General features: G+C 40.6%; 4 protein-coding genes and 1 long non-coding RNA gene across 12 annotated transcripts; 3 read left to right on the forward strand and 2 right to left on the reverse strand.

Annotated features, from left to right (window-relative positions):
- The first annotated feature begins 54,257 nt into the window (after positions 1-54,257).
- HMGN3 (high mobility group nucleosomal binding domain 3) lies at positions 54,258-77,786 on the forward strand. 4 transcript variants are annotated; one of them, XM_082757334.1, is made up of 6 exons: positions 54,258-54,387; positions 68,095-68,145; positions 74,001-74,030; positions 74,652-74,699; positions 76,987-77,100; positions 77,616-77,786. In XM_082757334.1, the coding sequence occupies exons 1-6, from the start codon at positions 54,373-54,375 to the stop codon at positions 77,652-77,654; spliced, it is 297 nt and encodes a 98-aa protein (XP_082613460.1). In that variant the 5' UTR covers positions 54,258-54,372; the 3' UTR covers positions 77,655-77,786. The 4 variants fall into 4 exon arrangements, with proteins under 4 accessions (XP_082613460.1, XP_082613462.1, XP_082613461.1 ...); XM_082757336.1 differs by having other exon boundaries at positions 76,987-77,059; XM_082757335.1 differs by having other exon boundaries at positions 76,990-77,100.
- Positions 77,787-91,848: 14,062 nt separating this feature from the next.
- Positions 91,849-94,957, reverse strand: LOC309876347. The gene is made up of 2 exons (XR_014317160.1): positions 94,143-94,957; positions 91,849-92,846 (listed from the first exon to the last, which is right to left on the reverse strand). It is a non-coding gene; the product is annotated as an uncharacterized lncRNA (long non-coding RNA).
- A 235-nt stretch (positions 94,958-95,192) lies between these two features.
- PHIP (PHIP subunit of CUL4-Ring ligase complex) lies at positions 95,193-214,489 on the forward strand. Of its 2 annotated transcripts, none has more exons than XM_082756363.1 (40): positions 95,193-95,494; positions 95,606-95,664; positions 95,870-95,899; positions 96,053-96,112; positions 112,407-112,557; positions 112,660-112,758; positions 124,376-124,536; positions 136,092-136,313; positions 136,970-137,070; positions 142,375-142,445; positions 143,241-143,341; positions 143,439-143,479; positions 144,597-144,695; positions 146,761-146,914; positions 147,810-147,944; positions 163,060-163,188; positions 167,692-167,917; positions 170,881-171,018; positions 172,099-172,237; positions 173,199-173,322; positions 179,767-179,907; positions 180,389-180,465; positions 181,178-181,409; positions 183,432-183,551; positions 187,103-187,210; positions 187,674-187,798; positions 187,971-188,053; positions 192,420-192,531; positions 192,745-192,806; positions 194,136-194,291; positions 195,846-195,966; positions 198,429-198,554; positions 199,910-199,982; positions 200,354-200,404; positions 200,718-200,867; positions 202,456-202,608; positions 204,778-204,941; positions 205,425-205,705; positions 206,031-206,198; positions 208,068-214,489. In XM_082756363.1, exons 1-40 carry the CDS (start codon positions 95,449-95,451, stop codon positions 208,709-208,711), a joined length of 5,433 nt encoding a protein of 1,810 aa, XP_082612489.1. In that variant the 5' UTR covers positions 95,193-95,448; the 3' UTR covers positions 208,712-214,489. The 2 variants fall into 2 exon arrangements, with proteins under 2 accessions (XP_082612489.1, XP_082612488.1); XM_082756362.1 differs by having other exon boundaries at positions 95,196-95,494; positions 172,054-172,237.
- Positions 214,490-223,303: 8,814 nt separating this feature from the next.
- On the forward strand, positions 223,304-232,938 carry LOC309876041 (F-box only protein 21-like). 4 transcript variants are annotated; one of them, XM_082755925.1, is made up of 7 exons: positions 223,304-223,691; positions 224,842-225,012; positions 226,157-226,246; positions 227,736-227,806; positions 228,573-228,736; positions 230,611-230,721; positions 232,355-232,936. In XM_082755925.1, the coding sequence occupies exons 2-7, from the start codon at positions 224,885-224,887 to the stop codon at positions 232,448-232,450; spliced, it is 660 nt and encodes a 219-aa protein (XP_082612051.1). In that variant the 5' UTR covers positions 223,304-223,691; positions 224,842-224,884; the 3' UTR covers positions 232,451-232,936. The 4 variants fall into 4 exon arrangements, with proteins under 4 accessions (XP_082612051.1, XP_082612054.1, XP_082612053.1 ...); XM_082755927.1 differs by having other exon boundaries at positions 223,514-223,691; positions 224,842-225,009; positions 232,355-232,930; XM_082755926.1 differs by lacking the exon at positions 223,304-223,691 and adding an exon at positions 223,811-224,320 and having other exon boundaries at positions 232,355-232,938.
- Positions 232,939-233,068: 130 nt separating this feature from the next.
- IRAK1BP1 (interleukin 1 receptor associated kinase 1 binding protein 1) lies at positions 233,069-244,298 on the reverse strand (the record flags this gene model as incomplete). The annotated part of the gene is made up of 4 exons (XM_082755968.1): positions 244,043-244,298; positions 238,229-238,294; positions 234,370-234,500; positions 233,069-233,339 (listed from the first exon to the last, which is right to left on the reverse strand). Exons 1-4 carry the CDS (start codon positions 244,289-244,291, stop codon positions 233,069-233,071), a joined length of 717 nt encoding a protein of 238 aa, XP_082612094.1. The 5' UTR covers positions 244,292-244,298.
- Positions 244,299-288,358: the final 44,060 nt, after the last annotated feature.

The following is a 288,358-nucleotide window of genomic DNA, read 5'->3' on the forward strand; positions in this document are numbered from 1 at the left end:
CTCCGTATGAGCCTGACTCAAACCATACTGAAATGCAGGGAAGGATTCTCATGATCTCAAGATGCTTTGAATCAAGATTTCCGTGCAAACAATAGCTTTGCTGAAAAGAAAGGCTGATGTTTGCATCACGCAATAACTTTCTTTGCTCTCCCATTCAGAAAGAAAATTAGTCACAGATCCAGACCCAGTGTGTGGGACCGTTCTCGCTGATTGTCCTGCAGTGAAAAGCAATCCACGTTCACCTGCTTGCTGACAGCCCAAACCTGCTCATGTTGATTATAACACCACAGAATTAACCTCAGTCATTTTACTTACAGAGGGTCAGAATATAAGTGAAATTCTGACCAGAAGCAGTGAGTTTAATGGTCTGTGTTACTTTTCCACGATGACTTTGGAGAATACACTGTTCCAAGAGGCAGGAGAAGTCTGCAGGTAAGCCGTGTAGGTGTGTGTGAGTGGGTGGTTGTTTGTCATGACTCTCTTGTCCTAATTGTGGATGAGTGCTGCCCTCCCAGACGGACAGGCTGTGTTCACGATGACGTTGCCTGGGCTGTTTGTTTTTCTTTCCTGGCTGAGGATCCTAAGACAGAAAACAACGATGTAGCCACCATGGTTATTAAGGATCGCGTAGTGTATGGAGGGTTGATTTTGTTGTTGTTGTTTCTTCGCATTCAGACCCATTAACATCTGGCAAATTCTAATTATCATGCTGAACTGGTGTGCCCTGCTGTTTCAATTATAAATGTATAGTTTCTACGCTGTGTTGTATTATCAGCTTCTTCTTAAAATCACAAATGTTCACCTTGTGCTACCAGGCTTTTCCTGAAGCAAATGCTGTGCTGCCTTGTGCAAAAAAAAAAAAAAAAAAAAAAAAAAAAAGTATATCTCCTTTAGGAAGGTGAGAATAAATTGATAATAAATTGATCTGCTAGGAACAGGACTGCAGGTATACTTTCGAAATTTCCCTGGCTGCTTTCTGTCTCTACAGGCTCTCCTTTTTTCTTGCTGTGCTTTACAGTTTTAGAATTAATTGTACGCAAATACAATTGCAGTTAGAAGTATAAAGTAAGCACACAGAGTTCGGAGATGGACTCTTGTTGGGGCAGAGGCCAGGTGGTTGGATTTCTTGGTTCCTTCCAACATCTGCAAGCAGAGTTTCTGGTGTTGAGGAGGAACAGGTAGCTTTCTACTGACTGGAAGTGACTTGTGCAAGGGTCTGTGGACCTTACGATTGGCCTCACTGATCTGCAGTGGTCCCCTTTACCCCTGGTCTAAGCTACACACCCATGGAGTCTGTGTGTTGCTCTGGTGGTGGCAGCACCTGAGTGATGGCAGAAGCACCCCCCTTTTGGGATGAAAAGCCCGTCACAAATGTAAGCTGTTTTGGTGATGATTTGGGATGCTTTGATGTTTCTGTCCTGCTGTGGGTTGTGCTTGTTAGGTGTTCAGAATGTGCGACCGTTGCACCTGGTGTGTTTTTCTTTCCTTTTGAACCACAGAAGATGATGGGAGAACTTCCTGCCTTCTAGCATGGAAATATTATTAGAGTTGGAGGAATTGTTTTAATGCGATCCGCAGGGAGACGCTTCCTGCTACAGGCAAACTGGTCTTCAGCTTCTGGTCCCCAGGAGAGTGGGCATCAAACAAAATTCTCTGGGGAGCATCCAACAATGATGTTCAGATGTCAGGACACACTTGACAGAGGAAATAGGAAACTTTAAGAGAAAAGACTTTATTCTCTTTGCAAAAGCACAGATGAAATGTTTAGGGGGGGATCATGGCAGATAATCGGCAATGCAAGAGAAGAGATGTAAGCTGGAGGAGGAGAGCTTGGGATGCCCTTCACAACTCTGAAGCGAAGCCTGAAGAAGACTACAATAGTAAGAATAATGAACTGGGAAATGCTAGAAAGGATTGACCATTTTTCTCGTATCTGTGGTGTCTTTGCAGTAGCTAAGGAGTAAAAAAAGTGATTTTTCAGAGCCCTCATAAACGCTGTGCTTCTAACAATGCTTTGCTTGTTGCATATGTACCTAAGGAGGTGAACTGCAAATCTATAATGCTTCCAAAATGGGGCTGCTTGGAGAGGATGTGCTTCGGCTACCTGCTAGCCTCGGGCTCATCGCTGGTCCTGAGGCAGAAGGCCTAACGCAGCCAGCCCAGGGCCCATCAGCATTGCCGGGGGGTACAAAAGAATATCTGCTCTGGCGTGGTAGGAGTAGGAATTTGATTAGGAAAATGTCTTGAGGCAAGTGGCTACAAGAGCACCAGCAGGGCTTTCCTGGATACTTGTGCACCAGAGAGTGCTCAGGGTGAGCCTTTACTATTAAAAATATATATATATAATAAACACTGCAGAGTGCTCTAAAGCCAAGACTAGAAAGAATCCACGCTGCAGAAATCAGCATCTTCAGGAGAATCATGCTGCCAATTGCAGGCAGGGAGGTTTTGTTTGGTACTTTGCAGATCCAGAGCTCCTGACTGTGATTTTTACAGTTTTTCTTTTCAGACATGCCTTCTCCAAGCAAAAGACTGCTGAGACTCCTAGGGATCTCAGAATCAAGAATGTTAGGGATTGGAAAGGACCTTGAAAGATCATCTGGTCCAATGCCCTTTCTGGAGCAGGAACGGCTAGGTCAGGTCACACAGGAACACGTCCAGGCAGGTTTTTAATATCTCTGGAGAAGAAGACTCCAGAACCCCCCTGGCAGCCTGTTCCAGTGCTCTGCCACCATCACCGTAAAAAAGTTTTGTCTCACATTTAAGTGGAACCTCCTATGTTCCAGCTTGCACCCAGTGCCCCTTGTCCTATCATTAGATGTCACCAAGAAGAGCCTGGCTCCGTCCTCCTGACACTCTCCCTTCACATATTTATAAACATTAATAAGGTCACCCTTCAGTGTACTCTAACAAAAGAGACCCAGCTCCCTCAGCCTTTCCTCGAAGGGGAGATGCTCCACTCCCTCAATCATCCTCATGGCTTTGTGCTGGACTCTCCCAAGCAGTTCCCTGTCCTTCTTGAACCTTCTCGAACCTTCTTGTTCTTCTCCCCACCCAATTCTCCAACCTGTCAAGGTCCGACACACAGGCAGCAAAAGTTCAGACAAGTCTGTTCGTTTTGAGTCATTTTCTCTCTTTATTGTCAACTTGTGCATTCTTGCACAACATGTAGACTGTGACGCTTGCGTCTTTGTCCTTTAGGTTGGATTCTGTTGGTTTGGGCCCTTGCACATCCTCCACCAGAAAAGCAGCTCCTTCCTGGTTTGGATGTCTTTGAGAATGGTTTACGTTCCTGTGGATGTTGTTGATGGCCTTAATTCTGGAAGCCACTTGAGTGCTTTTGCTTTGGGGCACTGTCAGTGAACCCCTCATCTGCAGTTCCCTAGGCTTAGGGAGCCTTTCCTCTGAACAGATGTCGCCTCTTTAAACCTTTGGGTTTTCTTGTTCACAAACACTTCAAACTGGCAGCACAGCAGCTCCTTGGTGACGTGGCCATCTTAGAGCACGTGCATGGCTCTTGATGATTTCGTTCATGGCTCTCATTCTGGCAGCATTCCTCGGCTGTGCCATTGGAATGGTCTGGTCCAGAGAGCCCTCAACTTTTTGACACCTGTCTTGAGTTTTCCTCAAGCTGAGAGTTTCTGTGCATCTGAGAAACTGGTGACAGAAAACACAGCCTTTTGGAGACTGGGAACAGGGAAAGAAGAAGCTTCCCTCATCAGAGAAGGAAAGGAAAAGCAGAAACGATTGAGTTCAACTTCCAGCAGTGTTTGTCACACAGAAGTGCTCGCTGAATTCCAGGCTGTACTAAACACTACTACGTGTGCCCCTGATTGCCAAACTGCGTATATTCCCACCACTTTCACAGGTTGCATTTTTAATTACAACTCCATAGAGAAGATAGAAATTCAGACTCTATTAGACTGATGTCTAATCTTCCACACTTCTATCAAGGCACAGCCCTTGTCATCTTGTGCAGATGTTGCAGTCTCTCTATGGGAACAGCGTTCTCCTCTGCTGCCTTTTCCATCTGATGGTCAAAAACATCTCTGGAAGTCTTTGGGACCTCCTCATCCATGGCTGCAATGCTTACTGCAATGGAAAAAAAAGTATGAACGAACAATGAACACCACGAAGAGAAGAAATACATGGGAAATGGGACAAAGAAGTGTTGAGGGCCTGCTGTTTTGCCATACCTGAATTGCCTGAATGTCAGGGCTCACAGAGGGCTGAGGTCTTTGTGTTAACCAAATGCGTGAATTCTAACACCAGGACTAGCCTGCAGAAGCAGCGCCTCAGCACTGTGCTCATGGTCTCCAGGCCTGCTCCACTTGACTATAAACTGAGCCTTTACCATCCCCAATTTTGGCTAGACAGGGGCAAGCATTTGCGTGTGTCTTCAGACAACTGTTAAAATGCCTCTTTCCAGCAGCTCAGCACATATTTGAAGCTACCTCCTTCTGCCAAAGTCCTCTCTGTGTACCAACATGTAAACCTATTTCTTAGGTCCCACTGAGAACAATGAACGTGTTTAGCTGAGGAATCACAGAATCACAGAATTGAAGGGGTTGGAAGGGACCTTGAAAGATCATCGGGTCCAACCCCCCTGCCAAAGCAGGTTCCTTACAGCAGGCTGCCCAGGTAGGCATCCAGACGGGCCTTAAATATCTCAAAAGGAAGGAGGCACTGAACAACTTGGAGCAATGGCCTGTATCTGTATCTTAAGAGCTGTCCCATGTTTGTGCAAGTAAAGACAGTTGCCAAGAACTTGTCCGTCGTGCTCCTTTGGGAGCCTTTACTCCCAAGACATTTCTTACCTGCTTCATCAGTATGCTGGGTCAGCGTAGAAGCCCTCTCTCCCTGAGAGAAACCTGTGCACAAAACTTTCACGTTACTGCGGGATTTAGTGCAACATGTAAGAATATTCCATATTTCTGCTGCTGTCTTTGAAACATCACAGAGAAGTATGAATGGGAAGCTCCATTCATTACCACATCCAAACAACCCTGTCTAGGACACTGTTCTAAAAGCATTGTTATGCACTGCCAAAGGAGGGCAGCTATCGGCAGAACATCAAGATCTTGCTGTACCAAGTAGTGCTGGAGCGAGAGGCAAAGCAAATAAGGATGGGTATCTCGGTATACCTGCCGAATGATATAATTGTTAATTGATTAAGTTACCTCTCAGCTTTGAAAGGCTTCCAGTGGGCCTTCGTTGGTGGCTGTTGCACTGCACTCAGCTTCCCTGGTGCTGCTTGATAGTGGGAGCTGAGTGGTACCTGAGGTCTCCTGAATACAAAGAATCGCAGAATTAACAAATTATTAACAAACAGAATTAACGATTAACAAAATTATTAATCGCAGAATTAACAAACAATTAATTGTAATCTGGATTTGTGTTTCTGCCTGTGAAGGGCTGTCACAAATAAGTTCTACTTTAAGAGGTGTTAAGCCCAAATAGTTCCTTTATGGCAGTGTACCTTGATGATTTAGGGGGTTACAAGCACCAAAAGGAACCCATGTGACAAGAAGGTTGAACTGTCAAGTTACGTGAGGTTCGAGAAGGGCAGGTTGAAAAGAAAATGGGGTGCAAATCTTTCCATGTCTTCTCTGTTTAAGGAGGATCATAGCAGATCATAGAATCACTATGGAAGAGACCTCCAAGATCATCTGGTCCAACCATCACCCTACCACCAATGTCACTCACTAAACTATGTCCCTAGGCACCATGTCCAAACATTTCTTGAACACCCCCAGGGACAGTGAAACCCAGAATAAAGCAAATAATGGTATTTTTCCCTTGAGCTTTTAGCAGGGCAGCCCTAATTTGTTAGTATTTAAAATGCCACTGTTACCTCTGAAGCTTTGTGCTGGTACTGGGAGTGAGCAAAGGTGGTCATTGAAGGGGTCATCTGCCCGTTCTCAAAGTGTTTCCTCACTGTGGCCAGGCCCCCAAGCACAGTACAGGACTTGATTTCCTCTGAGGTCTGGAGTGATGAAATAAGGCCAGGTGTTTTCCATTGTGGCTGGTGGCTACTTCCCCCAGGTGGTTTCTGGGCTACCTGAGCACCCACAGCTGAGCTATTTTATAATGTGGTAATTTCAAATTCTTCAGTTTGAGCAGCAAGAGCTCTAAAGTCACCGCGCTCCTGAATATGATTGTACAGAGCCATTTTGTTTTTCAAGGAGACATTCTCCTGGAACTCCATCAGCGTATTGCTAGTGCTGGGAGGGCTCTCTTCTGGAAGTCCTCCTACAGCTCTGCAGCCACCCACTGCAACCACAAAGCGACATCATAGCTGGGGAGAGGGAGATGGGTGCATGTGTTTCAAAGCTTGAAAGAAAAGCAGTAAGAAAAACAAACAGTATTGCCAACATTTTTCCAACTGTGTCATACTTTTACTTTAGAACACATCAAGTTCATAGCATTTGATTTGTGGAAACCAGAATGCCTTTAATTAATAAAAGTTAATCTGTTGTTACCAAAGCAATGTGTTGTTAAATCCAAACTATCTTCACCAAACGAGAAAATGAAGATACCACTTTTTTTTTGTAATTGATGAATGCTGCCCATAGTTTTGATAGGATATTTGTAATTTGGGCTGCCTTCATCAAAAGTTATCTTTTCAAAACATTAATGGGCATCAGGCACTCCTCCATAATACCGAAGACAAAATGGAGAAGGCTGGATTTTGTTTTGCATTTGAGAAGAACCTCAGGTTCTCTCCCTGGGCGGCCTGGGGGCTGCCCTGCTGAGCTGAGCGTGCTTGCCCCTTGCCACCCCAGTGCCAAGATGGAGGGCACTGAACTAAAGGGAGAAATCAGATCAAAATGGTAAGGCTAACCTTCAGTGTTGGTGGTCTGTCCATTGCCTGAGGACACGTTCTCAAGGATTGCCTCCCCCGTTTCACGCCGGACATTTCCACCAGAGAAATGCCTGTCTGGCTCCCAGGCCGGGCGGCCAGTGCTGGTGGCAGTGAGCTTCTGCCGCTTTCTGCTTGCTGCTGTAAGACATGGAGGGGGTGTGAGTTAGCAGCTACTGGGAGGAGCCAGGCTGGGCTTTCAGGGGGCAGAAAGGATATGGAGATTCAGCGGGTTGCTGCTAGGGCAGTTGTGTTCTCCAAGGCCTCAGACATAGCTTGTATCTGAGACTGAGCTTCCGTCTGCGTTGTTGGCTTGTTAGGACTTTTCGTTTGCTTTCTTTGTTTTGGGACAACTCTTTAACCAGGATTTGAGTGGTCCGCAGTATTACACAGGGGAGGAAGAAGCACAGGAGAAGCGCTGGGTTTCTGCAGCCCAAGGGCTCTCATGAAGGAAGTTCCCTTGTGACATGTGCACTGGTCGGCACAGAATTGGACTTTAGGCCTCAACCTGACTTTAAGCCACTTTCCCCACCTGCTCATGGTTGCTTAAATCACTACAGGATGCAAGGGGTAATGGGTATAAAATTGAACCACAGAGGGTTTCATCACCTCGTGATCACTTCTTTCACCACTTCTTTACAGCTCAGGTGACAGAGCACTGGAAGAGGCTGCCGAGAAAAAGTTGTGGAGTCTCCTTCTTTGGAGATATTCAAAACCTGACTGGATGCAATCCTGCATGCTCGAGGTGACCCTGCGTGAGCAGGGGGTTGAACTAGATGGTGTCTGGAGGTCCCTTCCACCCTCAGCCATTCTGAGATTCTGGGATTTGGCCCAATGACAGCCCTTGGCTGTTGCAAGCAGCAATGTGTCTGAAGATCTGAGTCTCATATCTATAGTCCCTTACAACGAAATGTCTCATTTTAAAATTTGCCGTTACTGAGAGTTCACATTTAGACACAATCCTAACTTGTAAATGTTGGAAGCTTGAAACAAAGTGTGTGGTATCTTTCATGGTACTTCATATTTCTGGAAAGAGAATATTTTGAGGTTTGTAAGTGCATCGCAGAGTAATTGCAAACACCTGTTGGGCAAGGCTGACACAAGACACTGCTTACAGAGCAATGGTTTCTCTCTGGTGCTTGGTTATTTACACACCTCGTTCCTGGGTAGCTGTTGTAATTGACCTCTGTGTACCTGCTGCTGTTTTGTGTTATGTAGCTCTGGATAAAGTTTTATGAAATATATTATGGCCCACTTGCACTTGTGCAAGCTGTCCTGCCAGTCTGATGTAGCTTTCTTTCCTAAGCTATGATCTGAGGTCATGCTCCCAACAACATTTACATATGCTTTGGGATGAAGATGCTTCATTACCCTTGACAGCAAATGTTTGAGGAACAAAAAACACGCTGAGCCTTACACAGGATGTCGTTCTCAAATTCAGAAGTGATGTTAAGGACACATTATTTTGTCATTTTATTGATTATTTAAGTTACCACTCAGGAATAGTTTACGGATCATGCAGTGGCTGTATGGGCAGTGGGTGCAACAGCTGTCAAGAGCTCCTGTATATCACATGAGTTTCCTTTAGAGGGCACCATTGGCTTCCCTGAAGTCTACTGAAATTGTCTGTACTCGCTGGTAATGAGGCTCGTCCACACCTGGACGTTTTAGGTGCATTTGTTGAATATTTTTTTGCTCCAAATATGTGGGATGCTGTGGGCTACTGCACGTTACCTACCATCTGCAAATATTTGATCTTACATGCACCTCACAATAAACTTCTCAGGCCTTGGCTATGATGATTTTTTTTTTTAATTGACAAGAGAAACGTTGGAAGGAGCATGCACTCCAGGATGCTGAGCTATGCCTTCTAATAAAGAGTTTAAGAGGACTGGAGGGCTCAGCTTCAATCGCAGAGGCCAGTATACAAGAGTCACCATTTCCACCATGTGGTCTCAGGCACAGGATCCCCTACCCTATGTGACCAGTCACTGGATCTATAGAGGTATACTGGATTCTCCTTCCAGATGACTTTGGTTTACTGCAGAAGTGATTTATTTTTTTTTATTTTTTTTTGTAAGTTGTACCATAGTTTGGCAGGATGTGCCTATGTGGACATCTTGCTTGATGAAGTGAAACCAAGAGGGTGCAGATTTGGGAGGTGGACAGGTAACATGAGTAGTTTTCTAGAACAAAGAAAGTTGCTGTTAGATTTCTTAATCTGTTTTCCTGCTTCTTTTTTTTTTGTCTCCCAGCTTGAGGCAATGCATGGTTCAAGGAAAGTCCACAGTGATGTAAGCAGGATAATTGTGTAAATAAATTGTGTAAATAAATGTCTGCAGAAAAAAAGAAAAAAAAAAAAGAGAGAGAGAGAGAAGGATTAATTTTAGAATTGAACCTTCAAAAGGACGCATCTCAGTTGTCCAGATAGCTGTTGTAATTTCATGGATATGAAGGAACATACAACAAAATGGCCATTCAGATGCTTACCTTCTCTCTCACTCCTTATTATGATTGTTTATGCACTGCTCTGTGCAACTGCATCAACACGGTGCTGATAACATGGGTTCATATTTTATACTTATGAGCATAACTGCAGAGCTGCAGTGAGCCTCTCTCTAACATTGCAGATGACAGGGGACTGTTCAGTGAATTTGCAGAGCCAGAAGCAAATCTTTAATCATGCTCATGACATCTTTCACTGCCTCAAAAGGTTCCTGTTGCCTACAGTGGGAGCCGGCTGACTGGTACAGGCAGAGTATTAGGACAGGGCTGAGGGAAAAAGAAAAGCTCAGATGAGGATGGTAAAGCTGTCCTTTGACGGCTTGCAAAGGCTTTTTGCCTGCACTATGGAGCACTCAGAGAGTGAGAGCAACGGCTGGAAGAGGAGGGAGCCCAGCAGAGGTGCCTAGGTATGTAATCCTATGAATCTTGCCAACCCATCGCTTCTCTCTTCTTCCATCCCTGCCACAGGAGATTTTCATAACACCCAGCAGATTAAACCTCCAGAATGGGTCTGATATTCAGGAGACAACATCAGCTTATCTCCTGTTAGTGGGGTTCGCTTTTATGCCTCCATCCACCAAAGCTGGCCACCTCCCTATTGCAACACACTGAGAACATGAAATCTCTTCTAGAGTGTCATAAAATGTCTTTTTTTTTTTTTTTTTTTTTTTTTCCTGGTTATATCAGCAGGTCCAAGTTGGAATAAAATGTAATTCTCCCGAACTTCTAGTTTATTTGGGTAGTCTTCTATGGCAGGCATGTTTACATCTCTGTGATCCTAAACTTCAGGGAATTGTGTTTATTTTCAGGCCTGCTGAGTCTCTGCAAATCCCTTGAGATCTTTAGCTATAATTTTAAAACCTGTTGCTGCGGAGGAAACCTGGAAAATCAGGAGCGAGAGGTCTCAAAGAAATAGAAAGTACATTTAAGAAACAAAAACATCTCAGAGTTAAGATCGGTCCAGTGAAGGACAACACAAATTTGAAGGAATTTATTTACCTATTGATCTAGGATGTTCCCACACACTTTACTTCCAAGCCATGTATAACATACCTCACCCTTAAACTCTTTAAGAGCACCTATCTGCAGGGGAAGCAGGATGGCAAGTCCCAAAATGCCCCCGAGCAGCCAGGCCGTGTGGCAGAGCGCCTGCAGTGGGCCTGGCAGGCGGCAGTACTGTGTGCGTGGCCCAGAGGCACTGTATGTGGTACCTGACTGAGGTTTACCTCACTACCTTACTGAACATAATGATTCCTCATGAGATGAGCAGGATCCCCGCCATCAAAAAGTGAAACTAGAGAAGAAGACGGACACAGACACAAAACTAGTGAAGGAAAAAGCAGGCACAGACACGAACTGAAGTTGGTTCCTGTGCTGTCCTCACAGGCTCCAAGTCCACCTTTCTATGGCAATCCCAGCGCTGAAAACAGGTCAAGCAGTCCTCAAGGTGGCTGTGACAGAGCCTTTCAGCAGCAGAGGGAGCTGCTTTTCTTACTGGAAGCACACTGCTCTCCTCTTTCTGGAGGATACCACAGCTCTTTGTATGCTTCAGCCTCGGAGACCTCTCCTAAAGGCACATGCTCCTCTCTCTGGGTCCTCCACCATCTGCAAGCTCCTTGCAGCTTGTGCTTCCTGTGCAGAAAAGCAAACAGCGAAAATTGGTGTGTGTGTGTGTGTGAGAAGCATCTGATTTTCCTCTTTTGAAGGCCTGCTTCTGGCAGTGGAGCCTCTGCTGCTGGATGGTCGATGGTCAGTGATGCAAAATTACGAGGTTGTTCCTCTGTCGCTGTGTCCACAGTGGGTTCTGCCTGAATTTTAAACGAGAATTACCTTTCCAAAGCACAGTCAGCTTCCATCCTGGAAAGTTAAAATTTGACTATATTTTCTTTCTTTAGGGGGAGATATATAATACAGCAGTAGCGTTGCATCTTATATCAAAGTTATATCCTATACTCTGAACATTGTCCCTCATCTGCTCTGTTGGCAAGATGCTTTCTGTGAAAAGGGAGCATTCAGTGGAATAGGCTTTTCAACAAGGGGAAAAATAAATCATCTGGGGTGGAGAGAGGGGACCACAGAAGTTATTAAAAAAAAAAAAAAAAAAAAAGACACAATGAGTGTTGTGACAGTATTGTCAGAAGTGAAGCAGTAATATTAAAGCAACATATTTACAGATTTAAAATAAATACAAGTACTTTGTGTGTGTGTGTGTGTGTCAAACCTAATAAATTCTAGAATTTATGCTAAATTATGTTGTGTAAACCAGAGGTGTGAATGTAGTTATAGCAGGACCAAATACATCTGAGGAGGACTGGGCCAAGTGAATTACCTGATGTAATTATCTCAGGGTCAGAAAGACCCTCAAATGCAGAAAGCTGGTAGAGATTACACTGTGGAGACAAAGCTTTGCCTGTTCCTTGTACCCCTTTCTGGCTGGATACAGTACTGTGGCTTGTTGTTTTTGTGTGTGCATGTGTGTGTGTTTTCATAGTTTGTGTGGAACCACTTAGGTGTTTTTTGTTTTGTTTTGTTTTTCTATAAAACCATTTTATTTGTGAAAAATTTAGTTGACTTCTCACTTTCTCACAGGCCCATTCCTCTACAAACCAGTAACACCCTGTGTACCTGATCTCGGGCTTCTCCCCCTTCCCCTGTTCCCCACGGCACATCATCAACCCCTGTCTGCTCAAGCCATGAGTTTCCCATTAATTGTAGAAACGATGTTCAAGAGATTTCTATTGCAGCTACTCCCAGTTCTGCTAAATACCCCCACTCCAGTAGCTAAGTCTTTAAGATCTGCAAGCTAATCTTTCAGATTTAGCTACTGCCTAAATGGAAGCGTTCAACAATATTTTGTACACTGTTCTGGTGGTTTAACTTCCTTCAGATGTAGTTATAGCTTTAGCGTGGCTTCTGACTCAGACAGTAAGTGGCTACTTGGTATGGCTGTGCCTTCAGGAAGTCCATTGCCTTAAAGGAGCACCAATCTAGTATTTTTTTATTTTTTTTTTTTTTACCTTTTCACATCTTCTGCTTCTCTCTCTCATTTTAGAGACTCTCCATTTCCATCAATCCTGACACTGTGCCCACTGCAGCCATGAAAGACCCCATAGCACTCCAGTCTCCTAAGCCTCTTTCACTTCTTTTTCCAGAGTTTTTTTATTATTATTATTCCATCTTATGGCCCTTGAATAACTCCCATATGACTTGCAGATGCACTTGCTCCTAACCTTGTTTTTCAGTGCAACAGCATAGGAGCAGAAGGGAACATCTGGATCACAAAACCCAGTCCTGCACTCAGACAAGAAACCACATCATGTAATCATCGACTGAATCTGATTTAGCTCAGTCATAATGTAAGTTGGCTCTTGTGCCCCATGCTTCCTTCTACACGGTTATTCTCACTGCTTTAGTGATGAGAAAGCCTCTGACTTCCATAATTATCCAATTAGTTCTTGTTTGGTTCTCCAAGATATTTCTGCAAATAACCATTACTTCTTTGCTTCATGAAACCAAGATCCCTTTATCTCCTCTGGAAGTACAGGTTCTCCAGTCCCTCACTGTCCTTATACCCTCCAAGTCTCTACAGTGCTTTCTCCTTAGGAGGTGGTCAGGCAGATGTAAATCGGTGCAGGTGTCTGCTAGAGTCATTATTAGAGATTATTTTGAGTTACAGTTGATATGTGGATGTGAGTAGCTTCAAAACTAAGGGAGCTAGGACCCAGTCATATGTTCTGTACCTCAGATCTTAATAATTAATTAATATTATTTATTATTGATTATAATAGTTTGCTCAAAACACTAATGAAAATGTGGCTGCAACTCTGAAAAACTGATAATTTGATTAGGAGCTATATTAAAATTCTATGACAATTACTCAAATACATTATAATGAAGTTTGTCATCCAATGTATTGCTGGTAACTAATGGGACCTATAGATGTAACATCCACCCGCTAGATCTGATATTTTTAAGCTGGACGGGCTTACTGGGTTTTGCACCCAGCTAACATGAGGACAAAAGACTGACGTGGTAAGGGGCAATTTCCCACTGCCTCTGCTGAAGCCAGAAATGTTATTTTTCACGTAACCGGTGTCAAATGCAGAGCTTATAGAAACCTCTCTGCTCTTTCTCAGCGTGCCATCCCTTATGCATTCAGAGATCATGTGGACCCTTTAAGCCATCACCTTGTGCTGCAGCTTCATGATTAGTTCACCATCTACTCTGACTCCTCAACTTCTTTTCTTTTCCCCAGGACATAATCTCTGCTCCCACGAGCACAAATTATGTTCTTTTTCCAAGTATGTAACTATTTGGCTTCCTGGTAAACGAATTCTGTTTGCTTGCTTGTGCTCAGTAATCACAACCGCTGGAGGGAAGACCAGACCTTTTTGTTATTTAACAGTCCTCCAATTTTTGCTTTATTGGCAGACTTTATCAGCAGTATTGTATTTCCTTCCAGCTCACTGGTAAAAGTTAAATAATACGAAGAGATGTGGCAACGCACTGCAAATGCACTTCCTTGGTGATGATTCCCCGGGTACATTTATACTTGAGAGCAGTCAGTTAGCTGGTTCTATCATCTACAGTTTTAGTGGTGGTTCTGCAGAAGTATAATTCCTAATTACTAAAATTCCTTATATATACACATATTTCATAACTTGAATGCTTAAACTAGTGTTTAAGCATTTATCATCCAAATCTGTGACATGGTATGACTAAAGGGGTACTAAGTTGTTTGAAAGAAATTGTTTTTGTTATTTTCTTATTGATATTGATTGTGTGTCTCTCTTTCCATTTGTTTAATAATGAAAACCCATATCTGCACTTTTTTTTTTTGTACTTACTAGAACTGATTTTAGGCTGACAGAAGCATGGTTAATTCTGTAATCCTTTTAATGTCTTTTACATTCTTGTACTTAGCTCTATATTTTATCTTCTTGTTCTTCTTATTAGATTTTTTTTTAATTAAAAAAAAATGTCAGAAGACAGTTTCCATTGCCATAAGCCATTATGATGCCTTCTTTTATGTTTGTGACAAGATGAGACTACCAAAGGGGTTTTTTTTTGTAAGAAACAAAAACATGAGGGACACCTCCAGAACAGACAGCTATAGGTGTATGCAAACCAAGTCCGTCTATTTCCAGAGAGCACTCACGAGTGAGGAGGGAATTCCCTTGGCTTCTCTTCATCTAATGGGTATGGTGTTTGCTGCTGTGCTTTTATGCTGATGATTCTCCACCTCATCGTGCTCTTCTTTCTTCATTAATTTCAGGCGACTGCTGCTCTCGTCTCGGCATCCATTGTTCCTATTTATGGAGAAGGAAAGTCAGTTTGCTCTCTTGAGACTTCCTCTGTTAATCCTGGCAGGACCCCATTTATTTACCTGAGAAAATGGTTGAGATCTCATTGCTTTTCTCACCAGCCCACAGTGAGGATTTCCTTTCACACATAAATGTCATCAGCACCTGATAGAAGTGGAACCGGGTCAGAAGCGGTTTTCCCCTTGCTGCAAAATCATTTCATATTTCAAAAGCTCTCCTATCATGTACCTGGACAAAGATAAGGCTTTTCCAGGTATTTTATGTTCACCTGCAGAGTGAGGAAGCTGGAGGTGGTTCAGCACATGGGACATGCATTTAGACCACTGGTCCCTCTGCAGCCCTCATGTGGGATGGGAATTGGGCTGGTCTGCACTGAGGAGAAGGTAGAGAAGGAGCATGAGGCAGGTACAGATGGAGAAGCCCAAAGTGAGGTGTCTGGGTGCGGGCTGCAGAAGCACATCAGATGCCTGAGCCTCTTTGGCTGATGGATCCCAACAGCGCCAATTCAGCTCACGCTGAAGAAGGCACCTCATGCTGGGCCGGCTGAACTGTGCTGGTCGGGAACTCGGTGCAATCACCCACACGCTTTGATTTTATTTTAGATTAGCAGTGATTTCTGCATGACTGCTCAAGTTCAGCATGATTCCTCATCCCCTGTTGAAACTACTCTGCTTTTGAGGTAGCTGAGCCTAAAATGGCCTCACTTCTGGGCCATCCTTGTTTGTTTGTTTGTTTGTTTGTTTTTCCCCTTCCTTTACTGTTTGAAATAACAGGCTTTGGATAAAATTTTCTAGGAATTTGCTAGCCCAAATTAACTGATATGATATAGCCACCTACCCCAGTGAAAGCGTAAGTCCCTTCAGTATTACCACTTGGCTACGGTTCTCTGTTAGCCATCAGGACAGCTTCATTTTTCTGCTTTTGAGGGTTGAATAGAACTGTTACCTTCCTACAGCCATACCCCAGCAAATCTGGAGCTTTCACTTTCAGAAATGCTGTTGAGATATCTTAACTCAGAGAACTCCTGAATTCTCAATTCTATTAGCAGGGAATGTTCACAAAATTCCACATCTTTTCTTATGTCCTCCATTCACACTCTTCTTTAGTATCAGGCCTCAGAAGGTTGTGTGTGCTCCAAGTCACCCAGCGACAGCCTTTCAAAAGGAGAAATTTAGGAGCTCTTGGTGAGTGTTTCTGACAGAGGAATGAACATCTTCTCATGTACATACAGTGCTGGTTAAAATGGCTCCATTGAGCCATTCATTCTCTTTTGGCATGCAGGTGGCTGACAGCAAGGTACTGTGGTTTTGTTTTCTGCACACCTTTCTTTCCCTCTCATTTACAAGGCATGCTGTCTATACATAGCCTAAGGGCAGCACCTCTGTACTGAAAGGAGCTGAATTTTTCCCCACTGTTTTGTTCTTCCCTGACCCCATTCCCGATATGCTCTGTCCTAAGGGCAATTACCATCTGGAATGGGGTCTGTTGGTGAGCCAGCCTGCAATGGCAAGGACAGAAGAGCATCCCTCCAGATCCACTACCAAGGCACTCCTCACCCACTCCTCTCTCTGGGATGCTCCAGCAGATCTCCACTCTCCCTTTCTCTCTGTATTGCTGCTGGCCGATCCCGTACACAGCAAATATCTCTATGTGGGTGCCTGACACAGCTGTTTTAACTTCTTTCTGGACCTCTCTCCTCCGTTCCACCCAGGCCTGTTTTGCTGATGTGCCTCGGGTAATTATGAGCTCCCAGAATGACTAACGCGGGTCCCAGCCAAGCTGTCTCCTGGCCTCTTTTCTCCATGAGGGATGTTTGTGTTGGCCACCCCAGCCGGGGCCCTGGAACTGGGGATCTCAGTTCACATCCCTCGTCTTCAGGCTGCTCTCGTAACCTGCATGAATGTGGGTGCAGATGTGTCAAACAATATGTACCCAATGTATTTATTTGAGACTTACCACTTCCAGGAGACGCAGTTTCATCATCCAAAGCCTACCTAGAGCTCCTGCCAAGGCTCCTGCTGACCCCTGCAGCATTTTTTTCTCTGGCATCGAGTTAGCAGTGCCCTAGCAATGCTACTTGGCCTGTGGCTTTTGCATTAGTCTTGCCTCCCTGCATTGAATCCTTCACATCAGCTTTGGACCATGGAAAGCCATCTGATGTGAGTGGAAGGGCTTTCAGACCCTCCACAGCAAGCCAGGAGGGAAGTCACAAACTGAGGCCAAGCATGACAGCCTTTTCTCCCTGAGGCCATTCCATGCACCAAGATATCTCAGCGTTTCCTTACCGCTTACAAAAACTCTATACTGCCAGCTTTGTGTGGGGACATTTCCCAGGGACAGTGGCATGGACTGGGCAGGGCTGGGAGACGCTCCTGGGGGAGGTCATTGCTCCTCAGGACCAAAGAGGCTGGGCTGAGGCTGCTGTGAATAGTGGGAGTGCCTCAGCCTGAGCATTTCCGCAGGGGCTGGCTGAGTGAGGATGGGTGCTCTGACAGCACTGATGAGTAGCAGATGTTGTCTGGGCAGTCTGAACACTTACTGGGCAATCTGAACGGCTCATCAGATAGCGTTGCCCAATTTTCAGAAAGGTGAACACACAAATTCAGGCTCCTAAACTGAGCTATGCCACTAAGGACCTTAGATCTGTAACAATTAAGGAAGTAATGGCCTTTTTGTTCTGGTTTGTTGCATCATGCAGTGAGGTCTCGATCCATGGCTACAACTCCTAAGCAATAAAGTAATACAAATAATTAATAATAATAATGAGCTGGGTTTCATTATGTGTCTTGCACTGAGTAAAATCCCCTGTGAGCTGTTACTGCCTGTGAGGATATTTAATGCCTTACTGCAATTTGAAAATGTAGTGCAAATGACAGTGTAATAAACCAAAGAACTTCATCAACTTCTAATTGAAATTAATGAGGACTGAACTACTGCCTTGTACATCAAAGAAGGGACTTCCTCCCCATCCTTAAAAGTGGTTGGCTGCAGGGGTGGTGCGGCTTGGCTTGAATTATCATCTTTTCCCACCTCAAACAATGCTTTTACTGCAGAAAACAAGTCTTAATTCAGACTGACACTAAATATCCAGTACAGTACGAAGTTATATTTTTCTCACAATCCCTGTAGAATTAGTGCATGGTCCCCAGAACCTGTGCACATACCAGATCCTAAGAAATTACAGACTTCGGTATTTTGGGAGACTAGGAGGTGAAAAGAGATTCCTTACCTACAAGAATATTTCCTACAACACTACTTCAGAAATATAGGCATGGACCAAGTCTTACCCCAAAAAAGACTGTTACTTCAAGGTCATTTTATACCTCTGTGACAGGAGCATAAAGGTCAGAGATGGCATCAGCCAGAAGCATAGTGAAAAAGGTTGTGGAAGCCCTTTCCCTGTCCCCTGGCAGCAGAAGTGAGTAACAGAGACGGCTGGTACTGGTCATTGGATTTTATTAGCATGCCATAACAGAGGCAAATAGGATTCTCCGTGCTGACATTTGGCACCAATATGAGTTTATGGACACCGAATGATTGCAGCGGGGCATGGCTCAACCCACTCAGTTCCAGGTAACAATGACCTCTGCGTCTTCAAAGGTGCATGCAATATTTACTTTTCTAATAACTTTCTGCTAAAACAACTACTTAAAACAGGAGCTATTTTTTTCCCCTTCACTAGATTGCACAACTTCACAAAACTTTAAGAACATCTAACGTGCTGCAAGCTTTATCATGGTCATTTCGGTCACTCCTCCTCACTACACTGCAGCTGTTTGCATTAGAAGCCGTGGGTCATTTGAGAAGAGAAGAGTTATGGTGATGTATTGTACCTCCCTACAGCAGACACAAATCAGGAAGATTGTATTTGGAGGCATATCATTAAATTTCAACCAGCAGGTTTAGTGGAGAAGTCATTCTTCCTATGAGATCACTAAAGCTGCCATTGTCCATAAACCATTTCAAAGACCTGAACAAAGGGCTACTTAAGGTCTTCAGTTGATAATGGTTAGTGCCAGAAAAAAACATCTAGTCTTGAAAACCTATTTTCAGGACCGTTGGAGAAATCGGGTATTTTAATGCTGGCTCTGATACCTACAGGGTGATACCTAAAGGTCTCTAAGCTTTGTGGTGTCTGCAGCATATGTGGATGGTTGGCTTGGGTCTAATTCAAAGACCTCAAAAGTCAGTGGAGACTGTCCTAAGCAAGGATAAAGCAGATCCTCTGGAAAGAGGGCAGAACTTGTGACATTCTGTTATATTCTACTTTATCCGAATTTGAAAACGTAACAACTGCAGCTTCTGCTCTCTGAAAACGTGATTAGTCTTCACCTCCCAGAGACTTTCAAAGCAGTTCCCAGAGTCTGTGCACTCTTCCCCAAAATATTTACCCTCTTGGAACTAGAAGCGCCTTGTCAGGCTGCCATCTTTCATAAGGGAATTTACTGCTTCTTGGTGGGGAAGGATGGTTTCTACGGCAATGTTATACACTAACAAGGAATGAATCAATTTACATTTTAATCATAGGGGAGCCAATACCATCAATTGTTGAGTGCTTTTACTTTACCTGAACTCACCGTTATTGGACCGATCCCAGCAGATTTGCCTTTACAGGGACATTTGCTTTTACCATGACATCCCTTGAGTGCTCAGCCTCCATAAAAATAAATAAATTCTGCTGAAATTGTGCTAAATTCATTACCAATTAATTTTATTGCACTACATGAAATTCTAAATAAAAAAGACAGGTTTATTTTAAGCTTTTAACAGACTGTTGTAGTTAATCATGTATATCAGGCAAGAGGCTTGGTTGCTAAGAAAATCTTTGGCACGCTTCCATGGGATTTGTGTGTTATTGACAGAAAAAGTACCAAGTTATAGGAAGTGCATCTGCTAATTTGAATGGAGAAACAAAGAAAGAGGGAGAGAAGAAGAATTTTATGTCCAACTTTTGAGTTAATGCCCAAATTTTGAGTTAATGCAGGCCTACTCCAAAAATAACATACTTCCTATCAAATTACAGAGCAGTTGTTTGACTTTGGAGACGTGATTAAGGTTTATTCATTTTTTAATCTCCCCATTCTATGTGGACTAAACAGAAGGACCTCTGGTTTTCCATGGGTGCTGCACAGAGGTTCCTATCACGAGCTGAAAGGTAACATAGATGTCCAATACATTAATTACTTGCAAAAACACCCAGCGCATGTGTTACTTGCAGGAGAAACCTCAGTTGCATTTGAATTTGGTGATCTTCACCGTGCAGTTGTCTGCCCTAGGATCAGGCACAGCTTACTCTGTACTTTTCCCAATTGCCGTGACCCAGAAGAGGAGGGGAAACAATGGCTTGAGATAGGGAGAGAAAACAGCGGGACCTGTCTTAAAAAGCTCTGACATTCTTTGCCTCAGGAAATGGCAGTGCAGTGGGCATCCAGAGCTTTAGCTGCATTGATCCCACCTGCACCAAGTACCGGGGCTTAGTCTGGAGCTCAAAATGCTGCCAGGTTTGGGGCAGACACAACCATTGGTGATGCCAACATGGACGTACCACCTGGCACAGGCCATGGTTTGAAGGTTTTCTAACTGTGAAGACCACACTTAGTCCACTTAAAAGCTTTCATTTGTGGTATTTCCACATGCACTGGAGTCACCAGGCGATCAAGAACCAGGCACTGGGATTAGATGCTGTTGTCATTTTCAGAGACCATAATTTTAGTTGCTCCGTATTTAAGACCCTTGGCTATGCTCCACAGTCATGATGTACATAACCCCTTAAGTTAGGATTTTGGAAAATGGGTCCCACAGGTTGACAGGCCAAATAAAAACAGTGGATGTATGGTGGGAGGATACATTATTCAGCGGGATGGCAGACTTCCATAAAGTGACCTGGTTGCCAAAGAGCCTATGCAGAGAGTAGAGTCTCCAGACACACAGAGAACATTGATCCAGAGCGTGAGGTTCAGAAAATCCTGTGGAAAGCAAATTATTTTGTTGGATGATAACTTCATTTCTATTTGTTTAATTCATATGGGGTTTTGATACCATTTTTTATGCCTGGATGAGGAAAGTCAGAACTGCAGCTGAAGCCTACAGCTATTGATGGCACATACATTGCTCAGTCATTGCCTCCTGTGGCGTTTATTTTCCTGGAGGAAGAAATCTTGATTTTTGGTTCTCTTTCCTTTAAATGATTTTTTGTTATATCAACTTAAACACGGGAGGATTTTATAGGTGGAGGAATAGGTTCTGGTTCCCAATTACCATTGAGCTAATTAATTTGCAAAGCATTACTGGACAGTGAGGGAATCCTGTTGAAGGTAAGAAAATAGGAAATATAAGACTTTCTGTTATAATTGAATAACAGTACTAGAAAGAATTATTCATCCACTAGAGGAGATGAACAGGCAGGTTCTTTTTTCTTTTTTTCCCCTATCTGCTTCTATTATTTTGTCCACTCTGTGACTTTGGGCAGTCCTCCCATCTTCTCAGTCTTCCCTTTCTGCAAAACAACAAATCAAACTGCCTTGCTGGAACGCCAGAAGGGTGGACGTAGTGCTGTAAATATGTAACAAGCTCTATTTTTTTTTTTTTAGTTAAGAGGCAGAATGAACTAATATTTTATATATGTGTATGTATATATATAATGTTTGGTAATGTTCTTATATATGAAGACATGTCAATAAAAGAACAAATTTAAAAGCTAATATGACATATATCATGGAATGCCAGAGGACTGTATCAAATATTTTATTCCAATTTCTCTGAGCCTTCTTTTAAAACAACACCAAGGCAAGGCAAACCTGCTCAGTCTCCATATCCCTAGAAGAATATCATATCCACATTTTTAAAAACGCCTTCATTTTCTTATGAGAATGTCTATCTACAATACTTCATGCATTAAATTCTTCCTGCCTGCATAACATATGCACCGAGCATATGTTTTAATTTTAGTTCAGCACAATATTTCGTATTCAAACAAATTAACCCAAAGTACTATCAGCTTTTTTTTTTTTTTTTTTTTTTTTTTTTAATATATGCCAGATTGCCTAGCAGTGTTATTAATGGAAAAGGCAATCATTTACCTGGGCATATTTTATTTACTTCTCATTAAGAACAAAGCATACCTGTCTTTTTATTCAGAAAATCATACAGTAAAAGAAAATTCATTGGTAATGAACTTAACTTGTTGTTTTTTGCAATTGTTTTAAGAGCTTCTTGAGTTGAAGGTGGCATTCAAGCTTTATTATTTAGAGCTATTCTCCTTAAAAACTTGTCCAGTTTCCATGCTTTTTAACTAGGGAACATATTGATCTTTAAACCTAAGATATCTAGGAAGTCAGAAAGCCTAAATTTACTGGTAAGCAGTCCACAATTTTAATTCTGTGAAATGGCATCTGGTATGCATATTGAACACATACCCCAACAAACCCTTTTTCTTCCAGAAAAGGCTGAGCTTAGCACGGGATGCCATTTCTCCAATATCCTGACAAATATTCTATGGTAATGCAACCACCAGAGATGCTTGCATTTTAGGTACATAAAATTTTATGATGAACCCCCCTTTAAGATAATTCAGAATTCCTCTCCTAAAAATCCTCTCACTGGAGGAAATTTAATAGTTAATATTAAGGTATGCTATTGAATACTCAGGTATTGCAAAGAATTTCATAAATCACTTGATTAGCAATAAGAAACAGGTTCCTTTTTTTCCCTTTACAGCAAAATGGTCGCTACCTGTAGAACATTAAAGACAAGCCCAGTATATTCCACCCACATAAAGCAATATCTTTAAGTTTCCTACCAAAGCTTATTCTGTCTACAAAGAATGCTAGCTAGCCCAGAAACACATCTCCTCTTTCATCTCCTGCAAGGCCTTTGGCTTCCACCATGCCTTAAAACTTTTGCCCTCTGACCCACTCATACAACCCCTCCTTGGCTTGCCTTGGGTGCCCTCATCTGGGCTGGCTGGAACAGAATTAATTTTAGTCTTTGCCAGCTCCTGTTGTCAGGAATGGCTCCTGAGCAGCTCAGCTGAAGAGGATGGAAACCTCTGGTGTGAAGAAGTGGAGAAAGGGCGAGAAAATGAGGCATGTCTGCAATGTGGGAGTGCAGAGGGTGAGGAGGGAGGGAAGCCTCTCGGTTTGGCTCAGCTGGATTGGAAGCAGGTGTGCCCATGGCGAGGTAGCTCAGAAAGGGATACAAAGGATGAGCTTGCTCTTAGGCCCTTCCCTGAAGTTGCTGCATTTATTTCAGCACAGGGTAGCACTGATGTGCAGGAAATGATAAGAGATAAGAAGAGAAAGTCTGGCTACAACCCCATCTTGTCTCTGTCTCCTGTGCCTCACATAGAGATGTAGGTACCCGTAGCTCAGCTTCTGCAGGTGAACTCCTGCCTTCCTTTCACTCACAGAGCATGCCTCTGTCTATTTTTCACCTAAAGAGGAGAAGGCCATTGGATTTCCCCTGTTCAACAGTCTGACAGTGAAAATCCTAAACCAAGACCTTGCCCCAGATGCTTCTCTGGTTAGAGTTTGGGCCTCAATCACTCCTCTCAGGGTACCCCAGAAGCTAGAAGAAGGAAGACCCTCCGTCCATCCCTTCTCTCAAAGCCAAGCCATTGTGCAGAAAAAACACTGGAGACAAAGAGAAATAGAAGAAAAGGAGCTATAAGGAACATATACAGGAATATTCTAACTTGATATGCCATTTTCTGGAAGTTTTCTACCTCTTTCTGTATATCAGCACAAGTACCCTCCTGCTGGGTTTACGTTTAGCCAGTGGCCTCAACAAGGTTGTACAGAGCCCAAACTTGTCAGCACGCCTTCAGTATGTTCTGAAAAAGTCTGCCAGACAGAGTTTCTCCTGGGGATAAACAGTGCCCCTTCTCTGGATGGCCTTGTATTTGGGCAGGCACCAAACTGCTCTGCCTTGTTTGCAATAGGGCTGCTCTCAAAACAGGGTGATTTAGGCATATAAGGAACTGAAGTGCATAGCAGGATTTGAGGAATTCCCAGGATTAACCAGAAAAGACTTGGATCCTAAATTCTGCATGAATCTCACTTTATTTCTTTTGTTTGTTTGTTTTCCTTTTTGCTTGTTTTTGTTGTTGTTTTATTTTGCCTCTCAAGATGTGGCAATGGATCAAAGAGCTGGAATTCTGTCTCTTAACTCAGGCTGCTGCTGTATGGCAAACCCAATTTTCACATTGCAGAACAACCATAAGCCCTCATTCTTGTATTGAGAGATGCATCAGTACAGCAAAATATGCTTTTCACATGGGCACCAACAGACCTAGTCCTGATTTATAGTGTTATACTGGAAGCTGAGTCAGGCTAATCGTGTTTATCAGATATTAAGGGAACAAATTTTCAGTGCTGTGTCGAAGCACTTTCCTATTTTGAATTTTATATGAAAACCAACAGCATCTGCTTATTCCAGTGCAGAGCAGAAGATAGACTACAGCAAAAAACAGTAGACTAAAAGGAGGATGTTTTATACAGTCATTTCTTAACGTGGTAGTCATTTGCTCATTTTTCTTTATTTCTGGGCTATAATTAATCTTAAAAAGAAGAATGGTTTAAAATTTAAATGAACTATAAAATCTATGAAATATGAAATGAAGCATCCAAGACCAGGCACTTGGCAATTACATTTATTACTGCACATTGAGTAAGATACAGCATCAGATGCAGAAGGACGATTGACATCAAACAGGCACTCTACATAAAGTGCAACAATATGTGTTAGAAAGGAAAGGCATTTGGGGGGCATTTGATTAATGTACTTTTAATTGGACTTTCCTGCCTCATTGGTTTTATTCCCTCAATTTAGCTCAAGCTGCTCAAATACATAAATAGGCAATGCACCTACTATAATTAACAAAATATACTGTTTGCAAATTGCCAGATTTGTCAGATTGTGTATAAACAAATAATATATTATGCAAATATTGCAGAAATCCTACAGAAATGTAAACAGGCAAAGAAAGTCTAAGAAAAACCCTACACCCTCCTCTTTGAAAGCTACCTGGAATGCTTGATTTTCGTGGTTTGTGTTCAACTGCAGTTGCCACTTTAGTTCTATATTTCATTAAGCATTTGTATGATGCTCTGCTAATGACTTTGTGGATGGAATTTGAGTGCACTCAGTTATGTCCCTCATGCGACCTCTCTCGGCGTATAAAGAATGTGTGAGACTGTATCTGTAGCACGAAACTGAAAAGCAAACAGATATTGTATGAATAGCGCAAAGAAACCCAACAGAAAATGTTAGCTTATATTGTTATTTACAGCTTTGGAAAGATTTTAGGCCTTTTAAGAACCCCCTGGCATGTGCTACAAATCTAGGATCTAATTTCGAAAGAATATATAAAGAGCATAGTTTCTAATAAAGCAGATTAAACACATTCAACAACTGAAGAGACCTTATAAGTAATTTGGAATTGCTACTTACATTCTCAGCAAATATGAGTGAAATCTGGGCAATAAAGCACATCTATTGTAATTCCACAATCAGGGTATGAGTTAAATGAACTATTTGTTGGATGAATATTTGCAGGGAAAAAAAAAAAAAAGACTGAAAAAATGTGTATTTTCTATATTTTTTGAACGATCATGTAGTTGCACAGAATTTAAAAATCAGTTAGTACCAGGCATTATCTCTTCAGAGATTTTCTTCTTTAAATACTCTTTGGTTACCACATTAAAAACCCAAAGGATCTCTCCTTCCTCAGAAAAACAATCTTTAATTTGCATATTAGACATTGCACATTTTTACCCTGGGAGCACTACCTACTGTTGAACATGGGGGAATGGGAGGGAGAGGAAAGGAAGGGCACTCCTACCATGTTTATGGTTCTCTACAAAATTAGATTAGAAAAAAGCAGAATTTTTCATTTGTGGAATGAAAATGGAAAATTAGAGAGACATTTCACAACCCACCTGTGTATTTAATGAGCCAGGAGTGAAAGACGTGATTATTTTCCTCCCACAAATAAAGGAAACATTATTCAGGAGGAATCAAATACTGGATTTATTACATATTTGCTACTCCCCACTCCTCCTTCAGAACTCTTTACTGTAAAAAAGTATCAAATAATGATTTGCTTTTTCTTTATAATGCTTTTCCATTTCACTTCATGTGTTCAGCCAAATAGGCTCCAATGCTTTAATGGTTCTTAGCATGGGTATAGTTGCTCTCATCAAGCAATCACAAATCATTTTCACAGAATCCCAGAAGGGCTGAGGTTGGCAGGGCCCTCTGGAGCCCACCTGCCCCAACCCCTGCCCAAGCAGGGACACCCAGAGCAGCCTACCTAGGACCATGCCCAGGTGATTTTTGAAGGTCTCCAAGGATGGAGACTCCAGCACCAATCTGGGAAACCTGTGTGAGTTTTCCATCACCTGCACAGAAGTGCTTCCTGATGTCTGGAGTGAGTCTCCTGTGTTTCAGTCTCTGCCCATTGCCTCTTGTCCTGGCACTGGGCACCACTGCAAAGAGCCTGGCTCCATCCTCTCTGCACCCTTCCTTCAGGTATTTATGCACATTGGCGAGGTCCCCCCTGAGCCTCCCTTTCTCCAGGCTGAACAGTCTCAGCTTCCTCAGCCTCTTCTCATAGGAGAAATGCTCCTGTATGTCTTACATGACTGCCATCCTTGCATTTTCATTACTCCACAATCACACAAACCTAACAGTATCTAAAATACTACAATTTTCTCATTGGGAAGTCAGATTTTTGGAAGGGATAGACACTTTGTGGTGCTGATATTTCTGGGGAATCCCTTGGTGAGCTGCAGACTGACCAGGCACTGGGTGCTCATTATTGCCCCAAAGCAGCACACGTGCTTAGCTAAAGAATTAATTTTACAGGGGAAGGAATTCAAATTGAATCTCCCTAGCTATCTTGCTGCGGAAAACAGTAGGAGAGCAAAATAAATGTCCATTAGGAGGTAATAGCTGGAGTATGCTCCACCACCGCTGTGTCTGCACTGATTATGTAAAGCAGCTGTCAGTCAGCAAATTCCTTTGGGAAAATTGTTCTTCCTTCTTTCCAAATTAATTACATTAAATGTGGTGAATTACATTAAGGAATGGGAGTATGGAGGAACGGTTGTAGGAAGTTAACTTCCGTGCTACCAAAAAGTTTCTATCAATCAGCTATTTTCGTGGAGGTGCACGGTGTAAGTGAACCTCCCATACTAATTTCTTTGCCAGCTGGGCTAAATACGGAAAATACTTGTACATTGTGTTTTATACGTACGCATTGCTGTTTTATTTTGAAGGAAAAAAGCTCACCTTTTCCCGAGCTACGAAATGATACACGTCTCTGAATGATTGCTGGTAATATGCTTTATTACACATAAGTGGCATTGACATTCCTGGTATTTGTAGGAACAACCTATTCAGACTCGTTTACAATTTTTTAACAGCATTGCCCCCGTACATTTAAGATGCTTCAGCATCCTTTAAGCTGAGTGTAGGACAACAAACTGATATGATTATTTATGGAATATTTACAAACCTAGCTGCTGCTGCATGGCCTGTTATCTCTGCCTCTTGCTATCCCCTTAACAAACAAAAGCTTGTCTTTGCCATCCTCTGTCCCCTTCAGTGCTGCGTCTCGTGTCTGAGGAAGGCGGTGTAGGATAATTTTATTCATGTACACACAATTTTCCTAAAGGAATCTCAAGGCCTTCCGAAAAACATCATTCTGCTCACTGAGAGGTGGGGGCTTTCAGCTGTACGCATCTGGTTTGATTTGAGATTGCCGTAGTTATTTTGTATCACCGACAATCACTTTTATCACTACACCCTCTAATCAATTTGCTTGCAGCTTCACTTTGTGGGACAAGTGGGTCAACGTACCGAATTACTCTGTTTGTATTCTTCTGAAGTTAGCCATTACTTTTCTGATCCCTGAATGGTGGGAGGCTGGCTCCAAAGACATCACCGAGATATATGTCACTTAACATTTACCAGTATATTTGTAGTATAGTCTCTGCACGGAGGCTGAATTAACTCAGTCAAGTTTGAGGCAAAAATGAGTAGGATTGCACAATATTTGTCACTACATGTATGCTATAGTTTACCATTTTATCAGTCATTCTAGGGTATGGGTGTCATAACATTATGGCAGTAATCTGAAGTTATGAACCTTTCTTCTGAAGGTAATGAATATTCAGCAGAAAGGAATGGAATTAAATATTTCAAATGTCCTCTCGTTACATTGGGAAGTGTTCTTATGAGACCAAGCTACTCCTGCTAAAATGGTTTTAAAAGCATTCCAACACTAGCTTTTTGACAACCCTGAGCACGCCATACAAATATTCACTTGTGAGAAACCTCCAGCTTCTCTAACACATAGGTCCCACCTTGCAAGTACGTGCAAATATTACTGCTGGGCTTGGCGTAATTATTCAGAAATGCTGAAGAGAGTGGATGAAAAGCCACCTCCACTGAAGAGAAAGTATTGATTCAGTGAGGCAGGATTTCACCCAGAGTGCAAGAAAGATGGTTTTTACTATAAGGTCTAGGCATCTGCAGTATACCGGAGGAAAAGCAATAGTCGTACCATAGAGCTAATTTATGTCATCAGAAATATTTGCTGTTTAAGTTGGTGAATGATAATAACTGTACCCCGCTGTAAAATTGCTCGCAATGCAATAAAGTGAAGCTCACAACGCATCTGTGATGAAAGATCAATCATTTCCTGACATTTAGCTGAGAGTTAGCCAGTTAGAACAATAAACAAGATGAGACAGTTTTTTGTGTTGTATCAGCAATTCGTCTTTTCCAAATGCAGCTTTGATAATAACCACCATTTGTTGCACTGAACGCTGCCCAAATGTTCTGCTTCTTGATTCAAAACGGCTGTAAGGCATTTCTAAAAATGTTCTAATTTACCTGTTTCTGCCGCTGAACTCCCTCAAGCCCTCAGGAATAAGCTGCAGCATCCTAGCTTCTGTAGCCCGTTGTATTGCCCTTCGTGTCAGGTGTTTGTGGCACAAAGTGCATCAGCTCCATTATTGTCGGTTCTTTTGGTCTGAAGGATCACAGGCAGCTGGGTGGAACAGAGACAACCACTTCAAGCCTTTTTAGCAAGTCTTGTCATTTTATCTTTCCTGGGAAGAAAGTTTAATCAGCTTCAGTGGTGGCTAGTCTGATCACCATTCACACTCAAAAGGATCTGTGGTCTCTCTGAAATGCTGGTTAGCAGGCGGGATTCGTGGTATTCAATTTCAGCCCTCTGGGCTGAGTCCAAGCCAGTTTCTGGATTTCACCTCCTCTCCATGGAGGGACAGCCTCCTCTAGCAGATATGTCACCCTGCCTCTCCTGGAAACCTGTGCCGTGTTCCTCCAGAAAGACTGCAGCACTGGTGGGACTGAGAAGGGTAAATGAGATATATCCCACAGTGGGGGAGCATGTTGCAAACTGTTTCTTGACAAGTGGAGGGCTACGAAGCTGGTGAAGGGCCTGGAGCACAAGTCCTGTGAGGAGCGGCTGAGGGAGCTGGGGGTGTTTGGTCTGGGGAAGAGGAGGCTCAGGGGAGACCTCATGGATCTCTACAACTGCCTGAAAGGAAGGTGTCAGGAGCTGGGGGTCAGCCTCTGCTCACAGGTAACTAGTGACAGAAATAGAGGGAATGGTCTCAAGTTGCACCAGGGGAGGTTCAGGTTGGAAATGAGGAGACATTTCTTCTCAGAAAGAGCAGTCAGGCACTGGGACGGGTTGCCCAGGGAGGTGGTGGCATCACTGTCCCTGGGGGTGTTCAAGGAAAGGTTGTGTGTGGTGCTTAGGGACATGGCTTAGTGGGTGACATTGGTGGTAGGGGGATGGTTGGACCATCTTGTAAGTCTTCTCCAACCTTAATGATTCTGTGAGTCTGAGAACAGGAGATGGAGACAATGTATATTCCAGCTGCCATCACGCCAGGGCCTGGTCCCACTGCCCCGCTCTCCCTCCAGCATACACCAAGTGCTACCGTGGCCCAGTGGCCACAGTCCCGCAGTCAGATTTCATCACCAGGTCTTTGCCACCTCCCCTCCACCACTCCTGGTCCCAGCCACTGTCTGACAGGAGAGATTCACCCATCCTCAAGCCTGGCCTGCTCGCTTTGTCCCACAGATGTACAGTTCCCCTCAGGCCATCCTGAAGGGCATGCTCAACCCTTGTGAAGAGCAGCCCATGTCTGTCTACTTTAGTCACTTTGTATTTGCTGCTTTCACACCTTTTTGTGTGATCTTTGAGCATCGTTTGAACCAGAACCTGGCTGCAAGCCAGGGCCCCCAGCCGAACCCCGCGGCACCCATTGCAAGCACCAGGTTAGATTTGATTCCACATTTTGAACTGTCTTTGGACACCATCAGTTAAACAGTTTGTCCTTCATCCATCAATGTTATATGGACCTCCATTCTCCACAATTTCTCAGTAAAAATGTTGTGTTGTCATTTAGTTATTTATTTATTCTATTATCTTTAAACATGTAACCTCATCTTAAAAAAATCAACATAGTACAATTCAATCTATTTTCAGCAAACCCCTTTTAGCTGTTATTAATTACACTCCCCTCTTTTAGATTGATTAATCAAGTCCTGCATCAGTCATTCCATTAATTTGCCCAGGACTGACACCAGGCTGTCAGAGCTGCAATTAGCCAGGTCATCCTGCTTGGCTGTAGTGTAACAACTGGTCACACTTTCTGAAGTTGCCATAAATAGATTATGCTCATTCTCTTCAATCAAAAAAATATTAATTAGCTAGATGATTACTTGCTGTAAATCAGAACTGTTTCAAAGCAACCTTCTAAGCAAGCTGGGTAGTGTTAAAGTGTGATATTAACTCAGTTTTCTTGTGGCCAAGGGAAGCATTCAGGAAGGACATTCTCCATGTTGGGACTGACAAGGGCTCGGCTGTAGCTCCTCTTTGCAGCATTTGTAAATATAATCCTTTGTGGCTGCTTGTTAAGACATCAAGCACAGAGACTTGTCTCCTCAGCCTAATGAGAGCAGGGACGATCCCCGCGGGCACGTTCTCAAGCTGTATTCCAGCTCCTGGTCTTCAACAAGCAATGCTTACAACATGGTGTGAGGTGTATCCTGAAAACTGCTGCTGACTTTATATCTCGTATCAGTACTTTGCAAGCTTGGGACATCCCTCACAGGTTCTTCTGTTGCTGCTGGCTGTCTAGGTGTGACCATAAAAATGGGTCATGCCAGCAGTGCACCTAGCCCTGTGCCTTTAGGTCTGGCTATCAACGTGTTGGCCAGCAAATTTCCCTAGTCCCAATGTCTGCAGTATCTGTAGCCTCTGGAAAGGGAAGGACTGAAGATCTTAAGCCTTCCACCCTCTATTTTGTCCCATTTCCCACTCCATTACCACCTCCTTTCCTCTCCTCCCAGGCACAATGGAAACACAGAGAGATCTGGTGCTGCTGGAGGGGTGCCAGGGGCAGGCAGAGGCTGGACTTTGCCTATGGCTGTGAGACTTTCTCCCCATCCGTGTTCTGCCTGCCGGGGCTGTCAGCTAGGCACGACGGTGCAGTGTTGCAGTGTTGCTTCATTAAGGGGGACGATGAGTGCTAGTCAGCCTCCTCAGCAACAGATCATCTTTCAGAAGTCCATCACTTGAAGATGAATGTGCCACTTTATCTTTACAATCTTTTAAACTACTAGTGCTTAGCACTGTCTCACATGTGCTTAGTAATATATATTTGGCCAATTTTCTGCTTGTCAGTCTGGAAAATCAGCATATAGTCATCCTCGGTATCGAGCTTTGTACACAGCTAATGATAAGCGAAAACACAGGATTGCTAACAAAGACAAAGAGCATGAGCCGACATTATTTCCTTCAAGCTTCATTCAGCAGGAAAGCCCTGTGAAATGGAGCACATTATTCCCAAAAGCATTTTGAAAATGGGTGGGTGAACATCCTCCATCACTCCAAAATGCTTCCCAAACCTCAGCGGTGCTGCAGAGAGGGGTGTGTGATGTCCAGGGCATGCCTGGGTGGCCAGGGCTCCTCGGCAAATCAGGAATACAGCTCCTGTTTTTTGTTTTTGTTTTTGTTTTGTTTTGTTTTGTTGTTTTGTTGTTTTTTGTTGCTGTTTTGTTTTGTTTTTTTCTTTTTTTTTTTTTTTTGTTGTTGTTGTTGTTATTTCTCTGTAAAATAAATAAAGAACAGTTTAAGTGAGTGAAAATCTGGATGGAGCGTGAACTAGGTTTACAGCTGAAATGCATGCACATGGAGAAGAGAGGACAGGGGCCTCTCCAACAATCTGCCTATATTTGCCAGTGGGTCTGTAGTACACTATTTAAAAAGACAAGAGTCTTTAAAGTGTTTCCTTAATGGTTTCCTTAATTATTATAATTAATGAGTGTCTAGTAGCTTGCTTCAGTCATTGATGAATTCAAATGCTGTGTTTCTATTTCCTGCCTCATCTTAGAAATTTGGTAAGACAAGAAGTCAAGAATACAAAACAGTGACGAGCAAGCAGCCTGCAACTGGAACTTGAACGGAAACAGTGAGTAGAAGAATAATTGTACTTTGAAATGCAGGTACGGTTGCTGGAAAAAGGCATTGCCTCCAAGAACACAGGGAAGGGTCACAAAACAGAAAATATCATAAAGCTGGAGCACCTCTCCTACAAGGACAGTCTGAGATGACTGGGGCAGTTCAGCCTGGAGAAGAGAAGGCTCTGAGGAGACCTTACAGCGGCCTGCCAGTGCCTAAAGGGAGCTGCAGGAAAGCTGGGGAGGGACTCCTTGTGAGGGAGTAGTGATAGGACAAGGGGGATGGCTTTAAACTGAGAGAGGGGAGATATAGATTAGATATTAGGAAGACATTCTTCACAATGAGGATAGTGAGGCCCTGGCACAGGCTGCCCAGAGAAGCTGTGGATGCCCCAGCCCTGGAGGTGTCCAAGGCCAGGCTGGATGGGGCTTTGGGCAACTTGGGCTGGTGGGAGGTGTCCCTGCCCATGGCAGGGGATTGGAATTGGATGGGCTTTAATGTCCTGCCCAACCCAAACCATTCTGTGATTCCACGAAGACAATTCACGTCTTACTGCCTGGCATGATTGGCTGTGTTGATAATTTCTCTCTTTTTTTTTTTTTTTTTTTTTTGCTGGTGACAAGAGAACATGCACCTGACAGAGCCTTTTCACTCAGTACATACTGAACTGTAACCTCACATTTTGAAAAGAGCAGACAATTATGTATCATTAGGCAATCTAATATCAAATGATGAACAAACAATTCAGGAATAAATCAAGATCCCACTGAACCCAAATTACTCTTTAAGCTAAACAAGCTATGAAAATATAATTGTATTTTGGGAGTTCATCTTGTCTTTCCAAATAACTCTAAATATTTATTTGATAACAACTCTGTTCATAGGTTGTGATTTTTTTTTCTTTAACTTTCCCGAATCAGTTAATGCAATATAACATGAGAGTACACAAAGTATAACAGTGATATAACACTGGAAGTGCAAGTTCATGCTTCTTTTGTTAGCGTGGCTCTGCAAAGAACGGCATTATAGACTGCCTGAGCATCTCTGCTGTGCACCTGCCTTCTAATGAAAACCTGGTTGTCTGAATCAGCTGGGTGACAGCAAGGACTTGCAGCTAATTGCAAATCAATACAAAAGTGGAAGATATTGGTAGTTCATTAGAGGGAGAAGTTTGGAAATCAGGTGTTCACATAATGAGGTTCTGTTGTGTGATTAATCTTTCTCTTCCCGTTGTAAAGCAAGTATCCACTGGAAAATAATATTGTCCATTTTTTCTCTGGGAAGAAAAGAATTCACTGTGGGAGTCAAAAGAAGCAGGAAAGTCATTAACAGATGTAAACATGGTGGTTTAATGGGCTCTATTCAGAACTTGCCAGCAGAATTCTTTTTATTTGAAAAGAGAAATGCTTTTTCCCTCCTGACAATGTCTGAGTCCCTAAAAATCATGTGTCCTAACTTTACACTCTGATCCATTTGAGTAGAGTATTATATGCATGAAAAATGCTCCTGAAATCTGTGCTGCTGATTTCAGACACAGGGGTCCATTACTCTGATCACCTCAGAGAACCTGCCCACCAAGGGTCATTTCCAGCTGATTAGCTTAGGCATGGAGGGGAGACGTGATTATATCTGCTAACCCAAAACCATTAGCACTGATGCTGCTAGTCCAAAAATAAATTATTTGTAAACAATAGTAAAGTGTCTGTGAGCTGGTCACTAAAGTCAAGAGAACACAGTTAGCACTGCCGCAATTTTGGAGAATTCCCTTCCCTTCCCTTCCCTTCCCTTCCCTTCCCTTCCCTTCCCTTCCCTTCCCTTCCCTTCCCTTCCCTTCCCTTCCCTTCCCTTCCCTTCCCTTCCCTTCCCTTCCCTTCCCTTCCCTTCCCTTCCCTTCCCTTCCCTTCCCTTCCCTTCCCTTCCCTTCCCTTCCCTTCCCTTTCCCTTTTTTATGTACGTTTCTTATAATTGTGTTTTTACAGAAAATTCTTGAAAGTGTGACCTGAATGCACCCAAGAGTCTTAGAAGCTGGAAAAAAAAAAAAAAAAAAAAAAGGATCTTTAAATGCCACAATTTGAGGGACTTTTACAAGTGTTTGGTTAGAATCAATTGCAGCTAAAATATCTGATTCTTGTTCCAAATAATGATTTCACAAGGCTTCCCTAAATTTTCAGACCACTCCTGCTCACAGTGTCACCACAGGACACTGGACCACTGGTCACTGTGAACACGAACTAGTAGAAATAGGATTGGAAAATTTCACCCTAGCCAAAAATAAATAAATAAATAAATAAATAAACACAATTCTAAAGAAATCTGAACAGAGGAGAGAAGGGGACCTCCTGGATCTCCAAATTCAGCGTCCAACGCTGAAAGAATAAATCACATCACTTGCTTTGCTTTATACATCCATCATACTTAACTGTAAAACTAGTTAAGTTTCTTACCTCACTATTCCTACCAGATGTCTGGTTCTAAGTAGGACTCTCCTTATCAGATGCCTCTTCTAACTTCTATAACTCGTTTATTCACGACCAGTTTAGAATCATTTATTCTTCTGCCTTTTACTTAAGCAGATTTTCTCTTTCCTTGTGTTCGCTATCCTCAAAAACTTACAGAGAAAGATAAACTCAAGAGTGTCATGACTAGGTCAAAGGAAATGGCTCTTCCCCTCTCTTTGGCATTTGCAAAACATCATCTGAGATACTGTGCCTGCTTTTAGGCCTCTGACTTAAAAAAAAAAGGCATTGACACACAGCACTGAGCCTAGCCAAGGGCCACGAGGATGGTCAGGGAGCTGGAGCATGGGATGTATGAGGACAGACTGAGAGATGTGGGTCCATTAAGCCAGGAAAGGTCTAGGTGACTATCAGGGACTTATAGAGAAGATAATAGAGTCAGAGTCTTCAGAGTGGTCAGAAAAAAATGCTGAGAGGCAACACACACAAATTGCTGCAAAGAAATTCCAAACAGATTCAAGAAGAAATAAAAAAAAATCCCAGGAGGATGACCAGGCACTGAACCAGGTTGGCCAGAGAGGCTCTGGAATCTCAGTGCCTAAAATAATCTAAATTTCACTGGGCAAAAACCTGAGCAACTTAACCTACCTTTGAATTTAGCTCTGCCTTTGAGGACTTTCAAACAAAAGACATCCAGAGGTCCCTTTCAACCTGCATTATCCTGCAGTTCTGTTCACCTCAGTTCTCATTTTGCTAAGCTACCCAAGCTAAAGCTTTTGGTCTCCTTTCATTAAAAAAAAAGGAGAACCTCAAACTCATGTTCATCCAAGGTGGTAGATTATCATCTTTTCTTGTGCCAGTTGAGAATCTGTAATGAAAGTGATATACTAATCTCATTTACCTGTTTGTAAGAGGTACATTCACCCATTTACAGGTGGATATAAAATAGAAGCTCAGGCTGTAGGGGTTAGGATGTTACACTAGGAGGAGGTTTCCACAGTGGGGCAGACCAGGAGGCAGCATCGGTGAAGAGAGGGGTCCATCTGTGCTGCTAAGGGTGGTGAGGAGCCAGTTCCTGACCCTGAGGCCAGAGGGCAGCTCAGGTCCCCACTGCTTAGGGCTCTAGAGAAATCAGCCACGATCACTCTGCACTGACTCTCTTCTAGATCCTATTGTATTCCACGGGGTCTAGTGTTAAAGGTCACTGCGGTTTACCAGAGTAGAGGTACCAGAGTGTCTACAAAACACTGACTGTAGAGGAGAGAGGTTTTTTATTTTTTATTTTTAGATTTTGATCTTGGTGCCAGCAGATTAAGCAGTTTCTTTTTTCCTTTCTTTTTTTTTTTTTTTTTTTTTTTTCCCATTTCTGTTTTACATTTGGAATTAATACAGTTATTTGCACTTTATTTCTCCTTCTTTTGAGGTAAGGATGATATCAAAGTAACTGGCTAATTGCAAAACATTCCTCAGGGGCAATGAATCATAAAGTCAGTATTTTAACTGCTGTCCAGCTTTCCTAGAATAATCAAAGGAAAAATGAATCATGGTAGCTACAAGAGCTGGTTTCAAAGCTGGCGTCACAGAGATCAAGAAAGGAATTTGTGTGTTCCAGTGACAGCCAGAAAAGCTGTCTAGCCTGCAGCAAGGTAGTGGATGCTGCTCCTGGATGTCCACAGGCAGTTTGTGTCTGTCTGTCTCTGAAGACATCCTCCCAGATGTCCTTCAGACCCAGTGGGGTGAGAAGCCAGCATCTACGTTGTTCAGAATGAAACCTCCTCGAGCACTCACCTTCCTACACACTCTGCACAGTACTTGGCTTGGGTCTCCCTGGGGACCGTGCAGGGACCCTGTGGGTCTAAGGCATAATAATAACTGTGTTATAGTATGATGGTAAAGAATGCATTGCTTACGACGGGGCCTGGCATCAGCACGGTGGAGTTTAAGGGTGCCTTAAGCATTCTGGGCTAGTGTTGGAGGAGTGTGAAGGCCTGAGGAAATGACACCCGACAACTACAAGTTATCTTTGTGTGCTAGCAGTCCCTGGGACAAATGATCACCAGAACCAAACCAGAGAATGGTGACCCATTCAAACGAGAGTCTAGGGACGGATTCAGACACATTCTGGAATCACATTTGCCTCTTTCACAATCATGTCATCTTGGCACCATGTAGTCCTCCTGTGGTCATCTGATGACAACCTATGTAATGGCAGAGGCTCCTGTTCTTTGTTCCAAAGTCTGTTGCTTTGTGCTTGGCATTGTTAAATGTAACTTCATCCTCAAATGCTTCTCTGATCCTCCTTTATGCCTTCTGATCCTCTTTTATACCCTCAATATTCAAATCTTTTGTATGTTGATGCTGCCTCTCAACTTCGCATCATCATCAGTTTTCATTAGGAGACACACATTTTCCCATGGCAATATATACTACATGAAAATATTAAATTAGAGATCAAGACAGACCAAAACTGCTCCTGGAGGAATTCTGCTGCATACTTCCCTCTAGCATTATGACTGTCTTTTTGGCATAAACTCCTATCATCTGCCTTCTAACTATCCTCTTTTCAGTTCCTATACACATCCTCTTCTTAAACTGATGATCCCGTATGTGGTATAGAAAGTAAATAAGCAAAGTCCAAGCGTATTAAAGGTATTGTATTTCTAGGCAAAGATAGCGTGGAGAAAATAATTTTGTCTTAAAAAAATCATTTTGTTATGGTATAATACACCTTTGGCAAACACAGAACAAATGTTCCATTTATCCTGGACATACTGGAAATAAAATAAAATAAAATAAAATAAAATAAAATAAAATAAAATAAAATAAAATAAAATAAAATAAAATAAAATAAAATAAAATAAAATAAGCTGTACTACTCAAGATGCCCCCCCCCTTTTCTTCTCCTCCTTTATCTCCTCCCCCCCCCCTTTTTTTTTTTGAGCTCTACTCTTCTTGCCCTCCAAGAAATTCTTCAGTCCCTTGTTCTCTTTCCCTAAATGTGTCTACTTACTTCTAATATCCTTCTGGGATGGTTAATTGTCCATCTTCCTTCTCAACCTTTTCTTAACAGTTCTGGATGGAAACTCTGTACTAATTTTTTGCAATTTTGATTTCAGAAAAATCCAGCTCAAGTGTTCCTTTCCCTAAGCCCTTCAGTCCATTGCATTTCACTGCATAGTCTTCCCAGCTTATCAAAGTTTATCATTTTGAAATCCTCACTGTTGGTACAGATCACTTTTGTTAATCCTTCTATTTCATCACCATTCTCTGCCAGACATCAATGAGCTCCTTGGTGAATTCTCTGTCTAAAACAGTAGGAGCTCTGTTAGCTTTGGCTGTGGTTTGTAAGTCCAGATGAATGAGTTCGAATGAAATTGTCTTACCTGAGGCGTCTCCCTGGCATTTGTTTGCAGATAAGATGAATGCAGTGCCGCTGGCTTTCCTGTCCTATCTGCATGTATAGACATCTGAGTGTCTTTGAACGTGAGGTAGGCCAGCACAAAGGTCCTGTGGAAGGAGTCATGTAAATGTCTCTGTCTGAGATAGTCACTGCAGGTTCCTCCTCCAGACCCTGAAAAGAAACAGACATTTTAAGGCTGCAAATCAGAAATGAATAATTCTAGTCGAGTGACTAATTTTGATAGGGAGGCTAGACAGTTAGCTTGGATGTAGGCATCTACACTGTAAATAGCTGCTGCTAAAAGAGATGAATCAAACTCCAGCAGGGCTTTAATTAGTGGTTTCTGAAATGAACTACTGCAACTTGCACCTGCCCCAATGCTACTGAGCTTGTGGATTCCCTGTGCTACCTCTGCTGGAGACAGGGTATTGGATTAGTGAACCTTTGGTGGGGTACATGCTGCATGCTCTTAGTCAAGATAATCTATGTTACTTAGGTTTTTAGTTCACTGTTAATTAACTGCAGTGAGATTCACTTGGTAGTGAATAGTATTATCCCTCAATAGGTTTGTATATTAAGTGCAAAAGACAATGATAGTTCAAAAAGCTCAAAAAGTGTGTGAATACCTGCCTTAAATTATATGTTAGGTTTTGTATGGAATACTACAGTTTCTGGAGTCCTCTACACGAGATGGTGCACATAAGCTGGTGTCTGTTCATACAAGGTTATCTACTAAGGATAACTACCCAGTCATCACGCACTGCAAAATGATGTGCCAACAAACATATATTTGTCTAAAGCTGTATGGTTCACTTAAATTTGTGTGGCCATAAAAAAGCAAACATTTCCTTTCTTCACAGTGCATTTTTTCTGATTAACCTTGCTTTCCTATATTCTTAGTTAAGCAGTCAACAAAAGATTAGAAATATATCACCTCTTCCTTTGAGCTAGGAATGCTTTTTCCTCTAATTGTCCATACAAAAAAAAATGCTATTGAAAATATTACTCTAACAACAAATAATTCAATTAGGTATTTATTTTTGTTTGGTTATTTAAATTGCTAGGCCCAACACAACTTTTCTTTGATCATACGGTCTGTATTACGGTAATCAGAGATGTAAAGGAATAAGTGCTTTATAAAGAAATATATCAACTTTTACTGTAAAGCTACAGGAGAGCAGAGCAAAATGTGCTGGCTATCAAATAATAATGAAATACCTTGACATCTAGATGACTTTATGATATGTTATATCTTCAGTTTAACATATAAAAGAACAATAGTACCGAAGCTGAGCACTATAAAAGTATCTAGTACATTCTGACATTTTGACATAAGAAAGTTTAAGGTGATATACGGACGCTCGGCACCAGAATATTACCTTATTTCCACAGGCCTGGCTGAGGCCATAATCTGGTGGGGTGGAGCTGAATTTCCCCGAGAAGGTGGCATGCAGTGATACAGGAGGAAAGGCCCGCTGCCATTTCAGCAACACCAAGTTCTGCCTCGGGAAAGCTGCTCAGAGACTACAGAGCTGTGCAGTCATGGCATCTGCCACATAATCACATCTCATCAGTTTAAGCTCTTCTTGTCCCTGTGACTATTTCAGCACCATTTGTAGACAAATTTACATTTGCAATTTTCAAATGCATACTGATTTTTTTTTTTTTAATTTTTATTTTTTTACCAAAACTGTCTGGATTTTTCTACAGTATGAAAAGTGCAACTGTTCTCTGTTTTTCATCTGTGATGGATAATTCCTCACATCTGGTCCACTTACTGGTCAGACAGCAAACTTCTGAAACTGTTAGATAGAAACAATGAATAGCAAGTACTATTTGTGGAAAACCAGCCCTTTTTTTTCATCAATAAGAACAAACTGATGATTGCTCTGAGTCTTTAAAACCCTCCTGATAAAGAAGACAGTTGGGCTACAAGCACAGTTGTATGAGGCCATTCTCTGGAATTTGGCAGTTCATAAATGTCCCTTACTGCAGCTTTTGGTGTAAAAGTGGCACATATTTAAACATTAACAAGGGACAGAGCTAGTCAGAACAGGTTAGATTTTACATTTGGTTATATCAAAAAAAAAACAAAAACAAAAAAAAAACAACAAAAAAAACAAAACAAAACAAAACAAAACAAACAAACAAAAAAACAAAAACAAAAAACAAAAAACCAACATCTAGCCTGAACTACCTGGCATTAACAAAAAAAAAAAAAAAAAAAAAAAAAAAACACTCAGAAATTATTTAACATGAAAGTGCAGCGATTCTGCTATGGATGTTACACGGTATTTGTCAGTAAGTGATCTTTGAACATTAGCAGCTAGGGAACTTGACAGTCAGATACACTAAATTCAGGTGTCAAGTAACACAGTGACTCATGAGAAATTAGAATTTAGGAGGAAAAAGAAACTGTCTTGGGTGAGGAGAAGCAGAATCCTGTCCATTGTGGCTACAATCTCAAGAACTAGTCTTAAAAAACAAGTTTCAGTACTTGACACGGCTCCTGGTTAGTACCATGGGAGGCAGAGAGGAGGGACAAAGACAGGATTTTATGGTTTTATTTTCTCTTTATGTGGTTTTCTTTTGGTTTGAAATACAGAAGTCCTCCAGGGCTCTGGGCACCCCATCAATTATCTTGAAATTTAACTAAAGCGAACTTAGTACAGTCTGTTGATTGTGTACTCCAAGCAGTTACATGCAGACTGCCCCATTCATTAGCAACAGCACGTCTGCAGACTGCAGCTTGGGCTTGCTTAGATATTGCGTGTAAAGATATCTTAAGAGAAACTTGGCTCACACTACTTTTAATTTATCTTACTATGCTAGTTCAAGAGAGCTTTACTAAAGCAGACTCACGTGGATCCACCCCCAGCTGCTTGAAAATAATAGAAATGGAAAACAATAATGGAATTTGTAATTAGACAAATGCCAGTTTCATTACTTCTGACCTCCATATCACAGTTCCAGATAAAAGAACAACTGCTCCATACTCCTAGATGAAAGATCATTTAGATCAAGGCTCAGCAAGGAGCCTGGGACAAACCTGATATATCTATTTAGAGCCATGACAGGGAAGAGCAATTTATCAACATCAGTAAATCATGATGAATGCCAAGACACACAAGTCCCCTAAATCAAATAAGGGCCTCAACCATGTTTTGTCTAATAATTGCTTTCTGAAAGCTGAATGCAAGGTAGGACATAATTAATTGGATTCTCCCTCCTCTCCCCATTACCACTAGCACAGCCCTGGAGTGCAGACTGTGAAGGTTTAGGATGTTGAGCTGGAATGGGAAATTAACTGGTAGGAAGCACAGGAATGGAATTCTCACCTTCTCTAGCAGGGAAGATCAGGTGGGACTTGATGGTTTTTCTGAGTAACCTTTCCAAGCCCCAAACCTGTTTTGACAGTGAGGAGCTCTGCACTCCATCTGCTATCCTTGACTGTCCCATTTAGCCCAAATACTGTGAAGTTTCTATATATACTTGGCAGACATGAGAAATCTGTACTTGTTTTAGGTACCATATGATACTTAATTCCACCGTAATAAGGTGCTAATCTAGAGATGAAAGGGTTAAGGCACTATTTTGGTCTTGTTAAACAAATTAAGGCACTGTTTTGGCGTATGAAACAAACCAAGCCTTGTTCTGTCAGGGAACAAACGTGATTTTGTGTGACCTTGTATATATGTAGTGTTGGGCAAGTCATTTACACGTTCTTTGTCTGTTTCCTCTCTGTAAAACGGGAATACCAGGGCAAATCCTACTGCAACAGATTTATGGAAGATATGTATATTATACCTCATGAGGATGCCATAATAGTAGGAGCTATGTAAGTGTCTTCCAACTAGAACACCAATATAAATATTTCTCCCATGTTTAACCAAGTTATACAGTGTGTAGATGAAGCTGTAGAGCCTGTGACAACCAACAGGTAGCAGAAAAGTGATCAAGGAAGAACCACATTCATCTAGTTTCCTGATATTTGCTTGAAATGTAGAGAATATGAGAAAAGAAAACGCTGGGGTCTGTACCTGGTATGTTTGGGTTTTGTCACTAAGAGAAAAATATTACACACGCACACAGAGGAAGGATTCAGAGGATTAAGTAAGCTTCCTTCCTCTGATACCAGTTTCTCCTGTGGAGAAAGAGAAATGGGGGCAATGGGATCCCATGAAACCCGGTTTTCTTTAATTTATCAAAAGAGAGCTGTCCCTGAGAAACAAGCTTTCAAGCTAGAAGAGAGAGCAGCTCTAATGTTCACCTATCAGCAATCTTCCGTAAGGATTATACCTTTTAAAAAAGAGAAAAAGATGTGTTCTGTGGTGATCCTTTTCCTTCTCAGCATTTTCCCTGGTTGTTCTGTCAGAAAGCATTGCTTTGAGAATGCAGTCCTTCTGCAAGTGTGTCGGTGACTAAGATTGTTGATGTTTTTCAAAACCTACTAGTAAAAATCCCCAAATCTTGGAAACACTAAATCCCTAGCATCAAGAAGATAACAGCCAAGATGCAGCTTATGTAGGCTTGCTGTCTAACATGGAGGGCTTCCTGCTGTGAAATGAAGTGTTGGTCTCACTCTTGCAAGTGATCATCTTAGGGAAGGGAAAAAAAAAAAAAGGACAAAGGAGATACCCAGGAAATACACAGTCTAACCTTAATGAACACTGAGTTTCCACTGACTTGTGATAGCCTGCTGCTCCTGCCAGCAAAATGGCAGAGGATGATGTACAACATAATTAATACCTAGCTAGTGAAAGAAAAGACGGATGAAGAGAAAATTTAGGGAAAGAGCAAACTGTTTCTTGACATATGCATGATATAAAAACAAAGAAAAACAAAACAAAAATGTGGAACTTGAAGCTTTTTCCACCTCATAATCCACATTACCCTTTTCTGGTTCCAATCAGCTGTAGTAGGAGAAAAAAATAGGCTGAGTTAAACCTTGTTGAAACAATGAACATAACTGCTCTTTGTTCAAATTAATTGTAAGGAACCGTGCAAGTGGCTTTATACCAAAATACAGCCACTTGTTACCACTCTAAACAAACGTGTGCCCTGTGAGATCCCACTCAGGAATCTGAACTATCTGGGTGGAGGGCTGAGATAGGTGGGGTTTCTGTGAGTGCTCCTCTGGGGGCGCGTGGGTGGCAGAGAGAGAAAGAGAAAGGGAGAGAGAAGGAGAAAGGCAGGGGGAAGAGCAAAAAGCGAACGAAGAGGTTATGATATTTACTTTTGTTGTCATTGTTGTTGTTGTTTTTTAAGCAGATGTGAGCTTGCTTTGGTTGTACTCCAAGCCGACACAACTTGTTGTGCCCACGCTATCAGCAAAGGCTTAGTAGCTCAGGCTTACTAACCATGGCTACGCTGTTTATGGTTTGGAGCTGACTCATGCCCATCCGGAGTGAAGGCTCACAACTGTGCAGTTATATCCAGAAGAGACCAGAAGAAGAAATAGAATTAAAATCCAGAAACAGGCAGAATAAGCAAGCTGTATCTCCTCAAAAAAGTAATAATATATACATACACACACACACACATATAATACATATATATATATGTATATTAGGTCCTAGACTTGCAGTGGGACACTCCATAAAAATCTAATCAAATATTGATATGCACATGGAAGAAAAAAAAAAAAGAGGGAGAGAGAGAACAGTGATTTCAGGCTCAAAACACAGATAAGAGGCGTCCAAGTCCAAAATGACAATGTGAAAAAGTCTATTCATTCTGAACATATCACTATAAATCTCTCAGTTATCTTCTGTAGGTGTATATGAAGCATCTCAGCATCTATCTCACATCTGCACCAGCAGTAGTACCAAAGCCATGGTGTTCCTCCAGCTGCCTGAAAAGAAAGAGGAAATATAGTCAGGAAGCTGGGTTGGCCTTAGAGAAACATCTGGGTTCAGAGCTCTTCTTGGACAGTTTCTGCATTTTACAAGAAACAGTCAGTGAAGAAAATTCATGAACAGTTCTTGGAGAAAAAACTGAAAAACTGGATCTCCCCCCTCCTGGGTAGAGGCCCTACAGCTAAGTGTAGGATCACATCCTCCTTTCCACTGGGTGGAACTCAAAGACTTTTCATTCCTTTGGTGCTGATAAATTACTGGCAGTTGCAGCTCCAACAGGCTGCAGATGTCCCGAAATGCTAGCCAAAAGACCCCTGTTCTCAAGTCTGTAGATCTGCTTCTATTCTTAAAAGGACATTGCTGCCACACGGCCTGAGGAGAGGAGAGGGCCCTCTAATAATGTTGAAAGCCTAAGCCCCAGAGCAGAGCTGGAATTACCATCAGCATTGGCTAGATCTTAGTGCCACCTTCCTCTGACCACAGAGGGAGCAGGGAGCTGAGATGATGCTGTACAGAAAGTTCATAAATTCTGTGCGGCATCAAAAAGATTGCAACTTTCAATACCGTGAGCTTCAGTTTTAGATGCAGATGCGAGGTCTCAAGAGAAATAATGGTTTCTGAGCTACAGAGGTTGCATCGTGGTCATCCTGAGGACATTCCATGCCCATTTCAAGGGCAGCCACCCCAGATCTTTTCATGTCTCGGTATGTCCTATAAATGTGCCTGAACTCCGCACCGCAACAATCTGCTCCAAAGGCAGCAGGACAATCATCGTGTGTCTTGTATTTTGAAATTTTGACCCTAATTCAATGGAAGGTTTTTTGTTCGTTTGCTGGCTTGGGTTTTTCTTAGTTTCAGTACGGATAGGATTTCATTCTCCAGACGTCTTTTCTCTGTGTCTCACAGCATGACGGTCAGACTTGGCAATGTTTTCAGCCAGTGGTGTAGGGCCTGCCTATCATAATGAACATAACATCATGAAGGATGTTACAGAGGGCTACCAAACAGAGCCAACCAAAGCTGGTCACTTTGTGCTGGAGCATCAAGTACAGGCTTTGCGTTACAGCACCCTTCAGGCACGCTGGATCCAGGCAGAGGTACTGCGTCTACTGTACAAAGTAACAGCAATGCTAGAAAATTTCTCTCATAGCCTAGCTACATACTTAGGTTTTAGATAAGGTATCTGAAGGGAAACAAATAAGTAAATGAACAGCAGATGTATGAAGCTGAAGAAGTGGGCCTGAGGCTGTGACCTCATTTGTTTCCATTTTAATGGCCAAGACAAACTACCAGCAAAGAAGCCAGAGAAATCTTAAATCAGCAATGTCATTTTTAATGTATGCCTTATTACATACACAAAAATATATTTTGTATATTTAATACATTTTGAATATATTTAATTGCAAGTTTTAATATGCAAAATATAATGTAACAGATTACAATAAGATAATATATCATATTATATTTCCTATTGTATAGTGCTCCATGCCTATTTATAGATTTTGCATATATATAGTTATAAATATGAATATGAAATTGAGTTAACTTCTTAATTCATGGAAAATTTTTTTAACACAAATGACACCCAGTACAGCAAAGCAACCTCCCCTCTCCTCCCCTCCAAAGACATGTCTCTGGCATACAGAGAAGCTGCGGAAGAGAATACTGTAGTAAAGCACTGGGGCAGTTTAACAGTACAGAGTACAATGCAGAAGTGCTTTGAGAGTACATTAGCACACTGTGCTTCAGCAGCTTTGATTTCTGCTCACAGGTGGTAAGAAGAAATACTGTTAATAGCATGTCTAGGCTCAGCTTACCAACTTATTTTAATAATTTAATGTCTTTGCTGAAGATTGTTTTCTGAGGGTTCACAGCATTATCATCACAACTTCTGCTGGCAGTGAGGATCAAGAAAATTAAGCCCAGGGGACACGCTAGCTGTACATATAAAGTTGATCCTCATGGGGGTGACTGCGTGCCAAAAACATCTCTTAAGCCTTTGACATCATCACCACACAGGGGAAAAAAAGTAAAAGAAAAGAATAAATTTTTAAAAATTATGTTACAAAAAGTGTGAGGATGGCTCAATATATGTTATACACCTCTGAAGTTTTCTGCTAGAATGCTTTGACTTTATTACTGCTACATCAGTAAAGGCCATATCAGGTATGGCCTCAGCTACAGATTCCTGTTTGTTAAACAAAACAGAGATCTTTAGTCAACTCCAGCTAACCCTCTTCTCGCTAAACTTCTCCAGGGTTTAAATTCCAAATGCTTAAATTAACAGCTATGGGATCTGTTTGGTTCCCCTAAAATAACAACGCGTACAACAGCTAATCGCTTATCACCTGGGAACCAGAAGCAGCGATATGAATTTTCAGGAAAAGTGGTTTCTTTTTTGTTCTGTTTGTGAGAGAGGGCTTTTACAGAGTTAGTCATGCACACTTGTAAACATTTTAAGTATTTATTTTCAAATGTTTTTCTTCTTCACAGTTGAGAGGGAAAGGATTTGCAGAAGCAGAACTAGGCCCAAAGTCAGCTTGGGCCTAACTTTTCTTCTACCAAAGAGAATAGTTTCATGGGTTTCAGTGGCAGCAGCTGGCTGAGGGCAAGTATTTGGGAAACCCACCAATGATGTCTCTTCCGTTTGAAGAGGATGCATGATATGAAGTTTCATGGGTTTGGAGAGCGGTGACACTTGTTTTAGTTTTGTTTGGCTTTACTTATTTTAGGGTGTTAGGAACTAACTCGTAGGAGAAATGAAATCTTACTAGAATCTTACTAGAGCATACCATAAACACCCTGCCTGTATCCGTATCCATATATATATTATATATTTATATATGTATATTTTAAGTGACAAAATTTCACCAACAAATACTTTTTTGTTGTTGTTGTTGTTCAGTGACTATATCCTATTTACTGCGTAGGACCAAGTGCTGTTCCGATAAGGATTCCACCATGCGCTGCTGACCTACAGCATTCTTTGAGCATTAAGGCCTCTTAATCTCCTGAGTGGCTAAGTCTTATTGAGAACAAAACGTGTTTGTCAACAATGATTCTAAAATGGCATCCCGAAAATGTGTTTTTTTTTTTGTTTTGTTTTTTTTTTTCAAGGAAGTGTTTAGAAGCCATAATTTATAAACTCCATAAAACAATATGTTTAGAAGGCATAATTTATAAACTCCATAAAACAATTTGCTGTCTTTATTTCACGAATTTCAATAACACTTCCTCATCTTTTTTTTTTTTTGATTACTGTGAGTAGACTTTGATATATCAACAAACATAATTTTATGACTCTGTGGCTGGTTAATATATTTACTTGCTACATTATCCAACAGTTAATTTAAGATTTCCCATTTAAATTATACTGACTGTTTAAAGGCCTTACTTGACAAGATTTCCATTGCATTGCTTTTTTCCTCTTGTCAGCTCAATTATTTATTGACGTATTTATCATAAAATAAACACAAAAAGGAACAAGTACAGTTAGCCCAGAAAAACATATGCAAGGAAGAGGGAAAGAATTAACATTTACACTTCTTTCTAGCTTCGAAATAGCTAATAAACTAACCTCCCTATCCCTGGTGTAAGGTAACAGATTGATTCATGCCTAGCATCTGACTCTCACCTAGCAATGGATGCAGCCTCAGAGTAAAGACCACTGCAGCTCCTGTTCATGGTCTCCTGCATGGTCCTTACCCTTCCAGTTTGAGGCAGATGAAATAATTGCAGAGAAACTCTGTGCAGAGATCGTGAGGAGCTAGTAATAGGGGGGTACGGATGTGTTTCTTTTGCTTAGCTGGTCCAGAATCTCAACAGAACATTTGCTTTAGCTGTTCAGAGTTTCACTAGATGACAAGCTTAGAAATTTTATTGTTTTTATGTTGCAGCAGCATTTTGCCATTAGTCAAAACGGGCTCCCCATATCTTCAACTAAGAATTGTATATGGTGCCTACACCAAAGAAAACCACAACCAAACAACAAACCTACCTTTTGCTTATAGTATTCCTTACAGATAAATTCTTACTGATTATTGAGAGCAGCTGGGCTTAATGCTTTGAAGAGAAATAGGTCATTAGTTTACTTTTTTTTTTTTCTTTTTTTTTTCTTCCTTACTGTATGTTAATAGAGGAGCTATCATTTAGCCAGGCCTGCTCACTTTTAATGACCCATCTTTTCAGGTCCACTTTGGTTTGCCCAAACTGAAAGAGAGCGACTGTTTGAGAGCTTGGGCCAACAGAACTGGGGGCAGCAGCTTTTAGATTTTTATGGATGGGAGGCTGGAGGTGGTAGGGAGGCCCTTTAACCTAGCAAAGCTGCAGCTAAGAAGAGGCATCGCCTCAGTTAACTGCCTAAAGGCTAGAAGGCAGGACAAATCTGCAGCACAACTGCTCAGGCTGTTCCAGCAGCAGCTAAGCAGTGTTTGTTGCCCCCAGCTATAGACTACTGCCCTACCTTGCTAGCTGGAGATTAATGTGCTCCCAAACCCCACACTGCATGTGTGGCTGCTCTCAGTCCTATAAAAGGGTTTGGGTTAATTAAATACCTCTAAATAGATGTGTTTCTAACCCAATCATTTTGATAGTAGTGGCCATAAAAATTGGTACACTGAGGAGAGGTATATACCTGAGAGGAGTCTCTAGCTTCACCTGGCTCAGAGTTAGGTGGAGCAACATGTGAGACCTTTGCTGAAGCCCTACGAAGAGGGGCCAGGTCTGCTTTTGCATGCTTGATGTATACCACAGCGTGGAAAGTGCTGTAGGGTGTTTCTTGGTTCTCATTTATCAACTACTTCATTCTAGAGAGCTTAGATGTGCTAGGAATAAATTTGTGAACAATTAGTGGAAATATTAGCATATTCAAGGTAAATCTCTTGCATTCAGAAAGTAAATAGTACCTTCACACTGGAAATACTATCAGTGAATTCTTACAGTTATGTGCTTGTAGATGCTTTTAGAACAGGCTGGCATAAAGTTAAAGGTCCTGAGGACAGGGCTATTGCAAAGCGGAATGAGACAGGAGAAGATTTAAGATGATACAAATCTCTGAAATTCCCTTCTAATGGAGATCAGAAAGGCTCTTACCCTGGCTGTGCAGGTTAATTCAAGATTTACTGTTTTATCTCAAAAGGTGGTATCTTTCTTGGTCTAGCTTTTCCACACAAGGAGATTAGAAGGTAAGATGCTGAGACAAGGCAGAGTGAGAACACTTTAGGAATATTGCAAGTTGCGGCAGCTCGGTGTCCGTGTTTAGAAGGCAACATGAATAGAGGTGGTGCTGAGCCTAAGACAGGTGAAGGCCTTCGCTCTTGCGTTAGCAAGTCATGCAAAACAGTGTGCTTGTACAAATAGGTCACAAATTGCCTCATGGTTTTACGTAACGGAGTAAGAAGGCTAGAATGGCAGGTGGTTGCTTTACTTTGACAGTGGGCTGGATAACTGCATGGTGTGGTTCTCATTTCATTTTAATATGCAGTTGGCTCTCCGGAGTGAGTGTTTCTACTGTACTCCTGCACCAAGGCTTAACAGGTCTGATTGTCATGGAGTCCTGATTCTCCTCAACTTTTTATTTAAAAAAAAAAAAAAAAAAAAACAGTTTTTATTTGGTTTATAAGTCACAGTGAATGTTGTTGGAGGTATCTGACAGGACTTCTCTCACCCATCTGAACAAAGGTAATTGTTTTACAATCCCTCAAGAATTATCTAAAAGTTTCCTTCTTTTCCATGATTTCATTTATTCTTTATTCTCTGGAACCAAAGGAAGATGAGCAAACAGGGCTGGAGGCCTGCACGGGTGAGCAAGGAGCTCCTGACAGAACTCACACATAACATGGAAGGGTCCAAGAGGTGGAAGCAGGGACAGATGGCTTGGGAGGAGCACAGAGCCACCCTCTGACCATTGAGGGATGGGGTTAGGAAAGCTGAAGACAAACAAGCTGAATCTGGCAAGGGACAGAGGAACAATAAGAAGGGCTTCTTCAAATAAGTCAGAAATTCAGGAATACTAAGCCCTTGAGATCAGAGGGAAAGTCTGGAGCTAGGAGTACTTCACTGTGGTGAAGGGTGCTGGCCAGTGTCATTGTGAGGCCACCCTGGGCTGTATTTGAAAGGCCACGACGACTGGCAGAGATTCCTGAGGACCGGAGGAAAGCAAATGTCACACCTGCGTTCAAGGTCAGCTGCGTCTTGATCCCTAGGAAAGTGATGGAGAAAATAATCCTGGAAATGTTTCCAAGTATATTAAAGACAGAAAGGGAGTAGTCAGGATAGATTCATGAAGGAAAAATCATCAAATCCTTACATTCTTCTATGATAAGGTGACTGGTGTGGAGAATGTGGATGTTTGTGCTGAGATTAGAGATGCAGCACTCTCCCATGCCATCATTATTGACAAACTGCTGAAGTACAGGCTAAATAGCGATACGGACAGAAAACTGGCTGATCCAGACCTGTCAGGGTGTGAGCGCAGAGGTGTGATTAGCAGCATGAAGTTCTTCTGGAGGCCAGTCAGTAGTTGTGTACCCCAGGGGCAAGGCTGGAGCAACTACTATTTAACATAATTTATGACCTAGATGATGGGATGACAGGAGCTGATTTTTCACTGCTCTGCCCTAGTTAGGGGAACCGGGAGTACCATGTCCAGTACCGGGCTCCCCAGTACAAGATGTACAGGAGTAAGTCCAGGAAAGGGCCACAAAGACGATGAATGAATTGGAGCATTATAGAAGAGGTTAAGAAAGCTGGGACTGTTCAGCCTGGAGAAGAGAAGTCTCAGGAAGACCTTATCCATGTCTGTAAATACTCGATGGGAGGCTGTCAAGAAGCTGGAGCCAGGCTCTTTTCAGTGGTGCCCAGTGACAGGACAAGAGGCAGTGGGCAGAAACCGAACTACAATGAAATGCCCATCTTGGTGTTAGAGAAGGTTTTCTGTGAGGGTGGTTAAATTCTGCAACAGGTTACCCACGGAGACTACGGAGTCTCTATCCTCAAAGATATCCAAAACCTGATGGGACACAGCTCTTACCATCCTGTTCTAGCTGACCCTGCTTTTAACAGAGAGTTGGACCAAACGATCTCCAGAGGCTCCTTCCTACCTCAATCATTGTGAGATTCTGTGACCTTAAATGTTAAACAACTCATAGTCTGGTCATAACATGAAGTGTCCAAAATGGTCCAAGTTTTCTGGGGTGTACACTATTAGCCAGATCCTGCTCCAAGCTTTATTGGTGTGGTTCCTGTTGACTTCTATGGAGACTGTGTATATCAGTTGCTCTACTTCTGCAAATAATCAGGCAGAAAAATGAGAATTAATTGACTTCCAAATTCAACTGCCTTCCTAATATACCGTCATGATCCAAATGCACCAAACTGATCCCAGAAGGGGGGGTCTATGTCATATATATGAGGAACTCATTGCACTTTTATGGATTGCTATGATAGAAAAATTAGACTTGCCTTCTGTTCTGTAGTAGCTAGCTATGAAGTGTCTCTATTTTTTACTTTTCCTTGCAGCATTTGTGCAAAGCATGCTTCAATGAAAGTTGCCTTTTTATACTAAAGGAGAGGTTTAAAATGTGGTTGTAGTTGATGAAGGTGGTGGAGGTGTCCCTGAAACAACAGTAGAAGGAGCTTTGCTGAAAACCACAAAATGCTCTATGATTCTGTGTTCCAAAAGCTTGATAGCTTGGAAGCCATCATGCTAGCAGTGTGGTGAATTTGGAGTGCTTGAACATTTTTCTTATTCAGAGGTAAACCATAATGCTGTTCTGAAGCTAATTTACAAAAATTTATACAGTGTATGGGAATTCCTTCATACTGATTGAACTGCTTGGCCTTTTTACAAAGGTAGCTGTCACAGATTATTAATATCCGGTGCTGAAGTTAGAAATTTCTCTAACTTCAGAATTGCTACTTAAAAGGAAAAATTGTGATAAGAAAAGACAATAATTACCTGACTTTGGGGGACCTATGTTTGAAAATGTTGATCTATAAGTGTGTTGATTTGTTACTTTCTGTATCTGTATCCCCTTACCTTGATAACTCCACCATTGGCCTATAGCCACACACTCAGTTATAGGGTACAGACCATGATAACCTTGAAACTATCAACCTGAGGTATCTGAGTGGTTCTGAATCACAAATGTCATCCCTTGGACAAGAAAGGTGATATAAGGCTATGTTACTTTGATCTGTGCACTTCCTAAGTAGTTGTTACTAAATAGTAATAGCTGTGAAGTTAAAATAAGCTATAAACTAATTTCTGTGACGACAAAATATGTGGCTTTTCTACTACATCTATAGTACAGAATTTTTCATTACGTGTTGAAAGAGAGCATTCTCCCTACTGGAAGGGTTTGGGATTCAATTGAAAACCTACATATTAACGTTTTTTTTTTCTCTTCCAGACTGTTCTACAGAGCAGCGTATTTCCTGAGTGATTTTATCCCAAATTGCAATGTTTCCATCGGACCTGAGCTTGGTTCAATGGAGGAAGAAAACCATCTGCAAATAACTTGTCAGCTCCTAGTTCTTTCATTTATTGCAGCTAAAATTTTGCATTTTCTTCACATTGCTCATTAGTTTTAGCTAATTATAACAATGATGTCAACAGGATTGCTTCTCCTCTTCCTCCAAAGCCAGAAAAAAATTACCCCCTCAAGTCTACTGGACTTTCTTCCTTTTCCCAGGCTTCTACACCTTTCTGCTAGCTGAAAAGTTTAAAGAAACGGGAGTGAGTGGCTGTGGAATGGAGGTGGAATGGTTTTAGAATTGAACTTATGGGTAAGCAGGGAAAGACGTGAAGACCTGGTGTGGGTTGCTGAGAGAAATTTTATCTTCTTCCAAACTTGATGAGGCCCTCAGCCACTGGGTCTAGCTGAGCAGAGGGTTGTACTCAGTGACCTCCTGAGGTCCCTTCCAACCTGAATTATCCAGTGAGTCTAAAAGCAGCAGGACAAGATCAACCAAGAACTAAATGAGGAGGAAGGCAGTCGGCAAGGTGGCCAGAATTTTTAATTTGTTCATCCAAAGTTTTGGAATGGTACGGAATTAGATGTGTGCTTAATACAGATTTTTTTTGTGTGTGTGTGGCACAGGAGAAAATATTACAGTTATGCTCATTACTACGGTTGCATGCAGTTCTCTCAATTTTCATCTGGATTAATGGAGGCCTAGCTCTGGTTTCTCTTCCTGAATGGAAGCTGTAGGGATTGATACCATCATCCACAAATAACTAAAGATGCACGGGACAAATCCTGGAGATTAGGTGAGAAAAGGAACAGGGAAAGGTTAAGCTATGGAGCCATCCTGACTCATTTCCTTCCTGTGTTAATTAATATTTAGATGTTACACCGCGTAAGACTGGACTCAATCCTTGTCTCACATAGGCACCTCCTGATGAAGTGTGTGCTGTTCAGTCCTTCTACGTGGAACTATGTTGCCTCCCATCAGGTACTTAAATGTACGAAGGCAGTATGAACCAGGTGGGGTGACTCTAGCTTGGTGGTGTACACGCTTCACAGGGAGCAACAGGCTTTCTGGCCCAGCAAATCAATACAAAGCTGTTCCAACAACATCAGCAGGAGAATCTAATCCTTCCTAGCTCCGAGATCCTCTAGCTTGTTGTCAAAATAACACTATAGCAGAACAAGAGGTACGGGCTTCAGTCCCCTCAGGTAAGAGCTCAAGGCCTCTGGCTGCCACATCCCTGTGGGTGACCGAGCTCTGCACAGGGGGCTCGGTCCTGCTGCTCCAGCAGGTGCTCGGGGGATCGTGTGGTATCCAGCTCATGGGACTTCTCTTTATTTTTGCATTAAAATTATATTCTTTATTAAAATTGTATTTTGAGAAGTGCTCGTTGGCACCCTGACTTGGCTGACCGTGCAGCCTGTGCTGTGTTCCCCTCGCTGTGTGGCGTCGCTGGCGGTTGAACGTGGACCGTGAGGCGCCCCCACAGCCCTGGAGGAGCTGCGGGGGGGACCCACACTGGAAATCAGCCCGGGGGCTGAAAAGGGAGAGCGGCTACGACGGGGACGGGGCTGCGGCGGGTTTCAAGGGAGGAAGAGAAGCCGCAACCAGGGGAAGGAGAAAGCGAAGGGCGATTAAACGGGGCCGAGCCACTCTGCGGACATCACCCTGAGGGGACCTCCCTGTGGGTGAGGGGCGGGGGGGGGAGAGGGAGCTCCCCTCAGGGCCGCGTCCCCAACGGTCCCCGCGCGCGCTGCCGCTCCCGCCCCGCCGGCCTCTGACCCGCGCGGGCCGCCCCTGATTCGCCCGCTCCCGCCGGGGCGGGAGCGGCGCAGCCAATCAGCGGGCGGGGCTGATCCGTTCCGCCCGCCCCCCGCCGGTGGGGGGTCCGCCGGGGGCGGCGGGCAGCGGGCAGAGCCGCGGGCAGAGCCCTCAGCGCCGGGCGGAGCCGCGCTCGCCGCTTGGGTCGCCTCAGCGCCGGCGGGCAGCATGCCGAAGAGAAAGGTAACGGCCCCGCCGGCCTCCCCGGCCCGCCCCGCTCCTCTCCCGGCGGCGGTTGGGGGCTGGGGGGTGGAAGGGGGCGGCGGGGGCAGCTCCGGGCCTGGGATGAGGCTGAGGGGTGAGGGGTGAGGGGTGTGGGGGGAGGGCCCGGCCGCGGGGTCCGGGTGTGTGGGGGAGGAGGAGGAGGAGGAGGAGGAGGCGGCGAGCCATGTTAGAGCCGACCCGCAGACCCGTATGTACCCGCTGCCGGCCCCCCCCCGGCCTCCCGAGCCGAGGGGCCGCGGCTGGGGGGCTGCCGGCGCCGTGGTGCTGCGGGATTTCCCCCCTTTCCCCCTCTCCCCCGTGCTGTTTTGGGGATTTGGGGGCCTGGCCCCTAAAATAAGGTGACCCGCGGCCTCCCCTGGTGCCCAGCCACAGGTGGGGGGATGGAGGTGCCCCCCAGCCCTGTGCTGTGCTGCTGCTGAGAGACATAGCGTGCTGCTGGAGCACCCCGAGCCCCAGAAAGCAGACAGAGCTTGCTCCCAGCCAGCCGTGTGGGGCTGGTGGCCTCCCTTGGCATGCCTCGCCTCGGTGGCAGCCAGCCCCCAGCGCTTTTCCTCCCTCTGTCCCTTCCCCATGGCCCCCAGCGCCTGCCACGGGGGAGGAGGTGACAATTGGAGGTCTTGGGGCGACTCTGGGGACCTGGCAGCCCTCCCGCCCCGGGTCCTTTGCCCTTCTGCACTAGGTCGGTGGGAATGTGTCAGGCTGCCCTTCCGAGCGGGGAGCAGGGTTGAAGTCGCTCGTGGAGGTTTTTTTGCTGCCCGTGGTGAAGTGTTTGTCAAGAGAAACTTTATCTTTGGATAGTAGGTCCATGAGAGCATGGCTTGTTTTTAGAAGACTATTAAAAAAAATTTACGCGTGTTGTCAAAGCGATGGAGACAAAGCTTACTCGGTAAATTGTGATTTACTTCGTACCACACAGGCGAGCGTTTGCATTTTAAGATTGTGCATAAAATACCAGTTTTGGGAAGCTCTGGGTCCAGGAAGCGTTTGAACAACACTTTTGAGAAAAGTGGAATTGCTGAAGTGTTCCACAGTGGTCAGTCTTCTTCCAGAGTAACATCCACGGAGTGAGAAGTCAGTGGTACAGCAGCAGCTGAGCAGTTTCATCAGTCAGCTCCCACCTGGACAGAGAGCCATCAGCTAATCACAAATTCTGCTCTCAAAACAAAATTTTTAGCTTGGAAAAAAACCTGCCGATACCAGAATGATGATTGGGTGATAAACTCCAAAAATCAAAATGAGAAAATTTCATAGTTTTGTGGATAAGTAAATAAATAATATCGCAGAAAGGGCTTGCTGCTGCTCACGCCTGCTTTTGCGTATGCCTTGGTTACCTCAACTGGCTGGTCTTTTTTTTTTTTTTTTTTATTCTGCTTTTCTGTCCATCTCTGAACAAAGTTTGCATCTCTACGTAAACTTCAGCAAGTGGCTGAGTGTCTGGCGCGGCGCTGTTGGTGGATGTGGTGAGTGACTGCACTGGGCTGCCTGTCCTCTGCAGGGCCGTGGCGTCAGGGCTTGGTGTATCGCTAGCAGGTTGAGGTTTGTGGGGAGACTGGAGAGCTTACCGTGTGTTCAGACGGTGTTGAGTGCTGCACTACAACAAAAGGAGGTTGAACTCTGGACTCTTCCTGTCAGGTTTCTGCGCGCTTTGCCTGTTGTAATAACATGTTGTGGCGTGAGCGTGGCCTTTCACAAGGTGTGCCAGTGTGGGGTGAACCAGAAGGCTTGTTGAAGTATCGATAGCAGCGAATGCCTTGGCACGGTCGGGGGTGTTTCCCCTTGTTCTGTTGCCTGTCGAACTGGAATTAGCTCTTGGGTCATATTGGAAAACTCCTTGACCTTGAAACCGCCCCGGTAAAAACATCTCTGCGTTAGGCATGGAAGAACGAGGAGCCGTCTTGTGCCTGGTGGCAAGGAGAGCCGCCATGTGGTCACACACACACACCCACGCGCGCAGGCGTGCGTACATAAGCTCTGGTGTCATCGTCACGGAGGTGAGCAGTGCTCACACCTCTCAGCAGCGCGTGCACCACCTCGGGGGTGTGACCAGGCCAGGCGGGACCCATCCCGTGCAGAGCTGGGGCCACGCTCCGGGATGATGCGACTTGGTCTCTAATCCGGCCCCAAGCAACACGACCTACGCTTCACAGGCTGTTTTGAAAACATTTAGAGCTGGATCAGGTGGGAGGGCTAGTTCCAACTTTTTCTTCTGATGCCTTGTTTTGGATAACATCTTTGAATGTTGCTGTGGCTTCAGAGCAAATAAAAACGCTGTGATCTAATTTGCTGCTTCTGTAAACTATTTGCTCCCTTGTAGTCAAGGATGTTAGCATCGACTGTACTGCAGAAGCTGTGAAAACGTAGTGGGGAACATCTGGGGCAGGTTCCTGTTCCGATATGCAAAGTCCTTTTCTCTAAAGTCAGTAAATATGCCCAGCTAGTCTGTAGAAACCGAAAACTTCTGAATATTTGGGTTGGAATGCTGCTGCTTCAGTAGAAGTGAGAAGGTGCCGTGCTTTGGGCTTGGCCCATTGTAGTGCTCTTAGTTACATGATCCAGCAATCATTTTTTCTGCAGGACTCTTACTTTCCTACTTCTTTTGCCAACCAGGTGTCTACTCAATGTGTCTTCTAATCCTTGGGTTTAAATGCAGGTTCTCACATGTACTGGACTAGAGCTGTTAGATTTCACCGGTGTTTTTTTCCTCTAGACCTAACCTCTGTGCTCTTTGTGAAATACTTCATCATGTTTGAATTTCTGTTTCTGTGATGTTGTGGGTATTCAAAGAGGAATGTGTTCCTGCCCTGCTGGTAGGGAAATGGGGCACAGAAATAAAGGGACAAGGTGTTGGAATGGTCCCCTCACCTTGGATTCTGAGTTTAAGATGTCTGAAGCGATGGTTTGTTAATGAGCACCGCCTGTGCTCTGAGTGGTGCAGTTGTTACTTCTCCAAATTTGTTGTCCTGCCTTACAGTAAGCACACAAACTGAGGAACTTTGAAATAGTAACCAGTTCTCTGAAGTGTGGGAACAACTTGTGATTAATGCCAATTAGCTAATGAAGCCAAGGGTCCTGCAGATGACAGCTTGGTTTGCTGGGGCTCTGATCCTGCTGTCACTGCTCGGTGTGCAGGGGGAGGTGTAGGTCTTGTGGCAAAAGCAGTAGGCGAGCTTGTGTTCGTAGCACACAAGCAGTGCAGCAGTGAGAAGTACACTCAAGGGCTGTAGGGCTCTAATTCCTGTCCCTTTCCAGGTATTCATACTCCAGGCGTGAATCAGACTGTGCCAAGGAACTTCAAAACAGAGTTGACAAGGCAGAAGCTCCAGCAATGCCCCTGGGACTCGCACCTTGATGGTCAAAGTGCCCCGTGTTGGGCTTGGAAGCTGCTGGTCTGTAGCAGAGGCACTTTTGGGTTCATCCTCAAACACAGCAGGGCATGGGATGGGGGAATTCTCTGGTCTGTGTCATGATTGGGAGGTTGGTTACACATTACAAGGGCAAAGGGAGTCAGCAGCAGATCCTTAATGTCTTGTCTGCTACCCCCTCCCGTTCTCTCCCCAAATTCCCCCTGTGTTTTGTGTTGACCACTTCCTCCTTTCTCCCTCTGCTGCATGGGGACTAAGAAGTCAGAGCTCTGCAAAGGTAGTTTCTGCTCCATTTTTTGCCTTGGATCAATCTTAGGTCATCCAGTAACTGCTGGAAATCAGGATAAGCAACATCAGAAAAAGCCTCTTTGGATCCGTGTCGCTGAGGTGCCCCAATTACAAAAAAAACCTCCTGCCTAACGTGCCAGCAGAGTCCTTGGGTGGGCTTCTGCCTTGGGCACCCTTTGCAGGCACAGGCACAACGTTTGGTGTGCGGTCAGGGACACACTTAGATTCAACCAAGGCAAACAGAACAGAGGTGCCAGAGCATACTAAGACTGCAGGATTCTTGTAATACTTGGGAAAAGGCTGTTTTGTTATGGCTTTTCAATTTTAGAGATTGTAGCGCTAGTAATAAATTTGTAACCACTGATGATTTCAAACCCTGATGTATTTAAAGCAAAACAAAATTGCTGATTGGCCTTGACCGACTCGAAGAACCTACATTTTTCATATAAAAAACAAGCAGGAAGGATCATGGTTTTATCTGCATATGGTACATTTAGATGTAGTGCAGTGTAGCAGTGTTGACTGGCACTGAAAAGCCATTCTTGAATGATGCTGCTGTGCAACATTGCCATAAATAATATTACAGGGCTGTTAAATACATGCAACATATATTTGTCCGTGGTTTATATTAAAAAGCTTAAAAGAGCTATTAATGTAATTTTAGCTATGACTGGTTTTTTTTAGAATTATGGTGATTATAAACTCATCGACCGAGTTTTTATAGCTTCTGATTGCTTTATGCAATTCTGTAAAAATCTGACCCATTTAATAACAATGGGTTACAACGTATAGGAATTTTCTTCTTTGACCACACTGAAGTACAACTGGAATTAATGAATGGGCACCCTCAACGTTCTTGTTTTTTCCCTGAATTAAAAGTCATTTGTAATGCTGCTCCGTGTGTTGAAGCATGCTGTCTGATGAGGTACAGCCAGTGACACAGTCTGCTTTATAACCCATCACCTTCTATGCCAAAACTAAGCAGATGCAAGTCATCTTGTTGAGCACATGGATTTTAGGGAAGTACCTAGTGATGCTTGTAAGGGAAATCAAAAATAAGCTTGATGGTAGTTCAACAAGCCAGTGGGGTTGTTGTTATTGTGTGATCTGGCCAGGATGTTGGTATTATTTTGCATTCTAGAATTATCAGCATTAAGTTGTGTTTTTTTTTTTAATAAAAAATAAAGAAGTCCTGTGTATGTATCTGGATGTAGCTGGTATATGCCATGCAGTTTAGTGCTGCTTTTCCTCTATCTTACTAGAAAAACTTTTAGTTTCTCTGCTGTTTTATACCCAAGCAGTAGGTAGAACTGCTGTGTACCAAGACGTATCCTTGTTTCAGAGAAGTTGTATGAAATTGAATTTTACTTGGTGCAAGTGTGCCTTTAGTGCAGGGTGTAAGCTAACCAGATCACAGCTCTTGTTGGAAGTTAGCATCTCTCTTTGTAAACCAAGCTCAGGTAAAATGGTGATTTCTCCCATGGTCCATTAGCCAAAAAGGCGTTTTCAGGCACTGGACTTAAGTTGCAGGTCATGATCCTGTTAGAGCTCTCTTACTGAACAGATGTGAACGTGCCCTTGAATTCTTTTTTTTCCTTGGATCATTTTAGTTTCGAGGTGCTACATGATGGTGCAGCGAATGTGTGATAACCCCTTAGGAGGGAGTAGGGCTGGGAATGAGCAACTGGCAGCATTCAGAAGTAAGGTCCTCCTGTTTCAGTTTTACCATCAGCAAAACTGGCGCTGCGGGACTTCACGGGTCGGGCTGCAGTTTGACAGACTTTTCGGGTGGCTGTATCCAGACCGAAGAAGCAGTTCCAGACACCCGTTCGTCTCCTTACCCGGATTTAACCTGTGGGCCATCGTGCACATTTGAGGTAGTTTTGAGGCGGGCCGTGCTGCTGCTGTGGCTTCCCAGAGGCTGGCACGAAGAGGAAGCTGGCTGTCTGGCGGGGATGTGCAGAACTCTCCCCAGCACCGTGGCTGCTGCTGCCAGCCAGGCGCTCAGCAGAGCACAGCCACAGCCAGCCTTCCTCTGGCTGTCCCCCAGCTCCTACGTTAGGGTACGTAGAGGGGTGTTCCTTAATTCATTAGGCATTGCTCCTCAGAACAACTTGGCGGTCAGATCGTATCCCGGAACTGCTATGGAAAAAGATGCGCTGGGCTTGTTTGGTTATTTTCTTCCTTCGGTGTCCCTTGGTGACCAATTTTCAATTAATTACTCCTGTAGCTCGGAGATACCGCTCCTGTCTTCCTGTAGTAAAGAGTGGGTGTGCTTGGTAACAGTGGAAGCTGCAAATATAGAAGGCAATTCCCCAAGAGTGTTCGGATCTGTCTGCACAGAAAGATCGTGCGCGTTCCCATCAACACCAGCCTCGCTGGGACTGTGTAGGTATGTCAGCTCTTCCCACCCAGATTTCTCTGTTGTCCTAGTGCTGAGTTAGCAGCAGCAGAGGGTGCTCCCACGGCTGGAAGTCGAGTGCCTGCTGACGTTTACTTCTGCGCTCTTCTGTTCCTCTCAGGCAGAGTTAAGGAGAGGTGTTGGTGCTGTTCATAGTGGGAACATCCTTTGTCACTGCCGCATCCTTTCGTATCCCACCTGCCTCCTCCTCTCAGCCTTAGCCCCTTGGTTTATCTTCTTTTGAAATGTATTTAGGTTGTCTGTGGAGCTCTCCTTTCTGTAGTAGGGTGATGCTCTTGTCAAGCCCAGCTGGAAGCATTCCTGGGACAAAAGAGGCTGGTGGGTCTAGGGCACGGCACCATGTGTGCCTTACTTGGGGCCCTGTGGCACCTCTCAGTCCCAAGAAAGGCTCTTCTCTGGATTTCTCTTGTTTTTATCACAGTTACATCCTCTGGGAGAGGAGGAATTATACACCTTTCTTCTGTCATTCATGGTATATCTCTTTGTCAGAGGTGGCTATTTTTGAGAATCAGTTACGCTATTAAAAATAGTGACATAAATTAATCTCTGTTTTTAAATTTCTTACGTATTTTTCCAGAAGTATTTGGTGCTGTTTTCCTTTGCAGGCCTGATCAGTTCCATTTAGACACGGGTGATTTCAAAACCTGGCCTTTAAGGTTTTAAAAGCTCCAGCTGTGCGTGTAGACTTGCATGAGTCAATCAGCTCCATCCCACTTGCAGAACTGGCACCAGCTTTGAAAGGCCGGAGAAATATTATTATTAGTGGTTGAATGTCATCCATCATATTCTTTGAATCTGCCTTTTTATTTTATGGTGGCAGTAAAGTTGCTAAGCAAATATTGAGACAGGAATTTACACACTACCAAGCTGAATTCTCGGGTCTGGAGTTCAGGGGAGGCTGGATGACTTCAGATAGATGAGCTCTGCTCACTGCTCCCATGGCTGCTGGGCATTTTTTAAAACACAGCGAATTATTTGAATAAGGAAGGAATAAGGAATAACTGTTTTAAGTTACACTGCTGTTTTTAAGATCTGAGCTGCTACCTCTGAAAACTCCTTCGCTCTGTTACAGGTAGAAAATGGCCCATTACCAAACCTGACTTGAGGGAAGACAAATTTGGAATGTCTTGTCCCTGTTTTTTTTCAGTCCGTTGTCCTAGTCATATAACCCTTCAAGTAAATGGTGTAAAAACAAGAAGCCAAGCCAGTTGTGAGACTTGCAAAGTGTGCCATCAAATTTCAGTGTGGTTTAAATTATATTGGTCAATCATTGCCATTCCCATTCAGTGGGAGCAGCAAGGCCTCTATCTACAATGAAGAAAAAGTACTTTTTCTGGCAGGTTTGGGATATCTAGAAATACCCCAGGCCTAAATTGTTTTCTGTCTCGCCTGTCTGCTCTGGAAAAGGATAAAGCTCACAGAATTTAACTGTTTGAAAGTTAAGGAATTTAATAAAATGTGCTTGTTTTGTTTTCTGAGCCTAGTGATTTTGATTATATCCAGGCAGCCTGTATTCTTATTTTCTCACATATTCTTTGAAAATGCAATGCATCTTTATTCTGTTTGGCTTGAATTTCTAATGAAGAACAGAGATTTTGATCAGGAACTGTTTTTTCACTCATTTTTTTCCTACTAGCACATTAATACCAGGGGATATTAATGGCCTTCCTTATATTTAAACTTTTAAGTACGGTTTGTGTTTTCAGAACTTCATGATCCAACAACATTCTCCCCCAAAGGATTAGAAAATTAAATATTCTGCTCTTAGTAGACACAAATAAAGACATTAATATTCTAAAAATGATGTCTTGTATTGTATTTCATTGTAATGTTGTAATGCTTCTTAACAGAAAAGATTAAATATTATATAGATTTAAAGAATAAGTATTTAAACTTTTTTTTTTTGTAAAGTAAGGAGTAAGTGTTTGATTTAATACAAGTAGCAAAATGTAATTTGGCAATTTGGTGTCTGGAGCAGGAGGGAGTTTCTGTGTCACGCATGTTTTAGAGCTTTATAAATATTTCTTGACAAGCTTTAGGAACATGCAGCTCCCAGCCTCCCCCTGTACAGAATCAAGATTTTATTTATATATGTAAGTATATACACACATACAAAGTTTGCACAGATTATGCATATGAATAACTTATATCTACATATGTTTGTATGCACATATATATGTGTGCAGATATAGATTATATAAATAATGTATAAATATACCCCCACCTCCGAAGTCGAATGTACATAGTGGAACTCTCATTTTAAAAAGCAAAAACTGAAAAAAATATTTTATATATATATAAAATCTAAGAGTTTTGGAAGAGTGCAAGACATGTCAGTCTGGATAAGTATTTACAAAATGAAACCACTAAACAGATTTATTCTGTACTTCATGGTTCTGGCAGAATTACCCGTTTTTGACATTAATGGCATTTTATTTTTTTTTAAACCAGGGTCAGGCTTGTTGTAGAAAAAAAAAGAAACGAAGGAGTGCAGTAGGAAGAATACCTGATTTCTTAAAGCATTTAATAGGGTGATTTAATTCCGCTTGCAGAGTTCATTCAGATTTCCTTGGCAGTGAGCATAGTTGTATCAGCTGCGAGCAGATCAAAGAACCAGCTATAAACAAAGGTTAATGATAAGATCCTGGAGGAGCTGAAGGAGGAAACAATGGTTAGAAGGATGGTGCAGGAGGTGGTTGGTGTTAAATTCGTCAACCTGCAGAGTCTCTGTTAATCTAAAACAAGAAGCAAACAGCATTTTAATTACATTTATGAAATGGCACGAAATTCAGAGCTGCTGTGAAGACAGAAATAATTAGAAGGTCTTGCATGTATGGGGAAACAATTCACTGAATTAAATTTAGGCTATAGCAGAGCTCTGTTCACAGGGAAGTAAGGGGAGTGGAAATGTTAGGAAAACATTGCAGTATCCCCTGCCCCCCCCCCCCCCCCCCCAAAAAAAAAAAAAAAAGAAAAGGCTTAGGGCTCAATATGATGTCTTTTATTTTTTTTCTACAGTCGTTTTGTTGCGAGCTTTTATCATGTTTTGGTTGGTGAAAAAAGTTGTTGGAGGGAATGACCAAAGCATTACGTCATGGAAATCACAGCTAGAACAGCGAGCCAGGAAAGTATCCACAGGCAAATCCCATCGCAGGCAGCGCATTGAGGTGTGGCTGAGCAAAACAGCTTGCAAAGATGGGAGGAAACACTACAGAGAGTGCTCGTGTGGTAGGACGGTGAAGGCTTTCTGCCTTTCGAACTCCTTAAGCTGGTAGTTACTATGAAATTGGTACCTGCTTTATGCAAGGGTATGAAAGGACTAATTTCTGTCCCACCAGAGCTGAGGTGTTGTCAGCTAGTAACAGGATCCTTCCCGGAATGAATGATCTGTTGCATTTTATAAGCCACCTCCTTTGCCAACTGTTACTTCTCACGTTCTTGCATTCTCACTTTTCGTGCCTTTAGTGTGCTCTCCTTTACGATAGTGCAACCCACTCAGTTATGTATGAAGTGTTTATCCTGAAGCTGGTCACTGCAGGTTCAAACACGCACCTTTGGATCTCTCAAATGAACAACAATAACTTCACTACCACAGGTTACTGTGTCCCCCATTAAATCCTGCTTATGTTGCAGGATTTCAATAAGAGAATTAAAAAGGAGAAAAAGCGTCTCCACCAGGTAAGCAGCCTTTAGAACAACAACAAAGGAAATTGGTCAGTTTGTTCTTTTACATGTTTTCTTAAAACAGTTATCTAGTTTTCTCTTTTCAACTCAACTGTTCTGTAATGGTGTTGGCATTGCAGGCACCACCGTATTGTGGTGGTGTGTGGAAACACCAGTTCTTGTGCATATTTCACAGCTAGTGAAATGCAAGAACTTTGCGTGTGTAAATAAGTTCAATTTCAATATTCCTTTACCTTTTTTTTTCTTCTGAATACTCCCAGTAATTTATTAATATATATATATTTTTTCCAATCTTTACAAAACCGTTTTCTAAGTTGTAGCTTAAGGAAGAGAAGGCCAAAAAAATCCCAAACCAACCCCACCACAAAATCCAACTGATTGCTGCTAGGCATGGGGAATCTCGCACACAGCCTTGCAGGTTAACCTGGTGGTATAAAAGTTGTGCAGATCTGACAGAGCTCGTGAAGCTTAGCTGCAGCTTCGTCTCCAATTGTATTGCCACTACGTAGTGCAGATGGAGGCATGACACAATGTGTGGTCATCTGAACCTAAAACTTGCCGTTAGATTAAATGTCAAAAGCATATTTATAGTTAGCCAGTCAGCTCCTTTGCCGTGCCTTCTCTGTACCTCTGCGAGTGGAAAAAAATAATTCACCATTATCTGGGCCTTATTGGTTGTTTCTTTTATTATCTGCCTCGTCTCTCGTAGGCATCCACGCAGAGTCAGATGCAGCAGGCCTACAGAGGCTGCTTTATGCGCGTAACGTGGGCGTGCGAGGGGCTGCGGCTGGGGAATCACCGAGGCTGTGCTGTGCCCTTCTCTGCTGTTCAGCGCCAGCTGAGGTCTTGATTTTGCTTCACCAAATTCACCGTGGGGATGGTTCCCCCCCCGGGCAGTTTTCAGGGCAAGGCATGGTAACCAGGGCACATTTTAATGTGCCCGGGGTGAAACACGGTGAGCCACGTGCCAAGAGGACAAAACCAGGGTTCCTTTGGTGGTTTGGCACCAGCAGAAAGGGCAAGAGCTGGGACACAGACCTGAAGGTTTTGGTGGTTTCTATGTAAAAGCCCCGTGACTCCCAGATACGAGTGCAGGCTGCCACTGCCTGTGGCATGCCAAGTGGTTTGGGAGCTGCGCTCGCCTCAAATCCGTTCACATCCCAATCTCTGATCCCAAGGGAGAGGAGAAAGCGCTGTGGATACTAGCACGAAGATCCACGTCAGGCTGGAATGCCCAAGCAGGGCTCACAGAGGGGAAAACAGGCTTCTGTTCCTCCTTTAGCAATTACGTTGTAGCCCTATCTGACAACTTTTTGGGGTCTGCCAGCCTATGGATCCCGGGCTGCTCGCGACTGCCCGTGCCACTTGGCTCTTGCCCGTTGCCCTGCCTCAATTGTTTGTGCAGCTGCGCAGCCAAACGAGCTCACTGGAGCGGGCCGGGGGGGCTCCATACTTATAATCTGTATCTGTATTTATAATATTTATGCACTCGTTGAAGCAGCAGGCTATTTTTCAGCCGGATCGATTACCTCAGTGGCGACACGGCCCCCCCCCGCGGCTCTGCCAGCCTCCTGGGGAGGCGAGGCCCTGGGAGGGCGAGCGCAGCGGGGAGGCGCCGGCGTGGAAATGGGAGCCTGGTGCAACCCCGCGCTGCTTGCCCGCGCCTCCCGGGTGGCTCCTGTGCACCTCCCTCTGTGGAGGAAAGCTCTCGGCCTTCAGGATCGCTCTTGGATTTTCCTCAGAAGGAATTTTGGGCTAATTAGCTAGCTTAATCAGGCTGTTACGTAACGTGTCGTAGCGCTGTACAGCGGTTGTGGCTGCGTTAAGGGTATTTTAATATAACTTCACTTTTCTTTTTTCTGTGGTTAGCCTCGTGAGCCGTTTTTAAAATCTGTCGTCAAGCAATAATACTGACATCTAAAAACAGCTTGCCCCGTCTGTCAGGAAGGTGGACGTGTCTTTCGGTGGTGCTGGAGATAATGGGGTAAATTGCTGTGCCTTGACTGTACGGTGTTGTGGGATGAGAGTTTGCTCCCGGGCGATTACTGCAAGACTACTGGCATGTGACAGTGCCGGCTGGTGAGGATTTAGCCCTGTTTCAAAGCTCCTAAAAGTGAAATGGTGTAAAACAGCCCGATTGCAGGGTGTGAATCGGTTTCATTCAGTTTACGGGGAGTTTTTCAGCCTGGCTTCCAAAGGAAATGAATCATGCCGCCTTTCTGTCCCTGCCCCTATAAATCTCAAGCCTCTTGGCCCCCGTGAGGAGAAGATGAGACATTCTCTCACAGGTTTCATATCTAAATAGGTGCCCAGTGCAGGAAGGATGCTATTTGAGTTCCCCGTAGCAGAAAGGGTGCAGCGCAAGTTTGTGAAGACTTGAGAAAATTCAGACAGGAGAAACAGATGTTAGGACTTGATGAGTGCCGGGAAGGCTGTGCTGGAAGCTCGCACCATGTTGTGCGCCGAAGAGGGAAGTTGTAGGAGCAAGGCTGCTGGTGGCTGCTCGTTTGCGTTTTGCTTACGGCTCTTCATGCTCCCAGCATCACAGCAGCAAGCCGTGGCACCTCTTTCATAACCAAGCCGAGAGGCTTTTAGGAATGCAAACCTGAAGCAGTCCTGCGGGAGGCCGGCGAGGCTGCAGGAGCTGGGGGAGCAGCCAGGCTCCATTTTGGATGCCTGACTGTTGCTATTCTGAGTTGCTCTACCCCGCTCGGTGCTGCTCAACTTCCTGCTGTTTGCTAGCTGCTCAGACGGTCGCTCCTCGGCTTTTTTTAACCCAGCTGCTCTTGTGGCATGCCTCGCTTCTGGCCGGAGAGCACCGAGTAACAAAGCCACATTTTATTTTCGAGTGGGGAGTTGCAGAGTGTCTTTCTGTAAATACATTAGTGCCCAGGGACAGGAGAAGGCAGTGGGCAGCTGCTGCCAACCCGCCGGTCCTTTTCTCTGCTCCAACCTGCGTAACTCCAAGGAATTGTGTCAAAACCATGTGTGTGTAAGGGGGGAATTGGGAGGAGAAAGGAGAAGGTACCTAGCCTGCTCCTTTACTGATTGAAAAGCAGAAGGGCTACCAAATTGCCTCTTAAATGCCCTTTTTAAACCCATGCCTTTCTCGTAGTTCTCCTCCAACTGCTGCCGTGTGCTGGTTTTCCATGAATTGCTTGCATCTAGGTGGAAACCTTGTCATTTGCAAAATGTAAAGTAATGCATCTTGGGCTGTAAATGAAGAGCAGAAGCTGGATTTCTAGCAGCGGTTTAACTAATGTTTCTTTGGTACCTCTGGCAGACAACAGCGGCCAGGTTGAGGCTTTGTTCTTACAAAGAAAGATGTTTGTCCCTGGCTTTCCTGCAGAAGTCTTGGTGTTTTACCGATTTTTGCTGTTTTGATGGTGGAGAGGAGATGAGGGGAAAATACTGTTCAAACTTCCAGCTGAGTGAGCCTGAGGCACAAAAGGAGCAAATCAGATAAAGAAATCACTCATTTCAGTAATGCTGGGCTTTTTTGGTTCGCCTCATCTCATTACCAGTGAAGTTCCTGTTTGGGAAGAAACACGTGAAGTTTCTTGGGGATTTCAGAAGCCCGAGAAGAGCAAACCTCAGGCTTCCAGTTCATACTGTTGCGCTGCCAGCTGCTGATTAGGTGAAGCTCCCAGGGGAGCCTGCAGGTGCTTTGGTTAATTGGCTGCGGGGATCACTGGGGGACGCTGTGTGGTACACGTGTACCTGGTGATGATCAGTCCTGGTGTTCCTGCTTGGAAAATCAAGAATGGTTTTGGTACGATGGTGCCCGTACCAGGCTTCCTGAAGTTGCTGCAATGTACAGAAAGAAACGTCTTCACCATAATTTTGTTTGCTGTTGCTTGGATGCTTTTAAGTCTGTAATAAAAGCACTGACTTAATATTTTCTTTTAGTCTCCAGAGGGTGCTGAAGGCAAGGATGCAGCAAAAGTAACTAAACAAGAGGCAAGTATATTTCCTTTTTATTTTTTTTTCTTTTAATTCATTTTGGCGTGTATTTCTTTAACTGGAGATCTGTGGTCTTGCATATCAGAAGGCTACGAATCGCTCTGCCACTTCTGGTGAGGTGTTTTCAGCGCGAGTAAAGACAGCTTGCTTGAAACCAGCAGCGATCCACGTTTGTAGCTTTTTTGGGCATAGTTTGTTTTGGTGCACTGAGGTCTCATAGGACTTAACCGATACACAGAATACATTTCAGAACCATTTAGGGCTTTTATAGATAAGCTCTGGTAATGCAGCAGCGGGGGGTGTCACTGCCTTGATTTGCGTTGCTGTCTCTAGTGAGTTGGCAGAAGAGGGTTAATACACGCACCTCAGCCACGCTCCATCAAAGCTATTCTTAGCTGAAGTGCCTGATGGAAGGGTGTCTTGAATTCAGATACCAGGCTCTGACCTGGAGCAGCTGACACATTTGTGTGTTTTCTTTGTCTGAATTTGCTTTAAGGGCACAGCAACTTCTGGCAGAAAAGGCAAGGAAGCAGCAGGTGGTGGCTTGACCACTACAGCAAGGTTTGCTGGAGTTCGTCTGTCACAGGCCTTAACGTGATTTTTTTTTTTTTTTTTTAAAAAAAAAAAAAAAAAGAAGGGCTAAGGGAATATGGGGATTTGTTTTCTTAGATTGTCATCTTTTGAAGCAGACGAAGTTAAATCAGGACCCGACGGGTGAAGATTCAAATGAGCTAAACCTTAATTGCTCTTCTTGTAAATCCTTGGGAAGAAGTCAAATGAAGTTTTACATTTTCTGCCTTGAGAAGTTGGTTGCTGGTCAATCCAGCAGAAAAAAAGATGCGAAGAAAATGTCAAAATATTCAAACAATAGGAGCGATTATAATGAGCTCCTAAAAAAAAATAATAACTGGGAAGGAAGTCTGAGAAGAATGGGTTTTGGTATCTCAGTATCTTCCTATGAAATTTTCTCCAAGACCAATTAGTTTCTCTTTCACAAAATATGAAAAGGCTGACTAAATCATCGTAAAAATATAATCTTTTTTGCTCTGAATTAATGGTTTTCTCTGTCCCAGTTTAAATATTACTTCTTCAAGGGACAGAAAAGTAAGGTTCCTTCCCCTAAAAGTTTGAGAGCTGATTGCTTACATAAAGGAGGACCAAGAAGCTTACAGAAATATACAGGTTCTCTAGAGAGAGCCTGCTTGCTCTGAAATGCGAGGGCTCTTAGAGTAGTCTTCAGTCAAGATAATAGTGGCTGATGATGCTACAGGAGGGGAGGAAAAAAAGAATACCTTCTCAATAGACATACCTGTAGCTCTCAGTGGGTGAGTGAGGAACATAGTTGAAAGAATTAGTTTAGAAACTATGGGAGCTCTTGGAATGGGTGGCATGTGTGCAGAAAGGGTGGCTTCAATCTGAACCAAAACAGACCCATACGGATGGCATTGAGGAGGTCTGAAGAACTTGTCGGTCTCCTTCAGATGTGCTGTTTAAAGTAGTTTGAGAGTACGTAGGGTGAAGTCAGTGCTCCTGGGTAGTGGGATGGGGAGGGAGATGGCACAGAAGCCATAGAGGTTGACATCTGAAAAGTCAAAGAGCAGTATTGAGAAATAAAGCTCTGCTTAAGTCACCCCTGTGAGAGCAGGCAACAAACTTGCATAGTAAGAACTGCACATCGAAATCTGGGCAACTTGGACCCGCTAGTTTTAAATGAGGGCATCAGTAGGTAATGGAAACTTGTTGGGGCCCAAAATATCCAGGTTGGAGAACTACATGGCATTAGAGATGGGATGGAATTGTTACATGCCTCACTTGTCTTTAATATTTCTCTAGATTAATAGAGAAATCAGTAACTACAGCTGAGTCCTTTGGGGGTTGCCAAGCCCTGCGTTAATGGGGTGTATATAGTGTAGAAACTGGGCCCGCTATCGTTTGACCACAATAATAAAAGTGTCAATGGGATGTTAAGGGACATCAGAGAGGTTCTGAGGATAGCAATAGTGTTAATGGAGATCTCACTTACCCTTCAGAGATTTGGTAAGAGGCACAGGATGGCACTACAAAGGCAAAAACCAAGTTAAAACTGTAAGTGCTTGCTTCCTGGAGGAACAAATCAAAGGGCCAATAAAAGGATAATAAGTCCTTGATGCTCTTCAGTAGTATTGTAAGAGTTAGTTAAAAAGACAGTTAGCAGAGAACTAATCTGTAGTTGTGGCTATAATATATTCAGGTTCGTCATCCTTGCAGGAATGTAAGTCCAAATAAACTCCACGATGGTAAGTTTTGATATCAAGAAAGGGAATTTTCTTAAAAATGGTAGCCTATTAAAAGGAGCAGCTAAAAGGTTTAATGGTTGCAGGTGGCAGAGAGGCTATGTGATACACCATGCTAGAGGCTCGCAGAAGAGCATGCTATTCTTCAAAAGCCCTCCCAATCAGAATGGCTTAACAGCAAATTAAAGGAAATTTATCATTTTTAAAGGTGTTTCTATAAAGACGGAAAATAATGAGGGAAGGAGCAAACCCTCCAGCAAGCCAAATGTGAAGCTGAAGTACAGTAACGAAACCCCTGCTGTGGGTAATTCCTACCGAGGTGCTCACAGTGGGGTCACTTCCCATGGGTGCAGTATCTGGAGGATGTTTTTGAATTGAGTCAGAATGAGATCTAGGCAGCCTGGCTGTATTCACCAGCACCCAAATCTGAAGTTGCCAAACTTTTATGTGTGGGATGTAACTTTTACTGCTTGGCCCCGGTACCAGTGCAACTGAAGGTAATGAAATGCTCCCAAGGCTTTAGATAAGGGATTCTGGAAAATGAAGGCTGTAAGTCTGACTTGGAAAACTAGTAAAATAATATAAAGAAAAATTAACGCTAGAATGCATGCATGTAGACAAATGTATAATAATTTATATAGCATAATGAGGGAGCCAACACCAATTTTGCCAAGAGGTTATACTTCACACAGCTGAGTTGTTTGTAAAAGGCAACAGGTGCATAAATGCTGGCATACTGATTGCTACAGCCTGCTTACACGTAAAGAACATTTTGGATAAGGATCCCCAACCCATTTCTTCAAGAAACGAAGCTTGCATGGATTAAAAGGAAGGTATTCCAAACAACTGATAACAAATAAAGGTATGAGAAGAAAGTAGGACATATAGCTATAGCTATATTTCATAATATAGCTATTCACAATAGCTAATTTTCATATTGGAGGAGAATTATCAGTGGAGTGTTAAGATTTGTGCTTAAGCTTGTGTTGCTGAATATATTCATTAAATAATGTAGGAGAGGGAGTAGTGGAGAAATGGCAAACTTTATAAAACATGATCAGAAAAATTTAGAAGTGAGACCGAGAAGGATGTAATGTCACTGATAACTAGGTGATAAAATGTAAGTGGTGGTAACTTGGTATGGAGAGATGTGAATTAATTCACGTGGCAAGGAGAAGATGGCAGTGATTGGCACCAAATCAGCTGGTAATCAGGAGAGCGATTATGGAATCACTGCGAGTAGCTGTTAGACAACAGCGGTTCTCATCACAAAGTAAACAGAATGTGGGACAAATACCGGAGGACAGAGTGGGAAACATCAGCGTATCACAAGATTACTTTGTTGGGCACCCAGATGCAAACTACAAAATGAAGTTCTCCTGGCTCTTCCAGAAGAAGGATAGAAAGAAAAGCACACGAAGTACAGTGGCACATACAGAGGGTGCGGAGCAGCTTTTCAGTGGGTTCCAGCGGATGGTCTGGGATTCTGGACTCCTCATATAAGAGGGGATAAAATCGTCAGCTACACAGAGAAAGGCAGTTAGTAACCTGAGAACCAGAGGGATATAGTGCAAGTAAGAAGCAATAAGTTTAGATGAAAGGCCACAAAAAGTGGAGATTCTACTTTTTCTTTTCCACACAGCATTATAACCCCATTATGGAACTCATTGCTGCAGGATGTTATGGAAACTGAAAGCACCAATGAGTTCACTGGCTTCTGAGACAAGTTTATGGAAAAATGTCCCTTGGGGGCTGTTAAACGTGTGATGTATATGTAGCATCCAGGCTGGAAAGCTTGCACATGTGGGTTGCCAGAAGCTGGAGCAGTAGGAAAGTGCAAAGTGTTGGTTGCTCTGTCTGCTCCATTGCATAGGCTCTTTCCAGGGGTGTTTGCTGGTGGACCAGTGTCAAACAGACAGCTGGGTAAGCTGATTGTTCCTGTCTTAGTACAGCTGTTTGAATGGGGAAAAAAGTTCCCAAATGATATTAAAATCTGGCCTTTGACTTGACTCTGATTACCTCCTTATAGGCAGATAACACAGCATACATACAAACTCTGCATGAGCATTAAAGTGACATATCAGTCGGGCATTCAGGCATCTTTAAAGGAGCTGGAGGGCTTGTGCCGAGTTCCTCATAGCAATGCAGAACATACATGAAACCAGTCATGGAGCTGGCACAGATGGGGAACGTGGGGGAGGTTATCATTTGTGTAGAAAAGCACAGTGTCTTTTGAAACGCAAATGCTGACACAACATTTTGATGCCCAAACATTGAGGGATAGAAATCATCAGTTGTGAAAACAGACTTGTTTATAAGAAAAGAGAGGTTTATGTTTTTGTTTTTGTTTTTTTTTTTGTAAAAGATGCATAAATGTTTAATAGCTGAAAATATCGCTAGGTGGTTTTTTGCTAAGACTTCTGTTTTGCTGAACCCAGATCTGAAGTTTTCACTACTGCTTTCCACAAAGGGTGGTTAAATGGCTCCATTGAATACAAACTCCTGCATTCTTCAGACATAAACAACAGCTTTTTTTCTGTTGCAAGAGATATGTGGAGCCGTGGTTTTTCATCTCAACTTAAATGCTTAATGCATAATTAAAAAGGTGTTTTTGATTCACTGTTTCAGCTGTGTTACACGGGATATTTGTTGCAGTTGAGCTGTCTCTTTATTTTGATTACAAGTGCGATTCCAGTTTTATGATACAGGCCAAACTTTAAGAGTGTTTGCTAACCATGCTGTGTAACTGGATCGTGGGTTCATCTGTTTTAATGATTTCAGAAGATACTGTTAGCAAACCAGTGAGCTTACAGATGCTTTGAAGACTTAACTCATCTTCAGTGGTAAACTTATGAGAAAGAACAGAATGAAATAAAGATTAATAAGGGAGGTGATGAAGGAAGAAGGAAGAAAAGCACAATATTTGACATTCTTCTTTCCTTTTTAGAATTATGTTTAAATAGAAGAATTCATTTTCCATGTGATTCTGCAGCTGCCTTTGTATGCCTCGTCATATGCACTCCTGGATTGAGTGCGGGGGGTGATGTGGAAGTGAGGGCACCCCTCTTTTTTTTTTTTTTTCTTTTTGAAATTTTAGGGCTCCGATATCCTCTAGGGAAGGACGTTATCTTTATTCTGCTGTGTATCAGATAGTCTTTCTTACTGGCTATTACAAATAACATCTAATAAATTACAGAAACATCATTCTAAGTATTTACGAAATTCAAGTATTTTTGAGAAAGATTCAGTGTCCTCTGCACAGGTAGGCACACGTAATGTATTTGTGAACCTTTCAGAGTGCAGCAACAGCCTCAGGAGTACTTGTAAAATAGGGGGAAAATAGTATTTCACCATATTGAGAGTAGATTTAGAGGAAAATTTGTCAGGAATTACACATCACTTTGTCCTTTTAAAATTTGGGTCCTCCAAGATGAGGACACCCTGAATTGTGTTTGGCAATAGATGGGTATTTTGGCAGGGGCGTGTTTTATGCTGTCATCATGACTGATACTGTGTTGCTTTGAATGCTGCTTGCTGTTTGCCTATAAAAATGTCTTCTCCTTTCTTCCTTTTCTGTAGCCCACGAGACGATCAGCAAGATTGTCAGCTGTAAGTATCTGTGACAGCCCTTGGTGTATACTTTTCTAGTGCTTTCTCAGCCCCATCAGGTTTGTTACATTTTGCTTGATTCAATTTTAATTCTTGCTGAGAGGTATTTAAGAACTCTACAGCTAAAGATAATTGCATTTTCTTGGGTTTGGGAAGTTAGTCTGATAGAAGATGCATTTCCCCACCTCAGTGCAATGCCGTGTGCTACATTCGGTATTGACTCAGTGTCCTTTTGCAGGCTGCTAGTTGTGGAAGTGCAACTTGTCTGTGAAAGAGAAAAGGCTGTCCTTTGAGGGCTTCATTCGCTGCCACTACTAGTACTTGGTTTTAGTTGCTCTTCTCTGTTAGAGCACATCTGATAGGCCTTTTTTAATAGTTACTTCTGATCTCCATGTTTGTCTCTTGAAATGACCCTTGATCTGCTTTCAGCTCCTAGAGTGAGCTAAAGAAAATAGGTGTGTGTACGGCGAGGAGGTGCACTAAGGTTTTTCAGCCTTTTTCGAGGTGCACGGTAACGAGTGGGAAGTAAGGGAAGGGGGTGGGGGGAAGCTGTGTGGAGCTTGGGTTACTGGCTTCTGGTAACGTGTTTAATACATCATGCAACTGAAAATGTCTTTTTAGAAACCTGCTCCACCAAAACCTGAACCCAAGCCAAGGAAAACCACTAAGGTAAATATACTTCAGCTGCCATCCTTGTAGCCAATAATAAGCAAGTACACTCCCTTTTTGCACTGCAAACAGTTGAATTCGCTGAGTATTTGTGAGAGGCATCAGCTCCCCTGCCCTCCTCCCAGTTCTCCCCTCAAAGAAAAAACAAATTAGATCATTCTTTTCTTTCTGTTCCACCCCTTCCTGGCCTCATTACTGGCCCAAACAAAACGTCTTGCCTGTTTGATATGCAGACTATGTTAGTTTGTAGTTAATTTCTACTTCAAAAACATTCTTCACCTTTCCTACACCTTTCCTGAAATTTACAGGTTTGGTTTCTACAATAGGATTTGAGATTACTGCATGCCATCCTGTTTCGTTGTCTAGAGGGGCAGTACTTCATTTCATAGTGAGATACTCTTATCTCTTCTTGAAGCCTGGCAATTGCTGAGAATGCACAATTATAATTAAAGGTGAAATTAAATATATTTAAATTGAATGGTTTGGGTTTTCTAGGTCAGTTACAGTCAAATTAAAATCTTATTAGAGTCTGAAATACCTTTCCAGGATTTCAGCATGTGAATCATGTACTTCAGAAACTGTAGATCTATTTGCGCCCAAGGGGAATGCTAAATAAGAACAATTGCTTTATCAGAAAAAAAACATACTGCTGGAAACTCAGTCCAGCACTCCTCACGCTTACATTTTTCAAGTCCTTGTATTGGGATCTCAGCTGGGCAAGTATCAGAATATGAAGTCCGTGTGTGAAAGTAAAGCTATGGCTTTGAACACATTATATATAACTTAGCAACTTAAAATACTAACAATGCCTTGCTGAGTCTGTCCTGCTTCTCTCTTAAAAAGAGCCACTAGGAAAGGAAGGGAGTGTGGTAGGTTCTGTATCTTCCAGTGTGTGTTACGAAATGAACATGGTGCAATGAGTCAGGTGAAGCTGCATTGACATCCAAGGCTTATTTCAGGCAACCGGACTCCTTTTCAACATAACTCCAAGTAATTTATTTTTTTTTTCAATACGGTAGTCTGTTTTTTTGAGTTCTAATCAGATCACGTTTTAAGGAGTATATTAATCTTGGTTTCCAAAACAAAAAGCAGCAAATGTGTGCTGTGACCCCGCTAATAAACAACTAAAGATAATACAGCTTCAGCATCCCTTTTATTGTTCAAAGCTTGCAAAGTACGGATTTACTAAGTCCTCAGTTCATTCATTTGTAGCTGAAGAGTTAAGATGATACACACCACCAGTAAGCATCTCGGGCATTGCAGCTGCTGTGTAACATCGAAGCTCAAGAGTGAAAGGAGTAATTCAGGCTCTCCTGTAGCTGGGATTAATGACATCCCTTCCTCCTTGCCCCGATGCTTTATGGGGACCTCTCTGGAAAGGCTGCAAATGTTCCAATACAAAGGGAAACTGACCTTAATATCCCTGCTCCCAGCTTCTGTTGCCATTTTGCATGGAGAATCTGGAGCGAATGATGCCATGGAAGATATTCCCAGAGTTTATCAGAACTATTTTAGCTGCCAATGAAAAAAAATACCCTGCCAAACATGATTTACATTTTTATCCCATTACTTATGTTTTTATCTTTATCCTATGTTTCTACTGCTCTGAGATCACAAATATAAATACATACAGAAAGCAAGGAATAAAACAAAAAGTAGGTTCAACATAGGAATTGTTCAAGAGCATATCTCCAAATGAAACTGTAGATGTTAGGATAGTTCCTTTTGATAAATTCTGTGCTTTGTGTTGCTGCAGATGGAATTTTATCAGTTTGCCTTTCTCATGTGTTGGTTGGTTCTTTCATTGACATGAAATGAACATCACAGATGTTACCAAACTAACAAAAGGACAGCCAACAAAAGTGCTTAATTTTGTTAATCTAATTTATTATTTCATGTTAATCAAAACTGTAGTGCTGCTGCACAAGCAGTGCGGTGTTTGTGCTTGGCTAAATAAGCTTTCCATATATTATAATTGGATTTGTTCATACAGATATTTTAGATACCTCTGGCTTTTAATCAGTGCAACCAAAATAGTTCGAGGGTTTTGTTGTATCCCAGTGAATTAAGAGAAACAACAAAGAAGTAAATTTTCTAGAAATTTAGGGAGTCTGGTTAACTTTGGGTATAAATTTTTCAGGTGGTGTTTAGCTGGTTTTCTGTTTCAGTCCAGCACAAGCAGCTTGCTAGAATTTGCTTCGTACTTCATATGAAGGATTTTTGATAAAGATGTAGAGTTGTGGCTATTCATGCAACATCTGTGCCCATGTTTTTAATCTTCTGTCAGAAGGAACCTGGAACAAAGGCCAACAAAGGTGCTAAAGGGAAGAAGGATGAAAAGCAAGAAGCTGCAAAGGAAGGTACTACACCATCTGAAAATGGTGAAAATAAAGCTGAAGAGGTACTTTCCACACATACCTCCTGCTGATTGAATCAGTGCTTTTTTAATTATTCAGCCTTTCAGACATTGATAGCATGTTCATAATGTTTCTTTTTATTGCCCATAATGTTATTGCAGATTCGCATCTCTCGCTCAACTGTTAGTGTTTCAACATCCAGAGGTGCCCCACCCAGCACACTGTCAGTAAAAGGGCAGATTGAAACAGTGAAAGTTAAGGGTACGGTAGAGCATTCTGCATGTGTGCAGTGAATAGAAACAGGTAGTGGTGTGGTGCTTTTCAGTATGAACAATGGAAGCTGACAGGTAAGGCTTGTATTGCTTTTGAAAAGCTGGGACCAATGAATTAAGAGAAGCGTGTGAGTGTACCTGTTTTGTTTGTGTGAATGTAATATCGACATAGGGTTGAAATTGAGCTGTTTAAAAATAAGAAATCGAAGGAGTAAGAGTAGGGTGGGTATTCATACATATATAACAGCAATTTACTATAGTAATTAATTTTTCTTTCTTCTCCACAGGCTCAGAAAACTGAATCTGTAGGTGACAAGAAGGAATGAAATATCATGAAAATTTTGGGTTGATTTTATGTACCTCTTGGACAACTTTTAAAAGATATTTTTATCAAGTATTTTGTAAATGCTAATTTTTTTAGGACTATGATAGTTGACATATTAAACTGTATATGAACATTTCCCTTCTCATAACAGTGCTTTTAGAAATTCCCATTGTTGCCAAGTAATATAAATATCAACTTAATATTGCAAGGTATGTGTAAAATTGGATCAGCATTCCATACACTTGCTTTAAGAAATTAAGTCTTGTGCATATGGTGATGTTTTTACTGTGCGTATTTGAATTTTTCATGCAGTTTTTCTAGAGCAATAATCAGTGGTGCTTTTGTACTTAGGGTTTATGTGATTTTAATGAAACATGGATAGATGTGGCCACCTGCTGACTATTTTGGGTTCTTTTAATGGATTAAAATAAAAGGTCTCCTTGCCTGCAAAACTACAGCCTCCTAATGTTTTCTCTAAATCTGAGGAATGCCTTACTCATATTTTCAGCTGTTACAAGGAAGACGAAATGATATAGCAACGATAGTTTTGCATGCAGTCTGTTTGGATTTTCTTTTTTGATGGTGTCTGATGAAAAAAAATACCCGCACAGGAGTAGCAGGTTGGGATTTTCAGTGGCCCGCAACCTAAGCGACTTTATAGGTACATTCTTCAGATACTCTGTCATAGGGTGAGTAGAGCTGACGTACTCTATCAGGATATCGTGTCTGTAATGAAGTATCAACAGAGAATGAATTGCTCGATTGCTACAGACATGCAGTAACTGCTAAAATCATCTTTGTTTCTCCCCCTGCTCCCTTTTCATTAACTAGAGAAGACTTGCATCATATTCTCTGGCAACACTTCTTTCTACCTGCAGTCTCAAATTTAATATAAACAAGTAATTGCTGTTCTGCTTCAGCTGAGGACAGTTGTTAATACATTGAAATCGCTGTTAAACAGCGCTATATATTTGTTACCTGGTAGAAATGGAACAATGAAAGTTATTTTTGAGGTGATTGTGGTGATGTGGTGGAGTAGCTAATGATTTTTTAGTATCCATGTTTCAACTCTGCAGCTCATTATAAGCGCCTTTTATAATTTTTCTCCTTCTCTTTTCTCTAGGGGCCCTGGTATTTCTATTGTTACTTCTGGGATGGGAGGGGTGAGAGAAAAAGATGTTCCCTGTTCTTCAGTAGTATTGATTTGTATTGCTCAAGTGGTGGCCATTATGTCTGAGGATACTTCTTGCTTGTTTAAGTCAATAAATTAATGACTGTTGCTTGACCTAGTGTTCTATTTATTCTTTGGGAAGAAATCTCCAGTTGGCTTTTTTTAAAACAAACAAACATACAAAAAACCTAAGCCTGTCTATCATTTTTAAAAAGTTACAAGACTGAATACAAAAACAAATAACATTGCTATATGCTAGCTAGAGTAGTAGTTAAGATTGGTATCGAGATAAGCACTGCTGCTGCTCTTGTGCTAGGCTTGCTAACGCCAAATAAAAGGAGTCTGTTTGCTGCATTGTGGTCTTAGTTTTGGAAAAAAAATGGAAATAAGGAAGGTAGAGGGCTGTAACAAAATTTGTAGCCTAATCAGAAGGAAAGTCAGTATCTTTTTTCACTGATATGTACTGAGTAATCCTGCATGGTACTTCTCATTTGCTTTCTGATCGTCCCCGTTGAAAAGTCTGTTAACTTAAACACTATGGTCTTGGGAAGTTTCATCTGAACTTTTTCACATAATCATCAAGGTGCTTTTTACAAGCATTTGCCAATTTGTGGGTTTATCATTCCTGGGGATTGGTTTTGTGACGTTATACTCAGACCAGTTTTTGTGGAGAACTAAGGGATTAGTTGCTTAATCTTACCTAGCCAGGTGGAGTTGTTGAAATGACCCTTCACAGCAGTGATGTAACATCATAAGACACATCTGGACAGGCTTCTTTTAGGGGAGCTTCTTTGACTAAATCTCTGTCAGACAGAAGTTGGTCCTTAAATTAATTGGACGATATTCAACATGTAACAATTCTGGCACAAAATTCGTGTCAGCTTGACCAGATTAGCAGATTCAGTTCAGTGCTAGAGTTCTGCTGGAAGCATTTAACAATAGAAAATCCACTTAGATGAAGTTTAATGAAGCACACTATCCTGCTGATTCAATTAATATTTCTAATTTTTCAGAAGTGCTTTGTAAATGTGATGCTCTGCATTTTTTTCATTTATTTGTCAAGTTCTCAGAGATGCAGAAAAATTTTCAAAGCACTGTATCAAGTTGTAAAACGCTTTTTTTTTTTTTTTTTTTTTTGAAAGCATCTTCAAACATATGTGGCTAGGGTGTTTTTGTGGGCAGCTGGCGATCCTCAGAGCACCTTCAGGAAGTATGTAAGCATTTTAGTTTTGAAGTGTTTCATGAAAGGGACAGATGCTGCAGCTTAGCCTTGAAGAAACTTGCATCATCAGTATTTAATGATTGGCTGCTTCATGTTTGTACACAAGATTTGGAAGAATCTGTGAATATTTGGCCTTCCTGGGAAGTAATGGATGGGTAGCTCAGGGTACATAGAACAATTTTATGTATTTATTTATTGGGAAGGATGGACTGTTCTCAAGTTTAGAGAAGGCAGGCCCATGAGAAACAAGACTCAGTGAATGATCTGAAAATGTCACTCTTTTGTAGTCAAAGGCCCACCTTTATATGTTTTTTCTTGGTCGTTACTTTCTGCTTTTTCCATGTCCTTGAGTGAACTTGAGCTAATTGTATATGTCAGCCAAAGGATGCTCTTGATATTTTGACTCTTGAAATGGCAAATGCAGCTTTTTCCAAATGGAGAACTGCAGATGAGACATAAGTCTTTATGGGGGTGCTAATGGAAAATGAATGCTTATGCTAAACAACAGTGAAAGGTAAGTTGTTCTGCTATGTTTTGCCCAACTCCCAACACTTTGGAAGTTATTTGGTTTGTTCATTAAAAAAAAAAAAATAGAAAAAAGTAGGCAAAGGGAGAAAGAATAGCAAGAAAACTAGTTGATTAGGGAACTTAAAGGATGTCTCAGTTTCCTTATTAGAACAAACAGCAAAATACACGTATGTAAGAGTTAAAGTTTTAGTGGAATAGGAAAATAATATCTGGTTTGGGTTTTTTTGGTGCACTTTCTTAAGGAGAGTCAAGGAAGAGTGGGAAGGGAGAGCACGGTTTGAAATTAAACCACTCTTACTATACTGAAGCGTGCATCATGATATTAAACCTCAACAGCCACAGTATTAATTACATTTCTAATACAATTATATAGAAATTTATGTAACCCGAAGGAGATAATACAACTGAGAAACAAGTGACCATTCTGTATGCTATAAAGATAAGATGGTGTCAAATGAGAAAAGAAAATAATCTGCAATGTGAAGGAGTGTGTGGCTCCCCTGAATAAATTGCTTTTGACCTGGAACCCTCATGGGATCTGTATTTTCACTTGGGTCATTGCGCGTGGAACGCTGCTGGGCAGCTGATTGGTATCTGATTTTAAGCAACACCTTGGCCCACTATCTTAACTTATATTAAATGAGTCAGTAAACTCATACATTTGAATCAAAGTGTAAAAAGATAGCGGAGACTGTCTGTAAACAAGTTCAGTAGCCAGAACTCTGTCATCCTCCTAATTTAAGGATTATGGTTCTTTATCTGTAGGAAAACTAGAGCAATACTCCTACCGCTGGTTAAATTACCACAAACGGGATGGTCAGCAGCACCATTCAAATGTTCGGTGCAATGATTGTTGTAAAGGCAAGAATTTTCTACTGCTGTTCTCTGTAATAAGCAGACTTTTTGCTTTAATCACAAACTTTGAACTCACTGCAAAGCTGCTATTTACCTAGATTACGACCCACCGATTGCCTTCTGTAATAACCAATTCTGGATTTACAATAAATCAAAATAATTATAGCTTTTCTACAGAAAATGGACAGAACGAGAAATAAATTGTTTTGACATATTACTCCCTTTGTGATGAACCATAGTATTAGCAACAAAGTAGTGTGTATGTAAGAAGCAGAGACTGACGAGTGTAGCAAAATGCTGTTTTCTTGTCAGCACCTTCAAAGAGAGCGATAATACGTTCTTGTGCAGAATGACTTCACTAACACTACATTGCAAATCTGTCTATTGATACTAATTAGTCGTTTTTCCCCCCTAAATGTGAATAGAAAAGAGTGGTTTAATACCTTTTAGGGGGATAAGGCTAGTAATTTAAATTCCTGCTTAAACAAGGAATTGAGTGCATGGGCCCACTGTGCTTAATTTCAGCACTGGCGTAGCGTAACTTGTAGGAATTGTTTTATCACTGCTTTGACTCCCGTTCAGAAACAAATTTCAGACTTGGGGGTTATAAAAACAAACTTATATTGGGAGGTTTCAGGTACTGTGCTGCCTGATTACGAGCCTGCCTCTAATAACGAACGATTTAATACCAAGTGATAGAACTTGGAGACAACGCAGAGGCTGAAAGCAATGACCTTGTCAGAGTCTTCAGTCCATCCTCAAAATCAGCATAAAATGCTACTGTATTTCCTCACAAAGTAAAGGTTTTAGGACAAGAACTTTTGCCTTATCTAGGGCAGCTGGAAGGCCGTTCTAAGCTCTTAATAGCATCAGAATAAAATCTGGCAATGATCTAATGTCTTAAAAACAAACCAACCCCCTTCTAATTTCTGATAACATTCTGTAATGGCAGAAGACCCGAGCTCTTACAATAAGATGAAGGGATTGATTGCCACTCCAGATTAAGGAACAGATGTAAATACGTCAGTTGCAGCTACAGGAACTGACAAGAAGAGAGAAGCCGTGGGTCTGGAGATATTTTTGTGATTGCTTACAGTCACTCCGAAGCCGGCTGCCTATTTGGCCCCAGAGGGAGGAGTGCTGCTGCTGTGGCAACAGGAGGCAGCCGGGGGATGTCCCAGGACGAGGCTGGAAGAAAGCTCCCGCACAGCAGCACGTGGAAAAGAAGATGCGTGAATACTCCAAAAGCAGCCTTAGTCTGTGGAAGGCAAGCCAGGGAAAGGAGAAAAAGGTAAGAGATGGAAAAAGTCTCAACCCTGTAACCTGGGCAGGTAGGGGTGGAGGAAGAGACCTCGTGCAACACAAGGGAAACTGATTTTTCTAGGAGTAGGTACAAGAGCAAAACCCTGCAAAATTCTCTGCACATGCAAGCAAGCCATGAGCATCGCCAGTCTGTTTTCCCCTTAAGCCTTGTATCAACAATTCAGTTACCGAGTCTACTTCATTTTTTTCCTCCCCTCTGGGATATATTTCTGGTAAATCTTGTAACTGTATTTATTTCCTTGAGGGCAATAGAGAAATCAAGCTGCCGTGTACTTCATTGCAATTAACTATCATTTGTGCATCGGTGCCAAATTCCCACCTCGAGGATAACTGCTCAGTGATGAGCTTCCAGAGCCTTTCAGGAAGCTTTGCCTGCTTTGCCAGCCAAGGGAACTAGGATGTGCAGGTTTTGACCTATGGGGTAATTCTGAGTCTGGAACCTGTTACTGAAGTCTTCCATGCCATATTTCAGAGTTTTATAAATTTATTCATTTTTTAAATGTCATGGTCTCCCCACTCTCTCCCCAGCTGGCTCCATTTGGAGTGCTGCTCTAGGACCTCATTACCCTGATCATTAGCAGCTCCCTGCTCAGGGACACGATTTTCCTTTGTTAGTTGTCCCTGCTAGCACGTGAGCCTCGAGCCAAGCACAGCGTTCGTGGTGACAGGTCGCAGTGAACTCGGCCTCCCAAAGCCAGTAGCAGGGAATCCTCCGGGGTGTGGGAGCAGTCACCTCTCTGGCAGTAGAGCTGGCACTAGGACTGTGGGAAATGTATGAAATTTAGGAGCTGCAAGCTCCAGTTACAGCAGCAGTTGTATATACGTTTGTAAAAGCATCCCAAAGGCCAGGTAAAATGAAACCGTATTTCCAAGTAGATGTCACCCTCAGTGATGAAACTGCAAGAATTTAAGGAGAATTGCTGCCACACGAGTCGTAAGTAACTGATGTTGGGAGACCTTTCTTTACCTTTTTTTTGGCTCTGTCAAGCCCCTGTCCAACTCACATGTTCTCAGGGGTGTCTGACTAATTTTTGAGATGCTGGGCGTGTTGAGTGAAAACAGTGATCATGCTCCTCACCTGGTGAACGCAGCAGCCAGCAGGGAGTCCTGTGCGACCTGGTTTGCCTTTTCGGGACGGGCTGGTGCTTTTGGCTTATAGGCCCTGGAGCACATGAAGCAATACGTATAGAGCAGCCTGCAGTACAAGTCCTGCATTTACAGAAGATCCAGTGGCTGACTCGATTTGTCACTAAAAACAAGAGCCTCGTTTTATATCAGCGAACATGGAAGACACTGCCTGTCCCCTTTATTTCATAAAGCAATTAGACAATGGTGCATTTGATACCATATAGCTCCTTACAACAATGCATCCTCATGTGTAGCAGTCTGATACTTTCTAAGTTATTGTTGGGCCACGAAGGGCTCTGTTATCTATTATGGCTTTCAAAACTGGGTGGATTTTTTCCTGCTCAGAAGGCCAGATAACACAAGGCAGCAAGAAGCCCTCAGCCCAAATCCCATTTAAGGATTCTTTTCAGTGCTCTTCATGCGCTAACTAGCCTTCCTGTTCCTCGTACAGCCTGGCAAAGTGTTTGATCACCGCAGCATCGTCTCCTTTGCAATGTGCCTCAAGCACTTTAAATAGACTCATTGCAAAGGACTGCAACCAGCTGCTTGCTGCCTCTAACCAGAGGGAGTCAGCAGTTCAGAACCGCGTGGAAGTTTGAGGCACACCGTGAATCTCCTTGATGGCCGCTAATTTATGTTTACCTCCATCTAACGTTAAATTGTTTTCTCCCAACTTCTCAGCAGCTTTACACTTTCTATTTTCCAGGTTTCTGTTTTCCACATCAACTCTTCCTTCAGTGATCTTTCCTGTAGTCCTGAGAAGCTTCTACAGACAATTATTTGAATCTCAGCTGCCCTGCATCTGAAGTTTTCATCAGCCATAAGAACCAGGAAAATGCAAGCTACGATGGGCTCCCTAGTATCAGTGTTCTGTAAGCTTGAGGTCCCTGCAACCAAATTCTCATCAACATTTACAGACCCAGACCAAATGATACAGCAATATTTTGATTTGTATCATATGCCACATACGTTACCGTATGGTATGATATGTATAAGAACTTAGCTATTTTTACTAAATCATGGGCTGATCAAAGGAAAAAAAAAAAAAAGCACAAAATTCAAGTGGTCACTGTATTTAAAACAAAAACGACAACAAAAAAAACATTTCATAGCTTTGTCATTATTTGCTGGACAAAAGGAAGGATTGAATAATTCAGACACTGTGCAAAAGTGTTCCGAGATGTATTAGGGTTTTGTTAGAAACTGGGTAGGATTTAGCTCAGCCTCAAACTTCTGAACAAAGGCCATTTGTATTGGACACGTTCCATATTTTACATGCTACAGTCACGTACAGTTTACATACTAAAATCTGATTATTTATTTTTTAAGAAGCGAAGCCCAATGGCGGTCATTGGCGCTGTGTTTGTCACAGTGTCACGAAGCTAGCAAACCAAAGGGTGCCAGGGCTAGACACTCGAACCCAGCTGCTTACCCTGTTGAAGTGTCAGCACAGCCCCTGCATTGGGTCCAGGCCAACCAGCTTTCTCCCGAGCAACCCTTGGCATGGTTCAAGGTTTAGCTCAGCCCAAATTTTAACCACCCAAGCAGGACAGCTGCATCCGCATTGTCAAGAGTTTAATAAAATGAGTCTGGCCAGGGCAAAGCAGTCAGCCTCAGGAAGGGTGTGAGCACCAGTGCAAGCCAGTTTACTAGCACTGGTAACATTCAGAGCTGAGAAATATAGCAACAAGTACTCCTTACCTTCTGCACGCTGGAATTCAAAGTGGTATTTTGTGTAACTATGCCATGACCTGACCTCCTGCAGAGAGGCCTGTGCTGTCAGAAACACCCAGCATTAAATGACCAGAGAATACTTGGTCTGAGAAGGTCTTGGATGCAGAGTGGTCTACCATAAAGGGCTGAAGGATTTTCTTATTTCACTTGGGTAGTATTTGGTTTCGATTTAAAGATCCAAAGAAAGAAAGAGGGGTTAGGACTTCTGATTTGGTTAGTTTTCTTTCCAACACGAGGGCTTTAACTGAGATAAACAGAGCTGAGGCATTGCCCCGTTATTAGAATTTAAGAGTTGTGTTGTGGGGTTTCAATGTGTGTTTTTTTTTGTTTTGTTTTGTTTTGTTTGCTTGGTGATTTTAAATAGGATTAGGTGCATGAATACCTCTTCCTGTTTTTGTTTGTTTTTAAGAATGTATACTTTGAAAATGAATTTAAGTAACAACTTTTAAACATCACCGGTACTCAGGTCTGTGCACTCAAACCCAGCTGCCTATACTGTTAAAATTGTCAGTAACTGTTATCCGGAGTCTGAGGAAAAAGGCATATATTCTGCTGGGTTTTAAGAACTGACAGTAATGTTTAACTTTCAGTGACCAGGAACATCAATCCTGGAACTTCAGTGAGAGCCTCTGTGATGTTAAGTTTCTGACTCTGAACTTTGGCATAAATCAATTCTTCAAGTCAGGCATTTACCTGAAGGCTGGAAAGCTGACACTGTTTGTTTTCAGCATTCTAAGGGAATGCCCTTTAAAAAAAAAAAAAAAAATCCCTATTTTTTCCCATTTTTAAAATAGTTTTACATCCTGTTCAGGAGTTTGTTACAGCGCAGGTGTCTTCCCCCTGACTTCTGCTGATTCATCAGCTGCTCTCTGTCTCTGTGTTCCTTGTTCATCCCTCAAACACAGCGAAACCAAAACTCAGAAACTGCCAGCTGGCAGGCTCGCCAGGAAATATTTTTGGTAGTTTATTAGGCAACTCTCTTTTCTGTGTTGTGCAAAACAAATTTTCCAGAGTTCTCTGAATTTTAACCATGTGTTGAAATGTAAGGTTTAATCTGAGACGTAAAGATCAAGTTCTGATGAAATTTTGATCAACAGGATCCAGGTGATCCCTCCTTTAAAATGTCAGTATGTTATTTCAGTGTTACTTAGATTTCAAGTAATTCCTCCTGCAGCTTGTTCTTCTCAAACCCTACTGATTTTTATGAATTGTATCAGATTACATAGGAGAATTTATCTTTTCTATTTTTATTTCTCAGCTTGCAGGAATTCAGTGTTTTACCTTGTTGCTCAGATCTAGAGGAAAATAAGCTGTAAAAACCACAGCTTTCATTTCTTATAAATGTCTAGCAGATAAAGCTTAAAACATGATCCAGCTGTTTTATAAGACCGAGCATACCTGGCATGCAAACAAAAAGAAACCCGGTATAAAAATAAGGTAAGGATTTTGGAGGGTCCCAACTCCTCGAACGCTGAGATGCTGGGTTAGCATTCCTGGTGTTTTAACTCGGTGGTTCAAACTTCAGCTGTATTTAGGTGGAAGGTTAAATGTGCAGTCATTTCTCCTCAAAAGCGCTTTCAAACATACATACAAAAACCTTATGCACGGACTAAGTAAATGTATTTTTATTATGGCCAGAGTAATGAACTCCCAAATTGGAACTGTGTTAAAGACAAATACCTGGGCGTTTCTTTAAATGCTCGATCTAGTCATCGTGAAACATCTTGTTTCTTTATGCAAGTTGACTGAGTTTTAGTGTTATTCAGTGCTTTGCTTACAAGGGCCTGCTGAGAGGCAATTAGTACTAGTGAAACTTGATGCTGAAAGATCAAGTTCAATTCCTTCTGTTTTATTTGATCTCGGAAGCCTGAGCTTTAACAGAATGCGCCCATGCAAAAATGAGCGGCATGCTCGTGTTCTAGATCTTGCTTCAGGAACACCTACCCTAGCGGGGTAGCTGTGATAAGCTAACCCAAAGCTGGGTGAGAGCATGTACAGCAGTTAACTACAAAATAATGTGGAGATACAAAATGTAGATGCTTAATTTTCCAGCAGTAGGAGTTTCTGGATATCTGTAGAATTCTGAGGGTCCCCAACGCTGCCTGTTCCCACTCAGGATCCAGGCATCTTCTGCTCGCCTTGCTTGCAAGCGCCCCTCGTTAAACATCTCCAGAGCCCATTTACCACCTTAGCTCCCAACCACAATGGTAGCCCTGCCTTTTATCCAGCAGCATTGTAGTTTTCACCCACTTGGATGCTTGGGAAATCCAAGTTCAGTTCCAATTCTTCCTCCGGGAAGCAAACATGGTAAGCACTTTGTACCTCCAGAGAGAACGAGCCAGCCATCCGGGCAGACACCTTTGAAAGAGGTTTATTCTTGGCCTGCACTTAATGAGGCTCTCCACTTTACATGGAAAAACTCAAGATTAGTTGAGCTAGAATGAGCACAATCTTTTAGTTTTGTGGTAGGTCCTTACCTGGAAAAAAGGGAAGCCCATGTGCCGATCTCCATCTTTCATTTTTATTGGGTTTAAAACAAGGAAGCAAACAAAAAATCAGCATCGTGTAATGCAAGGGTAATCGTAATTCCTGTCTCTTGTACTTTTATATTGGTAAAATCAAGAGATGGAAGCAATGATTTTACAGCAGCAGCTATCTTACACAGTTTATATCTGTTACTAAACCATGCCTACCTGGCACACCAAAACCCTTTTGCAGATTATCTAGGCAAACTGAAAAATTAAAAGTAATCATTTCAAGGCATCAGTTGGATGCTAGAGAGGAAAACAAAATATTAAGAAATCTGGATCTGCAGCCCAGGATTTTCTCAGAAGACTGAACAGTAAATGGAGATCAGAACCTCAGTGATGTGTATTTCATGGGTGATTGACAAATCACATATGCTATGCAAAGGAGGCACTGTCAGCCAAATGGTTCGATGCTAACAGCACTAAAATCTTTACTGTAAGTGCAAATATTGGTACTCCTTGCATTGCATCATGGCTGTTTTGGGGAAAGCAGATATTTCTGCTACATAGAAATAAAAATACATGACAGCTCTAAACAAAATCAAACCACGTTTGAAGGAAACACTTAGGAGAAACGAGGCATTGTCTTAAGGCTCGCAACAGGGCAGTGCGGTAGCGGATCAGCCTAATGATCCTTCCATTCTGCACTTGTTCTTTTGCTGGATTGCCCACAGAAGTGTCAGTTCTTTCTTCTGAAGACTGCTGAAAGCTTTGCCTTGGTGGTTCTGAGGCAAAATGAAGCCAAGATGGCTATATTTTGTGATGGGGGGAAAACATCATTTTTAATCTGAAACCTTTCAATGACTTCAGTTCTTGCACTACGTCCTACAGTTTACTGAAGATCCTTCTTTATCTTCTCTGAAACAGATATTTTATGTGCCATTTTTTTTCTTCTTCTTCAAATACTTTATTCCATTTCCTTTGTCTTTAATTCTATCCTTAAAATAATATTTTTTCTTGGTCTTACCTATTTTCATCATGTATCTCTGAATTCTAATTCTTTTGAGATAAGGTGGAAGACTCAGCATGATCTTCCAACATAAGATGGATCATTGGATTTTTTCACTGTTTTCATATTAAGAGTTCTAGAAAAAAAAATCACATTCTTGATGGTGAGTACATAACTAGAATGGTCTTTTTTAAAGTTGAAGCTAGGTATTGAATTTAGCTTGCTTGCTTTTATTTCTTGAGGAGCCCATAAGGAGCATAACTGACTTCCATTATTTCTTCTGATGGATTATTTTGAACATATCATCGTGAAATTTTACCTACAATGTTCTTCTTCTCTTCTCTGGGTAGATCTCTGATCTTTCTCCTGGTTTTATCTAAACTGCATACAGTGAGTATCTGTAAACGCTGAAATATGTTCCCTTCAGCATTTCCTGTAATTATATCAGACTATATCTCAGATAAAAGTATGACAGCATTTCTCAAGTTATTACTTTGATGTAAATTGTAGTAGTCCGCTGCATGAACTTCAGGGGAATTCCAAGCCTATACCAAATCTACTGCTACCAGCCTCACACTGAAGATTCAGACAGATAACCCCTCATCTGCATTTTAAAAAGTTGTAATGCTTCTACAAGGCTACTACAATAATTTAAAACATCAGATCCAACCCCCTAATCGTGAATGGCCCTGAAATTTGGTTGAACGGAAATCTAGATTTTCATTTGGAGAAACAGGAAGATAAACAGTCATTTACAGACACTATTAAAATGTGTCTGAATACACTTTACAATTTGTGAACATTAAACAAAAGTCACTTAGGCTTAAAATAAGCCCTCTGAGGTTTACAACTCTAAAATGAAACCAGTGAAGCAAACCATTGATACATCTTAACTCTTCTGCTCAGTGGAAAGTGCCTTGGTGTACTGGAGTACCTTACTAGAAAGAATAGTAACAACAAAGTTTTGAAAGTTTTGTAGAAGTAATGACATCAGAAAATGCCTGCCGGTATAGAAAGCAACATAGTAAATGTTGTTTTCCTGCTCCTATATACATTTTGCACTACCCTTCCTCTAAAATAGACCCTGCATGTTATTTTTATTTTCCTAAGTCCTGCTTAAGAAGCAAACAAAAACAAGGTCTAGAATCGTGAGAAAACCTGAAAGGCATCAAAATGGACATGGAACCAAACGTGGCAAATACCCCAAATTCTCTGTGAAGAACAGCCTAACAGCGCACAGTTAAGTACAGCAGTTTAATCTTTTTTTTTCTTAAAATTCTCTGGATAATTAGGAAACATAGTCAGCATAGAAAGCTGTACTGTCAAACTGATTCGGTTACTGTAATCAAAGTTCATTTACAATATACAGGGGCAAAAATTAAATTACTTAAAAGAAAAAAAAAAAAAAAAGAAACAAACCAGTAGAAGTCTTTTATTCAGTAGGAGTTAACATAGGTCTAATTCTTAGTTTCTGTTTATAAGGGGAATTTTTCATGTTCATTCACATATTTAATAGTGAAACTGAAAGGATGTTGTAGTTAGTGCAGCCTACATGTATTTGGATAACAGCAGACTAGAGGATGACTTTCAACCAGACTCATTTTCCGCTCAAAATATAAATGAGGCATAGATCTGGTTTCAGATTCTTGTTGGGAGATTCAAGGTTTATTATTAATTTTTAAACAAAAATGAGAGATGTTTTCATAAGTGACAGGACTTTTCTACCTGCAGAAGAGAAGAACACTTAAAAATACGTTTGTTAGGGGTGAATCGATTTGTGTGCTTTTATAAAACAATAATTTGTCAATGATGGTGTTAATTTGGGTAATAGAGATCTCTAATGCCATGCTACTGTTCACCATCATGGAAAAGAAAGCAAAAGGTGAAATGGCGTATTTTGGGTTGAGCGGGAAGACATCCATGTTCAGTGGTAATGGTGCGCTAGAGAAAGGAAATAAAGGTCACGAATGGAAGCATACACTTCAGTATTTAGGATCGGGACCAGGGTGAATGCATGTTGGCTACGCCATCCGTAAGGAGCTTTCCAGTTGAATGTTCCTCTAGGTTACCGACGTAGAGTGCAGAAAGGATCTTTTAGGCATGAAGCATAAACAAGTGGGTGTTTAAGACCATTTTGGTGTGAAGCTATTTAGCTAAATTGTAGGTTATTGTTTAAAGCTGCAGAAGGAATTTACTTGGGGTAGTATTGTATTTTGACACGTTTGGTTCCTTATGCGGGTATGTATTATACAAAATAACAACAACATTAAAAAGTAAAAAATAAAAAAACCACAAACAACTTGGCTGGCTGCATAATAACATCACTCTTCTCACCCTTTACAAATTAATGGTTGGTTTCAAGAGTAAGAACCAACAGTCACAAAAAGACGAGCAACTGGTGGTGATAATTCCCATTTGAGGGGGGAAAAAATAAAAAAAAAAAAATTAACCAAGAAAGCTTAGTGAATGCCTTATGTTGCTCACACAACCTACCCCCACTCCCCCAATATTGTAATTCAAGTATTTAGCTACATTGTCCGGCTTGGCAATTTACAAGCCATAAATACTTTCCTTTGTCTGTAAAGAAAAGACCAGATTTCATGAGAAACAGAAAGCATTTTCATATCAAACTGCAGCCAACATGTAACGCACTTTCTGGTTGCAAGATAGCTAAACTACACTGATAACTGATATAAAGTATAATGAAGGAAGAATACAAATTAAAAACAAACAAAAAAACTTACCAAGACGCACAAATTGAGAAGAAATCAAAGATACTACATTTTTTATTTACCAAACATAAGCAGTAATCCAAGAGCATTTTCCCGAACATATCTATATTTGGATACTTTTAGTGCCAAACACGTTCTGAAAAAAAAAAAAAAGAAGGAAAAAAAAAAAAAAGCCAACATAGCTAGGAAAAAATTTAAAAAGTCTTTGCATCAGTCCATAACTAAGTTTTCAGCTTTATTAAAAGCAAAATCTAGTAAATTTTATTATTTTTAAAAATTATTTTAGTGAACATGTATGTATATTCAAATTAGAAAACCACAAAAATATAATGGAACATTTAACATCAGCAAAAAGAATGTGTAATAATATCAGATGTTAAAACAATCAAATTATCAGATTTAAAAAAAAAAATCTGATATTTTCCTTTTTGTTCTAACAATTGTTATATCTGAAGAAGGAAAGTAATTCCACTTTTTTTTTTTTTATGCCAATTTTTACAGAGTGAAAACATCTCTTAAAAAACATTAAATTTCAGTGACAGAGTAGAAGAGATGTATTTTTACTTAAGGATAATGTAAGGTGACAAGATCACTCAAAAGGAAGGGAATTATTTGAAAGCCCTACACTCAAGATTGTAAAAATTCAGAGATGAGGGTGTTTTTCTCCACTAGTGTATGGTAACAAAAACATCCTCAATTGAATTGCATCAGGGGAAAAAAAAAACAAAACCAAAAACAAACGCCCTGTTAATCTCTGAAAAAAAATTAACGGAATATTTATTACTGCTGCAGGAATTGTTAAAACTCTAACATGCATCACCAAACAATAATAACGCTGCATCTTCTCTTGTGGCCATTGTGACTTCCGTGTTAAGCCACATATAAACAACATCAACAAAATCAGATTTTATCTGTGCGGAGAAGAGGAATGTATGTTTGTAAAAGCTGCTCATTAATTAGTATTTGTAGCACTGCTGTGGTCGGGCTTGAGTCGGGGAGTGGGATTCCATTTTGCTAGGTGCTCTAAAAAAAATCAAATGAAAGACACAATCCTTATTTTAGTCTCAAAACACACGAACATTTTGATTCTGTGGGCTGTATTTTAATCTGCATCAGGAAAAGTTACAAGCTGCCAAAGGAACGGGGAAGTTCGATATATTCAGGGTAGTTTTCCTCTACTTTCAGACTCGTCGACCGTTAAAAATTCTCAATTCCTTGGTTTATAGGTTTAGTGATGTCATATTTAAGTATACATTCTTATATGTAAACACCAGGGGAAATTAAAATGTTAATCACATTATTCGTGTAGTCCTTTGTTGTGAGAACCACCTACGAGGTATTACGATACATATTCTACATAGCTAAGAAAGAGACTCCAGTCGCTTTATTTTTTTTTAATCTTTATTAGGCAGTAAATGACTTCGTTGCCATTTCACTTATTTCAAGTGTTTGTCTGCAGTGAAGCCGAGGCAGAGCATGGTTATTGTTGCAAAAACCGGGGAAAGGGAGACACCCAGACATTTTGTAATTTAAAAGCGAGGGAAGCTACAGATGAACCGATCGGGCATAGCACGTAGGGTGTTGCTGCTTCAGGGACATCTGCACCGGGGAGCGCTTCTACCCTCGATTATAGACCGCGCTAGATTAGGATTTTAAGGTTTGGGTTGTTTTTTTTTTTAGGGTATTTGATGATTGTACGCCAAAAGGCACGGGAGCTGGGCTCCTGCTGTATGAACCCAGTTGTTAATCCCTCTTTGTGAGGTGACCGGGAAGAAGCGAGGGAAAGCGGCGAGGTTTTAGCTCCTCTCCCTGTGCAGGGAGGCAGAGGGGCGGCTGCGGCCAGCTGGGTGCCCAGCACAAAGCTGCGGGCTCTGGGGCCGAGCTCCCGGGCCCGGAAAACACGGATTAAACCCGATTTGGCCCCAAATTACAGCGGGGAGGCCCGAGGGCTCGTTGCGCCCGCTGTATTTCTGCCTGGTTCCCGTGCCACCTCAGGCACTCCTGGCCCGGCCGGTTACCCTCCCTACCAGCCCCGTGTGTGAAAGCCGGACACGGTTTTTTGCTAAAATCGCCGCTTTTTGCCCCGAAAGCCGCTCCTCCTCGCAAGGCCGCGGCTCGACCCGAGAGAGCCCGGGCTCGCGGCGAGCCATGAGGCGGGCGGCCCGCCGCGCTCCTCACCCCCTATTTTTACAGATTTTCCCCCATTTTCACCTAACCACCATCGGGCTGCGCTTTGTTTCCCCCTTCCCGGCCCCGAGGGGCCCTCAGCACGCCCGGGGGCCGCGTTTTGGGCCGCCCCCGGGGCCAGCCCCGCGTTACCTCCGCTGGTCCGGCGGCTCCGCTCCCGGGCGAGGCGAGGACAGCGAGCAGCGCCCTGAGGAGGAGGAGGAGGAAGATGAGGATGAAGATGAGGATGAGGAGGATGAAGATGAGGAAGGAGGAGGATGAGGACGAGCTGAGGAGGATGAACTCAACCTACAGGCGCCCCCGTGGCAGGAACCCGGCGCCCACACACGAGGCTGGGAGGGTGGGGGGGTGCTCTTTTTGTTGTTGTTTTGGGGTTTTTTAATGTTTATTCTCTTTTTTTTTTGTCCTAAAACCAACACGCCTGACTTATGCGCGGGCGCCGGGGGGCACCGGAGCCCCCCCCCCCCGTCCCCCTCGGGGGGGGGGGGCGCTGCCTGAGGCAGGGGGGAGGGAGGAAGAGGAGGAGGTAGAGGAGGAGGAGGAGGAGGAGGGCCGGCCTTCAGCCCGCCTCCCCAGCGGGGCCGCGCTCCCCGGGGGCATTTTGGCTTCGCTCGCTTCCCGTGGCTGCGCCACCGCGGCTCGGCAGCCTCCAGCCTCGGCGGCCCCTCCTCCTCCTCCTCCTCCCGCTCCCTCCGTATCCCTCCGCGCTCCGGCCGCCCTCTCCCTCCCTCCCTCCCTCCCTCGCTGCCGGCGCAGAGAAAAGCGCCGCTCCGACACCCAGCGGCCCTCCCGCCCCGCCATCTTCTGCCCGAGCACACTCACACACACACACACACATTTACACGCTCATTTACACACTCACACACACACAGCGCGCGGCGCCCTCCCTCCTTCCTCTCCCCTCAGCCTGCGAGGACAGGAGGAGCGGCACCCCCCCCACTCTTCCTTCCTCCTCCTCCCTCCTCCTCCTCCTCCATCTTCTTCACGGGGGCCGGGGGCTCGGGGGAGGGGCGGCGCGGCGCCAGGGGCCGGCGGGGCTGAGGCGGGGGGCGCGGAGGGAGGAGGAGGAGGAGGAGGAGGAGGAGGAGGAGGAGGGACTCTTTCTCCGGGCGGAGGGATCGCGCGTGCGGCTGGCTGGCTGGCTGCTGGCGGCGCGGGCGGCCGCGAGTTGTTGTTTCCTCCTCCTCCTCCTCCTCCTCCTCCTCCTGCCGCCGCCGCCGCTGCCCGCCCGGGGCTCGAATGGTGGAGCCCGGCCTCGTCCCGCTCCGCTGACAGCCGCCGGCCGGCCGCTGGGCCCCGGCGCTGCCGCGGGAGCGCGGCCCGACCCCCCCCCCTTCCTCCTCCTCCTCCTCCTCCTCCTCCCCCCCGCCCACCCCCCTCTCCCTCCTCCTCCTCCTCCTCCTCCTCCTCCTCCCGCCGCTCCGGTCCTCGCCTCGCCATGTCCGGGGACGGCGGCAGCAGGCACACGGCGGAGCTGCGAGCGGGTGAGCGCTGAGGGGGGGAAACGGGGAAAGGAGGGAGGGGGGAGAAGGGGAAAAATCAAGGGGCGAGGGGGGCTCCGCAGCCCTCAGCGCCTCTCCCCGCTGTCCCCGCAGAGCTCTACTTCCTCATCGCCCGCTTTCTGGAGGACGGACCCTGCCAGCAAGCGGCTCAGGTAGGGGCGGATGGCGCCGCCGGGGCCTGCCGGGGACGGCAAGGGGTGGGATGGGATGGGATGGAAGGGATGGGATGGGAAGGGAAGGGAAGGGGCGGCCGGGCCGGGCCCCAGCCGAGGGCCCTCCCTTCCCTTCCCTTCCCCTCCCTGCTTCCCCCAATTTATCGATTTTATTGTCCCCGTCCCCCTTTTGTTGTCGCCGCAGGTCCTGATCCGAGAAGTGGCGGAGAAAGAGGTAAGCGGCGCCGCTCGCCCCGCCCGCGGCCTCACCCCCCTTTCCCTTCCCTTCCCCTCCCTCCCTCCCCTCGCCCCCTGCCCGCTGTTTGGGGGCGGCGGGGGGGTGCTCACGGCTCTGCCCCCCCCCCGTTTGTGTCCCCCCCTCCTGCAGCTGCTGCCCAAGCGCACGGACTGGACGGGCAAGGAGCACCCGCGCAGCTACCAGAACCTGGTAAGGCAGCGGCCGCCGGCCCGGCTCCGGCTCCTCCCTTTGCCTTTTCCCATCCCCTCCTCTCCTCTCTCCCTTCAGCAGCCCGAAAAATTGAATTTCCCGCAAAAAAAAAAAAAAAAAAAAAAAGACGACTTTAAAAAAAAAAAAAAAACACACACACACACAAACTTCAGGGCTTTATTATTATTTTATTTATTTATTTATTTATTTATGTTTAACCGGGCCCTTCCCTTCGTGTTGTTTGTTGTGTGTCCCCCCCCCCCCCCCCCCCCCCTCAGGCGGAGGCGCGCAGCCCCCTCCGCCCGGCGGGGCGCGGGGCCGCGCCCGCACTGCGCGAGCCGCGGAGGCGCTGCGGACGTCACGGCCGGGCCGCGGGGGGGGGGGGCGGGGCTTCGCGCCTCGAGGGGGCGGGGTCTCCGCGGGGTGGGCGGGGCCGGCGGGATGGCGGGAGGCGGGGGCGCGCCCGCTGCCCGCCCGTGCACACGCACCCGGGCGCGCTTTTTGCACGCCGCTGTGCACACGCACGGCCTCGCCGTCGCTCCCCCGGCTTGGGAGCTGCAGCTTGAGGCGTCCCCGGCTCGCTCCCGAGGAGCCCCGCGGGGCTTGCTGCTCGGTGCGCACCAGGAGAGCCGGAGCGGCCAGGCGCACAGCCCAGGTTTGCTGCCCTTTCTTGCCTTTTTTTCCTTTTTTTTCGTTGCTTTCCTTTTTATCTTTTATTGCCCTGTGTGTGCTTTGCATCTCAGGTGGGGATCTGTGATAGAAAAGGTAATCTGTGATAGAAAAGGTGGAAAAGGTACTAATTCCCCTACTGTAGTTCAGGCCTGTTTCTGCTAGCACCAACATACATATTTTTTCTGTTATCCTGTGAACTATAGTAGTTGAGAGGACAGCAATCAAGATGTCTGAGTTGTGCCTGTTAGCAACTTGTTGCCCCTATTGTTTTCATTACAGGTGCACTGTTGTATAATTCAGTCTCTGAATTTCTGAATAACGTTTCAGGGGAAGAGTGAGCCCTGCTTGTGGTGTTCGTCAAAGCAAGGTTTCCCTTCGAGCTTTTGGGCTGTTTGTAGTGGTTCTGGCCTCCACAACTGAGATTTAGACTTGTGGAGAACTTTTGAGCTCATGCAAAAGGAGAGGGAACAGCTCCCATCCATAATGCAGCCAGTAAACACCAGGTCACGTGAAGGTTGTTTTGAACGTGCATAGGTGAACACAACAATGTGAATTATGGACTTTTCTTTGGGTTGGAACAATTTGTTTACTGTATTTCTTTTTTCCTGAACCAAGAGGTGAATTCGCCGAGGCATTGTAAATGCATGTGGTTGTTGAAGGCCATGTTTTCCATTTCAAGCAATGGTCACAAGCTGAGTGGTAAAACTTGGCACAAGTCACTCCCTTATCGTGTTTTATCCTTTAAAGAGGTGGAGGTGCAGTCTCAGTGCATGGTGGGTTTGGGGTTCTTTTACGTAGCCTGTATAAAAGAGGATGTCAAGACAGAAAGTGAGAAGAAGAAATCTTAAAGGTTAAGCTAAGAAGCTCTAATGACAAGTTCATTCAGACCCTTCTTTGTTGTAATGCAGATGGATACTATAACTTAGAATAGGTACGTAATGACATGAGGTGTACATCTCGTAATTTGGACTTGATTCCGAATCCATGTGCTCGTGGTAATTGGATCCATACGGTGGTAATTGGGTCCCTTCTCTTTTCCTGCTTTTCTTAACAAAGCTTTCTTAGGCTGGCGGTAAACATTTGTGTGTCCTTCTCCACTTTGCCCCTACCTGGAAACTGGGGGAGGAGAGAAAAAGGAGTTGGTTACTTTGGTACTTCTCTCCTTCCTGGATGTTTGCTCTGGCTTTGGTTGTCAAAGATGTGTGAACTTAGTATCACTTGACGTTTTAGGCTTGTGAAAACTGGCACAGAAGTGCATTTGCAAGGTGAAGGTTGTTTCATACAAAAGAAGTGTTTTTCACAATGTCTTGTACTCATTAAACAAAAACTCATTTAACTCCAACTCAGGAATCTTTCGCTGCAAAGCTAGAAGTTGATGTTGATTTAGCCCCATGTTCTTTCATTCCTCTAATGATAACATAGCAATAATGTAACTGTATCTTTTTTTTCTGCCTTTAAGATGCTGACTTTTCTTTCTGCAGAGGGCATGTTTTGTCATGCACTGGCACCGTTCCTCTGACTTGAATGCCTTGAACTTTCACTAAACTTCACAGAAAGGGCTGAGAAAAGCTAAGAATCAAAAGTACCGATCAGTGTAACGTTAGGAGCCCGACTTTTACTCTGGAAGGGAGGAAAGGCGCTGTGCAACAGCTGATGGGATTTAACCCCAAGCTTCTGTTCTATTATTTGCAAACCCATGCCATTTATTATGGATGTAATTATGTGGATCTAGTGGAGCATATCTTTTCAAGAGACATTGTTCCTGGTTTTGTCCTCTTTTTGAAAACATTTATTTATTATAAGAGTTAACTTTCAAATATTAAACCAAAACATGTAGTCTTAATATGTTTTATTTCTGTGGCTTAATTTGTGCAAATAATCTTAAATTGGATGCAGTTTTCATCTCGTAAATTACTTAAATTTTTCTCTTTTGGCCAGTGAAAACAAACATTTCATTTTCTTATGAGCTAACACCACGCTGTGCAGGCTTGTAATGCCACAGGGAAATGCATGAGTTCAGAAATGCTCTGCTGTGGTTTGTTTTCTTCAGTGCCTTGAACTCTAGTATTTCTATATATATATAAATATATATATATATATATATTTTTTTTTTTCTGTAGTCGCTATTTGGAGCATAAACTACTTGATTCTTGCTCTGAGGCTGAGGTCTCTTATTCCAGAGTGCCAAGGCAGTGTTTCTGCTGCCAGCCCTACACCTGTGCGCTAGGGCCAAAGACTTTCTGCGAATTGCATCCCTGGTGCATTCCACACAGCCTAAGTACCAAGGGCGCCCAGACTCCTCAGGTCTCAGGATGTTTTTATTTTCATGTATCAGCTGTGAAAACTTATTGAACTGCTGTTTTTCTTTTCTTCTTGAGAGGCAGCGGGTTTCTCTTGATGGGGGATGAAAATTGAGGGCTCTTGAGAGGGTTAATAGCTCACTTGAGCAGAGTTGAGGGAGCCTTCTGAATTGCTGATAGGCTTTAAAACATGTTTATTAGGGCCTGGACACACAAACAAGCTCTGGTGCATCATTTGACTCCGGGGTAATTGTTTTTTCATGTTGCAGTTTCGCTGTGGGTGTAGCTGATCTAATTGTGTGCTGTTGCTGAAAGCCATCCAGTCCCGCTGCATCCTTTGTGTGCTCATCCAAGTGTGCAGGCAGTCAGATAAGGGAGCTGAACTGTCTGAGAAATGAGCAGCACAGCGATGATTTTCAGATGATTCAGCTGGCTCCGCGCGCTCAGCACCACGTGGGCCTCACAGCGTCAGGAGGGAGATGGTCGGAGGGCCTGGGGGATCTGCTGGGGATGTTACTTTTCGGGGCAAGCTGGATTTTGGCTGGCTGAAGGTGACTTCAGATTCACTGTAGCCATTCAAAGCTATCACAGGGATGTTTTAGGTCTTCTAGGGTACAAGCACCACAGGGTATACACTCAGAACTATTATGTTAACTTATCTGAAGTATTCAGGTGTCTGTGATTTTCTCTGCTGGATTTTATTTCTGTTGGTGGTGCTTGAGGAGGGGGAAGGCAGAGAATCCCCATGGAACAGGATGATAGGGCAGCGGATTTAGCAGGCAGCGCAACACGCTTTGTTGTTCTCAGAGATTGTTTGTTCCTATCTTGCTGACATTTGTCACCTCCTCTTCCCCTGCCCCGAATTATTAAATGTGGTTTGGAGTGAAAATGAAGGGCTGTATATTTAGGCCATTCCAACCTTTGTTCTTTGTAACTTCGTGCACCTTTGTGTAACCAAGTGTCAGGGGACCGGGACATCGACACCGCGTGCTGTCACTGTGTTTCATTGTTCTTATACTTTCTAACACAGAAAGGGCTTCTAGGCAGAGCTGTGGTTACTGTTTAATAATTCTCTTTCTTAATAAGTAACCAAATAGTCAGTGGCTTGTTTCTTCAGGAAGTCTTGTGCTGAAAAGGTATTTGATGGAATAAGGAAGAAAAATGAGACTTAAATCAAAGAGCTACCTCATCTAGTCCTTATTTACAGTATTTTGAGGAAAGTCTGTGTGCTATTTGGGAAGGTGGTCTGAAAGTCTTAGATATGGTGGTATGAAAACCTGTGCAATGGTTGGGATCCTGAGCAGTGGTTTTGTTCTCATTATCACCCTTGCTGTTGGACATATGTAAAGTTAAGTAACTGCTTTTTAGTTCTACAACACCAGCGTTTCTGTCCTACAGATTGCTCCCACAGCTGGTAGTTGAGATGGTGTTGCAGCCTCTCTGTTGACACCATTATATTTTAATGATTAATTGTGCAAAGAACCAGTTCCCTTTCATTACCTCAGGAGCAAACCAGTGTGTGTCGGTGAGCTGCTTTACACTTGTTCTTTCAGGCTGAGACTAAGGTGGTGAAAGATGGACTAAAGAGGACTGTTAATTTTCTAAGGTGCACCTTCTCTTAAAGAAGAAGAAGAAAAAAACATACACAAAGAGGTTTGGAATGAGTCTAGTATAGACACACAGGTACATCTGTGCTGACAGTAGTACGTAGAGTTGAACCTTTTGGTCCACGAGGCTGAAAGTGCTACTCCACTTGTTCGTAACTTACCACGTGGTAAGTAGCAAGCTTGCAGCAGCTCGTTTATACCAAGCTTTGGAGGAATTTATCTGCTCTGGTCTTGCCTACTAAAAGTATTAAGTAGTTGAAAAACAGATCAGGTATTCTTAGGACAGCTGTTTTTTCATGCGGGTCTATTTCATGTTAAAATAAAGGGCATTCTGTAGGGAGCACTGGCCAGAGATCCCTGTGCTTTTAGATCATGCGTTGTTGAAGGTACACCAGAAATAAATGTTTCTGGGAAAATCGCTAATTCTCCAACTCTCACCTCTGTTGTTCCATCCCCCCGCATCAAAATGATTCAGAGAAAAGTAATTGCATGTTATTGCAATCCCTAATTTTAAGGCACTAAGGCAGTAGCTAGCGGTACAGGGTTCTCAATTTGATGGATGGCCTGATATAGTACAACAATTACTGTAACTCAGTTTGGAGCTTGTTTTGGTTAATAAATTGTACAGCGCAGTAGTTAAAGCTGGCTTGGCTGCTGGTTTTAGGAAGGTTGAGCTCCTTTCTCTTGAAATAAAAGTAGCTGACTGGCTTAGGTCCTGTTAAATGTCCGTGTGTGCTGTTAGAGTCGCAGCAAAGCCTGCGAACTGGTAGCATGGGGGGGAAACCAGCAACGCCTTGGAGAACGTTTCAGTATGCGTAGTGCTTGGAGGAGGCTCCAGAAGAGGGTTATATTTTACTCAGTGTCTAAAAGAGTCTGTGTGTAACTGAATTATGCATTGCAAATTTAACTAAGGAGTCTAGGTTAAATTATGGTTCTGTTGATTCATTCATTGTGATTGTGACGCTGAATTATTCTGCAGAGTCATGCAGAATGAACATATAAGCACTTATGTCTATTTCCAAGGTAATAATGTTTTGAATGTTAGTCCAAATAGCTGTCTAGCTGCGTTTAGTGTATTCTCGTGCAGTTCATCTGGGATAAGTAAAGCTGGGGGTAGGAGATGAAGGGTGAGCTTGAGGATAATGCAGCTTCTTATTGTCTAGGAAATATTATTCATGCTGAACGTTTGAAATTTTTGTGCTTTCTAGTGGTTCTGATTCTTATTATAGTAATGCTTAAGAAATATTGCTAACTTGTTTTCTGTGTGTTTTGAACTAGAGGTGAGTTAGCTCGTCCTTTTCCTCACAAAAGCCTGTCTTCTGCGTTCCTGCCGGAGGAGCAGGGCAGAGTTAGATGGTGCAGACAGCCTAATGGGAGGAGGACAGAAACCAGCTAGAATTTCATCTAGGTGGGGCTGGCAGGAAAAAAAAAAAAAAATCTGTGTTTATTTACTGCTTGACATCACAATTTTGGCATAAAATTTTAAAATTCGTGTGTGTAGAGTCCAGTCTGCTTTTCATTTAGAGCTGTATGAATTTTAAATACTTGTACATCTGTCATGTGTTTTTTTTTCCTTCCACTTTCTCCTTTTGGGATCAAAACAAATTTCCATCATTCTATTGGCTTGTCACAAGCTCTTCTATTTTGGACAAAGCTTGTAAAGTATCCTTTTAAAAAGTAATTTTCTTTCTTTTTTTTTTTTTTTGTCACTTAAATCTGACTTGGAAGTACTTAATTTTTAAGAGGGCAGTAGGTATATTTTATGTTGGTTTTAGCTTTTTTATAGTTTGTCAAAAAGAGAGGAATTGTAGAACTAAGATAAATTTGTTTAAATACTTTTTTCATTTGTGACTTCTACTTTAATGCTTGTAGTCACATACACAAATGAATAGTGTTGAGATTTTTTTTTTTTCTTAAGGAGAAGAAAGTGCCCTGAGAAAACTTACTTAATAGTGTGTTTTTAACAATTTTTTTTAAGTTCCCTCATTTACTCTCTTTTTCTATAGGAGAAAAAGGGAAGGAGCAGGTCTAAATGAAACTTAAAATGAAATAAGAGGCTTTTACCTTAGCAGATTTTTACAGAGAAATAAGCCTTATTTTACTTTTTAATTTCCTCCATGTGCTTTTGTCTTACATCACCAATGGTACTTTCTTATACATGGTTCCTGGAATTTGTTTTATAAACTTCCTGGAACTGCCAAGCGTTTAAATGGCCTGTGCCACTCGTTCGATTTTATTTTTGTTTAGCATACAGCTCGCTTGGTGTCCTGGTTTCAGTTAGCACAGAATTAATTTTCTTCCTAGTAGCTGGTGGAATGCTGTGTTTTGGCTTAGAATGAGAAGAGTGCTGATAACACCCCGATGCTTTAATTGTTGCAGAGCAGTGCTTATACTAAGCCAAGGACATCTCAGCCTTTGCTCTGTCCTGCCAACGGGCAGGCTGGGGGGTGCAGTAAGAGCTGGGAGGGGACAGACCCAGGACAGGTGACCCAAACTAGCCAAAGGGGTATTCCATACCATCTGACGTCATGCTAAACAATATATAGGGGTGGCTAGCCGGGGGGAGGGGGCCGGACTGCTCGGGGTTAGGCTGGGCATCGGTCAGCGGGTGGTGAGCAATTGCATTGTGCATCACTTGTTTGTACATACTATTATTACTTTCGTATTATCACCATTGTATCATCATTATTATTATTATTATTATTATTTTCCTGTCTTATTAAACTGTCTTTATCTCAACTCACGGGCTTCACTTTCCATTTCTCTCCCCCGTCCCAGAGAGGGAGGGGGGAGGGTGAGCGAACGGCTGCGTGGTGTTTAGCTGCCAGCCGGGTTAAACCACGACAGTCTTTTTGGCGCCCAACGTGGGGCACGAAAGGTTGAGATAACGGCAGATCTGACCAGAGTGTGTTAAACTAAAATTGGTATAAGTATTAGACCTGCTTAATAGTCACTTGTCATAATGCTGATTGCTTTAATCTCAACTGTGCTGCGCCTGTTTTCCAAATTGAGTATTATAGCACGTTATTTTCCGTATGTGCTCTCTGTCATGTTGTTTATCCTCTCCGGGCCCTGGTTTCAGACCATTATGGTACTGTGTGTTGTATCAGTGGCTTATGAGATGATGAAATATCTGGCCATGACTCTAACCTGGTATTTGTACTCAGTAACATCTTCGATTCTATACTTTGGAAACTGTATTTTGGAAACTATTAGCAATTGTATCTGTTGCCTTTTTTCATTAGGGAGTCAATCTGTGGAGGGGAAAGGGGAAGATAATTTTTCTTACTTGATCACTCTCCCTTTCTCCTTCACCACCCCTGTACCCTCCTTGATCACTCTCCCTTCCTCCTTCACCACCCTCTTACCCTCCGAGTTTATTACAATAGCTCTCCAAGATATTGAATATCCTTGGGATACTCAGACCAGCATAGTCCTGTTGTTCTGCCTCCTGAATGCACTTCAGGTTCTGCTTAAAGTTAAACAACTACTTAGGAAGCTCATCCGGAGATCTGCCCGGAGGCAGTATAGTTGTGGGTGGCAGGGAGTATGGGAGGATATGGGCAGGCATCTAGACCAGTTGGCACCCCCAGTGTTTTGGAAATTCACCCCTGAACAAGTGCAAAATCCTCAAAAACTGGCAGAATGCTTGAATAAAAGGTGTCGCGATTCGGGAAGTTCCAAAGTAACACAAATCATTGTAACATGCTGGGGCCTGGCTTACGCCTATCGAGCTGCCATGGATACTGCTATCAACTTAGTGACAGACCCTGCGGCCACTCCAAGTCCCGTGACAGATCCAACGGCCACTGTGACCCCTACGGTGGACTCTGCAGCAGCTCCAGCTCCAGCTCCTGAAGCCGCTCCAGCTCCAGCTCCTGCAGCTGCTCCAGTCCCAGTTCCTGCAGTCGCTCCAGTTCCAGCTCCGGCCGCTACTCCAGTCCCAGTTCCTGCAACTGCTCCAGTCCCAGCTCCTGAAGTCGCTCCAGCTCCAGCTCCTGAAGCCGCTCCAGCTCCAGCTCCTACTGCTGCTCCAGTCCCAGCTCCTGCAACTGCTCCAGCTCCAACTCCAGCTCCTGTAGCCGCTACAGCTCCGGTTCCTGCAACTGCTCCAGCTCCTGTAGCCGCTACAGCTCCTGTGGCCGTGTCAGAGAAACGAGCTGTAGCAGTGCAAGTTGACCCTGCAGAGGGCATTCCAACCCCTGTGGCAGACCCTGTAACAAAGTCAGAGAAACGAGCAGTAGCAGTGCAAGCTGCCCCTGTAGAGAAGGTGAAAATATGGTATAGAAATTCAAGTCGTTTAGAACGCAGAGAGTCTTCTGCCAATCCAGGTAAGGCTTCTGCCAAAACTAAGTATAGAGATGACGAAGATGATGACGACGCTGGGCCGTCAAGGATTCAGGAGGAGGAAGATGAGGATGCCGAAAGAGCAACAGTAACTACCCGAAGCCTAAACGAGCGCGAGCTACGAGATGTGCGAAAAGATTTTGGTCGCTGTATAGGTGAGCAGCTTGTCACCTGGCTGCTCCGGTGCTGGGACTCTGGAGCCAATTGTGTGGAATTAGACGGCAGGGAAGCCAAGCGGCTGGGATCCCTTGCTCGAGACGCCGGCATTGACAAAGCAATTGCAGATGGAGCACGACCCACCAGCCTCTGGAGGCGTCTCCTCTCAGCTGTGAGGGAAAGGTATCCCTTCAAGGAAGATATTTTATGTCTACCAGGCAAGTGGACCACTATGGAGAAGGGAATCCAGTACCTGAGGGAATTAGCCGTACGGGAAGTGATTTATGAGGATCCAGACCTCAAACAAACATCCACAGATCCAGATGAAGTCAAGTGTACACGACCCATGTGGCGGAAGTTTGTACGGAGTGCACCATCATCATATGCCAGCTCATTGGCAATAATGGCCTGGAAAGAGGATGAGGAACCCACAGTGGGTGAAGCGGCTAAACAACTCCGGCAGTACGAAGAAAGTCTCTCCTCTTCCTTACAGGCCTGCGTCTCAGCTGTGGAGAAACTTTCTGAAAAGGTTCACCAACTTGAAGAGAATCTATTGTCCTCCCCACCTGAACCAACCAGTGCCCACCGACCAAAGGAGAACACTTGGGAGAAACTTTCTGAAAAGGTTCACCAACTTGAAGAGAGATTATTCTCCTTCGCACCTGTACAAAGCAGTGTCTCAGCTGTCAGGGGTAGGCGTTCACCCACACAAGGAAGACGATATGGTGGGTACTCACCCCGTGCCACCCTGTGGTTTTACTTACGAGACCATGGAGAGGACATGAGAAAGTGGGATGGAAAATCTACCGCGACCCTAGAGGCACGGGTACGTGAGTTGCAAAAGAAAACAATCAGGAAAAAGGGATTCTCCGAAAAGTTTGCTGCTCCAACTTCCAGCAGACAGTCCTTCAAACACAGAAACGAGGAAGATTCTGACCAGGATTAGGGGGGCCCTGCCTCCAGCCAGGGGGAGGAAAGGGACAATCGAGTTTATTGGACTGTGTGGATTCGATGGCCTGGCACATCACGCGCACAGAAGTATAAGGCTTTAGTAGACACCGGTGCACAATGTACTATAATGCCATCGAGCTATAAAGGACCAGAGCCCATCTATATTTGTGGAGTGACAGGGGGATCTCAGCAGTTGACTGTATTGGAGGCTGAAGTGAGTCTGACTGGGAATGAGTGGGAAAAGCACCGCATTGTGACTGGTCCGGATGCTCCATGTATCCTTGGCATAGACTATCTTAGAAGAGGATACTGCAAGGACCCTAAAGGGTTCCGGTGGGCTTTTGGTATTGCTGCCTTAGAGACAGAGGGCATTAAACAATTATCTACCTTGCCTGGTCTCTCAGAGGACCCCTCTGTTGTGGGGTTGCTGAGGGTCGAAGAACAGCAAGTGCCAATTGCTACCACAACTGTGCACCGGCGGCAATATCGCACCAACCGAGACTCCCTGATTCCCATCCATAAGCTAATTCGTCAATTGGAGAGCCAAGGAGTGATCAGCAAGACTCATTCACCTTTCAATAGTCCCATATGGCCAGTGCGAAAGTCTAATGGCGAGTGGAGACTAACAGTGGACTATCGCGGCCTGAACGAAGTCACGCCACCACTGAGTGCTGCAGTGCCGGACATGCTGGAACTTCAGTATGAACTTGAATCGAAGGCAGCCAAGTGGTACGCCACAATTGATATCGCTAATGCATTTTTCTCCATCCCTCTAGCAGCAGAGTGCAGGCCACAATTTGCCTTCACTTGGAGGGGAGTCCAATATACCTGGAATAGGCTGCCCCAGGGGTGGAAACACAGCCCTACCATTTGCCATGGGCTGATCCAGTCTGCACTAGAGCAGGGGGAAGCTCCTGAACACCTGCAGTACATCGATGACATTATTGTGTGGGGTGACACAGCAGAGGAAGTTTTCGAGAAAGGGAAGAAAATAGTCCAAATCCTTCTGAAAGCCGGTTTTGCCATAAAACAAAATAAAGTCAAAGGACCTGCACGGGAGATCCAGTTTTTAGGAATAAAATGGCAAGATGGACGTCGTCAAATCCCAATGGATGTGATCAACAAAATAACAGCTATGTCTCCACCAACTAACAAAAAAGAAACACAGACTTTCCTAGGTGTTGTGGGGTTTTGGAGAATGCACATCCCAAATTACAGTCTGATTGTAAACCCACTCTACCAAGTAACTCGTAAGAAGAATGAGTTTGAATGGGGCCCTGAACAACGACAAGCCTTTGAACAAATCAAGCAGGAAATAGTCCATGCAGTAGCCCTTGGGCCAGTTCGAACAGGACCAGATGTAAAGAATGTGCTCTACACTGCAGCCGGGGAGAACGGCCCCACCTGGAGCCTCTGGCAGAAAGAACCTGGGGAAACTCGAGGTCGGCCTCTGGGGTTTTGGAGTCGGGGATACAGAGGATCTGAGGCCCGCTATACTCCAACTGAAAAGGAGATATTGGCAGCATATGAAGGAGTTCGATCTGCTTCGGAGGTGGTCGGTACTGAAGCGCAGCTCCTCCTAGCACCCCGATTACCGGTACTAGGCTGGATGTTCAAGGGAAGGGTCCCCTCTACGCATCATGCAACTGATGCTACATGGAGCAAGTGGGTTGCACTGATTACTCAGCGGGCTCGAATAGGAAACCCCAGTCGCCCAGGAATATTGGAAGTGATCATGGACTGGCCAGAAGGCAAATACTTTGGGATATCATCAGAGGAGGAGGTGGGTCGTGCTGAAGAAGCCCCACTGTACAACCAGTTGCCAGAGAATGAAAAGAAATATGCCCTGTTCACTGATGGGTCCTGTCGTATTGTGGGGAAGCATCGGAGATGGAAGGCTGCTGTATGGAGTCCTACGCGACGAGTTGCAGAAGCTGCTGAGGGAGAAGGTGAATCGAGTCAGTTTGCAGAAGTGAAAGCCATTCAGCTGGCTTTAGACATTGCTGAACGAGAAAAATGGCCAGTTCTCTATCTCTACACCGATTCATGGATGGTAGCAAATGCCCTGTGGGGATGGTTACAGCAATGGAAGCAAAACAACTGGCAGCGTAGGGGCAAACCTATCTGGGCTGCTGCATTGTGGCAAGATATTGCTGCTCGGGTAGAGAACCTGGCTGTGAAAGTACGCCACGTAGATGCTCATGTGCCCAAGAATCGGGCTACTGAAGAACATCAAAACAACCAGCAGGTGGATCAGGCTGCTAAGATTGAAGTAGCTCAGGTGGACCTGGATTGGCAGCATAAAGGTGAATTATTTATAGCCCGATGGGCCCATGACACCTCAGGCCATCAAGGTAGAGATGCAACATACAGATGGGCTCGTGATCGAGGGGTGGACTTGACCATGGACGCTATAGCACAGGTTATTCATGACTGTGAAACATGTGCTGCAATCAAGCAAGCCAAACGGTCAAAGCCTCTTTGGTATGGAGGACGATGGCTGAAATATAAATATGGAGAGGCCTGGCAGATTGATTACATCACACTCCCTCAAACTCGCAATGGCAAGCGCCACGTACTTACAATGGTGGAAGCAACCACCGGATGGCTGGAAACATATCCTGTGCCTCATGCTACCGCCCGGAACACCATCCTGGGCCTTGAAAAGCAAGTCCTATGGCGACATGGCACCCCAGAAAGAATAGAATCAGACAATGGGACTCACTTCCGAAACAACCTTATAGACACTTGGGCCAAAGAACATGGTATTGAATGGGTGTATCACATCCCCTATCATGCACCAGCCTCCGGGAAAGTTGAACGATACAATGGCCTGTTAAAGACTACCTTGAAAGCAATGGGCGCTGGGACGTTCAAAAACTGGGATACGCATTTGGCAAAGGCCACCTGGTTAGTCAATACTAGGGGATCTACCAACCGAGCTGGACCTGCCCAATCAAACCTGTTACGTACTGTAGATGGGGATAAAGTTCCTGTAGTGCATGTAAAAAATATGCTGGGTAAAACAGTCTGGGCTACTCCTGCCTCAGGAAAAGGCAAACCTATTCGTGGAATTGTTTTCGCTCAGGGACCTGGATATACTTGGTGGGTAATGCAAAAGAACGGAGAGGTCCGGTGTGTACCTCAAGGAGATTTAATACTGGGTGAGAATAGCCCATGAACTGAATTGCACCATGTTAAATAGTATATTATACTGTATATTATCACTACCATGATTACTATAGGTGACTAAATAGAATGTATGGAAAAGAGTGTAACCTGAGCATGACATAAATGGTATGGAATAAGGGGTGGATAGATGTCCTGGTTTCAGTTAGCACAGAATTAATTTTCTTCCTAGTAGCTGGTGGAATGCTGTGTTTTGGCTTAGAATGAGAAGAGTGCTGATAACACCCCGATGCTTTAATTGTTGCAGAGCAGTGCTTATACTAAGCCAAGGACATCTCAGCCTTTGCTCTGTCCTGCCAACGGGCAGGCTGGGGGGTGCAGTAAGAGCTGGGAGGGGACAGACCCAGGACAGGTGACCCAAACTAGCCAAAGGGGTATTCCATACCATCTGACGTCATGCTAAACAATATATAGGGGTGGCTAGCCGGGGGGAGGGGGCCGGACTGCTCGGGGTTAGGCTGGGCATCGGTCAGCGGGTGGTGAGCAATTGCATTGTGCATCACTTGTTTGTACATACTATTATTACTTTCGTATTATCACCATTGTATCATCATTATTATTATTATTATTATTATTTTCCTGTCTTATTAAACTGTCTTTATCTCAACTCACGGGCTTCACTTTCCATTTCTCTCCCCCGTCCCAGAGAGGGAGGGGGGAGGGTGAGCGAACGGCTGCGTGGTGTTTAGCTGCCAGCCGGGTTAAACCACGACACTTGGTAGTGTTGAATCAGTTTGTTAACGAGCTGGGCTTAGTAGCAAACAATGATTACTCAGAAAAATGCTGTTCAGAAGTATCACGGTACTGCTGCGTAACGTGGCACGAACGGCTGTGTTCTCACAAAGGGACAAGAAGAGACTGTGGTGTGGATAAAAGGTATGCCTTAAAATGCTCGTACCTACTACAAATGTTAAGAATAATACAGATAGATTCCCCCTTTTTCAAATCATTTGCTTCAGAAACTGCAGGAAGAATTGAGCCTACCTTGTTTCTGCTACACCACAAAAAAATGAACACATGGCTTCTGACAAATCATGAGACGGATGACTCAAGATGCGAGCTAGCTGTAGTTTGGGAATGTGTCAAAGCTGATTTGCTTCATTTGCTTTAGATTTTGTGCACTTGTGAGGATGCTTAAAAAAAAAATAAATGTGTTGAGCAGGATAAAATGACAACCATGTTGCATAGGTAGCTCAGTGCTACTATTCGAACAGCAGCAACAACAAAACCTGGTTGTTAGTCTTTGAGAGGTAAGTTCAGATTCCAGAGTTGTGAAGTCTGGATGCAGATAGATCCCTACAAAGGGCTGTATTCGTTAAGTTTTTGTGCTCCTTTTCATAGGAGCAGAGGAGAATAAAAGCCAAGGAAATAGATCTGGGTTGTTGATGGTGGGAACCGTACTTACTTTGTCACTACTTGCAGCTATTCTAATATTTTAGGGTGCTCAAGCGTGTGTTTTGACTGTGATTCCTCCTTCTCCAAAGAGAAGCGAATTTCATTTGCGTGTTACTGATAAGAAAAATGAATCAGAATCACAAGTTCTCAGTTCAGTGAGATTATTTTTTTTCTCTCATTTACAAGAGCCTCTCTGATGTCATTAAATTTACCCGAATGAACTAATCTGTATAATCAACTGCAGCTTTTCAGTGTTACTTAAATAATTTCTAATGTTTTTTAAAAAAGAAGCCTTTATTTTTAAACTTACGTGAATTTTATAAGTCATTTGACTTTGGGGTAGTCAATCAAATTCAGCAGGTTGCAAGACCTTCTGCAAATGAAATGTGATTCATAGAAGAGTACCAGAAGAGAAAACTTTTCCTCCTTCACTGGAAGGCTGGGCTGGTGGGAATTCCCAGTGTAAGCAGGGCTTTTCCAGAGCCCGTTTCAGACGCCAGCAGCCTTTACATCAGCAGATTGTTGGAATACAAGAAGCGGTCACAGGGTGTCAGCAAGGGAGGAACACGTCTGGTGAAGAATGAGGTGTATTCCCATTAATTGGCTGTAGTACAGAAGCATCAGTTTGCCTAAAATGTCAGTCACGGCCTTTTGTAGTTGCAGAGCAGCAAACCATCACAAGCTTTTGCTGCAATGCTTTTGTTTTCTGCAAAGTAAAAGTAAACCTGTGAAAACATTTTGGGCTGGATGAGGGTTTAAGCTACTACACGTCACTGTTGTACTAGGACATCAGAAGATTGAGTTTCTATTCTCCCTCTTAGTCGTCTTGTTTTTAAATATTCTTTGCTATGTTTTAAGCTGGCAATAACTTATGTGTTTTTAAAAATACTTCTTAAAACAAAGCTTTGTGTTAACGGGATTTTACTGTTGCCATATATGTTTCAAAGCTTTTATGTAAAGACATATAAGATGATGTTGTACAAGGTGATCTTTTGATCTGTAATTATGGTAGTTCAAGAGAATGGGCTGTTTTTGTCTGGGCTGCTGTTAAGAGTGGTTTGACGTTGTTATAATCATGTGGTGAGAAGGTCTGCTGTGGGTAATAGGAGCGAGCTTTGGTACCCTGCAGCTGGAAACTGAGCAGTGACAGAGGTTTAAAGAAAATCCAGTTGTGGTCCTTCAACAAGGTCTTGTAAACTTAGGCGAGTTGTGGCAGGGTGCTTCTGTGTCAGGTGTCTGTCCTTTACAAAGCCCTGGTACTTGCTTAGTATACGTGAATCTTCCAGTAACTCTGTAAATATTGCTGTCCTTAGAATCCTTGTCTCATTCTTCTGTTACAGTAATTGAAATCGACCAGACAGATAATTAAATGTAATATTGAATGTTCTTTACATTTTTCACTGTTACAAAGCAGCTTATTAGTCTTTGACCAACTGTGCTTTAAACTCTTAGTAGATAGCAACGGTTCTCTGTACAAGTAGCGTGCTCTGAATAGAAGAAATTAATTGGGACCAGCTGGAATGAGTTATTGTACTTAAAGGTCATTATGTTTTTATCTTTCATATACTATAATTTTCTTTAGGATTCGTGTAATGATCTGGGGAAAAAAAGGGTGGTAATTTGTCCAAAATATGACTCTTTCTCATCAAATGTTTTGTTTACTCTTTCATACAATAGGTGAAATATTACAGACATTTGGCACCTGATCACTTGCTTCAAATATGTCATCGACTAGGACCACTTCTAGAGCAAGAAATTCCCCAAAGTGTCCCTGGAGTGCAGACGCTATTAGGAGCTGGCAGACAGTCTTTGCTTCGTACAAACAAAAGTATGAAACATGTGTGAGAGTTCTGAGAATTTGGTGTATTTCATGCCTCTTCTGCGATTTTGTGCAAGGAAAAACATCTGTTGTATAATTCTTCTAAAACAGGTTGCAAGCACGTTGTATGGAAGGGATCTGCTCTTGCTGCATTACACTGTGGGAGGCCTCCAGAGTCGCCTGTAAACTATGGCAGTCCACCGAGCATAGGTAAGCCAAATTTATTACAGCATTGCCCTTGCACTACCTGGCTCCCAGGGTAATTGATTATAGCAATGATGAGAGCTCGGTGGTAGTAGTTCTGTTTGTTTGGCTGTTTGTGTCATATGTCTTCTGTTAAATATTACTTTTTATTAAGATGCCATAACTGGCATGTTTGCCACTTTGGGGGGGAAAAAGATACTGTAAACTCATGCACCAGTTCTGCTCTGAAGTTAGTTAAAACCAGAATGACATTGTCTGCACCCATTGTTGGACAGAATAAGTCTCAGAGACTGGTGATGGTTTTCTTTGGAAAAATTTAAGTGTCCTGTAGATGTGATTCTCTCTGCTCTTTGGTCTCTGCAGTAATTTTGTAGCTCTGCTTTAGTTTGCTGTGTTACATCACGAAGCACGTGCTGTCTGTCTTGCTGAGAAACTGGAGGCTAGCGTGTGTATACCTTATATATACATATATAATTAATATATATATATAGTTGCTATTTTTAAGCTCTCATATCTTTGTCACTAAAATATATTCTGTTAGCTTTCAACCTTTTAACAAGAAGATGCGTTTTCTTGTTCTCAATTGCTAAGAGGATGGAGATGTGGTGTTTTAGGAGATTGTTTAAAGAGCATCCCTTTCCTTTTGCTGTGGATAGGAAAACTGGGCAAAATCACTTGTCTTTTCATCTTTTTCTGCTGCTGCCTAGGGGGCGGTTAAGGCCAGATGCCAAGTGCAGTGTTGGATGAGGTTGGAAGGAGGGTAGATACCCAGTTTTTAATCAGCTCGTTCACGTTGGCTCAGCCCCTGATCATTTTGCCTCCATTTCAGAGGCAGCTCTTTGCACCTTTACAAGGGTGTGTTGTAGTTTTCAGTGATTAAGGACTTGTTTACCCTTAGCTTACACCCCTATTCTTGTCTCCTGTGTAAGTCAAGTTTGATGAAATCTAGTGAACAGCTAGCACAGGATGCCATTCTTCTTACTTTTTAGGATGAGTGATCAAAGTAACACTTAGTATCTTTTTAAGCTGTTATTTTGATCTATAATCTATTCTTTGTTAAAACTATTTGTAGGAAGAAAATCTGAAAATATGATGTATATTAATACTAGTATTTCTCCATAGTTTAGTCAGGGGGTGGCCTGATTTTTCATCCGTACATATGTGCATGAATATTCAGAAAATCATATTCAAAAATTCTTACAAGTCTTCAGAGTACATCAAGCATCTAATTGCTTCTGAAGAGACAGGACAGTGGTTAGTCAAAGGTAGGCCTCAAGCTAATTTACACCTCCTTTCCTGAAAGCTATTTAAGCACCTGTTTAGTCACTGTAAAGTATAAACACCATGTGGCTGTAAGAGGAGGAAAAAAAATTCCCAGAAGCTTTCTCTACATTTCATGAGCAACAGCAATGATATACTGACATTTTTAATTAATTTATTTTTTTTTTTTTTAAATCACAAATCAAGGACATAAATATGCAATCCAGAATTCCTTATTGGGCATAGGGGCTCTTTTTAACACATTGGAGGTTTAAGAACCTGGGAAACTACTGGAGATGAGAACAAGTTGAGACGCCTTGAGGAGTAAGTCACGGTGCAGCAGCAGGTTTCTGGATCAAATCAAACAGTTCCTTGCTTAAGCAGTCTTCAGTTTTGTGCTTCTGTGGTGCAGTGTATCTCTGATAAAAGACAGGCTGCTGTGAAGGCCATGGTAAAAAAGAGAGAATTGAAGATAGGTTGGGTGAGCTACTAAGTAGCAATGGACAAATAGACAGCTGGGTGCTGTACAGAACAGAGCTATTTTAAATGGGATATCTTGCCATTATGGGTTTTTTGAAGTCTGAACTCCTTTTGAGGAATATTGGTAGCCTGTAAGGTTTCCATAAATTGGGATATTTTAAAAAAAAACTTATTTATATATAAATAAAATAAAACTGAGAATGCTAAATTTGGGCTCTCCAGATTATTCCTGGTGTTCTAAGAATCTCCGAGTGAAACCTCACAGTGCGCACCAGCACGCTTTATCCAGAGGATTACGGTTCAGCCTTAAGCTGAAGCAGAGGCACGCTACAGCTAAGAAGCTTTGAAGTCGAGCGCTGCCAACTTTGACTTGGTCAGATGGCAAAGTGGTGTTCTAGTGGCTCTTTTCTTTTAAGGCACGAGTTGCATACTTCCCATGATACTTTTGTAGGTGCTTGGGATATAGGGAGAGGACATGGCGTTACTGGCTTCTCAGAGCTTCCTCAGGTAGTGCGTGTATTATCCCGAGGCGGTTCACCAAAACCCTCCTGTAGTACCTACTTGCATTCAGTAGATTTTAGTTTACAGATGTTATTTTTGGTATTCACTTAAAGAATAGTTTCTATGTTGTGCTCCAGATGTGGAGGAAGAAGTGCTTGTGGCGAGTATTTCCCTTTCTGAGTGGCTGTACGCAGTTGTGAACATTGTGAACTTAGAAAATCTTGGGCTGGATAAGCAGCCTTATCTGCAAGGTGTCTGGAGGACAGAGCTGTCTGATGGCTTAGATTTCCTTAGTTGTGGTTGTCTTAACTTTTTCAATACTTGGCAATGTGTTTTAAAACATATTTGAAATCAGAGCAGCAGAAGAAGCAGACTGTTCTGCTTTGTACTTTGGCTTAATCCACGGTACATATTTTTTTTTTTTAAGCAGAAAAGACCAGTGCATGAAGTCTCTGTCAGCTAGATAGCAAAGAAACTTGTAGTTGCCACGGTAGAGAAGTTAACTGTTAGGAGAAATAACTTTCAGGCTATTTATAGGAAGAACACGTACGGCTTCCTAAGTAAATGTTATTTTTATTGAACCTTTCGCAGAGCTCTGAATATTTGCAAAATTATAGTTATTTCAACATACCACGTTTTTCATGACCAATAATTTCCTTTTCTGAACGTTGAGATAAGTGCTGGTAACTGCGTGTTTTCAACTGTGAAGTGTATTTGGATTTTTTGGATGTCTGGTTCAGACCTGTGCGTTAAAGCATTTGTGTTTGGTTTATCCTGTTCTAGTCTGAGCCTTTGAATGAAACTGGGAACTGGAATGACACTTTTATAAATAACATTAGATACTAGATTCCATTTTCTTACATAGCTAACCCCTTCTCCACTAGGAGAGCTGTATTTTACATATTTGTGCTACAAAACATTTGGAAACTCATGTTCTCAGGGCTGTATGTATTTCACATGGAGAGCCCGCAAATGGTTGAGGAATGGGAAGAAGCATTTCAGTGTTGTGCAAGCTTTATCCTTCGTTTACATCTTTCTAAGCATATTTGCATGTTTCCTAGTTTGATGGACCGATGTAATTACGATGCTGCAAGGATACTCTTTAGTTTAAAAATTTCATGCACATTGTGCCAGCTGCCTTCTAAGTAACTTCTATACGCAGTTAAAATACATCTGTACAAATAAGTGCTTCGGCAGAGAACTATAAAGTATTTGTAGAATATGATAAAGAGAAACAAAACTTGGGTAATAAATAATGTTTTTCCAGTCGATATTGTTTGTGCGACATAAGCACTAAGATAGTTAATTAAGAACACAAAGAGCTATGTCATATGTTCTTTTGTATTGTTAAAGATCCCTGCAGGAACAGAAATGGAACTCTTTCAGTAATTTTCAGGAACTGCTGAAAAAGCACAGAACCAAAGCTTAAAGCCATGAGTTCAAAGCTCTTGGGAAGCTGGTCATTCATGTGTGAAGAGCTGAATGAGACTGGCTGCTCGTTCCCTGATAATGAAGAATGTTTTTCTTGATTGATGAATATATCTGCCTTTGAGAAATACTATTTCATTGTCTTGCTGAATAGTCCTCCTCGATAAAAGTTCTGAGAGATTTTCTGTTTTTCTCACAGTTTCTTTATTAAATGCTCCTGCTGTTTCGGCTGTAAACAGGACATGATGTTCTGCTAGTGGTGTAGATGTTTGTTTTTAGAAATTTAGTAAATACTTCAGGCCTAAAAGCTAACGTAAGAGTACTTTGCATAAATTGCTCCTGTTACCATAAAAACAAACAAACAAAACCAAAATAAACTAACCCAAAAGACCAGCTTTAGGTTTTGAATATTAGCGATGCAATACATTTAAATTATCTGTGTAAACTAACGTTGTTACCTGTGTTTATTCAAGTATAAAGTGAATTATACTAAAATAAATGCCTTCTTTTTATGCAAAAAGAAATGTTATAGAAGTCCTAATATGTTGAGTGAGATATGTAACAAATAAGTAATATGCTGGGTGTAAACAAGATTGTGCTGAAGATAGGGAAGAGTTTGGAAATGCTTGGGATTGCACAGCTTTCGTTTGTCGTTGCGTGCTACCCTTGCAAGCGTCTTGCCTCTCATTTCTCTAAATTGGTAAGGGTTTGGTCACCTACTTTCACTGAGCAGGTAAATTTTATTTGGAAAGTTTTGGGTGTATATAGACCTAACATACTCTCAGATATGCTCCAGTGAGAAGTCAGTATACCTCTGCCTCGCTCTGAGACAAGTTCTGGCTCAATCGGTTGCTAGCTTTATCTCACGTCAGATGGGTGGCGATCATTGCCTATAAGCCAGAAGACGGGGAGTACTGCGTAGGGTTTGGAAGTCAAACAGAGAAATGGTGGGAAGGTAGAAGTCAGTTCAAGCTGCTTTTTTGATCCTGGACATCTTGACAGAAGGGGTGGAGGAGGGAAGAAAACCTGAGTGCGTGACACATTTAATGTTATTAGCTTAGACAGCGACAGGAGGAGTCTGGCAGTCTTGTTGTTTTAAACAACTGTAAATGCCTTGGTATTCACTAGAGGTATTCACTAGAGGTGTGCCCAGGCTCTCAAGCTATGCAACTCATTTCGTTATGGCTAAGAGTTGTGAATAAAATGTGTTTCTCAAGTGTCCTTTAAGATCTGCTTTGAACCTGCTTCCATTTCTGTGTGAATGGAAGGGGAACAAAGGTGGCTGCTGTTCTTCAGACTAGAACTTTAATTAAACAGAACTCCAGAAGGGAAGAAAATGAAAAATAAACCATAAAGACTTCTGTATGTGTTTTTTTTTTTTTTTTAATGTAAGGTAAAGCATGTTACTCTCCCCTGTCTTTAAAGGCATATTTCACATTCAAGGATAAGACCGTGTAAATAAGGTGATGAAGCTGGTTGCTTGGATAAAAAAAAAAAAAAAAGTGAAAAAAGCCAGGGAAAAAAAAGGTCAGCACAGCTAATACTGCACTGTCTTTCAGACACCAAAATTTATCTCTCACAGATTGCTGTATTTCTCTGAGCTGCCTGTGCTATTTTGGGTGCGGAGTTAGAGACATTCTAAAACTTTGAAGGCATTCAGGTTGGTGCCTGCCGCGTGCCTTTTGAGTGGGAGAAAGCCTGATACAATCTTTCACAAGCTCTATTGAGAACTCCTACCATTTTACATTCAGCAGCTTTATGTATGTTAAATTTTAAATTGTTCTGAGGGAAAGCAAAAAATTAAGGTGATCTTGACTCAGAGATGTGGTTTTCAGATTAACATTGTTAGTAGCAGTGAATCATAACAGTAGAAGTGAGATTTTAAAAATTTCCATTTTACTAAGTTGTCTGAAGAGCCCAAGTCTGTTTGGTTTATGTTTCTAAGTGACCTTTAAAAATAAATAAATGTATTTAAGTGTTGGCCTTGATGGGTACAGAATCCCATGTTTCTCACTGCGTTCATCCGCAACTTCCCACACACTTTTTTTTTTTTTTTTTTTTTTAATCTAGTAAAGGGCCGTAGTAACTTGTAGTTGACCTTGCCTCCAAAGGGGATGCTGGACCCGGTGACTTGCTGAGGTTGGAGTGGACTTGTAGTGTTCTGCGGCTCTGCAGTAATCAAAGTCAGAGCTCTTCTGGCATTGAATCTGGGGAAGGGCATGAAGGAGCACACAAAGGGCTTCTCCAGGTGTAGCATCATCTGGAGGAGGAGCAGGGCCTTCTGCTGAGTGGGGTCAGGATCAGAGACCTGGGGCTGCTCAGCCTGGAGAAGAGGAGGCTCAGGGGGATCTCATCACTGCGTATAAATACCTGAAGAGTGGGTGCAGAGAGGAGGCAGCCTGCTCTGTGTGGGCCGGCTTAAACCAGGGGGTTGGAGCAGGTGGGCTCCAGAGGGCCCTGCCAGCCCCAGCCCTTTTGGGATTTGATACAGGCAGAAATGTTTGGCTCAAAGGATTGATTGGCAAAAGGGTTTACTGATGGTGCGCACAGGGGCTAACACTAGGGCCGGCACTGTTTAACATCTTCAGTAGTGACTTGGATGATGGCACACCAAGCGTGCAGGCAGTGCACAACTAGGGGTGGTGGCTGACACATCAGAGGGACTGTGCTGCCATTCAGAGGGCCCTTAACAGGCTGGAGAAACGCATGAGCAGGATGTGGGGGTTTCTCTCTGCTGGGCAGCCGAGCTCCACCACAACTGCTGTCTCTCTCTCCCTCCTCAAAGGAAAAAGGGGGAGAAAATATGATGAGAAGGGCTCAGGGGTTGAGATAAGGACAGGGAGATGACTCAACAGTTATTGTCATGGACAAAACCAGACTCAGCAGAAGGAGATTAATATAAGTGGTTTCAAGTTATTGCCTATCACAAGCAGGTTAGAGCAGGGAGAAACTAAAAGCAAACCAAAAACACCTACCCCCACCTGCCCTCTTTCACCTCCTCCCCCCAAGTCGCACAGGGGAATGGGGGGAATGGGGGCTGCAGCCAGTCCCTGATGCTGTCTCACGGTCCCTCCCTGCTCCTGCTTCCCATGGGGTCCCTCCCATGGATGCCGTCCTTCCCGAACTGATCCTGTGGGGGCTGCCCACAGGCAGCAGCTCTTCAAGCACTGCTCCCACACGGCTCCGTACCACGGGGTCCATCCATCCCCCAGGAGCAAACTGCTCCAGCACGGGTCCCCCACGGGCAGCAGCTCCCCCCAGACCCCTGCTCCTGCGTGGGCTCCTCTCCACAGGCTGCAGCTCCGGCCCAGGGCCTGCTCCTGCGGGGGCTCTCCATGGGCCGCAGCCTCCTCCAGGCCACATCCACCTGCTCCACTGGGATGGAGTTGTCACACAGCAGATTTTTTTCCCCTTCCTTCAGTCTCCTCTCCCAGAAGCCCACCCAGCATTGCTCCTTGGCTTGGCTCTGGCCAGTGGTGGGTACCTGTGGAGCCGTCTGGAGCTGGCTCTGATCTTACATGGGGCAGCTGCTGGGCTCTGCTCACAGAGGTTCCACAAAGAGAAGTGCAGAAGTCCGTGGGAAGGAAGGTCTCTGTGCACAATTAGACAACAGGGGCTTAATGAGCTGGGCATCCTGGTGCTCAACATGTCAGACATGAGTCCCCAGTGTACCCTTGCACAACAAAAAGAAGTAGCATCCTGTGCTGTTGGAGGTAGGGCGTTGCTGTTAGGCTGAGGGTGTTTTCCCTCTAGTCAGCACAGCTGAGACCCCACCTGCAGTGCTGGGTCCAGCTCTGGGCTCCTCAGAACAAGAAAGTCATGGACACAGTGGAATGAATCTAGCAAAAGACGATGTTGAAAAGCTTGAGGTGTCTATCATACAAAGAGAAGCCAAGAGGGCTGGGATTTACTAGCCTTGAAGAGGAAGCTTAAGGAGATCTCAGGAAGGGGTATAAATACCTAACTGGCAGGTTGTGATGAAGATGGAGCCAGGCTCTTCTCATTGGTGCCTCCTGATAGGACAAGAAGCAATGGAAACAAACCAAAGTACAGGAATTTCCACTGAAACATTGGAAAGTACCTTTTTACTGTGGGTAGTCAAAACATTGGCCCGGGGTGTCCAGAGAGGTGGTGAAGTCTCCACCCTTGGTGATACTCAAAGCCCAACAGGACACAGTCATGGGCAACCTACCCAAGGTGAACCTGCTTGATCAGGGAGGTTGGGCAGCTGAGCTCCAGACGTCACTTCCAACCTCTGTGATTCTGTGACAAGGTCAAGAGTCGGTCTTTAAGGCTGGTCATGTTGGGTGAAGACGAGCCCAGTTACCTGAAAGCGATGAGCGATTTGCTTTGTTTGGAAGCAACTGGTAAACAACTGATAGCAACTTAAAAATTTTTGTTTGTTTTTTTTTGTGGAGAAGTTTTCTTACATGCTCAGACATCTGCAGAGCACCTCACTTTTTTAGGTGTTGAATTCTACTGATCAGCTAGCTTCACTATTAAATACGAAGAATTGATATATGAGAACCAAAATGTCAACTGGGACTAAGTAGTGGAGCGTTGTTCCGTGTCACGCACACAACTGATAACATCTGTGTTTGTTTTTTTTCTCCTCCTTTTTAAAACAAAATCTTGTGCATGAGTAGTGGACAGACGCAAAGATAAGATAATTTTAATTCCCTTAGCTGCTCAGGCATTGGGTTGTAGCTTTTTCCATGCAGTGTCCAGTTCACGGGGACATCCTAATAAGGAGCGAGCAATCTGTTGTGTGGCTTTGTTCTTTCTTGCATCCAATCCTTCTTTCTTTTCTTGGTTGACTCGCTGTAGGGCCCAACCAGTGCTCTCTAACCAGCCTTGGATAAAGTTTGTGTCCTACTTTCCTTGCTTGTTAGGTACTGTTTGTGGCAGCTGTTTAACTACTTAAACCTTATCACTCTTCCTGTGATTGAACCAACACCTTTGCTTATGCTGACCCCATTGTGTGAGGCCAGGCAGAACCTAAGCAAAGACTCAGAACTGCTCATAGGGATTAAACAAGAGAGTTGCAGGAGTAACCGCTGTACAGGAGTTCCTAAAATCACTTCCTCCCCCTCCCCCCCCCCCCCCAAATACAGTTAAAATCAAGCTAAAATAGCTTAAAGACCACAGAAGGCCTGAAAGGTATTGAGGCCAGATCTGGGTATCTATCATGATGAAACCTAAGACTTATAATTAATACAAACGTATTATTATTAGCAATTGGTAGTCTTTCTCAGCTTGGTTCACACCAGAAAAAATCAGTTTTATTGTTTTGATGCACAAGATGCAGCTATTTTTTAATTTTTACCCGTACTCTAAAAGGAAAAAAAAAAAAAAAAAAAAAAAAGAGTACTTCCTTTGCTAACAAGGTCTGTGCTGGAGTTGTAAATGTTGGAATAAAACATGGGAACGCCTCAGAAATCAAGCTGGATCCCTTGGCTAAGAGAATGAGATTAAATATAATTAGAGTTAAATGGGAGGCTGTATTGAAGAACAATGATGGATGTGAGCATTTAGTTTAAAAAAAAATGTTGGAGGAGTCTTCTGAAAAATAGTATTTTAATGGACAGTGTCCAAACCTATGGGAAGTTGTCATGGTTTGTTTTTTTTTTTTTTCTAAAAGCATGATCTTGGTTAAAAATTCTCTTCCCCATCGTCCATAGGTTCGTAATGATACTTTTTGCCTTATAAAGCCAATTTTTAAAACCCTTAAATTTATTTTTAAAGGGTAATGGGATTTTTATGTAGTTTTAATCTAAATTTTGTTCAAAGCCAGTGAGTAAGCTCCCAGTTTTCTCATTTCCCCTGTTGCTGTGTTGCTTCTGTTGTGTGCAGTAGGCTGCTTGTTGCTAAACAAGGGATGCTTGAGTTCCCCAGAGATACGTGAACCAGTAGCAATTTGCCCATCACCACTTGACATCAACAAGAATATCAGCAGAAATACTGGCTTAGGCTATGTTAAATCTATTAAATTAATCTAAAAATCTATTAAATCTATTAAATTTAAAAAAAAAAAAGGTCAAAATTTGTCTGTATATTAAAAGTAAAATGCTTATATGAAGTTATTGGTTGCTTTCTCCTAAAGAGGCTGCTTACTTCTAAACTTACTGACAGAACATCTCAGCAATTAACTTTTAGTTTAGCTTTTTACTTTTATGAGAGCTATGGATTCATTTTTATATAATGTGCTAGAAGCTGATTTCCAAGCAACCTACTTACATTAAGAGCAAACAAAAAGGTAACTACTGAATAGGTTGAGATTGTGTAAGATCACTTTATTGTTGTGGCAAATACTTTTTCTTACTCTGTTTTATTGTGTGTGGTTGGTGTGTGTTTTATTTTTTCTTTTTACCATGGGATGATGTGTCAGAAGCAGAAACGATTTATCTTGTGACTGAACTAATCTGGGTTTCCTGCTGTTCTAAAGTAGACTGTCTGTTGGCAAGGAAAAGCTTTGTCATAAAGCAACTGCAGCTGCATCTTTTTCTTGTGTAGGGGGAGGGTGAAGATATTGCAGAGCCTTAAGGCAGTAGCAGCCCAGCGAGTCAGTGCCTCACCCCGCAGCTAAGGATCCTGCTCCTTCACAAAGCGTCTTGAACTGGGAAGACTTCCTTGAATCCCTGGGCTACATATGCAGGAGCTGAAATGTTTCAGGGCTGTTCTCATGGCCTGAAGCCAGTGGGCTTGGCAGTTGTCCATACCACTAAGTGCTTTTGCTCCCGTGCAGAGTAGCTGCTATCCAGTTTGCATAATGAATGAAGTTTGACCTGTGCTGACTCATGAACCACTGTCTAGTTGGCCTGGGCCAAAACCGTGCGGTGCAAGAGGCTTGTAGCTCTTCACAGCTGATGCTAGCGAGAGTGTCATGCACTTCCAACCCTGCACCCTGTCCCCGTTAGTTCACTAGCACACACACTACTGTGGTGAAATGATGTGTAAAGAACTCCTAACCAGGGGAGTGATGAGAGTAGCAACTACCTGTCTTGACAGTGGTGAATTTTGTTTTCCATGTGTAGTGCATTGGATATTGCTGGGCATTTATTATTATTTTACTTTTCACGTATTCAGAAGCAGGATATATTTGCAAATTTTATCATAATTCTGTGGAATATAAAATATATTGCCACCGTTTCTTAGCTCTAATAACAATATGGGGAACCGTCTGACTAATGTGTATCCATGCATGCAAGCACTACACTTTGCTGCTTTATCATTGCATGAGTAGCAGTTTAAAATTAATAACTCTGACCTTTATTTTCTTTCCATTTTGTTAGAACAAAGTAAATTCTTGCTCCTGGACTTTTTAAGCTTTTAAACTTGGATAAAAAAATCCTAAACCCTTTAAACAAAGTTCCGTTAATCAAAATCAGGGTTTGCTAAATTTGTATCTGGTTTTGTTTGGTTGTATTTTTTTTTTTTTGGCCATAGCAGGCAGTAGTATTCTTCAAAACAAGAACTGATTTTATCTTGCAGAGGGTGGATAAATGTTTGATTATGCAGGTGTCTAAAAACAGGTTGCCCTGGAGAGGACTTGAATGTTTTCTGGTGTGCAGTTAATAACTGTGGGGAAGCTTGTATGTATCTTAAATTCGAGGTGGTTTACTCCTCCATGGAAGCTGTCTTGGTCCTCCTGAATTTCTCACACTAGGTATGAAGCAAGAAGCATACATTTAGGCACTTAGAAATGGAAGTTTGATGTATAATACCTTTGTGTTCTGCCTTGCACTTTACTACTTTTTTGCATGTATGTATCAGAGGCTACTTTTGTATTACATTTTCCCTTATTAAGTTTTGTAAAATGAGAGAATGACTGTAGTAAAGTGTTCATATGAGGTGTGGTCCAATGCTGAAATGAACTTTCACTTCTTTCACTACAGTGTTGTAGTTTATGAACACAATATAAATGTTGTTTATTTTCTTTCTTCTCATTTGGTAGTGGATACCTTGTTTTCGAGAAAACTAAATGGAAAATACAGACTTGAACGCCTTGTTCCAACTGCAGTCTATCAACATATGAAGATGCATAAACGAATTTTAGGACACTTATCTTCTGTATACTGTGTAACTTTTGATCGGACTGGCAGGAGAATATTTACTGTAAGTACAAATTTTCTATTGTATGATTTTTTCGAAGTGCAGTTAGCATGTCATTTAACTGTTCCCAAAACCTAAATGTACTGATGTTGCATATTAAGAGCAGATGAATGCTTTACTGCTGTTGTTACTCTTGGATGCTTTTTAATGACCATGCTGGTTTGCATGTTAAAATAGTTTCAGCATACTAATGTATTGGGTGTACATGGCAAGGTTTTGGTAGCAGGGGGCTGCAGAGGTGGTTTCTATGAGAAGCACCCAGCAGGCTCCAAAGGGACCTGCCTCTGGCTAGAGCCAAGCCAGGAAGCGATGCTAAGTGGGCCTATGGGAGAGCAGATTGAAGAAAGGGAAAAAAGCTGTTGTGTGACAGCAGCTGGGAGAGACAGGAGTGAGAAAATGAGAGGGAAGCAGCCCTGCAGACCACAGGGTCGTTGCAGAAGTGGGGCAGGCGGTGCTCCAGGTGCTCCAGCAGCAGTTCCCCTGCAGCCTGTGGAGAGGCCCCTGGTGGAGTGGAGCAGGCTGTCCCCCTGCAGCCCATGGGTCCCACATGGAGCAGATCTCCACGCTGCAGCCCCCCCGTGGGTGGAGGAGCCCCCGGTGGAGCAGGTGGATGTGGCCTGGAGGAGGCTGCGGCCCATGGAGAGCCCCCGCAGGAGCAGGCCCCGGGCCGGAGCTGCAGCCCGTGGAGAGGAGCCCCTGCAGGAGCAGGGGTCTGGGGGGAGCTGCCCCCACCCGTGGGGGACCCGTGCTGGAGCAGTTTGCTCCTGGGGGATGGATGGACCCCGTGGGACGGAGCCGTGTGGGAGCAGTGCTTGAGGAGCTGCTGCCTGTGGGCAGCCCCCGCAGGCTCAGCTAGGGCAGGCTCAGCTGGGGAAGGACGGCATCCATGGGAGGGACCCCACAGGGAACAGGGGCAGGGGGTGACCATGAAGGAGCACTGGGGACAGAGTGTAAGGGACTGACCGCAGCCCATTCCCCTGCACTGCTCTGGGAAAGGAGGTGGAAGAGGGTGGCTTTAGTTTGTTTTTAGTTTCTCACTGCTCTAGTCTGCTAGAGGTAGCAAATAAATTACATTAATCTCCATGTGCTGAGTCTGTTTTTTTCTCCCCCTCTTCCCTGGGGAGGGGGAGTGAGGGAGCAGTTGTGTTGGAGCTCAGCTGCCCAGCTGGGTAAAACCACCACAGCTAAATGTGACGGTGACTGCTGATCCATGCATTTTAGTCAGAAAACAAGTAAATTCCAGTAAAATTACCATGAGTAGACTTGTATTCTCTGGGAAGATACATAGCAAAAGAATGGACAACCACCACAAAATTTTAGAAGTCAGGGAGGACAATCAATATGTAATTAAAAAATGTTTTGACTTTTTTTCTGTATTTTTTAAAAAATTTAAAGCATGACAGTTAACAGTCTGGTGATGTACTTAATATTTGTATGGCATGCTCGTGGAAACCAGAAGCCTAGCGTAGTGCATTTCAACAGATGTTGGTTCACAAGGAATTGTAATCCGTGAGATACCAGAAACTGTTTTTAGTGCCAATATTCTCAGTTTTTGTAGCTATTTTCATTGTGTTGTTTTGGTGTCTTTTTTTTTTTGCCTTTTTTTTTTGTTTGTTTTGGGTTTTGTTCTGTTTGTTTAAAAAACAAGGAGGGTATCTGAAATCAGTACTGAAAGTGCATTTTTCCCAAATAAATGGGAATTATGAAAACAGATGGGTGCCAGTATAATTTGGATACCTTAGCAATAGTCAATTTTAATGAAGCAAAGGACCATATAAATGCATACCCCGTGTCAGTGTGGGCCACTTGAGCTGCATTTATTGCCTTCCCACAAGTACTGGATACTTCTGATGCCTTTGTGGATTCAGGAGCTTGATTGTGTCCCTTCGAAGCTCGTGACAGTGAACTCCAACAATGCAGATGAAAGTACATTTCGGTTCTACGCTACGTCTTGCAGTCCTAACTGTTCAAATGCTTTCAGCACAGCCACAAATATAACTTGCCCTTTCGCCCACATATGTTTTACTTCCTGGCGTGGAAGGATGTGTGGTTGTAGGGACTGGGGCGCTTCGAGAGTCATGAACAGGCTTCTCTTTATTTGTTCACTTGTTCACAGTAGAGATTTTCTTCATATTTCTTTAGCTTTCATTGACAAGCTAAGTCCCTCAACAGTCATAGGCATTAAATTCTTACCATCTCCTCTAGTTTGTGCGTGATTAACCTGTCAGGAGAAGGGTCTCTCCGATGTCATGGGCTTATTTTATACGTGACAAGGTAGAATGGGTTAGGGATTTTGTGTGCGAGTATAAAAATCCCCTACGCTCATCCTGTTCACCTCTAAATAAAAACTTCTTCAAGGAAGCACCAGGAGAAGTGCATGAAAGTCCTTGTTAAGTCTTGTGATTCTTCATTTTTTCTGAATCCCATGTTCCTAAAATCTGTTGGCTTTGAGGGATGTCTGGTGGGAGGTGTCCCTGCCTATGGCAGGGTGGTTGGAATTAGATGGTCCTTAAGGTCCCTTCCAACCCAACACATTCTGCGATTCTATAAATTTACTAAACTTCCCTGAGTGCACCTGTAGGGAAGAGTAGAGTTGCACATTCCCTTGTGCTCTGCAGTGTGACTTAACAGTGGCTATAGAGGGACAATTCTCTGGACCGTAACAACAATTTATTTCCAAAATAAAAGTGGAAGAACCTGGAATAAAATAGAGGGGAGCAATATCGCTTCTGCAACCCTAGAGCTTTGCCGACAGTCCTTTGCTGAGAGATAAACTGATGTCCTGGTATAATTGCCAGTAAAATTGCCTGAAAAAGGTCACAAGTTCACATAATGATTATTTCAATCCAGTGTCGAATAAACTGTCTGTAGAAGGTACTTGTAGCTGGTGAATTTTCATCTGGGGGGCTGGGGCAGAACTTCTTACCTCAGCATTGTCAGGTAAGGCCTGTGGGTGTTGTGTAGATGTTTAAGTGGTTGGTGACAAATGGAAAACCAAAGCGTTTTATTCTGCATTCAGTGAAATACAACTTGAAGTTGATAGTGTGGTGTAGTCAATGGATAATCGGTGATGAACTGTCTTCTTTTAATTTCATTTTAATCTTTATGACAAAATGGGGACAAGTCTTCTTTTCAGTCTAGACCAATGCTGTTTCTTCAGTCTCCAGTGTAGTCAGTAGAACTGGGAATTTCTAATCAGAAGGAAGGCAGACTTCATTCTAGATGTCTGCTACCAGCATATAAATTTATATGTATCAATAGGGGATCATTTTTGCTCTGGTTTTACTCTAACCTAGAGCATTTAGTGTGACATTAGCTAGATAAAAGAGCTTGGTTTAGATTTATAATTGGGTGTAGAAGATGCATCATAACTATTTTCCTTCTGACCTCTGAAGGATTGAAAGCCTCTAAATTCAGGTTCTGTTTATGTGCTGCTTCAAATTAAAAGAAAGAAGTGATCTCAGCACATTTTCAAGTCACGCTGTTCTGAGAGATGTTATCTTTGCTAGGAAGAAGGTGCTCTTAGTTTGCCTGGAGGCAGTGAAAACAGGACATTATGCAGTTTTCCTACTAGCTAGTAGGTCATGCAGTGACTGGTTCTATTTACATTCTTCTAAAGATTTCACAAGAGATTTCTGAAGATCAGCCTCTAAGCTGTTTTTTTTTTTTTTTTCCCTGAATATACAAAAATATTCCTAATATACAAACTGAGATGTCTTGGTAATTTCTATTTTTAAATTAACCGCAATGAAGACAACCTCTTTCCTTGCAAAGACACAACTGAAAGAACTACCAGCTGCCAGTGAAGAAAACCTAATTATTTCTGAGACTTGTGTTTTGGATCTTTCGAAAAGCATGACTTGCAGAACCCACGCATGGTAGTAGGGACAGGCATTTCTTCGTCTGGTTCTTGTACTACTTCGTCCTTCCTTGTAGTCAGAAAGTTGCCATCTTCTTTTCCGCCACCTTTATCTCCCTGTTGCCTCCGAGATACTCTTTCTAGGGAATAATAAACAAGGGTGTGTAATAACCCGTGGTTGGAAACTTTACACAGGCTGATTTGTTTGGATTTTGGCAGCCCACTGCAGCCCACAAGTTTGTGGAATGGTAGGAAAGCGATGAACCAGTTTTGCTCCATACCTTGGTAAGGCTGTCATCGCTTTTCTGCTGGTGCTGAACTTGTTCTAGCACTCACTTTTGACAAATGCTTTTAATAGGTGCACGATGTGTAGTAGTTGCAGACAAAACCTTGGAAATGTGAACTGCAGAGTAAGCCAATGCCCTCGCTGGTAGAACTGCAGCAGTATTTGAAGAGTTGTGAATTGTCCCATTCAGATCAGGCAGAATTTCACGGAGTTATTTCAGATCTAATATTACTGTTTGGCCAAGATGCTACAGAATTTACTACTTTAGACATTTTTCTTGCTTTCTTGCTTGCTGAGACAGTTTAATTTTCCTCTGTAATGGAGAGGTACAACACATGCCTCTGTAGCCAGCCTATAACTATATAGGCTATACTATATATAGGGAGAAGCCAAGTCTTTGCTTAGTTCAAGCTTTCCTTAGTTCAATGTGGTTAAATCGACTTCTGAGGTCTCCAGCTGTCAGCAGATCCTAGAACTAGCTGCTTTTTTTTTTTTTTTTCCTTTGTTGCTGACTCTTTTACATCTTTAAGTTATCTATGCACAGATTGCTCTCCATCAATTACATTCTGCAAGCAGCTTTTTAGGGGTCTTGTAATACGAGGTTTAGTTTATTGGGTGTCTTTCATTTATTTACTTATTTGCTTTGAACAATCTGTTCATCCAGTAGAATGGCTGCAAGCTGTAAGTGAGTAGCTGATTCATAATGTTGATCCTTACAACGTGAAAATTGCAGAAGCATGTTTTATATAATATATACAGTGCTGCAGAGAGTACTGTTTGTGCAGCTCGAAGAAAAATGGGGTAGTGGTTTGAGGCTTCTAGACTGTGATGCAAGTAATTAATGTTAATGGCTTGGCTCTGTTCTCATACATTTATTGCTTTGTGTAAGAGATCAATCCACATGTGAACGATTTTCATCTCCACCCTCCTAGAGCACTGTAGAAATTCTAGGTTCCCCGTTCCCTGTTCCCTTCTTACACTCTCAGGTCTCTGTTTCAAGGGGTGAGGGCATTATTTGTCACCATGAGTTTCACACCCCCCCCCACCCCAGCCCTTTATGTCTCCTCCGTTGATTTTTTTGGTGGTGACTGCGCTTCCCTCAAGAATATGCAAACTTGTTCATTCTTGAGGTCTTACACAGTGAAAGCAGTAGAACAGGGTGAGCTCATAACGCATTTCAGATCATCCGTGTATTAAGTAGGTAACGTTTTTTGGCCAAATTTTAGTTAAACATTCGCAGACCCAGGGGGCTAGCAGAGAAAACTACTTGAAATAAAATAAGTGGCAAAAGTATGTTTCACTATCTGTGTTAAGTGCTCTTGTCATTTGCAAGACTTTCACTAATCAGTAATTGAAAAGAACAATGTAAATGTTTGAAGAACATTTAAAACGAAGATATTGGTGCATTAATGACTCTAACTTCTGGAGGCATGGGAATGTTAAATAAATGATTGAGCTTGACGGAGAGTGTGAAACTTTTTAAATTTTAGCTACAGAAGTGCAACCTTGAATCAAGGAAAACAGGAACAGTTACAGAACCTCATTAGTTTAGTATTGGGAAAAAAATCACCTATTTGCTTTATGGACTGCTTATATGTTTGTTTTAAAGAAACAAAGGGATTAAAACAATCTGCTTAAAGCTTAACAGGCAGAGCTTAAAGCAAAAATGGTGCCCTTTTTTCTCTTAACTCTGCTTATAAAGCTTTAAACAGCAAGTTTGCTAGTTCTGTTGTAATCCCCTGTTAACTTGTTCATTTGAATTGATTTGAAAATGTGAATTACAGAGCTTGTTTTTTTTTTTTTTTTTCTTTATTTTTTCATTCTCTTTAGCATTCTCAGCAACTTAAAGGGAATAAATCAGGTGATAAATGAAATTAGCCTGAATCAAGGTATTCAGGATGAGTGAAATCTGGAGCCTTTTCAAAAGCGTTAAATGCTCACGACTGTAAATGCAGTTAAACAACTACAAATGAAATTAAGAGACACCTGAGTCTTCTTTCTCCTTGTAGAAGTTCTGAGCACCTTACAGGGGATCCCAAATTCCATCTATAAACTGAAAACTTCCTGAAAGTGATTTACTTTTTTTCCATACAGGTATTTGAGCTGAACTCAGTGTAGCAATAAAGGGATAAACAGAGTAGCTTCTTACTAGAACAACGTTATTAAGGGTTTTGGTAATGTCGAACTATCTCAAGAATACTTTTAATCCACAATGCGTGGCTTTCTGAGAGGTAAACTCTTCTAAGTTACCAAGCTTCAAGAAGGAATTGAACACAGGTTGTTATGGTGTACAGTATGCAGGCAGAGGGGGGATGGAGACATCCATCCCAGATCTTGTGTCTGGCCTTGTTCTCTGCCTCGGCTGTAGAGCCTTTGGTCTGCTTCCTTGTCTAAGCCAACAGTTTTCTCCTAAAAGACCCAGTGAGATGAACCCCAGCATTTGGGAGGAGGGCATTAATGTGATATTGATGTTTCCCTTGCATAGGATTCACTACTGCACGTCCCTTGTTCCTAGAGTTTCCCTCTTGTGTCTTTAGAAAAGCCATCTCGGAAAGCAGTATCTCATTGCATAAGACTCTTCCTGTGAACCAGGGGGCAATTGTTTTTAGATTAAGGTAGCAGTTATCAGAAACATGTTTCTGTATACCATCCTCTTTCTGAGGAAGGTGGAAAGAATGGTGAGTAGTCAGTGGGTATACAGACTGTGCTTTTAGAAATCTGGGCTCTCGCTTGTGGTTGTGTTCCTCTGTCTTTGCGTTGGAGTTTGCACCTCTTTTCACTGTTGGTAGTACTGAGCAATAACTGGCATGATTTCCACGTGGGTCTTAGTAATTCTTTGTTATGGAGGGCAGAGATTCAGAAGTAAGATTACATTTGTACATCTTGGACTCTGGCTGGGAATTCCTAAAGACTACCTTGTGAAGGTGGCAGAAATTAGCAGCTGAGATCTCATACCTGTTCTAACAGCGACGTGAACGTGCCCTTTGCACATCTCCTTCCTGTGGTCTGGAATGCCATAGGGTATCCTTGGAGACTGGGAGGAAAGCCAACTACAAGAAAACTCTGTGCATTCAGCTTTTTATGGAGTGTGGTGGTTTTCAGTATCTCTGAAGCTGCAGTGACTGTCAGCCAAATACTTGTTGCTAAAGGATAAAATGCCCAAATCCTGAGGATGAATTACGGTGCTTTCTCACTTACTTTGGGAGCAGTATGGGGCCAAAACTGTCACCACATCAAATTATTGAGAGTGATACAGTTTTGTCAGGTTTCCAGCAGCTTCATTCATTCTGTTATTTGGGTTACTAGGGAAAGTACAGGAAGCATGAATCTCTTAAGGACAATATATAAGGTCATTTTACAACTTAGGTATTACTATAAATCTTGTCATCTGCGTGATCAAGGAGTAATGACTTTAACAAAGAGTAATGGTTTTAAACTAAAAGAGGGTAGATTTAGAATTAGGCCTAAGGAATACTTTACTCAGGGATGGTGATGGCACAGGTTGCCCAGAGCAGCTGTGGATGCCCCATCCCTGGGGGTGTTCAAGGCCAGGCTGGATGGGGCTTTGGGCAGCCTGGTCTGGCGGGAGGTGTCCCTGCCCATGGCAGGGGGGTGGAACTGGATGGTTTTAAGGCCCCCTCCAACCCAAAGCATTCAGTGATCTCTAGTTACCACAGGAACAATTGCTTCCTTGCAGATGAGATCATGTTTTCACTATTGAAACACGTGAAGAGAGGTTAAGTTATCAAAGTCAAGCAGTAAACTTCATCCCTTCATATCTGTCGCACTCTGGCAAAGGAGAAATAAAAGACTTATCACAAGCCAGGAAAGAGAGGTGGGGAGAGCACAGAGAGCCAGGAGCAATGGGTTGTTGCTGGCATAGTTTGAAAACAGAGAGTAGCATGCTTTATGAGAGGATGAGTTTCTTTTTGTTACCTGATGAATAGGAGAGGTCTTGGTCCCAAGCTGAATCTGTGTAACTTGAGCAGGAAAACACAAGTGCAGGATTCCTTTCTGGTGGAGAGGGAGCATTTAGAGTTGTTTGCAATTATTTTGAAGCCCCGAGATTTTATTTATGGTAGAATGGAGATAGCCATCAAAGCAACCCTGTGAGGTGGGGGGACTGCTGCTGCTGGCTCTGATCATACAAACAAGAACTGCTCGGGGATGTGAAGGTTGGGGGGGCAGTCGTGACAGAAGTGACCATCAGATGATGGAGTTTGTGATTCTGCAAAGAAGAGAACAAGGCAAAAAGCAGGCTCACAACCCTGGGCTTCAGAAGAGCAGGTTTGGTCCTGTTCAGGGACATACTTGGAGGAGTCCCGTGGTTATGGTCCTGGAGAGAAGGGGTCCAGGAGAGCTGGTTGATTTTTGAGGATCATTCCTGTCCTGATGTGCAGGAAGACAAGCAGAGGTGGCAGGAGGCCTGCATAGCTGAGCGAGGAGCTCCTGACAAAATCCAAACATAAAAAGGAAGGGTGCAAGAGGCAGTAGCAGGGACAGGTGGGTTGAGAGGAATACAGAGCTGCTCTCTGATCACTGAGGGGTGGAGGTAGGAAAGCCGAAGACAGACAGGAGTTGAATCTGGCAAGGGATGCTGTCGTGGTTTAACCCAGCAGGCAGCTAGGCACCACACAGCTGTCTGCTCACTCCCCCCTGGTGGGAACTGGGAAAAGGTCAAAACTTGTGGGTCGAGGGAGAGACAGTTTAATAGGACAGAAAAGGAAGGGAAAATAATAATAGTAATAAAAAAGCATATACAAAACAAATGATGCGCAACACAATTGCTCACCACTCACTGACCGATGCCCAGCCCATCCCCAGGCAGTGGCAGCTCTCCTCTCACCAGCCCCTCCTGTTTTATTGCTGAGCACAACACCACCAGGTGTGGGCCATCCCTTTGGCCAGCCTGGGCCCCCTGCCCTGGCCGTGTCCCCTCCAGCTCCTGGTGCAGCCCCAGCCTCCTCACGGGCAGGGCAGCACCAGGAGCAGGAAAGGCCTTGACTGCTCTGCCACAACTAAAACATCAGTGAGTTATCAGCATTATTTTTCTCCTAAATCCAACACATGTTTACCATGCCAGCTACTAGGAAGAAAATTAACCCTATATCAGCTGAAACCAGAACAGATGTGAAGAGCAGCAAGAAGGGCTTCTTCAGTATATCAGCAGCAAAAAGAACAGGGAAAATGTGGGCTTGCTACCTACTATAATGAAACAACTTAAGTTGGTGGATGAAGGCCAGTAGTGTGGATATTGCTTGTCCTGACTAGAGCAAGGCTTTCAGCACTGTCATGACATCCTTACTGACAAACAGGTGAAGTACAGGCTTGGTAAGTTGACAGTGAGATTGACCAAAAATGGCCTGAACTGCCTGGTTTGAAGGGTCATTATCGGTGACGTGAAGTGTGGCAGGAGACCGGTCACTAGCGGTGCACGTTCAGAGGGACCTCACGTGCTGGAGAAACAGACTAGCAGGAACTTCATGAAGTTTCACCAAGGGTAATGCCAAGTGCTGCCCCTGGGGAGGAATAACCCTGTGCAGATGCTGGGGCCTGATGAGCTGGAAAGCAGCATTGATGGAAAGGTCCTGGGAATGCTGAGAGAGAAGAAGTTGGATATAGGCCAGCAATGTGCCCCTGAGGGCGCTCAGCCCGGATGATGTCTGGACTGTTTGGTCTGGTTCTGGGTTCTGCAGCACAAGAAGGGCATGGACATGCTGGAGAGAGTCCAGGGAAGGGCTGGGAGGATGGTGGAGGCATTGGAGCATCTGACATAGAAGGAGAAGCTGAGAGAGCTGTGATTTCTTAGCCTTGTGAAGAGAAGGCTTGCAGGGATCTTATCTGCATGTGTGAAGATGTGATGTGAGAGAGTCTTCATCTCTCTCATCCTGCTCAAAAAGAAATGGGAGCCAGACTCCTCTCATGAGGGGGTTGTGACAGGACAAGAGGCAATTAGCACAAACTAAGTGTATACCAAAAACAAGTAGGGCAGAGGTACGGGAGGAGTTGTCCTGCCCACATCTCTGCGTTCATGGGTGCGCCTGCTGAAGAGCTGGGAAGAAAGAAATGTCATTCCCATAAGAAAGTCATGCCCATCTGGGGAAAAGTAGAGGCATGGCAGATGGTAAATCAAAATTACCTATTAAGACAGTCCAGAAATGCAGTCAATGTTTAAGTTATCTTGATTTCACATGTCTGGAGTTCCCTGCAAAGCATTCTGCAGGATTAACATGCCACTAATGGTCCAAAGCAACCTTTTTGCTTTGGAGAGAAGTCGGAGAAAAAAGACCTTCTGTAAAGAGTATCCCTATAGAAAAATGCCCCCTCTCAGTATGCTTAAATACAGTCAGCTTTCTTTTTACTCTTTGGAAAACGGTGGCTGTTGTTGTATCCCTGTGTGTAAAGAGATACGTTGTCTTGTCTACATTGATGTAAACAATGTAGGAAGAGAGAAACTATTGTGAATAACTCTGAGTCAGAAACAACTTCTTGCTCACTAAACAAAAAGCAACCCCGAGGAAGTTGGCTGGTTTGCTGGCTGTTGGTACAAACGCAAATGGAGGTGTCATTCTTAGGTAACTGCAAGGATGCTGTTCCCTGCCTTCTCCCATTTGAAAACTTGGTGGCTGTTCTCTGTGCTTTGGATACCTTTCTTAGAAATGCAGACAACAGTATTGCCCTGCCTTCCCACTTCTTCAAAAAACGAACAAACAAAATACAAACCAGCAGGCAGGCTAGATAAATTTGCACAGATGCGCTGTTGGTAGGCAGAAGAACTAAAGCCCAGGTGAAATTGTATGACGTGTTATACCTTGCTGCAGCATCTGTGCATGGCCATTAGTAGATTGGTGCTCTGCGTGCTAAACCCAACGCCCATCTTCGTATTTGTTCTGAACCTGAACAAATAACCAAAATCTATACAGGAGTGGCTGCCCTCAAAGCTCACAGGTGGTTTGAATCAGCCATTCTGGAACGGTGTCACTGTTCAGTCAGTGTCTGTGAAATTGGTATCATGCTAAATGAAAAACACGGTAGCAATTCATGATTCATTTTCACGTTTAATATCCATTTGCATTCAGTGTACTGCAACTGTTTCCTTCTTCAGTTTGTGCTGGAGTTTTGAAAAGAAGTGTCGTGTCTTGCTGAGGAGGTTAAATCCACCTTGCTATGAGATCTGTTGTTTGTGTCACGAATGCATGATTTGTATCTGCTGTTGAGAATTAATGTGATCTAGTGTTGTGTTTTGACTGCAGAGTGGAAAACTATTCAAAAGCAGTTAGAAGGCAGTAAAAGAATGAAAAAAAATAATCCTGTGTGCTGCTAATCGTGTTGTTCAGTTCTTTGTCTTTGTGAACTGTAACACTGAGACAACCAATGGTACGATTGAAATGATTTATTTCTACTTACTTCCAGGGATCAGATGATTGCCTTGTAAAAATCTGGGCAACAGATGATGGGAGGTTGCTGGCTACCCTGAGAGGGCATGCAGCTGAAATATCTGATATGGCAGTGAACTACGAAAACACCATGATAGCTGCTGGGAGCTGTGATAAAATGATCAGAGTTTGGTGCCTTCGAACTTGTGCACCCTTAGCAGTTCTGCAGGGCCACAGCGCGTCTATAACGTCATTGCAGGTAGGTGTTTGCTTTGCAAAGTCACCTAAGCAATAACACGCACCACTTGTCTGGAAAAGAAACCACTTGGGAATGTTCAATACAATGAAAATGCGTATTTGGCAACTACGCTGTGAAGGGAGAAGGAATTTTCATGGTGCGCACTGCAAAATGGCAGGTTTATTGTCACAATATCTGACCCTTGAAAAATGCCAGGCATAGTGCTTGTTCAAAACAAAAATTGCATGATGCATGGGGACAGTTCTGTTGTGAAATAAGGTTTCTTTGCACACCATGATTCTGACTTACGGGTACGTTGACTAAAACTCAAGTCAGTGTTGAGTATGGTTTGCTTTGTTTCTGTTTAGAGTTGCATGCTATTGCACAGTTTGGGTTGTGGGGAGGGAGAACCCAAAGTGCTTTGGCAAGTAACCCAGACAGGTTGTTCTGAAGATAGAAAGTTACTCTGAGAAGCATTGTGTTATTGTGCTATTTATTGCAGTTTACTGTGTTCTTTTTTTTTTTTTTCTTCAGTATGGTTTGATACTTTTTTTTTTTCATTTTATTTTATTTTATGTCTTGTTTAAATGAGAAGCCAATGACTTGAGGAACTTCTTAGCATATCTGGGACGGATTAACAGACCTTCTCTTTTTTCTTCCCCCGTTTCCCCTCCCAGTTCTCTCCACTATGCAGTGGCTCAAAGCGATACTTATCTTCAACCGGGGCAGATGGAACAATATGCTTTTGGCTGTGGGATGCTGGCACCCTTAAAATAAAGTTAGTTGCTATTTTATTTCTTGTTATTACTTTGTAATCAAGAATGACCTACTAACCTTGGAGAAAAAACTTGTCACTGGTTGGTTTGCTGTCTGCAATTGTTGGATATGATCTGTTTCTGTGGGTACCTGTAACTTACTTGTCTTTTAAGGACTAAGTTGATAACATAAGCAACCACCAAGTTTTTTTTGTTCAGGGAAACAAATCAATATATACCCATTCTTTTCTCTAACTATTAACCAGGTCAAAAAAAAAAAAAGGTGAAATTTTTGTAATGTGATGTCAAAGTTGGCTTTTTTTGTTCTATTCTCATCTCTCAATCCCACATGAAATGAAAATGGTGTTGACAAATTGTGCTACAAGATGATTGCAACTGATATTCGAAAATCCAAATTTTGGTGGGAGAAGGTAATATTCTAGCAAGAAATCAGGATGGGATTATTTTTGGTTTGTTCTTTTCTCATCTCTAAATCCTTTCTTAGTTGCTCTTTTACTGTTGCATGGTAGGAAGGAGTACTCGTGGGCAGTTGTGTATCAGTGGATGAAGTTGAGTCTGAAGCTTCTGTTTTCAAAGTATAAGATATGAAAAATGTTGCCAGGACCCTCAAATGGAGTTAGTTTTTTATTAAAGATAACTTCTTCAATGGCTTTCAAGTGCTTTTTGCTCCTTCTTAATTGTGAAATATCTGGAATCTAAAATTGGAAATAGACCTTTTAATAATCACTGATAATTCAGTTTTGAGGAAGAGATCTCTTCCCTTTTCCTAATGAGAGAATAGTGGAATTAATGAGACTTAAATGGGTTATACTGCACGAGCTGGGAGATGAATCATGGAGTTGGATGGAAGTTGTCTTGAGGTAAAACTTGGGAAGTGAGCAAGCTGGTATCAGTCGTCGTAGAGGATTCTCAGCTATTTCCTACCCATGGTGAAATGTAAATGTAGAATGCAAAATTTAAGTGAGATGCACTGGCAAATATTAAAAGAAGAAAGTGGTTTTTTTGTCAGTAATGCTTTCACGTGTAAATAGTCGCAGTGCAGTGGCACAGAGAAAACAGATGAGTTGAGGTGTCCCTTGCAGAATGGAAAGGAAGGAGCCTGGTGCCCCAAGCCGTGCCAGTGACTCATGTTGTGTAACGACAGCGCAGAGTAAGCTTTGAGACTGGAGTTTGTACCATCTTCAACTTCTGTTCTGGAGTAATTTGCATGTCGAGTTTAAGTCAGAGCGACCCTATGTCTCTTCAGTCTGGAAGAAGAGTGCGTGAAGATGAGACCTGTATAGTTCGGGGTGCCTTGAGGAGGTTGTACAACGACCAGTTGCTTGTTGGCTCTTCCTGTGCTAGAGGGTATCAAGTGAGAGCTGCCAATTCCAAGTCAGGAGCAGGTGGTTCTTACCAAAACATGCAGCTAAGCCGTGAAACTCCTTGCCACAGAATATTATGCACACTGAAAACTTGTATGAAGATGGTGAAAGGTATACTTTTTCTGCTTTTACACATTCAGTTTTGGCTACACTTGGAAGCAGGATACTGCTCTTAGATCTTTGTTCTAATTTAGTAGAGCTGTTACGTATTTGAAGCAATCAATGCTTTCTCATCAAAGCCAAAGCATATGGTAAGTCTAAATAAGAAACAGGCATGTCTGTTGGGACGGAAACGTAATTGATGTCACTTAAGATATTGAATTAGTTGGACATTCATAAAAGTCTTAATGTAGCTCTTCTTAAGCTTGTTAGTTACAGGAAGTTTTACTTAATTTGCTAAACTGTAACCTTTTCTAACTGTGATTCCCCACTCCAGTAAATCCTATGAAGTGACACTGTGAAACTGAGAATCCAGCCTAATTTTTCACAAGGAGGCCGCGTCGTATGGGCACAGGGTCTCAGTAATGGGTGTGGATTGGTGTGGTTTTAAGTGAGGTGATTGTTCTTCCTCACACCTCTAGATCTGGATCTGCTTCCAGAACTGTGGAAATGGGGCAGATTCCCTCCACATCCACTCAGTGATGTGCTGGGGGAAAATGAGGGGTAGCAATATAAGAGCATCAAAGGAAAGAGAGATTCCTGTCAGTCTTATTCATAAGACCCATTGTAATTTTATTATTTTTTTTTTTCTAAGTGTCCTATCCCAGTTATGTCTTTCAATTTTTTTTTTTTTTTTTTCCTCTGCAAATGTTTATTTGTTTCACTCTTGGATTGCAGAAAACCTTGTGTTCATATTTGCCAGCAGATCTGTTGCAGTATTAATAGTATCTCTGAAATTAGAGGCTTCCCATGCTGGTCTCCCAGTTTTTGGATAACCTCATTAATTGAGGCCTGTTAAGTATTTGTTTTACACATATGGCCCAGACAGGAGATGCTTGGCTCTGTTTTAATAAACTGCAGAAGGAGACTTTACAGTAGATTTTGTGCCACAGGGTGAAACACAGGCATGGCAAGACTGACCACAAAATTCTCAGTGTTGTTCAGAAGAGAGGGATCAACTCTGTTACTGTATGCTTCTGTGACGATGATAGTGAAGAAGATTCAAATGCTAGAGCCTCCTGTATGCTCCTGTGCTTTCAGTGAAGAGCTTTCTGACCAGGCAGTTATCGTGTATGCCCAAAAGCTGCAACAATCCAGTCAGATTAATTTGGTTTCTAAGTAGAGGAACAGTAGGGCTGTTGTTCCTGTAGATAAAGAAGACAAAGGAAAGGTCCAAAGCAGGTGGAAAAATAATTTAGAAATAAGGTAATTAGGACCTTCCCTCACATTTAGGCGCTGTTACTATTCTGGATCAGGGCAGAAAACACAAGGGTTGCATGCTGTTTCAGTTGACAGTGTGGAGAAGAGAGAAAATCATCCTTGGGTCATCAGGAACTGATGGATAATTTGCCTCAGGTCTGAGGGAATTTTTACAACTGGTCACTGTGCAAAAGCTAAATCAGTTGCACTAAAAGTATTTGCATATGTATTTGTGCTGAGAAAGATGCTGAGTTTTCTTGTTATTTCTTCTGCCACCTATTTGAATCGCAAGCTCCCAGTGTTAGTCTGTTGTTGGCAGACCACGCCAACAAGGCAGCAGAGCTGTCTCGCAGATTTGGGTAGAGGAACAACTTATACTGCTTTTTAGCTGCTCTTAATTTTCTTCCCATAATTTTAAAAAGAGGAAAAAAAAAAGGAATAAAACATGCTGATGATTTTGACATTCCTCTTTTGGACAAGAAGACGTTAATTCCTTATGTCTTTGGGGTGGTAGCATACTTCACATCTGCTTTCTTATGCATAAGGCACTTTACGTTGAAGGGGCTTCTCGTGCATTAGGATTCAGGTGTGCCAGTCCATGTTTGTTGGCTTTTAAGCCAAGACTCAAGTCGGAGGGCTTGCCTTGCACATGTTTTTCCTGGAGAAATCTTACTTAAGCCATTGCATGTCCAGAGTGAGGTTACTCTGTAGGGTTTGGGTTATGCAGCCATTCCTGCACTAGGACAGCATTTTGAAGGTGAACTTGAGAGATATTTCCATGGGTGAATGTTTCCCTTAGTTGAAGCACACAGTGCAAATTGCTTTTTTGCCTGTGCAGGCTCTGGTCTGACTGTAGTCTCTCATCTTGGGAGGAAAATGGTTTACCAGGGCCTTGCTGGACCTCTCTGTGAAATGTTTGTGAAGGTGTCTTAATATGTTCCAGCCACTTACACGATTGGATTGAGAATGCTTGTTAAAGCAAAACGATTAACTTGGTTTCTGTATGTTTCAAGAAATTGTCCTTCAGCCACCTTCCTTACTTCCCCACGTTACTGATTGTCCAGTTTATCTTGTAAAGATCATGGTCTGTTGTAGTGTAAAAGAATGCCATAATCTTGTCTCCTAATGCCTTAAATAACACACATTAGAGAGACATAAGTTGGAGAATTTAACATGATTATCCAAACTAGAACATAAGTGCATACTTGCTCTGTTTTGCAGCTGTCCTAACTCCAAAGGCAGAGTTCACAAACCACAGTGGAAGAAAACAGCAGCCTATTTATCTATTTACACTTGCTCCGTATTATGTAAGCTGCATATCGAATCATCTGATAGTTCTTTTTAAGTTAGTATCTCAGTTAAGAAGGGTTTGAACTGTTTTGTGTAATAGCTCTGTGTTGTTTAGTGTACCTTGTAACATCCCCCACTGAAAGTCTTTGCAAGGAGCTATCTGAAAAGTCCTGAAGGAAGACTGACAGAAACAACCTGTATTGAATGGACAATTCGGAGAAAGATTTCTTAACTGCTATTGCCAGTGTGTTTTTTATGTTGTTTTGTATATAGGCACCAGTAAGGTGTCATGCTTACTACTTTCTTTGAGATAGCAATAGCTGATAGGTGGAGAAAGGTCTCTTACTCATCTGCCTGCAGCTGAAAAATAAAAAAAAAGCCATTTTGCTTCTAAAAGTGAAAAAATTGGATGTCATGAATATGCATTCTTTTATGTTAAAACAGATCTTTAGCGATGACACTTGTGGGTGTAATGCTGCTGTTCTCTAGTAAGTTTATTCTTTGAGGACTAAGGATTGCAGATGGTATACTATGCAAGACCACCTACTGAGCTGGGGTTGCTGCAGTACGTGAGCAGAACTGAAGTAATGATTGAAGGACTAGATCCTTGGTTTGTTTTTTACACACACACACTCTTAAAGTGCCAAATCGTGAAGCTTTAGTTCTGCTTCCACATCAGGTACTGAACTGCCTAAATGGAAGCAGAGTGCATAAAGAAAATTTTCTTTAAAACTTCTAGCCATAGTCCTAATTTTCTGTGGGGGCTATTGGAAACCAACAAACAATACATGCTTTCTGAAGAAACGGGTGTATTCTAATGCTGTGAAATACTTCAAATTTATTTAAATTTCTTTTGTATCCTTTTCTACAAAGAGCACCAACCTCAGTTTCTCTCTTGTAGTCAAAGCAGCCATGTTTTGCAGGAGAAAACCAGAGCTCTGATACACACAGTGGTTTAAAACAACCTCCTGGGTACCTGGCTCTGGTGTCTTCTCATCTGCTTTACAGGTGACTTAAATGAAAGTGTTTTGTATAGCCATATTTGAGGGGAGAGAGACATGGGATTTAAATTCGCAATACAGCTCTCCTTTATACATAGATTGTTTGGTCTGTCTGTATGTCTTAGTTTCCTAAAGATCAGATCATGAAGCATAGTCGCAGTAAATTGTTTGTAGATGGGCAGCCATCTGTTCCGTCATATTTAATTTTGTCCTTCTGTGCTTTATTTCTAACATACTGACTTGTTTTTTGAAACTGTATTAGGAAATTATTTAACTATTTCTTTATTTTTAGTCCAAGGCCAACAAAATTTACGGAACGCCCTCGGCCTGGAGTCCAAATGATCTGTTCTTCTTTTAGTGCTGGTAAAAGACTATTTTATATATACACGTATATATCTTTGTCTCAATGTAAGAAATCATTTAGAGAGTAAAATGAATTATAATGCCGTTACTGTAGCATATTTCTTCTTAAAAAGATGGAATTGAGTTAAAATGGTTATTGGAAAAAAACACCAATTAATGATTAATATTCATAATCTGTGCGTTAACTCTTGGTGATATGGAAATTATTGAAAACAATTGAACATAAAATAAGTCTCTTGTGTCTGCAGTTCCTTTAAAACGTGACATTTTTCCTCAGAGTGATTCTGAAAGTTAGCTTTATCTGAGATAGGATTATAGAGGTTTTATTAAGAAGGTGCTAATTAACAGGTTCTCACACTCTGAATTTCATTCATACTTAGAGTTGACAGTTGGTAAAGAACACAACACAAACAATTAGATACAATACCAAACTGACAGAATAGTATTTTCAGAAAGAACTAGGGCTCTGTTTCCATTCAGTTTTCTTTAAGATTGAGCCCCAATAAGAGCTTAGTCACAAACAAATTACTTCAGTTAGCTAATTTTTCAGGTACGTCTCTGGATACACATTTGTCTGACAACAAGTGTGAGCTAATTCAACTCTAGTTCAACTCTGAGTTTCTCAACCTTGTTGTTTTTACTTAAAGGTCAGTTACAAACACGAATGAAATGAGATACAGCTGTAAATTTAAAGGAATAACTTTTAAATATTTAATGTTACAGATATTTGAAAGTACTGTAATAACATTAGATTGCCCGTTTTTCTGACGACTTATCTGTGTTTGCTTTTCTCAGGTGGAATGTTTTTGGCCACTGGAAGTACAGATCACATCATTAGGGTTTATTTCTTTGGATCAGGTCAGCCAGAGAAGATATCAGAGTTGGAGTTTCATACTGTAAATACTTTATTAAATTACACATGTATTTGATTAAAAGGAAGATTTGGATAATTTAGAATTGCTTTTGATTTTTTTATTTTTATTTTTTATATAGGACAAAGTTGACAGCATTCAGTTCTCTAATAGTAGTAGCAGGTAAGCAAACAATTTATTTCTTCATACTTTTTTTTTTTTTTGACCTTGTGGAGATTTGTAAATATCAGTTTCTAAAAAATTGCTTTCTGTTTTGAGGTTCATGCAGTAGTTATCTATAATCATTGTATTCTCACTAGTTGTTTTTACTCCCTCTTCAGTTTTACCATTGTCTTCAATGCAATGAATGATTAAAATATTCTGAATTTGCCAAAATTAAGGAGTATAGAAATACTTTAACATTTTTATTAAATGTGTATATGTATTCATAAGTAAAATAACTATACGTTTAGATATGTTTAAATGTTTAAACCTCTTCTCAGTTAAGTGACTGCTGGATAAAGAGAAACCTGTTAAACAAAACACAGTTACATTTTGTTTGGCTTTTTTAATACTCTACTGAAGTTCTAGATGTTGGATGTGAAGGATGCTAAAGAAAACAGTTCTATTTATTATGAAATTTCTGACATTTCATTTAAATGATGTTCTAGCATACACTTTTATTGCAATACAGTTAGTTGCAAACCAGGCTTAATTGTGTTCCGTCCACCTCTTTCTCCTCCTTCTGACCCTGTACTCCAAAAAAAAGGGGGAAGAAAAAGTTGAGGGAGAAGCTCAAGCTTGTTTGCAACTATTCAGAGACCCTCGCTACACAGCTAATGAGGAATAGATTTCGTTTGTTTTAAATCAAGTCTCTACTTCAGCTTGCAGCTCTCCTTGCACTTCAGCAATTTTTAGGTCTTAAATCCCATTAGTAGCTTTACGTGGAGTGATAGGGGCAGGCTGTTAGTTAGAATGCTCGTTGGGCTGCTGTGTCCCCATGGCAGAGCACTGTGATAACTAAGCCAGGTGCACCATGGATCAAAATACAGCTAGTTTGGAAGGGGCTCATATTAGAGAAGCAGATTTCACTTTTTGCAAACCCTTACATTTTTACTGGTACACGAAGTGTTTTTTCACCTCAGGCCAGTAGTACAGCATTCTGACATTGTTTGCACTCCTTATACGTCAACTTAATTTTTAGAATTCTGAATTCTCTAGTTTCTATCCCTTTTTACAAGGGTCTTTTCTGTACAGACCTGCCGTTGATCTCAGTGTAACTCTTTTTCCCTTTTGTTAGATTTGTGAGTGGAAGCCGTGATGGAACAGCACGAATCTGGCAATTTAAACGAAGGGAGTGGAAAAGCATTTTGTTGGATATGGCTACTCGCCCAGCAGGGTAAGTAATATAGAATATTCTGCTATCAGATTGATACTTGAAGTCCATTGATATTGTTTGCTGGCTGACTTTTTAAAGAAAAAAACACAAATGATTATGGATTAAATCTACAATATGCTTGTCTAGCTCTTGAAGTCCAATGAAAGCAAATATTTGACTATATATTCAGCTGTGGAAACTAGTTTGTCCAGATAGTAGCTCCACTAGTTCTTTGGTTTGAGTAAAGGAGTAAAAGATACACAAACCACGTTAAAGGTCAAATTTATGCTTTTTATGTAGGTGTTTGTTTCTGGATCAGGAAAACCAGATTAGATCTTTTACTGAGATTTCTTGCATTCTGGTAATATTTAAAAGTTATTGTGAAATCTGTGTACCCAGAGAAGGAGTTTTGGGCTCTTTTATACCACATGCCAGAGCAAATAAGTCACTTGCTATGTAATGGGTTCTCAATAATCTGAGAATTTGCAAGGCTTTGTGTAGGTATAGAAAACTTACGTACACCAGACCAAATAATGAAAAAGGCTTGAAGATGGAGAAAAACTTCATAGGGATTGTGGTTTAGACCTTCTTATTTTGGCATGGAGGAAATGTTTTCCAACAGATGGTCATTAGAAAGTTTTATAATGGTTTAATGAGTACACCTTTTCCCTTCACTGATCATGTTGACTAGTTTAAAGAAGGATATTTAATACAAAAAAAAAAAAAAAAGACATAAGGAGTAAGCCTATGGAAAGACATCTGACAGATCAAGAGAGGCATGGAAGAGAGGACTAAATAAGCTATATAGTTTAGTTGGAAGTTTGGTTCAGAAAGTATCTTGTTCTAAGCAAGTGCAACAAAACATGAATATAAAGCTGTTGGATGACAATCTATAGTGCATTGGCACCCTGAAAACAAAGACTGAGCTACTTTTTCTTGAAAATGTGGCCTGTAAAAAATCATCATTTTAACTGATCCTGGAGAAAAAGCAATGGCTTGTTTTTAAACTGTTGTCACAAATGATGAACTTATTTGAGAAACTGAACTGCTTGTTTCAGTTAAGCACCTGTACCTGAATTCTGTTTATTCCCTTTTGATTGCTGTGTAAAGGACAGTTCCAAATTTGATCTTTTCTTCATAAGTACTATTTATGAAAGAAAATGAAATTGGTGCACTTAGAGAAAAGAAAGAATTCAAGATTTCTTTTCTGATAGCAGAAAAGAAAGAGAAAAAAGAAAGGATTCAGCCTCCTCTAGGCCACTGCAATGGTCTAGAAAGTAATCTGTCTACAACTACATCTTATACTTTTGAGCTGTACAGTACATATAGATATATAACATATTACAGTGCATACATATGGAAGATCCTATATTTTTGTCCACTTTGTTGGTGATACTATGTTATTGTTAGACTTAGTTGATGTTTTTACAGAAGAATAGAAGAGAATTCAAGGGCAATACATTTTTAAAACACATGGCCAAAAAAAAGTAATTTTGGGGGTATTCCAATAGATTATATTACAGGTAGCTAGTGTTTCATTTTTATAGGGATAAAAATAAAATACAGTCAAGATTAAGCATAATTATTACTGATAGTAAAATGGTGTAAGGGTAATGATACAGTACTGAATATGGCCTGAGAATTTTAATTAATGTAAAAGCATGAGAATACTTATTTCTGTACTTATAACTGCTTAATACAGGTATTCTACAGGCCAAATTACTGTTCACTGATTGACGAGGCTGGATTTCCGTTCTTCACATAACGCAACAGATACTATGGATTTTAATCTTAATTGGGTTAGATTATGTATCATAGAGCATTTTCTTGGAAAAAAACGGATCAACATAGTCTTTGAAATATTGAGAGCACTCTATAGTCATTGTTTAAGAATCTGTAGTGCTTTTCTGATTGTATATGTTAAAAAATTGGAAAATGTCTTTTATTTCTCCAGGTTCTTGAAGAAATAATGCTGTTTATCGTAATAATAAAGTAAAATACAGAAGTAGTATCAGTTGTTATGGACATAAGAATGTTTTTAGCAAGCTAGAATTGCTTTGAAGCTCTTTTTGCTCTTTTATTTTAGACAAAATCCACAAGGAGTTGAAGACAAAATCACAAAACTGAAAGTGACCATGGTGGCATGGGACCGCCATGACAACTCTGTTATAACTGCAGTCAATAACATGACACTGAAAGTCTGGAATTCTTTCACTGGCCAACTCATTCATATTCTCATGGTAAGGTGCTCCACCTTCATTTATCAATCTGGAATGCAGAATTGATATATATGTCATCAAAATTCTTCCTTAAACATTTTTTCTACCTGAAAGCCACCTTAATTAATGTATTTAGATAATTGAAATGTAATTGAGGTATTTCTCAGCTGCTTTCTAGAAAATAAAGCTTTGAAGTGCAAATCACCATTATTGTTTGAGATGTCTGAAACTAATTTTGGACTTTTTTTCTTTCCTAAAATGCTATCTTGGAAGGAGAGAAGGAAACAGTTGTTACTTTTGACTTTTTTAGCGTGACAAATGTTTGAAATACAGTTAATGGATAAAGTTGCCCTGTTTAAACACAGAGCCTTGTTACTGCAACCTCATCATTTTATGGGTACTGAAAAGCAGTCTTTTAGAGAGAATGAATCAAACATTAGTTTTTACTAATGTCTGATACTTTTTTTTTTTTAGTTGTAAAAATAGTTAGGTGTAGGTACCTAGGAATGGAAATATTTCAAGTAAAGCTTAAAATTAGTGTTAATTCTGGAGATGCAGTTCTCTTAGTTGTACTTAATTATTTCATGGCTCTAAATTAAATTTTTAACTGCTAACATGCCTAAACAAATAGAAATCTGCCCAGCATTAAGATCAAAAACATCAAATGAAATGATGAAAGTTGTGGGACAAACTTGTTACAAAGTTGTCATACTTGACATACTTATTATGAAGCTAAAATTGCAACTGGATAGAGAAGAGTATAATGCAGATTGAAAAAAATATATAGTCTAAGTAGTTGTTATGTGCTGGACACTTTCACACGTGAACATTGCAGTTGTCAGTGTTATCATTTTGAATTCCTGCCTAAGTATTTGAGATAATTCGCTTGTTCTTCTTGCTGTATCCTTAATTTCAGGGCCATGAAGATGAAGTGTTTGTACTTGAACCTCATCCGTTTGATCCAAGAGTTCTCTTCTCTGCTGGACATGATGGAAATGTCATAGTTTGGGATTTGGCAAGAGGGGTCAAAATCCGGTCTTACTTCAACATGGTAATTATTGTGCTTTATGCAGATACGCCAAGGCAACCTTTCTAAACTTTTTGCTTTTAGTACTTTCTAATGTAGGCCATCTTGAAGCATGCATTTGTAATATAGGGCGAGGTCCTGCATCCAGTGAAGTCAAGAGAAATTCCTATTCAGTTTAATGGGGCAAATATCAAATCTGTAAAATGTAAAAAGTTGTTTCTTTGGCTGTATTTCATAGTCATCTTTCTATATGCTTCATCCATGTGAAGTTGGAGTGCTAGGTTACATTGTCAGAGATCACGCATAAGAGACAGGGTGACAGAGACCCTCCTTTAGTGCTCTGTTTCCTGCCTGGGAAACCAAGATGAAAACCAGTTTATTTTTTGCATTACTAATTCTTAATCTGGCTAAAGCTCTTCAGGAGTCACCTGATCTCATACAATGTTGTTGTATGCTGCCTTGGCCCTGACTGAATACTGTCAGCCTTTCTGTGTAGAGTTCCTCCTCCACATGCAGGTTTCAAATTTGGTCTGTTCTGCAATAAACTAGTTCTTCTGGAAGATGGATGAGACAGGTATTTCTTTTTGTTTCTTGATATTTAGTAGGTCTTTGTACGTATCTTTTAATTCAAAAAGGTAATTATGTGTTTGCAATTCAGACTTTGCCTACTGGAGAAAATTTCAAAAGTCTTTGTAGAATATGGAGGATCATTGAGAATGCTGAGAGTAGGCAAATGAGCTTCATGCAGCTCTCAGCTGTAGTGAAATAGTGGTCTTGGAAACTAGAATAAAGAAGATATCTGAAGAAGACACCTGCCATAGATACACTGAAAAAATAAAATTAAAAACAAACAGACAGCACAAGCCAGGAGGGTCACTCTGAACCCAGAGAAATTTTTGACATGTTCACTATACTGGACAGTTCATAAGGAAGAAATTTTGCTAAGCTTTATGGGAAAGAGAGCGGCCTAGACTCCTACAGCAATGACCTAGGTTCAGTATTGTTCCTTCTGCATTGTTTTCTGTAACTGAACTTATGAAGGATCCCAGTCAATATGTTTGGAGCTATGAGTATAGATCTTTGTTTCCTCAGTGCTATTCCTTGTTACCAGTTGAGGTGTATGTCCGCAATGCACAGTTACGTTGCCCTTCCACTACTGCTTGTAGTGGATGTGTGATAGTTTTTGTGGAGGCAGAGGAGGCTGAGTCCATCTGCTGCTTGTAAGACAAGTCCAGTCAAGAGATGTCAGAATCTAAATTACAGGTGCCTGAGACTTTAGGCAACACCCTGAAAAATAGAAGTACTTGTTTAAAGGGTGCTAAGAGGCACAAACACCAAAAAAGAGTAAAAATTACATTTGAAGATCTTGGGAATTGTAGAGAAATGTGTAGATAATCAGAAGCTCCCAGCAGCTAATAGTGTTTGCTTCATGCTAGAAATGAATGTGAGAAGTCTGCCTGCTGAGCAAGGTGAGGGGAGTTGTAAATCTGGCAATCAGTTTGACTCAAACAAATGAATAAGATCTATGAGCCAGATATCCAGGAGAGGCATCTCTCTATAGTGTCTGCATATTTCACCAGTCTTCTGTGGCTGATGCTTCAAAAGACATGGATGGAAATTGGAGGGTTTTTAGACAATTGTGGGGAAGATGCTTCTGGAGCATGAGGCTCCGTATTGCACAGTTACCTCTGCAGAGCTGCAGGTGTTAAGAGTTCTGGTTTACTAAGGGAGTGCATGAATAAGCAGAGCTTCCAGTCTTTTCCCAATGTCCTAACTGGCATATCAACTGGAAACGTCATTAGATTAGCCACTATTAAATTATTTTGATAACTGCTGCAACTTTCATTGACTTGTTCAGTTTGTCATCTCATACTCCTGAAAAATAGGGTATTCAGGGGATGGGAAAGTTTTTACAGATTGGGTTTTGTTGGATCAGATGGGGAACATCATCTGGAAGAACCAAACCTGGTAGTTGAATGACAGGAGAGACCTGATGTAGCATTCAAAAACCTCTCATCATTGCCCAACAAAACAGTGTCTGTAGTACAGAACTAGTACTGAACAATTTTGTTGTAACAAAAGTTCTGTGCAGACCTTGGAAGTGTTGATTGAATTAGAAAAAAGAGGATTGTTAACTTAGTGATAATTAGTCCAGTCAGGTATTCCCATCCTAGGTGGAGAGCTGTTGCATCTAAAGCACTGTGGCAAATCCCTAAAGTAGAGTTGGGTATTTTTACGTTCTCCCAAGTTTGAATTCTTCACTGTCAGCATCAAAATCAAAATCTGAGTGATGCGAATGCTGTCGCACTTAAAACTCAACTCATCAGTTGAGTTACAGAGACTTAATTCCTTTTATCTGGTCAATGAATGTGAAATTGCAAAGCCTCAGTAGCCAAATGCATTTCTTGTTCTGTATTGAACTTAGATGAGGGAATCGAAGTTTTTATGCCTTGATGTGTTACAGGTAGGTGCCACTAGGAGACTGAGTGGTAGTGGTCCTGCAGAACATTCTCTCTGAGGGTTTTGTTTTTTGTTTTTATTTGTTTTTAACTTAAGATTTGCTGTTAAATAAGTTAGCACAGTCATGGTTGAACTTGAAACACCTTTGGTCTCTTTGCCAGATTTTGGTCTTTATAATTAATAGTAAACTCAGTCTCATAAGTGACTGACATGTGGGTTTACTCAGTAAGTATGTATATAATTTCAATGTTCGACATTTTCACATGTAGTTTTCACTGTGGTGATAGAATTTATATAGGTCTTTCTTTTATAACTTGGTGTCATAGTTCATGGGCATTCAGGTCTGGCTTAACTTAGCAGCTTGAGTCAGCTAGACTGAAGAAAAATGTTCCCTACCCAAAGAGTGAAAGTAGTCATAGAGATATTAAAATCAAGAGGTCTATAAAGCTTTTTAGACAGTTTTTGACACGTAGCAAATAAGTTCTGGGAGGGCTGTAAATGGCATGTGCAAATACAGGTGTTTATTGTTATTTGTAGCCTGTATAATATACTTGCTGTTTTTGACTTAATACAGCTGCTAATGTAAGATGTGTTTTTGTCACTCATTTCTCCAAGGAACTGCTGAGGTTGTGGTTTTGATGTTGTACTACCAGGGCAACTTCACTGGTTGTAGTTCCCATGTAGAGGGAAGCATTGAGCAGACTTACTAAGAAACCCAGGATAATAAAGTTGGGATAATAATGGTTTCTACAGCCAACTTTTAGAGCTTACATGTTTCACAGCACCAGTGGTTTTGTTCCAGAAGGACAAGACAGGCCTAGTAAATGTTTACGCTGTAGCTCATTACCCAGGGCCTAGATTCACTGAAGGACTTGACTGTTTTAGCACCTCAGCTCCTGAGGAGTGAGGTTCTTAATCCCCACAGCTGAATGCAATATTCCTCCACATCTTTGCTTCCCTGAGCTGTGTGGTAGATTTGGATGTCTTAGCGGACAATGGAGGAAAAATATACCAGGTGGTGAGCTGTCTAGCAAGAGCTACTTGGTGGTAGAGTGTGTAGAGAGGTATTTGAAATGCCACTTTGTATTCAAAGCCGCAGTGTGGCGTCTGGATCCCTGGTGTGGTAAGGCACCTTCCCAAGAGCAGAGGAAATGCCTTGCTCTCCTCAAATGAGGGCACAGGAAGAATGGTGGCAGTTGTACTTGGCTTTTTTTAGTTAAGCAGTTCAGCTGGGAAATAAAAGACTTAAATTCTGTTGTCTGCTCAGGTGGCAAGGTACGGTTCAACACCTGCCGCTTACCCAGCGGGTGCCTCAGCGATGTATTTCTACACTGGACTATTTCCCTGACTGACTTCTGAAGTTGTGCTGCAGCGGAGAGGCATGAATCTTCAATCTGCAGCGTGTCAGTTCAGGCACTGCTGCTAAGCTCGTGTTCCTGCATCTAGAAATCCTGTTCTAGGTAAATGGAAGCCTTTGGATTCAAGCTTTGAACAAGCTTGAATTTGCAGGATTAGTGCTCTGTTAGGCCATAGGTAAAAGCTGTTCAGCACTCAGTTTTCATAATACCTGTTGTCTTGCAGGTGTTCTCACTAAGTTAAATTGGACTTAATACTATTGGTTTATTAGGAATGCCAGGGTTGTCACTCAGATGGTGTATGCTGCAGCTTGGCCTCACGCTCGTGATTCCTGTAGGCCTTAAGATGAAGTTTCTCAGTTCTGAGAATGTTTGAGGGGAGGAGAAAACTACACAGAGACTTGAGACTCTTCCAGGTCAGAAAGGAGGTGCCTAATCACACTAAGCAGATGCAAAAGTTTTGGGGTTGGTAATTGATTTTTTGTGGGTGTTGCAATTGAGTGTAATTGATGGTGTTCTTTGAGTCTGACCCCAAATAGCTTTATGGTGTTACAGTACTGCCCTGGATTTTTCTTTGACTTCTGTGGTCTCCCTTATGGACTTGCCTTTAAGGAAAAGTGACAAGGCCAAGCAAGATCTGCTGGTTCAAACTTGCAGCAGGCATTCTGTATGGAGCCGTAGAGAGTAGGTTTCTCCCGCAGTAACACTAATGTTCTTGTCCCATGAACAGGCTGCCCTGCAGAAGTATGTTTTTGAAAAAATCTTTCCTGAAAGTTTTCAGGATATGTATTGAAAGGCCTGTAATTGTTGTGTTTTTATGTTTATTTTTTATAATTTGGTTTACAGCATAGCTTAATGAACAGTTGTAGGAACATATGGTGACTGCCGTTACTTGCAAGTATGCTGCTGAAAGTATGGTGACTGTAGTGCAGTATCAGGAATGAGAGACTGGGGAAGGACAGGGATTTTTATAATCCTTGCTACTGTAGAGCATATGATTTTTTTTGTAGTGCATCTTCAAATGTAATTGCTTTGCTTGAATCTGATACCAGATTAAATCAGATATGGTAAGCAGGTCCTGCAATTATTGTAAGCTCATATATTAGTTGATAAAGTCTTGCTGACTAACCTTTATGGTGTTGTTTGTTTTGTTTTTTTAAACGCACATTGTATAAAGTAGAAATAAATCAAGTAGGAATACAGATGCCCATAAATAAAAAAAATGGTTCAGCTGATAGAGAGACTTCCAAAATAAATCCAAACAAAACCAACCAGCCCAAAGATCTTACAGTGACTAGGTGTTGCTTTTCTGTCTTGCTGGATTGGCTGCCATAGCAAGTTAATCTTTGAAAAATAAGGCTTTGCTAAAGCCATTAGTAGGCTTCCTTACATCTCACATTATTTGTATGCATCAGAGCCTCCTGAATACCTGTCAAGGTCAGTCTTCTGCTTGGAATGCTTCAAGTTTTCCTCCTAATGCTTGTGAAGACTTCATATGGGCCAATTCTTGTTGTTACCTTAGCTTTAAGCCAGTCTTTCTGAGCACTGCTGTGGATTACAGTGCTTTTCGCAACACGTTCTGGGTGGATAGTGTTTCTGGAAGCCTCTTTGAATTCAGTGCAAAGGTGGCCTTAGTCCTTTCATCATATTCTGAAGAATGCTTTGAAATACTGATACAGAAAGAATGTTTTTACAGTCTTGTATTAAATTGACAGATGCGAATACTTCAAAATCCTCCTACCTTTGTGGCTTTATCCAACTTGTTGAAAGGCTAAGCCACCTTAGCCTTTGACACTTAAAGGTCACACTATGTCCAGCTGTCACAAATTTGCTGATGTGTCTTTTTTTCTAAATGCAAAAGCGCATTTCATCAGAGCACACAGAATGCCAGGAGCATTCAGAAATACACTACAACCTGAGCTCTGTAAACTAGTGATTTGAAGCAACCTTCTGATTCTTTTTGAGGAGGAAGAGGAAAAAATCCTCACTGAACTGGTTCTCCATCTCCTGCACCTTTAGTTGCTATTTCAGAAGTGGCTGGCTGTCACATTTGTAAACGAAAAACCTTAATCTCTCAAGAAACATGATTGTTCCCTGTGTCACTGAGTAAATGTTGCTTCCCCTGGAAACCAGATTGGTACTTAAAGAGTGGATGATTTGTTACAGCACTGTCTGCTATTGCTTGAATGGGTGTTAGTCAGTCTTAGGCCCTCCATCCTGCTTGATGGAAACCAGCAGAAATAACTTCAAAATCGTCTGGAGGCTGACCTGCCTCTTGCATCAGCGCCGGAGAAAGTATAGGGTATGCTTGCAGTTCTTTACCACTTTTGAAAAACTCTGGTCCTAAGCATAGAACATGCTTTTTCATTGAGACCTAGACTGACAACAAGATATTTGATAGCTGTAGTTGCTGTAAGGGAGGATGAGGCTCCTTAGGTGTTCATCTGTTCTGGGGAAAAATAAGTTGTCATTTTCAGCTTCTGTACCAGAATTTTAGCTGCTTGCATTCCTTCTAGGTACTTTTCTGTAGGAAGTTCATGATGAATAATCCCAAACTTTCATGTAAAACGTTACTTGTATTTTATGCAAACAATGATTGTATCCAGAACTAGGAATTTTATCACTTGCATGTGTTCTTTTCAGTATGCTTATTAATTAGCAACAGATTATGAAACTTAGACGTTAAATATAAACACATTTTTTAAACAAAGTAAGGACTTAGACTTTCGTGTTTACTTTACAAAGTGTTAAAAAGCTTATTCAAAGGTCTGGCTAGTGTGGTGAGTGTGGTTTCTTCCATCTGTGTTAAAAGCAATGCATTAGAACAAGTACAGTGTTAAGCTGAATTGAAAAGTGTCAATTTGCTAACAAGTTTAAGTTTTTGCAGCTGCAGTTACAATGCCAATTTAGTAGTATGTGATTTTTGTCTTACTCATCCAAAATGTCAGCCCAGAAGTAATTTGCTTGAGATTTTAGGCCAAAGTCTGGATTTAACTGCATAAACATAAAAGTTTTATTTCCTCTACTGTTCTTATTTTTTAATTGACAGCTAAAAGAAAAATGGGGACAAAGCTTTCATCCTTGGGGTTCAGAGATTAAAGGACATACTACTGGAACCTTACGTAAATAGTTGAGAACCCTTTCAGGAAAATAAATTACTCTGACTTTGCAATATAGTGCCACATCAAAGCTTAAATATAAACTTTCCCCTTAACAGGTACGTTAGTGAGGAACAGCAACTTGTTCCCCACATACAGGTTCCTGGTATAGAAAAAAGTTACGAACTACTTAGATGCACACCGTTGCTGAACATACATTGCATACAAGCATTAAAGTGCTTCTGTCACTGGAGCTAAAGAACTTATAGGTTGATCTTATGCTTATATACTTGGTTGGAGGTTTGGAAGTTATTGCAGAAGTTGATTATTCCCATCCCTCCCCACATCCCACCAAAAAAATGGGGAATGGGGGCTTGTAGTGGTGTAAAACCACTAATGAAACTGTGAACTTTGTAACTATTGATTTATGTGGGTTATGACTTCTTTCACAAAGCATTGAGTATTTTACAGTATCTTACCAAGCTGACCAGAAGCTTGGTCTGCCTTTCCTAGCCAGTTTTGATGGGACAGTATCTGTTCTCTGAAACTGATCAATAATAATAATACATGTAATAAAAAAAAAAAAAATGCAGATCTGTATCTCTGAGAAAGCTGGACAAGTTTTTTTTAGCCTGACAAAAACCTGTTCCTTAGCATGACCAACTTACACATTTTTCACTACAAATTAAAGTGGAAATACTCTGAAAAGGGAGAAAATGCAAATGCATTTTTATATATTCTTCAGCCAAATGTACATAATGCCTTTCTCAGCATTTTTTTGTTTTTGAGAAAAGGACTATATATTGTTACTTTGAAACTAATAATCGGTTAAATTTAATTTTTAATGTCTTTATACTGACATCAGGTACACAAAGCTAAGATGTTACAGAACTGAAACTTTATATGCATTTTTTGGAAAGCTGTATTGATTATGTCTGGGTGTTGCTGAAGTAGGAGATGTGAAGAACAAAAGTTTTGCTTCAGTAGATGTGCCTGCAGTTAAGAATTCAAGAATCCAGCAACTTTTCACATTTAGAAGGTTAGAGAATAACTAAATTCCTAATAGCACTGGAAAAGTTAATTGTGTTGGAAAGGTCTTGTGAAGACACTGGACTGCTCCTTGATACTTTATTTGCTTATTGCTTTACTGCAATAGCTCCAATTAGAATTTGTTTGTGAATATTTACAAACTTATTTCTAGGTCCCTTGGTTTCCTGAAGAGTCTTAAAGTTTAGATACAAGCCTTTATTTTATAGACAGTAAACAAAAAATGTTTCTCTCTTTAGACCTCAGTTTTCTTTCTCAAGTTGCTTCTTCCTCGAGAAGCCTTGGGCTGAGGAAACTAAAAATTGTATTTGACATGCTTGCTTTGAAAGTGTTCTTGGAAATTACTTAATTTCATTTGATTGCCTTTAAAAACATTTGGGGAAGTAGAATCAGCAAGCAGATGTTAATCTGCCTTGTAAAGCCCCCCTCTTTTGGTTAAATGATGATAATAACAGCGTAGCTTTAAAGTGCTGCTGTTATTTCAGATGGCATTGTAACAAACCAAGTTACTCTTGTAGAAATGCAGGCGCAGAATCAGTAAATGTAGTGATATGTATTAAACACTAGCTGTATTTAAATAGTTAAGCTTGTCTTTGAAATTGGAAGTGTGTACTGGCACGCACCCGGTGAGACAGCTTGAAGCAGGTGGATACACTTGTAATAGCTTTGCTGTGCATTCACTGTATGAAGTTATGGTTGTGAAAATATGCTTTGTCGTAGCCAGGCATTGGTTAATTTGTATATGCCAGTCAGTGTAGACAAATGCTTTATATTTAAAACATAAAAGTTCAGACGAGGCAGACGTGAAGAATTAAGGACAAGATTGCTGAAGCTGATGTCTGAGGTTTTGTTTCCACATCTGCAGCGAGCTGGTATCTAATGAATGCAGAGTTGTCTGGTACTCTTCCTGGTTCCATGCATTTCTTTCCAAGTGGAAGAAATATCTTCTGGAAGATACTGGGTAGTCATATCGCATGGCTCTTTCTTCAAGCTTTTACATTCTCCCCAGTCTTGCTACACACACTGTTATCTTTTCAAAATTTTCAATAGAAACCCTTTCTTAGCCTTGATCTCTGGTTGTATTGTAAATCTATTAGAAGCTGTTAGTGTAAACAGTGACTAAAATTGTCATATGCAAAACTTGTCCAAGTAAAGCACAAGTTCAAGCATCCCATAAGAATTTTGATTTATTTATTATTATTTTTTTTACAGTGGAAACTGTTGAGAGTGTAATTTTGACGCTCCTTGAAGCGAAAGGAGAGGCTGCTGCACTACTTGATGCAGTGATATTTGTGATATTTTTTTTCCCCTCTCTGCAGTCTCTGTACCCTTTCTTATACCTCTTGTGTTTTTACATAAATCAGTGAGAAACCTTGGGAACCACTGTGGAGGTGACAGTAGTAATGCATTTGATAATGGAGGTGTCGTTAAGCTTTTGTGAATTTGGCCAGACTCCCCAACCACCCCCCAAGATGGTTTAAGTATTTTGGTACAATTTAATCCTTATTTTGTTTAGAATTTACTGTGTTAGTGTTACAGCATCAACTGTTTGAGGTGAAAAGGGTTTCTTCCTGCAAATTGTCAATCAAGCAGAGGCTACCAAGTTGTGATTCAGATTTTCCTGCGTGCTCCTGCTTCTTCAGAGAGCTGGTTGTTGACTCTGTCCTTTGTTTTTAGTTTTGTGTGGTTACCTGAGAGATTTACAGAATCGAGGAATGGTTTGGGTTGGAAGGGACTTCCAAGGATCATCTAGTTCCAACCTCTTTTTACCAGGCAATTCCTATGCTGTGCTTCCTTATGTCTTTTTAACATGGTGTTTTTCCTACCCTGTCTTCTGAGGTCTGGTCATTATTTTGAAAATGTAGCGGCCAGTTTCATCTTACAAAAGAAAGCGTGTTCTTTCACTGATCTCTGCAATGCGATTCAGTATTTTGTAACCCTGCGTTCACTTTCAGTGCAACCCGATAAGCTCTGGTGTTATCATATCAGTTACAACATTGTTTCCTTTTCACTAATTAGTAAACTTGGATTGCCTACCTAGGAGCTGTTGACAGCTAATTGATTTTTTCAGCCTACTTGAACTTTAGCCTAAATGGCATACCAAAAAACATGCAGAAGAACAACATGGAAGATCAGATTCCATCCTGGGCAGCTCAGCAGTGTGCTCTGTAGCTTGGTTGTTTCCCCGATATAAGGCGATTCTTTTGCATTAATGTCTGCAAAGGTGTACCACTTGCTCATAGGGACAGCCTGGTGTAATCTCCAGCAGTACTGGAACTTTAAAGACCGGATATTTTGTGTGTTGTGGCCTTCATAAAGTCTGAAGAGAGGTCCTGTTTTGCTGGGTTTATATGGGACTGTATTTTTAGATCAGGTTTTGTAGTGACCGCATCTGAAATATAGAATAGCTTCAAATAAGATTTTAGCTGCAGTATTTTTGAATTGGTCAGTTGTAGTCCTACAGAAATGTTTTTGAAAATTTTGAAAGATTCTGCAGTTGAATAGTATGTAAGAGCACAGGAGGATCCTGAAGAGTAAAGCCATCATCATGGCTTATTAGTCCCAGTAAAAGCCAGTTCCGAGTTTGCAGAATGTTTATGAACAACCATTTCCTTAAGAAACAAGAAACTGTAAGTATTTTGCAGAGCTTTATATAACTTCAGGCACCCTTGGGCCAATCTCTCAGATCTTGTCATGGATACGTTCATCTGAAGACAAACGGTATTCCTGAATAGAATAGATAACGGATTGGGGTGGGATGCTAGGAAGATCGAAACATTTTTCACTCTCAGTTTAATTACTTCCTATCCTGTTCCTACTGTTTGATCCTTTGTTAGAGTTCTGGAAGCAGTATAGAAGCCCTTTCAATTTTTGTTTTTTTAATCTGGCTTAATAAAAATTAAATGTTGTTTTCCAGTCATCCAATGCTGCAGCAATCTCTTCTGACTTCGTATGAAGTCTGTAGATGTTTTTTGGCTTATCACGGGAGCATGCTGTGATCAGAGATTGCTCCTTAAAGCAGAAGAGAACCTAAATATGCAAGAGACTTCAAAATAGCTGGAGACTGATTCAGTTCAAGCAGCTATTATGCACTTTCAGCAATTATAAAAGAGATTATTTGTTTTAATAATAATTAGTTGTCTTTTTTTTCTTCTATTTTTAGAAAGTTGCTCTAGCGTACCAGCGTTCTGACTGGTAGAAGCTAAATTTTAGTTTTCAAGTTTGAGTGTTGTTCGTAATTAATTTTCACATGTTAACATACATTTAAGTTGACACGCTCTCTTCCTGCTAGAGGTCTCTTTGTACATGCATTCGGAGCGGTCCTTTTTGCTAAGTGTCCGTGTTAAGAGGCTGAGCTCTCAGGTTTTCCCTGCTCGTGCTGAGTGAAAACATTCTTCTGTAGCTGTTGCAGCTAGGATTTACTTCTATTGAACGTGGGAAGCAAAGATTTTTTTGTGTCGCTTTGGAAGAGCTCTTTCTTATCTTGCCTACTCGTCTAGCTGTGTGTGTGCTTTTTCTTCCTTGTCTGGATATACTTCTGGTGCGCTTTCGGATTATAGTTCTCTTTTTGTTGTCGCATTGTGTGTGATGCATTGCGATGAAATACACAGTGATCTTTCTCTCTGTGTTTCCAACTAATGGCCTCAGTCTCTTCATGTGAAGGAAGAAAAAGTGTCTACTTCAGGCTAGAAAAGACTTAGTTCACTGACTTTTCTAAACACTGCTGATGACTTGTGTTGGAAGGTGTGATAGAGATGCATAGTACATAAATAGAGGTGCATAGACCCAGTTCCATTTTTATTTCTGCCAGTCAGTCCATTAAGTTATTGCTAATAGTCTTACTACATTTGTGGTCTACTGAATTTTGTCCTGTTGGCTTCTGATTGCTTCAGCTGATACCATTTGTGCTGTGTCCCACATCTGGTCTTAGCAGACGATTTGCCAATGCTCAAAAAGAGCAAAGAGCTCATCAGCAAACTCTTATTTTTTCCATTATCACTAATAGAAAGACCTGGCTTAAGGAACCTCAGTAATCACATTCTTTTATCTCTATATCTTCTCAAAACCAGTGACTGTTATTCTTTCCTCAGAAAGCCTGCCTACTGTGCAGTTCTCCTACTAGACACGGTCTGTGCCACTTGAACACAAAGTTTTCAGTGCCTTGTGATGGCTGTGAAATCTAGCTAGGTTGAATGAATTGTATTTTCTTGCTATAAAAAAATCAGTTAATTGAAGGAGTTCTGCTGAGTTTGGCTGCTACTCCTTGATTCATTCTGCATTTTACTCCCTCCCACTGCTACCCCACGTGCTGTTTCCTACTCTCCTTAAAAACTAGTTTCTAAGTTTTTCATACCACCTACTGATAACAACTCAAAAAGGCTTGTTATTGCTCCAGTCTCTCTCTCTCTGTAGATAATACTTTTCTGTTTTCATACGGCAAATTATTTTCAAGGATCTAAAATATTGTTTTGTATAGTAGTTTCACAACTCTGTTCTCCTTGGTTCAGGAACTTCAAATCCCTCAAAACTGAGAGGAAAAGAAGAGCTACCCTTTTTCTTTCCCTTAATCAACATTCCTCTCTTTGTGACTTTAGTCCTTATTGTATAGCATCACGAGTTCTTTCCTGCTTGTGGCTGAGGAGTCCGTGCTACCAGCTTTGCTAACAGCAGTGTCTTAACATGCTCGCTTTTGGGCAGTCCTTACTTCGTAGGGACAGCTCTGAATTAACTTTTTATTTTTGTTGTTGTTATGATGGTCAGCCTCTTCTCTTTAGCACTGATTTCCTCTCATTCAGCAGCGAAAGGTTCCAAACAGAATAAACAGTTCATCTTCTTCAGGATGTAGTCTTCAGAGAGTTCTTGCATCTTTGATTTAAAAGGGATAGGATGGGGAAAGCTTAGTTTTTGCTCAAGACCCTCATCTAGTTTGCCAAAGTTAGAGTTTCATTGATTTATTTCAACTTCCCCTTTTGCAAGTTAAGGTTTAATTTCTGTTCCAAATGACCAGCTCCTGTGTTATTATTGAAGAAATTCCTTTGTGAAGCATCACTTGTTAATCCAAATTATTTTTGTTTTTAAAAACATCTGCTGGATATCACACTCCGGCAGTCTTTGCCCTTTAATTTTAATAGCAATTATGTCTTGGAAGCTTATCTCTAACAGTGATTTTTGTCATAATAGTACCAAGGGTCTTTATTTCAAAGCAGTTATACGCCAGCCTTGAGGGACTGTACTAAAAGATTTGTCCTTTCCAAAAGCATGTTTTACACCAGATTCTGGCCATATATAGAGTAAAATTATTTACACTGTACTAATTACTGAATAGTAGATCACTCTGTTTTCCTTTATATCAGAAATAAATGTCATCCAACACTTCAGTCTGACGTCTAGGAGTTTCTTAAAAAATGGTCTATCTGAGACATTTCTTGCGGGGAAGGATTAAAAAGATCTGTCATCTTTTTCTTCTATTTTTAATTTTTCCCTTCACCGTGGTTAGCAAATAGTTCTTCACGTGGCATGACTTGTTTTCCTTGTAAAGCAAGTCTTCACATTGCAGGCTCGGAGGGGACCCTGAAATTCTGTTTATGAAGAACTTTAATGTTAGGAAGCTCGATGCTTTTATGTTTCTTTTGGTGGGGGAAGGGAAGGGTATTGGAAATCTCTATGTAAATGCTCCTTTTCCAGGTTTTTACTGTGCATCTGTAAAGCTTAGTCTTGGGCTGAAGTTCCTTCCCCTTTGCACCTGCCTCCCTACACCGTCTCCCTTTAATAAGATGAGCTTTCTGCACTCAAAAACACACCACAAAGTTGTAGCTTTGCCTTGGTTGTTGTAGCATGCTTAGCCTAAATAAATTCTGCATTCTTAGCTGTTGTGATGTTACCAGAGCTCCGAGTGAGTGACGCTTTTACTTCCCATCTTTTCCTGTAGGGTGTTTCAATTACGAATCCATTCCTTCTGGAGTAATGGGCAAAAGAGAACATAAAACTCGGAATGGTTTATGTTCCTTTTTCCCTAATCCAGAAACCTTTATGGAGGATACCTGCAGTGGGAACGACCTCTGTCCCGTAATGGAAAGCAGTGCTAGGAGGTGTAGCAGCCTTTACCAGCGGGGGTGCGTGCAGGGGTGTGGGTGTGGATGTGCTCTAAGACCGGGGGCAAAAGGCTTGGACTTCTTGCCTTAGGCTCAGGCTGTAAGATAGCGAGGACAGTACCTGCCTCGGGGGATTTTTGAGGCTTTAGTTCAGGAACTTTTGGATGATGGCCTCTGGAAGGTGCTGCAGAAGTGCACAGTGCTACCGCGTGCGGGCTGAACACCGTCATTTTTTCCGGCAGTATACGGGCCTGCCACGGTTAGGGAAAGCTTTTTTATTATTATTTTTTTATTTTTCTTTTTGGTTCTGCTTTAAAGAAAATGCAAAAGTGCTTTACTGGGGAGAATAGAAAGGGGCTTTCTGAAGAGGTGCTGGAGACGTGAAAATTCAGAGTGGTGATTGGTCACCTCTGCTTGATTGACAGGTTGCAGGGAAAAACAAAAACCCCTTTGTTCTGGCTTAATGGAACTGGAAAACAGAAAATGAGTATCAGGTAAAAATTCCTTTTTTAAAATCTTTGCAGTTCTCCTATGAAAAGCGGAGTTTTTACACAAATCCAAACCTCCCCCCACTCCAATAAATTAGGGGTAGGAACTCCAGGCACAGGCAGCTGCTAAGTTGTGTAATGTGGGTTGTCTATGTCAGCGCGTTTTGTAGGGGGCAGGTGTCCTGAAACACCACGACAGCCAACCTTAACGGGCTAGCTTAGCAGAAAGGCAGAGGATTGAAAGGGTGTAGCGACTAAAGCCCTGAACTGGACCCAGCTCTCTGGTTAGGTTTATTAGCAGGACATTCAAGGGGAAGCTTTTATTTTCACTTCCTATACTGTGCCTGCTTTGTGGATAAAGTCTGTCAGTTTCTACTACTATCAATTTGGCATCTTTCATGAGCATTATTACAAAATTCAATGAAAAGCGAATAGTTTAAAAAAAAAGTAAACTATGTTTTAAAGTAACTTCCATCTAGCACTATCCTGTCTTGCAGATTTTATATAAAGTTCAACATCAGCACAACAGTTTTGAGAATCGTAAATGACAACAATTTATTTCTGATAACTTAATTATTTTGTATATTGATGTATTTCAGATTGAAGGACAAGGACACGGTGCAGTTTTTGACTGCAAGTGCTCTCCTGATGGACAGCATTTTGCATGTACCGATTCTCACGGTCACCTTCTGATTTTTGGCTTTGGTTCCAGTAGCAAATATGACAAGGTACAGTACAAGATATCAAAATGTTTGTCTGTTTTGAATGCACTTGTGCAATCTCTCCTTTAGTGCTTTAAAAGCCTGTATCTCAACACATTTTTCAGCCATGAATATGGGATATTTCAAATTCCTGTTGTTGGCACTGAGTTTGCTTTCACTCTGTCTTGTTTTAAGCTACAGAAACATGCTATTTTGCACGGGAAATTAAAAAATAAAATAAAAATCATGCAGTCGCTGTCTCCTCTCTTAAGTGAGATGAGGTGGTTGCAAATGTCTGCTAATGGGTCCACCTGGATAATGAGTAAACAGCACTGGAACTCAAAATAGTTAAATATTTTGCTTTAAACAATATACTGGTTCCTAACAAAGACAGAAAATGGAGGGAAGTGCAATAAGACTAATTGCTGATTGCTCTACTTAAACGCTGCATAGCCTGAGTGGCAGTTATTTACAGTACCTGCACTGTATGTTCGAGTTAAAAATGTTATGTCTGCTAATGTATTTCTGCGGTCATGGATGCTGTGGTGCTTGCACAGCAGTGTTCTGCTGTTGCTGTGTAGTTAAAATATTACATCTTATTCTTATGTCGTATTCAACGTGGTCTATTCTGAATGTGGGTGTCTTGTCACAGACTGTCATGATGGTAAAGATTTGTAGTGTTTGGGTTTGGTTTGTTTTTTCCCCCCTGTTGATGAGCATGCTCTTCGAACTGTACCAGTTACACAGTTTGCAGTGCTTACAAGGTCCTGACTTCTTTTACCACCCAGGAAAGAGGTGATGTGTCTCTCCTCGCCTTCTAAGACTTACGCAGACGTACCTGCTCTAGGATTTTCATATCTGCATTTTCCTATCTGGTACTTGAAGGTTGTTGATGAAGTGCTGGCTTCTGGATCTTGCCTCCTCCTGCTTGTGGATCTTTTGACTCAGACAGGCCTTGAAATCACTGTGGCAAAAATCAGTGCAGAGGGGCCTGAAGGAGGGAGAGCAAAAGCAGTTTTAATCTTCGTCATGTAAACCACTGCATTTCTTTCTGTAGTGTTCCAGCTCTTGTTTTGATGCCAATTACAGCAGCATTTTATACTAGGATTTTTTTTTTTGTCATATTTCTCAACTATAACTTGAAGTACTTGGCTGCTGTTGCTATCCCTCAGCTATTACTACAGTTAATCCACCTGAGTGTTTTCCCTTTCATTCCAAAGACAATGAACAGGAGCAAAGATACCACAAGCAAGGAAAAACGGCACTATTAGATCACTGTCAAGGTCCTTCCATCATTCAGTGCTCTTACTCTTCTAAGCTTTAAAACCTGTTGTGATAGAAAACGTTTTCTCACTATATCCATGGATTGTTTGAGGTTTCTTTTTCTCTCCAATCATTTGTTTCTTTTTCTCATTTTGGAAGTGCATAGTCCTCTGCAACTCATAAATGCTGGAAATTGAAACTAAGAGCCAGTTTATCTTTGCTCTGATGGACCAGGATTCTTCTTTATGTAGCCATCTGAAAACTTTCCTTGGGAGGGATTAGACCTGTTTGAAGAAAACCAGTTGCTTTTCACTTCTTGAACACAACAGACCCTTTGTTCTCTTGGGATTTTATCTGCACTCTTTAGGAAAAAAAAAAAAAAAAGAAAGAAAGAAAGGAAAAAAAAAAGGATTATTTTTTTCAGTTATTGAATGATTTACAATGATTTTCTCCAGTTACTACTGTACCAATCCTGTTTTGACCATAGAAGAAAATAGGAACAAACAGGATTTACCTCTCGGTCTTAAATCTCAGCTTAGAAGCTAGAGACCTCTTCCTTGTCTGATTCCATCTCGTCTTTCATTTTTGTCTGACCTGCCTGGTAGAAAAGGTAACTACAGGTGGGTAGGTGCTGGAGATTTGTTACTCTGTTTTCTGATGTCCCACCCTCAGCTCCTCGTTCATTTGTTTCCAGACAACTTGGGAGAATATACTCTGGTAGGATGTGCATTTTTTTGGCTTTAAAGTGGTTTCCATGCATCTTGGGGAATGATGTTTACAAGAGAAAGGAGAACAATAACCAATCCTGTACTCTTGCATTTGTGAAGTGTGCTCAGAGCAATGATTCTAGTTGAGATGACATTAGTTTGGTGAGAGAGCAGGCTCTTGTTTTTCCCCATAAACATTTTTTCATGTTGGGTTCAAATCGTATCTGGCTTATAGTTGATAGGAACCTCTGTTGAGGCTTCTCCTTCCCTTTTTTCCCCCCTCTTCTTGTATGATCTTGGCTGTGATGTTGTTGAGGTGATGGTGTTTTGTTTTGTGTTTTTTTTTTGTTGTTTTTTTTTTTTCCTCTTTTTTGATGGTACATGTTTTTGTGGAGTAATTCTTTGTGAGTCAAAAAAGGACTCCGCTTGTTGTTTGCTTTGAGCTCCTGCAGTATTTGACCCAATTAAGGGAACTGTATGTGAGCCAGTCTTAACTGAGATTTCTGGCTGGGTGAAGATCATCAGGCATAAGTTGAGCTCACTGTCAGCAGGTCACGTGCACTTCAGAAGTCTGTGCGTAGATGGAAACTTGTCCAAAAAATGCATAACTGACCTAAAGATATGGACCTTTATGTTGATTTTAAATATTACATTCGACTGCGTCTCTGAGCCTTCTAAGGCTTTAGTACCTGTAGGCTACACAAACCACAGTTCCCCTGCTCCTGTGTGGTGCATTGGTGCAGCAGTGGGGAAAATCTCTTTGCATTTGTGTAGGTGTGCCTACACATTCGTGTAGGTGGTTTATCTTCATTTTGTTGTGGATTTGGTCTCTGATAGTATATCAAGAAACACAGTTGTTTGTTAGTACTTCTAATTGTCTGCTTAACGTGTGAGCAACTGAATATAGGTATTTAAGATTCTCTAAATCATGTAATTCTTCCGATTTTTCTGTGGACCTGGAGTAGCCCGAGGATGAGTTCATTCCTGAGATTCCAGCAGGGACCTTGTGGAGTTCTACCTGACATTTGGTCTGAGCCTGGGTTCTCCATGAAATGCCATTCTTATCTCACGGAATAAAAAAATTATTGTTTATTCTCTTTGTTAACCGAGAATCTGGCAGCAGTACTTCTTCCACTCAGGGCTTCCCATTGCAGTAAGACGTCGCTTTGTGCACATGCACTTTGTAAGGGTAACCCTGAAGTAAATTTTTTGCTACTGCATCTTTCCATGCATCTTCCCAATTCTCCTCCTGGTGGAACTTTTTTTGAATTTGTGTGGTGTCCAGATCCAAAGATTCTTACGACTTTATTTATTTTAATTCACATCATGTCAGTGCATGTAGGCACCTTCTGATTTTGTAACTGACATGTTTGTGGACGTCATTCTTCCCTGGTCTTCTCACATCCTGGACAAGCAGACGTAATGTCATTGAGAGTCCAGACCTCTGAGCATGATTTAAATGTTATAACCTCTGCCAGACTGATTTCCACATATCAAGTTACAGGAAATTGTGTTACGAATTGGTTGTGATAGAGCAGACCAGCTTCAGACAAGGCAGGATGTTCGGCTAGAACTGAGGCATTCTTCTGACTGTGCTAAAATACCTGTCTCTTAACATCAAAGACAAGATTTTCTTTTTTTTGGACATCTCTGTGCCTTGGGTTGTTTGTTCAATTGTGTTTATTCTGCACTGGAAATCTAATTTTGAGCGAATGATGATTTCATGGCTTTATTTTTACTTGTTTAAAGTTAAACTGAGTATATGAGCTGCCAAGGGGTTTTGCTTGCCAGTAAGTAGCGTTGGGATGTGTAGTACATGTTGCAGTTTGTCTTCTGTTCTCTTTCTCTTTTCTCCTTGTGGTTCAGTCTTTCTGATTGCACAATGTTGAGATGTGTGTGCCAGCAAGGGATAGTGCCATAGGTCTTTTTACACGCAGTTTGGACAAAAGAATTCCTCAGTCTGTCAATGGAAAGCCACCTAGAATGAATTGCAAGCAGGTGGACTGAAATTAAATAATTTTGAGCTTGAAGAATTCAACTTTAGTTCAGTTTTATTTTTTCTATGGGGACTTTTTCACATATCTAGCTTTATAATAAGAATATACATGTTTGGCTTCTGGTGTTAGAATATTTGGCAGTCACGCAATGTGATAAATATTTCCCTTTTTCTCTTCCTCCTACACCGTAGCTCATAAGTCTGTGACACATTTTTCATTATCAGATGTATATACATCAATATGGGTAACCTATTTAATACATCCATGCTATGTTCTGCCAAATGTCTACAAGTAGTTATATATGGCTCCCTTCCTCTGCTCTTTAAATGCTCCCTACCCTCAAACCTGGGGGTTATTCTCCTTGTGAGAATATAGAAAGTGCATACTGGGGGAAAAAAAAGTAATTAACTTTTCCCCTTGAAAGTGAGATGAACAGATCAGTTTGTAACCTTGTTTATGCAAAAGTGACCATCAATAACATTGTTAAAAATACTTTTGGCAGTTATCTTCTGTGTGTTTTTTAATAGGTTCTTAAAAAAATTACAAAATGACTTTGTTTACAGATAGCAGATCAGATGTTCTTTCATAGTGATTATCGGCCCCTTATCCGCGACGCCAACAACTTCGTCCTGGATGAACAGACACAGCAGGCTCCACACCTTATGCCTCCCCCGTTTTTGGTTGATGTGGACGGCAACCCTCATCCTGCAAGGTATCAAAGGCTAGTTCCAGGTCGTGAGAACTGCAGGGAGGAGCAACTTATTCCTCAGATGGGAGTGACATCTTCAGGTATGGAAAACTTCAGTTCGGTACACCGTAGCCTATGCAGTTGCCTACAGGTGCTCTGCATTCTCCCTCTCCCTCTGTTCTTTTTCTTCATTATTGGGACTAGTCATTCACATAACATTGACAAGCTTGACACTGATTGCTTGTGATAGACTATTTTACTTACAGCATTGTCATCCACCAAGTCAGTCCTAGCTGATGCTACAACATAAGTTAGCTCGGAGCTTATTTCATTATTGAAGCAGTAGATGAGGTTGAGTGAGCTTTCGATTGATCTCTTTGGGTAAGACTTCCTACTTCAAAAAGTCTGGGAAATAGACTGATCTTCCACAGATCAGTTGGATTATACCTACAATATACCTACAAGAAGAGAAAAACAAGAGGACACCTGAAACATGCAAAATTTTCTTCCTCTGTAGACGAAACCAATCATTCAACATAAGCTTTGGTTTGGTTTGAGAGCTCTCAAGGCTTGATGAGAATGCAAAATCTAGGACATTCCTCTGAAGTCATATTCTCCATGTGTACTATGTGTGAGGAACATGCATACTATGGGCCAGTGGCTATTAGAAACTGCTTAAATACGGCCCACGTGAGTGGAGATATAAAAAACAATGCCTACTTATCACGTGTTACTAGTTCAATATTAGTATGAATGAGCAAACAGCGACTGGTGACAGTAGCTGTAAATATTTTCAAGATAAGCATTGTTTAATATTTGGATATCCTTGAAAACACTGGAAAGCTTTGTGCACCTGTAAATAGTGGCTTATGTATACTGAAATCTGTGGTATGTCAGATGTTCCAGGAAAGTTAACTGTCAGTGTTGTTCCCAGAAGAGATATTTGTCCTCATTAGTAGACCTGAGGATGACAAGTCACTGAATATTTACTTACATAATCAATATTAAGGAGCATTTCAACATGTCCTCCAAAGTTACAGAAAGAAAGGCTACCTGAGAAGCATTTGTAAGAAGGAAAAAAGCCTTTCTGGTGAACATATGCCATGTTTTCTCTCCTAACTTCTTAGCTAGTGCCTGAAGCAAAATTAGAGTTCCAAGAAATGATTTTACCTTATTGCTACAGTTGCAGCATGGAGTCATGACATTCTTCATTCTTCAGTCCTCCAAATTTGAAAACGTTCTGGACATGTTCTCCAATATAATATCTTGAAACAAGTCAGACCATGTACCCAGACCCAACAGTATTAAATTTAATGGTGACACGTGAATGCCAGATGATGTCCACAGCATTTTGTTTAAAAGCAGGAAGCCATCATCAGGGCTGACAGAGAGACGGAGAGACAGAGTGTGTTTGTCTACATCTTTACAGTTTAGCAACAGTATATGCAGTCCTACACAGAGCTAAACTGTGCTGATGTATTTCGTATATTTCCCTCCACTAAGGAAGCTTCTTGCTTTCTGAAACTTTATTTTGGAATTTGATGGATCTCACTATGAACACTGGCAATTTATGTCTTGTCAAGAAGTTATCTGTAGGGGCCTAGAACAGTAGGGGGAATTCAGATAATCTTGCTTGATTTACTCCTTAGATGTTACCTGAAGCTCTTTTAAACCAAATTTATTGGAAAAAATCAAAGTTTACACCAATGCTTTTACTATTTGATTTGATTTTTTTATACAGTTATTTGTGGAGGCAACATTTCAGAAGCTAGATACTTAAAAACATGCCTTTTGTTTAGGTAATTGTTTCTTTATGATCATTCTTGAGTTATTTGTAGTATTTCCCATTATTTTCATGAGACAATATGTCTGCTCATAAGATCACCAAATAAATCTGATTGCCTTACTATACAAGTCAGAAAACATCCAGCTGTGGTTATGCCAGAGCTCATTCATTGATTTCAAGGTTCTGCTGCTTAGGGCAGTTGACTTCAACTAAATTAACTTTTGAAACCCTGGGAGCACTATCTTAAATGTTTATGTTCTTTGTGCATAACATCATCTTTTAAGAAATGGCTGCTTCCTTCTAGCCATAATCAAAGGTGTTTGTTTCATAGCACAATTGCTGTAATATGTTGTTCTTGATCTTACCAAGTTTTTACTATATCTCTTTGGAATGATGCTGGGAAAATTATTTCTGTAGCACGTTTCTTTGAACATTGTCATCCCTCATTACAAAGTTTTTGGAAGTTCTGCTTCTATCGACAAGAGTTTCCTTCCGCTTCACCCCACCATATATTTTGTAATAAGGTATCTGACTTTATTTTCAAATCAGTACTGTAACCCTTGCCTTTTTCTCCCATAAGTCAAATTTTTGTGAGTATAAGAAGAGGTTTTGCATTGCTTATGCTTACATGCTATCTTTTTAGTTTGCTGCACAGAAACAGTATTGTCAACTTGTAATCCCTTCTTTTAGAACTATTTCCAGTATTTTACTTGAGAGACTTGCCCTAAGGAGGTTTCCTGGATTGTTCTATGTACCAAAGAAAATCACTGTTACTTACCTGTGTCATCATTCTGCCCCCGTGGAACTCAGTCAAGCGTTCTGACTGCTTGAAGTTCTCTAGTATAGATAATACTGTTCCAATTCAGTTCGACCTTCTTGATGAAGTTCTTTCATGTAAATTTTTACTGAAGTATTTTATGGTGCACTTGAGGTAGGCAAAGAACACGTTTGGACAATTTACATTGACTGAGTTGACAACAGTTGTATTAAGCTTCTGGATCTTGTTCGCACTTGCTCAAATTTTAAGCCTTTATCAGCAGTTGTGTGTGATCACCTTCTCCCTGCTCCAGGAAACTTAACACTCTTGATATCAAGAAAAATTGTCCTGTTTTATAAACCAGAACAAACACACAAAAAAGATGTTTAAAATATGCTTTAGCCAGTACTTGAGCGTGTGATTATATATTCTACTTGCAAATTGGCAAGCAAAAATAAGTGAGCAGTTTGTGATAGAAAGTTCTTCAACATTTTCGTGTTATTGTGCATTTTATTTTACAGGATTGAATCAAGTTCTTAGTCAACAAGCAAATCAAGAAGTTAGTCCGTTGGATAGCATGATTCAAAGACTTCAGCAAGAGCAGGATCAGAGACGTTCTGGGGAGGCAGGAACTAGTAGTACCAGCCGGATAAGCAGAGGTAAATTACGTAAGGAGAGGGTGTTCTGTTTTTTCAGTAGAACCAGCTGACAATTGGAAAATGTAAATCATATATTACTGTGCATGACTTTGTTCAACTACTAGAAAATAGGTAGAGGATGACAGGAAATCATTCAGCTTTCCCATCTATTATTTTTTCTTCTGTAAAATCTGGGAATTATTAACATTACAAATTTATCTTCCTATCGTATGCTCGCTCAAGGAACTTGTAGTAACTGTGTTCCCTTAGAATTAACCGCTCTGCTGCTTAATCTGGAGTTGGCCATCTGTTGGAGGGAAACCTGAATTGTCTCAAATAAGAAAATAGGGAGGAAAAGGGAAAGATCGACATGTTTCTCAGTACAGCTATTCCATGTTTTCGTGTCTTGCAGCAGATTACAGGGTAGTCTCCAATGCTTTCAAAAAATAAAAGCATGGTTGGCAATACATCCAAGTAAGAAAGAATAATGTGTGTGTGAAAAGTGTGGAAAAATGCCGAAATCTTTGCTATAATTGTAGATGTTTGAAGGAACTTGGATGTTTTGTTGTTGTGGCTGGTTGGTTGGTTGTTTCTAATACTTCTCAATGTTGTGGCTTTGTTTTTTTTTTTGAAGGTAGAAGATAGTTTGAGGAGTATGTGAATAGAGTGAGATAGCCCACAGTTCTATAAAATGGGTCCAGAGCACTGGTCAGCTTTTTGTAAATGTTTTCAAAAGAATTTTTAAACAGCAGTGAACCAATGCAATATTAGCTTCACTTGAGTGTTGATGCATCTGCTCCTTTTATCTCTCTCTCTATATATATTTGTAATATATATATTTTTTTAATGGAGTACTGCAGCCCTATACATATTTCAATGTGCACATTTTGGAAGTTACAGGAAATGCTGAAATAGTTAATTTAATATTTGCCTTCTTCTGAACTAATATGTTAAGTCAAATTAAATACTTAATTCTTTTTTCTTTTGAGTTTTTCTTTTTAATTGTTGCCCGTAAAATTTCCATTTGAGTACATCTATCACTTCTTGACATTTTAGGATCTGTAAGTTCTACCTCTGAAGTTCATTCACCCCCAAATATAGGATTAAGACGTAGTGGACAAATTGAAGGTGTGCGTCAGATGCACAGTAATGCACCAAGAAGTGAAATAGCCACTGAGCGGGACCTTGTCGCTTGGAGTCGAAGGGTTGTAGTGCCTGAACTATCTTCTGGTGTGGCCAGGTAAACATAGGCCCAGTTTGCAGTGAATTTTATTTTGGTGAATTTTGTTAAATTGAATGGTTTTGAAAGTCACATTGTCACAGCATTATTTGTGTGGTATTTACCTGTTCTCTGGTCTCATAATTCTTATAAAACCTGTTTGCATGTCACTTATAAAACCTTCGATTTACACAAGTCATGTGAATAAAAAATAACCATTTAATAAATGACAGAATAATTTAACTTGTATATGCAGTGAAATCTAATTGCCTAAATGTTTTTGGACTTGTGACATAAGATTATGGTATGTTTTAACTGCATGTGTTCCTGACATTTTAAACTGGAACACTGACACACGGCGTTAAGTGCCAGAGATGAATTTTGGTTTTTCAAACCTGAAATAACCTTATTTTGTTCAGTAACATTGGCTTGTGATGAGTACTTATATCAATAAGTCAAAAAAACCCTACTGGTTATACTCAGACTGCTCTAGCTTTTTGAAACAAGATTGGAATTCTTAGATAACCAAGGGTTTTTGTGAACGCTTAAAATTTTGGAAATCTTTTTAAGAGAGGACAATTACTGTCCTAAGACACAGTGCTGGTGTATAAACATGCAGATTTTCTTTATATTTAGAAATTAGTATCTTGTACATCAACAGGAAAGAGTACTTTTCAATTATATGTTTTAGATACTCTGTGAATATTTCTCAAGAAAATTGCTTTCAAATTTAGAGTCATGGCTTTGGGAATAGTTAAGTCAGATGTCCTTCGAACAGAACACAACCATGTATTCAATCCTTGCCACTTGAAATCTTTCTTTGTTCAGAAAGGGTATTTGAAGCCAAATTCTGTCTCTAAAGAAAGAAACTACTGTTCAAAGCACGTCATAACTATTGAACATTTATTCTGTGATTTGGAAGAGATCCTGTCAGTGCTAGTGTTTTTGCTTTAAAGTTAACATCTTAATTTTCTATTTTCAGTAGGCAGGAAGAATGGAGAACAGCAAAGGGAGAAGAAGAAGTAAGGGTGTATCGATCAGAAGAGAAAAGAAAACATGTAATGAGTCACATTCAGAGAGAGAACAAAATACCTACTTTCCCTAAGGTAAATAGTCACTTGTACTGTATCACAGTAAGAAGCATAAAAATAAATTGCATTTCTTAGGCCACATGAATTTATATTACTCTTCTCAGTTTTAAATTTGAAAAACGGATATAGGAATTTGTTTACCTCTCCAGATTGAGGACACATGCTTATACTGATGTTTCACTATGTTCTAAATAAATTGGGATTGCTCTTAGAAGCCCCTGAAGTGGGGGCCCTGTAAATCTAGCTTTGGGAATATGTTTTGCTGTAGGCTGGCTGTCACTGTTGATCACTACATCCTAATGCTGTTGTCTACTGTTCGACATACTGTTCTGTGGAAAGGTTCAGTTAAAACTTAAGTTGTAGTTCTTTAATTTGTTTAAATACTTTTTGCATTACAAATAAAGATGTAGGTATTTTCTCTCGTGGTACCCTAATAATCATAATGCAAACTTTTATGGGATTTTCTATGTCATGTTTTTTGCTGGATCTGGAGTGCGTTTTTCAGAAAAGAGGAAAACAGGATAGATGAAATAGATAGAAGGGAATGCATTGTACTAAAAATGAAGCTGTCATCATAACTGACTTGATGTTTTCATATAACCTATGAAAAAATAATCTTACAACATTATACTGGTAAGAAAATATGAAGGATGTATATTCCATATTTACAAAAATCTTTTTATGTCTTGTTTATTAAAACATTTTTTTTATCTATGCATCACATGCATATCTGTGCATTTCTAGCCAAACAACAAGCCAGATTGTGTAATTTAAGAAGTAAATGTTAAACAACTTGAAAGGAGAACAACCCGTGCTTTGGCTTTTGTAGTACACTTACTCAAGATGAGACTTTTCAACCCTTAATTAGAACCTGAGTAAAATTTGTGCCTCCAAGAATGCCTGCATGTTGTCTATTGAAAAGTAAAAATGACGGGGTTCAAGGTGAAAAAAATTAAGATTTTTTAATTTTTAAAATTAAAAACAAGTGTCCTAGATTTGAATTATTTTAAATATATATATTTTTTATTTAAATAAATATAGCTTGTTTTATTTATCTGCCAGTTCTTGTACACAGAAGTGTGAAGCTCTTTGTCCTTTATTGTTTCGGACGTGGCCGTGGCAGAGCCAATGGGTGGGTTACCAGGATACCATAAATGTGGTAACTCTTTCTTTCTCTCAGGAATAATAGACGATGGCCCTCACAAATTCAGATTTTAAGAAAGTTTTTTGTTGAATTGAAGGGATGTATTTTAGAGTTGAATTACAGTCTTTCTTCAGTGTATTTAAACAATTGCATTGCTCAAGAGTTTTCCCTTTTCTCTAGCTACAGCTCGATCAAAAAATCCTTCCTGCTCTGTGAATTCCTACCAGCTTGCCCTTAAATTTCTCATTGGGTTATAGTTCTCCTAAAATATCACTGGGACATAAAAATAGCAGAGTAGACTAGTTGGTTCAGCATTTCAGTTTCAGCAATTGCTTTTATTACATCTTTGAAACAAAGAAAACAAACTTAATGTGGATGTTCTTTTAAAGAACTTTACTCAGATATTTTTTTTATTTTTTTTTTAGTATCCTAAATTTAAAGACAGCACTGAACTCTTTGGGTTCCCATAGTTTGTGGATATTTGTACCCTTAAAATCTTACAGAGTGGAAGCTAGCATAGGAAAAGCTTTCTTCATTTTCTTATGTCGACCCAGAGAAGAGCGTGCCCTTTGTTTATCTCAGATCTGAAAGATCTCTGATCTGGATTCTGTGCCCTGAATGTAAGGTTAAGATAACTTGGCAACAAATCCTTCAGTGGCTTCCCACCTTTGTTCTGAGGAAATTGCAAACAGTCAAGGTCTCTGCACTTGTGTGTGAATAAGTTTTCCATAGAGTAAGTGTTAGTGAATTCAGTAACTATTTAAAGATGTTTAAATAAATCCTTCTTAAACCATGAGGATATGCAATAGCATCGTCGAAGAGAAAACTCATACTCTTCATTTGTTTATTCTTTCTTAAAGTCCTCTTTTCAGAGGACTTGGGTTGGTGAGAAGCTTAATGATAATTAAAGTACCTTGAGACAAGTCCTGAAGAGATTTGGAAATGAGTAGGTATCAAATGATATTATAGAATCACAGAATGGTTTGGGTTGGAAGGGAACCTTAAAGACCATCCTGTTCCAACTCCCCTGCCATGGGCAGGGACACCTCCACCAGACCGGGTTGCCCAAAGCCCCATCCAGCCTGGCCTTGGACACCTCCAGGGATGGGGCATCCACAGCTTCTCTGGGCAGCCTGTGCCAGGGCCTCACCACCCTCAAAGTGAAGAATTTATTCTGAATATCTAATCTAAACCTACTCTCTTTTAGTTTAAAGCCATTCCCATTTCTCCTATCCCTACACTCCCTGACAAAGAGTCCCTCAGCCTTTCTGTAGGCCCCCTTTAGGTACTGGAAGGCTGCTGTAAGGTCTTCCTGGAGCCTTCTCTTCTCTAGGCTGACAACCCCAGATCTCTCAGCCTGTCTTCATAGGAGAGGTACTCCAGCCCCTTGATCATCCTCATGGCCCTCCTCTGGACTCATTCTAATTCTTTGCTGTCCTTCTTGTGCTGGGGGCCCCAGAGCTGAATGCAGCACTCAGGTGGGGTCTCGTGAGAGCAGAGGGGGAGAATCACCCTGCTGGCCACGCTACCTTTGATGCAGCCCAGGATAAGGTTGGCTTTCTGGGCTGCAAGCACCCATTGCCAGCTCATGTTGAGCTTCTCGTGAACCAGCACCCCCAGGTCCTTCTCCTCAGGACTGTTCTCAATCCGTTCTCCACCCAGCCTAGATTTGTGCTTGGGATTGCCCCAACCCAGTTGCCAATGGCCTCCGGAGGGCCCTGCCAACCTCACTCGTTCTGGAGTTCTGTGAAATAAAAACTGCTTTATGCACTAACAGCTTGGGGGTATTTTATTTGTCATCCAGGGGAGAACTCAGTGAAGAATGTTAAGATTGGGTAAAGTTTTATATTGACAACTTCAGTAAAGAAAACATCTCTCTCCAGAAAAATAAGAATGGACATTCACTACAGACCAATTTAAGTTCCAGAGAACTGGTTCTGGTTAGGTAGAAGCATTTAAATAGCCTGTCTAGTCAGTACTTAAAGCAATTATGTAGACTATTTGGCAAACCGATGTTTTTCATCATAATGTTTCAATCATAATGTTGGGAAAATCATATACAGACCCCCAAAAAAACACCAGAATTTAATTTCTTTGTCTCAAAGAGGCTACGAGCATCTATTGATGTTGAGGTTCTGTTACCAGACACACACTTGTGATTGCTGCGATTTGACTTGCTAGTAAAGGTTGAGGAAAGAGGAACAATTCTCAGAGAGGAGATCCTGCTGGTGAAGAAATGCTATGAATTTTTTCTAGCTTTAGCTTCTCAAAATTACTGTAACCGTGTATAAAATCACAGCAAAACTGTGCTTCCTGGTAGACTCAAGGGTTTTAAGGACAGAAGAATTCAGTGCTCTAATGTGGAAGTTGTTCAGATACCAGTGAGTTTCCAGGGTATCAAATGATCCTTCATAAATGGTGTTAAGTCCCTCAGCTCCGTCCAGATGACACATTTGTGTCTGTCCCTTTCAAATAGAGGGAATACCATTACTTGTATTTCACAGAAAAACTGTTCTGACAGCAGCTGTAATTTCTAATGTATCTATAGATGTGCTCTAATATTGAATGGAAGCCTTGGATATGGTACAAGGTACTTGTCAGCATGTATGACTTCATCAAAGTATAAAGAGACAGTGATGATTGAGCCTCAAATCATAGGTAATCTTGGCTTTATTTTCAAACTTCCCATTAGAGTTAAGAGTGCAATTTCAAGCTCTTTCTTCAGGGTATATACTGAAAAAAGAAACCTATCAGTTGTGTTTCCTCAGTCATTGTTGCAGAGTTTGGTGATGGATCCCATTTTGCCAGAAAAGCTTATAATACCTCCTCTTTCCAGTCAGACCTTCATACTCTATCCTACTGCCACTCAACAACCACTGAATAAATGAGAATTTGCCTGACCTACAGCTTCTAATCATGTTTTGGTAAAGCTGTGTTGAGTAGGAGTGATGTTAAGTTACTTTTTTTTGGCAAGATGCGAAAGATATATACCTTTTGGTCCCTTTCCTGGTCCCTGCTTGAGCAGGGCAGCTGCACGAGATCAGCTCCAGAGGTGCCTTCCACCCTCAACCTCTCAGTGATTGTGTCATGGATAACAATTTTTTTTAAATTCTTGTTTTGATGCTGTATCTTTCCCAAAGCAGTCTGTTACGCTTTGGCATTGCCACAATGCAATATGTATGCAGTGATGTTACTTGCTTTGATAGGCACTTCCATGCAGGAGTGATTTACTTACTTTTTGTCAACCTCTGAACTGCCAAAAGAGAAGAAATCTTTCCAAAATCAAACAGCTGTGCAAAGCACCTCAGTTTTTCAGGGAATCCATACTTCCAGTGTAAGTAGGGTAAAGCTGTATTTATAATAACCATTTGAGAAACAGAATGAATAGAAGTGTGGGTGTACATCTTTAGGAGTTTTATTTCTAGAAAGAAGACAAAAAATAGTGTAGTTGTAATGCAGCTTCTGCAAAATGCATCCTTGCTATTATAAGCAGTACTGGACTGGTTGGTTTCATTGGGTTTATGCGATCCCGTTTGTGTTGCCTGTGCTTCATCACACAGCATTTCATGATGCTAGGAGCTGGATGGGCTTTATAAAAAGGCAGTGATTCCCAGCAACTATTCTATGGAAGTAGCAGAAGCAAGTTGTTGTAATGTTGGCTTTTTTTGTCCTGTCTGCTTCAGCAATCAATCTTGAGAGCTTGACAAGAAGTGAGCAGCCCCAGAAGGCCGGGGGGCCGAGCATACTGTGTGGTGGGCTCAGCAGCTGGTCTTAGGGCTGCCTTAAAGCTGTTCTGAGTAAGGTCAAAGCAGCTTGAGGAGATCTGCGATGTGCTGCCAGTTTGAATCCAGAAGAAGGAATGCCCCAGGTTTCAAAAGTCTGGGCAATCTTGAAATACTGATTACTTGAGCAATCCTGATAGAAGTGTCTTCCAGTAGCTGCACTGTCAGCTTCTCAGGAAGAAGACGCTGGTGAATTCCTCAGTTTTCACTGGACAGAACAAAGGAAATTCAGAGCTCGCTTATGAGAGCACAGGGCAGTGTGTGTTGGTCCTATGCACTTTGGTGAAACCAGTAATGTAATTGCACAGATCTACCGAGGTGAACAGGTGCACTCATTCCTCAAAAAGGCGTGTGTCTTTCAACATGGATGGTGGGAGAAGAGCTCTAACTATCAGTCTTCTGCATTCAGCTAAGGAAAACCAAATCTTAGATACAGCTTATTAACCAAGTTTTACTACAGTTTTCAACAGAAAGTAGTTTTTGTTCTTGGAGGGAAAATTTAACATTACGAAAAGCAACTTTCATCATTTAGGACAGAATAGATCTCACTGCTCCAGAAGAAAAAATGTAAGAGGAGTAGGTACAAGCAACTTATCCTACTAGAATGCTCAGATAATATCAGCGCCTTTCTATGGTCTGTTCCAGTTCTTCTTGCTTCATCTCTGGTGTTGTTTTTTCAACCATATCAACACTTAATAATAGATATCTGAGATTTCCCTTCTGGAAGAATTAGAGCACTGGGGAAGCATACCACCTGGTGTAGCATCAAAAGAATACAGAAGCTATTTCGCTGGGACTGACCAAGTCCAAAGTTCAAGTACGCATACCAAAAAAAAAACACAACAGAAATTGAGATCATCGTGCTTAAATTTTTATAAGGGTGGGGGACTAATACAGCATTACATTCATGTATTAAGAGCAAGTGTTCACATTACATATTCTAAGCTTCATAAGAACTCAGATTCTTTACGACTGACTTGCATTCATTTGAACTGTTCTGTGATCATCTTACCATTTAAAGGCCATTTCTTGTTATACAGGGGTGACTGTAACCAAGGGATGCATTAATGTATGGTCTCTCTCTTCTAACAGATCTGACCCTTCAGATGCAATATGACACATGCTAGAGCTCTCTGTAGGAGTCCCCTTTCTGCTGGGCATTTTCATTAGTGTAATTTTGAGCTGTTACAAACTCTTAGCAGCCTATTGGTTAACTCTCTATGTACCGTGTTGAGAATGATGAGTATTAATGATTCAAGATACAAATTTGTTATTCATATTTGGGAAGAAAATTTAATTTGTCCAGAATATACTGAACTACTTGTTGCTTATATTCAGGTATTCATGCATGTGTTTTATTCACCAGCTTTAGTTGTGGACTTGTGACTTGTTTTGAATTTTCTGATGTTGAAACTTGCATCCTTTTGCTACTGCAAAAGTTGCTTCCTCCAGTACTACTGCTAAATAAAATTCTATGTATTAGTAAAATAGTATGCTCACAAATGATCTGTTTTGATTTTCATGTCTTCACAGAACCATTCTCATGATCATTTACTAGACACTAGTGACTCAAAAAAACAGCAAGCTAACCAGCACAATTACCGTACAAGATACGCATTAGAAGAAACTGCACGGCCTCCTGAAGAGTTAGAAAATGGACACAGTTCCTCAGATGTAAGATCCTTAGTCATAAAGCAGTCTTATAAATTCCTTTTCTATTTGTTAAGCTTCTGCTTCAGCTAATTAAACTGAGAGTATTTAAACTTAAAATGAGTATTTGAGGTTTGTCCCAATTTCTATTTGATAGTAATTGAAAAGATGGAGAAGTACTACATTAAAAACATTTGGAAATAATTTTTCCAAAGGTAAGCTAGCCTTTTTAAATGGAGATTGAGAAGCACTTATGTTTCCACTGGCTATATGTTAAAAAATGGGGCTCTCCATTGTGCATGTCTCCAGGTATAGATACTTTATTTTTTTCATTTAGTCTGTTAAAGTGAATATCTGCACATTAAAACGTCTTTTAACAACGTAAAACTTTTCTAATGCTGTGTTTATAAGATATGTAAAGCCTAGAATTATTTCTGAATTCTGAAGAAAACGCATTGTCTTTCCCTCTCCCTACCCGTTCCTTCTCCTCCCCACACTTTTTTAGGAAGGAGAAGCAGTTGTCGCCAGTGGTGGAACATCAGAAGATGATGAAAGAGCATGGCATAGTGATGGCAGTTCTAGGTAAGTGACAATATAACCTTACAAAGTCCTGCTTATAAATGTTAAATATTCTTGTCTTCTTGGTAAACAATTAATTAAGTAGTAACTAAAACATGTACATTTAGAAGACAACAAGGAACTTAAAACTTTCAGGATTTCATTTTCATCTGTATTATTGATTTTCTAAAATTCAGGAAATGTTTCACCCTTGTTTGCCAGCAGCAGAATTATTTCCCATTAGTTTTGCAGGATGGTTTTCTTTGCAGGCATGTTTCAGGCCTGCAATAGTACATTCTTGTGACTGCCTCTGCTGGCCCTTGGTCTGAAATTAAAGCAAAGATTGAAGTAGTTTCAACCCATTCTTTGTTTCTTCCTGAGCAGATATTTTTTGCTAGTATTTTTTCAAAGTTCTTCAAAGCCAAAAGTCATGAGAACAATATCCAGGCTTTAAAATGTATCATCTTGAACTGACCAAGTGAATTTAAGGTTCATTAGTTATACTAAAAGATGCTTCTTACAAAATTGATTGATTGATTTCAAGGCTTTTGTTTTACTACCATTTAATTTGTAGTTAGAATATAGGTTTTTAGGAAACGTTTTTAAATAAATTATAGTTACCTAGACTGTTAACTCTAATCTTGGATTGGATCATATTATATAAACTTATGTTCTCTGAATAGCTTTTCATCTTCTGCTTTTTAATATCTTTATATCTTTTGCATGTCATACGTAGTGATTACTCCAGTGATTATTCTGACTGGACAGCAGATGCAGGAATCAATCTGCAACCACCAAAGAAAATACCTAAACTTAAAACAAAGAAAGCAGAAAGCAGTTCAGAAGATGAAGAAGGACCTGAAAAACAAAAGAAGCAAATTAAAAAGGAAAGGAAGAAAGGCAGTGAGGAGAAAGATGGACCATCAACATCACCAAAGAAGAGGAAACCCAAAGAGAGAAAACAAAAGGTTAGATGCACTTCGTATGTTGAAGGATGTTTACTCTTACTGTCTTAGACAAAGTTAGATGATTCAGTTACGTATGTAGCTTATTATTGTGTAATTTGAAAACTTGTCTTTTACTAGTTTTTACTGACTCTTGTAAGTCAAATTTTAGATTCTTCTAATTATATGCTTTCTAAATATAAGGCATTTCACTTGCAAGACATTTTTATGTCCTTAAAGCCATGCTACCTCAGACCAGAAATTTCTTTTGTAGAGATATACCAAGTATTGGTGTAACATGTCCCTGTTTTTTTTTTTCAGCTGTACTTGACAGTCTCCTCACTTCATTCCAACTTCTTTTTAAGACTGAACAATCCTGTCTTTTTTTTTTTTTTTTTTTTTTTCTCTCAATTCCATTATGTGTGATATTTGCATAGAGTACAGGGCTTTTTTTCAGTGGTAGGGCAGACTCAAACATGCTTACTCTGACAGGGAGAGAGTTTGGGGAGATGAGATATAAAAGCTTTTATAAGCCTTGTTGAGAAACAAATATATACAGAATGATTTCCGTCCTTATTTTGTTGCAGTGAAACCTCCAATGACAGGCATGAAACTCAAAAAAGATCCTTTCCTCATTCTGCTCCTACCCCCCAAAACCAAACCTAAAACTAAACCTGAGTATGGAATCAGGTTATGGAGCTGATTAGTAAGGGATTTAGCAGAGTTTCGGAAATTACTAGACAAATTCACAGGGATTAGTCTCTTTCTTATTGAATGTGATTATTAACTATGGTTGCCTGAGTTCAGGCTTGGCTTCATGAAGGTTGTAAACTGCTGATTAATGTGTGAAATTATAGCAACAGAGGAATTTGTTAAAAGATTGCTTATTTTCTCCTTCCCATAATTCACCAATGAGCTAGATGGAATTAGCTCTGACATATTACATCATTTTTTCATAAGACAGCCCTGTTTGAACCTGAAAATCCATAACACGTTTCTTTATCAGTGATTTATTACACTGGAACAGTTCTGTTTTGATTTTGCTGTTGTTGTTTTTAATTGTGTTTATGCTTTGTCCTGTGATAAATTCCAGTGGTGCTCTCAAAGTAGGCCCCATTCTGGTGAAACCACGTTTTAATTTGTGCCCAGGAATGAAATCTGGACTATCATTATTTGCACTCTGGGCATGCGTGGTCTTCTGTCAGTGGCCACGTAGCTTTCTGTACACATACAAGGTTCTGTTAAGAATTCTAAAGCAACCTCGCTTGGATGGTTGTGCAGAAACTTTTATTTACCTAATCCAGGTCATTTTCACATGCTTTACCTCTCTGTACACTCATTAATCTATTTCTCCCCATTTTACAGAGTTCCTTAATGGGAGGGAACTGTATAGTTGCAGTGTCTTGTGGGCCAAGACAACCATGTGATTATCTCACTAGTTAGACTTTTTTTTCAGCCTAAGACATATTATCTCACTAGTTAGATCAAGTCTGATCAAAAATAGTTTCCAGTCCTCCTGAGGTGCTTGATTGTTTGCTGCCTGTTATCTTTGAGGGTTGGAGGTTTGAAACATACCTTTAATAAGGAGAAGGAATGGGAAAGATAACTGTAGAAACTGTTCTCTGCTTACTGAATCTAAATTTGTATTACTAAATACAAATTTGTGATTATGGCTTCTGAATACAAAAAGGTTAAAAGTGAAGGCATGCGTGCAGTTTTTTAGATCATATTTAACAATATTTGCTGTAGTGTTTCAATATTTTGTCTAACTGGTTAAAAAGAATGATGTATTTCAGTTTTAGTTTTCTGGGAATGAGCTGTAAATGCACAAGGTTGTTATTTAAAAAAAAAAAAAAAACTTAGTTCTTTAGATTGTTACTGTAAGCTGTAATTAAGATTTATTTTCACACTGACAGTAAGTTCCTTTTTACTTTAAATATATTAAAGGAATGGCAGTCAATTTTTGAAAAAGCACTTCCTAAACATAGGAATGCCCCAAATGTTATTTTTTTTCTCATATTAATCTTCTGTGTGCATTTTCTTTAGAGGCTGGCCGTAGGAGTTCTGGCAGAAAATGGTTTGACACTGGAAGAATGGCTGCCTTCAGCATGGATTACAGACACTGTTCCTCGCCGATGCCCATTTGTACCGCAGATGGGGGATGAGGTATTGTAGTTTTTCCTCTGTGTTCTTCCTTCTTTTGGCTTGTTTTTGTCTTTTTTTTTTTATCTTCATCTTTGCATTTTTTTCCAGAGATTTAATACCATTTATTATTGGCATATTTTGGATTTTCTTTGATCAGGCTAAAATTTGCATTTGCTTCCAATATTCTCTCCCATACTTAAAAAATGTTCTGCACACAATGTTGCTTTGACCTTTTTCTTCCGTGCTGTTACAGTAACATTCCTTCTTGAACTATATTCAGTGTGTGATTTACGGCACGCTTATACAAGCTGTCTGAGATGCTTTATCTAGTACGACTAGGCCTTTGTGGTAGAGCATCTTGCACCCCGAAGAATACGTACGAAATCAAATAGGAATTCAAGTATTGTTTGGAGAACTTCATTTTGGGATTTGAAGTAAAAACTGGGAATTAAACCTTTTTATAAAGAAAAGAGAGGAAGAAAATGAAGACAAGCTCCGATGCTGTTCTTTTTCACGTACGTTGCTGATGCCAGAAAACTTCTACTCGTCTCTTAAGTCAGAAAACCACAAGAATAATTTTGTATATATCCATTTTACATGAACTAAACTAAAAACATGTTGTAAACATGGTTCAGATGTCTTGGAATACAATAGCAAAAAGACGCTCGCCAATTTCTACTTTGGAATATATGAAATGTGAACAGTACAGTGAATTTCATGAATAAGTATCAAATAGAAAGTAATACTGAACATCAGAGTCTGTGCATGTTTCCTAAATTCCCCCAGGTTAAAATAAGAGGAAATAGCTGGCTTATGCTGTAATGTGTAGTCTGTTGGCTCTTCAAGGAGCAACATGTTTCAGAGGTACTAAACAGAGTTCTTGTATAGCTCAGATCTTTAGAACATAGTTGGAGAAGTACTTGACTTGGTGACAAAGTTGGTTAATTTGCTCCTGAGCTGCAGGCATTTGTTGGTATCACCTTACAAACTGAATGGAGAGCAGTGGCTGCATGTACAAGAAGTTTTGCTTTTGTTTTTAGTGGACAACCTCACTGATCCAGTTTGCAGCATAACTAAGCAAGTTATCACTAGTGAGCAAGGAAAATAAACATGTTTTGGAGACTGTGCTGCTCAAAAGATCAAATCTAAACAAATATATTTGGTGCCTGATAGCATCTGGATACGGTGAAGCAGCCAGGGGTTTATCTGTACCACATTACCCAGGAGACTTTGGCATCATACCCCAGTTTAGTAAGATAAACTCCGGTGTTTGGTTTGGCAGCTGCTGAATAGCTTATGCGCTCTGTACTAGGAATATTTAAGTAGGCTACATTCTTTTGCTGAAAAATTCTTCATATTGGTGAACAGGAAATTTCCTATGCTGCATCTAGAAAGCAGGACTAGTTGCATCAATAGAGGATACATTAGTAATCAAGCTGCTTAGTCTAAAATGCTCTCTGTCGTTTGCTTTTCATGGATTTGCTTTAAGATGATGAATAGCCTCTTTTCACTAGAAAGTTACTTTTGAGATCCACAGAAATAAAAGAGAGGTTTAATTAGAGAAATATGGTGAGAGAAGTAGTCTCCTGTGGGCTTGGAATGTTTTGGTGGGATGTTTGATATATTTCGTAAGATTTGGAAGGAGAGAGTTTTCAAATTTGTTCTCTTAACAGCTGTGCAAACAAGTAAGAAACAAAAGTAGTGCTATATTTAGGCATACCGAGTATGTAAGAATAGCACATACCATCCCTTTGCCCTTTTTGAATATTTAAAGACCTTTGTCATGTGTCTTGAGGAATAGGGGAAACATACAAAAGACACGGGACTCTAGTTTTGCCTGGCTGATTACCCAAGTACAGTACATGGTCTTTGTAATATTCTGTTTTTAGCGCGATAAAGAACATTTGTGTCTGGGTACTGCCAATAATATCCAGAAGCAAAATCTTGATCAAGATTAAAAATACAATTTCCTGGAAAAGAGCACGAAGTATTTTTTTCCACAGACATCTTTCGGAGTTGTTGTTTTGATGGAAGGCACAGTGCGTGGAGCAGTTTTCAAAGGAAAATATTCTGCTTTTGTAAACGATGCATTATTGTAGGTTTAGGAGAAACAATAAATGTAGAAGGAACTATTTGTAGCCTGAGCCATTCAGCTGATTTTGTTGTTGTTATTTATCAACACATTAAGGTGTAGGAAACAATTATCATAATGTTGGAAGTGTAATTTAACTTGGTATTATTTTAGAGGAGTCTCCTAGAAGCCTCTGTTCCTCTTCCTGCCATTTAGGTTCTGACAGTGCATTGACTTCTATGCCTTCTGTAGCTGCTGTGCTCTTTTTTTGCTTTCTGGGTATTACGCATTTCAAATACCCTGAAAAGAAAGGTTATAAGGAGTTTGTGGTGTGAAGTAAAGCTTAAGAGTCCTCTATTTAAAAGAAGAAGAAAAAAAAAAGCTATATGAAAGTAAGAAAAGTCAGTAACAGTTAATGTAGAAACTTGGCAGATACTATTTATAGTATTTTATGATAGAACATTTTTGTGAAGCATGTAGAAATACAGATATTAGTGTTTGTCTTTATAAATGTATTTTAAAACTTATAGAGGGCTGTTTACTCTTCTTTTTTTTGTTGTTATTTTATGCCTTTGCATTTAAGCTATTCTTCTTTCATCCTACTTGGTAGAAATCTCATGTTTATGGTTTCGGACCTTTTTAAAGGATTTTTATTTGGTGTGCACTATGCTTAGCAGATACCTCTTTATAAGATCTTTGTTCTAATTAGTTTGAAGAAGCTCAGTTTTGCATTTCACAAACATTCCTTGAATGTAAGTTTAAGATTTTTGGCTTACTTCTTTATTGCAATAGCGGTTTTTAACAAAAGCACTCATCCAAGCGGTATCAGGATCATTGTAAAACAAAGAAGAGTCTAGGTGCCTGAATTGTGGAAGTTTGTAATGGATAGATTTGAAAAAAAATGTCATAAGCACTTGAAATGTCTATTTTTGGTTTGTTCTCATCTTTGTTAGGCTGTTTGGTGGTATGGAAATGAACACCGAGATCTTACCAGTAGAATAGCCAGTAGTTGAATTTTCCTTTTAGAATATATATCTTGTTCAAAAAAGGTTGCAATTAACTCAATTTTAGGGATGGTTGATTGTCATCTTAGGGCTGTCTTACAGTGGTGAGCAGGTGGATTAGTGGGATTTATGTTACTGCTATTGAATTGTGCTGTAGTGTGATGACTAATAGCTGGTTTTGGTTTTGCTACTGATGTTCCGGTTTCACATGTTTCACTGGTTTGTTTCACTGTTTTTGCATTTTAGGATATTTTGCTCGTATTGAAAATGGTATCCTTCCCCACTTTTTTCTGTAAAAGGGGAAAGTTTCTATGATACCTGCTTTGACTGTCTACTTAATTTTATTTGAGAACCTGTGACTTATGCAGGAAAAACAGACAGCAAAGATAAAAATGGTAAAAGAGAGAATACATGCATTACATGGCAGCAATACACTAGCATTTTTACTTATAAAAGTCTTCATAACTTCTATGATAACAGTCCCATTTCACTCCTAGGTCTACTATTTCCGACAAGGTCATGAAGCATATGTTGTAATGGCTAAGAAGAACAAAATATATAGTATTAATCCCAAAAAACAACCATGGCATAAAATGGAATTACGGGTATGATTTCTTTTTCATTTTTGTTCAGCATCTTAATGTAAAAAAAAGTTTGGAAACTAACAAAACAAACTTAAAGAAGATTCTTAATGCAGATTATTTCTGATACTGTGCTCTTAATATTTTAGATAGATGGAAGGGGAAAAAGTTAACGTAACTGTCAAATGAAATAAGATCTTAAACTGTACTTTTTCTTTGAAACATTTTAGCAAGTTATGCTAAAATCATGCTTGGTCAGTTTATGCCGATTTTATTTTTAATTTGGTTACATCTCATAGCAGCATATTTTTGAAACAAGTTACAATACAAAGTAATACCTTGGTTTGAAAGACTAAATTTCTAGTATTTGATTTTGACATGTTTTGGCAAAAATCTGGTATTTTCAGTATACCTATATTTTCACGTTTCAGAAAGTTGCTAGTCATCGTAACTTCCATGATGGTATGTAATATTTTGTTGATTCCAGGAGCAAGAGTTGATGAAGATAGTTGGGATTAAGTATGAAGTGGGATTGCCTACTCTCTGCTGTCTTAAACTAGCTTTTCTTGACCCGGATACGGGTAAACTAACTGGAGGATCGTTCACCATGAAGTAAGCACTAGTATATTCAAATTACTTTTCTGTAATTTTGGGTTATTTTGAAAGTCAACGTCATGACTGGAACTTTTGCTTTTGAAGTTTTGAATTCAGAATGTTGAATTATGCTTTACTTCCTGCTCTTGCTATTGTATTGCTTATTAGTTTTGTGTTCTGTTGTCATTAGGTACCATGACATGCCAGATGTCATAGATTTCCTAGTTCTGAGGCAGCAGTTTGATGATGCAAAACATAGACGATGGAATATAGGTGAGTTGTGTGAGTTTGTTTGGGCTTTTTAATGGTTTGTGTTTACATGTCTCCCTGGTTTCATGATAAGTTATTACAAAGTAGGTTATGGTAAATAAATCCTTAATACTATGATGGAAATGGAGGAAAAGTTCTGGCCATATTTGGATGTGGAGTCCCACTTTGTCCTTGACTGAAGCTACAGGCAAGTAAACAAAACATAAAATGTGTTTTGTAAAAGAAAAATAAATCTCACTTGTGTGTTTGCAGGGAGGAATGAAGAATAAATTTTTAGAAATACAGTGTTTATTATAATGTTCAGGTGTTTATCGGAAACTAATAATTTACTTTATCCTATCTGTGATTGAAAGCTCTCTTAAAACTACATTGTTACTAGAGGTTTTTTCCCCAGGTTTTTTCAGGCCTGCTTATTTCTGGAAATACAGAAACACTTTATCAGGCATTTAATATTTATATTCTCTAGATTGCACAAAGAAAATGCCTTTCCCATCTATTTTTGACTTGTTTGAGTAAAGCATTGTATACTGGAGAATGTTAATAACAGGCAAGTCCTCCAGTCAGATCAGCTTCCTAGTCATCTTTTCTGTGCAGTAGCAAAGATCGCCTTTTAACAATGAAATCTAACTAGGAGGAGAAAAACGTGCAGTACAGCAAAATGATTCTCTAAAGTGTGTTTTTTTCAGGAGGTCGTGAAATTTATGTTCTTATTCCTAAGAACATCCTTAGATTGTCGCTGAAACTTAAAAGATTGAGCAAGTATTACTGATTCTTCAGAGTTCAACATGAGTTCTGTTCCCCTAAGAGAGTAATCTGTTTTTGATACCATGTTTGTAGAATTACAGACACCTTTTAAGTCCTCTCTAGTATCTCAGTATATTTTGTAGTGACAAGCTCCCGAAAGTGAAATATTGATAGCCTACTTTTTTTTTTTTTTTTTTTTTTTTTTTAAACCAATTCTCAAATTCTCAGTGTTAAACACATCTTCTGTAAACTAGCAATGATTGATGTACACATTCAATTCCTTCGGCTCTCCTACTCATGAGCTGTGACTAGCATATACGCAGCTGACTTGGTGGCACTTTTTACTGCTTCAGGCAAAGCATCATATAAAAGAGTGGAGGATTTTATTGTAACAACATGATGGTACATCTGATTGCCTGTTCAGAACGAACTGGTATAATACATATTTCTGCAAATACACTGCATCCCTTCATCTATACGCATTATTTCCTTTTTGATGTCCTCTCCTAAGTTCATTGTGACTAAGTAGCCTGAAGAAGTGGCACAGATGGATGTTAGATGCTCTTTCTTATTGATTCTTACCTGATTTTTCTGCCAGAAAAGATGAATTGATATCCTGTCCTTTGCACATCATGACATCCTTGCTTAGTGTGTGTATGCATTGACAATATATAAATTACATAATGCCCTATTAGTACTTTACATGAACTTGTCAAAAAGAACAGCTAGCCTTCAGATCTATAGGGAATATAGTAAAAATTTTAGGCTTCCGAATCAGTAGGAAAATGTCCCTCAATTTCCTCTTTAAAGATCATTACAGCTGAAAGATCCCTTAATTGTCAGGCTTGGTTAACACCTACAAAGATGTCACCATGCTTTGCTGTTTCTTGACAGGTATGGATCTGTGGTCTTCTCCTCTGCCACAATGTAAATGTTTTCCCACAAGTTTATGGCAGCAGTAAAATAATGAGTGCCATACCTCATATGTGAACAGCCTAGCCAGAAGTCAGTTGTCCTAACAGAAATTCAGGAGTAGTGGAGGAAACTTAAATTGTTAGCCCTTCTAACAAGGGCTCAAGGTTATGAGCACAGGTAGCATCTCCTTCCTAGGCTGTCAAGTATATTTCCAGAAACTTGAAGTGTAGAAAGTATTTTTGTAAGCACCAGAAGCATTTATCAAGCTTTCAGTGCAAATAACTTGAGTTTCAGGTCAACACTAATACAGAGTTTGTAACTCTGACAACTGTGTTCATTGTTCAGTTCCTCTTCTGGGTGGTAAGAGTAGCAGTAAAATAGTCTCCTTTTGTGAGACAGTATGAAATGGTAAAGCAGAGATAGCAAAAACACTGATAAAATTGTTACAGCTCTTCCAGGAATCTTCTGAAACACTACCCTTGTCTCTACTTGACACTGTTGATACTTTACTAGTGTATGCTTATTTACTTGGAACAAACCCTGCCCTGTTTTGTTGCACTGTGGAATACGATATATAAATGTTCCATGCAGTTCTGGTTTGTTTTCTCAGGACCACTGTCATTATCATTTCTTATTCCTTTATGATTTCTGCCACTTAGCCTGCAAATCAATATTTTTAGAGCTATTCTTTAGAGAGTTGCTGAATATTAAATTTTCTGGCTCCACTTTAAGTCATTAAAACATTGATCTCTTAACGATCCTTGGTGGTGGTGGGCTTTTTGTGTTTTTTGTTTTGTTTTGTTTTGTTTTTGTGGTAGACTTTTGGTGGTGGTGGTAAGAGGAAGAATATTTACTTACCTGCAGCATTTATAGTTTCTAATACTAAGGGACCCTGTGTTTTAAATGTATGAATCCTTTTAAAAAGAGCATTCTTCTAAAGGTTGAGGAGTTTTGGGTTCTTATTTCTACTTAGATTCTATTTATTGCATATCATTGTCTTATAGTTCAACTAGAATACAAATATCTGGGCTAAAACCTATTCTGATAGGATTCCTTGAGCTTTTGCTATACATATAAGGTAGGTGTACATATAAGATAGGTGATACATGTCTCTTATGTATCAGCTACTTTAAGTTCAACATATGTTTTATATCTCCACCAAGCTAATATCATCTGGTGATACTCAGTTTTGGAAAATTATGCTAAATCCCTCCATTACTTAGAAGTTTCCATCTAATATCTACATAGATGGCTTTCTAGTATCCCACGGATAAAATGACAGAGGTCACTGGAGAGATGGTGATTGAGGAGACTGTTCTGTGAGTGTTTTCATTCACATGCACTTATTTTAGCATTCTTATTTAGCACTGGAATGCTCTGGCTTTTGAGAAATCCAAAGTTGACTGCCGGTGTATACAGTCCTTTAAGTGGTTTTGAACTGCTTAGCACTGGAAAGGCACTCACAATTGTGCCTACTCACATTTCTTTGTAAAACTGCTTGGGAGACTGATCTTTAAGAGCTCTGTGGACTAATTTATTCCTTTAAAATAGATCATCAGCCCTTGTTTAAATTTCTGATCTTGCTTTTAAGATATCTGTGGTATGAATGACTTGGTTCTATTGCATTTGGCACAACTAGGACTTAGTGGAAGTTTTGTATTTGTCCTAGAATTACATAAATGGAACTAATCCATTAAACTAAAAAAAAATAATCAGTACACATTTTGAGAACATTTTGGGAATATACATAGTTGTTAATAATTCAGACAACTTCAGCAAGCACTTGAGCAGAATGTTGTGGGTTTTTTCCTTTTTTGTGGAAATACTGGGGAAAAAAAAACCCTACAGAAGGTGATAAAGTATCTACATGTATAGTCTTCAAATCCCATGAAACCAAAAAAAAAAATGCTGTTCTTGGAATCTCAGATTTAAATTCCATTTGTTCTTGGATTGAGTTAACTGAGTGTTTCACTAAAAAAAATTGTTTCTAAATTTTGTAGCCCGTTTTACAGAAAATATTAGAAATTATGGTGATGTGTGTAACATATTCGGATGTCTCTTTTTTTTTAATAACACTTCTGACCTTTTTGCTCAGCTATACGAATGCTTTGCAGTAGTAAAACCATTTCAAATCATCCTAAGTGACTTTGCTAACCTTTTGAAGAAGCATTAATAAATGTGATTCTTGTATCAGTCATATTGCCTGCATTAGTAAAGGGAATAATTGTCTAAGTTGTGTTTGGAAGTTGTTTATACACACAGCTGAAGAACACCAGAAACCAAGGAGGATGAGCTCAGCAGCATGTAAATGTATTCCCTGTACAGGGGTGTCAGTGCGCAGTTATTTTAAAATAGTGTGTAGTATTTAATGCAAGTAGATTGTAGTTTTAAAGATACAGCATTTGTATGTTTCACCTTTATATGAAATTAAGAAATAAATTCATATATAAAAGTTAGGTGGATATATTTGCAAATCATCAATTGCTTCTGTCTATGCTAATTATTAACTGTTTCATTTAGGTTTAAAGGCAGCATTCAGATTTTTTTTTTTTTTTTTAAAGAATATGATTCATATTTGTCTGTTGGTGCTGCAAATGTTTAAAGAGGTTTCTGTATTCAAGATCTAGCTGAATGTATCTGAAAACTGCTTTACAGAGGAGGAGGAAGGAAGGAGCTTGTATTGATGAAATTATTTTGTGTTCTTACCTAGGTGATCGTTTCAGATCAGTAATAGATGATGCTTGGTGGTTTGGAACAATTGAAAGCCAGGAACCTCTTCAGCCCGATTATCCTGACAGCTTGTTTCAGTGCTACAATGTCTGGTTAGCAAACTTATCTAAAATCTTTTATTTTAATTAGATATTTCATTTGAAGTACTGACTGAGCAACTTCCTTTTATTAAATTCAATCAAGCATCTCACTGTACCAGTTTATTTTAATATTCTGTAATAAATAAATAAGTTATGCTACAGATATTAAATAATTACTTTGTTTAAGCTGTATTAGTAGATAATTTAAATGTGGTTATTTTTAAGCTGGGACAATGGGGATACCGAGAAGATGAGTCCTTGGGACATGGAGCTGATACCAAGTAATGGTATGGTACATTCATAATTTAATTTGCTTTAAGAGTTTTTATGAAGAAGTAAAAAAATGTTGTGTGATTTCACCAGTTAAGGAGTGTAGTACCACCAACCAGTTGCATCTAAATAACATTGTGAATTATTAAAATAAATACGTATCAACATAAATAAACTGATCTTTCCTTTAGGAAAGACATACAACCATACTCAGACAAACAAAACATATGTTAGATTTAGCCGCTAATGGTACAAAATCTCAAAATAGATGGCATACAGTTGCAATTAACTTCTCGTACAGTTAGACAGGTTTGAAGATAGACTTGTGCCCGTGTCAGCTGTAAGGAAGCTGACTGTTCTGCAAGCTGTTAGCCTGCCGGCAGGTAATCAATGCATTAAAGACTCAAGATGCACCAGTGAGAGAGTTTGATAATAGTAGGATTTGCTGCCTGTCTGGTTCAGAAATTGTTGCTGTTAGGCATTGTACAGAGTACAAGAAACCATAAATATTTTTTATTCTTTTAAGCTGTGCACATTTCAAGTTTTTGTTCCATTTCAACCTTTCTTTTAATGAGTACCTCTTACAAGTCAAATACAGAAGCTAGTGTGATAACATGACTAAAGTAAGTAACTGGAACAGGCAGACAACTGAACCTGAACCTGAATTTGTTGCTGTGTCCATAAATACTGATTTTTGTTACACTTCCTTTAAAAAAAAAAAAAAAAAAGAGAGAGAGAGAGAAAGTTAGAGGAGCACTGTGCATCATTCTGTTACATTATGAATCTATTCAATGTCAGCAGGCCCTGAAGAATGCCAGGGTGATGGTGTTTCAGTTTGCTTGCTCAGTAGCTCTGCTTTTAGCATTTGACCTCACAAAACTGGCAGTGTAGAACCACTAAATGGAGACTGGTTAATAAACCAGTCTAACATCAAAGCCATTATCTTAAATTCCATCTGAAAATCATCAACCGCAAATCCTAGTTACATTATGAAGAATTTAGGGTTTTAAGAAAAACAAGCAACGTGAACTTCAGTTATGATAAAGGATTACCTTAGTTGGTTCTAAAATAAATTCTACAGTTAGCTATTTGGAAGAAAGTAAATCTTGTTTAATGGAGGACTTGTACACCAAATTGCATCATAAAGATTTAAATCTTACATACAACAGTAGAAGGGATTCTCAATGTGTCAAAAATGTTTTTGAGCAAATCAGGAACTATGCATTTGTCTTGGTTAGTAGAAAGATGTTATGTATATTTGAATTGATTTTTCTCAGTTACGTGGACTATGTATTTCACCAGATACAAAGATTTGTATTTTATTTAGTTTTCGTGTTACGTTCTAGCTGTATTTCCAGAAGAACTAGGAACTAGTGTTCCTTTAACAGATGATGAGCGTAGAACACTGCTGTACAAACCTCTGGATGGAGAATGGGGCTCCAGGACACGAGACGAGGAGTGTGACAGAATTATTGCAGGGATAAACCAGCTCATGACTCTAGGTAAATTCTGAATATTATAGAAAACATTTTTGTGTTATGTTTTACAGACTATGCTCACGTATACTTCTGAAATTACCAATATCAGTAACTGTTATGTCGTGAAAAAATACACCTTTAATTTCCTGATTAACTGGAATAAAACTTTCTCATAGTACATTTTAAATGTTTCATATAGTAAGTACACATAAAAGCCTACACTTTCTCTTTAATTTCAAAGATAACTATATTTTTTTGGTAGATAATTTGACATACACTAGGGGTTTGGGTCTTGATAAAAACAACTACTTGATTTTGACATTGTGAAGTACAGGCTGAATCACAAATCTCTTGTATGTTCTGTGATAAGCTGCCAGTCTTGGTTCTTGGGTAACAGCAATCATAAATTACATATATATAGGTTGTCACAGATTATTACTTTTATGATTTCGAATTACTCAAAGTGACAGGTTTCACAAATCCCAGAAAATTATTGAAATACTTCTAATATCTAAATATCCCACATTATGACTTCTTTCATGACACACTTAGTAAGAAGCTTTCTATTGCTTCCAAAAGAAACAAAATACCTACATAGTGAACCCATCCAAATTTACAGAATGACATTAAAAAAACGAGAAAATGAAGCTTTGGTTGTTTTCACTGTCTCATCTAAGAGTAACAGTTTTACATTTTGTGTTACATTGTATGGCATACTGCTTAGTTTAGGATTTGACTATAGCATATGTGGTACATACTGGTCCAATGCAGCAGTTGCTAGAACATTCATAAGAGGAAGTAAACAGCTTTTAGAAGAGCAGTCTGTTTAGCATCAACAATTTTTCTGTTTTTAAAGACATTCAAGGAAGACTTTTAAAGGCTTTTGATGCTTTTCTATTACCGCATTTTCCCTTGAGGTGTAAAATGTTAAAATGACATGTTTAAGCATGCATGATGCTTCTAAGCACAGGAGGAAAAAAAATGTGTAGGTGCATAGACTTAGCTTGCTCAGCAATCTTCTGGCATTGTGGTGGATTGGTATGAGATGGCTTCTTTGCTATTTGGAGGGGACAGGAGATTGTATTTTGAGAGTGATTTTTCCTCATATCTTAATGAGATTGAAATACTACGATGACATTTATGGTGAGAATTTAATGAATTGCCTTGTTTGAAATTGGAAGAGTGGCAGTATAAAACCAAATGAAATGAGCCTGTCTTGTAAATAATAATGCTGAATTGCATATCTTCATAATGTATAATTTATACATTTAATTTGACTTTTCAAACACGTATATTTTGCATGCACTCGCCATGTCTCTGAAGAGCGTGGCGCTTCATGCACAACAGGATGGGTACTCACTACAGCGACTGTACTTGCAGCATACACGTCAGCAAGCACTTTTATATCACAAAATAACATTCAGAATATCTAGAGCGGTTATTGTTGTTGGTTTTGGGAAAGTGCCCTGCATTTCAAGCATGAAAAAAATCATGTGCTGTGGGGGGTGGAATTCTTGAGACTCCAAAGGACTGTTCTGTGGTACGTAATAACTTTGACTCCTTTTAACTTCTGTCTAGATATTGCATCTGCGTTTGTGGCACCTGTGGATCTTCAAGCTTACCCAATGTATTGCACTGTTGTGGCATATCCCACGGACCTCAGTACCATTAAACAAAGACTGGAAAGCAGATTTTACAGGTTAGATTCAAGTCTCAGGTACTGCTGTGAAATACTGCCAACTGTGGTTTTGGTAGCTGTTCGTCTCATAATACCTGACTTGGAAATGGGTACAGGTGTGCTCTTTCTGTTTGTCTAATCCTTCACCTAAGTTTCTATTGTATAAGGTTTGTTAAAAAGGATTGAATGTCTCTTCTCCTAAATGTATTTTAGAATTATGTGGTGTAAATTCCTGATAATGCAAATCGTTCCATGTCAGATGCAAATTGCAAAACAGTGCACTTTTTAAGGCTTTTTTTTTTTTTAAATAAGAGAAACCGTAGGCATATTGTACTGGGTCTGGCTGGGATGTTAACTTTCCCTGTAGCAGCCCATACAGCGCTGTGCTCTGCACTTGTAGCTGGAACAGCAGTGGTATCACACCAGTGTTGTGTCTACTGCTGAGCAGTGCTGGCACAGCATCGGGCCTCTCTCTAACCCTCCTAGGGGGTGGGCAAAAAGTGAGAAGAGAAACATCACCAGGGCAGCTGACCTAAACCAACCAAAAGGATATTCCATAACATATAATGTCACACTCAGCAATAAAAGGTGGAAACAGGAAGAAGAGGGGAGGGGTGGGCTCTCGTTGAGAAAATGTCGGTCCTCCTCCCTAACACCAGCTATGTGCGTTGAGGCCTTGCTTCAAGGACGTGGTCAAGCATCGCTCTTTTGTGGGAAGTAGAGAGTAATTTCTTTCCTCTGCACTTCCACATAGCCTTCATTTGTTTTATTTGTTTGTTTCCCTCCCTTTTTTTTTCCCTTTCCCTTTTGCCACTCCCTTTTCCCCTTTCCCTTTTTATTTCCCTTTAGTTAAATTGTTTAGTTCATAATAATCTTTCTTTAATTATCATTTACCTTTAATTAAACTATTCTTATCTCAACCAGTGAGTTGTTCTTTGCTTTACTTCTCCCGCTCCTCATCTAAGGAGGGGGAGTGAGAGAGCGGTTGTGGTGTTTAGCTGCCCAGCACGGTAAAACCACCACATGTATGTAAAGTGTTTTTGACTTAATAGACTTTTTTTGTTTGTTTTTAAACTTGCATAAAGCATTAGATGGAAAATAGCTGCTTAAATGATTGGCCTTGAAATTTTAAATGGTTTTAAAATAAGTTTTAACTTTTTGATACAGTTTTGATCTTTTCCTAAAACACAATTGCAATTGCTGTATTTTATTTGCAATAAATGTTATCTGTGTAGGAGCATGGTCCTTTAAAATACTTCTGTTTCCTTTGGATCTTGGAATCTTTCTGGTTTGGAAATTAGTTTCCCTCTAATACTTCATTTGTAGGATACAAGTGGATAATGTTTTCAGCCAAATTTCAATGTTAATTTGTAGCACTTCAAGTGTACTAACTGAAAATAGCAGTCTAAATTAAAATCACTTTTCATTTTCAAAACTAAACCTGGATATTACATGTTATCATTCACATACATCTTGTTCCATGCTAATTGTGTGGTAAGATATAATTCATCTTGGACTTCTCTAATGTGTTGCAGTCAGAGCTGGCAAGCTCTTTTTTTTCCTTTTTTTTCCCCCCTCCTCTTATCACACAAAAGTATTATCACAAATTATCAGAAAAATACTTATCACAAAGTATTAGCAATTATTTTTGGTCACTATCATACCTTCTTCAGTAAATCACCTTCTACTAGTTTTTAGGATTGCCAAGGCATGGTTAGATACTAGTTGCCTTGTATTGTGCTTTCTAGTGTTTTGGTTTTTTTCTTTAACTTGTGTAGGGGGGACTGTTCAGATTGCTTGAGTTGTCTTAAGTAGCTGCCTGTATGGTTTTTGTTTTTAAACAGAAACACAATGCACACCAGGAGAAAAAAAAAAAAAAACAAAAAAAAAGATTCCCTGTCATTTCTGGCATCATATAGAACTAAACATTGGACCATAAAAATGATAGAATGGTATCTAAATGTTTATGCTACTTAAAATATGTTAAATGATCTCCCACTTCAGTCTATAAAGCCCGGCATTTGAAGTATGGCATTTCTTTTCATTTTGTTTTGCCAGTATGAACATAGAAAATCTTTTTTAGATAGATTTATTTTTTTCATTTTTTCTTTGAATGTGCATTGTTTCTCACAATGCTATGGCAATTCTGTAGTTAGGTCATTAAATCAGAGCTATGTGAGGAATGCTGGTCTTGTCTACCTATCAGAAAAAAAACTGTACTTTTAATAATTTCTTTTTATTTAATAAATTTATTTTTTTTTAATAAAAAGAGCCTGAGGAAGCTACCTTCTGCTGGTCATGTAGGGCAGTATGTCTGTGCCTGTATATTTTCTGATTTAATGTCAAAACGTGATGAATGGGATAATAAGATTTAAAGAGGAATGATTGAATACTTTTTCCCCTGTTTTGTGATACATTTTCAGAAATGTAATCTTTTTGATACTTTCTTTTCCTCATTCCTTCTCCACTTCTTTCATACACAGGCGACTTTCTTCATTAATGTGGGAAGTCCGATACATTGAACATAACACTCGCACATTTAATGAGCCTGGAAGTCCTATTGTCAAGTCTGCCAAATTTGTCACAGATCTGCTGCTGCACTTCATAAAGTGAGTTGCTTAGTAGGTCTACTATTATTCTGTCTCTTACCAAGGTACTTGGCTTTTTGAAATAGTAATTTTAAAGTCTGCTGTTGGGACAGAAAAGAAGAAAGTTTGTGTTTACAAAACAAGAGTAGACAAGATTGCAAAACAGATGAAATTTTATAATACATTGACTAGTATAGATTGGCATTTTATTTCAAAAGTGTATTTTATAGACTTTTTGCTAAATAATAAAAAATGTGTCTTAGTATCTTCATGGAACAATATTTACAGGTAAGTTAAGAGCTTTAGTATTGAGTTTTAATGCTGCCTGTGTTAATATAACTGGGAATTTAATTCTAAAATATTTATAACTGGATGAGTCTGAAAATGGTGGTTGATAAAATTAAAATTGGAAGCTTTGTAGTCAAAAGAAATATTCATCTCAAACTTTCTTTTTTTGTTACTGCCCATAAAAAATGGAATCTGTGAGAAATATTTCAGAGTTCTCAGGTGACACATTAGCAGATGTAAAGTTTGTAAGAGCCTACTGCATCTGTTGTCTTGATTTGCTTGTATGTAGCGAACACTGCTGTTCCTACTCTGTAAAAATGGCAAGATACGTTACTAGTTGAGCAAAACATTGAATGTGCTCATTAAAAACATTAGACTTATGTATTTGGAAATCTAAGACATGTAACTGTACATAAATCTTTGAGATCTTTAATGCCATTGATTTCTGATACTGGCTGAACAGCAAAAAATACTTAATTGTTTCAGACATTAAAATTTTAGTGAAATATACTTTTAGGAACACATATGCACCTGAAAGGTTTCACTGTTAATAATTTTGTTCTTTAACATCTTTATCCAACGTAGTTTCTCTTTTTGATTAATTAAGCAGATTGGGAATTTTGAGTGTGTGGTTTTAATTGACTTACCAAAATTAATGCATCATGTAGATATTCTTATTTAATAACAGCCTATACCTTATGCCAATTAGTATACTCATTTCAGTGAACTAGTAATACATAAAAAGTCCAGGCTTGCAAAGATTTTGTTAGGTTTCTAACTACCTAGACCAACAAAGGACAACCCCATGGTTTTAATGAGTGAAATTAGATCTAGATATCTCTCACTATCTAGGGGTTAGTCTCTAAAGTTAACTATATATCTTAGAAGCAAAATTGGTTTTTGGTTTTGTTGTTGTTGTTTATTTTTTCCTACTACTGTCATCCTCCTAATATTCTTTTGGCACTAAACACTCTATCGCTTTTTTGGGGAATGAGTTCATAAATATTTTCCTTACTCTATGCAAAATACAGTTGATTCCATAGGTGAAGATGGAAAATAAATGTTAGTGTGTATTTCTTCTTGCACAGAGACCAGAGTTGCTATGACATCATTCCATTATACAATTCAATGAAGAAGAAAGTGTTGTCTGACTCTGATGAGGTAAGTGGTTGTGTCTTAGACACTCGCATTGCTAGACTGGAGAAATGGGACTGATGCCTCTTTCCCACTTGATGTAAAAGGACGGTATTCAGTCACTGTAACAAAGTACTGAAACAACTGGATGTTTCTTTATGTTAACTTGGTTACTGGTAAAAATCCAGCCTCCTCTTCTCCTGTACTGCAGAGAGCATTAACTGTTTATTGGAGATTGTTTAGACATCTGAGTGGTTCTCAAACTGACGGTTGCATTAAAGAGATAAGGATAGGATTGTGAAGACTCAAATTATAAAGTGAATTATAAAAGAACTCACCTACTCATATATGCTTATATTTTTTTAACCTTTTTATGCGACTCATTATCTTGCTCAAAGGAAGAAGAGAAAGATACAAATATGCCAGGAACTTCCACTAGAAAAAGAAAGGTAAAATTGTACTCCTTTTTTTTTTTTTTAATGATTTATAGTGCTGTAAATAATTCACAGTGCGTTTGTAAACAAATGAATATAAAACTGAAAATGTTTTATTATTGTGTAATCACCTTTTGGAAAGTTTTGAACTTAGAGTGATTGAAGTGTTACTCTTCTGAGCTGTGCAATGTGAAAGCATTTCCGTACATACTGTTGCACATTACTAATTAATGAATTAGAATTTATATCCTGCAGGGTACCTTTTCCCTTTGATTTTGTAAAAAGAGATAGTTTATTTAATAAATAACAGACCATACTGTCATTTCAGGATCATCAGCCGAAGCGGCGGCTACGTAATAGAGCCCAGTCGTATGACATTCAGTCATGGAAGAAGCAGTGTCAGGAGCTGCTGAATCTCATTTTTCAGTGTGAAGACTCTGAACCATTTCGACAACCGGTGGATCTCCTTGAATATCCGGTGAGTGTTCTCAGACAGGAAAGCTGGTTGTAATACAGTCAGTCAGTTCTTTAATTGTGAACATTCTTTCAACTCACTTAATCGAAACTTCAGGCAGCATTATTCACAGAACTATTCTGTCAGTTTTTGGTTGTCACTTGATGATAATATTCATTGTCTCTTTAAAGTAGTTTCAAAATAAATTGTACTTCTCTACTCACTTAAATAGTGTAGTAGCAAAATGTTTTATGTTAAGGGATGACTATGTTGTTGAGTAAACAGCATTTGCAATTGAGACACTTGTTTCTTTTTCTGAGTGAAAAATAGTCATATATCAATGGAATATGTTTGATTTCTTGTTGTGACAAATGTTGTCATGGCCAATTTTTGGTTTTCATTTTGGACGTGTAGAAAATATGAGTAATTTTCATATCACAGTCATCGGGGCTGTTGGGGAAGAAGTGCCGACTGAAGCACTGTAGTGATATTTTGTTATTATATTAGCTGTAATAACAACTGAGTTTCTCCAATTTCACTTTCTGCCTGGGTGATTTCACTAGAGTTCAGATGTAACTACAGAATATTTTAACAAAAATCTTGCTGCCTTGGATCTCTTTTCTAGACTAGTTTTACCTTAAATAACAAAGCAAAGGTTTTCATAATTTTTTCTTTTAAATACTACTCTGAGGTGATTAGCTTGGGGGCAACTATTTGTCTGAGTTAGAAAAAAGAAAAGCTCATGTTTTGGAAGTTGGTGGTAGGTCTGTGTTGATGCTCTGGCAAACCATTGGGCACCAAATTTTTTGAAGTAAGCTAAACTTCATGCTGTGGCTAGCTACAAGGAGCCACCTTTTGCAATTCAGATCCTCAGATGATCTGATAGAGAACACCTTACTAGGGTTTGGCATGAAACACTCTGCTCCCTAGTGCCTCTTTAACATTAAGAGGTACTTGCATAGGTTACATGTGTTCTGGTGGATTACCCCACCTTCTTGTCATATGGGTATTTGAGCTTCTTGTTATGTGTACTGTTTCTTCTCTAGCCTAGAAAAACTTCAGTGGTTGATTTGAACAAGGTCATATTTCAGCCTGTGGAGTTTTCATTATTTCAGTGTTACTTTCTTAAATTGTCAGCTCTCCATCTGGGAGACTGCTCAGGTTTCAGCAGAGATGCACCAAGACTGTCATCAGGTTCAAACATTCTAACTTCACGTTTTAAAGCTAGTATGTGAGAACAGTATTAGGTTTAGTACTGAGTTGTTAAACCATCCAGAGAGCTTGTAGTCATGTTTTTATATCCGTTATCTCCATGAGAGTATGTCAGTACTTAACCCTTAGGAGCCAGAAATTTTTGAGCTCGATATATCCGGAAATCATTTTGCAAAATGAATTAAATCTTGTGTCATTTAACTTCTAAACTTGGTCCTTTTGAGTATGTTTGTGAGGAGTTGAGTTATGTATGAGTAGGAAGGAGCACATGTCTTCATTGGTCTTCCAGATGTATTTTCAAGGAGGACTGTTTGGTTTTAATAGATTTATCAAATGCTTCCAAATGAAAATAAGTCTTAAAAAAAAAATTGTAATAGGTTGTTTTGCTGTTTTTTAACAGGATTATAGAGATATCATTGACACTCCTATGGATTTTGCTACTGTTAGAGAAACACTGGAAGCTGGTAACTATGAGTCACCAATGGAGTTATGTAAAGATGTGAGGCTTATTTTCAGCAATTCCAAGGCCTATACACCAAGTAAAAGATCAAGGGTAAGACTTCATTTTTTGTCTGAAAGAATATTTATAGCTGGGAAGAAAAAAAAAAAGGGACAGAAAAACAGATAATGTAATTGATTACTTAAAAAAAAAAAGTTTTTCTCATCTTCAGACATGAATATTTCTGAGAAAGTATTACAACTTTGTATTTTAAAGGAGTGCATGCTGTTTAAATGTCTGAAATCTGATATTCTGCAAGCGTGTTTCAAGGTGGATCTAGTGGGAGGGCCACACTAAAGAGAAGATCTGTAGAAATGTGATTATGATCAGTAGGGGAAGGTAACTGATATTTTGGGGAAGAAACCAGATTACCAGTGTGCATGCAGATTCCCCCAAATTCTTCCACTTTCAAAGTTGCCTAAAACTGAAATATCACACAGAGTTGTGATAATGATATTCTACTCTGTTCACTACTATGTGGTGATACTGTAAAGAGGCACTTACCCAGTTCTATTTCTCAGAAATCTTATGTAAAACATGAGCCTACAAAGCCATTGTTGCTGAGCTGATACTGAAATGCCCTGCCAGTGGTAAAGTTCTTAATATTTTCTCTCACATTGACACGTAGGTGCAGTATCTGTTAGAGGTGAAAGGTACAAAATGTAGTTTTTGTTCAAGGCTACTTAGGCATGCCCAAAGCTACTTGGTAGCTTTTCTTCTCCTAATACGGTTTAGGTGTTAGACTAAAATCCTCACTAGCTTCTGTGCCTGGCTGTTTTAAACAGCAAATTAATCATCAGGACTTCATTGTCTTAAAAGGCATGGACAAAATGTCTTCGTAGGTGGCCTTAGCAAGTAGGTGGCACTGATCAGTGATTGATCTCTTTTCAGACAGTAATTGTTCCACTCAAGTCCCTTGTCTTTCATCACATCAAAGTGCGGGGATTTTGGGGTAGATCTAGATTTTTTTTTGTGCGTTTTTTCTTTCTCTCCTGAAAGCAAGATAGGAGAATGTTGGCCATAGTCTCAGCTCCAGTTTGGTTTAAATGACTTTTTTTTTTTTTCTTTTTTTTTTTTTTCTCTTGGCTGACTGGTTTAGAATTTTAGCTCTTTAGTTTAGATTATAGCTCTTCTCTCTTTTACTTAGAAGCATAAGTGGAATGTTCTGGTGTCAGGAATTTTAATATTTCAGAACCTATGTACTTCCATGCATAGGCTTGCAATACATTGTTGCTGAATGGTTATGTTTTTACTCTGATTCTTGTCATTTAGTGATATTTTTAGCACCTTACCTTACATCACTGATGCTTTTCTGGAAGAGTAATCCTAAACCTATCTGCTTTTTATTCTTGACACATCAGGCATAATGTTTTTGTCTAGTTCTTACAGATTTTCCTATAAAACTTCCTTGGCTGTCCTCTCCAGAAATGCATTCAGTTTCTGTCACTTTGACTGTTTAGGCTGGCACTCAGATAATTCCCTGTGTCTTTAGGTAGGCTACTGCTACAATATTGTCTTTGTGTTTCATGTTCCAAGACTGTGGTTTCCCTTCTTAATTTATCTACTCAGTTCATTTATGAGTTTTTGTTTCCAGAATTAACAGCAACTGTGTGCCATTAGTTAGTTGTGATCTAAACTGAATTTGACTGGTTCTCTCTGTAAACTATCCAAGGCTGGAGGGGGGAAAAAAAAAAAAAAAAAAAAAAAAAGAAGTTTCTACAAAATTCTAATTCATCAATTGTAGTTTTTGCAACCAACTAGTATCCACCACTAGTATCAATTCATCCATAAGAGAAATAAAGTGATGTTCAAATACAGGATATATGAGTGCAGCATAATGCAGAAGATTGGATTTCTTAACCCTCAGTATGACAAAGTAAATTCCTGTAAGGGTCTCTCTGTTTCCGCAGAACTAGAAAGGAACACGTTCTGGAAGGGCAGTTGGAAAGTGACAGCTGGAAACATGTCACTTCTGGTTTTTCATTCTGCTTGTGTGTACGATCTTCAGTCATAGTACACTTTTTCCAACCGTGAAAACACTTAATGCAAACCTTTGCATGGATTAGTGTAAATTTGTTGTGAGAAACTGTAAATTTCCTTAAAACTTTTCCATATTAACCAGTATCCATTTCTAGCTATTGCTCAACTGTAAATAAATAAGGTGATAGATGATGCTTTAGAAGACTGGAAAACTTTCTCATTTCCTGGTATTTCTTTTTTTAGATCTACAGCATGAGTTTGCGCCTTTCTGCTTTCTTTGAAGAACACATAAGTTCTATTTTATCGGATTATAAATCTGCCCTGCGTTTTCATAAAAGAAATACGATAAAGAAACGAAGGAAAAAAAGAAGTAGAAGCAGCTCAGTTTCCAGTAGTGTTGCATCCAGGTACATTCATTTTTTACAGTATTCATGAAATGCTGCGCAAGTTTGACATTCCTAAATAGCAGAACTTAGCGTGGTAGTTTTTTAATACTTCCTTTTACTATTCCCTGTATAGCTTTGAAATGCAAGTCCCTATGGTGTGGAAGATTTTTAAACTTTAACTAGAGCTGTCCTAGTGTAAGTGCTTAACATTCAAATAACTGCTAACCGTGTACAGGAAATCTCAGCCTTCAGCCCCATTAGGATAGTGATGGCATCATGCTCTGTCATATAAATATAGCATTTTTTATGGCCCTTCACTGAAAATTCACTTTTCAGAAGCTCACAACCGCATGAATTTCAACAGAAAATGTCATATTTTTAACTTACTTCATACAGAGATGGTCATTTTTCTTCCACAGTCTCAGACACTAGCACTAAATTTTATTTATTCCTGTAACATATGAAAGTGGTCATCCAGGTTTCAAATTGTTGCTCCTTTTGCAGCCCTGAAAGGAAGAGGAGATTAATAAAACCTCAAGTGAAGGCAGAAACTTCTGCCTCCTCGTCATCTTCTGCACCTGCACGATCAACAGCACTGAGACATGCCCCACCTCAGATGAATGGAAAAGCAGCTGAAACCTCTTCACTTGTGCGGACTAGAAGCAATAGGGGTACAACAGATGCAGCTGCTACGGAGCAACCATCTACTTCTTCAGGGGCAAAGCCTTTAACAATAAAGCCTTTAATTACAAAACCTAATACTACTGCAGGGACAGGAAAGTCAGGTAAGTTCATTTTGGGGGTTGTTCGTTTCTTTTCTTTTTTCTTTCTCCTTCACAAACAATGTTTTTAAATATAAACTTCACATTTTTTAAAAATCAAATGTATTTGTCTCAGATAAGACTGGGTGCTGTTTTCAAGCTGCTCGGCCTTGAGGTTTGTCAGAAGAAAGGTTAAGCTATGTTATTTAATGCAGGAATCTTTCACTTCCAGATCACTGATTCAAGTTGCTTGCTTGTAGAAGAACATGAGTGACTTTCTTTTAGCCAGATAAGATTGGGCACGGTATAAAGTACTTCTAAAAATACATATTTTCTTTTTTTCTTCTAGTACTGGAGAATTCAACCAAACATTCCAAGAACCAGAATATTTTACCAATCCCTAGCCAATCTGATAACAGTCATAACACTAGGAATAATTCCACAAAAGAAAATCCTGAGAAAGAGAAGCAAATCAAACGCAAAGTAAAATCCTCCACTGTTAATCAACAAGGTCAAGGTATGGAGTTTTTTGGTAATATTTACCCCCACACACACCTTGGTATTGACGTAGTAGTTCTAGTGGCACCTTAGACTTGATATTTTGGGGGTGGAGCATTTAATATGTACTGTGATGATCTTGCAGAAAAAGTCTAATGGAATAATTATTAACCAGTCATGGTTAGTTTCCTTTTTGACAATTAGCCAAGTAGTTGATGGTTTTGGCTATTCTCGACACGATTTGCACGGTGTGATAAGTGTTGTGTAGCCAATTTTGATATGTTAAATTATCTTTACCTTCTTTTAAATTATTACAAGGGTAATACTTTCAATGTATTACAACTAGCTTATGAGTTCTAAAACCTCAAAGCAGACTTTTGCAGGGTCACACTTGAAACCCTGTGGGTTTTACCTGCCTTTGTTTGTTTAGGTTACATTTGGCTCATTAACATTGTGTGATGTCACTCCCCACAACCATGAGCATAAATATGGGAGCATTGCAGCTGCATTTTTTCTTTCATTTTGTGTCACAGCAAGATAGAACTGTGTAGTGTTTGCTCTTTCTGTTGAACACATTTGTATGGGTTCATTGGACTCAGTTTCATGTAATCTTCTGACTGAACTTGCTTGGTCTTTTGATGTCTGAATATGTTCAAACTCAAGGTTTCTGTGGAGACTGAAATTAGATCTCCCAGACATAAAAGCTCTCCTGCTTATGAAGGAGCTTTGAACTGTTACAAAGTTGTTATGAAGAGCTAGATCCTCTGAGTATTTTTATTTTCTGGAGATGGAGAAATGGTAGTCTGCAAATTGGGCCCCACCTAATTAATCTTGTTACTGCCTGTAGCCCTCTTCTCCCTGAGGATTTCTTCTTTCTTACTCTTCCATGCTTCTGAACAAGCAACTCGTGGTCTGATCAGTTAAATTCTCTGTCCATTCCTTGCCAGCTTTCTCACAAAGGTCTCGATTGTTACTGTACGGCATGGCAGAATATGTACCCATCCTGAACCTGAGGATCGGTAATGTCACAGAGATGGATTTGGTTTACCTGATCCTCTCTCCTGCACAACCACTCGTGAAAGTGGAGCCTTGTGCTGTTAGTAGACTTATGGGGCACACTTAATCACAGCAGGACCACAGTGTGCATAGACACTCAGTCACAGAAGTGGTTGCAGCACCATGCTGGCTATGAGTCATATTGTATTTAGGCAAGGGCGGTGTTACCAGAACACCTCCATACGAGGTCCTGTGACATGCCCCACTGAGAAAGTTCGGTAACACTTGGCTAAGAAAACCTCATAGCTCATATGAGTCTCCAAGCAAACACCTTCTGACATTTGTCTGATCATGTAAAAAAATTTGTGCAGATTGCATCCATTCTTTTTTGAAGTCTTCGTAATTTTTACCCTTGCCCTCACTTATTTTTTAAATAGCCCTGGTCTAATGAATTCATTGTAAAGGATGCTGCCTTGGGCTGAAAGAAGGTTTCTCGTTTATCCAGAGATAACTTGCTGTGAAGCGTTGCTACTCCTTATGGCAGTGCTTCTTGAGAAACTTTGCTGTTGCAGATATCAAGTATGAGTTTTTGGACACGTGTTGCATCAGCCAAGAAAAAAAACCTTACCTGTTCCCTGTTCTGGCTTTTTGTTTTTTCCCCTTTGTCTCAAGCTACCTTGAGCTTATTAGCCCAGCTACAGTTAATCCTCATTGTGTACTAGCGTGAAACTCTTGAGTTCTACTTTGTGTCTGTCTCTTGGGTTTGGACAGGTTGATTATATAATCGCTTTGAATCCATTCAGATATTTTACGAAGAGTTTTGTTAGGACAGCGTGAAAATGAATGTAAGTGCAAATCTTTTGCATGATCCATGCTCTGATTTTTCTTACAGCGGAATGCAAGAACAACGCTTTGGCATCGGGAAGCGTTCAGGTAAACGGACACGGAGGGCAGCCTTCAAAGCCTCCAGTTAAGAGAGGTCCTGGACGGAAACCGAAGGTGGAGACTAATAACAGTAGCTGTGAAGTGGTGCACAAGAAAAGAGGCAGAAAACCAAAAAAGCTACAACTTATTGAACAGCAGAAGGCTGCAGAGCAGAATACAGTCCAGACCACAAGGGATATACCAGAAGAAGCCTCCGCTTCCACTGCTTGCAATTCTCTTTCTGAAAATAATATGAAGGAAGACTTGTTACAAAAAAAAGGCCGTGGGGGTAGAAAGCCAAAAAGAAAGATAAAGACGCATCAGCCGGGCTCGGACCTTTTAGTTCCTGCAAACGTTAAAATGCAAACAAGAAGCAGGAGGAAAAAGATAGATGAGCCTATGGAAGAAGGGTCTGAGGAGCTTAAAGATTCTGAACCTCACATGAGAACTAGAAACCAGGGTAGGAGGACAGCCTTTTACAATGAAGATGACTCTGAGGAAGAGCAAAGGCAGCTATTGTTTGAAGACACCTCCTTAACTTTTGGAACGTCTAGCAGAGGCAGAGTCCGAAAGTTGACTGAAAAAGCAAAAGCTAATTTAATCGGTTGGTAACTTTTACCAAGGGTTTTACTTCAGAATGCTATGAAGCAGGTACAGTTAAGGAACAGCAGAACAGACTTCTGCTTCCCTGCTGCTATTATGGGTTAGAAGAATATGTTCTGAGTTGGGAGAAAAATTTAGCAAAAAATAAACTGAACGAACATTCTTTGAAAGAAATATATATTTTAAACTTTTGCTATTTATTGCCCTCCAAATAGGTTATGCATTTCAACAGTCATTTTGTTCATAGTTGAGAATAATTGAAGCAATTTCTGACTGACTTACAGAATCGAGAGCTACTCTACTCAAGTAGTGCGTAGTATCTCTGCGTAATTAAAAAAGGTGACAGAACTTTTAATGCCACAAACTGAAAACAGAAGTCTATTTTTGACCAAGCAAGGTACACTTTGATCGTAAAGTCAAGTCGCTTAGGAAGGCAGATTTTGGCAAAAAGTGGCAGTAAATTTACTTACATTTCTATTAAATACAAATACAAGAATACCAAACTTTGCTAATCTGAAAATGCTTAATTTCAGTAGTGACGGAACATTCAACTGCAAAAGAAGCCTAGCAGGCTGTTGGTTTATCCAAGTTCTGCCAAACATAGCAAAAATGTAATCACAAATATATATATATCCACATTGGAAAAAGTTTGACTAATGTCTAATTTTTCAGACCTTGATTCTTGTATCAATCACTAAATCTCTGTTTATTGTGCCAAAGACTGAGAATCAGTGCAGTGGAAAGCCTTTTTTTTCTTTTTGAGTGTCAGTACAGCATACGATTTGCAGTGATCAAAGCTGTGTATTGTTTTAAATAGTACGTTGTTAACATTGTTCTGAAATGTATCCTTTTTGGTACTTTTGGTAGAAAATAATGCACTGGTGGGGTCCTTTGACAGAGATGTTTTAGACAAAATGTATAATTGGTTAAAGGATTCAAGGAACTTACAGGACAGGTATGGAATTATGATGTTTACTTTCTGATCCAGATTGATTGTTGTTTCTACAACTTTAGACATGCTTAAAAGGCTAAAATGACCTACAAAGAAGAGTGTATGTGTATATATTAATATATACATAAACACCTATAAAATATTTCCCAGGTAAATAAATTTTTTTCAGGATTTTTTAGATAGCACTAGAATTGAAAATAAATTTTAAAATGTCATACTTTATAGTTTAATTTTAAGGGGAAGATTGGTTATTTTCAATTATTAAGGTTAAAAAGGCCAAATCACTTTTTATGCAATCATGTTTTATACAGTGGTCTCATTGCACATTGCGTTTTTCTGCACTTTTTATGGTATATCACGCTGACATAAGTCAATATTCACCCTAAAGAAAAAATTCCATTTAATGATTGTGCCTTGTATTCTATTATTTCTTGCATCCTTAGTAAAATTAAGTTGTCTATTGTAAATGATAACTATATGACTTAGGGGAATGTATTGTTATATGTACTGCTATGGAAAAGAAAAGCAGTTATTTATTTGTTTATGGTACATTTAGTTATTTTATACCTTTACAAACAAACTTTAATACCATTTTCTATCACTTCAAAAAAAAAAAAAATATTGTCCAGTTTTAAGAAAAAAATACGGAAGTAATCATATTTTCTGAAATCTGGTATGGTACAAAAATGTAACCAAAATTTTCTGCTTATACATTATTTTGGAACTTTGGGTAGTGTTACAGATTTTTGTGTGACCCTAACTTAGCTGAAGAAATAAACCTGAAATGAAACCTCAATTCTGTACACCCTTACTTTACAACGATTGTTTTTTCTTTTTTCCTTTTTTTTTCCTTAACAAACAACATCTGCAATATCTGGGAGGGCATACAGAATTAAGACCTTAAATTTGCACAGATTCTGTATACTTATTTGGGGCTGAATTCTTCACCCTTTGTTTTCTGTTACAAAAAAAAAATGTTTGAGCAAAGAACACTGATATCTGGCACCAAGAGGAACAGAAATATGCTATTGTGGATGGCAAACTGGTATCCACCATACGTAGTTTTATGTAGTTCACTATGGATTTTGTTACAAAAAATGTCTAAAATATTTTCCAGATCCTCTTTGAATTGTTTTGGTTGTGAATTTGGGGAACAGGGATCAGTTTGCATTTCATTTGTTGGTGTATTTATTTATTTTTTTTAAACAAGTGTGTCTTTATTCAATTAAACTAGAATCACTGATGATGTGGTAAGGTAAAAAGCTATGGTTATACAGTTGCAATACAGCTTCATAATTCAAAGCTAATTGATTCTACCTGTTGATTTTGTCAGTTCTCACTGATGAAGGCAATCATTTGAAAATGTGTAATTTCCTGATGTTATCTGCATTGTAATATATGAAATAGATTATATCTAAAATCCAACTTCTGTATTTACTCCCTTTGTAATAATGTTTTATACGGCATGTTTATGTATATATTTATATATCGGAAATACCTTGTACGTACGTTTTGGAAACTGAAGTAATACGCGTTCCCTTAAACACTAGGTAGAAAATTATACACCTTAATTTTACAAGACTAGAAGGCCTTACCTGCAGAACGTGGCTACTGCTTCCCACCCAGTAATACCGGTGACTTTAGCCAGTATTTTTTTAATTCATATTAGATACATCAATGGCTTTCCTTTTAAAATAAATCGTGCATCATTTAGATAGTTTTTAATAAAAGCGACACTAAAAATGAAATAAAATAAAATTGGAAGTTAATACCAGATTTATTTAAAAGTTTTATTTTTGTAATTTCGTTTCACTAGATTGCAAGCTTTATTTATGAGACTTTAGTCACCGTCAGACTGTGCATTTCGGTTGGGAAAAAATGTATCATTTGAGGTTGTGACATGCTGTATGGACACAGGAGCTTTTGATTACAAAGTTTTAAGTTTTTAAATGTGAGCAATAAACTATTGGTCAGTGTTCTGAAATAATTTAAGAACTGTAGCTATCTGCATGTTATGAAATGCCATCTCCGGTACCTAACAGCTAATTCACAAAATGGAGTATCAGAATCTCACGTGCTTGTTTCTCGTACCCATTGTAAATATTGCACAGGTTCATAGTCGTATACAAACGTCAAATGATCTTACAGATCTGGCAGCGACTAACACAGTTTTATTCATTAAATTCATTTATATTTGCCATAAATGTGAGGATACTGTTCTGATAATCTGCTGTATACTGGGAAACGTTAAAATTGGTATTTACCACTGAGTGGTATCTTAATAGCAGCGTGTTCTCTACCTACAGACGAGGAGGTAACTTCTGTTTCTGTGATACCAGTGTGCTTTAAATGTTTAACAGAAATCATTGTACTTGTGCCTATTTAACAGCTCTTCAGCCATTTTGTTTCTGTTGTTAATGTGTTATCCAGGAAATGAACTTAAAATTTTACCACTATATTGATCATTATTGTCAATATTGAACTAGAGTTCATTGTCACTCGCAATGACAGCGAAACCTTACAGAGAAATGTCTTCCTCCAGTGATTAGACTGCTGTGATATATATTTACATATGTTTATTTGTACAGTGTCCAGGTTGTACATGTGATCAGTTTGTTGTTAGACTTGTAAGATTGAGTTGGTTGAGTTAAATATTACTATGGCTTAATATTTGTAAAACTATTAATTGATAAAGGACCCTGATGCAGCACGTAGGACATATTAATATCGATAAAAAATAAATTGTAGTGTAGAGACAAGTTATTCACTGTATTGCTGTACAAATATTTTTCAAGTACCAATTCCGATTCTTTTGCCTTACGAAAAAAAATTGCATACAACACAATAACAGTCTGTCCATTCGGTAACATCAGGCTTGTTACAATCTTTGCACCACCTTGGTATAAATCTTTTGCCCACCTTTGTTGGACCAAGGACCACAAGTAAATGCTTTAGCGTGTTAATTTGAATTGAGGCACATGTTAAATGGCTGGCTGGTTCTACAAAAGCAATAGGCTTACCTGGAGACCCTTTCATCCCGTACTTTAATAGTAGGTTGGAGGTTAGATGATTTCAAGCTCACTTTTCATTGACCTTTGCATTTAATTTGAAGCATACGAATCTTGCTGAGGTAATTTTAACATACTGCTGATCGATCAAGATACAGCCATATCACAATAATTGCATTGTGTCCTGAGTCCTTATCTGACTAAAGTAGTGTATTTTGTCCGCATTATTTTTCATTTTTTATAACACAGTTGAGTATTTATTATGAAGACTTTTAATGCATCTCTGCAACAATGCTGTGAAGCAGAAGGTAGGGCTTTCAGACCTCACCTAGAAACAGCAAAAGCTCTTTTTCTGTTTACTAATTACTACATAGCTTCTTTTTTTCCCTGAAGTTCCTGTAACAGATTGGTTTCCAAGGGGACTTGGATACTCAACTGATAAAAGGGCTGTTAGTTTTCTGCTGTAAATTATTGTAAATAAGTGCTTGTTCATATGCAGAATAAACTGTACTACATTTTGTAAAATTGGCCAAAGCTGACAGTGTGTTTCCAATAACGAATCTGGTAATGACAGCGTCTGTACTTAACTGGTTTTGAATCAGGAACACAGCTTGTACACTTGCTACGACGTCTGGGGGAAATAACAGGTAGCCTTTAAACCGGAGCTAACCCCTAGGTGCTCTCGCATTTGTGCTAATTTTAATGTGGGAATTGGCCGTGTCATTTTGCAATGTGTTAGAGAAGGAAACACTCCAGGAAAGCTAGGTTGAAAGGCATCTTAAATTGCAGAAAAATGAGATTAGCGCTCCCCCCCCCAACTGTAATGGCCGCAGGGCATTCTAGAGAGAAACCTTATATGCTGCAATAAAATAAAGGTGAATAAATTTAGCTTTTAGGGGTTAGATAGCGAGGCAAGTAGGCATTTGGATCCTTTTTTTAATGCAGATAAATACATCAGGAAATTCACTTCAAATACTGCAAGTAATGCATTTTAGGGAGGGAAGGTAGTGTTATGCTATCAATTTCCACCCTGGAAGAACAAAGAACAAGGTCATAAAAATTAGGAGGAGAAAGAAATAGAAGCACCTAGTGTGTGCCCATGCCTGTATGACGTACATGTACTATTTTTGTGCTTACAACTGCGTGTGTTGGTTTGCTGATAGACTGAGACCATACAGAAGTTACATTTTTGGACCATACTAAAACTGCAGAACTGTGGCGGACAACTGGATAATGATCATGAGTGTATTAAATTCTGTCATAATCCTTAAATATGTATAGAACGGAGCTCAACCTTAAGGAAATGACCTAGAAAGGTTAATTTTGGAACTGACACATTTTCAGATTAAAAAATTACACTTATTTTGTACAGAATTATGTAAAACACAAATCTGTTGTATGTAATGAGTAACAGTTTTGAAAACTATAATTCTTTAGCTTTATTGAGGTTTTTTTTTTTTCTCCTCCTTCCAGAAATCTGGATTATCATGTTATAACCTGAAGTATCTCACCAGGATAACAGTGCCCTTTCTTTTTGTACATAAGGATTGGAAATTTCTTTACTGTTATGTGGACACTTTCTATGTTAGTTTTGATGCATAATACTTTGAATCCTTTTATACAAACTAGAATGTATGTGTAAGAATTACTGTCACTGCAATGTAGTAACTACAAACTTATTTTTAAATAAATAGAAAACATGTTTTTCTAAGTTGTCCAACAGTGTTTGTTTCTATCTAGTGACTTACTGTGTTTGGGGACAATTGTACGTGTTCTTCAAAACAGCCTAAAATCAGCTTGTTTTGATTCCTTGTGGAATCTGCTATTGCCTAGTGCATTACGTGGCAAAAGACAGAATTGCAGCCAAAGAAATCTGTGATAGAGATCAAAATTTGCTATTCTGTCAGGGTTTATTTTACTGAAAAAACACAGCTCTGGAGGCAATATAAAGGCAGTAGCACCTGGCACTGAAGACACGATGTTGCCCAGCCCTCTTAGCTCATTTTTGCGTGCGCAGCAGGGTAGCCCTCATCCTGCAGGAAGCCATCCCTGCTCAGGTGACAGCTGTTTGTACCAGAGCTACCTCCAGTATGGGTGGAAATCTGCTTCTCGACAGCTCTAGAAGAAGCTAAACCAACCAGGCAGAGAGAAGGCCCCTGCCTCCCTGCACGCAGAGTTCGGGGCTGCAGCCTGGCTGCCCTGAATGGGTGGTGCACAGAAAGCTCCATAAAGGATGTTGTCTGAAAGTAGCAGGGTTTTGTTCATTTATATCTGCATTGTTTCTGCTAAATAGGTATACAAAATAATAAATAGGTATACAAAAGAAATGTTTGGTATCTCAAATGCTGCACTGTGTAGGTCATGTTTAATGTCACCTTTTACTTGCTTTAGCAGATAATTTTTCCCTCCTTATACATTACCTGAAATCCCAAGACAGTGGTAGAAGAAACCTTTTCTAGCCTAGCAGCTGCAGGTACGTGTGCTGCTGAGCAGTGGGACCAGATGGTCGTGGCGTAGTGCTGGGAACCCTGTAAGACCTGTGCATATCAGACTTGGCTGTGACGGAGTCTATGGCAAAAAAAAAGAGTTGTTTTAGCATTGTTTAGAAAAAAATCTGTTCCCTCAAGTACCTGTGTGAGTTGTAGTCACTGGCATGCTCTGCTTTGAGAGAACAAATTATGAAAATGCAATGTTGTTTCCCTTTCATGCGTACATGGAGTACGCGAGGTGGTGTTTCTATTTTATACACATCTCCAGTATTACTACGTTCAAGTAGTGGTGTGCTTTCCATAGCTAAGCCACCCTGGGTCCAGGATTTTAGCGTTAGGCCTGGTTTTAGTGTTGTTACCGTTCATGTCTCTGAGTAGTTAATGACTTTGGTTGGTTGGTTCTTCTAGGGGATGAACACGGGGTAATTTTATAGGAAGTTTTTGGTCTTTTTTCTGCATAACTTTGTACAGAAGCTTTAAAATACCGTGATGTCCCAGTTCTCTGTCCTCATGTGTCTGACATGAATTTTTAAAGGCTACCGTAGTTACTCCAAGTAGGAATCAAGATTTTGTTTAGGATTATCACACGTTGCGAAATGGTGGAGTCTGGCAGCTAGAGTATGCTGACTTCCCAAGTACTAAGGCTTCATTACCTCATTAAAACCATGTACTCCTGTTGGATCGTAATGCTCATTACATGAAGGAAATCAAGCGCTAGCCTTGAAGGTGGCCATTTTGTTTCCAAAGCGAAAAGTTCTTGTACGAAAACCCTTGCTTTTTCCTGCCCTGGCAATCAATATGCACTTTAGAAAAGCGTGTGTTTGTCATTTTTTCCCAAAGACAAATAAGCAAAGTGTAACGGCTATAAAAATTGATCAATGTTTCTATTTGAAGCATATGTGGAAATAAAGCCAGTGCCAGAAAACTAAATACCGCAAGCAATGTAGAAGGTGACTGGAATTTAAATAGCTGATAGTTGACTCATTGTTCATAAAATTAGCACGCAGAATGTAATTTTTATGGGTTTTGCTAATGTGGACAGGAAGCTCAAAGCCCAACACTCAGGCTGTTTTTCTAGCTCAGAGGAACCTTGCATGCCAGATCTCCGCACAACAGGCTTAATTTATTTTGACAGAAGTGTAGTAAGGGTTTATGAATCCTCTCTCGTGCTTTGAAATCTTTGTGTTATTTGAAGGGAAGACGGGATGGAGAATTCTGGAGTGCTGTTTCTAATCTGATAACAAGCGTACAAATTTCCTTCATGCTTCTTTTTCTCCTTTCAGAAATGGGGAGGTTTTACCCAAACTTGGTCCTATCTGATGTACTTATCTTTTAGGTACATCAATGAAAAAGAGAGGGAGAGAAAGAGGAAACAAAAGCCGAGGCAGGTAATCAATTCAATCAGCGTCGCATTTCTGCAGAGGCATGTTTGAAACCTGAAGATACCAGGTTCAAAGTAAATATTAGCATTCATGGTGCCATGCAGCCTTATCTGTTAACATGCAATTTGTTTCAGGTCTCTGATTTTGTGTTTGAACAAGGATGTTTGAAATAAGAAAGACTGTAACTTTAAATGTAAAGCTAGTTTAGAAAATGGCTAAAACTCTAGAAAGGATTACTTGATTTACATCTCACAGTAGGGGAATCTGGTGTGGTTATTTTTTCCCCCGCATTATAAACCCTAATTCAAAATCTGAATTCTCATTATTATGAAGGGGATTGGGGCAAGCTGCCACGAACGGCTAAAAATGGGAATACAGCTGTCAGAAACTTCCCATTCGCCAAGGTTTTATGTTAATGACACTTACAGAACGAAATTACTCAGAGGTGTTTTTTTTATCTTGCGATCGTGCCAGCAACTTTCACTGCACTGCATAATTTTACCCAACCAAAGTCTTAACGTGTAGACCAGGGAGCACTTGACGTACGACTGCTGTCCTTCACGGGCATCAGATAACTCCTCATGCACAAGTACATAGGGAAGGATTAAAACTCTAGTACTTGGAATTTTTATTCTGTTTAATGGTTGTAAAGGGTTTGAGGTTGGAAAATGTGCATTAATATTAAAGTCTCCTGATAACTAAAGCTGTAAGGGAAATGAGAGGTTCAATTATTTAAGAAAATAATTAGAAAATTCATATAAGCTTTCTCTTAAGAAACTGTCCTATGGACAAGGTTTTCTTCTTACATGCTGATTTATCAAACCATGGTTTTCTTCTTTGGAAGTGTTCCAAGAAAATGCTTCAGTCTGTGCAGCAGTGTCTGGCTTTTTTACAAAACTTAAGTTTGTATATAAATTCTTGTGAGCTTTGGTCCTTATTTTTGCACTTGTTTTGGTGCCCCGACTCCTTGCTAAGCATCCTCTTCCTCTCTCAGAGGATTGTTATTGCCAGGGAAGACTCAAGGGCACCTGGATGGCAGAAGTACAGTTTGCTGAGGAACTCCCTCACCCAGGCTTCACAGGTTGGTGGAGAATTCCAGTTTCTGTGCCTGTAATTAGATTGCACCAGGTTTATGGAGAACCCAGTCTTCAACAAAGAGGCTGTTTTGAACTTCTCAGGACACAAAGCAACCTCCCTAGCTCTCTACATCTTGGAGATGAAAAGCTGTTGTTCCACACAGCTTTGTGAAACTCCTCCTATCTCAACAAGTGAGAGACGTTTGGTATGGTTGTAGATCTGCAAGTTCCTGCTTCTTCATGGAGAAAAAGAATGGTGGAAACCCAGAGATCTTATGTGTGCAAGAAAATTTCTGCAAAGAAATAGCTTTCTACACCTGGGATCTTCCCCCAGAGCAAACTGGGATCACCCCAAGTGGATGGTAGCTCTTGTGTCTTTCTCCCTGCCCTCCACAGCTGTTTGAAACATCAAAAAAATAACTCTGCTTTCTTGGACCCAAGTCAATGACTGTTTCCAGGAACCCAATTAAATGAAACCCAAATGTGCTGTTGGGCACAATCTTTCTTGCGATTGTTTCTTAAGCCCACTTGAAGAGCCTGCTTTGGCAGGGGCTGCGACTGCCCTTGCTTGTAGGGACCTTCCATCCCCACTTTTGTCACCTTCCACTGAGGAACGAGGACACGGTTCGAGCCTCCTCATGCTGCAGGAGCTCTGACCGCTGACTCTGCCCTCTCCTGCCAGAGCGTGCCCCCATTTTGGGGAGAGGAGAGGAGCCTGTTCAATGAGCCACAAAATGGCGGCATCTGCTGTCCTGTGCACATGTGTCAGGTTGGACCTGTTGAAACCCAGCTGCACCAAATTTTAATGTTCTTCGTGGAGATGGTGACAGTGAAAGCCCTGGGCTTGGAAAAGGATGTCTGCCATTTGTTGCTGGGAAGATCTTCTGACACACACCGTGCTGCACAGGCCACTCCACGGCTCCAGGGAAAGAAAACATTTAACCACGGCAGCCCTCACGTGTTTCTCTCAGCTGCTGCTGAGTGAAAGGTAGAGCTGGTGCTCAAAGCTCTCTCCAAGCATTTTGTGTTGGATTCTCCGGGATGAAACAGAAGTGGTTTGGGGAGCAGTGTCTCCCTTCCCAGACGGCTTCACTGACCGGGCGGTGGCACTTGGGCTGCCTCTGCCTGCGCTTGTCTGGGCGCTGGCTCTTGCATGGTGGCTCTTGCATGCTTGGCTGCGTGGTGGCCCAGCTGTGGTAGGAAAGTTGGACAGAAACTGCTGCCTGGTAAGAGGGGAAACCACTGCGATGCTGTGCAGGAACCCAGTCGCTCAGACCACGGATGTCCTTTGAGTCAGACTGGTACCGAAACCTCACCCTGCTCCAGCAAGGGAGGACGAGGTAGATGGTCCTCCTCTCTGCACGCCTCCGGGTCACAGCGGAGCGCACGGGTGGCAGGTCTCTGGTTCCCCCACCACAAACCTCTGCTCAAGTGCTTGGGGAACAACCTGCTTCCTATCAGCAGCATCCTGCAATTTGATTTACCTTGCATTTCTGGAACATGTCATCGTGTTTGAGAAGTTGCTTGAATCCCACCTAGAGACTTCCAGTCTCCCCGAGAGTTTCAAGTTTGAGCTAACAGAGAGAAAGGATGCAGGAGTATTTTTGTCTTAAGGTTGATGGGTGACCAAGAGTCACTTGAGTAGAACAGCGCTTCAGACAGCTAAAAAAAAACGTATTTGCTATCTCAACAAGGAAAGAATGACAGGTGGAGGGACAGAGCTGGATGAAAAAAGGTGAACAACTCGGGCTTGTGCCTCCTGCTGTGGTGATGACAATTGAGTAAACTGCCAAGATCATGGATCTGTGGTTTTGTTGTGGTGATTATATGCTGGTTTGTGTTTCTTTGTTGTGCCAGGCCCCCTAGCAATTACATTAGCCATACGTTCTGGCACATGTTAGCAATTTCCATTCTACTAATGCAAAGTGCAGAGGAGGGTAAGGAACATTTAGGTAACGTGCTTCATCTTTGCTTAGCACTACCTCAAGTGCAAACAAGTTCAAAAAAATGATTCCTGACTCTCTTTGGAAAGCTCTTTTTGTTCATAAAAGAGATCGATGCTCAAAAAAGCATCAACAAAACCCTTTGTAAGAGGACTGCAGCAGCCAGACGGCATTAGCTAGCTGGGAAGGAGAGCAAGCAGAACCGCTGACATGAAACCCATGGACCTCCATGTGGAGGCACCGAGTGAACGCCCCTACTCCAATACATGAGTGTTTTTTCCAAGCAAGGCTCATCTCCTGTTGCAACCGCAGCTCTGTCCACCTGCTCCAACCTGGCTCTTTGGCTACCTGCCGCAGCTGGAGAGCATTTTCAGTAAACTCTTCTACTGGGGCTAAGCCTGTGCAGAATACGTACATTAGATATTTCTTTCCTGGTTTTCGAAGGTTTGAGTTTCACTGAACTTGACTTTCCATCAGAAAAAGCATTAGCTCTGCTTTAATGAACGTTGTTAGGCTGCTCAGTCAGTATCATGGTTAAATCTATAAATCTTGGCCAGCAATTAGAATGGTAAACTGCAGTCAGCAGAGAAGTGAGACCACAGGGACTGTAAATGCAATAGTGGTTTGGCTTCCAGTGCCCTTAAAATGCTAAGGCTGGTATTGCTGTCACTCAGTTACAAATTTGGTTGATTTTTATTCTATTTTTTTTTTGACCTGCTTGCTATCATGGCAAATTGTTCTCATTTTGTTTTCCCCAGTCTTTCTATTGTCTACATAAAAGAAACCTACAAAACAGCACCTGCTCTTCATGGCAGTACAGGATGCATTTTGTTCCCAGGCTGGAAAAAAAAAATAAAAAAATGAGAGGGAGAAAGTATCTTCTCATTTTTGAAAAGGTACATATCCAATCCAGGACTAGAAAAGGGTTGACTTTAGTGACCTTAGCTGCAAATCCTCAGCAAATATGCTCAGAATACATAAAGACTTGATGCTGAGAGAAAGAGAAAGAAAAAAAAAAAAGAGTTCAGTGCTGCTTCACCACATTATGTACCATTCACACAAAAAAGTGTGGATGTAGATTGCTTTCCAACCACCTGACACCCCACTGATGCTTACAAGTCACAGGCTTTTTTTTTTTTTTTTTTTTACCAGAAGACAATAAAACACAATTCAGCCCATTACATGAGGTGATGCGCCTATTCCTTAAAAGAAAAAGCATGTAAGTATATATATAACAATATATTTATATTAGAAGCCTTGCTCTTTACCTGCTGGGCAGACCCTCATTGCCCAGATCACTGTGGAGAACAGTGGTGTGAGCTGAGAAATGCTGAAGGATTGTAAAATACTCCTTTTTGAATAACTTCCTTGGTAGTTCGCTGATAACTTAAACCTTTTTCATGTCATTGCTATACAGAGAAACTTTGCCACTGCACTGATAACCTTTCTACCACCAGGGAGGAATGTGCTGTCCTGCAGGAAATTGTCTCTCTTCAAGTAACAGGAAAAGTATCACCTCAACCTCTCTATCACTTCTTCCTCAAAGAGTTGCTACCTTCCCATCCAGCTTGCCCATTTAAATGCTAAAATAGTTATTCATGGCAGTCTGAGCACCAAACATCCACTTGGAGAAAGAGGCTTTCCAAGAAAAAAAAAAAAAAAAAAAAAAGATTCTGGAAGGGCTGGAAGGAAAGTGGGACTCCTAGAAGAAATATACTTTTTTAATTTTTCCTATTTGCATAGGTCCTAAACTCACTCTTGTTACTGCGGTGGCAAGTTGGGGAATAAATGTACTTTTTCTCTTTTGTTGAGTTGGCCATGCTCTGGAATACAGTCATGATAAGTTACTCCTAAGTACCTTCAGAAAAGTTAATGCTGTGTTCCCCCTATAATGAAATTTTAATTGGGTGGAAGAATGATAGCTAAATTATCCAACTGAAGCTATTTACACTATATTTTATCTATAAAGAAACAACTCAATTAATTATGTTTTAAAAACATTTTTCTTATGTTAAATTAGTATTTCTAATCTGGGTCATTACTCAGATGAGTTTTTACCTGGGCAGACCTGCCACGTTGCACAGGCTTAAATCCATCAGCAAACAAAAACCTGCAGCTGACGCTTAGTTCCCAAATAATCTATTTTCCAACAATGCTGTCTTGAAATTGCTATTGTAATTTTTGCAAACCCCTCATCATCTTTGTATGAATTTAGAGTTGACAAATGCAAGCAGACCCCACAGCAAGGAAGGTCTCTGAGGAGACCTTGAGGCTGTGGAAGAAGGGAAGAACATCAAGCAAGGGAGAAGAGAAAAAAGCAGGGCCAAATCCTGACATGTTTTTCCTCAGCTTCCTGCATAGCCAAGGCTCAGGAATTCAAAGCACTTTCTGCACTAGAAAGATGGATTATCCTTGTTTGACTGCATGCCCCAGGATGCTGAATGTAAGCCTCCGGATATTATGTTTGTTTTTCTAAATTATCTTTCATGGGCTCCAGGCTCAAATCCATAGCCCAAGAAAACTCACTTCAGCCCAAGCAACAAGTCAAACTGTTCCAGCCAGCAATGCACTCTATTTATAAGATAATGCCACTCCTCTGCTCTGTCCAGCACAGCATGGGAGACCCTATATGATTTTCCTATATCTACAGAAGAGGCATAACGACTCTAGTTAGCTGTCTAACATATTTTGTATTGGGCTGGTAGTTATAGTATACACATTGCTGATTTTATACACAAGGGAAAGCAAGAGGTAGTTCATGTTACTCACTGAAGATACAATGAGAAATAAGGTACATTATTGAACTAGGTGTGGCACGATAACCTTTTTTATTTTTTTCATGGTACTGCATGTTATACAGACGTGTTCAGCAAACAAGAAGAGATGAACATTTATTTCCTCTCCCCAGTAAGACTTCACATTTGCTGCTGCCGAATTCTCCCATTGTCTATAACTTCCCTGTTGCTCTAATCTCCCTGGGGTCATTTGCAGTTTGAGTCTGTCCTCCTCTGTTGGCTCCCGTTCTGATTTCGGTGTCATCAACAAATTTGACCGCTGTTGAATTTGCACCAAAGAAATCCCTGACAAAGAAGAGACTCGCTCAGAGGCTTCGACCCCGGTGCAGCCGTCCCGGGCCCAGGGGGAGGCTGTGTTTGAAGTCTGACACGCGCACTGTCGAAACCGCGCCGCAGACTTTTGTTTCGTTACACATTCATCCATCTGCCACAAAGCCCAGCCCGTGGACCACCACGAAGTGCTCTCTGAACCACCAGGAGGGTGGTCTGAGACGCGCTGTGGTGCTGTGTTAAAAGTTTATGTTAAAACCGTGATGCTTTTTGCATAAAACTCATACTAGGGGACTTTCTTCTGGCTTCTATTCATAGCAGGGTACACCGGCTGTTTTCTCTTTCCTGGAAAAAAAGCTATTTAAATGAATGCTCAGGGGAGTAGTGCATATTTATTTAAAACTAAGCTGCAAAAATAGAACGGAACTTTTTTGTCCTTTCTTTATATTCCTCTTAAAAAGGGTAAGAGCGTACAGTCTGCTGAGGTGTTGGTCTTGTTGTGTTTTTATTAAAGAAGGAATCGTGGCCCGAGCAACTCCGTGAGGTGCTGGGAGCTGAGGAGACCCCCTCAGCCTGCAGCCCAGCATCAGAACAGGGTGGCTGTACCTTTGGGTTTCTTCCCCTGTCAGAACCCACAAAATTCCCCCCAATGTTTTGTGGAAGCAGTGTTTTTGTGGAAACGATGCTTTGTGGGAGACTCTGGACAGCTTTTCCACGCTTTAAAGTACCATAATCTGCCCAACACGAAGCGCGGGATTTCAGCGCTTCTTTTACGTATGGTCGGGCTCAAAGCAAGACGCCTATCTGTCGAATTAAGAACGTTTAAGACCATTTTTATTGATGCACATCGCTTCCTAAGGCGCGACGGCGGGCTGCCTCCCCTCAGCCGCACAAGATGTCCGCCGGCCCCAACGGCCGCCACCTGCCGCGAGGGCGGCGCCGCCGCCGCTGAGGGGGAGCCCCGCGGCCCGCCCCGCTGCGGGATCGGCCCCTCACCGGGCTGAGGTCGGCACCGGCACCGACACCGGCACCGGCACCGCCGAGGGGAGCGGGGAGCTCCGCCGACACCGCCGGGTGAGGGGGGACGGAGCCGCCTGGCACGGGAGAGGGTGGCCGGGAGGGAAGGGGGGGAGCGGGGCACCTGCTGCAGCGCCCCGCCGGCTGCCCGAGGATCCGCCCCGGGGCCAGGCTTCGTTATTTTCCCCATAGGTTCTAAAGGAGGGAATGTCGAGGAGAAAATAGTGATTTCTGCTAGCTGTCTGTCGTGGTGTGTGTGTTTTTGTATTCCTTATGGTATTCCTTAGGTGTCCTTCAGCGTAATTTTGTGATCTTGACTGTGTTTTCTAGGCAGTTTTCATAAATCTAACTTCCCCCAGGCACCTGTACGGCGTATGTTACAGTAACCTGCATTATTTTGTAACTGAAGTAAGTTTGATAGCAAAAGCTAGAAGCAACTTGAACAATTTGTGTTTGCTTGCAAGCTGAATGCTCTGCTAGGGAGCAGGAGATACAATTCGCCTCTGCTGGAAGCGAATAAAAGAGGATGCAGAGGGCTCATGATGTAGGTGGTGTTTGGAAGGTCGCAGTAAGCCTGTACGGTCTGTGAATGCGTGTGTAAGAGGCACAGATCTGAGCAGTCCGGGCTCTGATGTGAAGAACTTTCATAGATACAAAAGGACAGAAAATGCTCTCCTCGTCTGAAGGTAATTGTCTTAGTTTGGTGGGCAAGGGGAGAAGAGTCACGAGTATTTTCCTGCATTGGCAAGGTGCGGCTGGTGCCACTGGAGTGAAGGGTGATGTCGGGTGTGTTCCTGCTCTAGCGATGTGACTGTGGCACACAGTTGTTGTCCAGATACAACGCCGTGCATGCTTCTGATCTGAAAGAAAAATCCCTCGGTTCTGTAATATGTAATATGTAATTCTGTAATATGCATTACTCACTGTAACGAAGCAGACTTTTCTGAGGCCATCAATCTGATGTGTCAGACGTGTTTAATACACTGAATTAGTCAATGTTAGTCTTTTTTTAGTTTCTATAAATGTAGTGAGACCTAATTTAGGAATGCTCTGGATGTAAATGCAATGTGTGTGGACAGCCTGTATATTATCTTGTGAAGCAACAAAAGCAATCTGAAGGAAACTTTTAAGTACACACAGCCAGCAAAGCTGGCTGCTGCATTTTGCCTTTTTTTTTTTTTTTTTTTTTTTTTTCCCTCTTTTTCAGATTAGAGAGAAGGGAAGAGTCTTTGAAGAAGCTTCCTGTCGGAATGCCTCACATCAATGCAGCTGCGGCTCTGCAGTTCTGCATGCTGCTGTCCGCGCTTCCTGCACAGTATTTCCTATCCCAGTGGTATGGAACAGACTCCGCTCAGCGCATCCAGATAACTGAAAGGTTGTAAGTCTGTCCTTCCCTACTGTATTCATCTATAAGAGTTCTCATTCTCATCCCCAATGCACTTTGTCCTGGTGAGTGGGAATGCATTGCCCATTCCTGCATGAAAACAACATTCAAATCATACCTCAGACATTTTTGTGGCTTAACGTGACTGTATTTAGTAGTTTAAAGAGGTCCTTCAGCATTTGAATAACAACCATTGTTTTCTTCCCGTAAAAATCTGTGTATAATCTGCGAGACTGCATGGCTGTGTCTTAACCTCTTCTGCTTTTGGACATTCCAATATATGTGACTATTGATTAAAACCCTTTAAAATGGGAGAAATTAAATGTTTTATTAGTAAGACTATTTCAAACTTTCCATTACCTTCTGACACTTATATTGTATATGAATTAGGAATTTATGTACTGACAGGGTCCCATGTGTCTGTTCTAAATGTAAAGTGAAGAACAGTGCATCAGGTCCAAGGATTTAATAGTGGTAACGACTGGCAAATGTTAGCATCTTGAAGATGTACCATGGAAAGAGAGTTGTGTATGACTTAGAGTTTTAATATGGTCTGTGTAGTGCCTTCGTTGTGTGGTTCATCTGTAGAACTCAAATCCATGAAGTAATGAGAGCAAAAGATTAAGCTGGATTAAAAAGGAACAAAGTTTGTCTTTGTGGGCGAGGACCCAGATTTAAAACACTTTCAGGGTTTCATGGCATGAGTCAACTACTAACCATTTAGATTTATGCAGAATTTGCTTTGCTGTTTTTGAATAGTCCTTTGATTATGTGCACAACTTTTGAAATGTTTTGTGCTCAGTATCCTCAAGTAACAGTTGAAACAGCAGAATCTGATGCAATTTGGCAACTCCTGTGGTCTGACTACAGGAAAAAAAAGCAACTTTGTCATGACAAATGGCATTTTCCAAAATTCACGTATGGTTTACTGGTACAAGTGATGATTGAAAGGACATTCATTTGCAGTGTAAGTAGTAATCTTTAGGGAGAACTTGTTCCTGGCCACTGACTTCTTTTTCCTGTTTGCTACAGAAGTGAAACCTTAAAGTTTAAATATTAAAAAAGGAAAATAAGTATATATTAAAAAAACACGATAGAAAGTTTTCAAACGACATGGTGATTGTTTTTACTGCTGAAGGCTAATTGCCTGTGGGAGCAGCTTTACCAAGTCCTACCTGAGTGTGGATGCGTGGGCAGATCGGTTAAAGCTGTGGCTGTTGAAGACAAGGTAGGATGTTGCATTCTGTCTGCATTTAAGCCTATCTTTCAAACACGGTCTATTTTTAAACAGGAAGGCATGCTGCACGGGTGAAATAAGTAACGAAGGGGAAATGCTTCTCATTTTCCTATTGAGGAAATAGGAAATTTCCTATTTCTCATTTTCCTACTGATTTGGGACTTTCTACCAGTTTAAGAAAAGCTTTTGTTTGTATTCTACACAAACATGCAATTGGAGCTCCATGTGAAACTAAACATAAATCCTGGCAGTAATTCTGTATGTGTTATCCTCTACTTTAAATTCATCTGCTTGTGCAATCTGATTGTCTGTAGGATTAACCACGTTACTGATTATAAGCTGTGATACGTTTACAGGATCAGATCCTACAACATGGGATGGATATCTTATGCTGTATACGGTGGTTGTAGAAAACGTAGATGGGAAATCTGTGGGTTTAGGATGGAGGGAAAATGTGATTATTGGATAAATGACAGTGGGCTGGTCTGGAAGAAGTAAGGTTGTATCCATTTGCATATGTACCGGGTTAGTTTTAAGATGACTTGTTCAGGGAGGTTAAAAGGGGTTGTTTGTGAGATTTAATTCTTGTGCAGTAGAAATACTCCAAAGGTTTTACCTTGTCTGGACCTTCAAAGGTCCTTTATTATTGATTCATGTTCAATGATCAGGGGTGTCAAGGAGTACCTCTGAACTGCGGAAATTTCAGAATTACTTTTGCCCCCAGGAAAGCCTAGGGGATGTACAAAAGGCAACAGAAACTGTGCTTTTCTCAGGTTCACCACAAATTGCTTTGCAACTTTGCAGGAAGCTTCAGGCATGTGTAGAGATAAAGCCTCTAAACACCAAAAGATCCTTTGATTATTTGTACATTGTTGGAGCAGCTTACATCTTCTGAATATCTTATATTACTATAAAGAATTGGTTATCCTAAAACAACAACAAAACCACCAAAAAAAACCCCAACAACATTGAGTTCCCCACCTGTGAAATTCAGGTGAAATTCAGCCTACTGCAGAGGAAGACACTTTTACTGTAGCCTTAAGCTGGGACTCATGGCCAAGCACCTTGTCCGTACTACAGTTAACCAATCTTTAAAGATTTCAAAGTAGAATTTACAGAAGAGACTGAAGAATCTCTCAAAAGTCAGAATAGTATCAAGCTCACCTATATAAAGTAAATGGCTTTTCCTTGACATAAAATTACAATGCAGCTGTGGAGCTACATATCCAAAGAAGCTATATATATACTCTTTTCTCCTGTTGGAACAAGCTTCTTTGTCTTGTGTGTTCCCTAGAAGTGGTGTTAATGTAAAACTCTCATTCTGTTTGGGCTTCTAGTTGTGAAGAATTTTGCATCAAAGGCTTTGCACTATTCCTCTATTCAGACAAAGGCTTAAAGTAATAACCTGAAGGCTGATTATCCTAAAACTCACCTGCAAAAGAATGTGTTTGAATGCTGGGTTATTAATTTTACATTTTAGGAACTGGTACTTCGGAGAAAAGAAAATTAAAAGTGCCAACACTGAAGCAGAAAACCATTCCTATTTTGCAGGTATGAAAGTCTTTGCAATCCTTTTTGTGTTTTGCTGGTGGCATTGCGTTCTAAGGTCTTTCTGTAGGGTATTTCTACACTTGTCTTGCAAATGTTAGTCTTTTTCCTCCTGTCTGATCGTATTCAGTAGGCAAAACAGGACACGTCAAATCTGAAGTCTTCCCGCCCTGTGTTGTGTAAGGGTATCAGTGTGATGCACTACATGTATCCGTCTGTTTCATGGAGCAGATCTGAGTGTGCCTGTTTTGTACTGGTGTATGGAGCAACAATGGTATAGCTTTCACTTGATTCAAATGAATGATTTAGAACAACTTCATAAAAGGAAAAAGAAACCATTGATTAGTCTGCTCCTACAAAAAAAATCCCTGCAGTCAGACTGAATAGAAAAATTCCATGACCCAAACTAGAAAAAAATATGGCAAAATTAGTTATTGTGTGTAGCACTGTGAAATATTGAATATAGAGGTGCAGTTAAACAGCAATTGCCAATACATACACGTGTTTATGCTTTCTGTTAAGACCCATATGTGATATCAAAGGCACACAAGTAGAAAAATACCTTCCTTAGTGGATGCTGGTTTGTCAAAAATTGTAGTGATATTCTGGGGGGAAAAGAAACAAAGTACATGTTTCCTTGTTTACTTTGCCTATTAATCTAACTGTCATTTCTCTTCTGGTAGAAACCAGAAGAATGTGAGTGTCTGTTTAAATGTTTAAAATGCTTGATAAAACATTTCTTTACAAGTCTCTTTCTCTGTTAAATTAGAATCAACTCAGGTTCGCAGCCCAAAGCCTGAGTCCATCCAGTTCAGTGTGGGCCAGGTGATAGTTCACAAAAGACTTGGTTACTCGGGAGTCATTGTTGGATGGGATGTAAAAGCTAAAGCTCCAGAAGAATGGCTACAACACAAATATCCTCCAGCAAAACAGGTTTGACTGTATTAAACTCTTATTTTATCAATACATGCACACAATAACGCTGTTAAAAAATCTCTAACGCTGCTATGGACTTCCTGCTAGCCTAATAGGGAATACTTAATACCCCGATCACCTGTGCAGCTGAGAGAAAGCTCTGCTTCTTCTGCACTGTTGTCACAGGAGAACTTTGGTTTTGCAGCTTGGATTGGTTAAACTTTACTGGTCAGGGTTGTTCTGGATGTCTCTCGAATTAAAATTACTTTTAATACACAGTGTTGCATTTAAAGCAGCAGTGTCAACCTTTAACAGAACAAATTTCTCATGGTGTATTACTAAAATTGAAAAGCTTTTAAATATCTGATCTGATCTTCCAGCGTAGGCACAATTGGTAACATCTTCACTGCACCTAAGAAATGCAAGTAAGCCTCTGTGTTTAATCAATTTCCGAGAGAGAAAGCTATGTTTTGGGGCATCTGGACAGTTGGAATATAAATCTACTTAACAATGTGTTTTTGCTTGGATTCTTAGAGCTTTTGAAATTCTCTAGCCAAAGTCCTTGTTGCATTTGGAAATCAGATGCTAAATCTTTGTTGACAGTGCTGGGCTGCTAATACAGTGCTACATACCCTGTGGGTTGGCCGCTGACATGCTGCTTAAGTGGCCGGAAGGCACTAATCAGTAAGCCAAAGAGGACTGAAAATTAGAAAAAATGAGAAGCTCTGCCTGTAGATGAGAATCCGTGTTCAGCTGGGAGCAGACGTTCAGTACTGTTGGGTGCATTTTGCCCCTTCCCGACTGCAATTTCATCCATCTGCTACTCATCTTTGGCTTCGAAAACACCTGCGGCCTTGCTTTTTCCCCTCTTTTTTTCTCCTCTCAGTGGCATTGTCACCAACTGCACACCTATGCATTCCCCATCAGGCGTTCTCAATCCTTTTATGTATCTTATATAATTGGGAAAACATTAAAAGATCTTGTGTTCATCTTTATGGTTTTAAGTTCACTATTGATACTGTGGTTGAAGTGTATTTTTTTTAATTAAACTTGCCTTTGTTTTTCTACGTTTTGTGCATCAGCTATGCAAAATGTCCTCTGACCTTTAAGAGGCAACTGCTAAGCTTGGTCATTACAACCCCCCCGGCGTTATTAGCCAGGCTTTCAGCCCGGCTTTTCTCTGCCTTGCAGTTCATCAGCACATTGCTGAGCAGAGGCCACTGCCTGTCACGTTGATCAATACTAACGGCTGCACAAACTCCATTTATCTGCCCGTATTCATCCATCACTTTTTCGTGTTTAGATTGTGGGTTACTTTTGATGGGAATATTTATGGGCAGCAGTCAGCACAGTGGGACCCTGGCCTGTGACTGGGGTTTATAGGCAATACAAAAATAATCATAAGCTACACTGCTTTCTTGGCGGGAGGACTTTTAGATATATGTGGAAGTTGCCTTAGCTTTATTCAGGACTGGGATCGAGGCTGTAAGAGGTGGTGTTATGCTCTGAATTTGCTCCTTTCTCTCTGGCATCACCACTTGTGAAGGTAGAAGGGGGACTAACAAACTGTTGTGGGACCTATATACAAAAAGCAGGGATAATCTAAGTCATATTTCTTGCAAGATATACAAACAAAAAGGTCACTTAATAAATATCTTGGCTCTTAAAATCAAAAAAGGTTTGAGAAGAAGAACGTCACATATTGCATTGTTGATGGTTTTATACTTATTTTTCCAAACTGGCGTTGGCAAGATCATAAAAATAAACCTGCTGTATGTATACATTGAGAGGTTTTAGGCCCTGTAAGTCTAGTGAGAGTTAACTGATTATATAATGTAATCTTTAGTCATCAGCTCCTCTCGAGGCTATTTATTTTCCTTCTATTTTTACAGGATGTAAGAGATACTCCTCACTATCGAATTCTAATTAACAAAGCAAATGGATTTGGCAAATCTACCACTTACATTCCTGAGGAAGAGATAACGATTATTATGGGATTAGAGGTAGTATTTATTTTTATTCCGTTGCAACTTGCTTGTTATCCTCTGTGTTTAAAAGTTGGCTGACCTTTGGCTTAATGGATACTATTTATTTTACAAAGGTAGTGAAACTAATAGAGGAAGCAGACGCACAAACTATAGCTGTACTTTCAAATATATGTTTTTAGAAGGTGATAAATGACTCAAACCATGTGCTGTCTACTTAAAAGTATCCAACTGCCTAATTTTTTCTTTGTCTTTAAGTCCTTTAGCATTTTTGGCTTCTGTTACATACAGGCTGTTGCAGACATGGACTTTTGTTTTAGGATTTCACTGACCAATCAAAGTTGGGCAACTCCTTTCATCCCTTTCGACTGGATCTAGCAAAACACACTGCTTTCACAATACCACCCTGAAAAATCTGCGTTTCAAAAAGCTTTTGCTCAGTTGCTGCCCGGACTGAATAATGTCTCCCTTCTTTAACTGCAAAAACTGCCTAAAATTCTGGTTTGTGTATCATGGTCTCAGTTGCCTTTGATTTCTAGCTTACACAAGGTGCACCTGATTCTTCAACTAGTCAGAGGCTCTGATCCAGAAGACAGCCTTCCTTAAAATGTTTCTGCTGTAGCCAGTGACTGTAACATAAAATGTGCTAACGGGCCGGAACAAAGGAGTAGGAAATATGCTAGCCCAGATACGTGACATAAGGATTTAAAATTGGGTTCTGAGCCCTCGGACTCATGTCTAAAAAATGCACCTTTTATTATGTCAGTCAGTTGCCTACCTTTGGTGACCTTTACAGTCCACGGGGAGACACAAATACCTCACCACAAACATTTACCTTGTGAAAGCCAGCCTTTAAGTTATCAGATGGCTTTATTGACCCACAGGGGAAGCTTACTCTTCCCACAGACGGTTAGGGCGACTGATGGTAACAAGCTCACAAATTTAGAGAGTTGAAAACTGTCTAGGTGAGATTAATTACAGATGATGAGTCATGCCTACACCTCACTTTCAAAAAGGTCTGCGGATTGCCTTCCCACAGCCTTTCCTCCAGCCTAATAGACACTGATTTCCTAAAGAGTTGAGGATGACAAAATGTTTCACCTTGCTCTAACCAGTTCCCAGTTCTAACCTACTCACTTTAGGCTTTCTGGATCATAACAAAGCTCACAATTCAGGTTGCCCTTTGTGGAGATGGATCTTCAATTTAGACACCGTCATACAGAAGCCCATCAACTCGGTGTGTCTTCACAATTTCCTTGACTACTTTAGTGTTCCTGCTGCCTGCTTAGTTGGATTAGATACCTGATCCAGCTGAAAAAAATAACAAGAAGCTGTACCAGCAACAAAGGAGTGGAAACTACTTCAATAAGAAACAGCGCTGAGGTTAAAACATCAACCCTGGTATAGATCTAGCCAGTAACATCTCAGGAGACGTGTTCAATGCATACAGGGCACTGACAGTCTGAGAAAGCCACTGTTCTTATGCCATAAGCTACAGTAAAGTGTGGAAAACCCCACTGAAAGTGTATCTATGTACAAAATGCATTTAAAGTAATCATGAGTCTTCAAGAAGTTAACTCTAGTAACTTAAATCGTTAAAGTATCAGTTTGTATTCATTGCTAATTCGACTCGAAATGTGATTTTTCTCAGGTGCACCACCCTGATATGAAGGCCTATTTCAGCGGATATGATGGCTCAAAATACATTATGCAGCCGTGGTTGAAAAAAATCTATCCTCATGACTGAAATGTTCAGCTATTTGTACATATGATGTGCATCTGGACAACATGGTTCCTTTTTAAACTTGAGCAAACAGACACCAGGATAAAGCTTATGTATATTTTTTTCCTATGATGAAATAAAATGTTCCTAAGCAAGTTTTATGTTGAAGGATTCATTTCGTTAGAAGTGGACAAATGGCATGTTCAGTTTACCATCATTAAGTGAGCTGGGGGGTGGGGAGCAGAATAAATGAAACAGTTAAATACTGTATCTGCAGAACTAATTATCTTAATTTTAGAGGCGAGAGCTAAGTAAAGGCCAGCTGGAATTTAAATATTTCTAGTGAGAGCTACAGTAAAGTATTCCTGCAGTAGTTTGACTATTCTCTTTATAAAAAGCATGCATTGTGCTGTTTTCAAATGACCCGTGCAATGGAAGAGTTTTGAGTGACATAAAACTATTAAATGTCATTTCTTGCACCTGGATAGGCAAATTAAGAAACTTTCTATTTTTGCTCAGTACTTAAACAATGTTCTTAATATCCTGTCTTAACTATACTTGCTATCGTAAGAATAAAAATCAATAAAGGAAAACAAAAAAATGAAGAAAGTATAAAAATTTATTAAGAAAAGTTGTAAGGTTTTAGAGCAACTTCTTTCTTCTGTTTTCCTTTCCCTTTATCTCAAACACAGCAAACACTCTACAAGAAGCATAAGCAGTAGCATTCAGGATTCTTTCCTGCAGAGTCAGTGAATCTGGGGCGTTAGGTTGCTGACTGTCTGTGTGGCCTCCCCATTCTTTTGTTTCTTCTTCTCTTATTAATAAAGGTTTTCCCAGTGACTGGCCAAGCAGCCGACATACTTCTTGGGCTTTCTGCCGCGTGTTTCCAACAGCAGCGACGCACACTTGACGGCTGAGAGGCAGAGAATGCAGCACAACAACAAGCAGGGTCAACTTGCATAAATATTCAAGCCAAACATTTTTTTTTCCCCTGTGTTTCAGTTCTTATAACTGCATGGAGTAAGGAGCATCACCTTTACCCACCTTCTGGGTGGTAGATTGAAAGTTTGAGGGGAAACAGGAGAAATCATGAGCGTCCTCATCAGCTGTAATCGGGCATTTCAAACACCTGTCTGCTGCAGGCACCGGTGGCGTGTGGTGCAGAGCAAGCGTCCAAGCCCTGCTCCAAACATCTGGGTGCCCAGCTGTAAGCCAAACCTGCACCCCCTTGAACTCACTGGCCTCATTTCCAGACTCCTGTGTTGACACTTTGTGATCCACTTCTGACATCTCCAGAAATGTTACCTGCAGTGAGCTGAGCTCCCTCCTTAGCCCAGGCATGTTTCTTTAAAGGGGCAAACCCCAAACCAAGATTAAACTTCCCGCTGGTTCTCCCACCCTCTCCAACATCAGCAGGATATGCCAAAAATCAAATAGTTGGTAAACACCTAAAATTTTAAGACCATGAGTATCAAAGTGGCATATTTTGATGCTGAGCAAGCGCCATCCATGGCTCACTTCAGAGCATGTCAGTAGCTAAAAGTAATGGGAATTGGCAAGGGTACTTAGAATTACCAACATCTGGTAACGCATTTGTACCTCCATGAATAAATTCAAATTAAATCTACACATGCTGATGTAACCAAAGTCAAATTATGTTGACCTAATATTCACAGCAGATTATACTTCCAATGGAAATCAGTGAGAAAATATTTATTACAGTCTGCTTCTACACAGGGGCACTGCAGAAAGAACAAGATGCCTCTTCCTAGGCTGAACAGCATTAATTTCTAAGTTATATTTAGAACAAATGCTGAGATCTGAACATAAATTTTAATAGGTATGAAGGAAACTATTTGCTCCCATTACAAACAGTATAAATTATGTATTCATATTAAATGGTATCTGAGGCTGTAAAATCTGTGGCATAAGAGAAAACTTACCGAAGGGCGTCTATGGCTTCTGGAGTGTGGTAGAAATGAGGTGGACTGATGGTAACAGAAGTCCCTAGTTTTTCAGTAAGTAAATTGCAAACATTCTGCATTTTTCCAAAATCACTGAATATAATAGAGACCTGGAATGAACACAGACATCAGACAAGTACATTTCTTTTTTAAACTCTTCTCCTATGATCCAACACCTGTAATTAAATCAATGTAAAGACAGATTTGTACAAACTAACCAAACACACTAGTCCTGTATATAATACATTTATTGAGTCAGACACTTTTATATAGCCCTACAAACTATCAGTTGTTTTCCAACAGAAAGAAGCTCATGAAATGGTTTAAAATTGAGGATTAAGAAAATTCTCTTTGTGAGGAAGTCTGGCATTCCTGGTATGTAGACAATTTGAAGAACGAACGCGTACTGTGTGTGACACATCCTCAGATGCATCTTAGCTCTTCCCTTTTAAATTTAAACTTAGATTACCAGATGTTAATTATGCAGAAGCCCAAGCAAAATGATGCGGAAAACATCGGGCAGGAAGGAAAATTACATTTTAATTCCACGCATTAGGTTCAAGAAACCTGACCTACGAGACCAAAAGAAGCCTAGCCCAGTCCCATCCCACTTGTTCAAAGCCCTGTGCTGGGTGAACAGATTCACCCCAGTGCCTGCAGAGAACTGGTCACTTCAGTCTAGGATGAAAAACAATTTAAACATGCAGCCTTCTGTACCTTTGGCATGAAGAAGCATTACACACAGATGATACAGCAGGAATTTGGGTGTTTTCCCAACAAAGCAGGCATCACTATCAGCCCAGGATCCAGAGCCCTACAGCCTTCCTGGCAGGGAAGCACCAGCCAGGTGGCAGCTTTCCAGGCAGGAGCAAGCCCTTCTCTGTGGCACAGCACCCTTTTAAGCAGTCAAGTAGTCATGCCCAGCTGCTAGAGTGTTCAGGAAGCAGAAATCCCAGTTCCCAAACTCTTTTTTAAGAGTCTTCATCTTCACCTTGCCATGCATCACCAAGCCGGGGTCACCATCTCCTGTCCCGGACTCTTTCACTTCTTTTTGCACAGAAATAAAGCTGCAAGGGGTTACTGCTTCCTCTGAATTACACACCCCTCACCTGTAACTCGGCAGCTGGATCACTTTCTGGAAGGTGCGGTGCCAATCTGAACTAAGACCAAAGATGAGACTAAACCTGGATTTCTTTCTTCAGTGAGAGCTCTTGCCGTATATAAAACCCATACAGCCTCTCATGCTGCTTTGCAAGAAAACTCCTGATTGTGTTTTGTGGAAAGCTGACTGCACGCTGTCACTGTGAGGACCATCACAGCGTCTGCCAGATGGCTGCCAGTGTTTATAAGATCAGTTCCCTCAAGGGGATGAAACAGAGGACTGGTCAAACAAAATAATGGTGGGGCTTAAGCAAGAGGGAAACTGCTCAGACTGGGGCAGCTCTGGGCATTCAGGAACTTTATGGGTAAAATACCAGCATGGGATCAGGCGTCCTCGGTGCAGAAAACAACTGAGTAACACTTGTGAATTTTGTTTCCCCCACCCCGTGGGGGGAAACCTATGTGAAATCTATGTTTTCACATAGATTACTTAGAGCTAGATCCAATAAAATAAATTCCACTTTTTTTTTTTTTTTTTTTTTTACAGAGGATACCTGAGCATTAATATGCAAAGCAGTATTTCAGTGTCTTCAATAAAATTATGATTAAGGTTAAAAACTGTGAAAAAAATAATACGAGGAATGCAAAACCGTTATGGCCACATTGTAAGGTTTGGATAAGGCTGTAAAGGACAAGAAGTTGTGTTTTACAAAAAGGCAAGTGTGTTAAGATATGCACAAGAACAAACTAATCATCCCATGAGATCATCATGCAACAAATGAACTGTTACGGTTAAGATACTACAGAGCTTTGTGATCCCCTACAAAACTTCATTCTTCTGCATATTTTCCTTTGTTAAAGCATGAATTAGAATTTATCTTCTTACAGTTGAAAGTACGCCTTGAATTCTTAATTACACCTTAAAATAGCTATTTGTCTGGGAATTTCTTAAGTCTTCTAAAAACTGTTAAACAAATGGGAAAAAGAGTGTACAGAATGAAATAATGCAGGACCTCTGTGATTTGATACGTAACACAAATGCAATGGCAAACTCCTTAGTACAGAAGCCAGTGTAAGTTAATTTAAAATTCATTTGTATTGCTAAAGTCGTCCCATACATTGAACTTCACTGGTTTATGAAGCTGCACTAACAAAACTAGTGCTCTCATAAGGGGGGAGTCTAGGTGAAACTAACCTCTGCATGAAGCGCTACCAGACTGCTACTTAAGCAGACCACAGCCACAGTACTGCGGCCAGAATTTCAAGTTCAGAATCACAGAATCACAGAATTTCTAGGTTGGAAGAGACCTCAAGATCATCGAGTCCAACCTCTGACCTAACAGAACTTCTGAACGACAATTACAGCCGGTCCAAACTGCCCACTGGTGTAAAGTTGGCCCATGTCATTTGCTTTCCACTTACTTACAATCTTTGTTGTATAAAAACTGATGGCAGAAGCAGGCTGACGATTGGATTAGTTACTGCATAAGGCTGAAGCTGTAGGCCTAAGCTTGTTTGTAGCCTAAATAACAACTGCATATAGTTGTATTAATTAAGTACAGCTTATCTAAAAGACTTGATAATTGAAGCTCTCATGATAGTAGGTGTCTAAATTATGAAGTTAAAGCCATTCAGCAGACGACACTGATGATATCATTTAAGTATCTGAGGACTCATTTTAAAATCTAATTTTGTTCTCCAAATTCTCATTTATTTGTATATTTATCGCTATTATTTAGATGACAATATACCTTAAAACAAACACGCAAATTAAAGAGGCTGAACTCTGATTTAGGGGACTGTAAACAGTAACTCTATAATACTGCTAGAGTTTTACTGCAGACTTTTATAGGAATCTTCATAAGAATCACTGAAGTTGCTGGGTAGTGACTGAAGTGATTAAATCTGGAAAGATTCATTGATTGAAAACATGCTATTTCCCTTAATGAATATTTTCAGTGCATTTACTTCTTGCTATAATACAGATGTGCAAAAATAAACTCCCCTGAGCTGATTCTGAAGTAATGGAATTATTCTAATAACATTTAACTTTCACTCAGCACTTTTAACCTACAGAATTCAAAGTGAATTACCTAGGAAACAATTAGCTTTGCTTTACTTGCAGCAAGCTGATGGCAGAGTAATGTAGGATAGACCAAAGTCCAGGTGCTGTTCAACTGTGGCTTAAGCAGATATAGCTTAGGGCTGCCATGCCACGGTTGTTCCCCGTCCACTCTTGTCCTCTGCCTTTCACTGTCTCCAGTTCGCGGAGCTAAAATAATGGAAAAAATAATCATTTTTTTTCCAGATTAGTTTTAATTGGAGCAGCTTTCCAAAGCTGCCTATTACCTCATCACCTACATACAAATTCTTTCAAAAAAGCAGAGGGCAGGGACATCTAGGGGTTGAGGAGAGAGCAGAACCATAGGTTTGCTTACACCACCACAGGATGACAACCTTGGAGTCCCAGAACAAAAGAGTCCCTCCTGCGGCATTGTAGAGTCACAGCACACATTCATCTGACAAGAAAATAATCCTTTCCATGCTATAGGAGCAGAAAACAAGCTCTGCACACAACTGAAGACTGCAATTGAATTCTGCTTTAAATTGCAGTCCTTCAGTAGCTTCTTTGGACTATGCTGCCTTTACTGCAGAGAATGTCTAGCTACAAGGAAAGAGTCTGCAAATTTTCCTTGGTTCTTGCTACATTTTTTGTTTTCTTGGGTTGAATACATACCTCTGCTTCCATTTGGTAGGTGTTCTCTAGTCTACTAAAATCCTCTGTTACAGTCATATTTTCTTCCTAAAACAAAATACAAGAATATAATCTTAAAAGACAGAAATGAAGGGTCTGTTGGAAATGTACGTACACTGTGTTCTGTAAAAGTTGAACTGTTTTGGCTTATTGCTTATAACTTAGCAACACAAGTTTGGAATTTTCCATGCAAATCTCGTCAGTTAAGGCTGGATATTAAAGATTTCTTGACATCACTTAAAGTAAATTATACAGTAGCTCTATACGGCAATTTTGCTGCTATTCACTTGAAGAGAAGAATTAGTTCTTAAAAGCAACTGCGAGCTAGAGGCTCTGTGTATCCATGTGTAGCTGTCAATTCACCCGGTACTAAACCCAAGACATTTCAGTCGTTTTCATGATCTAAACAATGATTAATCAATGGTTATTCAGCAGGAAGGAAACCCTTAAAAGAGGTTATTCCACTTTGACCCTTCTGCGTTAATACCAGCTATATTTTCAGTGTAAGGTCTGTACAGAGCACTAGCAGAAACTTTAAGATTTACAAGTAAGATACGGAACAACTCTGGCTACCTCTAAACATTTGGCCAGCTTGCTAGCAGCTGAACATTTCTTTCACCCCTGCCCTCTTTGGTAAAGAGTTTGGATAAATAGGTTATTGTAAAATTACTACACCATAACAGAAAGCACAGTTTACAGTTTAATTGTAAGTATGAGTTTGAATTTAATAGTCATGAGCTGTAGAGAAGCGGATACCAAGCCTTCCAAATTACTAAAAAAGTTTTACTTACTAAATGTATTTGCATAGGAACATAATATTTGCTTTCAGTGTTGACACATTTCAAAGGATGCTTTGTGTCAGAATATTTTCTACAGAGGACTCCAATCTTCAAGTTTATTGTGTAGAATGCATATTTTTTTAGAAATGACATTAATCACAAGAAGCATTTTCCTTCTAAAATATCACATGGAAATCAGACCTATAATTATCATCGCACAGTGCCTACAAGAAGCTTTTGGGTTTTTTGAAAAATAAAAAACGAGTTTTCGATTTTATGATTGACAAATAATGCTCAAACACAAGAAAACATCCTTATTTTTGGAAAATCTCTCCTAGCAAAGGCAAGGACCACGTGGAGTTAGTCCCTAAAAGCCATATTTCCCCTTTTTACAGTCATAGGTTCAAGGTACTTGGGAAGCATGGTTGGCTGTGGTTTGTTAGAGAAACATGGAGCAAACCACACTTTTTATAATAATTATCAGGATTTTTTTCTCTTTTTTTCCCCCTAGAGATACATATACATGTCTTATAAGAATAATCCCACATAAAACCCCTATTCACAGAAATTACAATACTGTAATAAAACTTGAGAGTAACCACAGAAAAGGTGCATTTTTTTCCCATGTCCCCATTCCTTAATCCCTTTAAAAATATTATTTTTCCTCCGAACAAGTCAGTCTTCTTCTAACCCTTTTGTTTGCATCTTTTTCTGTTTGTTTTTGCGCTTCGCCTGCTCGCTGTATATTTAAGGGCAGTGCCATCGTGTGGTTCTAGGCACTACTGCAAAACCGATGCAGTTGGGAGTGAAAAACCACCTTGTGCCATCCACCAGGCAATTTCCCTCGTTGCTAATTTGTATCCCCCCAAGATTTGACAGTAGCTGTATGTGTTCCTGAAGATAAAGGGAAGACCTAATTGCTGAAGTCATAATGATGTGGCCTCTTCTGATGCATCTTCCGCCAGGTGCTTTGTTCCTTTTCAGGAGCCTGTTCCATCTTCAGACAAGGACACGGAGAAGACAAGGAGGTGACGGCAGAATTTTAAATTGAAATCAGGGCTTTGACTACATCAAAAGCAAAAGGCTTTATTTCCCCCTACTGCTTATGCCTGCTGTTTATATTTTGGCTCAGGAACTGTTCATTTGACAGCAATAACCACAGGAAAAAAAGTAGTTTTCACTGTGCCTTAAGAAAAACTACACTTCCAGTGTGTCAGGTGTCCTGGACTTCTGGAATAGTTTTCTCAATTTTCTAAATCTGTGGGCCAAGAGACACAGGATACAAAATAAATGAATATAACATTATTTTTATATGATAATTACCCCTAGAAGCCATTGAATGATTCTTAACAGAATCACATCTGTATGCTGCCTATATAGTGTATTTTCTGATCCAGCAGTGATATAAACTATCACTGTTGCAGGTGAAAAAATGAGAAGACAGGCAACATCCCATTGAGCTTAGAGTATCAAGTCTAGAACTGTTCCTCACCTTGTTTTGCCTCGTGTCAACACACCAAAGTCCTTAGACCTTCCTCCTGCCTATCTGCTACTTCGGGACACTTGCTTCGTCACAGAACTGTTGTGTCCACCCTCACCACACCGTCACTGTTGTAGGAACGACTACTGCTTTCCCCAGAAGAGAACAGGAAAAAACCTAAATAGATATTCAGCGAAAGCACGCTTCAAGGAGACAGCTATGTAACAGTACAGTATGCGAAAAAACCTATCTGAAGGTAAAATTACGTGCTCTGTTCCTAACTACTGAGTTAACAAAATTACGAGTTCTTCTTACAAGACCAGCCTCAATAAGCAAAAATGTCCATAGATTGGAAATGCACACTAGCACACAGTTGTAATGAGCTATACTGGTATGTGTAGCTGTTGCTTAAAACTCTGGAGACACCTGGAAATGTCTCTTAAAATTTACTTGTATGTTTGCAAAGATACATCTAATGTAGCTTTAGACTCAAAAATAATACCCAAAAGATATTGAAATAACCAAAAGAGCTGGCTTCTTCCACCTGAATATACATTTTTTTTTCTCTTAGTATTAAAGAACCATTTAATGAGAGATGTGATGTATGAGAGACTGCCTGTAACAGCCCATCCATCAGAGTGTCTCTGCAAGGCTACCCCAGCATTTCAGGACAGGAAACCCTGACAGTCAGCACGCATCACACACTCCGGGTGGCGGGTCTGTTCCCCAGCCTCTCAGCCCTTCACGCTGTGCCTTCCCCTTGGCATTACACAGACAGAATGACACCTACGGTGAGGCAGTTTCTGGTGCTTTACGTCTGCTCAAAAAATAACAGGCGCATAGGTGACAGTTATTTTAAGAAAGGTAAAAGGCAAGTTTGTACTCAGCAAATGTCAGGATACTTCAGAGATATGTCTTAAACTATGTGGAAGGTGATGTCTTATGCAGGTCTTTCTGCACTTCTTAATCAAGGATGCATTGAAATTGGAAAAAAAAACTTAACTGGGTGAGCAAAGCTTCAAATCCTTTTTTCCACTGACTGCATGGATGCGCATCCACAGCTGTGACTCCTGAGTAACAGGTTCCAAATACAGAGAACAGTGCATGTATATCCAAGGACACAGCCCAGTGCTGACAGAGCCTGCTGGATACAGTTTGTGAACTGTTTTTTCTCCTTAAGTAACAACCCCTCTCTAATTCCTCAGCTAACCTGTACAATCACTGCTATTTTTAAACAAGATGGCCAATGACAATTTTTGGATACAGTGATTAAAGAAAACAAATGTCATCTCCACACCACCCCCCAGATAAATAACAAGCTGTAAATATAAATCAGTTTGCTTCTAGAGAAGGAAGAAAAAAAATGCTGCTTTTGAACAGCTGGGCTCAGTAAGAGATTGGTTTCCCCATTGATTGCTTTGAGGGCTGCAGGGTAAGTACAGATTCTGTGCTCTAAGAGCAGTAGATACTTAGAGCACTCTATAAATAAATGCTACTATGTGCAACTACTTCTGATTAAAAACCTGTGTAAATATATATGGAAATTAGGAGCAGCCCCCGGCATCCTGACAAGCTGCTAATGCAAACTCCTGCTGCTGCAGAGGTTACGCACTCCTGATCCCACAGGCTTCCTACAGCAGCAGCATGAACGGCTAAGGAAATGGTTCTACAGGTTAATTAAAAAATAAATATACGGTCCAACCTGCTGATTTCTAAAGGGGCCGTAGACAGCCTTGCAAGAACTAGAACCATATGGAGATTGCGAAGAGAGATGAATTTTACAGTGGTCTAGAAAGGCATTAACTACAAGCGGTGTTAGGGAATGCAGTTAGGAGCAAACTGCCAGCAGTGAGATCTGTTAGTCAGGAGAAAAGCCAGAGGGCAAACGAAAGCTCCAGCACTAGTGGTTTACAATTGGATGGAAAAAAAGCACTAAAAATTACAGCATAGGGAACTACTCTGGAAAAAAAACACACCACCTTGTTGTTCCCCAGAGCTAACACATCGCTAACACTGAGAAGCCAAGAACTTAAGCAGCATTTCACAGCCTCTCCGGCCTGCAGACAGAACACGTCCAGTCTCCAATATGTGCTGTGTCTGGAACAGCGAGAGAGGGCTGTGAAACTATTAAAAGCTTCATTTCATTATAAAAGAAACTATGAGTTTCATTTCATTATAAAAGAAACTACAAACAGCCCACTGAATGCTCTGCTCTCACAGCACAAAAGCAGTCCACTTTCTACCTATGTTACACCACCGTTTACATGTCCCCATTACATTTCTCTCTGACTATACCCAAATATCACCACACTTGTCCTGATCACACTTCATTTTGCACTTATTTTTTCCAGCCTGCGTGTGCACAACACCTCAAAAGCACACTCACTGACTTAACAGCCCGTTTACTCCTTTTGTGTGTCACCTGCCATGAAGTCCAATGCTCCCCGCAATTCCATTTCAGCCAGGCTCATGTCAAAACCCAAAGTCAGTTCTTCAGGTTCCTTGTAGGGTGGGCAACTGCAGCTATATTTTCTCACCTTTCTGCAGTTTGAAGTGCTATTTAATTGCATCCAGGATGAAAATACCCCGTGACCTAATAGTTTATCACAGTGGTGGGTACAAAGCTTATCGTTTCTGTCTACTAATAAATGTGAATGAATGATAAGTCGCCTTGTCTTCCTCTGAAAATCCACGACTAAGCTCCCACCAACTCACGATGCAAACTGAAGGCTCTCAGCCTGTATCCCCCCCAAATAAACCACACCATTTCTGACTGAGCAAGTTACTCTGATGGTGAATGAATCCTCCTCCTGGTTGTCATCAGTATGAGCAGGGATCCTGTGATGTGACAGACACCCCACAGCCACGTGTAGGGAAAAACACGGGTGACAGCTCTGGCCCGCAGCAGCCTCGGTGCCTCCTTGCCATCTAAACCCACGGCTACAACGTGACCCTTCCCGAAACAGGGGGGTTGGGGGTCTTTCCTATCGCCTTCCTTCTTCCTGACCCACTCTTACTTCGTATGTACAGATACCGAATTTCACTGTAACGTCATGCACTATCACAAAATCGTTTTTTTTTTTTTTTTTTTTTTTTTTTTTTTTTTTTTTTGTGACAAATCTGCAATGCTTTTATTACCATATTGAATAATTTGGGAGTAAACTGTCATCTCCCTTTTCCTCAGCTCATCTGTGAACGCACGGAAACGGCACAGACTTCCTGGGGGCCTTCGGGAGTAAGAAACTTTCAAACCCAGCCACTTACCCACCAAAGATAGGGTTTGCTGCGTTTTTTAGGAGTCCAAACCCACCCAACTCACCCCACCACAGGTCTGGTTTGTTCCGTTTTGTTTTGAGGCGCCCAAACCCAGCCACCTCCCCACGGCAGCCCTGCTTTGCCACGTTTTATTTTTAAGAGCCCTGAGTGCGGAACCCTCCAAAACCCCTTCACAAAATCCCAAAGACAGCACTGCCGGGGGGACACCCACCCCCACGGCACCTTCCCAGCGCCGTGCCCGCCCCCCCCTCAGCCCCTCACCGGCACGCCGCGGTGCCGGGCGCTGTGCGCGATGTACTCCAGCCGGCGGGACACGCTGCTCCGCGCCGCCCCGGCCGCCCCCTTCCTGCTGCCCAGCCGCACCGACACCCGGGCCCGGTCGGGGCCGGCGCTCAGCTCCGCGCTGCCGCTCACATGCAGCTCCCGGCCGGCCGCCGCCGCCACCGGGGACGGCACCGAGGCCGGGGCGAGCTCCATGCTGCGGGCAGGGAGCGGCGCGGGCAGCGCCATGGCGGCGGAGCCCGCCCGGCTCCATGGTAACCGCTGCAGCGCTGCACGCTGGGAAGGAGGCTCCGCCATGTCGCGACTCTCGCGACCCCCCTCGCCTTGCCAGGCAGGAGGGTCACAAAGCAGCCCCAGCTTGGTGCTGCCCTTCCTCACACCTCACACACCAGCCCTTTCTCCGCAGTGAGGTCTTGTAGCACACGTGTTGGCTCTGCTCATGTCTGCTGGCCAAGTGCTGCCCCTTGCTTTGGAAGGGCGCAGGGATGCAGGTCCTGCGCAGGGATGCAATCCCTGATCCAAGAGTGCAACCACAGGACTCTTGAGGCTGGAAGGGACCTCTTGAGATTTAGTGCAACTCACTGCTCAAGCTGGCTCAGCTGGAGCTGGTTGCCCAAGACCATGTCCAGTTGGGTTGGGTTGGGTCTCCTTCAATATTTTGAAGGAGAGAGACCCTGCAGCCTCTCTGGGCTGTGCTAACATTTAACTATACTCATGGTGTTGCCAGGTCCTCAGAGGGAACCTCCTGTGGTTAAGTTTGTGCTGTTTGTCTCCTGTCTTGTCACTGGGTAGCACTGAGAAGAGCCTGGCTCTTTCCACTTTGCACCTGCCCTTCAGGCATTTACAGACATTGATGAGATCTCCCCTGAGCCTCCCCTTCTCCAGGCTGAGCAGTCCCAGCTCCCTCAGCCTCTCCTCATGTGGAAGATGCTCCATCCCTTCATCGTGTTTGTGACCCTGTGCTGGTCTAGATTCAGTTAACTCCGCACTTTTCTTGTACTGGGGAGCCCAGAGCTGAACCCTGGTGTGGCCTCACTAATACTGAGCAGAGGAGGATCACCTCCCTTGACCTGCTGGCACTGTTCTTCCTAATGCAGCCCACAAGGCTGTTGGGCTTTCTTTGCTAGCCAGCTGTCAGCATGCACTGGTGCATGAGGTTATTCTTGTCCAGATGCAGAATTTGGCTTTTCCCCTTGCTCAACTTCGTGAGATTCCTCTCAGCCCAGTTCTCCAGCCTGTCCAAGTGACTATGAAATGACTCACTCTCTGGATGAAGTGAGAGCAGTGGATGTGTTCATTGTGTCTTTAACAGGATTTTCAAAACTCTCTCCCATAGCACCCTCACAAAAAAAATGAAGTTCAAACTAGGTATGTGGACTGTAGATGAACTGAAAACTAGCTGAGCTGCCACACTCAGAGACTTGTGATCAGCAGCACAAAATCCAGCTGGAGACCAGTCATTAGTGGGGTACCCCAGAGCCTGAAACCAATACAGTTCTCTTTATGAGATGGGTGATGGGGTGGACCCTCCACTTGTGCACCCTTCACAAGTTTTCTGGGGATAAAAACCTGGGAGGACGGGCTGGTACACCAGAGGGCTGTGCTGCCATCTAGAGGGACCTGAACAGGCTGGAGAAATGGACTGACAGGAACCTCATCAAGTTCCACAAGGGCAAATGGCAAGTCCTGTAAGGAGGAATAACCAATGCAGTCAGAAGGCTGGCTGGCTGGAAGGCAGCTTTGCAGAAAAGGATCTGGAAGAACTGGTGGACACCAAGTTGAACATGAGCCAGCAGTGTGCCCTCGCAGCAAAGATGACCAGCAGCATCCTGGGCTGCATTAGGAAAATCCAGCAGGCTGTGGGAGGGGATGAGCAGACTCTCCAGTCTCCATTCTCTATAAATTAAGATATTTGTTGAAATTCTCAAATTCAACAAATTATTTTAATAATCGAAACCCTAAATTTCTTATGTGTGTCCAGCTAGCATTGGCCTGTATGTCTGACCTCATTTGTATGACAATTTCTTGAGAGGTCTCCAGTGTGTTGTTATTGTGTATATTTGTGGTACATTTGTTTTGGTTAATTGAAATCTGGAATCTTGCACAGAGGCTGAAATCAAACAGTACTGTATATAAGGTCTCACAGCCTTCAGAATCTCTGTACGAATATCTGCCTGAAAAGGTACTGATAAATATTGCTATACCCTCCTTCTAGATAAAAACATGACATGTAAAGACATCAAGACCTGATTTTACAAATCAGATGCAAATTCACTGGAGGTGGCAGGAAAGAGAACTATTAAGGGAATTGAAGTCCTGTCTTTTTTCCCTCATTGATCTTCATGCAGCGTGTGCTTCATGTCCTGTCATTAGAGAGAATCTGTACCAGCTGCCTTTCCCATCATTAATATCACCTCTACCTTAAGATGTATCAATGACTCTTGCATGCCTCATGACTTTAGGAGTCTTCTGCCCTTGAGTCTGTTTTTCCCTCTAGACATGCTGAACACTCAAAGCTTCAGACGAAATACCTGTTAGGTATTCATCATCTGTGCAGATGAGGTAAATGTATATTCCTCTGAAATAAATTATTTCATTACAGAGGGAGTTTAAAATGCTTTTGAAATTATTCTGTTGAAGCAGTGCTTTGTGTTTCGCTGAGATGTTTGCAGAAAATTTGCTTGTAAATGTACCAGTATAAATAGACACATTCTAAATATTGAATGCCACTCATTAAGAAATAATCAATAAAGCTTTTAAAGATAATGTAATGAAGCCAAAGGATGTACTCTCCAGGTTGTTTTTGTGTGTTTAAAACTATTCTGATTTAACTGTTGATTAAAATTGATTTACCTTTTTATGAAAGACAGTCTGTAACAGCCAAAAAAAAAAATCTGTTATGGTAGTTACACACATATATGCAGATGTGCAACGAAATTATGTGTTATTAGGAAGCGTTATGCACTTCCTAATTCAATGCTGTACGATGTTTAACTTTTTGGGAACATCGTGTTTCTTGTGTAACTGCCACAAAAAGGTATTATAAGTGAACAGCTTAATTGGATGTATCCTAGAAGACCTTTTCCAAGGCCAGTTACAAAATTACCTTAGATGCAAATTAATCTATACTGAGTAGTCAGTATGCACTATAAGAACAATATACACTAAGGATAATGGGATGGCTATAGCACATTTACTTTGCAGTCGTTTTAGGGGTGCTTCACAAAGCACTGGTCTAAGTATACCGAAAAGCTGTCACTCAGAACTGGAAGATAAAGCCAAATCTACAGATAACAAGCTTTTTTTTTTTTGACTTATAATTTGAGTAGGAAGCACTTTTGAAAATGATGGATTAAACAGCTGGAAAAGCAGTGTTGGAAAAGCTAACATAATTGAGAAGAGCATTCTGCGAACTTGCCGTTCAACTAAAAAATTGAAAATTTGACTACAGATTATGAAGAGATGGAGGTGGTGCTTAATTGTGCATGGGATTTGATTTTTTGTTAGAAAAAAAGACTGTTTGTTTTGTTTAAGTTTGTTAAACTAACTGTGCTGTAAAACATTTTAATGAACGGAAGCTCTATGTGTGTATTACTTAGTTATTCCTTACAATATTTATTTGCAAAGTCAGTCACCCACTGTCTCCATGACCTTGAAAATCACTCTGTAGGGCAAATATATATCCACTGTCAGCCTTTTCAAAACCATATACCATGCGTGGAAGTGAGAGCAAAATTGGTAGCGCTGCCCCTGCTGGCATTTTATTTCCAAGATCAAAATTTACTGGATAAGCTGGCACCAATATAGAACTTAGATGATTTCTTTGAAACCTCCTACCTAAGGAAATGTGAGTCCTCAGGAGAATTTTTAAATTGCCATGAAAAAGATTTTTTTTTTTTCCTTCCCAATGGGAATCACTGACAGGCATACTGAGCCTTGAAGGGAACCTGATAGGGCTCACAGTTGATGAGACCAGTCAGAACTTTAAAGCAAAACCAAGGTTTTGCCTTTAACAACCCACTGAGAAAGAGAAATGCCTGCAGTCTTCGCAGCTTCCTGAGCTTGCCTACAGAATTCCCAAGGGATATTAATAATTTCTGCAACAAGGGAGGTTGGTCAAAAAGGGTTAAGTCCATTTGTTTCTGCTCTAGATGTCACCAACTGGAAGACACCATTCTTATGAACAGAATTTGTTGCGTAAGCATGAGAAGAGATAGCACTGCTGGAAAGTAAGAATGAATTCATCACATTTCTTACCTTCCTTTAAACAGCTCAACACCTCACAGGTTCAGAAAAGACACCAGTCATTTCTTTTCCTCCTTGTCTTCCACCTAAATACTGGTTTGACAAGGTGAACTGATTTTAGAGGTAGCCCCTGCAAAACCACGGATTCAGGCTGGGCTCAGATGTGATCTGACTTCTAGCTTTAAATCAGTCCTGTTAATAAAGGTGGAGATTTCTTTATTTTCTGAAGTCAAATTTAGTGTATAATGGGAACAACAAAATTGTTTTCTGTTCTCTGGCAGTAGCTAGCTATTGATGAAATGAGCTGATAGATTTAGCCTGCTAGTCAAAAGCCCTCCACACAAAAAGCCCTCATAACATCATTATTGACGGTTTCTGTAAAACTGTAAAGAGCTTAATACTGTTGCTCCTGAAATCAATTAAAAGGCAGTGGTTGTCTTTGGTCACGACTGAATGAAGCCCTAAATCATGGGATGTATCAGTATTACTCATGCAGAGAGCTGTCAGAGAGAAAGTTAAATTAAGAGTAGTAGAAATGAGGTTTAAATCTAGTTTCTGTGGCAGATCTCACTGAAATGTCTCGTGTTCTGTATTCAGCAGCGCCTAAAAGAGAAGAAAGTCAGGCTCTGTTCAAGGATATGAACGTTACAGAAAGGCTAAATGAAATGACTCCTTGCAATGGTCTTCAGCATTGCATTTGTGAGGAAATGGGCTGGAATTATTTGTTGTGGGCAATAAATCTGCACCAAAAATTATGCGTCAAAAGAAGCAATATTTATATAAATTGGTAACTTAAAAATATTAATTTTCTAGGATCTGAAGATTAAAGTGTAGTTTAAAATATTATAAGCAACTGTTAATTAAAACATACGTGCTTAATAAGTTTAATATTCCTCTCAGTTTGTTGTTACTTAAAATGTCATTAGAACTTTCATGACTTATGGAGGAAATGATCCATATTTTCCCCAGTCTATAATTTTATATTTTCTTAGGCATCCAGAACAGCCGTGAATGAATGCACATGTATACTTCTTAAATATAAGCACTGCTAGCCAACTTAATGCTAACTGCCCACAAATGCTCCTTTTTAGCAAGGCAATATGACTCTGTAATTTGACCACTGGGAACCTGGCACTTCCAGCAATTACATGTTCAGCAGAAACACTTTAAAGGAGCTTTGTGGAGGCAGCCATACAACAGGGGAGAATTACAAAATGCAGTAGTTTAAGGTCAAAAGATATCCCCATGTCCTGACCTCCATAAAAAGTCACACAACTTTCAGAAGTTTTAAAGTGTGCTGGCTGAACTTTTAGAAAACTTTGTAATCTTGATGGAAAGATTTCATGGTATGGAGGGCCTCTTACTCTTCTTTGTCAGATATTTATTGATTAATTATTCTGATTGTTTTCAAAATTAGATGAAGTAGTATGCCACCTAGATGAATAGAAAATACAAGTTAGAGGAGGCTCAAAGTTAGCAAGTCTCTTCTTTTCCAAGTAGTCATTGATTTTTTTTTTTTTTTTTTGGTTACCTGGTTCTCAAAATCCCCTCTGATGGTAGACATTTTTTTCACTTCCCAGTGCCTTAGCTGTCCTAACTGTCTATTTCATGCTTACATCCTTTTTGTCAGGCGATGCTAGTAATGCACTGACTCAACACTTTATTATAATCAGCAGCAAGGAAGAGACATGGATTTTGAGAGATTCAGTCTCCCTCTTTCTACAAGCAGTCTCTAAATTTCAGATGCACCATCTCTTTGAATTCCCTTCCTCATGACTGATTGCTGACCTGTGTCTCAGCTTCAAAATGCAAAAAAAAAATAAATATATGTATGTATATATATTTATATATGTATATGTATATATATACACATATATATGTGTATATATATACATATATATGTGTATATATATACACATATATATATGTGTGTATATATATACATATATATGTGTATATATATACACATATATATATGTGTATATATATACACATATATATGTGTATATATATACATATACACATATATATGTGTATATATATATATATTTGTTTATTTGTTTTTTATTCCAGGTGGACTTCTTTCTGAGGCTCAGTTCTGAGACACACTTCTTTGCTCACGTCTATGGTCTGATTTACCAACAATCTTTAACTGTGTCAGCCCAAGGCTGTATTTTTTCCCCCAAACAGCTTTTATCAGTCCTGTTCCTGGAATTTGTCTGCTCACTCACGGTTCTGTTAATGTAATGGAAACTACACAATGGAAAATAGATGTTGTAGAAATCAATACTTAAAAATTGTCCATCTAAGCCTTGGATTAGAAAAAAATATATAATTAAAATAAAAAACGATCCTTCCGTTACATGTCGTTTATTTATTTAACTATACTGAACCTATCTTAGTCTCACAGCACCATGACAAAAAACAGCTTCTTTTTCAGTGGGGCATGTTACAATTTAATGTGTTGAAGCGTAAGATTAATTAGGTATGCAATGCAACAAATGTTAGCTTTCAGAAAATTACCCAGGCAGCCATTAGACTTGACCCTATAATTTGTAGCAGGAATCTCCTGCAGCAAGGAAATCCATAATTTGACTATATACTGACTGAAAATTTCCTTTCCTTAGTTTTTCATTTCCAAGCTGTCAACTCAAATGAGATCTCACTATTGCATAGTAGGAGGAGGACAAGGCAAAAACTCTGCTACTCTCTGAATCTGCTAGTCATTGACCTTTTATTATTTTTTTAATACATGGCACCTCATTTTTTAAAAATGTTTGCAGCAATGTGTAACTGGTGTTTGGTGTTGTTAGGGGTCTTGTAAATTACTTATTTAAGATTATTTTCAATGATGCGTGTTGATCTGAAATGATGAATATACTAATGAATGGTAAAGGTGCATGTTCAGCTTGTAACAGATACTTTCTTTAAATTACACATGTTAAAAGGGTAAGTTGCAGAAGGTGGGAATGAGAGATGTAAGAATAGCTACAAGAGGGTGTGACAATTCAGAAATTAGCTGAGATTTTGCATGCATGAGTTTGGATGAGAAGCAGCAGGAGTGGGAGATTCAGACCAGGGTAGCTGACAGCAAGAGACTGTCGGTGCTTTCTTGTACCTAGGGGAATGAAAACTAGAAAGATCATTGTCTTTAGAAACAGATAATGGCACAGTATTTTCTCTCCATTTTTTTTTGTCAAACTTTCATTTTTTGTCCCTCAGATTTTCTGTGATTAAGGTTCAAATTCTTGCCATTGATGACCTTGGGGTTTGGCTATATCCTATGCCTTTTGACTCCATCTACTCAATCCAGTTGATTTGGTTTTCACCTTAATAGAACTGTAGAACCATAGAGCAGCATAGGTTGGAAGGGACCTTAAAGACCATCCGATTCCACCCCCCTGCCATGGGCAGGGACACCTTCCACCAGACCAGGCTGCCCAAAGCCCCATCCAGCCTGGCCTTGAACACCTCCAGGGATGGGGCATCCACAGCTTCTCTGGACAACCTGTGCCAGGGCCTCACCAACCTCTGAGTAAAGAGCTTCTTCCATATATCTAATCTGAATCTCCCCTCTTTCAGTTTAAAACCATTTCCCCTTGTCCTGTCATTGTCTTCCTGAAAAAAAAAAAAAAAAGAAAAAAAGAAATTGCTTTTCATCTTTTTTACAAGCCCATGTTAAGTATTGAAAAGTTGTAATGAAGTCTTCTCTGAGCCTTCTCCAGGCTAAACAGCCCGAGCTCTCTCAGCCTTTATTCATAGGAGAGGTGCTCCAGCCCCCTGATCACCCTTGTAGCCCTCTGGACCCGCTCTAACAGCCCCACATCCTTCTTGTGCTGGTGTCCCCAGACCTGGATGCAGCACTCCAGGTGGGGCCTCACAAGGGTAGAGCAGAGGGGGACAATCCCCACCCTTGCTCTGCTGGCCAGTCCTCTGTTAATGCAGCCCAGGATGCAGTTGACCTCCTGGGCTGTAAGCATGCACAGCTGGCTCATGTCAAGCTTTTTGTCCACCAGAAGCCTCAAGTCCCTCTCTGCAGAGCTGCTCTCTTCATCCACCCTGTCCTCATGTCTGGGATTGCCCCGACCCAGGTGCAGCACCTTGCACTTGGCCTTGTTGAGCCTCGTTAGGTTCACATGGGCCCACTTCTCAATCTTGTCCAGATCCTTCTGGATGGCATCTCTTCCTTCTGTTGTGCCAAATGCACCACTCAACTTGGTGTCACCTGCAAACTTGCTGAGGGTGCATCTGATCCCACTGTCCATTTCACTGGTAAACAGCACCTGTCCCAGGACAGACTCTGGATGGACACCACTCATCACCGGCCTCCACCTGAACACAGAGCCATTGACCTGGGTCTCTGGGTGCGGCCTTCAGCCTAATTCCTATCCACTGAATTCTCCTCTACCTTTTATAGATTTCTTCCACATTCCTGGAATTTCTTGGAGGATGAAGTTTACAGTCTTAACACTCTTCAAGTCCTTTCTCAGAAAAGGTTTTCCTGCAAACTCTAACCCTGTTCCTTCTGAAAAGTTAAGCCTGATGTCAAAGACCTAGACTAGCATCAGACTGTACCCAATGATGGGGTTTGCAGTGAAACCATGCAAAGTGATAATACTTTGTGCACAAACATTCCTCTTCTTGACTGATTATCTGTGCTGTTAGAAGCAATGTCTCTGGCAGAAGCTCAGTGTGCTTTGTAATACAGGGGGAGGTCAGGTGCCTGCTGGCAAGAGCTCTTCTCCCTGAAGCTATAAGCCCTTGCAAGGGACCACAGCGCCCATCCTGAGCAGCTGCCCCAAGTATCACCCTACATGACACAGGTGGTGTTCGTGTTGTCAGAAGGTGCCTTAAGGCTTCCTGAATCCCAGAGCAGACTCTTGTGCTGCTGGGGCACCTCGATCAGGCAGCCTCCTGACCTGTCCTCAAACCATGCAACTGCCAACAGATGGAGTAGAGGGAACTGTCTCTCCTCATCTTGTTTTTGGTTAGCAGAGAAGATTCTTCTAGGGTTTGAAATAGTAGTAGTAGTATAATGTGATTTGGGAATCAATAACTCAACACAAAAAGTAGATTACTTAGTTTTCTGTTTTCAGCTGGGATACAGTTAATTTTCTTCCCAGTAGTGGGTATGATGCTGTATTTTGAATTTAAGATTAGAATAATGCTGCTAACACACTGATGTTTTAGTTGTTGCAGAGCAGTGCTTACACAGAGCCAAGGCCCTTCCTGCTCCTTGTGCTGCCCTGCCAGTGAGGAGGCTGGGGGTACACCGGGAGCTGGGAGGCCCAGGCTGGCCAAAGGGATGGCCCACACCAGGAGGTGTCCTGCTCAGCAATAAACCTGGGGGGATTGGCTGGAGGAGCCGCTGCTGCTCAGGGCTGGGCTGGGCATTGGTTAGCAGGTGGTATGCAATTGCGTTGCGCATCACTTGTTTTTATATTTTCTCTCTCTCTTTCTCTCTCTTTTTTTCTGATTTTTTTTCTTCTTTTTCCTTTTTTCCAAACAAGAAATTATACTCTAAAAAGTGCAATGGAAGGATTATTTTCTGTACTAAGAAACATTTTTTTTTTTTTTTTAATATAGAGTGTCCATGGCCATTTTGCTCTACATAAACCTAGGGATGTGTAGAATACCCTTCAGCATTTATAAATGCATCATCTTTGGTTTAGAGTATGTTTTTGCCTGCTATTGAAGTCAAAATGGCAAATTACTTTATTTTAGGTCTTGGTGCTGTAACATCTATGGACCTTACTGGGAGTTGAATTATTCTCTAAATAATCTCTATTCCCTCAGCACAAAACATTGTATCATATTACATTTTGTTAAAGAAATGACTTTTTTTTCCCCTTTTTAATATTAGCAGAGCCTCATATCTGCTGTCTTCCCCCAGTTTTCAATAGACCAGTGTTCAATGAGAAAGAGGTTGGCCTTGTTAACACACCACCTTTCTTAATTTTTGTTCTTTGTCTTTTTGTAGAAGTAAGATCACAACTTCTTTAACTAGGCTTAGATTAAAGAAAGAGAGAAGGAGAGAGAGAAAGAGAGAAAGAGAGAGAGAAAGAAAGAAAGAAAAGAAAAGAAAAAGAAAAAGAAAGAAAGAAAGAAAGAAAGAAAGAAAGAAAGAAAGAAAGAAACTGTTATTTTTAATGACCTAATGACTCTAATATCCATTTTCAATGGGTCCCTCTTTTGTACCTGAAATGGCAAATTAGGTCTCATGTTTAAAAATACACAACATAGGGAGTTATACAAATACTTATGAAAACAGGTAGTTGCAAGATTAATCGTATGATTCTGTTTACATCAATCTGGCATGTATGGAGAGTTTTCAGGGTTAGATTCTGCGCTCCTCCTTGTAAGTCAGCCGAAAACTGGGACTTTGAGCTATTTAGATTTCCCCACAATGGAGTATGCCACAGAGCAAGAGTAGTGACAAGCGCCAAATGATGTCTAAGAGTGGAGAACATGACATCAATTTGTCCTTTTTTAGTAAAACTAGTTTACATTAATATCTCTCAGGAATCTTAGTACAGAAGAATATAATTTTGCTTTTAGATGGCAAGGTCCCTAATGCATTAGTTGATTCTCCTGTGAATGTGTTATTAAGTGAGATACAGAAGTTGCTCCAGTGTTAGGGAGAAGCAAACAAAGAAATACTTTGCAGCTCTCATTTGATTGCATTGTCATTTAGAGTGATCACTGAAGTGTGCTTAAAAGAAGTTATTCTAGTGCATATTGAAAAATCAATACAAATGTTAGTCGTCTTGCAACATTGTGCTTTGGGAATACGATAGCTGGGAATGGTTAAAGTCGATGCATTTGAAGAAAATTGACTTTATGTGGCATAAAATGTGATTGCAGGGTTTGCTGTGAATTAGAAGGTTAGTTTGCATTAGCTGTATTGAGAAGCTGAGCTCTATTTTAATTTTCATCAGTGCAGCAACCAGAACAAAACCACAACCGAATGAGAGAAAAGAATGGGAGAGAAATGAATCTATTTGCTCTAATACATCAGCCACAAGATATATTTTTTACTAAACTCTAATCATCAACGTCTCAAACAGAACTAAAATCTATTGTTTTTTATGGATAGTGCTGGGGATAGTGCTTGGTTGGTGGAAAATCTGTTAGAGTGGATGGGACAAGAAAACAAGAAAACAGACTTTAATACTTAAAGACAATTTTTCATGCTTTACTGGAGAAACACCAGGAGTGTTCCTTTACATATAAACTGGAATTTTAATGTGGAATTCAAGAAAAAGAACATGCACAGAGGTCCCAAGTCATTAAATGAGTTTTTAGACAAAGAAAACAAACCCACTGTTTTAAAAGATCACATTATAGACCACTAATTTTGCTTGTGTTTCACTCATTTTGTTCTAGCATCTAAAGCTGTTTAAATTGACAACCTTTCCAAATATTTTTTTACATGAACAATGCATACTGTGTGTCTGTTTTCACCACTTATAGCCATCTCTTTACAGAGGGAAGACTACAGGCCTGTCTCCATTTACTTTGTAGTCCCGGTGCAGTACTGGAATGAGAAACATGGAGTGCAAATGAGAATCAAGCCAAATGTTTGAAAAGCAATGAGCAACTGAAGAAACAGTTTTGAAGGGGAGAGCTTATTATTACCCTTTCGAACACAATCCTTAAAGGTGCTGGGGTCTCTCAGTTCTCATCAACTTCAAAGAGAATTCAGTGTTCAATATTTTCTTGCAGAATTGGGGGTGCAGAAAGGAGAGCCAGATGATAATGAGCTGATAGGATGACACATGCTTACGAAAAGAATGGTATATGTGAGAAAACATTTATTTAACAATTTTTAGTAAGCCATGGGTTGTGCAGTGACAAAAAATGGCATAAGATGGCAGTAAGAGATTGCAAAATATAGTGCTTTAGAGTGACACATTCCAGTGAATCAACTACTGCCTTGCAGAAAACATGATTGTATAACAAGTGACAAAATGGGGGATGCTGAGCACCATCTAGGCACTGGTTTCTAACTTTTTGCATTTTTTTTTCCCCAAAGGAAAACCTCCAGTTTACTTGACATTTATACTTTCTTGTCTTAGTGTGGGAAAATGGAATAACATTTCACACTGCATTGCCATCTGTGTGAAAGTGCCTGAAGTTTACTGCTCATATATTTTTTTAATCTGTGCTGCATGAAAATTACTCCAAATTTAGAGGTACATTAAATATGCCATCATATGCTGGTAGGAATGAAGTAGGTCAAAACAATCATGCCAGTAATGCACACGGAACTTTATAGCCTGCCTAGTGGGGCATGGGCAACGTGGACTGGTAAAACCACTATCCCTGTTAATACTGAGGGGCTATTAAGGTGGTCCATGACAACCCCCAGTTCAGGGAGCAGCTCACCGTGGGTGTAGACCCCTTCTTGGCAAAAAGTTAGCCAAAGTTAGGAGAAGAGGGCTGTATTTCTGAATAACAGAGTCTGGTAGGATTTTTCCAGTTTATACCTTGCTAAGAGAGAGAAAATACAGGTAACTTGCAACATGTAGGTGTGTAATTTCTCAGTGCCAATGATTCTGTTAGATCTGTGTTGAAATTTAGTCATGACTTTATGTTTGTATTGAAAGCTATGTTCTGTAGCCTCAGACTATCTATTTCATGCTCCTCTCAGACTACTAGAGTCACGTCTTCTGAATCCTCTGCAGTGAAAATGGTGATAGCATTTTTAGCTAGTGCTTTTCATCCTTGCAACTGAAAGAGCTTTATAAATGTACTTATCACTTACCAAAAAGGGATTTATGTGATTAAATGAAGTAAAATTTGCATAAAACAACAGCGAGCAGTAATCTTTTCTCTAAAGTACCTAGTGATGTATTTTCTAACCTCTATTTTATCAGGGAAAGGTAGATTTGGAAGAAATTTTTATGTTTGCTTAAGTTCATGGAGGTTTTTACTCAAGTAACTTATTCTTTTCAGCATCTGCACTAATGTAATCACTGGGGAATTACATGGTTATACGTGATTTTTATCAGTTATCAAAGCCATAGGTCAAAACACAAAATTGGCATTTAAAAGGTGATGGAAATTTGTCATGCTCCCTGAAGGCCTTGGTCTCCAAGCCAGGAGATGGATTGCGATGAGCTATGAGTATTTTCATCTTTGAAGTGTAAGATTTGTTTCACTGTATTTCATATGTGCCCAATTCCTCCCAGTCAAGGTTTTAACATTTCTGGAAATAAAAAGAAAAAGTCAATCGATATTATATATTTCTACATTTTTTTTTTAACAATGATGCTTCTGGGAAGGTCAAATGGGCATTTTCTTGGATGTCTTTTTCGAAAAACATCTTCCCCTGCCCAATTCAATGTTGAACTCAGGTCCTTGCTCCCAAGCATAGTTTCAGTCAACTTAGAGGTATTGTGGGTTGTAGCACAATTTTTGCAGTCCTTTCTGGTCACCCTGTCACCTTTGAGGGTTGGCTCTACCAGACTGTGTTCCATTTGGGAGCTTTTCTGGCTCCATATTCATAGAGAAGTAGTAAGAGACACTAGCTATATTTGTAGAGCAGAATGGTTGCTACTGAGGACTCAGTGTCTACACTATGCCTACATGCTTGAGACTAAGCCTAGTGTTGTCCTACAGACTGCATACTCTTTCGGGGCTGAGGTTATAGTCCTGGAGGTCACCATCAGATTTATTTTCATCCAAAAAGGATCCAGTTAATATGGTCAGAGACCATTCTGCAGTATGAACCAAACCACACAAAATGGTGACAAATGATTTTCTTCAAAACCACTCTCCTTGGCTGCATTGACACCCTAACATAGGCTCACCCTCAGTCTTTCTACTTTGTTGTGGGCTCCCCTTGCTGAAAATTCATTGTGTTGTTTATTCTCATTCTTGTTTTCCTTCTCCCTCTTTCTCCAGACAAGGTCTAAGTAAGGCTTTCTGAAGATGTAGTCTCAGGAATTCAGCTAGTTACTTCGGAAATATAGCTCAGAGAAATCACTTGATTCAAGTCCTGTATGTTTGTGTTTTCTCTAAACAATTTCTATTGGCCACATGTGGAAACAGGAATTTAAGCTAGATGAACTGTCCTAGGATGACCAAAGCTGTTATTAAGGACATGGACTGCTCTATTAACAAAAGCCATGAAAAAACTTTTGTAACTCAACTACATGGCATGGAGTGGAGGATATTGCACTGTCATGATTAACTTTCATACTGAAAATAAAAATGAGTAGTATAACAGTTATGTATGTAGGAGATCAAAGGTCACATGTCATAAGATGTCATTATTTAACTAGATTTAAACTCCAAATGTTCATTAAGATAGTACTAGTAGGAAAAATGGAATCTGATTTGAGACTTTAAATTATCCATTTACTTTGCATTTGTGAGAAAGATAGATAAAGTAGCTCTGGAACTTATTATTTTCCCTTCTTTTTGCTAATATATATAAATATATATTTCTGTTAATTTCCACATTGGACAGAGAGATTTGAATATTTATGTTATTTTACATTATAATAGTAAATGCATGGCACTGCATAATAATGAAATTCCAATAATGGGACATTTTACTGCGCCTATATCCTATTCATTCTGATGAGAAAATGATAAAGAACCTTAGGTTTTGATTAAATTATGTAAAAACCATCTAAGTTTCATTTAATGAAGTTCTTACTTCTGTGTTTAATTCACATAGATTCATATAGGAAGATAGATATGAGTAAATATGTAGGCAAACACACCTGAACTAAAAATGCAAATTGTTTTCCTCCAGTCTGCTTAGAAATGATTTTCAACTGTGGTTGAGTTTTCTAAACAGACTTATTATTTATACGGTAATTGTTTGCAAATTTAAATGCAATGGTGCTTTCTATTCCTATTTTTTTTCCTCCTTAATCTTCAGAGTTGGAAGCTCTCAGATATGCTTCCAGAGTTTTTGAGAATTTAACTGTTGCTTTTCTTCATCTTTACCCTTCCACTTCATCAGGTATGGACCACTTCTGATTATAACTTACAAACAAGTTTCCAGATTCTAGATTCTTGTTCTATCAACAGCTCTCTCAAGAAAAATTCTGTTATTATAAGGAAATCAGTAAAATATCTGTATAACAGCTTTGTTTTTCTCATATATGCAGAATAAATGGATGCTTTTGAGTCTGGGTTCATTTTTTTTTTTTTTTCATTTTTGTAATGTACAGTGCAGTACCATGACTGACAGCTTCTCTTTGTTGATAACACATTTAACAGATTGTTTTATTTTCTGGCTTCCCTTACCCACAATTCTGAAGAATACAAGCTATTTTGATGCACTGAACAAACTATTTTTGATTTCAGTAAGAAATCTTTTCCACTAATCTTAGGGTAGAAAAATTGAGAGATTTTCATACAGTGTCACTGAATGCAACCTCCGCTATAATTGCTTTCTAATGGTACTGGTGTATGATACTAGAAATAGTTGACTGTTCATGTGCTAAATAAACTGATCCTGTTTTCAGAAGTGGAAAAAAGTCAGTTAATCATGTGATTTTGCCTCAGTGACAAGCAGGACACATTTAAAAAGCAATATTTTAAGTATTGCTAAAATCTAATAAAATGATTGTGGATCTTTTATATTGAGTCCAGAGGAGGGCCACAACAATGATCAAAGTTCTGGAGCACTTCTCCTACAAAGACAGACTGAAAGACCTGGAGTTGTTCACCCTGGAGAAAAGAAGGCTCCGGAGAGCTGTTACAGCGGCCATCCAGTACCTAAGGAGGGCCTACAGAAAGGTTGGGGAGGGACTCTTTGTCAGGGAGTGTAGGGATAGGAGAAATGGGAATGGATTTAAACTAAAAGAGGGTAGGTTTAGATTAGATATTTGGAATAAATTCCTCACTCAGAAGGTGGTGAGGCCCTGGCACAGGTTGCCCAGAGAAGCTGTGGAAGCCCCATCCCTGGAGGTGTTCAAGGCCAGGCTGGATGGGGCTTTGGGCAACCTGGTCTGGTGGGAGGTGTCCCTGCCCATGGCAAGGGGGTTAGAACTGGGTGATCTTTAATGTCCCTTCCAATCCAAACCATTCTGTGGTTTTATGATTCTATGATTCTAAACTTTTAACTAGCTCTATAACAGAGGGAATTTTGGAATTCAGAAAGACTCTTGTAATACAAATTTTTGATACACCTCTCATTGACCTTTCTACTGGCCAGAAGTGAACAGCAGCCATATGGATCAGTTTTGATGCATTTGTCAAATTATCTGTGACAGCATAAGATACAAGATCAAAAAACTGCTGACCTTCTGGACCAAAGTGGGCTAACTGATGCATTGGCAGTGTCAAGGGAGAACTTTTCCTTCAGAGATTGGAGTAAAGTGACTTGCTTGCTGTTCTGGAATAATCTTGGTAAATGCTTTTGCCTTTCTACTGCTTTTCCCTTAAACTCTGGTCCAAATATCATTCATATCAAGGAGAATCTTCCAGTGGGCTTTGGTTTGGGTCAGTGAGTGAGGTTGGGTCAGGTATGATACAGCTCAGCAGCAGTGGCAATAAACAGACCCAAGACCCAAAGTCAGTAATACAACAAAGGTGAAGAAAATCCAAAAGCAAATTTTCAAAGTGGAGTGAAAAAAAACCCACTAGGGCAGGATTCAATTTACAAGATTCAGGCATCTAAAACTTACTCGTCACATTCCCTTCATAGCCATAGGATAAAAATGAAAAGAGAGTGATTCACCGAACCTGTTGTAGATATCTACTTTAGGATGAGATGAATAGCTTTCTGGAGGTGCCTCCTTCTCTTTGGATAGAAAGGAGCCCAGGGGATTAGCTGACATTTAGGCAGTTGACTTTTAAATGACAAAGTTAGAAAATCCCTATCAAGAGAATCTGTAGAGGTTTCTGTTGCTGCTGCTCTCTCTTGATCTCTCCCATTTCCTTCTCCAAGCCATTAAGACAAAGAGGTCTGCTGGATTGAAAGGGCACCCTTCTGATACTCTGATAGGTCTACACTATGCTTATAAAAATATAAGCTGGGAAACAGGTATCTAATAATTTTACCTGAAATAAATTATAATTTCTCTGAAAAATCTGGATTTTCTGAGTCAATAATAATCCAAGCTGAACAACCTGCTTAGTCAGATTATTTAGAGTGAGAAGAGAACTGCACCTGATATACTCCCAAATAGTTTAGATATCTCCTATTATTCTTTCCACCTCCTCTAACATTAAATTAGCATAAATTCAGATATGTTTTTCCTATATGCCAGCAGCTGCACTTAAAGCAGGATTAAAGAAAGTGTCGAGGTAACATTCTTGTTGAAATCAATGACTGGCAATGTTGACTTGGACTTAATGCATATCTTTAGAAATCTGGCCCAACATTTGCTGAGAAGAATATGCATATTTTGTGAAAACTCTGGCACCTAATTTGTTCAGACAGCTGGATTACTGAGTTGGTCTCAGTAATTCTTCTCATATTTTCAAAGAAGGTGTTTTTTTTTTTTTTTTTTTTTTTTTTTTTTTTTTTTTTTTACTGACTGGATTCTTAAAGGTATTTACCTACTAAAAATATATGTGGTTGCATAGTGGGATTTTCCATTTTCCATTCAAATGCATTTTGAAGGACCAAAATCTTCCTACGGAGCCCTCAATCTCACTGATGGTCAATGAGATTTAAGCATCTATGATATATATCAAAATATATATGGACTAATAAGGTCCATATTGGAAATTTAGACTATATTGAGTTTGCTTAGGGTTTTGTACTTGGTTTTGAAATAAAATTATTTGATTTGAATAGAAATATTATTCCTGGTGGACTGCATCTCTTCATTAGAATTCTACATTTTCATTATCATCAGAAATTCTTAAAAAATGAGTAGAAATGGAAGTATCTGTGTTAATACGCACATGACCTGTTTTGGAGGTGATCATCACTTGAGATACAAACTTCGGATTTTCAACCTCTTTTCTGTTTTGTTTTGTTTTGTTTTCACTGAGGGAGAACAGTTTGTTACACTAAGGCTAGAAAAGAGAAGTAACTGCAAATAAAGTCAATCTGCTCATGAAATACTGTGAACATTAATTATAGGACATTATGTAGGTTGAAGTTGACAGTTGTTTAAATATATATGGAGCCAGATTCATCTCTAAGTCAAATACATAAATTAAAGTCACTTTTTGGGTAGCAAGTAGTGTTGAATTCTACCTATATTACATATTAAAAAAGTCAGCTCTGTGACTAATAGATATATTAATTTGATTGTAATTAGATTTTTAATATTTGATTCTGCACGTATAGGTATTTCAGAAAAATACAATAAGCCATCTAGTCTGATTATAGAGACATACTTCTCACTGAAGTCAATGTGAACTGTCAGCAAAACGTGAAAGTGAAATATATAAAATAATAAAATAGTCCATTCTGTGTTTTACCAGATTCTTATTAATAAAATTAAATGCTTGTAAGTAAAAAAAATGTGTCAAATATAAATATGTTATTTTATTTTTAATGAAATTCTCTAGTTAACTGGAATTTTAAGCACCTGTGGGAATGCATTATTATTAAAATTTGTGAAGGTAAATTTCACTTTATCTGTTTGGTTTTCCTTAAAGAATAACTAGATTTCTTGTCTTTAGAAATATGTTGACTGGTACTCATCAAAATAATCTTTTGTTATCCTTTCTGAATCCCTGCACTAATTCCACCAAAGCCACAAAGGCCTTAGAATTAAATGGATTAGTAAACTTCTGAATAAAATTAACATAGTTATTAGTTGCTTATAAACATATCTGTGTGCCGAAAAAATATTAGCCAAAACCAAGAATGTCAGAGAAAAACCTTTTTCCTCTTTATCTCTCGTATGTTGGTTTTGAGGCTAGTGCTAGAGGAAGTGTTAACGATCTTCAGTGACCGGGCTGTTCCCCAAAATTCTTGTGGTTTCTGAGATTGAGAAATACTGAACAAACATATTATGAAAGAAGAACATATTTCAGAGTTTTAACTCTGCAAACTATGTGCACCTTTTTCTCTTTAGGTTTAAAGAGGAAGACGGAAATTTATTTGTATAGAAGTTGTACCCATTCCTGGGTTCATTTTCCATACCTTACCTTTAATATAGCTAGATCCAGTAGTTCATGTCCTTCTCAGTGACAAGATTTAAGGACTTTGCAGGAGAACAACTGTGCTTGTCTGTCTTTTGTCTGTGTCTTCATGGACTTGGACCACAACTGTAAACATGGGATTCAGACATAGACCTGACACATAACTCTGGTACAGAGAAAAACAGAGTCGAAAAGTTTATTATTAATGTGAATGCATGAAACAACTGATTTCAAATGGTGTTGTAAGCTACAGTAACTCAGCTACCATTCTAAAATTAAGTATGCTGTTCATTAGTCTCTATAGATGAGCTAAATTATTAAAAACTAATACATCAGTGAAAAAATAAAAATCTATTATATATATAAATTTATTCCATGCAGGTTTTTAGACCCTCTCTTATGCTGAGCCACTATTTATGCAGGTGTGATGTTCTGGGTAGGTAGATGTAAAACCAACTCTGCTGGCTCAGTTTAGGATCACTGGGACTTAATTAATAACTGGAAGTAAGAGTTGCAAAACAAGATACCTGAATATTGATGTATAAACTTCCCCCAAAACGACATAATTTTTCTAGCTGTTTACAAAAGTAAGATACAGTTTGTGTGAACAAACATAATCACCCAAATACTGAATGGAGGGCTCATGAGCTTTTGTGTACTTAGTCAAATGCTTTATGCGACTCCAGCAGTGGCTTCACAGATGAAAGATTTCAGCATAAATGCATGTTTTACTTAGTGAAGGTGAAAAAAATTCTGTTCCCCTGTGCTAGAAGCACATTCAGTCCTTTGAAATGTAATTCTAATTCTCTGAGTACAAAATATGAAAAGCATCCCTTTTTATTTGGTGAATATATTTTACCTTTTGTAGATTCTAGTTCAGGAATGCCATCCTGTGGGGATTTCTAGTTACCAATGTAGGTGCCTGATGTCAGCTTCTTTACACTATTCATTTGTAAATCTTAAAATTTAGATCTTTAAATAAAGATTTATTTGTTTGGTCTGTTTTACTGATCATTCCTGAATTGTGTGCTGGGTTAATAAGAGCGATGCTAGATCAAGTTTCCAGGAGCAAGAGAAAGTTCAAGCAAGAAGTTGGTAAGAGAATGTGTCGTTTACAACAAACACTCCTGGCTTGTTCTGTCCTTCCCACTACCTAAGGAAGTTTTCCCCCTCTCTGTACAACTTTTATAGTTCCCCTTGTTCTCTGCCCTTTTATTTATTTATTTTTATTTAGTTTAAGAGAGTCTGTGGTGGGCTAGCAGCTTCTGTTTGAATGTGTTGCTTCTTGGCTTGGACTGGCGCACGCTTCGTTGGGTTAGAAACTGGCTGGATAGCCGGGCCCAAAGAGTCGTGGTGAATGGAGTCAAGTCCAGTTGGAGGCCAGTCACTAGTGGCGTCCCCCAGGGCTCGGTGCTGGGGCCGGTCCTCTTTAATATCTTCATCGATGATCTGGACGAGGGCATCGAGTGCACCCTCAGTAAGTTCGCAGATGACACCAAGTTAGGTGCGTGTGTCGATCTGCCTGAGGGTAGGAAAGCTCTGCAGGAGGATCTGGATAGGCTGGACCGATGGGCTGAGGTCAACTGCATGAAGTTTAACAAGGCCAAGTGCCGGGTCCTGCACCTGGGGCACAATAACCCCAAGCAGAGCTACAGGCTGGGAGAGGAATGGTTGGAAAGCTGCCAGGCAGAGAAGGACCTGGGAGTGATGGTGGACAGTCGGCTGAATATGAGCCAGCAGTGTGCTCAGGTGGCCAAGAAGGCCAACGGCATCCTGGCTTGTATTAGGAACAGCGTGACCAGCAGGGCTAGGGAGGTGATCGTCCCCCTGTACTCGGCTCTGGTGAGGCCGCACCTCGAGTACTGTGTTCAGTTTTGGGCCCCTCGCTACAAGAAGGACATCGAGGTGCTTGAGCGGGTGCAGAGAAGGGCGACGAAGCTGGTGAGGGGCCTGGAGAACAAGTCCTACGAGGAGCGGCTGAGGGAGCTGGGCTTGTTCAGCCTGGAGAAGAGGAGGCTCAGGGGCGACCTTATCGCTCTTTTTAGGTACCTCAAGGGAGGCTGTAGCGAGGTGGGGGTTGGCCTGTTCTCCCACGTGCCTGGTGACAGGACGAGGGGGAATGGGTTTAAGTTGAGCCAGGGGAGTTTTAGGCTAGATGTTAGGAAGAATTTCTTCACTGAAAGGGTTGTGAGGCATTGGAACAGGCTGCCCAGGGAAGTGGTGGAGTCACCATCCTTGGAAGTCTTCAAAAGACGTTTAGATGTAGAGCTTAGGGATATGGTTTAGTGGAGGGCTGTTAGCGTTAGGTTGGAGGTTGGACTCGATGACCTTGAGGTCTCTTCCAACCTAGAAAATTCTGTGATTCTGTGATTCTGTGATTCTTCCCTTATGCCTGCAGGTACTTCCAGTGTCACTAAGGGTTGTTGCTCAGGGCACAAAACAGTGTTGAAGAGCTTCATTTTCCAGAGCAGGAGAGCTGGGACAGTGTGGGACCCATTCTTGTTGAGGACCAGAATAGCTAGGATATGATCACAATAATATGATTGCACTGTTTCCAGCAAAAAGAATAGGTGAATAATTTGGGTACCACTGTGCTGAATTATGTTGTAGACTTACCTACCAGACAGGATGGAAGAAAACCTTGCAACTTGTAAAGCAGGATTCTTAGAAGTGTTATTCATGCTAAAGGTTATTTTATACCTTCATCTCCTCCAGCCCTAGTCTCCCTCAGATTGCACTGCAATGAGGTGTCTAACACCTGGGAGTTGGGAGGGTTTATTATCACTGTTCCGTAAGTCTCTCCTTTAAATCTTTGCCTGTTGGCAAAATATCAAAATTATTTTCTCTGCCAATAGACCTCCAGCCAACAGACCCTCTGAACACCTCTCCTAATAGTGATTTTGTGTAAGACAAAAAGCAAACAAATTCACTTACATGGTATGAAGCTATTGCTGTGCAGTGAGCAAATAATTCTCAGTTTGGATGTTTATGCTTTTTCTTCAGCATGGGCAAAAAATATTCCTATTTAAAGATCCAAAGGTCAGGAGGTTGCCTACACAATAATGCATTTAACGGAATATTCTGTCCAAATACCAAAGTTAATCGATAGAAAATGTGGTTGCTAGAGCTTCTTTCATGGATATTTTGTTTATGGTCTGCAAAAGGCATCATTGATACCTATCTGTGATCTCCACACCAGGTGCCTCCAGACTCCAAGAAAAGTGTATTCAGCAAGTCAGGAGCAGGCCAGGCACCCAAATTCTCTTTCACTGCACTGGACCCAATGTTAAGCACCGATTTTTGATATATAATTTGTAAGCTTGCATTAAGTATGAATTTTCTGTTTTTCTGAATCTAATAGGGATCTTTGGCACCTAGGATTGGTGTTAACATTAGACAGTCTACAGAGATATATTGAAACCTGCCTGTGAAAGCAGAACTGTCTCACTACCTCCATGTCCTCTTGATACTTAGATGAGAGTGGAATCTGCAGCCTAAATCTGTTTCATGGACTCAGGTGATGAGCCTTCATGTTCTTGTTGTGGGAGCAACAGAGATGCTTTTTCTGTATGTAATAATTTAGCTCTCAGACAGGCTGTGGGAGAATGATTCAAGGCTTCTTGCAAATTAAAGTGCCTTTGGTGCTGGGCCAGTAACTGCTCTAAGTGACTGCAGTTGTCCCATTGAGGCTGGACCAGTGGGGACCTGGGAGTGGGAACTTAGGACAGAGTGAGGAAAGGGACCTGACACTTGTGTAGTGATAAAAGACATGGTTTGGGAGGCAGGTGTCCCTCTTATCACTATTCTTGCTTTTTTATTTATTTATTTTATTTTTTATTTTTTTTTTTAAATTATCTTTCTAATTGGTCTGTAGAGCATAAATAGTGTTGGAATAGAGAATAACACCTGAGCCACCGGGACTCTTGACTCTCAGAGGAGTGTTACTTTGCCAGGATTCCCCGAGATTTAAGTTGTAGTTTCCTTCCCAACATGAAAACAGCACCTGAACTGAAGAACAGCGGTTTAACTGAGGGCAGGATTAATCTGTCCTAACATTAATTGCTTTGAAGTTAGCTATTTAGTCTGAGAAAGTGATCTAGGCTCTTAATCAGTGGGCAGAAACATCCAGGAAATGACTCAGCTTGTCCTAAAAAAAAAAGGAGATGCTGATGAATCACTGATCAGAAAGTTACCTGTATCCAAAGATACTCCCTGGAGTATGGAGGGGATGGAGAAGACTTGCTTACCCTAGGTGCTGAGCTTGTGGACAGCTGAGGTGGCAGGAGACAAATTGCACTCCAGGTCTGCTATAAATCAGAGTTTGGGTTCCCTGTGAATCATGCCCAGAGTTCCTTAATATGATTGATTTTGAAGTGCAAATGGGGTCTCAAAGGAGGAGATGTTCCTACGGCTGTGCAGGATGTCCTGTGAACATAAATGTCTGTCCAGTCTTCCTCCTGTAATCATGCATGTGTGAAAATTAACTAATTACATATGTATGCAAGCTGTGCCCAACGGGGAAAATCTTCTTTTGGATATGTCCTGTATAGGCAAGGACAGAGCAAGTAATCTAGCGAGCATATTGCATATGTGCCTGACTCTGTGAAAAATTGCTAGTTACATTTTTTTTTTTTAACAGTATTGAACCTGCTATTATGCAGGGGACTTTGTATATGAAAATTGTCAAAAAAAAGATTAAGATAAGTGGTGGCCCAGTGAGTTCTTTAATGCTCAGGGCACAGATGACAAATCTCAAAGGACCGTGCCAACAGTTGAAAAAATATGCAAGAAAACAAAGCAAAAATTACAGCACAATAGAGTTTAATTCTGTGCAAATCAGGGAGCATTTAATGACAGAGTCCTAATACTTTTTAAGAAAGCAAGCACAGTGTTCACAAAGAATGTTAAACCATCTGGCCCCAGTGGTGACAGAAATCCCTTTAACCCACACGTGGCACTGGCAGCAGCTGTGTAGCTTTCTGTACGCTCTGCTCCTAGGGTGTCAGTGCCAGCCCCAGGGTTTCTCTGGGAGATACAACACCATGACATGCACATGAAAGGGAGGAGAAGGGAGAGGGTAGAAGGAAAACATCTGCTATTTACCTCTGTTCTAAGGTTTCCTAAAAGTGAATGGGTCTGTGATCATCATTAAGGTACTTCTGTTGGACAGGGGAATGAGCAAAACTGCTTGCACACCCTCTGGGTGCCCTTTCTTCGTTTGCATAGAAGAAAGAGTTCCTTCAAAATATGTGCTGCTGCTGCAGATTTAGCTTCCTCTGCCCAAATTACTTCAAACTTGTAAAGCACATCCACTGCTTCACAGCCAGAGATTTCCAGAATTAAGCCCATCCTTTGACAAGCCTTCCATTTTTCTGGCAACCGTTACTCGCGGAGATGCATGCTGTTTAGGTCTCTCCCATATCCTTTCTGCCCCTATTTTTTTTTTTTTTCAGAGTGTTTCTGCTGAAGCTTTTAGCTGCACTGTTCTTCTATTCATGTTGTTCCCTTTGATTTCTGCTCTTCCCTGGTACCATGCGGTGTCACGTAATCACAAAGCAATAGTGTTGCCAAATAAATTCTTACTTTTAAGCAGTGAATGCATCACACCATCCTGACAGCATGGTATATCATCCTTTGCAGCACCCTTATTTCCAGTCTCATGCCTGGTGAGCTGATCCCATAGGTAAATTCCCCTTCAGGAGCCATGGAAATAGCCACAGATCATTTCATTTTTCTTAAACAGCAACAACCTTAGAAAAAAAATCATTTTGCTATTCTAATAGTGAACAAATGGAGGAGGTGCTGGAGACAAAAGTAAAGTTTACAGCCATTGCTTTCATTTTATTTTTTTTTTAATCTCTTAAAAAAGTGACTTTTCCTTTATACTTTTAGCTGACGGGTATGAACCTTTCCTTGTTTAATATATAAATACTATGGGCCTCTAGATGACTTCACACCTTTGACATCTCCAGATGAGTTCTTAGTGGTATAAAACGATAAATGATGTCATGAACAAACCAAAGCGTGTATTTTGCTCCAGCAAGCTGTTAACTGATGCTGTAGAGATAACAACAACACTGTGATGTGATCACACATTGTGCACAGCAGATATTGTGAGCTGGCTGCAGAGCATCCACCTGTGCACCTGTGAGGCTGTGGCACTCACAGTGCTCTGCAGCAGGTACACATGTGCTCGAGAAATGGAGTGCAAAATTAAAAAGATCCAATAAAAAAATTGTATGAAGTCCACTTCTGTGTAGCAGTCTAATGGGAAGTCTAAACACCACTTCGTGTCTGATCTTAAGGAGAACTTGGGCTTTAGGTTTGCTATGTGTTTGCAGTTTTAAGTTTTGCTAAGTTAATACCCCTACCGTGTGCTAGTAACACTAAAATGACAAGAATATTATTCTGCTAATGCCCCTCATTGACAGCGTGTTTATACACATATGGTTCAATCATCTGGCTGATAGACTTGCCAGTGCTTTGAGTTTTGTAGATGACTGATTTTTACTTCCTTCTCTGTCTCATGCTGTTTTCAGATGATGAGGCTGTGTTTGGCAGGGTCTGACAGTACATTTCTTCTGTTCCAAATGTCGCTGCAGGAATACAACCATACTTTGGTTGAAGAGGGAACTTATACAAATACTTGGTTGACCTACTATTTCTTTATATATGACCCTGTGAAACAGGATGCAAATTCATGGATCTTTTTTTCTTGATCATTACATTGTTTTCCTACGTATTTTGTCTACTTGCTCTCTAATGTGTCAGCTATACTCTCTATACGGAAGGGTCTAGTCAATTTTTTCTTTTTAGTTTTAATTTTAATTCTTATTTTTAGGCTGTGTACATCTTGAGACCTTTAACTGTGACTGTAGTTTTGGAACTTTCAAAATAATAAGAATAATTAATAATACTTTCCTGTTTTGTAATGTTGAATGATTCCATCAGATCTCAATGTGAAATGTTGCTTCAAAGGAAAGCTACTGGGTTTGAACACAGAAAGTTGTCAACTTGTGAAATAGTTTGACTCCTAAAGAGAACATTCCTGTTTAAAAATACTTATATCCTTTTGTAGTAGTTTTTGATCTTATGTTGAAGATTTTAAATTGGCTTTTGGGCCTGTGTTCTGCATATTTTAGAGCTGAATTAATTGTGAGCTTTATGGTGTTCTTTTCTTGAAAGATTGTTCTGTTCTGTTTTCTCCTTAGATAAGTGTCACATGAGGCTCCTGTGAACCCACGAGAGAAAATGAAAGCTTATAGTTAATAAAATGCATTTACCGTGTGAAAGCCGTGACTGACTGAATTGAACTTTTCCACACGCTGCTGTTATGTTCCATACACCTCCCACAGATGTAGAAGAACAAGGTCAGTGGAGAATATATATATATATTTTTTTTCATTATATATGCTGGTATGCAAGACTTCTTCACCTCTGAAGTTGCTGTGCCCATAGAAATTTGAGATAATGGTGAGAAAAATTGCTAAAAGAGATATTGTTTCCTTTACAGACAGCTGCTCCTCCCAGGTCAACCCTTGGCAGCTGCACGGGGTATCTCTGAACAGAGGCACAATGGTTGTGGTCCATCCCGTGGAGATTTTATAGCAGAAGGAAGCAGAGAAAGAAGGGGAAGAGAGGTGGAAAGGTGGGAGGAAGGAAGAAAGGAAGGGAAAGCTCAAGTGTCCTTGTGTGCTGGGTACAAGAAATACCATTCTCTTCACTGCATTTCAGTACTATCATGTGCTATGATCCATTTTCCCTTCTGGCAGCACCTACACAAGGGCTGATTTGAAGCAAGCACTTAGCTCATAGCTTTGCTTATTGCCCCTGTCCCAGGCCACATGACTCTTCAGTAGAGTCATGGCCAGTAGTGCCGAGTCCTCTGCTGAATGACACTGGCAAGACTTAACTACAGTCTCAAAGACTTGCAGGTGTCCTCCTGTTGGATTTGAGTTAGCTCTGATGACATATTTGTACTGGAGCAATAGTTTTATTTATTTATCTATTTATTTCTTAGGAGCTGGAGCAGTGTTAGGAAAACTCTTTTTAACACCAGGCAGTAGGTGAGGACAGAACTTCCTGTCTCTCTTATAAAACCATTTAAAGCACAAGAAACCAAATTCAGCCTGGAACTTTTTTTCCAGGAGTGTCTTATCACTAATAGACTAAAAGAGATGGATCACTAAAAGAGAAGGATGTGTGTTTTTTTTTTTTTTTTTTTTTTCTTTTTTTTTTGTTTTGTTTTGTTTTCTGGAAAAAGGGAAAAGACAAAGCAAAATGAGGGGAATTGAAAATACTGTTACAACACTGCCCAGGATAAATGCAGTATATTAAACTCTGGGCAGATGAGGACAGTGTTCTCTCTTATTAAGAGCAGAGTGTTCCAGGGTCCCTTTGTATTAGAAATGGTAACTACCTTATGCACTTACACATATAATGTAAGTACATTTTTTAATCCCTCAAGCCCCTTCAGACTTGATGCACCTCAACATTTTTGTCACCCAAAGAGACTTCCAGCAAATCATCTTCTGATTATTTACTAATGACATACATCATACATAAAGCTGCCAGTCTACAGCTACTTTTAAATTCTCTACCTTCTTATTTTTTAAAAAGTTTTAAATCCCAGCAAGGGCAGAGGATTGACATTTAACCTGTGATTTATCAGTGTCTTTAATAGCCTCAAAAAGATCTTAATGAAAAATGAAATAAATCATACATTGCCAGCCTATTTCTCTTATTAGTCTGCTGAATAAAATTCTCATATGTTAGTAGGCATTTTTTTTTCTTTATTTTTTGGACAAAAATATATTTCTCTCTATCACATTCCCTCTAAATCATACAAACAGTAGGAACCAGACCTTCAGCATCAATTAACTGAATTCTTTGGAGCTGTGCTAAGTACATCAGTTGATGATTTGGCCCAAACCATGTGAATATAAGAACATCTTACATGTTCATTATGTTTGCTTGCATTGTAAGCAATCCCTCTGAAACAATTAATCCTTAATTGTACAAGTAGTCCTGCTGAGGTTAGTAGACAGAAAGGATCATAGATTTTAGCTGCTAGGGAATTCTATACAGAGGTAAATCACTAAAAAAGGTGCTCTCCAGAGCTTGTACCCGCAGAACTGTTTTTCGATTGATACTCATAAATGTATCTGAAAAAGCTCATCATCATATTTTTTTGCCCTGGATAAGAATGCCATTATGATTCATAGGTCTCAACACAGTGCTGTTAGAAAATACTTATTTAGAAGTAATGAGAAGAAAAGCTGCTGACAAATATTTGGGGATGCTGAATTGTGAGTAGAAATCGTTTGTCAGCTTCATCATGAAAGCAATATCCAATTTTGATAGCTTCTGAAAGAAAAAGCAACATTAGAGAGAGAGAACTTGGTGTTTCCTTTTTGTATGTGAGCACTGAAGTGCTGGTGTTGATTTCAGCCAAGGTATTGCACATGGTTTTAAAAGGATGGTTTCATGCTTTCATTCCCTACTACTGGCTTGCTGTACAAATGATAGCTCAAATACTTTTACCACTTCAGATGAGCAGAGTGCAAATTCCCTGGAGTCTCTTACAGCATGTGGTAGTATAAACATGACATTGAACATTTGCTTTATGTTCAAAAACTAATGATAAACCCAGAGCAGAAATATATATCTTCCTTTCACATTTAAGACTGTGCTTAAGTAACATAGTCTAATCTTCTCATTTAAATACAGTTTTTTTTTTTTTTTTGGGGGGGGGAGGGGTCATGGTGGTGGTGCTTAGGGGTGAACAGCTAATGAACAGAAGAGTGAAAGTGCTAGCTGTCTTGAATTTATTCTTTGTGCTTTTCTCTGTCATCGTTGGAGTTGTTAAATGTTCTGGAATAAAGTGATTTTACACAGAAATACAGGATGCTATGAAACATGAGGCTGCATAACAGCATGTGTGGACAAATACATGTAAGGTCCCTGTTTTTATCAATCAACATTAAAAAAAATAAAATCTGGTTAAGATTGAGACACAGAAATAGGCAGCTAGATAAAATGCATATGTATTGGAAAAAATCATACGAATGTGAGTACTTTTCTACCAGCATTAGAAAATGAAAAATGAAGTATGGACTAGAATAACTGGTTTTAGGTGAAGCTACTGACATCTCAAACAGCAGAAGGAAATTGTAGGGACCCCAGTGAAAGTAAGGAACAAAAGTTAAAGCAAATTATTTTCAATGACGGCCACTGTGGAAGATGCCCTACTGTAACACCTTCCTTTTTCAGGGATGAGTCTGGGGAACACTCTCAATATGAAATGTCACCAGAAGAGGTTTTAGAAAAATCAGTGGAAAGAGTACTATCAAATTGGCAGCAGCAGGTAACATGAGCACAGTACTTTCTTTGGAATTCAGGGCTGAATTTGATGAACAATTAATTGTGTCTTCCAACCTATTTTGTTTTTATTTTTTTCTTTGTTTTTCCCCTTTTGGATAGATGAGAAATGGCACCAATTCTTTAACAAAGTGCTGCAAAGAGAATTTAAGGACCTACAGAACAGTAAGTCTGTTTTTTGTACCAGAAAAATCAGTAGAAGCTGTAACAAATGATAGAGTTAGTAGAGATTTGAAATACAACATATTGGGAAATAGTGAAAACAGATTTTTTAGGTTGAAGTCATTCCTCACAAATCTGGTCTAGTTCTTTGAAGAATATGTAGGGTGATGCAGTTAATTACAAATTTAAAAAAACAAAACAAAACAAACAAACAAACAAACAAAAAACAACAACAAAAAAAACAACACAACAAACAAACACCTTTCAACAACACCTTTTACCAAAGGTTCTGGATGTGGTTAAGCTGTCATGGATTAACAATTGGTTAAATGAAGGGAGACACAGGGTAAGAGTAAATGGTCTCCATTTTCACAATAGAGCGGAAAGTCCTTAGTCCCAGCTCTGTGCTGTTTAGTATACTCATAAATGAGCTGAGAAAAGGGGTGGGTGATGTGGTGACAACTGCTGCTTGATCAAACAAGATATTTTTGAGAAGCCAAAATTCAAACCAACTGTAAAGAGCATTAGAAGGATGTTCTTCATTCCTTAAAGGACACTCTTTTTTTCCTTCATTCTAATATCATTGCTTTATACTATTTGACTCTAAGATAAAAATGGCAGATGAAACCTTGTGACCATAAAATCTAAGTAATGTACATGGGAAAACCAATCTCAACTATATGTACAAAATTATAATTTTCTTATTAGCTATATCAATTTGAAGATATTATACATACTTTTCTGAATCATTGTAATGATCAATGAAAATGGAAGGAAAATTGAATGCTAGAAGTGACAAGGAAAGGAATGGATAAAATATCATTTTCTCTCTGCTTACATATTCAGGGTGTTGAATAAGGCATTCATTTCTGATTCTTTTATCTCAAAAGATATTGTAGAGATTGAAAAGGTACAGAGAGTACGGTAAGGTTAACCAGGAATCTGAAACGGCTTTTGCATATGGAGAAATTAAATGAGTTATGCCCTTTAGCTTGGGAAAGAGACTACTGAGATATATGTGGAGAAGGCAAGTCAGGGATGATTGTTCCCTGTATCTCAAAACCCTTGCAGTATGGGCAGTGTAATGGTGCTATTAGACATCTGTATTACACATACTTTTTCTGCACAGCCTGTAATACAGCTTAGGAACTCATTACCATATGAAGTGTCAGATGTAAAAGTAGGAATGTGTTAAACGGATGGGACGGATTTGGAGAAGAAAGGCCATGAAGAACAAATTGGCACACAGCAGCCTCAGACACCTGCTTGCTGGGAAGATTGTCTGTGGTCAATGGGGCTCTCTATGGGCCATGTTCCCTGGCAGTAACATCTGCTAATAGCCTTTGCCAGAGAATGGCTACAGGAACAAATGGACCTTCAGTCTGACCAAAATGTCTTAAAATATTTCTGCTCATATCTGTTCTGTCGGCTACATAGCATTAACCATGTTCTTTGCTATTGACTGAGTGACCAAACGCCAAAGGACTCAGGTGGCTGCTGGGACTCATCTTCTACCAGAAGGAAACTGTGGCTTACCAAAAGCTTCTGCTTCAGTCACTGTCCGGGATTTTTTTTTCTTTTCCTTTTTTTTCTCAACCCTTGATTTCCCTAAAAGTTGGGTTTTAGCTTCCTTCCTTTTTAAGAAACACAAGTACAGGGTGCAGCTTGAAGAGGCACATGGGTACAATTCCGGCACGTCTCTATTTTGGTCTCACAGCAAAACAGCATTTAGATTTTAAAATCTCAAGTCTTCTTGTGCTATTACCCAGCATGCATTAAGACATTTCTCTGCTGACTTGATGTGCAGGAAGGAGAGGTGTCCACTAACGAGGCAGCTGATTCATGACAGTGTGAAACAGGCTGGGTGTGACTCCTCTGTAAAGAACTTCGGGCTGTGAGCAGACAGGTGGGAGCTTCTTATTTGTATGTATTAATGACACTTGCTTATCAGACAGTGATAATGCAATGGACAAACAAATGGCACTTCCCTTATTAATATGTAAATCACATGCTAAGAAGAAATGATCAAAGGCTCTTGAAATACAGCAGTAAATACTAATTCAATTCATTGCCTTTCAGTATACTGTGCATTGTAGATAGCTCTTTTCCTTAAATGAACATTTAAAACTTTCATTTTGTGTGTTTCCTCATCTTTAAATATTTCAGATACACTTTTCCTAAGTATGTTGTGCTGTTTGCATATAATGCTCTACCATACCTCATAAAGTTGCCACTCAGAACTTAAAGCAGTGAAGGCATAGGGGCAGAAGTGTGCAAAAAAAATTTTTATGCTGGCACTGTGTTTTGACGTAGAGGCTGATGTGACCAATGCTCTGCTTGAACAGCCTTTCGGTGTTCTGATTCCCTAGAATTGATTATAGGTTATTAGTAGCATTGAGCAACAGATAAAGTACAGAGGTGCATTTCCTTGCGAGAAACTGTGCCAAGTAATCCCCTTGTGCAAACACAGTCAGCTCTACCTTGTAAAAAGTTTTGCTTGCTTGTTTGTTTGATTTTCTTAATATATATATATTTCTGGAAATCTGTTCCAGAACCTCAGTCTCTAGATGTCTAGAAATCTGATTTCTTCATAACCACTTTTTCATATGCCAACACTGTCGGTGAGCTGGGAAGGTTCTTCTCTATTTTATTTTCTCCCTAATATATTTGTAACACAACCACACCCTGTCTCAGGATGTGGAATCTTTGCTTTTTCTTAGGCTGAGTAAGCCAATTTGTAGTAGCATCCCCTTACAAGATAAGCTTCTCCATTTCTTCATTCATCTAAGCAGTATTCCCTGAACATGTGGCCAGGATTGGTGGCACCCCAGCGTAGTGCTTTTTGTGGTGATTTGTGGCTGGGAGCATGCAATGTTTAGGGTTCTTTCTCCTTACTGGAGCTATGCAGAAGGGTTATAATGGAGGAAGAGCCCTTTTATCAGCTGCTTCTGTTGGCTGAAGGAGCAAATTGCAAACGATTTCCCATTTCTAGTTCTTCTTTGCCCATTTATTAGTTCCTTACTAAGAGGAACTAACTGATACTGAGAAGGAAATGCCTGGTGAGCAAGGCCTGGTGAGCAAGACTCAGTAGGAACCTCCTCTATGATGTGAGGTTGATTTATATTTAAATCCTTTTGGAGCTGGCCTTATTTAAGTTTTTAGCTGATACTCTGCTGTGTCTAGCACTGAAAGAAGTGTCAGTTTTATAGAGAGGATTCCTGCTTGCAAGACACCTGAAGTGCTATGACACTTTCTGAAAATGTGAGCGGATATTTGCTCCCACTTGCAGCGGGCATGGTGGTGCCATGCAGTAATAACGGTTCAGAGAGGTACATTGAACACACTTGATTTAAGAGAATTTCACTTTTAAAGGCATCTAAAACTTAGTCAAGAAGCTTGACTCTATTCAGTACACTCGTGTGTCCTTTCTTAATTTTTTTTCGGATGTTCTTTAGACTGAGACTCAGAAATAATTTCCCTTGCTTTAAAGTCCTGCTTCTGAGTGGAGCAGTAAGCTGCTGGAAAGGGCTGGGGATTTTATTCATCAAGAATTGGAAGAGAGTCTTGAGGTGATCTCTCTGATTCTGATCAAATTCATTCCTTTATCTGGAAACTCCTAAATCATTCCTGGCAGAGGTGACATTATAAAAATAATTCTGAAGAACAAAAGTTCTTGCCCTTGGAATACTCTGCATTGCACCAAATGGTATACTTTCTTTTTTTTTTTTTTTTTTTTTTTTTTTTTAAACTTCATGAGACTATAGCAATTTTAAGATGCATAGAAACTTTCCTTTCCTTTAGATTTATTTAATCATTATTGGAAGTTGATAGATTTTATCTTTCCTCACATAAATAAGCCACACAAAGAGTAGCCAGAGCAGTGTCCGGTGGCCACCAGGGACTTGCAGAGGACACTCCAGGTTCATTCCTGTCCCACCTCAAGGGACTGTGGTGAGCCCTGCCCAGCTTCCTCTTGCTGTTCACCACCTCTGCAGCAATGTGTGTCCATGTAGCAGAGTGTGGCACACATTTAGTTGCATATGAGTATTTAAACAGGGATAAAAGAAATCCTTTTCCTATGGCTTCCTCATTTGGCAGGCAGATGCACTTTGGGGACATAGGCTTTACTGCAGGATAGCAGAGAGAGAATTTTTTGGGAATCTGTGTGACATGTGATTTCCTAGTACACCTCAAGTTCCCCTCTAACCGAGGAGCACTTTATTTTATTTTATTTTATTTTATTTTATTTTATTTTATTTTATTTTAACCATCAGCAGCTGATTCTTTCTCTTCCTGATGGTGTAAAGAGGTGGAAGCTGCTACACCGTCGAGTGAATTTATTCTCAGAACAGGGAAAGTTTATTTGTTTTTTGTTGGCAGTAAAAGCAATACCTAAGCAGTGCTGAAGTTGAAATATGTGCTTAAGAATTTATGGAAAGCCTGCTAGTTACAAGGACACTAACATCTGTTCCTTTCTGTAAATTATTAAATAAAGAAAACCCCAAACTCTAGGAGACAGCAAATATCAGATGAAGGTGGCGATTCTATGCTGTGGTTGTATTTGATGGCAGCTAATTCAGTCTGAATGGAGTTATGACCTAAATGCACAGATAAGGTAATTTTGAAGTAATTTCTGTTGGTCGTAGTGATCTTGAGGATGTATTTTGGAATATCACTTGGCTTATGTTGTTCTGGAAGCTTGTCAAGTTTTGTTTTAATAAGCTTGTTTAAATTCTGCTCAAGAGCTTTTCTGATATATGATAGCAAAATACTTTATCTTCTATTAGGCAAAATATTCATCATGTGCATAAAAACCTGGAGTTGGTCTGCAGCTCTGCTGTTCAGCATCAGTGGCAAGTACTTGGCTGGGCATCTTCTCATATCTGTGTCACCAGAGACTGACCCAGGTGTTTGGATGCCTTCTGGCTCAGGAAGTCCAAGGTGCCAGCTTGGATTTGTCTCAAGGAAGTAAGACACTTTTTAGAGAAAATCTGCAGTTTAGCCAGAAGATTCAGCCACAAACACACCATGTAGTCCAAGAAGCGAGTAGAAAACCAGAATAAAGACAGATGGAAGGAGGTGAGCTTTGACCTTTCTCTGTGCAGCATTGCAAGCTTCTCCCCAAACAGACTTTAACTCCCTAACACCCAATTTCTATAGCTTTTGTATATTTTAAAATCATCAACTTCATGCAGCTGTTCCACTTCTTATATATCTTTGACAGGTATATATATATTTTTTTATTTACCTTTGGTGAGTATATTGCTACATAATTTCTGGTAAGTACTTTTGATGCTGATTTTTCAGAATACATCAAATGGCTTGAAACAGGAGCTGACAGCATCTCAGCCACAGCAGCTACTGCAGTCCTCTTAGCAGCTGCTCCGTCTGTGTGACAAGTAAGAGCCTCTAACACACACAAAAAAGGCATTTTACTGTGTACATCAGATTTGTTAGCTTGATTTACAGGTGATAAGTGATCCTGACCAGATTGGTTCTGGCACATAACGAGTAAGGTATCTGGAGGCCTTCCAGTGGCAAAGGCTTTAGTATGCTATTTTATAGCATAGTATTCAGTTTAGCATAACTCAGCTTTACAAATTGGCTATGTCTGACCTTGATATTCTCTTATATAGACTGTAATAGTAGTAAATTTTGAGAATGTTCCTAGTTAACCTGATAAAGGAAAAGTTATTTGGGAATGTTCATTGCAGAGGTCTCCCCCTAGGAGGTAGCTTTGTGCTATGTGGACAGCGTGAAACTCACTTTTTCCCTGAGTTTAGGGACTTCAGCTTTGTCAAGAAAACTTCCATGTGGTATGAAACCACTGCTTTGGCTTTTATCCTGGTTGCTGGTATGCAGCTGTAAGTCCTACAGAGGGGCACAGTGCTGGGTAGGGCTGCTCTGGCATGGGCTGGCCTGTGAGCAGGTGACTCCAAAGACTTCCTAAATCTCCTGGCTGTGCTCTTCTCAGCTCCACTCTGCTGCTTTTGCTAAATAATTTGCCACTGATGTAGCGTTCAGTCAGATGTGAAAGTGTTAAAGAGCTTTCAAATGGGGAGAAAAAACTGTAATGTGTTCAAAGCCCATTTCAGGAATCTATCAAACTGCTGCCTGGTGTCTTAACGGGCCAGGGGCCGTGCTGCTCTGCCCTTTCTCTTCATGGCCAAAGCTCAAAACTCAGCCACTGTTACTCAGTGCTAGGGAAAAGTTGCTGGTAGCATGTGAATTTGGGCATCCAAACAGAGAAGCTGGTAGTCTGCCACAGGCTCAAGGCACAGTGAGTGAACTGGGAGCTTGCTGGGTAATTGGTAAAGCAGCTCTCAGATGCACCAGCAACTTTACTGGAGTGACCAGTTACAAACAGGGCCAGAATCCAGCTGTACCCAACCATGTGAACTTATTGGGAGATTTATGTTCCTAATGTGGCAATGAAAGGACATTTCACCATTGTTTGCATTTATTTTTTCCATGTCCCAGTGTTACTGATCAAAGTACTCATGCCAGGTAATCAGACTGAGACCTAGCCCCATGTCCCAGCGCAGCCACCTGGGTGAAGTCAGGGTGGTGAAGCTCTAACCGATTCCAAACGGGATGGCTGTCATCCATTGCAATAAATAATCCTGGTCGTAACAGCCCCAAAGCATTTTCAGTTTATTTTCTCATGCTTTACTTACCATTTTATTGGCAAACATCTTTCATGCTGTAAGTAATTCTACAATGTATATAGAGGTAGTAAAACATGCAGTGATTCTTCACCTTTTAAAATTCACTTAGAATGGTGACACATTTGCTTTTATCTTGTGTGGCTTCCAAGGGAAAAAAAGTATTAAAAGTTTTATGTGTTTGAACATTTTCCTTAAAGAGAGTTCTTCTGGCAGATTTAGTCTCTTATTTGATCCTGCTAAGTATATTCCATTTCTCCAGTGAAGTAGCTATGTATATTTAGGGGAATTAATTCATATTCCTTAAAAACAAATGTTCTTCTCATCAGATATTAAAAATGTACCTAAGAGAATTTGGCTTGTTTACTTTTGATTTTTAAGATTTTTAAATGGCATGTCAGCGATGTGAATCATTTCATGTTTGGGAGCTCTGCTGTAGGGAGCTCCAGGTAGGTTTTCTGGGAACCAATAGGGTATGTGGGGAGGGGTGTATAGGTGTGTGCATGCACTTATATGCATATATACAAACTCATCTGTGTTTTTTAAGTGCATTTAAGTATGTACACATAGGCATCCAACCGCCTATCTGTGCAGAGCTTCAGCTGCAGGATTCGTGCAATCTGGCCAGCATCTCATGCTGCCCCAACACAAGAGGAGGGCAGGGGCTCATAAAAAATGCAACAAATATGTTTAAAATGGAAAGAAGTAACAAGGAAGGGAAAAAGATGAGAACGATATGACAAGATTACATAAACTATAACGGAGATTACATAAACTATACACCCAGTGTGGTGTTTCTGAATCATCTGAAAACATGTTTGATAGGGGATGCAGGTTGCCCCTGTCTGCTATCACATCTTGCAATTGTAGTCTGGCTGATGGATGTCACAGCAGAGAGAGATCTTGAGGAATGATTTGAAAGAGAAGATTCCCATTAGATCTTTTTCAAAGAGTACATTTTCTTTAAACCAGTCAGGGTTCCCAGAGCTGAGTCATTAACAAGCATCTTTTCTGACGAAGTTCAGAGCCCCACAGCAATGGGAGCAGGATGAAATTAAAGGTTGAGAGGTTTGCTATACAGCAGACCACAAAGAGGCTCACTCTTCCAGAAGTTGCCTCGTGTTTTCATGAGGGCTATTGTGTTTAATTGATACATGGCTGTGCAATGTAATTTCGCAGCTCAGTGTTCCCTGGGAATGCTTTTCAGGATTGCATTGGGGCAGGCTGCAGCTGGGGAATGTGCTGGGGAGGTCAGTGCTGCCAGTCCTGGCAAGCAGAGGATTGAGAAGAGGCAAGTCCTGCAGCAGCTCACAGAGCCATAGTCCAGGGCAAAGTCTTTGAAGTACTTTAAGATGGAAAGCACTGTGTTGCTAAGCCTGATTTCTCAGCTCTGTAAAAAACCTTCCAGAACACAAGTATGCTCCAAAGAATCACATGCCACAGTTCTTTCTTGATTATATCTCAGAAAGAAAAGTTAATTTAGCTCAATCTTCAAATCTTTGTTGAAGTTTTGACTTTAAGGTCAAGGTAGTAAATTTTAGTTAGAAACAGATGGAACAGCTATTTTTTTTTCTTTAACTTAACTAGAGTTTATATTTCATTTTATTTTAAATCCTGAGTCCAAATCAATTTAGTTTTCACTGTTGGACAATACAGGAACTCATCTCTGCAGCTTTAGGTCTTAGATTCTTAAAGGTAAATATCTGCACAGCTTTTGCTGAGCCCATTTCAAGGTAGATGTTTACCTATCATTGAGGGCACAGATACCAACGGCACATTTATGCCTTTCTGTGGGCAAAGCCAGGAGATCCATTTGGGCTCATGTCTAGCCTTTGATACCTTCACCCATGTTTGTTCAGGCTGCTGAAAGAAAGATTTATGGGTGCCTTTTTGATCTCCACAGCAATCACACACAGAAAGTGGGGGCTTTTTCTTACATCTCCCATGCTGGAGGAGAGGCTGAATTCAGTATTTCTGTCTGAGTGGAGATGGGGCTTCTATATTTGGACAAATTGCTCATCTTCTGCTGCAAAGTATTGGTGAGACCAATCTGGATTCACGCCTCAAAATTCAACGCCCTGGAAACCTAATGTGACATAGAGTTTGACACTAATTTTGGCCCATCTCTAACTAGAGTGGTCCTCTGATTTACATCTTATTCAAGCATACAACTAGGCGAGATTGAGTTTAATTGTTAATGAAATAATGAAATGCTATAAAGACAAATTCATTTTGTAGAGGCCAGCAGTAAGACAGTAACACAAGCTGAACTTGGGTCAGTCAACAGTGCTCCACAATCTTCCCCTTTGCTTTGAGACAAGTGCAAGAAGCATGGTCATACACAGTGCTGGAGACAGAGAGAAACTGGTAGCTCTGGAGCTACCACAGCCTGGGCAGGCAGTGCTCCTGCCTTCACTTTAAGCAGCAGTGGCATTCAATCACTATTATATCCCATATGGAGAATCCATCACCCAAAAGGAAACCATGTTTATAAAAACTGCTTCTTTCTACACTCATATTTGTTGGTAAGTGAAAGTAGACAGCTCCCCTTGTCTTGCATGGAATATCTCAAAGAAGTCAGATGCTATTAAAATGGCAAATGTTATTGCCAATCTCTCTCTTTCTCTCTCTCTTTCTCTCTTTCTCTCACTTTCTCTTCCTTAGGGAGCTTCAGAAGTTTTCTGAGAATCATTTAGACGTGAAATGTACCAGCAGATGAGTCATGGAAGTGCTTGGGGATAAGGAGCACTTATTGTGTCTGTGACTCCTTTTGTCATTCTCAGCTATGTGATTCAGACCATTTCTGATGTGGACAATGCAGAGTTTTGCTTCCATGCTGTTGGAAAGTAAATTATCACTGTCTTCAATAAAGAATGGGTTTCTCATTAGGTGTAGATGTCAAGAGGCTTTAACTCTCTTCCAACTCTCAGGTGTGGAACAAGAGTTTCCCTTAGAACCATGGAATTGCAGAACAGCATGGGTTGGAAGGGACCTTAAAGATATTTCAGTTCCAACCCTCTGCCATGGGCAGGGACACCTTCCACTAGACCAGGTTGCTCAAAGCCCCATCCAGCCTGGCCCTGAACACTTCCAGGAATGGGGCATCCGCAGCTTCTCTGGGCAACCTGTTCCATCACCCTCACTGTGAAGAATGTCTCCCTAATATCTGATATAAATCTACCATCTTTTAGTTTTAAACTGTTCTCCCTTGTCCTATTGCTACAATCCCTGATCGAGTCTCTCCCTGTAGGCCCCCCATATGTACTAGAAGGCCACTATAAAGTCTTCCCAGAGGCTTCTCTTTAACATGTTTTTGCTGTTCCCTAGCCATCTGCCTCTCAGTATCCTCCCATGGCACATCCGTGACACAGAAGTTAAGCATCTCTCTTGCTCACTGCCTTTACAGGCACACTTCTTCTCTGTAATTTTTAGGAAAGCTGATGATTTACCTCCCTCACCCCTTTCTCTGATATATAATTTATTCCCCATCCCACAGATAAATCAAAAGCAGCATGAGTTGGAAGATGGCAGGCAGAAACAATAAAACAAAACTTATGAAAAAATGTTGCATTTGTCTGACTGGTTGTTGATCAGTTGCCCAGAGTCCTGCCTGTACTGGCCCAGAACTTTTGGACATGTGAGCTGATTTCATGCAGACTTGTCAGAAAGGTAAAGATATCAAAAACCCCCTACAACTTTAGTGAAAATAGTTGGTCAAGTGGAGGAGGTGAAAGGCTCATGCCCCAGCAGAGGAGAGGCTGGTGTGAAGTGCTTGTGTCAGACATCACAGAATCCAGAGGAGAACACAGTCTGGAGATACGGAGCTGTAGGAAACCAACTTGCATTACCTCTGCTGCTCATGGAGCTAGGAAATTAGTTTCTCTCTCAGAGAAAAGAGTGTAACAACAAACTGTTCTTTACTCCTAGGGTGTCATTGTTCTATTTGAACCATTTCTTTTTGATGGTATTGCACTCTCAGTTATGGTTAATTTACGTTTTGCTGATAATGCTTATTGCATAGAAAACTTCTGATTGTGACTTCTATAATGTGGACTCTGACACATGAGGGTTTTGTTTTCACTATTTTTATGTTTGTTTCTGTATTAGAGAGACTATAATGGTTCCAACCAATGGTGAAATTACTACTCATGGATTAGGTTGCATCAAATGCATTGTGAGACTGAGATAACCAGCCATAATAGGGCTGAGGTTCCCAGCTGCAACCACAATAAACCTCCTGAAATTTATTGGCAGTAGAACTGGAAGTCATAATCCAGAGAAGAAGGTAGTGGTTAGAAAGACTCTGATGGATTATGGAATAGTGGTCCCATTCTTTTTTATTTTATTTTTCTTTCAGCTATGAAATAACCCTCTACCATCACATCTTTTCCAAGACATCATTGGAAGATAAAAAGAAGTGATTTTGTTCATTTAAAGTCTATTTGTACTGAGAGCTGCACCAAAAGAGATAAAGCAGATATCTTCTTTCTGGAAAACCCAGATTAAAATCTACCGTCTGTCAGTGTTCTTCCAAATGGAAGAATGTGTTAAAGAGTCAAACTTGTTTTATTCCTTTATGAGTAAGTGAAGTAAGCTATGAATTTATGTGCTTTCTTTAATAAGGGCCCTAGCTTGTGCTTTGGAAAAAGGTGGCAGTAAAGCTGTACTCTCTCAGAGTTACAGGGGACATATCTCTCTGGTTCTCTCTAGACAAACTTTCAGCCTGCATGATCTCAGATTTAGTAGAACCAATAACATTTAATATCTACAATTTTCATAAAGTTTTGTGGTTTTGAAATGCTACAATAACTACTTTCTTACACCTAAAGACATTCATGGTAAGTTTGCAATACCTTGCACATGGAAATGGTTCAGCAAGAGTAGCACAGTGACCTCTCCTGCACGGAAATTTATTTATGAGCTGGGTGTCCCATTTTTCTGCACTCAGATATTTGACCTCTCTCATGTGTTGGCAGCATTTTTTGAAGCCAAGCTTCTGTAGAAAACCTGAAGAGATCAAAACAGAGATAAGAAGCAGGAAGTATGTTAGTACGTTAGAGGATTAAAAGATAAATAACATGGTTAAATCTGCTAAGAAAAAATACATAGACTAGTTGTACTATCTTTTGAAATTTTATTTATTTTGCTGACAACTTGTTTTGGAGAAAAAAGATGAAAGCATGTTGAAACATTGCATTGACAGTTGTCTCCAGCTGCAACTTCAGTGTCTATTGAATCAAGGTATTCAATTTATTTAAAAATCTCCTGATTCTCAGGGGAAAACAAAACAAAACTAAACAATACAAAAACACAAACCAATAAATAATAGAGAAGCTAGCGGGAGAATTTTCAAGTTAAAAAAATGTTTTCTTTTGTGGCAATGCAAAATTAAAATCTCAGTAATGTTAACGATTAAAAATCTTTAGATCACACAGTTTCGGTGAAGGTATACAGTGTTTTAGTTGAAATTTCAAAACAAAGTAGCTTGAATAAACAAATTGTAACTTTTTTTCCCAGATAAAACCATACAACAATTTGAAAACTTACATTTCCTCTTTTTTTTTCCTTTTTTTTCTTTTTTTCTTTTTTTTTTTTTTTTTTTTTCCTTTTCTTTTCACTATGAAGAAATCTATTAAATCTAAGTCTTTTCTACAAAAAGTTTTAGCAAGTCAATGTTTCCCACTGGGTAGGTGGGAGCCATTAATTGAAAAATTTCTCACCTGCACTACAAAGAAGGCTTTGATCGTGATTAGAAAGAGCATTCTCTGAAATGGGCAAATTGTCCCTGCTCCTCCTTTCATCTTGACTGGAACGGCTATTGCATGCCCTTGGCTTCAAACAGCTACTGCTCCTGATTTTAAGAAAATATGACCAAATTAATGGCCTGATTTATCAAGAATTTTTTATGTTATAAAAATTTCATTAGTAAATTTTTGAAGGATGTTTTGACACATAGCCTCTATTACGAGCTCGGTTTAATATGTTATTGAATACCTGTTAGACTGTTTGGTGACAAGGTAACAAAAAGTTATGGATTACTTGGGATGCTCTGCATAGCCAGATGTGTTTTCCTCTTAGATAACCCTTGACAGTTTCATTATCAACTGATAATTGCACGCTATGCTGCAATATATCTGCTTATCGGTTATTTCACTTTATTGTGAGCTAACCTCCTGCTGTCCTAGTGCTGCTCAAAGGTAGAACAGAAAGACAGGCTCCACATATTTTTTTTTTTTTTTTTTTTTGTTTCACTGGAAACAAAATCTTTAGAAGAAGAAAGACAGGATCAAGCAACGCAGTAGTGGTTGCAGTCAAAGTGGAACCACCGAATGTGTCATTTTGTCAGTTTGTGCAGTCAGAAATTTATTTAACTCTAGAGTTAAAATAACTCCATCAGCAAAATACCATTTTTTACCTTATTTTTTTTTGTGGCTGTTTCTAGACTTTCATGCATTGAAGCCTGGAGGACAGTTTTCGTCTCAACTTTAGTAATCAAATCAAGCTGATATAAAAGTTTACTGACTATTGTGCATGATTAATATAGCTATTGTTTATTCAGAAGTCAGCTCTGTGAAGTGACCGTGGGAGAAGTACAAATGTATTTAAATCTATATAACCATTATGTCAATGTGAATATTTGTTGGTACTGCCTATAAATATATTACCTCCTTTATATTGATATAACTGTCTGCCTAAGCAGGCTGCAGTAATTTAGTCAAAACAGTTTTGCTATCAAGGCAGCTAAATCATAGGGGAGAAAGCAAACATACAGAGAAAGGCAGGTAATTTCTGTCACTACTTTGAAAACTGCTGGCTTTTTCTATCAACAGCAGATTTCTGTGAACAGAATAGACATTCTTACAAAAACTGCAGTAAATGAAAAGTTATTTTTATTGATAATGACGCTATTTGCACTTGAGATCTCTGCACCGTTAAAGGAGCTGGTTCAGAATTTACCAGTCCTGCCTTATATAATATGTGCCTTATATTTTTCTGCAGTGAAGACATAAACCGAGCCCTATAATGTTAGTATTTAAGGATCCTGTGTACTATTCTTTCAGAGCTTTGCGTGAGGTTTTATCGGTAGCAACATTCTTCATTGAGTCGTACTTGCAATAAAAGACAGGGATGATTTTCCCATTGGAAACTGGGAATCCTTAGATTCTTTTTTATTCTACCCTTGATAAAACACAATATTGTCTAGGCTTTGTGGACGCTACACTCTCACCCCCCTGGGAGCTCCTGGACCTGTGAAAAAATAAAGGAAAGAAAAAGTATGACACTAATTGAGTTTTCTTGTTTCCTTTCCAGTCCCAGCATCGTGACTGTGTTTGGGCATCTGGCTGCGAGTGTTTATTCTCACTTCTGCTAGGGGACTCCCACATGTGGTTCCTGCCTTCTCCCCCGCGTGTTTCCTCTTTGCCTGCCACACAGAAGATGCTTTTCTGGAGACACGGGAAAGCCATCATCATGTCATCTTGCCCTGAGGGCTGTTTGCTGGGTGCCTTTGCTCTCATCAGATGGATGTCTGCTTTCTGTATGGGCTAGTCAGGAAGCAGGGGCCTGAGCTGGCAATTTCCAGCTGGGTCCCTTATACAACCCACGAATATTTCAGTGCTGTGTATGTGACTCATGCAAGAAGCCACCCTTAATGTCTCTGGGAGGTGGGCCCAAATAGGCCCATATATTCCCCACATCCAGATGTAGGGGTATATCTGTGCCATGTCTAATGGCACAGATATGTTGAAATATGTTCATGTCATGTGCA

The sequence above is a fragment of the Aythya marila genome (assembly GCF_965140915.1).
Source record: "Aythya marila genome assembly, chromosome: 3".
Classification (NCBI taxonomy): domain Eukaryota; kingdom Metazoa; phylum Chordata; class Aves; order Anseriformes; family Anatidae; genus Aythya; species Aythya marila.

Excerpts from the sequence above, each read along its gene's own strand:
- PHIP (XM_082756362.1), top strand. The coding sequence starts at position 95,449 with ATGTCCGGGGACGGCGGCAGCAGGCACACGGCGGAGCTGCGAGCGG. Across the intron at positions 187,799-187,970 it reads GGAGGATCGTTCACCATGAA|GTACCATGACATGCCAGATG; the intron begins GTAAGCACTAGT and ends TGTTGTCATTAG. Across the intron at positions 194,292-195,845 it reads AAACCAGCTCATGACTCTAG|ATATTGCATCTGCGTTTGTG; the intron begins GTAAATTCTGAA and ends ACTTCTGTCTAG.
- HMGN3 (XM_082757337.1), top strand. Across the intron at positions 74,031-74,651 it reads GATCAGCAAGATTGTCAGCT|AAACCTGCTCCACCAAAACC; the intron begins GTAAGTATCTGT and ends ATGTCTTTTTAG. Across the intron at positions 74,700-76,986 it reads AGCCAAGGAAAACCACTAAG|AAGGAACCTGGAACAAAGGC; the intron begins GTAAATATACTT and ends ATCTTCTGTCAG.
- LOC309876041 (XM_082755925.1), top strand. The coding sequence starts at position 224,885 with ATGCCTCACATCAATGCAGCTGCGGCTCTGCAGTTCTGCATGCTGCTG. Across the intron at positions 225,013-226,156 it reads ATCCAGATAACTGAAAGGTT|GCTAATTGCCTGTGGGAGCA; the intron begins GTAAGTCTGTCC and ends TTACTGCTGAAG. Across the intron at positions 226,247-227,735 it reads CTGTGGCTGTTGAAGACAAG|GAACTGGTACTTCGGAGAAA; the intron begins GTAGGATGTTGC and ends TTTACATTTTAG.